The sequence below is a fragment of the Leuciscus leuciscus genome (assembly GCF_965113295.1).
Source record: "Leuciscus leuciscus genome assembly, chromosome: 17".
Classification (NCBI taxonomy): Eukaryota; Metazoa; Chordata; class Actinopteri; order Cypriniformes; family Leuciscidae; genus Leuciscus; species Leuciscus leuciscus.
Window position 1 is genome coordinate 12799786 of NC_138741.1, and position 246553 is coordinate 13046338.

Here is a 246553-nt window from a genome sequence, read left to right on the forward strand (position 1 = left end):
TGTTGGCGTCAGCATCTGCAAACTCAGACATGTATAAGTACTGATCTTACAAGTATTAGAACATGATTGGATAGATGAGAAGGTAATAAGAGATGTAACAATTGAGTCTTCCCAGCAGAACTTACGCTAAAGCTTTCATTTCAGTATTTTTTCCTAATTTAATCTGCACCTCAGCTATTTAAGAGGGGAGTGGAGGTCATGTATCTGTTCCGGCTGACTAGGCTGCTTCTTCACTGAGACTTTGAACCTCATAAAAAGCACAATGATCAATACAGTGATGTACTGACCAGTAGCCAAGAGCATTTCTCATACCTTACTATTGATGCACTGTCAGTCTAAAATTATGTCAAGCTGTATAGCCTATGGGAAGCTTCACTTCTGGGAATCAGACCAGTTGTGATAAATGAGAACCTCTGCATTTAATGTTTATATTTTACAGTTATAGAGTATGTGCAATTCACACATAGCCTGCTCACAGTTAGCATCCTGCTTAAGGTTGCAGTGGGATACAAAAGTCTGAGACCACTACGAATTTTTTCTATTTAATATGGCAATTTTAATTTTAAATTATATTACCAGCATAAGAGTTTATGTGGCAAATTTTGATTCATTTACATGAACATGTACATGAATTTCTTATATGTCCCTTTTTACAACAAAGACAACAAATGTTGAGTTAGAAAGTTTGTGTAAAATCTGATGAATCATGTTTTCAGCATGATTTCAGAATGATCCAAAAAGCATCTTGTTTTTCAATGGGAGAGTTACAGATTTTGCGATTTTGTTTGTCCAAGAAATAAATCATCTTAAATATTTTTATATTGAACATATAAAAATGTTTTATATTGAACATATAATATATTTTATATTGGGGGGGAGAATCCCTATGTTCCCATAGCCCTATGTTCCCACATTTCTACGATTTTTTTTTTACTGAAAATTTAGAAAATGTAGACCATGTTCCTACAGCCCTATGTTCCCACAACCATGTGTTCCCACAGCCCTATGTTCCCACAGTCTTATGTTCTCTCAAGATTTTTCTAATTTCAAAGATTTTTCTGAAAATGAAACTCTATGTCAAGTAATTTTTATACCGCATTTAACTAATTAAGCCTAAGTCCCCTAGGAAGGGTAGGTTTTAGTGCTTATGCTGGTACAGGGATAGCCCAATTACATCCCAGACAAGTCTCCCTCCTGTGAGGGGTAGGTTTAGGTATGTGAACTAATTAAGCCCAAGTCCCCTATGAAGGGTAGGTTTTGGTGCTTATGCTGGTACAGGGATAGCCCAATTACATCCCAGACAAGTCTCCCTCCTGTGAGGGGTAGGTTTAGGTATGTTAACTAACTAAGCCCAAAGTCCCCTATGAAGGGTAGGGTTAGGATTAGAGTTAGGGTTAGAAATGGGGACATGATGGAACATAGGGCTGTGGGAACATAGGGTTGTGGGAACATAGGGCTGTGGGGACATAGGGCTGTGGGGACATAGGGCTGTAGGGACATAGGGCTGTGGGGACATAGGGCTGTAGGGACATAGGGCTGTGGGGACATATGGCTGTGGGGACATAGGCATGCTCCCGTTTAGGGCATGTTTACACAGTAACAATGTACTAAACACGGAAAAAAAATTCCTGAGCATTTTTCGCATATAGACGACAACGTAGTCAAAATGATTCCCTTACTAAAAACGCAGTATCATGCAGCCAGGCCAGTAGTGGGCAATGTCACTTTGTAAAGAAACACTATGCGTCTATAGACTGAACACGTAATACACATGCGCATCACATCACCGTTTCCACAAATTAGCTTTTTGTAGTTTACAAGTTAAAACTTGCGCTTTGAAACCCATTTTCAAAAGTGTGTTTGTTTTCTCTTGTGCACTCCTAGCGATCTCCTGCGCTCTTAAGTTTATTATTAACTCATTCCCCCCAATTGGCGGATTTATGCGTCATTTATGAGACACCGCTTCCCCGCCATAGTCGGAATTTTCCGGCTTTCTGTGTTTTCACTGTTATACTGTGACAGTTATACTGGTAGGGGCTGCTAATAGTTTTTGAGAAAAAACAAGCTTAAATGTTGTTTTTATGAAACTCACCCACATTCAAGTGTGAATGATTGAAGCTAGAATAAAATAATATTTTTTTTAAACCATTGTTCTTTCTTTTGATATATTGCATGTTTAGATATTCATTCAATAAAATATTCTGGGGGCCATGAAAGTTTTGTGAAAATTATAAAAAATGCTGGAAGTGCCTGGCAACTGGCAAAAAAAATGCTGGCGGGTAAAGAGTTAAAGACTGTTTAAAGAGTATTCCTTCTTCATGCATGTTGCTTACCACACTACTGTGACAACTGTGAACTACATAAAGCATTGCATTGACAGGATCTGCTATTCTATTTTGAATAGATAGTTAGCTGTATTATTCGGTATCTTGGGGGCATGGAGTTTATTACAGGAGTTGCATTGCATCTTTGTCTCTCAAGTAAACATTTCATTGTCCTGTTTGGGAATGAATACACATCTAGCATAGCAAAAGTAATTACCAAATTGTATGACTTCATAAACAAAAAGCCCAACCCAACCTTAAGATTAGTGAATCAATACATTCAGACTGTTACAGATAGTCCTCCTTACAATAGACATTAATTAGTGGCATTATCTTCAGAGGCCTGAATGCTGTGTATGAAAACAGAATCTCCCTTCCAGAGCTCTACTTATGCTGAAATAAAATCCACTGAATAGGCATGGCTACGTGAAGACCTGACTCTCCGTGGAGATGGTTGCCAGAGCAATACTGAAGTGTTTTCAACCTCTTATAGATATACCATAATAGCACTGGAGGATTATCGAATCGAATAGCTCATATAAAAGGGATCCTGCGAGACCTATCCAAATCTCTTTTTCCATTCTGATTTATACACAAACATGTGGTGTTATCCACACAAACAGTTAGACTTCCCTTAACCCAAAACATGAAACAATCTAAGCCATATAACTCTACTTAAGAAGATTAACCTTTTTTTCATTTTATTTATCGTTGACCCTCTTATATATGTGTTTTTTCCAAATTACACTTCACTGTAAAACAGTTTTCTGTAACATATGCACTGTTATTTTTTATCATGTTCAGCACTGTATTATATAGGATCATATTTCTGTATCATGCTGAACTGTGTTACTATATAATGCTATTCATCAATGCTGCACATAACAAGTAACCTCAGTTTATGGTCATTGACTTTAGAAAGAAGCTCAGCATAATTAATATGATCGTGTGATTCTCCTGACAAGTCATTTCAAAGAAAGTCTCCAGATTTGATGCTAATCAACATTCTTTGCTTGTGCCGAGACTCTTTTGATGGTATAATGGCTCAAATAATTCATATTAACATTGCAGATTGACTAATAAAAGCTGGAAGGCCTGTTGGTGAGCAGCTCTTGATTTTACCCTTTTTGCATTTGTCTGGCTCCATTAAAGCAGAAATGCTCCTGTTGATTGATGATGCGCTTTGTGTGTAATCAGTGCCCTCATTAAGAGGTGCCACTTAATATTCATCGTCTTCTCCTTCATCGCAAAAGATATAAACTGAGCCATTCTCATCGAGCACGAGAGGTGCATGGGCAAAAATTCCTACACATTGTGTACTCTGATATCATGGGCCACACATGCATTTAAAGCTACAATATGTCATTTATTTTACTGCTAGGGGTCGCTAACCTCTTACAATAGCGAAGGCGTAGGTTGATGACGCAGTGAATAAGCGGAATCATGGAACTTGCTGTCATGCTGATGGATCTAATAATGTTTATGGATAAGTGAAATCATTCATGTTTTTTAACATGACTGTGGAATGAAGCAAGGCGCGATTGCTAATGAGAGACAGATATCAGCACCACACGCGAGTCCCGCGGATATAAAGGAATGAGGACATTTCATTCTACCGAACTACCCGCAAGTGCTGACTACTCATACAGGTCAGTTTATTTGTCGAATTAAACTTGTGAGTTAACGCAGTGCTGTTTCACTTGGTCTAATGTTACACTATCATACTAAACAGCATTTGAGTGTGTTGAAAGTTATAATGTTATTCTATGTGTTAGTTTGTTGGCTATTTGAGACTAACTGTCACAGTGTCTGGTTTGTGTTCCCTGGTTACCACTAGATGTCCTCCTTCCCCCACGGTGTCTGTCACATTAAGAACTGCATTTCCCACAATCCTTGTCTGCTCTCATCACTGTTCATTGCACCCAGCTGTTCCCCATCATGATCGTTAGTTTCTGTGTTTAAATACCCTGCCTGTTTAGTGTCTGTCACGGAGTCCTTGTATTGTGTCACCCGCATCTCAGAGTCGGTCTTGGTTTGTTTATTTTGTTTCTTGTTTTGGACTGATTTACTTGGATTATGACCCTTTACCTGTTTGTGGATATGATTACGGATTACCCTAAATAAAGCTGCTATTGGAATTCACCTTTTCGTGTGCGCGTCGTGACACTAACAGTAAGCTAAATCAACATTAGAATAACATACTAATCAGATTCTAACATTTCATCATGTTGAATTAACTTTATATAACATTGTTTTGTTTTATGTACATTTGCTCACCTGTCTAATAAAGTACATGCAAGAGCGGCGTCTCTGTCAAGTCTTGAGGCTCTGTCAAGTCGAAGTTTGCCTTGAAGCTCTCGGCTTTTCGAAAACGCCACGCCGATATTGATCCTCGTTTTAGTTCTCCTTTTGTCCCAAAGTCAGCTATCCATAATGTTTGAACGAAACAACAACAGTGTGCCGCTAAACATTACGCAGTCACACGTCTGTCACCATGGTTACTATTGTAACTACCAAGGGCCAAAATAGGACCAAATTAACAGCCACAGTTCCAAGAAAAAAGAATGAATGAAAAGAAATCCCTTAGATGATCAAATAAATTGTTTTGATTTTATGAAATGCAATAATACTGAAATTATATTAAATGGAATATAAGGCATACTACAGAAAAAAGACTTTCCCAATGGAAATGATAAAATCGCACTGTAGAGGTAGATACACCAATTAGGTTGATTCAGTGATGGTAACTCCGCCCACAAGTTAGACGGCGAAGACGGAGACGATTTGGTTTAACTTGGGAAAAGATTTGTTCTGCAGAGAAACCCTGAAAAGAGAAGAATATTAGAGAAGTTATTCATTAAAACCTAGATCTGAATTGTTTAGGAATATATATCGAATGAGATTTGCTGATTTGAGTGAGTTTTGTAATGAGTTATAGACTGAGATAGCCTGGGAAAACCCAGACAACTTCCTGCAAATTTAGATTTGCTCGAGAAGTAGTCTGGCAAAGGGCCCATTCAAGCCCTTTTCCATGGCCTAGAAATCGCGGCACCAATCAGAAACGTTGAGGCGGGCTTTACACGATGACGATCGCTCTGATTGGTTTTAGGTCTATCCAATTGCGCCCAGAGGCATTTGAGCGACGTCCGCTGGTGAAGCGCATCAACTTTTAAATGCATTATTATATTCAAATTGCAAACATATGAGGACAGTCTCCATGAAAGACCCACTGGCAGATGAACGTGCTACTACATTTCTCTCCGAAACGGTAGGAAATTAAATTAGATTTAATAGAGGATTTTAACTGTGACAAGATGATTGACAGGGCAGTTTACGTGACAGGATGCACGCGACAGATCCGTCTGATAAATATGACGTATTATGTCCCAAAGCTTGCCTACTTTTTTGCTACACATTCAAAAGTAAATACCTTTTCCTTCACAAAAAGAGTACATACTTTTATGGCGTAGTGTAACTTAGGACGCAGCATTTGGCTTTACACGATGACGATCGCTCTGATTGGTTTTGCGCCCAGAGGCATTTGAGCGACGTCCGTTGGTGATGCCCCTTTGGAAATGAGTTATTAATGCAGCTTTGCCAGACCATAACTCAGTTACTACTGAGAATGGTCTGGTTTTAACCAGGCTAAGACTGAGATCGAATCAATCAACTTTATATCACACGGAGGAAACAACATTAACTGAGTTATTTTAGGGAATTGGTGAGTTCAGTATTCAAATTGAATAATGTTATGTTTGTTTGAAGATAGACTAATAAATGTATTTTGTTTTATTTTGTTTTATTTTTGTGCATGATTTATGTTCGTAATATCACTTGTATGATGTTGAGTTGTTAAGTTAACGATATTGAATCGAAAGTCATTTCAAGGTTGTCCTGATTTAATGTGAGTGAATTAAGTGTGCTGTCCGATTATGTGCAGGCCAGGTTTTTTTGTGCTTTTCGGACTGTGTTCGACTTATTGAATGGCTGACGCTGAACTGTGCATTCGAGGAGAACAGATGGCGGGCCACCCAAAGAGCGGAATGGACTGACATTTCTTGGATTCGCGTCGGGAAAACTGGTTGGATACATCTTGAGTTTTCTTTCACACGTTGTATTTCACAACTGAATGAACTGAGCGCTTTAAAAAAAAAAGAGAGACGTTATCTACTGATCCTTCCGTTTCCATAGAGACTTCCCTAGCTCATTCACAGTGTATGGACATTTATAATTGTATTCACTGTTCATGTTATGTGTTCTGACATTGATATGTGAAATTTAAATTAGTTGATTCTTTCATTTGAGTGAGGTATTTAACTGAACATTTCAGTGCCACAGTGAGAGATTGAATGGTCTAGTATTCAGTAACTTTGATATCATTTGTGGAATAGTTAGAAAAATAGTTCCTTGTTATAAATTAAAAGGGAAGAAAAGAAAAACTAAAAATTAAGAGTATTTTCAACAGGGATTTAAGGAGTGGTTAGAACAGCACAAATATAATACTGAGCAAATAAGAGTAGAAACCAGTGTTCTAAAAGGGACATTTCCAGAATTTGAATGTGTTGTGCTTTGTTTTTTTGTGTTAGTACATTATTATTTCATGTTTTTCCTCAACGCACACATATAAACTACATTTCTCAAAAATTCTGGTCCGTGTGTTTCCTGCCTCCTGTGATACCTAAATCTTCTGAGGGCCAGTGATTAGGTGGAGTCTCCAGGGAACATTTCTACCTGTAACTTACCATAAACTGATTACAGTATCACACTATGCACGTTGCACTATGGCAGTACAAGCGGAAACCAGGGATAAGACGGATATTACGTCATTATCGGACTGAAGCCAGGGATAAGACGGATATTACGTCATTGACAGGCGACAAGGGACGGGCACTATTTAAAATTGTGAATTTCTCTGAATTCACAAATTCTTGGAAACATTTAGGATAATGTAAGAACACAATTGAAAGAAATATATAACACTGTGCAAGTGGTTTTTGGATATTTTGATACAAAATTCTTACATATTGTAAAAGGAGTCAGATGCATGCAAATATAGTTTAAAATTAAGGAAAAGAAGAAGAACATGAATGATGTTAATAAATCATAAATTAAAATGTTTAAGATTAGACATTGAGATTATAGAGATTAGGAGATTAGACTATGGTTGCAGATTAAAATTGTAAATCAACCTTTCTCATTTTCTGACCCATGATAATCCAATTAATTTACACGCTGAGAACCATTAAGTCATGTACACCAAGAAACAAATTCCCTAATATTGAAATTATTACTTTATGCATCCTACCGACACATAAAATGAAGTATTATCATATTAACTACGACAGATATAGATAGATAGATAGATCTTAATAACTTATTTCCTCAAAAATATTAAGCAAGTCAAGTCAAAATGTTTTTCTTTAGCACAATTTAAAAGCAACAGAGTTGCACCAAAGTTCTGTACAATAAAACATTGAGCATATAAAAAGAAAAAGAAAGCATACAAAACACTTTAAAGCAGCACAACATTGATAATAAAAAACGTTTCTTGAGCAGCAAATCAACTTATTAGAATGATTTCTGATGGATCATGTGACACTGAAGAATGGAGTAATTTGCCAAACACAGACATTTAAAAATATATTAAAACAGAAAATGTTTAATTGTATTAATAATTAGCAGCATTTAACAATATTACTGTTTGTACTGCAATGTACTGTACTTTTTGATTAAATAATTGCAGTCTTGATGAGCATAAGAGACTTATAAGAGTCATAAAATGTGTAAATAAATAATACATACACAAAATAAAGTTGTATAGAAATGTACAAGATTAAAAGGTGCACCTTTATATTGATGATGGGCGACATTCAGCACAATAACATTTTTAAATGTTATCAAGAAATTTAAATTCTAAAAGAATGAGGAATCAGAATCTAATGACTAGAAAATTATATTGTGTTTAACAATTAGAGGGAAAAAAATTGAAAATACAATATTTGATACTGATTGCCACTCATTTTTTATCCACCAGAGTGACAGAAGAAAAGAGACAAGCCTAATAATGCTTTTTGCGCCTCTGACTGATGTCCACCAAATGAGCTAATAGTGAAGAATCACATCTCTCAATCTAAGCTAAACATCACTTCATCACTCCTCTTGCTTCTTCTGTCTTTTCTCAGTGTCATCAGTTAGGGGTGATTTATTCAGACAAATTATGCCTATTATTCACTTGTGCACCAGTAGTAGGGCACCCAGCTTCTGTAATTATGGGCTCTTCTGCAGAAACGGGTGGGACCCCACCTTCTTGAGACCTTTCACAGCAGGCCAAACGAAAGGTTGTTTCAGGACTATCTCCAAACAGCAGGGGGCATAGAGAGAAGGGTGTGTGTGTGTGTGTGTGTGTGTTTCTGTGTTTGTGTGTATGTGTTTGCCAACCAGTGAGGCTCTAAATCAGTGAACTGGACCTGTTTTCACTTTGCAGAGGGAGATGAAGCATATTGATCCCAGAGACGCTTCCAAGCCTGATAGCCAGGGCACCCAACAAACACACACAATGTCTTCAGGGTGGATGTGCATAGGTGGGTGAAGCACACAAAAGCTTGTGTTCACACCCCAAATAATCTCCTGTGGGGCGAATATCTAGTCAAAAAGATTATTTCAGACATCCCTAACCATTACTCTCTTAAGCAACTAGTCTTTTCAATGTCCTTCTACATGAATAAAAAAAAAAAAAAAACAGACCTCAAGAGGTGGTTGGCAGTCATTTAGAAATGAATGGCTTTCATTATTATATTATTATGGCCATCAAAGACTCCCATATGAGAATGCAGAGGTCAAAAGTAACACCCACACACAGTAAACCGCCATAATGATGCATCATATTCATAAGGTTTACAGCAGGACTGTGGTTGAGAATAACCTTGTTCAAGTTCTGCAGATAACAAACAGCCTGCTCTAATACACCCTTAAGAACAACTAGATTTTTCTGGAGACAATGTGAATAGTGCTATTATAAAAACAATAATGAAAATGATTTTATTTTTTTTATGTATTATTTTTATTATGTTATTAGTGGTAGTAATAATAGTGGTAGTAGTACTTTTATTTATATTTTGTTTTAATAATATAAATAAAAGTACTACTACTATTATTTTGTAATGGTTGTTATTATTATTTCTGATTTTAGTAGTAAAACAATAATAGTAATTCCTAAAAGCCAATACAGAATTATTAGTAATAATTAGAGATGCACCGATAATCTTCACCGATAGCCGATTATTCAGAATGTTATCGGCCGATAGTTTGATTTTATAGTGTACCAAATGAGAGGGTTCCCTGTATAGTTTGCAACATTATTTGGATCTCCCAAATAATGTTGCAAACTATATAGGGAACCCTCTTATTTGGTACACTATAATATTAGTGATTAAAATGAACAACAGAGCTATTATATTCAACTGCTACTTATTTTCAGGTAACAAATTTTACTACAGCAATCTGTTACGTCACATTTAAGAGCGTCAAAACGTAATTTATTGTTAGAATTTTGTGATGAAAAGTACAGAATTTGAAAGCTGAGACTGTGTTTGTTATCAGAAGTAATAGAGCACAAACCTCTTTGCAATTATTGGATGGGAGGTGCTAGAAAAAAAGTTTGGTGTAGGGAAAAAAAGCAGATCTGGCAACCCTGGCTTAAACTACGGGTGATTTTTAACATCGCTACTTTATAACTGTTAAAGCGTTTTTGTCACGTTGACTTGCCCTAAATTCAACACAAGAGAGATTTTCTGCACACACACACGAGTTGCAGTCTGACACGTTTTTCCGTCCCCTTTTGATTGACAGGATATAATCGGCACTGATCATCGGCTGTTTTTAAACAATCGGCTGATAGTGAAAATAATAGCTTTAATCGTCCGATACTGATTATTGCATCGGTGCATTGCTAATCCTTACAATGTAACAAAAGTATATTTACACTGTAACAAACGTATAATTACACTGTAAAAAATGTATTATTACACTGTAACAAACGTATAACGACACTGTAACAAACATATAACGACACTGTAACAAACTTATTATTACACTGTAACAAAAGTTATAATTACACGGTAACAAACGTATAATTACAATGTAACAAATGTATTACACTGTAATAAAAGTAATTACACTGTAAAAAACATAATTACACTGTTAAAATGTATAATTACTATGTAACAAATGTATTATTACACTAACAAAAATACAATTACACTTTAAAAATGTATAATTATAATGTAACAAATGTATTATTACACTGTAACAAACGTATAATTACACTTAATACACTGTAACAAATGTATAATTAATAATACAATAAAATCATTATTGTTATTATAGGTTTTTATAATTAGACGTAATGGTAGTAATCACACAACTATTATCAATAATAATAAATAATAGAGAATTATTAGTATTAGTATTATTTAAATTATATACAGTATATGTTTTAATTTTTATTAAATTTATTAAACTTATTATAAGTTGTTGTTATTAATATTCTTAATACATACGTTGTATTATGATTATTCAAATAAAATATACTGTTTTATGATTAATTATTATTATTAATAATATATGAAATATCCCTCTACTCTAACTCGTCTATCATGCATGCAGAGATAAGGGTATGTCTCTGATCTATATTTAACAGATGACAGCAGTCTCTCATCCCCTAAAGAGCTCTTACATTTTGAGCTGATGAGGGCCTCCACTGTACCTGGTCGCCAGCAGAGGTTTATGGACAGTGTTGATTAATAATTACATAAACACAGCTCACCCTCCCACTCAATGCGACACATAATCATACATAATTACAGACATGGCTGCTCTTCCATCTGCCCTCACCATTGGAGCAAAAGCTGCAGGCTTCTCTTTAGTGTGACACATAAAACACATGTTTGCAATAGTAATGATTATTTTGCAGCCAAATCACACCTTAAACTATTGCCATTACTGAATATTAAAGTAAATGTTTGTATATATAAAAAAATATATACAAAACATATACAGACATCCTTCCAAGTGGACTCCTACAATTCACATTAGATTACAAGAATGGCAAAACTGACAAAGTACTACTCAGTAAGGTTTTGTTTCTTACTTCTAACGAAGATAACACAGAGCTTTTGTTCTGATGCCCAAAAAGCTCAATACTAAATTATAATGCTACCACATCAAAGCACTGACTGGAGGAAATACAGTAGAAAAGCGTCCCTATTTACAGTCCATCCCTATCATTACATTCAAACCGTTAGAGTAGGTTTCCTCCCTGGTGAACAATTACCAGCGTGCCCCGTTCCTCCCTCTCTTGTGTGGGCTGTGAGACGGCACAGGAACACTTCGGTTCTGACCTTGACAAGCCACTCCACTCACGCAAAAAATGAAGCACTCTTATCTCCATGGCGATGAGAGCCCTCTCCCACCCCCGCCTGAGCAATGACTATCATAGATGCCATCAACTTGATTCATAACTGCAAAACTGTCAAAAGATTTGTAATGTATGGCATGTAAGCATTTACACAAAGGCCATTTTTCAAGCTTAGTCAAGGTCAATTGTTGCACTGTAATGTTAAAGATGAAGATGTCGTTGTTGCAACCACATCTTAATGCACACAATTGGTTGTTATGTGGTGCAAAGGCAGTTTATCCATTTAGTTGTCAGTTTAAACTCACTGTGATTTAATAAGCATGCTACTGCTCAGCATACTGTAGGTACATCAGACCTAAGGTTCATTATATAAACTGTTAAAATAGTGAAAAATTAATTGCCTTATTGGATTTTTACATCAAGAGCAAATATAGGGAGGTTATCTTTAGTGATACATTTTATAAAAACAATGTATAAACAAAAATAGTGAATATGTCAAATTTAATAAGCACTTTGTTTGTTCTCTTACAGTATATACCACCTGAAGCTACAATGATGAAGCATATTACATACAAATCTTTCTCAACAATCATTTTAAGTGAGGGATAAAAAACAAAAAAAAATAAAAAAAAACATTTGAAGGCTGTATTTTCACTCATGTCAATAGTTTTGTTCAGAATTATTATTTTGTATGAATTAAGTCTGTCTGATGTATATTCTGTGCATACTGAGAGAGAACTGAAGCATTTGCATGACGGCCAGATAGCAAACTCAAGGTGAGCTTTTGGTTTAAAGTGAAAAGCTGATCTTAGTCTTTTTCCAAATAGCACTACGGCTTTACCAACAATAGAAAAATTTGTTTATAAACTGAAAAATAAATAAATAAATAAATAAATAAATAAGTAAAATTGACTTAACTTTTATTTTGCAAGTTTTTGCATGCATATTTTTAAAGTAAATTTCACATATGGAATCAAGTCAAATCTACTTAACTAAGTTAAGTAAAATTAACTAAGAAAATAAGTACCTTTAACTTGGCCAGTTAAAGTTTGTTGAGTGTTGAGTCTGGTTCAAGTACATTTTACGCAAACAATACAACACTGAAATAAGCCACGCACTTAAAGTGTATGTATGCTTAGAACATCCAAGTAATGAATACAGTAGATATTGTGTAACATATCAACAAAATAGAAGGTATGTGGTACAGAGACTAATACTTGGTACACAATAACGATAACATTTGTTGGATAATTAAATGTGTCATTTTCAGTATAAAATGAACTCCAGATGTCACAAAACAGCAAGTTACTAAATCTAAAAAAAGAGGAAAAAAACATGATAAAACAGTGTTAATACAGCTATATAAAAAAAAAAAAATTAATAAAAAATTTAAAAAAAACTTAAACCTGCAACCTTATTAATTATTCATGCCCCAGTGCCTGATGGGAGCACCATTATCAGACAGTTGTGTAGGTTTTACTTATAACATTGACAGTTGTTTCCTGCTGGTACTGAGAATTAAACCATGCAGAAACCTTTGGGTTACCAGTCTGACTCTCTAACCACGACTGCCACCAGGAGATAACTGTGTCATATGGTATTTTCTGTCCTTTTACCACATTGTCATATTAACAGTCAATCATAGGATACTTAATTTGGTCATTAATTAAATTGACCTTTGGCTTGACATTATTGATTGTCACTGATGTGTTCAGTCAGTGAATTAATGAATGCACTTGTAATGAGGTTTATTAGCTGTCTTTTAAGTTAGTCAAACCACTAGTCAAACAAATATTATTACTGTTTTCTATTTTAATATATTCCAAAGTGTAATCTTCAGTGTCCTCAGTCCAGACCTCAGTGTCACATGATCTTCCAGAAATCAAGTTCTCTAAACAAATAGCTTAATCGTTTAAACAATCTGTGCTTTTTAAATGTTATAAAGCTTGTTTTTGTATTCTATGACTTACATTTTTAAAAAATTAAGCATAAATCAGTTTACTCAAGGTTTATATAATTTAATTTCCATTGGTAAACTTGACAGAAAAAGACTGAGAGGCTGAGAATGTGTTGGATTTGCATGCTGGCCACAGCTGCTTAAATGAGGACAAATGTCCCGCATATATGACTCATGAAAGTCCTACTGAAACCCATCACCTGAACAACACAGAACAGCAGTGTTCTACAGCATAAGATATCAGTACAGACAAGCCAGCAGAGACGGTCACTAACTACAACACAACATATGTAGGAGAATCTGCAAATCAGTGAGAAATGAAGAATCACACGACACTCACAAATCAATTCAGAATTCAATTCCAGCTCCAGAAATTAACTGACAATAGAGTTGGGTAAAATCTGTGAGTGGGTAAGATGTGTCACCCCCATAATCTAGCAAACTGTGCGGAATTTAAGTCACAATACAGAGATACATGAGAAATGTTATTTTGTTTTTTGCATGTCAAAAGCCATTTTTCTACATAGCAGCAAACTTACATGGCCAAATATTTAAGATCATTTGTATTGAAAGAAATTAATACTTCTATTCAAGTAAGGACACATTACATTGATCAAAAGTGACAGTGATACACTGTTAAGTTACTAGGTTAAATAAATGCTGTTCTTTTGATCTTTCTATTTATCAAAGAATCCTGAAAATAAAATAAAAAAATCACAGTTTCCACAAAACTGTTGAGCAGCACAACTGTTTTCAACTCTGACAATAAGAAATGTTACTTTAACACCAAATCAGCATATTAAAATGATTTCTGAAGGATCATGTGGCACCAAAAACAGGAATAATGATGCTGAAAATTCAGATTTACTATCACAGGAATAAACAGCCCGTTCTCATACCCAAATCGTCACTTTTTCGTCACTTTCAACCATGCTTCAATATCCGACGCACAAAGCACCCTTTAGCGTCCATATGAGACGCATAACCCTACCACATACCTAAACCTACCCATAACCGAAGCGTCACATATGGACGCTAAAGGGTGCTTTGTGCGTCGGATATTGACGAACTTTCGAAAGCGTCAGTTACATGACGCCTAAAGGCCAATTTATACTTCTGCGTCGGGTGCGCGTAGAAGGTACGGCGTAGCATACGCATTGACGTGTACCATACGTCGTACCCTTCGCCGTACCCTGACGCGCACCTCCTCAAAAATGTAACTACGCGGCGCGGCGACGCGGACCGCAAGATCTGTGATTGGTCGGCTGGATAGCATCGCGTGTCCTCCTACGCATTTCCGGAATGATCTTCTGCACTCTGCACCGTCCGCCCGCCATTTTTAAATTCCGAAGATCAGTGAAGAGCCATGGAAATAGACCAAGTGACCGAGAGATTGCTTGAAGAAGTGCGGAAATACAGCCATCTGTATGACTCCTTCAGTCGCCATTGCTCGTAGAAACCTAAACTCAAAACAGCCGCGAGGAATGTAAACACAGTGGAACTGGAACATTAAAACCCACCCGCGCCAACTAGCGTTTCGGCGGTGTAACTGCAGAGCAACACAGACATTCGCAGAAGTATAAATGCTCACGACGGCGTCGCCTACGTGCGTAGCCTACGACGTACACTACGGCGTACACTCGACGCAGAAGTATAAATTGGCCTTCAACCTACCCATAACCGAAGCGTCACATATGGACGCTAAAGGGTGCTTTGTGCGTCGGATATTGACGAACTTTTGAAAGCGTCAGTTACATGACGCCTAAACCTACCCATAACCGAAGCGTCACATACTGTATGGACGCTAAAGGGTGCTTTGTGCGTCGGATATTGAAGCATGGTTGAAAGTGACGAAAAAGTGACGATTTGGGGGTGAGAATGTGTTGCAATAAATTACATAAAAATATATATGTATATATTAAAACAGTTATTTTAAATTGTAATAATATTATTTCAGATTAATGTTGTCCCTCTTACCCTGCTCTGTCAGTAATCACTGGGTAGCCACTGCAAAACTACTTTATATCCCTCATCAAGTATTTCAATAAGAGCCAATGGCTTAAATGAGAAACTTACATACAAAGCACTGAGGCTCTCTCACTTCAGTTGCTTGGAGAATTCAATTTGCTGGTTGCCTGCATTTTGGAAGGAGTCATGCCTTGAATTGTGGGAAAAGGATTTTGGATATCTGTCCTAATGCTGCCTGTTAGAGCCAAACAGCTCTCACTTGATCGCTATTGAAACAAACAACATAAACAAAGGATGAGCATCTGAATATTCATCATAAACATATGCAACTGAACTAGATTTTTTAAAATCAGATCTGGGTTTAACTGAGTCGTAAATGGGGCTTTTATTTTAGAGGGTCTTACAGGGGAATTTTCTATCAAATGATATGCAATCTAAGGAAATGATCACATTGGTGACAGCAAAACTACACTTTATCATGATCGAATGTACCCTGGTGGTTTCATGATTTACATTTTTGATCTCACAGCATGGAGCAAATGCAATATCACATAGATTTTAAATATTGATCTTTTTGAGTCACAACTGAAACATCTTGCAGCGTTACGACTGAAATAACTTTTTTTCTCAGGGATACAAAGGCAGACATGTTCATTATCACTTCTGTGATGAATACTATAGACACTACATGAGCTATGAACCCCATTGAGGCTTTTACTATTCAGATGAAAGTGTATTGAGGAGCTCACAAATGTGTAAATAAATAAGAGGAACTCTGCTTACTAATGCAATAGTAGAACGCAGCCCTTGAGGCTGATGAATCACAGAGAACATAACATCAGGCTGATCAATGGGCTTGTTTTAGGACTTGAGTCTGGTGATCGAAGAACAGCAGACCTCCTTCATATAATAAGCTAGAGAGAAGTCTCGGTCGGCCTTTGTGATGGATTCCTCATCAGATCAGAAGGGGCATTCAGATAGTTTACTTCATCAACAAAGACAGACATCCAATAAATCTGAGGCTCAGGAGACACTTATCCAATTACCATCGCATTCGCAAGGGTTAAAACGTATTTGAGCCATTATATGACTGATCACTTTGTGGAAATTATGAGCAATTATGTATGATGATTATTTTACAATTGTCTTTATTTAATGATGCTTATCTTAATGGTGCGCTCATTGATTTGCATGTCATGGACTTAAGTCTAAAAATCCTTTCATATCCACGATACTTTAGAGCTGTTATTCCAGTTAATGTTTAATATTTACATATATTTCTATGCTATTTTCTGATTTTAGATTATTTTAGTATTATTTACTCTTATAGTGTTTTGAATTAGCTTTTATTTTTATATTTTCAGTATAATTTTATGGTTTGTTTTAGTAATTTTGTTATGTGCTTATATTCTGGGTTTTTTTTACATTTCTATTTAGCTTTAATTTATGTTATTTTATTTCAGCTTTAGTTTTAGTAATTTTAGTAGGCTACTTACATTTAAACTTAAAGTTAGTTGCCAAGGCAACATTTCTCATTTTTGTTTAAGTTTTAAGTTTTTCATCTAATATATATTTTTTATTATATTTCAACTGTATTTAAATTACCGCAAACAATTCTCTCTTTTTTAGTTAACAATAACAAGACTTAACCATAGGGGTTCACCCTAATAATAATCATAGTTCACCAAATAATTAAAATTTTGTCATCATTTATATTTACTCACCATCATGTCATTCCTGCATTTTCTTATGTGGAGCACAAAAAATATATTTAGAAACATTACTTTAAAAAATTAGGGGAAAAAATGTGTTTTCTTGTCAGTCGAGTCGACGAGTGTTGTTTGGACCCCAACGTTTAACGTTCTTAAAATATGATCCTGCAAAGTAGCCATATCATATTTTAATATAAGATCTCTGCAACATTTCAAATAATACTATTTTACACACTCCTAGGTCCAAAATAAATAAATAAATAAATGGGACAAAGCCCAAAATGGTTAAACTAAGCTTTTACTTGTCTTAACCACAAATTATTGGTCAGGAAATTAGCAAAGCAAATTCACTACTTAAAAATCCATTGCTGCCTCAGAAAAACATCAAAGACAGAATGAAGTTTTTGGCAGAATATGGGAAGTTTGATTCCGAGTGGTTCAGCAGAGTTATGTGGAGTGAATCACAATGAAACATGAGTTGCATGGTGATGCTCCAGAGCGGTGTCTTCGAAAATCTGGTAAGAAACATAAATGCATCTCTACTACAGTAAAGCATGGAGGAAGAACTGTCATTGTGTGGGGAGATGTTTTAGCTAAGTTACTTTATCTGTAGTATTTTATTAAAATGGATAAGATCATTAAAAGACACTAAATATTTTGCCATTTTTGGCTTGGCCCTTTTTTTTTGCCCAAGAGTGTAGTCTCTGACCTGCCATCTGCAGAATTCCAGTTGAGTTATTCCATGGAGGTAGAGTCCCTTGTAAGCTGCAAAAGTGCGTTGTAATGCGCCTTGGCGAGTGTAATGCAGTTCTTAATGAGATTAATCCGCAGGCTGAGAGAGACAGAAAAGAGGAACACCAGCATGATTTACAAGTCTTACAGGATCAATTAGCAGAGCTGCTTAAGCGGCCAATTGCTCAGCTGGGACAAAAACTGTGTCACAGATTTTAATGCGAAGCAATAAATCAGCAGGAGGCCGAATGATGGAAGGGCAGTGCAGTTTTAAGAAGGGAATGGTGAACTATAATGCTGCTTTAATGTGGCAGACAGGGGGTCAACCCAGAATGTAAAGAGGTGAGAAGGGAGACCTCTGCATATATTAACAATCAAAAGTTATTCATTCGTTATTATTATTTAACAAAATTGAATAGAATAGAACAAAATTGAATATATTTACTTCATTTTAATTTGTTTTAGCCTCTTTAGAGTAGCCATCCATTGACTGGCGTACAGTTCTGCACAGTCTAGGCTTCCTCTCAATGCTTTTTAATAGTTTTGAATGAGTTCCCATTAGCTGCACACTTCTTGGCTGGCTTTTTCATCACTATTCCATCTGTTCCATCCAATCCATTACAAAAAAAATAAAAAACACATAATTTAATTTGTATTCTGTCAAGCAGACACAATTTATCTATAGTAAACTGCAAAAACGTTGCACTTTCATTTTTCATCATAAGCCTTTACATGAAAAATACACACTTTAAACTATGAACATAAGTGTTCGCAAACAAATGATAATCTAACTTCAATTTCCTTAGTTATTTTCACTATTGTTCATCCAACTAATTCCAAGGTGATTTTATTAGATACAGTATATGAGTTCACGCCAGGTCTACTATTATAGGCTAGTTCTTCTTTTTTTCTTTCTAAAGAAATGTTGCTTTGGAAACTAGCTGAAATACAATTATATATGTTTTATTTTATTTCAGTCAAAATGTATTTTATTTCAGGTAACAAACATTTTTTTTGTATGGTTTTAGTTTTATTAAACTATAATAACCCTATAAGATCACACAAACAAAATCACCCTCATGTTTCTTTCTCATGTGAAACACAAAAGAAGATGTTTTATAAAATGAAACAATACATTGAAAGTCTGCACAGTCCAATGTAGTTGGGCTGCAACATGATATTTTGAAGTCAAACAGGTTTGCAGCAACATGAGAGTGAGTAAATGATGACAAAATTTTATTTTGGGGGGGTGAATATCCCTTTAAAGGTGACTGCCATACTTTGTCAGTCCTTGACACAACCAAAAGGGCAAACAGTGAAAAACTTGAACCAGTGTCGACAACTAGCGGGATGTCACCTGATGACATGTCTGAAGCATCTGTCCTGTCCAGAACGATAATGGCACATTCGTCTGCACGGTCCCAGATGCAGACCACAGTGAGCTGCAGATGTTCCTTTAGCCTCTAGTTATCATATGGAAATTGGCTCAGTGAACTCTTTGCAGATAACTCACACTTGTGATCTGGCCGAGGACAAGCAAAATAATTTAATTCATCAAGCCTAATTTGGCACCTATACTTCCAAGGTCTTGGCTCACAAAGTAGATCCCACACTAGTTCCTTTTTCAAATGTTCTAATTAACCATATACACAATATTGGCCAAGCTACTGAAAGCAAAAAATAAAATAAAAAAATGTTTTTGCTTACAATGCTACTGACAGTTCGACAAAGAAGATAAGCTAAGCTTAAGGCTATGTACCCTTAAAAATAACTATTAAATATTATTACGGTAAATTTGAATAGTGGTCAGCTGTAATTTGATCTAATACATATTTTAATTTTAAATATATGTCTCCAAAAGAAGTAGACTTCAACAGAACTACATTGCCCATTGTGTGTGTGTGTGTGTGTGTGTGTGTGTGTGTGTGTGTGTGTGTGTGTGTGTGTGTGTGTGTGTGTGTGTGTGTGTGTGTGTGTGTGTGTGTGTGTGTGTGTGTGTGTGTGTGTGTGTGTGTGTGTGTGTGTGTGTGTTAAAGGGATCTTCATTGCTGCTGGACGATTGCGATAGGATGCATTTTGAACTTTGTTTAAAAGTATTTTAGGTAAATTTATCCATTACAATCAAGTTCTCTAATATCCCTTTAATAAGCAGAGGTGGGCAGTAACAAAGTACAGTAAGTACACTTTTTGAGTATCTGTTGAGTATTATTTTTTCTGGAAACTTTTTACTTTAACTTCACTCTATTTGAAAGACAATTATTGTACCTTTTACTCCAAAACAATTCTGTCAAGGTCCTTGAGTAGAAAGTAGTAATGTAGCTTAAAGGCCAATTTATACTTAAATCTGCGCGTAGAAGGTACGGCGTAGCATACGCATTGACGTGTACCATACGTCGTACCCTTCGCCGTACCCTGACGCGCACCTCCTCAAAAATGTAACTACGCGTCGCGGCGACGCGGACCGCAAGATCTGTGATTGGTCGGCTGGATAGCATCGCGTTTCCTCCTACACTCTGCACCGCCCGCCCGCCATTTTTAAATTCCGAAGATCAGTGAAGAGCCATGGAAAAAGACCAAGTGAATGAGAGATTGCTTGAAGAAGTGCGGAAATACAGCCATCTGTATGACTCCTTCAGTCGCCATTGCTCGTAGAAACCTAAACTCAAAATAGCCGCGAGGAATGTAAACACAGTGGAACTGGAACATTAAAACCCACCCGCGCCAACTAGCGTTTCGGCGGTGTAACTGCACATCAACACAGACATTCGCAGAAGTATAAATGCTCACGACGGCGTCGCCTACGTGCGTAGCCTACGACGTACACTACGGCGTACCCTCGACGCAGAAGTATAAATTGGCCTTAAGTCAGGGCATAATTTTGGTTGCAGGGGTTGCATTTTGGTTGGAAATGAAAGTCGGGTTGACGTCAGAACCCAACATCAGTTTGACACCAGAATCCGACGTCGGATTGACGTTGGATTTTGGTTGGAAATGAAAGTCGGGTTGACGTCAGAACCCGAATGATGTTGGTTTCTAACGTCAACCCGATTTTCATTTTCAACCACAATACAACGTCTGTCCAACGTTGGAGATTAATGTCAATCTTTGGTTTGGTCTTCTAAATGCAAATTTTTTCATTGTTTTGGAGCACACCTGTTATAGATAAAAGTAAGGCTAACATATTCATACTAAAAGCCAAACAACTTTAAATAGGGCATTATTTGAGGGAACAGCCATTTGGGTGTCCGAAACCATTGTGGACGTTATTGAGAGCACTTATTCAATCTCACATTCAATCCCACTACTGGAACTGTGTTCTAGAAATAAATGTTATATTGATATGAGGGTAGGTAGGCAGGCATAGATTCAGAGGCATAAAATACTGTATTACATGTAACAATGCAACAATAATAAAACAATGCATTGACATTTACTTATAACTTTTGATACTTAAGTACTTTTAAAAACAAGTACGTCTGTACTTTTACTTAAGTAAAAATCGGTCTTTACTTGTAATGGAGTAATATTTGACCAGTAGTATCTGTACTTTCACTCAAGTAAGGAAGTTGTGTACTTTGTCCACCTCTGTTTATAAGTGAGAAACCGCTCTAAACAGCTCAGTGAGTAAGTGGTTTGAATGATTCAGAATCATTGACCGATTTAGCTTTGCTAACCTTTTTTTTACAGTCAAATGTGTGTGACCCGCGTGTTGATTGAAAAGAACCGACTCAAAAGAATGATTCATTGGCGATTCATTGAAAAGAACTGACTCACAAATAATAATATAAAATCAATCAAATAATGGCTAAACATTAACAGTGTAAGCGGCTTTTTTTATTATTATTAAACGCTGTAATGTTGTTTTAAAAATTATTGTATGCATTACATGTTAGTTTTTAATAGTGTAGGTAAATATTTCACCTTGTCCTGCGTTTTAGTTTGTTTTTCGCACTTTTGACCTTATTCAGAGCAGCGCTACGACAGCTATGAAAGCGAGGTTGTGAGGGATAGACACTTACCATGTGTTCACTGGCATCCACTGTAAAAAGCTGTATAAAGCTTCACTTACAATTTTCCAGAGCTCATGTTGTCAACTGAAATTTCTCGGAAATATATTTTTGCAGTGTTTCATAAGCAGAACAATCCAAAAACACAGTAGGCCTACCCACTGAAGAGATGTCTTTCGCTCGCAGCTTCGCTTTCATTCCCGTTAAAAATCAAAGATGGAGCTGCTGTGTATAAAGTCTATTGCGTTATTGTTTCACCACTCCAGATGATTCGGTTTGCCCGTAACTGTCCAAATCAAGAACTACTTACACCGTTTTGCTTACTAGTTTAATCGATTCATTGAATGAACAGCCGACAGAAAGCACATGAGATAATTGCTGAAATATTAACAGAAATTGAGTGTTGAGTCCAAAAACATTGATGGAGACAACAGGCATTATTTAGTAGGAGTTACGCCACTTTGAGGTTGAGTTAGAGTCTAGCCTATATGATCCTAGCCTAACCCTATAACCCCAGCAAGGGCAATATTTTAGTCTGGGAATTTTGTGCGCTCACTCTTCACTACAGGGCAAAAGCATTTGCTTACATCCCAAAGGGATTTTGCTATATAGGCCCCTAATGGTGGAATGACCAGGCAACTATTTTAAGAACCATCAGCATTTCAGTCACCTTTCAGAAATCCATCATTTAACCCAAAATAAAATATCATTTTATTATGATGGATGACGAAATAGAAAGCCTCAGAGAGTGTTAGATAGGCTACTTAAAAAAAAAAAAAAAATGTCATTCTTATTTATTTCCCTTTTCACAGTTTTAGTGTCCCACTTTCACAGTCCATCTATATGAACAATGACGTGGCCCTGTTAGCATCCACACAGGCCCTAATCTCAAAGAATTCCATCACTTAGAGCAGGTGCCACATCTCACTGCATGCACTGTCTTCTACTGCTCCATCTTTTCCCAGAACTCTCCACCTTCTCTTCGAACAAAGGTGATGTATTTTAGTCCGGCCATTACTCTGCACTCTTCCTGCTGGGGCCCATTCCTGCGTGACGAGAGAAGGATTGAGTTTAAGCTGTTACAGAAGAGTCTCCAAGCCCAGTTCTTCCTCCTTTTATTCCATCACTGTGCATTTACATCCGCTGCAGACCAAAACCCAGACCTGGCGTGTTAAACAAGTAGCAGTGTAAAATAAAATGTTCAGTATAGAATATATCCAGCCTGTATTTAGCAGAATATACGGAGAATGCATTGCAAACTTGTGTAGAAGATTAATTCAATTAAACACAATGGATTCATTTTTCTTCATTAGAACAACCCATGGCTGGATGTTGAATTAAAGGCTTAACAATCTAATTATGCAGATAAATGTGAAACAAATGAAGCCCTATTCTTGAATTCAAGTAGAGGATAATGGTCAACAGTCATGAACAATCAAGAGTCTTTTATTAAATAATTCTGCATGGGCTTTTCACTCCAGCGTGAATTAACCTGTTGAATGTTCATCACCTGGCAATGGAAACTGATTTTGTTTTTCGTGGTTTTGACTGGAAGGAATTTCCTGATATCAAAGAACACATCAGATCATCAGATCACATGAGTAAGAGAGCTCTGAATATCAGCATGTTTGTGATTGCCATGGGTTATTACTAAACCACAGGACCTCTGTAATTGGGATGAATGTAAAAGAAAAAAACATTGAAACAAACAAAACAAAAAGCAAGACGTTAAACTGAGTAACTTGAATCTTTGACACAAATTGGCAGTTGAATTTTAACAGTATATTAACCTCTAAATGATGCACCATATATTTCTATATAAAAGAATACAAATATTAGACTTTTTTATTTTTTATTTTTTTATGAATTCAGGGTTTAGGCTTTATATAGTTTATGGTTTTATATATATAGCACTTTTTTTTTTTTTTTTTTTTTTAAAGTTTATTTATATAGCACATTTCATACACAATGGCAATTCAAAGTGCTTTACATAGAAGAAATTAAAATAATAAAAAGAAATAAGAATAATTAAAACAGTTTAGAAAAATAAAATGAAATACAGTACAGTACAGTCGGACGAACAGTGGCACAGTGCTCATTCAGTAAATGCACAGCTAAACAGAAGTGTTTTGAGTCTGGATTTGAATGTGACCACTGTAGGAGCACATCTGATCTCTTCTGGAAGCTGGTTCCAGCTGCGGCTGGCATAATAGCTAAAAGCAGACTCACCATGTTTAGAATGAACCCTTGGTATTTCTAGCTGATATGATCCTAATGATCTGAGTGATCTGTTGGGTTTATATTCAGTGAGCATATCTGCAATGTATTGAGGTCCTAGGCCATTGAATGATTTATATACCAGTAATAATACTTTGAAATCAATCCTAAATCTAACTGGGAGCCAGTGTAAAGACCTGAGGACTGGTGTGATATGTTCATATTTTCTGGTTCTGCTCAGAATCCTAGCGGCAGCGTTCTGTATGAGCTGCAACTGTCTTATGGTCTTTTTGGGAAGGCCAGTGAGGAGTCCATTACAATAATCCACCCTGCTGGTGATGAAAGCATGCACAAGTTTCTCTAAGTCTTGTCTGGAAACAAAGCATCTAATTCTTGCAATATTTTTCAGATGATAGTATGCTGATTTAGTTATTGCTTTGACATGACTACTGAAACTAAGGTCTGACTCTAGTGTCACACCAAGATTCCTGACTTGATGTTTAGTTGTTTTACCCCTAGAGTGAAGGTATGCGTTCACCTTGAGAACTTCATCTTTGTTTCCAAACGCAATAACTTCAGTTTTGTCTTTGTTTAATTGAAGAAAGTTTTGACACATCCAACTGTTGACTTCATCAATGCATTGGCACAGGGAGTCAATGGGGCTGTAATCGTTAGGCGATAGGGCTAAGTACAGCTGTGTGTCGTCTGCATAGCTGTGGTAAGCAATTTGGTTATTTCTCATTATTTGGCTCATTGGGAGCATATACAGGTTGAACAGGAGTGGCGCAAGAATTGAGCCTTGAGGGACTCCGCATGTCATGGATGTCCACTCAGACTTATGGTCTCCTATACTCACATAATAACCTCTCCCATCTAAGTATGACCTGAACCATTTTAGGACTATCCCAGAAAGCCCCACCCAGTTTAAGATAAAAATAACATTTAAAATCAAGTGCATGTAAGACAGATTGTGTCATGACCAGTTAGCCTTTTCTAATCATGCCCATGTTTTTGTCTGTTAATGAAGCAAGTGCTATATTCGTAGAAGTAAAAAATATACAAAATTATTCAAAATAATTTTTTTTAAAAGAGCCTAAGAGGGTTAACTGCGATGGCTATTTTTGTTTTGGGTTTTTTTCCTCTCACATGCATCTATTATCTAATAATTATCCATAGAAATAAATGACTCATTACTAATTACAAATTTAGGTATTAAAGTTTATTAGCAGTTAATGGCATAAAAATGATTATCTGTCAACAGTATGGTTTCTCCGACCCTTTAATGTCCTTGTAGTGCTCCAAAAAAAGAATCAGGCTGCCCTCAGCAAGCCTGCAAGCTACTAACCAGCTCAAGGTCACTGCATGTTTCAGTGGACATGGTGCAGTTCATCCAATGCTGTGGATTTCACAGCTGATTTCCACATTTATGTAGGCTACACTGGCTAGCCATCGATCTCGCACACTATTAATTCACTCTTCAGCATCTCTGCTTCAATAAAAGGTGCCTGGATACTCTGTCTGCTCAGTTTCTTACTGACATGAAATGCTGATGCATGAAAAAAGTGAAGTTTTCGCACCCTTTTATTTGATATACAATTCTGTTTTCGTTTCTAGAAGGTGCCAAGAGAGATTCAAATTCAGGTCTTTGTTTTTCATTTCATTCTCCGGCTTGGAGATGGGGGTAATAACCAGAGAGGTATGTGGGATTTCTCTCACTTTAAAGTACCACAGCATCATGGCCCAAAGCCAGCCTTTTATTGCTCTTTCACTGTTGCCGTGGTAGCGGTCGTGTACTGGATGCTCAATCATTTTCTTATCAGGTGCAGCTGTCAGACTTTTTCTTAAAAATGACCCATCAGAGAAAGAGAAATACCCCCAAGAAACAGTGGCCGTAACAGAGACCGTATTGATGCTATTCCTGAGGTGTCAATACAGTGTGACCCAGTATTAAGCGAGAGACATTTGTGAATGTTCAGCCGTTTCAATGGAAAACAAAGACACTTTCAGCGTAAGAACTTTGCAAGAGTGCTTGAAAGCTTCGGGGTGAAGCTCTGGTGCGTGAAAACTGCTCAATTACTGGATGTTTAGTAAATGGATAAACAAATTATGTATCACAAATAAAGGGGCTTTTTGACAATATTGGTTATTTAGTTCAATTGATTTTATAATTCGGTATTAAATTGGCTTTTTCAGTGCTGCCTGAAAACTTGGCATTAAAAACAAACAATTAAATGGTAATGTAAACATTGTTTAACAAATTCCACTGCACTTCATTACAACTGGCAGTCAGCCATTCTCATTACATTCAACTCATTTGTATGGCCTCAGAAGTTTCAGAATACATTAAGAAATATGAAGAAAAAAATTATTGCTCAAATCTTCAGACAAACCCCACATACAAAAAATAACTTTATCTGACAGTGTACACAGCAATTAACTACTTCCATAGTAGACATCAACTTTATGAGAACTGTGTAAAAATGGACATGACGTTAACAATACATTTAGCTCAATACTGCCCTCATGTGTTCCTCTCTGTACACTACACGCTGGTGCTCTGACCGAAAGTCAGACAATTAATTAGAAATCAGCCTATTAATTAATTGTATACATCACGCAATCGGAGCAATATAAGCACCAGCGCGCTCCAGAAGTGTGAAAAGATTTACGCGAGCCGTTGATAAAATGTACAACCCATTTTAATTCTATTGAGAATGTAGTAAGACGCTGTGGAGAAAATCAAACCTAATCAAATCTAAAAAGACTGATGAAACGAGGGGAAATCATCCTCCTGCAAGCTTTTTAAACTTCTCATGACCACCTTTATTATAATTTATCAAGTTCTATTGTATGTATTGTGGTGGGCTGCATTTTAACTAACTTGTAGAATTTATAATAAATAATCTGTTGGGAATAGACCTTTAAGAAAAGAAAGAAAAAGTTCAAATGTGAGCCATGTCTACCTGTAAATTATCAAGCTCAGGAAGGACACTGATAGCTCGTCCTCTCCTTGAGATTTCCCCTGACCGCTTCAAGTTACTTCACAAGAGAGAAAACATCATCCGGATGCTTTGATCCTAACCCTCTCCCAGGGGAATCACAGACTACGGGGCTGAAACCTGTTCCAGATGTCACCTGTGATGTTTACGATGAGAAAACGCAAACTAAAACCACGTCAAAGGAGGAGCTGACTTCTCGCTACTGATTGTCAGTCATTCGATGACTTGCTGCTAATCCACTATTTAAATGAACAATTAAGTTGTTGTTTTTTTGTTTTTGTTTTTTTGTTGTGTATTTTCAGAGTAGCCTACACTAATGACAATCCAAAAAAGCCTCCATTTACTTTATTTATAAATATATATTTATGTCATGACAACGATCTGAGTGTCTGGCATGGTAATGGATATGATAATGTTGATATGTTTGGTCTTGGCAGAATAGATCTGTTATTGCTGCTGTTGTTATTTCTGCTGCAGAGCAAGTATGGGACTTGCTACTGCTAAAACATACACAGACACACTGCTGTGAGCAAGACATGCTGCTGCTGTGCAGTAGCCTATAGCATACATGAATTACCCGTAGCTATCTATACAGGTGGAGCAGGGGAAGGTGGAAGATGAAACTGCTAGCAAATGCTGACCAAGCTCATTGCCTACTGATACAGCAGGTACCAATCAGCTGTTCCCTATAGGGAATGATGCGATTGCAAGCAGATCGAGTTAAAGACATCACAGTCTGCGCCATCTAGAGCTCCATGACAGATCTTTATATTTCAAATTATTATACAATTATAATAAAACTAATCTATCAAAATCAAATACCTTTCTCCACCTTTCTAAAATAAAAAAAGTTAAATATTTTAGTAATATGAATCAGTTATTTATTCCTAATATATTTAAAATGATTATAAAATTATAATAAAGATAAAACACAATTATATAATTACAATATATATATATATATATATATATATATATATATATATATATATATATATATATATATATATATATATATATATATATATATATATCAAAATCAAATACCTTTCTCTACCTTTCACAAAATTATTATTTTTTTGTAGGTGCCAAGGCTGCATGAAAAATAATATTAACCAATTATATCACAAGCCACTTTTGATGAACCAATCAAATCGGAAGCATAAAATAAAATTCCACCCTGCATTATTTGATCACATTAGAGTATCACATTAAAAAAGTTAAAGTTGATGTGTGTAATTTTGTTTTGCTTAAAATTCTTTGAATGTAAAAAACATTGCTTTGTTCTTAACCAATAGCGTGTGTTTGGGGCGGGGCTATCGATTTGGCCAACCAATGAAGGGAGTTCAGAAATTACACATTTAATTTGCCTTTAAATCTTTTTTGTGCAAAACATTCTTACAATTATTTAACACATTTTCTTCGGGTGTCCTATTTCAAAGCCAAATAAATTCTGAACAGGTAACACAGCTATGTACCCTAGCCTAGAGCAAAAGGCATAGAACTCAGAGCCAGCCTCTAATGTTGCAGTATTGATGTCCTCCATCTCAGAGGTGTCTGAGAAACACTATAATGAGGGTATAAAGGGGTGTTATGGGCTCACAGAGCAAACAGCAGGGCGTTTTGAGGTTTGTTACTGTAGACCCCAGGAGTTCTTCTCCACACTGGTGTCCACCATATGTGATTTATTGTTAATTAAACATCATTACAGATTAGGCTGGACCTGTTTTATGTAACCATGTGCTCAAAAGTTAATTAATCATCCTCCTCTATCAAAAGGTTAAATGTTATATGTAAATTCTTTTTAAATAAAAAAATAAAAAATTTTACATTTATAAGAATCATTGGTTTGATTGGAGACGATGGTGTCCGTGCCTGAGTCGTTGGTGTCCGTGCCGGAGTTGTTGGTGTACGTGCCGGAGACGGTGGTGTCCGTTCAGGAGATGGTGGTGTCTGTGGCGGAGACGGTGGTGTCCATGCCGGTGTCCGTGTCGGAGACGTTGGTGTCCGTGCCGGAGATGATGGTGTCCGTGCTGGAGACATTGGTGTTTGTGCCGGAGACGTTGGTGTCTGATCTGGAGACGTTGGTGTCCGTGCCGTTGGTGACGTTGGTGTCTGTGCCAGTGTCCATGCCGGAGACGGTGGTGTCCATGCTGGTGTCCGTGCCAGAGACAGTGCGTGGTGTCCTTTCCAGAGATGTTGGTGTCCGTGCCGGAGATGTTGGTGTCCGTGCCGGAGAAGGTGGTGTCCGTGCCGGAGACGTTGGTTTCCGTGCGGTAGACGTTGGTTTCCGTGCGGTAAATTAAATTTGGATACTGTTATAAGCATGAGCCCCGTCTGATTGGTCGTGGCGGAGGTGTTGCAACCATTTATAAAGATATTCTAAATGTTACCCAGAAAACGGGTTATAAGTTTATTTCATTTGAAGTACTTGTACTAAATGTTACGCTCTTAGATGTTAGAAAAACATCCCTATTATCTCTAGCCTTGGCTACCGTATATAGACCGCCAGGGCCTTACGCTGATTTCCTAAAAGAGTTTGCAGATTTTCTCTCAGACCTATTAGTCAATGTCGATAAAGCACTAATTGTTGGAGATTTTAACATACACGTAGATAATCCAAATGATGCGTTAGGAGCTGCGTTTATAGATTTATTAAATTCATTTGGGGTCAAGCAAAACGTCACCGGACCAACTCATCGTCTTAATCATACACTCGATTTAATTATATCACATGGAACCGATCCAACCGATATAGATATCATTCCACAAAGTGATGAAGTCACTGATCACTACATGGTAACTTGCATATTACGTACTGCTGTAATATGTCATGCGGCGTCGCGTTATCAACCAGGCAGAACAATCCTCCCATCCACCATAGATAATTTCTCAAATTGCTTATCTAATCTGTCTCAGCTGCTGCCTGAACCCAAACAAACAGATGAACTAGAAGAACTAACTAGCACTATGAGCACCATTCTCTCTAGAACATTGGATGTGGTTGCACCTATTAAATTAAAAAAGGTCAGAGAGAAAAATAAAGCACCATGGTACAACAATACTACGCATGTTCTAAAGAGAGAAACCTGTATTTTAGAGCGTAAATGGAAACAAACTAATTTAGAGGTCTTTAGAATCGCGTGGAAAGACAGTATGTCACGTTATAAAAAGGCCCTAAAAGCGGCCAGGGCTGAGCACCTCCGCAAACTAATAGAAAACAACCAAAACAATCCAAGGTTTTTATTTAACACCGTGGCTAGACTAACAAATAAACAGACGTCACCCGAACAAAATATCCCGTTACAGTTCAGTAGTAATGATTTCATGAACTTCTTCACTGAGAAAATAGAAAGCATCAGAACCACAATTGTAAACGTTCAATCTTCAATCGCGCCTTATAATTCAGCTTCAATTATCACCCCGCAAGAACATTTACAGTGCTTTGCAACTATAGAACAAAAAGAGTTAAATAAACTTATCACTTCATCTAAAACAACAACATGTTTATTAGATCCTATACCAACTAAACTACTGAAAGAAGTGTTACCTGTAGTGGAAGATCCTCTCCTCAATATTATTAACTCGTCTTTATCTTTAGGTCATGTTCCAAGAACATTTAAACTGGCAGTTATAAAACCTCTCATTAAGAAACCACAATTAGATCATAATAATCTAGCAAATTATAGACCCATTTCAAATCTTCCATTTATGTCTAAAATATTAGAAAAAGTGGTGTCCGCTCAACTGGGCTCTTTCTTGCAACAAAATGAGATCTATGAAAAGTTTCAGTCTGGATTCAGACCGCATCATAGCACTGAAACTGCGCTCGTTAAAATCACAAATGATTTACTTTTAGCTTCTGACCAAGGCTGTATCTCAATACTAGTTTTACTTGATCTTAGTGCTGCGTTCGATACTATAGATCATACATTACTCTTAGATCGACTACAAAATTATACTGGTGTTCAAGGACAAGCACTAAGCTGGTTCAAATCATACCTATCTGACCGCTACCATTTTGTCTATTTAAATGGAGAAAAATCGATCATAACTCCAGTAAACTATGGAGTGCCGCAGGGATCTGTATTAGGCCCTCTGTTATTTTCAATATATATGATGCCACTTGGAAATATTATAAGGAAACATGGAATTAGTTTCCATTATTATGCTGATGACACTCAAATATATATTTCATCACGGCCGGATGAAAACGCAAAATTTTCCAAATTGACAGAGTGTGTTAAAGATATAAAAGATTGGATGACCCGTAATTTTCTTTTATTAAATCCAGACAAGACAGAGGTAATACTTATCGGTTCAAAAAAACGCCCACAAAACCTCGCACAATACAACTTTAACATCATAGGATGTCCTGTTACTTTATCCTCTACAGTAAAAGACTTGGGTGTCATACTCGATTGCAACCTGTCTTTTGAAAATCATATTTCATATGTTACAAAAACAGCATTTTTCCACCTTAGAAACATTGCTAAGCTACGTAATATGCTATCAGTTTCTGATGCAGAAAAGTTAGTTCATGCATTCATGACCTCGAGACTGGATTACTGTAATGCTTTACTAGCTGGTTGTCCTGCATCCTCAATAAACAAGCTACAGTTAGTCCAAAATGCCGCCGCTAGAGTTCTTACTAGATCAAGAAAATATGATCATATAACACCGATTTTATCATCACTGCATTGGTTACCTATAAAGTTCCGTATTAATTACAAGGTATTGCTACTGACCTATAAAGCCCTAAACGGCTTAGCTCCAGTCTATTTAACGGATCTTCTATCGCCCTATAATCCATCGCGCTCTTTAAGATCACTAAATTCAAGGCTTTTGGTCATACCTAGGATATCCAGAACCACCAAAGGAGGGAGAGCATTCTCACATTTGGCTCCAAAACTCTGGAATAGTCTTCCTGATACTGTTCGTTGCTCAGACTCGCTCTCCCAGTTTAAAACTAGATTAAAGTCGCATCTCTTCAGCCAGGCATTCATATAATCCCACAGTTCAAACTACAATCCGGCCTCTAGCTCATAAATGCCAGAGGAGAACTGGCCCCCGACTGAGCCTGGGTTCTCCCAAGTTTTTTTTTTTTTTTTTCTCCATTAGGTCACCTGATGGAGTTTTAGGACACCATTAGGTCACTTGATGAAGTTTTTCGGTTCCTTGCCACTGTTGCCTTTGGCTTGCTCAGTTGGGGATATTTTGGGGATATTTAATTTAATTTTATCAATCAATAAATTCCTCTTGAAACAAACTTTGTTGTATTATTTTAATTTAATACTGTGAAGCTGCTTTGATACAATCTGTATTGTGAAAAGCGCTATACAAATAAACTTGACTTGACTTGACTTGACTACTGCGGTGTCCGTGCCGGAGACATTGGTGTCCGTGCCAGAGACGTTAGTGGACGTTAGTGTCCGTGCTGGAGTCCGTACAGGAGACGATGGTGTCCGTGCTGGAGACGTTGGTGTCCGTGCCGGAATCGTTGGTGTCCGTTCCGGAGACGTTGGTGTCCGTGCCGGAGACGGTTGTGTCCGTGGCGGAGACGTTGGTGTCCTTGGCGGAGGCGTTGGTGTCCGTTCCGGAGACGCTGGTGTCCGTGCCGGAGACGTTGATGTCAGTGCCGTTGGTGACATTGGTGTCCGTGCCAGAGACGTTGATGACCGTGCCGTTGGTGACATTGGTGTCCGTTCCGGAGACGGTGGTGTCCGTGCCAGAGTTGTTGGTGTCCGTTCCAGAGACAGTGGTGTCCGTGCCGGGGACCTTGGTGTCCTTTCCGGAGACGGTGGTGTCCGCGCCGGTGTCCATGCCAGAGATGGTGGTGTCCCTGCCAGTGACGGTGGTGTCTCTCAGTCTTTATTCACCTTTTTCTCATAGAATTTTAAAAAGTATGGAATAGAATAGCATAGTTCTAATAGGGGCACATTGTAATAGTGTAACAACATGCCCCACCTGCACAACTGGGATGTAAACCCTGCTAGTGTCTTCTTGCTAGTTAGCGAAGCATTAAAGAACTATAGCAACTGTTAAATAAAATATTGGAGATTAAAATAATATCAGATTTGTCTAATTTATAATAAACACTAAAAATAGAGATGAAAAATTAAACATAAGTAAGACATTTACTTTTGCTATGGTTAGATAAATGTTCAGTGATATCAGTGATAAGATTTCAGAATTTTGGCGCAATTTGCAAATACACTGTTTCGTCAGGCTAGCATGTGTGGAAGTATTTAAAACAAGGGTGTTACAACTAGCCCTGCGTTAGTTGTGCCACGCTCTCCCCTATCCCTGGGGGTACGTGAACACAATGCTGAGTTTAGCGTTCATTTAATTCTACCCCACCTTAAAATAACATTAAAACTGAGCATGTATTTCTAGCAGGTAAAATGCTGTAAATACATGACATCCGATCAAATTAGTCAAAATTCCGATCTAAAAAGTCAAAACTGACTGCATTCACTCAATAATGCTGCCTTGGAAAATCGCGCTATAGCCTACTGCCGTTCTTGACCATGTAGCCTACCTTGTAAAATTGGGGATTTAGCACTACTAGCATGAAGAACAAATACAGACACAGACTGTGCATAGAGAACATCCCAATCGAGTGAAGGGATTTGTGGAAACTGTGGTTCCTAATTATTGTGATCCAACATTTGCCTTACATTTCAGACTGAAAACACATCTATTTAGCCTCACATTCTACTGACTAATTATGTGCACCCCATTTAATTATCTTTTTTATCTCCTGCTTATCAATTCCATTCAATTATTTCATTTCTGGTTCTTACTTTTTTAATAACTTGTATTGTCTTTCTCATTTGTATGTAAAGCACTTAATTACCATTGTGTATGAAATTTTGGTATATAAATAAACTTGCCTTGCAATGAAGGTAGCAGGTAAATAAAAATGTTATTGATTTGTATTATCTTCATAGTAAGTAAAACAAACGTTTTCCAAAAAGAGTTTATTATACAATTACATTAATGATATTACAATGCAAAACATTTAAAAACTTGAAAATCAGTCAGTCTGTTTAAATACCAAAGCTGTCACAGTGTTACCCGTCACACCACCAAACTGGAAACGAGGGGTGGGCAGCTCACGTACCAACTCAAAACCTGCAAGAAACCACTATCTTATAATCATTACAGTATTTGAAACAATGTTAGTTTAAAGAAATGTGCTTTAGCTCAGGTACCAGGGTTGAAGATCTGCAGAAGCTGCTCTTTGGTCCAGTTGCAGGAGGTGATGATGAAGAAGCCGCCTGGTTGCATAACAGTTCTTAAAGAGGTCACATAGTGCTTTTTTGCCTCCTCTCTGTCCTCTGGGCTCAAACTAATGGCATCAAATGTGCCTTTATCAATACATACATCAAAGCCCTTCAATTCTGTGCTGGGATTCAAGAAATCCTCCACCTGAAGTCACATGTAAAACACACAAACAGAAATCCTTCTTCATTATGTGTTCTGTTGAGCAATGAATTTATTCATTTACTTAATTTATGTATGCTAAAAACAAATCATTTCCACTACCTGAATTTTAACATTTCTGAAGCCTTCCTCTTCCAGAATATTTATGGAAAGCTCTACAGCAGCCTTGGAATAGTCAATTCCAGTAAGGTTTGAAAAGCCATGGTTGGCCTTAAGGGATAATTCATGTGATTATTATCATTTATAGTTATTGACATTTTTGTGATTTCAAAATGTATTTCAATTAATAGAGTGATTAAAAATACAGTACATTACTAAATGCAGATATCTATTGAACTTTTGACTTGCCAGTTCAAGAAGGAACATCCCGTTTCCAGTCCCGATGTCAAGTATGGCAGCATTTTCAGATACATGTTGTGCTTCTATCCATCTGATCACTCTGTCCACGCTTTCCTCACCAAACCTAAAGGTTCAGCATGGGGCATAGAAATTAGTTTTTATATTGCCCTAAATTACAGAACATAACTAATACACCAGAAGATGGTGCTGGTTTATATTCATATCATATCCTGCAAGAACAGACTTAACTTGAAGGAAAAATCAATATGGAAGGGCATTCATAAACAAGCATGTAACACAAAACATCATAATTACCATATTTCTCCCACATCTCCAATATCTTTGTAAGTCTGCAGCTCTCTTTTATAAGCCTCATCCCAGCTTCAAGAAAAACAGGAGAAAAGCCAGATGATAAAAAATAATAATAAATCACTTAATCACCAATAAAAGTCCGATTTCATTCAAAGGAATCACTCAAAGCAATCCTGTTTTGTTTTTATTTAACATATACAGGTGAGGTGTAACATTTCACTTGCAGCAGTTGTTGGAAAAATACAATATTCATGTGTGGTGTCATAGAGGTAAACACATAAATGTAACCTATGTGCTGGTCTTCTCCTCACAATATGAGATCGAATAGTACCAGGACGAAGTAATCAAGCAAAATCTCTTACTACTCCTTTGTTCCGAGTTTTGAAGGAGCAAAGTCTTCTGATTCTGTACACTGCACCAGACTGTCTTCTGCCCCATGTGTGCTGCTCACTGACGATTCCATCCTGACGTCCCGTGTCTCAGCAGCATCCGGTGACGTAATACAGAACGAGACAATCAACGTGACATTACAAAATAAAGGTTGAAAGTTTAACAATAAAAATTGAATGCAAAGCGATACAAATTTGACATGGATATAAGTTTAAAATATAAACATAAAATAATAATCAAGGGTCTCAAAAGAAAATATATAAATTAAATATTAAAATAAAAACATCACACAGTTGACAAATTGTGCACTTTGCAATAGTATATATATGAAGTTTAGCATTTTGAACAAGAATATGTTATAATAGAGACAGATGGAAGATAAATAAAGTATTATTGTTTTGGTGGTTCCATTAATAATTATGCTTTTTACATCAAACAAGCAGATACATTTTATTTTTAACGTTTTATTTATAACGTTTTAAGAAGTGTAAGTAAATACTATGCTTTACATACCAAGTAAGTATATGAATGTATGTTTAATAACGTTTTATTAATAAAAGTTTAAGAATTTTAAGGTAAATATTGTGTTGCAATCAGATAAATGTATTTTATGTATAACATTTTATTTATATATTTTATTTATAACGTTTTCAAAATTCATTCAGTCAAATATAAAAAGTCTGTTACATTTTTAGGGTCAGTATTAAGATATTTAACCCATTTTTATTGCAATTTTTACAAACTGAGGATACAATACAAACAATCTTTCAAACAAAAAACATATAATGGCTCAGTAGTTAACCAGATAAATTATATAAAGAAGCCATATTAACCTATTAAGAAATGTTTCCTTAGAAATGTAAGAGAAAGAAAATAAACAAATATATGATAATTTACCCCAACAGAAGGTTTGTTTATTCATGGTCAGGCTGATGTACAGTGCGTGCGCAAAGGATTGTGGGCTCGGCGCGTATGTTTCCATCATGGCGGCGTCAATTTCGGGATACACTTTTAGTTCTGTGTGTTATCACAGTGCCAACAGCAATTCTGACCATGTAAGTACTATGCCACCTGACTTTGAGGCTAAATGTTTAAGTGCATGATCGCATAGCGAAACAACGAACAGTTTATTCCATCAAATCAGAATTAATTCATTTCCCGGTGTCATCTTCCTGGTGTGGCTACAGAATGGCCGTGTATCAAAACCTGGTGAGCTGTCTATCTAGACAGCGTTCGTTAGCATCACGGGTGCATTTGAACATTCACAATTTCGAGTCTTCGGCATTTTTGTAGTATTTCATATCTGCGGCATTTTAGATATCATGAGTCTAATACAGCTGACTCAGACCGCGCCTTTAATGGTCAACAAAATGCGGTCTAGGTAGGTAGCTTACTATGTTTTGAGACGCAGTCAGGGTGACAGCTAGCAAACCCACAAGCCGACGGATTTTACAAGCTTGTCAGAAAGTGGCATTGCCGTTTATTTAGTTTATCATCGCTCACTTTCATAAATGTACACTGCCTGATAGCGTTCAGTGAATTCAATCTCGTCTAGTTAGTGTTATAGACATCAGTACGTCTAAAATAGTCACATTAGCTGACCGGCTAACTTGTTTGTCAGCAACAACTGTCAAATGCAAACTTGAATGTCTAACAGACATATTGAATGAAGTATTTACACATGATAATGACCATTTGTATAGCCTTTTTGCTCTGTGTCATTCTCTCTTAGCATTAGGAAGTAGGTGATCTGTCATTGACCCTGCAGGCTTCGCATAGTTGTTTTGAGCTGGTTAGTCAGGTGTTCTGCTTAACCTGTTTTCAACCTGTCAAAGATATTACGTTTTTTGTCGTTTTTACTTACTGAATATCTAAATGCCAACCAATTCAGTTGAACGTGTTTATGGGATGGACTGTCAACATCTAGCCTATAATATTTAAATATGGGCTTTTGAGACTAAAACACCTTCATGACCTAATTTTATTTTAATTGGAAAACATAATCAGCAATTTCAGTGTGATCTAGTTTCTTAAACTGAACACGTAAACAGCCGGTGAAGTGCCTGGAGAACAGTGTTTCTGTTGTTCTCTCGTTGCAGCAGTGACATTTCTCTTTATACAAACCATTTAAAAAAATATATTTACTGCATGAATTCAGGTCACATTCGACTAACATGTACACTTTGGTATATCATGAGCAATAGAGGCGCAAATTTCATGTTTGTTTTTTTAAACATGTCAAATGTCTGTATCCTCCTTTAAATGGCATTTGGCCTGTTACTGTATAAGGGAAAAAAAATCTAACATTTTTTATTATTATTAACAATATTATTATTATTATTGTTATTAGTTTTTCAATAACTGCCTAACAAAATCGTTGTCTTCTTAACTGAATACGTGATGTTTACTAACCTCTAACCACTCTTCTAACTGTATATTCGTGCCATTACTTTGACACACTCTTCTCTGACTGATCACAGAATATTTCATAATTGTTACATTGAAACAAGCATTTTATGTAAAGCTGCTTTGAAACAATATGTATTGTGAAATGCGCTATACAAATAAACTTGAATTGAACTGAACCCAGGTAGCCCAGACTGAGTGACAGCATAATTTGTATGCTTATTGCTAGGAAATCGCTAAATCAAACAAGGGATTTTGACTATATGTAGTAATAGGGCTGTCATAAAAAATAATGATAGTAATGAATACTTAATTTTTAAACAAAATATGTTTGTGGAAGGTGCCTATTCAGTTATGTCAATATTAACATTTTATCTTAAAGTTGTAATGAAACGAAGGTTGCAATAGACTTGACTTCTCTTTTGTGATGTTTATATTTGAGTTAAATGTCTTCTTGAACAAGAAAAAAATCCAAGAATTGATTGGATTGTTAGATGGTTGTGGTTTGCTATTGCTGTGATGTCATGTGAGTGAACGGTTGGCACGCCCTCACGCCAGTAAACGCATCATCAGAGAAGAGAAAAGATGTCTCTGCGAGAGGAAGGGAAAGTGATTTTTTAAATAAAGATCAAGAGGGCACCTGTATTTAAAAAAAAATAATAATGATGTGCACAGGTAAATCATTTATAATAAATACTACAATATTGTATATAAAAAAAAGAGTTGTCAATTTTGATTTCATGGTGACTTTAACTACACTATTTTTGCCATTAAATTGCCATTTTAATGGTACAGCAAAATTGTTTATTGACTCTTTTAGGAAGGCTTCCTGTTGGGAGAAGTGAGACAAGAGGAAACTTTAAGCATCAGCGACTCACACATCGGTAGTTCAGAATTCCTCAGTGTAATAGGTAAAACCATGTTTGATTCTTTTTTTTCATGACCATTTTAGTAACTCATCATTCAAAACATGATGCATCTCATCTCTGAAATCCCCAGTTGACCCCAGTCTCAGATCCCAGACATAACATGTTTCGAAGTGAGGACGTGATTACCTCCCTGTGCGAGCAGCTATGAGCTATCAGTTCAAGATATGCCTGATGTAATCTGTTCATTCTAAACCATCCAAAGTACTGTAGCAAACTGCCCTGGTTGTCAATAACCTGATAAGCCACTCAACTTTTGACTGGATTTGTGTTTTTTAAAGTTTGTGTCAGCCTGTATTTCTGAGTAAAGTCTTAAGTCCTGAGAGATGAAGCTTGAAACATCATAGACCTTTTATTTTTTTGCTCCAAAATACTGGAAATAGCTCCTCTCCAACATTAAGAGATCTTGTTTCTGAGTTTGGCGCTGCTCCCAGACCCCTTCAGCTCTGATCACTTTACAAAGAATTTCACAAAGGGTCCACAACATTAAAAGTGGGCCCGGATAGTATCTTATATTTGCAGTAAGAAGTCATTATGAAGGTCATGTTGTCCTCTAGACTCTATTCATGATTGCATACTGCCTGCATATTTTTCTTTGTCCATTCCAAGGTTAATGTTGTCTGTATGCATATGAATATTTAAATTTAGACCTTTTGAACATTCACAGCATGATTATTTTACTCAGATGTTGATATAATTAATCACTTGCGTTTACTTGCCTTTCAGAGGTCCATAATCATGAACCTTGTGCACAACTGTTTAGGTAAGAACGTCCTGCATCAGTACTTGGATTTAGTAGATGCGTTCTTAAATATTTAGTATGTCATAAAAATATACACTACCATTTAAAAGTTTGGGGCCGGTACAATTTTTTAAAATGTTTTTGAAATAAGTATAATATGTTCACCAAGGCCACATTTATTTGAACAAAAATAATATAGCAGTAATATTGTGAAATATTATTACAATTTAACTATTTTCTATATTAATATATTTTAAAATGTAATTTATTCCTGTGATCAAAGCTGATTTGTCAGTATCATTACTCCAGTCTTCAGTGTCACATGACCCTTCAGAAATCATTCTAATATGCGGATTTGATGCTCAAGAAACGTTTCTTATTATTATGTAATATAATGTTGAAAACAGTTTGTGCTGCGTAATATTTTGATGGAAACCATGCTAAAAATAAAATCTGGATTCTTTGATGAATAGAAAGTTCAAAAGAACAACTTTTATTTTAAATAAAAAATGTTGTGTAACATTTTAAATGTATTTACTGTCACTTTTTGCTAAAAGTATTAATTTCTTCTAAAAAATCTTCTAAAATTGTACTGCCCCAAACTTTTGAATGTTATAAGAGACATACATTTTCTTTCTTTCTTTCTTTCTTTCTTTCTTTCTTTCTTTCTTTCTTTCTTTCTTTCTTTCTTTCTTTCTTTCTTTCTTTCTCTCAAATCAAACTTACAGTTGTTTTGCATATTGCAGCTTTTATGACTATGCAGGTAACGTCAATGAAGAAAATCTCAACAGAATCCTCAAGGATAGAAGAAAAGTAAGCAGTTGCCATGAAATATGCATAAAAATGTGCGAGAGAAAAATACGTTATCAACTGGTACCTTGACAGGTTCTATGTCCTGCATTGTGCCTCTTTTAATTCAGCCGACCCACTTCACAATGTTTCTTTTCCTGTGCAGAATGTTATCGGCTGGTACCGGTTTCGAAGGAACACCCAACAGCAGATGTCATTCAGGGAGCAGGTGATCCATAAGCAGTTGACCAATATACTTGGCATCCCAGATCTGGTCTTCCTCCTCTTCAGCTTCATCTCCACAGCCAATAGTTCCACTCATGCTTTGGAGTATGTGCTCTTCAGGCCCAACAGAAAGTATGTACAAGCTGTTTAATACAAAGCTATGGAGTGGGGTAAAAAAAAAAAAAAAGACAAAATCATGATTAATTTGAACTGTTTTAGACGTTTCTCTTTTATTGTTATTGCATAATACCTTGCATAATGTTTACAATGGCGCTGTGTAGCTGATATGTGTGTTTCTGTTGTAATTTTGCTATTTCTCCCAGCAGATATAATCAGAAGATATCTCTAAGCATCCCAAACCTGGGCAACACCAGTCAACAGGAATATAAAGTCTCATCTGTGCCGAACACCTCCAAGAACTACGCCAGTGTCATTAAAGAACATGGGTGAGGCACCCTGACTGCAATGTTCAATATTATTTTAGCCATGTCACGGAATGTAGCTATAGAAAATTATTGCGTTATTTTGTTTTATTCACTACTGTTCAAAAGTAAAAAAAAAAAAATACGGTGAAGACAGTAATATCATGAAATATTATTACAATTTAAAATGAACTGTGTTCTATTTTAATATAATTTCAAATGTAATTTATTTCTGTGATGGTAAAGCTGAATTTTGAGCATCATTACTCCATCCTTCAGTGTCACATGACCCTTCAGAAATCATTCTAATATGCTGATTTGATGCTCAAGGAAAAATGTATTATTATTGTCAATGATGAAAAGAGTTGTGCTGCATAATATTTTTGTGGAAATTGTGGTAAATTTTTTTCAGGATTCTTCATATTTGATTAATAGAAAGTTCAAAATAACTGCATTTATTTGAAATATAAATCTTTTGTAACTTTTGATCAGCTTTTGATCAACCAAAAATATTTGAACTGTATTTTTAAAGCTGCAGTCCGTAACGTTTTTGGGTTAAAAATTATCCAAAATAATTTTTTTAGCAAGTACATAACCAGCCAGTGTTCAAAACTTTCTTCTTGCCTTAGCTCGATTCAAAACAGTAAGCTTGTAATAATGTTTTTAATTCCAGTGGTACTGGTGAATTTCCACGGGAAATTCGAGCATGTCATTACGTCACATCTGTACACATAAAGAAGGTGTCTCGGCTAGTAGGCTATGTTGCGTGTGAGGATGTTGGAGGTGGAGATTTATAGCCTTTTCACACAGCACTTGATATAATTAAACTTATCAATTTGATGGCGGATCCAGAAAGGTTCAAACGACAATCACCAGTGACAACTGAAGATTCACCCGATATAGAATGCAAAAGACTTCAGAGTAGCTGCAGAAAAAAAGAGACTGCAACCGGGCTCATGCTAAAACAAGGATAAATATTGGAAGGGCATTAAATGTAGTCACGCAATGCTGATAACATTAACAATTTGAGAACAAACCGTGCTGATTTGCGATTGTTAGATTTAATCAGCGCGATTTACTGCAATGCTTTTTTTCCCTTAGTTGGTCAGAACAAAAGTGGATGTTACTTACTTGTTCAGATGACATTTTCTGGTGAAAATTCTTATGTTGGTCATACTTCCAAAAAGTAGAATCTGTGATTCCGAATGACAGGATCCACACCGGCGCGGTGACTGACAAACGCACACTCTCCTCAAACCATTGGATTCATCCGCGCTGTGCCGTCGCCGTGTGTAAAGTTGATAATTCCGTGAATAACTGCAATTGCAGATTTCGAACAGAGATGGCGACAAAGAGGAAAAACTACGGACTGCAGCTTTAACTGAAAAAGTAGTGAAAGACCAACACTAGTGCATAGAGATCTGGCTAGCAAATAAGACATTCTCAAATTTGCTGACATTAAATGATTTTGACATTTTGCTGATTTGTTTATATACCTGTCTTTGAGGTCATATATTTGCATAGATTTTTAATGCAAACTACTCAACCTAAAACTTGCCACTTTTGCTGCAGTAAATACTTGAATGTGATCGCTAATTTTTTTTAAAATTATTATTATTTATAGGACTGACTTCTTTGATAAGGATGGAGTGATGAAAGACATTCGAGCTATTTTTCAGGTGTACAGTGCCCTTCAAGACAGAGTGCAGGTGAGTTACATCATTATACTGCTTCTTAACTTTAAGCTCAATCCAGGAGATGCTGGTTAACATACAGGCTAGTGGTATTACAAAGTTACTAGTCATTTTTACTGGCCACAATTTTGTCGTTGGGAAATAACGTTAGGGCTGGGATGATACTCTTAGCTCACAAGACGATAAACGATACTGGGTTGATTGTTGTACTTTACAGCATGACCCTTGTTTAATATTGGTCAAACAACATTCAATTCAAATGTCCACTTAATCTTTAATATTTGGCCACTTTTTTACAATAGAAATGCTACAACCACTGTAACTTCTTGAACAAGAACATGTGGACATCAAATCTCATGCAAACTCAGATCAAGGGTTTAAACTTTTATCTTGAAATCGTGATGAACAACTGTTCACATGTTTCGAAACATATTGATGTATTATCCTGTTAGATAGATAGATTGATTCATAAATGATAGGCATAGATTCAAAAATGATGAATGCGTTAATGCGTTCCTAAATGCATGTTATTAGAAGCCCAAACATGCATGCAGAGACTGAGACAAAAAACATGTAATCTGAATTAAATTAATGCATCTAATTTTAATTAAATTAATAATTAAAGTGTTGTGCTTCACTCTGAAACCCACAGTGCATATATTTATTTAATTGTATATAAAATTCAACCCACCACTGTTGTAATCCACCCGTATTTGTCAAGTTGGCAGGTGTTAAAGGGCACCTATTATGCCCCTTTTCACAAGATGTAAAATAAGTCTCTGATGTCCCCAGAGTGTGTATGTGAAGTTTTAGTTCAAAATACCCAACAGATCATTTTTTACAGCATGTTTAAATTGTCACTTTTTGGGGCTCAGAAAAACGCACCGTTTTATAGTGTATCCCTTTAAATGCAAATCAGCTGCTGCTACCGGCCCAGGGGGCGGAGCCTCACAAGCTCACGCTCAGTGGCAGGACAATCCCATCTCACGGAATGATAATATCAAAACAGAAACTCTCATTTCATTTTGCGTTCATTTCGACCCGGAGTCAGACAATAATGCCTACAGAGGAAATAGAACAGGTATAGTTTAGTTTAATTACGGTTATAACTTATTTTTCATCTTGCTTTTATCCACTATTACTATAAGCTTGTTGTAGCGGACCGCGTCCGAATGATGGCCAAAAATATACTGATGAGTTCAATGAAGTTTATTGTACATCACACAAAATATGAAGTGTTAGTTTTACTTCAGAAAATCACTGTAAGAGCTGAATAAACACAGTATAAGAAGTCTTATCCATAAACTCTCTCTCTCTCCCTTTCATTATCATCAACATACACAGCGAATTACACAAAACACTCCTTACAACTAACAGTAAACAAATATATACACACCTTTTCAGGGGGTGATTAATAAACTGGTAAACCTTATATCCGTAAAACGACTCGATGAGCTGTCATAAAGTGCGCGCTCTCACTTTCATTTCTGCCGTGATCAGTAACGTTAGGACTATCCCTGCGGAGACCGTAAGCTGGATCACACGGAGTAAATGAAGACTGCTATGTTCATTCTTACATCCAATAACAAAACACCTCAATCGCTTAGGAGACATTCTTGTCTACAGCTGCTCTGGCATCGAAACAATGGCGGACTCTGTACAGCTCACTCACTCAGGGCGGATCTATGCTACAACTGCAGTCCGTCAACAGTCGTGGGCGGGGCTTGTGCAAATATACGTCACATTGCCCCGAATCTGAGAACGGCTTGTTCTGAGACAGTGCTTATGATTTATGGGGATATAAAAAAAAGCACTGGGTGGATTTTTATCATTATAGGGTTGGTGTGGATTTTGCATAATAGGTGCCGTTTAAATGTCAAACCTTGATAATAATATTTAAATGTTTTAAATAAATAAAGTAAAAAATACTTGTATAATATTTAGCATAATGCTGAGGATGTGCTATCTATCAATTTCCTGTCATCCCGCAGGCGGTGTGCTGTGAAGTGGATCAAAGTGAACGAGTGAGGGAGAAAATCCAAGAAGAAGTGAACAAACTCAAAGAGGAAATCGCTCTCAGGAAACGCAACAGCGCTGAGGAAGAGAGAAGTATGTGCTGATGACTGCGAATTTGCAAAAAAAAGGAAACAATTTCTGTTAATATCTTTTTAATATCTCTATTTTCTTAACAGGACTCCAAGAGGCAGCCGCTGTCACGCTTCCCGATAACTCTGCGCTTCCCGATAACTCTGCCCTCCCCGATAACTCTGCCCTTCCCGACTCCTCACACTCTTCGCTGACTCGAGTCGTGCTCTCAGGTCCCTCGGTGGAGCCCAGTTTAGAGAGAGCCGTGAACTCGTCATCTCCTCCGATCTACAGCACCACACTGCCTCCAGATTCACCAAGCGCTATACTGCTACCACGGCCCCAAGCCGTGGGCTCACCCGGCCACCCGTCTCCCAGTGTGGGCCTGGGCAACGGAGACGGCTCAAGCTCAGATTCCCTGAATCGCCAGGCCACCGGCCAGGAGGATGAGGATGACGACGATGAGGACAGTAGCGAGTACGAAAATTTAGTTAGCGAGCAATTGCAGCCACCTTCCTTATCGGAAGCTGTTACATTAGGACGACCGGCTACCCTGTGGCCCGACGGAGACGCCCACAGCCCTCCGGGCTCATAGTGATTGAGCAAACCACTGGGGACATTGACAAACGAACAGAACTATTCGTGATTGTGAGGCTGGTGGTGTTCAGAACACAAACAAGCACTTGCCTTTTGTGAGTTATGACAATGCTGTCCTGTTGTACACATTTAACAGCTCTGTGCAGGGGACGTCATTGGGTTGTGACGGACTCCGAAGTGGCGATGGAATGATGTCCCCATCTATGTGGACCGACGGACCCCCTTTTTCTCCGTTTCACGCTCTTTTTTTGGGTGGAGAGGTGCATCCTGCTTATCTCGGCGTCTGCTACTCACTGGAGTCATTCGGTTCTTGCACCATTTACCTCTTGCACTGTTTTGCCTTCATTTGATCTGCGTTTGAATAGATTAGCAAAGGGAAAGATGTCTTTTTTTTGCGGCCTTTAAACACATCTCTGTATAAGCTTAAACCATGACTTGTTCATTGTCTCGCTTCATAAATCTGAATGGACAAAAAAAAAGAAAAGGAGAAAAAAAAAACGCAGTTATAATACGTGCTCAGGACTGCAGCTGCCTGACGCTTGAACAGTTATTGTTCTAGAAAAGTTATTTTATTTTTGTTTTTATTAGTTATATTTGATTTGATTGAGTAATATAATGGCCTATTCATGAAAAAAAAAAAAAACTATAATTTTTGGTCAATGATTATATAAGTTACTTTGATAAGGGGTGCTTCTTGTATATTTTATGGCGTACTGTAGATCATTACTAATTTCATTGGCTTAAATCAAACACGTTTTTGTCCTGATGAATGAACCGATGATTATATCATTTTTTTGCTCCAACTGCTTTAACTGAATTTACCGGTCGTGCGGTTTGATGGAGCCAATCAGAAACTGGAAGGGTCAAGGTTCAAAATGCAGCATCATCGATCTCAGGATTCTTTTACAGTACCTGGACCGTTGCTTTCTCTCATCATCTTGTCCACATGCCTTTGTTCATTAGTTGAGAAGATCTGATCGATTTACTTAAAGCAGTGCAGCGGTGGATCAGTTTAGTACTCTATGATGATGTGAAATAAAGATTTCAGCCATATGCAGCAGAGCTTAAAGGGTAGAAGCACAGTCTTGTCATCTGTTAGAGGATGTTTACTGTCTGATCAAACCAAAATGGCTTTTCCCCTCTAAAGTTTGTATGTGTGTGAGTCTCAGAAAAACATGTCTGGGTCACTTTACCATTAATCATTAAATAATAATAATTTACCATTAAATAATATTATTTAAATCGTATATTAAGTAAAATATTGCTATTAACATTTATATATATATACTTTTTTACTTTTACGTTTCTCTCTTGGATGTTTTTGTTCTTAAAGGTGATTATCATTTTTCATTCTCATAATACAGAAATGTTTTAAACTAGCGTTTATCGTGATGTATAAATACATGACCATTTAGTTTTAATAACAATTTCTTTTTCTTTTCTTTTTTTAATAAAGTAATGAGATATGAGATTTGGGGAGAAAACGTGAAAATCTAATTGGTACAAAAACATACTCTCTATTGTTTTATATTCATATATTTGTGAAATGTGACTAGGACATGTTCTTGTGAGATTCACCCATGTAGTGCATATTGCAAACAATTTGGGCAAATTAATCCGAGTGATGAGCTGTTGGACTTTTTCACCCAAAGAATCCAAAACTCTTTATTTCTTTGTTTTATCTCAGGATCTGACGCTCTGACATTTATTTTGGCAGAGGCTGAAAACATCTCACTTTTCATTCAGTACATTTCTCCAGTTCTGTGTAGGACAAAAAAACTAACAAATGTTTGTTCCCTGGCATGAGTGTGAATGAGAGTATACTGACAGAGATGTTTTAGTCAGCTGTATCATGTTGCATTGACTGTCTGCTTTAAATGTTTTTGCCTTTGGCATTGATCTTTATGTGTAAGGCCAAAAAAGACACCACCATAGTTTTCGGCACAAATCTGAAAGTGTTAAAGTGAACAATTGCACTGATGTGGAGAAATGCCACATTTAAATTTGATATGGGCTTGTTTGGCCAGCTGGCAGCCGGTCCCTCAGAGCTTTAAAAATGTGATTTTATCATACTAACATGTTCCTTAGAAAGTTTCGAATGAACATAAATGCCACTTAAGGACAAAATATAAAAATATATATATACACATATACACAGTCTGATTTTTTTTTTCAACAAATATTTACTATTTATGATTAATCAGAGTCAATTCACAGTGATCTCTTCTGAACATCTCAAGACAAGTAATTAAGTGTCAATCGTGCTGCCACTATTGCCTTTGTTTTGCCCTCTTCTTACAGAAGCTTTCAAATCTGATAACGAAATAAATCAAAATGTGGCAGTGTGCCATTTTAATGGGGAAATAGCAATGATGTGATTGTCATTTTTATTGTCATTTTAGCCAGCTGGACGTCAGACATGACTCTTTCCTTATGATCGAGCGTGACTAACATTGTTCCCATCAGAATTCAAATGAAGTCTCTCGTTGCTGTCAACTGTCTGGTTAACAACATTCTTTAAAGTATATATTTTTTTGTTCAACAGAAGAAAGAAACTCATACAGGTTTGGAACAACATGAGGGCGAGTAAATGACGACAAAATCTCCCTTTCCCTGTATGTGGCCATTTCAAATTCTCACCTTTGATGGCACAAGCTTTCAGCCACACTAGGACTCCAGAGAAAAGCCAGGTGGAACATTGACTTCCATTCAAAGAAATGTCTAAAATTGATCATATAGGCTCAATTTTGTGCTTGTGGCTAGTTGTGTTAGCATATTCGTTACAAAACATGAACACATATGTTCTGTTCATATGTAACTTCTGCCTAATAATGTAAACAAATCAAATAAAGTGCAGTGGCTAGCCTAGCGCAGACTGTTGGGTTGAGTAGTGTAGTTCATAACCTCACCTGAAGGTGGCGTTCCTCATTCACAGGTCTGCAGCGGCGCTCACTGACAAATGTGTCTAAACCAAAGCAACACTGCAGGCAGGGTTGCCAATTACGAGTTTCTACTTTTTAACTTTTCACCCCACGTATTGCATTTGCATACATTAAATTTGACTGAAATGCTTGTGTTTAGATATTGTTCCCAATTTATATTCTTCCAATGGTATAACTGTACTAGATGACTGATGACGAGCTTGTGTGCACAAAAGTATGACAGACCAAGAAGGAGAAGAGTAAAATCAGAACAAAATATCAAATACTAAAAAGTTTACTGTTAAAAAATTACCATTCCCCACTGAAGGAGTTGTTCACCAGCTGTCAATCTAAAGGTACGATCATTTTATTGGTAACACTTTACAAAAAAAATTGTCATTACTTATTCGCCGTCATAATGTTCCAAACCTGTATGAGTTTCTTCTGTTGAACACAACATATTTTTGAGAATATTGATACCAAAAGAATATTGGTAACCAGACAGTTGACTGTAGCCATTGACTTCCATAATAGGGGTGAAAAATAATAATAATAGTATTGAAAGTCAATGGGTGCCATCAACAGTCTGGTTACCAACATCCAACAAAATATATTATTTTGTGTTCAACAGAAGAAAGACCCTCATGTTGTTCCAAACCTGTATGAGTTTGAGGAAACAATTACAAGTTTTTCATTTTGGGGTGAACAATCCCTTTTAGCAACGTTAACGGAAACAACTGTAATAATGTATTATTTAATGTTACAATTAACATTAATCTGTATTTTAGAAATGGGAGTGGTATATTTGGGATAATTTTGCCTGGCCAGAATAGGCTGGTTTTGTTTCACAGATCTGGCAACCCTGATTGCAGGGGACATTTTAAAGGCATGCTACCATTGGCTGTTTCTTCATATAATGTGCGACTGAAAAAGAACATTAGGCAAACATCATTTGTCAAAATCATTTATTTACTATAATACATAGCAGATGATGTTAAAATATTTAGTTTGTACATCATATGAGGCAATCATATGAACAATGTTGCTCTTTTTTTTAACTACACTAAATGGGATCCTAGCAGCTGCACACTTACCCTATTGAGCCCTTTCCTCCGTTTTAGTGAGTCAATTGAGATAAATCTTGTCATTTTTGTTCCCATCCATTGACATACAAGCTCCCGCAACACAGCTAAACATCTCGGAGTTGTGCTGTATTCCACACAAAGAATGCAAGCTTTCTAACAGCATCTGTTACAGTGGAAAAAAATTCAGTACCATCTAATTAAAAAAAATAAAAAATAATAATAATTTCATATAGGGAATTAAGTACAGTCAATGGATCTAACCCCAAATTTTAATACATCATACCACAGAGATCTGATTATATGTTTTACAAGATTATACAGAGCTCCAGTACCCCGTGATTTTTGTTTCATCAGCCATCAAATGATGCTGATATTTATATATATTTATATATATATATTGTATATATAGAGATATTTATATTTTCCTATTTTAGGGAAATAATTAAAGCCAAAATAATGATATTAAAAGTTGAACTATGGCATGACACAAACAAACAAATATAACAATTTTACCCCATTTTATGTTTATGTTCCCTTCAACAAGTTAGGTAAAAAAAAAAAAAAAAGTCTTGCATAAAAACAGTTAAGCATTTACGGTTTTCCTCCGCGTTAACTCTTTCAATTATTACAAGTGGCAAAGAACATGCAAATTCAGTTCACGAAATGAATCAAAAGAACCATAGAACGGTGGTCTGCGGAACCGAAACGAACGAACATGAAACGAGACGGAGATAACCAGGCGTCTTCTGAAGCCTGGATCTCTGAGATGTGCCAAATGGTTGCAGTGGGCTGTTTCCCTTTCTGTGGTTTCCAGAGTACGAGGGGCTCCCGGTTCAATGTCTGTAGGACAAAGTGCATCCTAGGCAGGCGCCCCTGATTTTATAAACTCATGTTAGTTCAATCCCAAACGCCTTGAGATACCACCACCCCAACAACGACTGCTGTCTTTAAGATAAAAATTTCCTAAAAATATATCTTTAGTCCATTGTAAAATAAAAAGGGGACAAACACAAGCAGGAAAATGGCACATTTTGCCATTATGGCAAGCCGTGCATGTGGTGTTGGTTTTTAGTGAGTGACTGACAGCTCCATTGTCTTTCAAAAAAAAAAAAAAAAGTGTTTCATAAATATATCTTCCTTGTGTTCACGATGTTTGAAATTAGTCAATGTGCACATTTACTGTCAAATTTACATTGACATTTTCTTTACAATTTTTCTTTACAGCTTTTATTCACTCTCATTCAGTCTGGCTGAGGAACAAAAAAAGAAAAAAAAAAGAGTAAATTTTCACTTCTTATTTTAGGAGGCTTCCACGCAGCCGAATGTGAGCTGGGGGTCTATATGAGGGGTTCGGGGGGCAGCGGGTGCTGGATCTGCTGTGGTTGGAGGGGAGGAGGGAGTTGCAGGGCCATCAGAGACTCCAAACCGTGACCGTGTGGAGGAGGAGTCCCCTCAGCGCTGGAGGGCTCTGTGATGTCACCACCATAGAAGAAATACTGGCACTGCTGGATGAAGGACTCGATGACGGACTGGTTGAGTTTGGTGGTGGACAGCGTATCCTTGTTCTCAAAATCAGGCCTCATAAGCGTAGGCCAGAAACAGATGGAGAGATTGTCGGCCGTCATCAACGTGGTCTTGCTTTGCTGACTTACCCTGGTGGAGAAAGGACATTACAAATGACTAAATATATTTTCATAATGGTAGAATAAAAATCTGGAAATCAACCTCTTTAAAAATAAAGATCAAGGGGATAAATTATTAACAGGACATTAACAAACATTAATAAAGAGGGGGCAGCCGAAGCTTTACCTGTTGAGGTGAGTGATGACGTATTTGAAAACTTCATAGTTCACAGGAGGAAATTTTCTCACGATTTCCTTGAGCACCTGCAGTCTTTCGTAATGATCTACGATTTCTAGAAAAATACACATTGAGAGAACTCGTTAGAGAAGGGAGGAAATATTGTGGAATAAAACGTCACAGATTTTGAAATAGTTATGGCATAAACTCCTTCCTGTTAGGGTTTATTTTGTCATAATAACTAGCTATTTATACATTAACCCGCTTATTACTTCCTAAATAAATGAATATATAAATAAAGACCTGATTTAAGTTATGTGAGAAAGAATGATGAGACACATAATACTAGCAATATTTGTAAATTACATATTATATCAATTAAGGACGAATTATATATCGGTACTATATTGATTCTTAGATATTAAATTGTACATAATTTCTCGTTTTTATGTTCATTTAAATTTACCTTGTCATCTAATGCCCACTTAAAGTTGATCTTTGTAAACACTAATAATTTAACAACACTGATAAATGAAATCTATAGTGAACTTTAAAACAAATATACATTTTTCATACTGTACATTATAATGGTGTGATGCATAACTTTAAAATGACTGATTTTAGTTTTTAGTGTTTTATTTTTAAAACACAGACGTGCTTTAAGTCACCTATAAGTATTGGATTATCGTTATCGGTCAAAATTTCACTATCTGTGCATCCTTATATATTATTCCCAATTGTTAACGCCAAATTGACCTATCAGAATCAAGCATTCAGAGAGATGTGCAGTCAGTGGACAAAATTATATTTAACAAAGACTGAACATGGAAAACCAAGAAGCACATACATACGAAACCACTGTATTAAGCATATTTTGTATTGCGTATCTTTTGTTTTATGTACACTGTATATTAATTGTATTTTGATTATTTTACGTACATGTCATGTCTTGAAAAGTGCATGGTTTGTGTCTGGAGTATGTACCAAAGACTTTCACCCACTACTACACTTCTGTGTGTTGGTGGCGTGAAAAAAGGTGATTTGATTTGAACCATAATTTTTGAAACATCGTCAAAAAGAGATTTTGCGATAAAATGTAATGAGCTGGCCGAGAATATGTGAAGGGAGGGAAAAGATAAAGATGAAATATCACTAAGTTCATAGAGAGCACTTAACGTCATCTATCTACAGCAGTGTGGATCAGAAATAATAAGGAGTACGTCACAGGGGGCCCTGGATTAGATTCAGCACTCGGAAGCATCAAACGGAAATGCAGATGCATTTAAATGACTTCTCAGCTAACCTTGGGCTGGGATTAGACGGTGTGGTGATGGGATTAATATTGAACGTAGTTGAAAGCAGAAACCGGGCAGACAAAGGATCGAAAAAAAACTCGACCGTTGAAATGGTGAAATAGCACGAGCAGGTCTCTACTTGTACTCATTGTTGTAGCAGACACACTTCCTGTCTTTCTTGTAGTCGCAACCTGTGCTGAAGTGACAGGTGAATGCTGTGTTACTGACACGCTGCCGCACACCTGCAGCTTGTGAAGACTAATGTATGAATGAGAGGCTGAGGTCAGACACATGATCACAGGTGGAGTCAACTGCAGGTTGACGCTTACACTGGCAATAAAATAAAGTGCTAACCCAGATCTTCAGCTACAACCTTCTCAATCCTTACGTGAAAACTGGTCCAGTTACTTTTACCTGGACCTGCAAAAACACTTAATGAATAATGAAAATAATCAAATTAAAAAAATTTATTAGTCAACAAGTCTGTTTCAAACTGTGGGTAAACAGTTGTATTTTGTTTTATAAAAATGTAATCTTTCATATTTTCAAATCTTTTTTTGTGCAAATGATATAGCATTTCCAAAATTGGAACATTTTTATTAGTTTTATTTAAATATACACTACCATTCACAACTTTGGGGTCAGTAAGTGCTTCTTTGTAAAGAACTTAATACTATTCAGCAAGGACACATTAAATTGATCAAGTGAAAGTTAAGTTATCTTTACTATTTAAAATAAATGCTGTTCTTTTGAATCTTCATCTTCTCAACAGCCTGTAAAGTTTCACAGTTTCCACAAAAATATTAACAGTTTTCAACATTGATATATGCTTCTTGTGCACCAAATCAGCATATTAGAATGATTTCTGAAGACTTTTGCGTTATGGCTGCTGAAAATTCAGCTTTGCCATCACAGGAATAATGAAAAATTATATTATAACAGACACTGTGTAAACAGTTGGTGTGAAGATTAGCCTGCAGCAAATATTTTATTAATGTTGGTAAATCACATTAGATTTTGTATGAACAGGCCTTTAAACTTATTTTTAAAAACTATAAGCTCAAAGATGAAGTGTGACAGTGCCGAACACTACCAATGTACCATGGTTTTATGACCAAATCAGGCAGAGGCAATGTTACTGAAAGGAAAAAAAACACCACACACACACACTATATTACTTAAGGCTTAATAAAGCATTACACTGAATGCTACACAACAGTCAGTTTTAATGAACGTTTTGAAACAATATGTAACTAGCAAAATTAAACCATTCTAAAGCAGTCCGTTACCACAAACCTCAGACAAAAAAGGAAGCGATGGAGAAATGTGTCGATACTTACTGGCTGCTTCCACCAGCTCTGGATGGAGAGAGTACGGTATGAGGGGGTCAGGGAGGTCGGCAAAGAAGGCCTTTAGGGCCCCAGCCACAGCGTTCACGGCTACATCCATCACTATCAGGTCAACGCTGTGGTCTGAGAGAAGAATGAAAATAGTGTGAGCTTGTGGAAGAATCCAACTGCCTTTGTTTTAGTGGCTTTACCAATACTGTAGATTTAATGGGATAGACCAGAAAAGAAGGAAATCTATGGGAAAAAGGGGAAAATAAATAGGAAAGAGAAAGGATGGGGAGGAGAAAAAGAAGCTGTAAGAGCGGGGTTTAAGGTGAAATGACAGCTGTCAGATTAGATTCTCTTCGCAAAGGCACTGAATGAACACAAGAAGGGGTAAAAAGCACCCAATTCACTGTATCGTGAGGATGCAGAAGAGAAAAAGAGAGGAAGACTAATGGCTCCGGGCCAGTGGGCAGACTGATGCCTATAGTGGCTCTTTTGGGCAAACGATGGCTCACTGAATATATAATGTGGTCACTCGGCTGAAGATTTTCAACCCAGTTCACCAGCCATGACTAGTGTTTGATTTGAAAGATATATGAAAACAACAGTGGATTTAATTTGGCCACAAAATAACAAACCTATTTCCTGTAATAGTGACCAGTATGGTGGTATTTACACATGATAGCGATAGAGCAACAGCAGTGCAAATATAGTAAATGTGGAAATACATCACAAAGAAGTCAAAATGAGGAAGAACTTAAAGGTCTTGCTAAGCACAGCAAAACATTTTTTTTGGGCTTTTACTGTTTTGTGGCCCTTGTCTTAACTCAAGAGTTACATAACATACTAAAAGCTGCTTTTGCACGAATGCCAGACTTCATTTGTTATGAATAATCTTATCATTTGGTTCCTGTCCATCAAGTTCCAAAGAAAAAGAAAAAAATTAAATGAGATGGAAGTAAAAGATTGTATTCACTGCATTATCTACAATAGTCACGGTTATTTAATATATAAGCCTTTTTTTCCCCATTGAATTTGCAGAATAACTACATTATGATGTAAACCGTTTCTGTGAAATAACATTACTCAGTGCACTGAATAAATTTTGGTCATACCACCCACCGCTAGCCTGTAACTGCCTCAATATATCATCAGCGTAGTGACAATTTAATTCTGAGGTTTAAAAAAGAGAATATAACAGATCACTTTAATGTGTCACAAGGAGATTTAAGCTAAAAATGTCCTGCATAAGCGAATAACTACTGCGAATCACAGCTTGATGGAGGTCTGCAGGCACCAAGCCATTCGGAAGCCACAAATGTCAAGTTTGTTTTTACAGGAATGGTCAATTTACATTGTGTTAGATCATAATTGTGTAATTCAGGACCTGTCTCATCATGCATGCTGATGAATGTTGGTGAGTGGTGGTGAGTGTTCACTAGTCTTGAAAGTTAGAAGTTAGAAATTAGCCTATAAGTAAATATTTCGATACAATAAGTCTTGGGTGTAATGCATCACTAAGTAATTAATTACTGTAATTTAATTACTTTTTCCTTGAAAAAGTAAGGGACAACTTTTATTTTTTCTATAATTTAATTAGTTACTTCTGATGTAATTGTATTACATACTGTATAGACTATACAATAATTATAAACCAATAACATCAAAATTTAACGTCTAATGTTATATGTATGTCTTTAATGTAACCTTCTCCTTTAAATACTTTGGTCAGTTCAAGAAATGTTTTATCTTATTATGTATTCTTTATTTGAAAGCAGTTTCATGTCTATCGTTGTATTGTTCAACTGGTCGAGTTGATTTGCTATTTATAAAGTAATTATTAATAAGTAATGCAATACTTTTTAGAGAGAGTAATTAGTACAGTAATTTTTTTAGAGTAACTTACCCAAAATATAATAATAATGTATTTATATATTAAACTGTATTATATAATCTTTCTTAATTACTTAGTTAATAATAATAATTTAAAAAAAATAATTAAATATAATTAAGTGTGTGTGTGTGTGTGTGTGTGTGTGTGTGTGTGTGTGTGTGTGTGTGTGTGTGTGTGTGTGTATGTATATATATATATGTATGTATGTATGTATGTATGTATGTATGTATGTATGTATATGTATATACACACACGCAACTTTTCAATAAACAAATATAATTTTATATCAAATTATAATGAATATATTGCAAATTAAAATGAAGTAAACAACTAACTGAAACAACTGAATCTAAATGGTGACGAGATTTCCACTCAAGCGGGCAAGATCAAATATATAAATGAACCCTTCAAACTGGAGTTTATCAGGGACATTTATCCAATTTGTGAAATGTCTTCCAACATGTGTCCTAGTCGCATGCTATCAAACACCTGCAAATGAAGCCTAGTTTCCCGCAGAGCCCAGTTAAAATCAGTACGTACCCTGGTCGAATTGTTTCTGAATGTTGTCTTGATCCGTCTTGTTTCCACTCACTCGATAAAGGCCCTCTGTGGTGAGACCTGCAAATTAAGAGCAACACTTCATTAAAATCAATCAAGCAAAGGTTATGCGACAAAACCTCAGTAGAACAAAGCAGTTAGCGTTCTAAAAAAACAACTAAGACTTGAAGCAACCATATAAAAGGATGCAAAAATTAATGACATGGGTGTCAGTTCCACAGTTTCTTATTAAATATGGAGTGAATACAAATGAAGAAACACTGGAACAAACAGTAAAGGATGACACTTCACAAGTTAAGGTACAATAAGTCCATATTTTCAACAGAAAATGGTGCTTTTGATCATTTTGATTTTGAAACAAAATGCATCTTTATGATGATCCTTTAATTTTTGGATGCAAACAATTAATTCAGGCATTTTATTTATTTATTTCAGAGAATGACAATTCAACAAAAGTTTAGGTTAGTTGATTGTTTGTGGATATTCTACTCCAGATACTCTGGTTTCAAAATAAATTATTATTTAGATCATCTGCTTTTTCATAGCTTGAACTGTAGGAAACTTCACTAATGAACATATAATAAATCATTAAAAACAATTAAAAACTATTAAATAATTATTTTACACATAATAAATCATTAAAAACAAATGAAAAATATTTTACACATAATAAAAAAGAAAAGAAAAATGAAAATAAAGACCCTTCTACAAGGCCCTGAATTATCACATCAATCATTGTATCATCAATATATGAGCCCGATACAATATATGCCTAGTAGTTTTACTTCAAGATTGAGATAACCCTGCTAGCCCAAGCAGCTTCCAGCTAAAGATTTGAATATGACTGGTTGTATTTCTGCTTTTGTTATTCTTAGCACAAATACTTTGGCTTCTGTATTCATCGGAGTGCTTGATACTTTCTATAGTTACAATACACTATATGGATATTGTTGTCAGTTACCGGTTAGAAAGCGTCTGCCAAAACTCTACATGCTTGTCTCACATCCGTGGAAATGCTGTCATTACAGAGGAGTAAATCTTCCACAGAAAACCAAATATTACTGAGAGCAGGAAAGCTACTAGACCTACAGCCTTCCCATTTCACAGAACAGCTCTTTTCCAACAACCTTTGCTCAAATATTTAAAATCATGCACTCAACCCAGTAAACTGGGCCACTCCAGATGGATAAGTGGACACACGAGCTGATCTCACCGAGAGAAAAGTAGGCCAGAAATGCAGATAATGCAGCAGAATTCAACCCACACTTCCCCGTTCCCTGACCGATAACGCTGCGAGTATCTCTTTATTTTCATTATGTCTAATCTACCGAAGCCCGTTTATTAATCTAAAGATAGCTCTGTGAAGCCATGACCTTGTGCAGCTCTGCAGTGCTTCGGAGCACTGATGCAAAACACAGGGCCCCCACAGTCACTCTCAAAGCCTTGTGGGCTGCTAACTGCTACAAGTCAAAACCACAGTGCATTCTTGAGATGCTCCCACATGTCAGAGCCGGTTCTTCCTCCAGATCTGTGGGAGGCTACACAGAGGAGCCTGCCTCTTAACTCGCCACAGTGTTGTTAAGGAAAAGGGCAGGTGTGTAGTGACGAATGCGGGTTGTTTTACTGCCTGGGTGAATCACCCGTTTTCCCTCAAACAGTTCCTTCAACTTTAGAAAAATCTTGAGACCAGCCTCTTTTTTTTTTTTAAATCTCTACTGGTTGATGGAGTTTAGGGCTGAGCAATCTAGTTGAATAGAATATAAAAAAATATTTTTTATATATTTGAACAGCAACTTCTTTTTCTGTGCTTTTGTACAGTTGTGGTTACAAAATACACTCAGTATTTTGAGTGATTCATTGGCCCAAAAAAGAGAAACCTCCTTTTTTTTCCCACTTAAACACATTTCAATGCGCATACTGTAAAATAGGACACGAGGACTTGCGTGAAAGTTAAGTGATGAAGCAAATAAATCTTTGAACTTAATGCTTTGCACATTCATTTGAACGAACAGTTCTGAACTCACTGAAATGAATCAAACAAATCTATCAGAAAAAACGCTATCAAAACATCAATCAACAACATTACAAAACATTTATTTTGTAATTGTGACCTGCCGATACCGATTTATGCTGATTCCGATTTTCTTTCAAATAACTATAACTGACAGCATATACAAACAAAAATCTACTTTTCTTTAAAGCAAAGTTTTATTTTGCTTTTAAGTAAAACGTCAGTAATAAAATGAGAACAAATAAACCACTTGCAAACAACTATGAGAGCTATGAAATAAACATGGCTTCAAGTTTTTCAAATAAACCCCCAAAAAATTCTAAAAACATCTAGATAATTTAGCTTAATTTATGGTTTAAACGAAATTTGACCCACCCATAGTTGCTAGTTGTTTTACGATGTCATTGACAAGCTGTTAATGACTCATGGAGATTAAGTGATAGTTTGTTGAGGTTACCATGCAACGCCGTGGGTTTGGATCCAACCCTTTTTGTCAGTCCTGTAGTGTTGTCAAAAGACCCGGTACTTCGGTACCAAGTCGGTACTATTTTTTTTTTAAACGTCACGGTACCAGGTTTTCTCTAACCCGGTACTTGATGCGCGTGCATGCCCGAAGCGCGTGCAGTTGCGTCCTCTTCAAAAAGCGCTGATGGCGATCGGCGGTGCTGCTGCTGATGTGGTGCTGATGTTTTTGCGCGTGCAGATACGTTATTTCAAATGGCGCGCGGCAAGCGCGCTCATAATAGAAGCGGCGCGCTCGCTTTTCCATGTGCGTTCATGGATGCATAGCAACGACAGACGCCACGGGAGTACAGACGCCACGGGAGTACAGACGCTTGTGCGAACTGCGCTCTCCATGACGACGAGGAAGTGTGACATAGGCCTATTAATTGATTTCTAGCCCTTGCATTAGCTTTACTACTAGATATATTTATGGAGATGAGAAATAAAAAGCCGTCATTAATATCAGTCCGTCAGAAAAGCAGTTCTAGTCTTATTCTTGGCTGGATAACTCTTAGCAGGTTTTGGATTAAATAAAAGTATAGTCAAGTCAAATAAAACATATTTTATCTCCTGTATAGTTTGGTAATGCTACAATAAGATACCATTCATTAACATCACTTAATGCGTTATCTAACATAACACATTGAGTGAACAATATATTTTTACAACATTAATTAATGTTTGTGAATGTTATTTAATACAAAACACTTGATTGGTCATGTTTGTTCACTTCATTCATTGTGCATTAAATAATGTTAACACAAATAATGTTAACTTTTGATTTTAAAAATGTATTTTTAAATTAACCCCTAAAGGAGAATAATTGCGACAGTATATAACTATTGTTTTTTTTGTTAGGTCATTTTATCTAATGTTATCTAACAAATGGAATCTTATTGTAAAGTGTTTTTAATAGTACAGTTTCCATCTTTGTGATATACACTTTAATATAATTATGTAAATTTAATCTAAATTAAGCTTTGGTACCGAAATTGGTACCGAGAACCGTGGATTTTCACTGGTATCGGTACCGAATACTGAAATTTTGGTACCGTGACAACACTACAGTCCTGTCACATGTGAGAGCGTGAGCTCTGGCCTGGTGGTGTTATGCCCAGCCTGACACTGTGAACAGAGTGTCAGCTCACTCATGTGCAGGAGTACATCGAGACTAATCGCACTGTATAATATCCAAGTCAAAAACTTGAAGGAGTTCACACATACCGAACTGTCAGCCTGCACGGGAACGAGTCAGTTTCCTATTTCAGATAGCGGATAAAGCCCAGTACACACAAACAGACAGTAAATAGAGATTTAGCCACTCAGGTTTCTAAGAATAACTTGATGTATAGTATAAACATGCTTAAAAAGGTCTAAATCACGTAAAATGTTACTCCTCTTACAGTGCGGAAACTCTCAATCACACCAGCTCGGACTACCTGATTTACTCAGGCAACTGTAAACGATATTAAATGGCAAGTGGAAATATTGGTTTAATTGAGCCATATATGTTTGAACTAGAAACGGATTCAGAAGAAAAAAAGGGACGAGCGAATTATACAGGGTCGTCTACAAGTCAATGTATCAGAATGGTACTAATGCCTTTTATGTATCGCTCTCTACAATGTCAGACACATAATGGTAATTGATATGATTAGCCTTTGGCTTGACTACATTATCAAACAGCTAATAATATGTCACTAATGTTATACTAGCTTTTCTCAACGGGGGGGCCCCTTGGAGCATGCGGCGAACATTGGGGGTGCGCTGGAAGCAATATCTTTGAATGGGGGGGGGGGGGGGGGATGGGGGGGGGGGTGTTGAGGTGTCCTTAGGGTGAGTTTGTCATATATGCCAAAGATTTATGAGATGAAACTAGTAGTAACTACTTGCAAAAGAAAATGATCTGCAAGACTCTAACACTGTCTGCACCGGCGTGTCCTTGGACACATCAAAGCAAACGCTTCAAATGCATTTGTCCTGTTATCAAAAGCACAAGCATGCGGATCGAGTGGCGAGCGTCCAGTGTAGACAGAATCACTGATAATAATGGGTTCTATGTGGGTTCTTTTAAAAAAAAGTGTACTGAACCCAAACATTTGAATGGTAGTGTAAGTAAAATAATAGGCCTAAGTATAATACACAGAAAGAATCAGATATTAATTTCAATACAACTTGACTACATTTTATTTGGCGTTAAGGGACCTAGATAATGGGTATGGGTAGGGTCCTGTTCGCCATCTCAGAGTCAGACAATCAGCATCCTAATGATAGGAAAAGCCCTGCCCAAAACGTTGAAGGGATTGTTTACATGATTAATGTGACAGTAGGGAATGGGAGGTTTCAAACCACGTTTTTGAGACTGTCTTTGATGCACTGCAGTTTAGTTAGTTAGATAGAAAGTAAGAAAATACTCAGCAGTGGTGTTGGATTGATACACCACTGCTGTATCATGCTGTATCTGTATCATCTGCACATGGTTTGTCTTAAAGCTTATTAAAAACAACACAAAGACATAAACAACATTTTTAAAAATTCACTTTCACTACAGGGGGTCTTCTTTTATGTAGAAAAAGTGCATCGCTATCTTGCTCTATAAAAGCTTCCCAGAAGGACTTGAACACACCAATAATCACAACGACCAACAGCTGCTAGGCATAAAAAGTAAAATCAGTCAGCATACAGACCCCATGTAGCGTGTCCGTAATTTCAGACGTGATGATCTTATTTAGTCAAATGCTGTAAGGAAGGTCAATGTCAAAAGTGTGGTGAAAACAGTAACAGGAAGTCGTACTAAGGGAAGTGATCTTAATTTGGATGCACATCTATTGTCCCCCTCTAAGCCCTTCCCATCCACCGCTGGACTTTATCAGCACCTCCACATCATCAGATTACCATCACGCTCAACCTCAGAGGCAACAAAAGGCCACCGTGATACAGGAAATCACATGCCTTACTGCTACATAGGAAATGTCAAAATAGAGCTCATATGCAAAAACAGATCATAAATCAAATCGGGCACTCATATAAAACCCAGATATCACAATATAACAGCTTTATCAGTCTGGCTTTAGTAGTCCTCCTTCAGTAGATATGATTTCAAATCTGGCTTGAAATAATGTGAGACAACATATTCAAAAAAGGTCAGCGTCGTAATGAAAACCTTCCATTATGAGCACTGCTGTTTTATCTCCTGATGAAGGGTTTACACAGCAGAAGGAAGACAATATCACACAAAAAGCGCACCGCACACAGACTCTGCATGTCGGATGCTTCATTAGAGGAACTAAAATGTCAGGTCGTTCATGAGTATTTGTTTTCACAATGAGCATTAAGCCCTCATAATAACAGCAGAACTAAGCCATTAGTTTTCAATGAGAGTTGGTGTTTTCAAGTGACACAATGTAAGCATGTGACTCAACAAGGATGAGATAAGTTGTAACTTTATGCAAATGAGCATCGTTGCAAAGCAATGGCTACCACTAGATCACAACAATGACCGCTGCACAGTAAAATATATACACTACAGATCAAAAGATTGTGGAATTGTTTTGTTTATGAAAGTTTTTGAAGTCTCTTATGATCACAAAGGCTCCATTTATTTGATCAGAAAATACAGATTTAAAATACAGTAAAAACTGTAATATTGCAAAATATTATTACAATACTATTCTCTGCTTTAATATATTATAAAATGTAATTTATACAAGTGATAGCAAAGCCAAAAGAACAGCATTCATTCTTTACTGTCACTTTTTCATCTTTGCTGAATAAAAGTGTTCATTTCCTCTTTTAAACTTTAAGTACAAGTAGTTCAAGACTGCTGGGAGACTTCAATTACATCATTCCCAATACTTCATGCTGAGCCTCTTTTTTGCCATGATTTTCGTTTCTATGGCAACAGCAACTTCTCTCATTGGTGGATCCAAGGTGCTGTGTGCTTAAGGAATGTGTGTAGCATTGTTTTTTAATACTATACTATGTAGTAGTTAAGTTAAGTTAAAAATGACAAAACAACTAAATAAACCTATGTTAGTTAAACACATCTATTTCTCCATGGAGAAAGTGAATGAAATATTTACTTTCCAGAACCCGAATGTTGCGCTCTATAGAAGTGAAGAAAGTGGAGCCCACATCATCCATCTGTTGTGAGACACTGTAGATGAGTGTGGGAAAGAAGTTAATGTTTCTGTGAGTGAATAACATTAATATTCAGAAGCAAGAAAACAGATTTATTGTCAAAATATAATGGTATCTTATTTTAACTGTTAGTACATCTTATTTATGATTGCAGCGACCTCCAGAGATAAAATTGCTGTCAACGGTAATGCTTTAGGCTGGACTCTAGAGTATAGTGGCAAATGTCATGCTTTGTATTCCCATGTTGCCACAACGACTTGAAGGGGTCGTACAAAAATAAAGGGCAAAGCTCAGGGTTACAGCTTCTGTAAATGCTATAGCGCATGTCTGTGCGAAATCAATGTTCTAGCTTCAGAGCTGGGACGAACGTCACACCGGGACTGCAACATTTTCACTATAATGCTGTCATCAAATCCTTTCTGAAAAGGGCGTGCCTGTACAGGAACACACCAGGGATGGGCCGCTATCAAAAGATTCATTCCTCCACAGAGGCCTGTGTAAACCCAACAAAGGGTATTCCCAGTGTGCTGCTCTGATCCATTTTATACGCTACACCTTTTCTTGAAAATTGTATCTTATATCTTATCTTATTATTCTGAAATGTTTGAGGAGCTTAAAAGGAATCTGTTGTAACATCAAATGTTTGATGTCTCTTCCTTTCAGGTACCCAGACTGCACCTGTTCTGCAGCACCCAGACTAGCACAGCTTGTGTGAACAATTATTTTATATAAATATATATTTTTACATCTGTGTTGAAACACTTAAGCTCTGTTGTAAAAATCTGGTGTTAAGACTGTTTAAAAGGTTGGCTGCTTAATTATTCCTTTAAGACACATTCTCCTAGCTAAAATTTGAGGCAGCACTGCTGCACGAATCCTTCTTGGATTCCTAACCCAGAATGCACTGTGACAAGAACATAAGTAGAAAAGATTACTAAAAAGTAATAATAATAAAAAAATTAAAATCACCATAGCATATCAGAGAAATGTCGATTACAAAGATATTAAATTCAATTCTACAAAGTATTAATAAAATTGTACATTAATAGAACAAATACAACAACTGTAATATATATATAGGTTCCATACAAATTTGGATGCGAATTTAGAAGGATGCTGCCTATGTACGCAGTAAGGAACAAGGTGGCTCACTACGTTTTGGAACAGAGCTAGTGTGTTGGCAGGAATTGAGAGTGATTTCCGATGCATCTTTCCAGTATGAGCGAGTACCCATAACCCAAAACCATTCAAATGAAGGGAAATGATTACATGGAAGATCTTGTGCATCTGGTGCTGATGCTAAACCATTATACACAATCACTTGACACCATCTGCTTAATTATTCTGTCATAACGCCCACCCCTATGGTGGAGTTTAAGACCAAATATCAGGGTCCACAAATAGACATGGAGGGAAAGTGCTTTTCTAAACCAACCTCCATCCGTCACCGCAGAAGCCTGGTGAAGAAATGCTCCATGAGATACAGTATGATTGTGTTAGCGGGGGGCAAACGTGAGTTTCAAAGCTATTGCCTCAGCATTCCACTAACACACGATAATAAATCAGCAGAGGGGAAGCTTCGACTCACATGCTCATTCCACAGGAAATCGGTTTAAAAATACACCAACCCTTATTAACCTTATTCCTCACAGGGTTTCAATATACTTAACAAGGTTTAGGAAATAAACTCAGGTCAGGGTTGATCCTGCAACGTGAGACGTGAAGCCTCAAATGCCAACATTAGTGTCACTTAGACACTCCGCAAACAAAAGCCTCTCTGGAAATCAAACCTTGCAGAATGTAGAGGGGGGGCAGAATCTGAGTCAGGTCATCAATTTCCACACTACTGTGATAATAATTGGCTCTGCAGCTCTTGGTGCCTATAAATCAAAGCGGCAGATGTGAAGGAAAATATCAAAGCGGATCAGCTCTCCTTTTATTGATTTCCAAATCCATGCAAGAAAAAACAAAAAACATGTTGACAATGTCCCTTTATTAAATGGATAGTTCACCCAAACATTAATATTCTGTCATCACTTACTCATCTTAATGCGGTTTCAAACGTTTATGACTCTATTCATCCAAGTTCTAAAGAACAAGCTGGCTGCTATTTTCCATTCAACAGTAAAGAATGAAGAGTGGAGCACTCAAGCTTAAAAAATAACACAAAAGCAGAATATATATTATATTATATTATATTATATTATATTATATTATATATACACTTTTATGCTGCTTTTCTATATATGTATATCTTATGAAGCATTGTTTGAGAAACAGACCGAAGTTAATCGTTATTCTGTGAAAATGTTGAAATTCACCCCAACTCTCCTGGGTTCATTAGAGAAGTATTGGAGTCCGATTCATCTGTTCATCACACAAAGCTTATATATAGCTTTAGAAGACATCTTTGATCCTGATTCTTCTATAATAGATGTTTTATTCTGCTTTGTGACAAATTTGAAGCTTGAAGATCAGAAAAAATAAAGATCAGCACATTCTTCAAAATTTCTACTTCTGTGTTATACAGAAGAAAGTAAGTCATAATGTGAAGCTAGTTTGGAATGACATGAGGGTGAGTAAATTATGACGATTTTAACTTTCGGGTGAACTATCCCTTTAAGGTAACTACACACACAATCTGCAGAAAATGCAAAACGGTGAAGGGAAATGTCAAAAGAAATCCCTATAAGCTCAGCTACTTTTAGGTCAAGAAGTGGCATGTAAGGTCCTAAGCCTACGCTTTTTACATAAACGCTTAGATGTCTAGATTCCGGAGTCAAACAACTGTCTGAAAGTGGTTAAAAATTAAGCCCTGACATATTTAGTCATGCTGAGTTGACAGCTGCGTGAGTGGCAGTGCTTTTAAAATAAAAACGAGTCCAATCTAAGTTGTGAGCGCAGCAAGTTGGCTGTTATCAAAGAGGGGTGGGTTTGCGTGTGTTTAGCCCCATGAGAAATGCATGGCAGTCGAGAGGATTTAGCAGAGCCGAGCGGCCTTATCTACTGCCTGCAGCTAAACAGCATCCCCTCGCACAGTCCTAAGAACTATGTGGCATTGATTTAATGTAGAATACCTGCTCGCAGTGAACAAGCAAGAAGCACAGGTGCGCAGCGGGCTGATGGACATAAATTCTGATATGATGAAAATAAGCAAGCCGCTTGTGGAACATATGCAAAAAGCCAAACACAAAATAGAACTAAAAGCAAAACAAGCACGTTCAATTATTCAGTGTGAATTATAATCAAGGGCTCATTGTGAGGCCACTGCAGCGACATGGTTTTTGGGTCTGTACTTAAAGCAGTAATGCATGAGTAATGTGTCGGCGGATGAGCTGTGGTCAGCTCGACCATGGACTGACCGGCATACCCAGGACATCTGCCCTTCAGCAAACAGTGACGGCATCATTCGCTCCAGCTCATCTCTAATTCATCATGAACAGATGGGATATGCTTAAAAATAGTCCTTTTTATAAGCCGCAAACTACTGCGATTGCGTCATCTGCCGAAGATACCATGTTCGTTTGGGAGTAGGTGTATTTACTGAAAGCCAAAGTGATGGTTACATTATGGCTACTTTCTTACTCCACAGCAAAATCTAAACCAGAAACAAAGTTTTTCTATGCATGTCTGTTTAGTTAAAGGGGTCCTTGATTATGATTGAACTTTTTTAACTTTAGTTAGTGTGTAATGTTGCTGTTTGAGCTTCAACAACATCTGCAGTTACGACGCTCAAAGTTCAATGCAAAGGGAGATCTTTTATTTTACAGAAATCGTTTTTTAAGGACTACAACAAACGGCTGGTAGGGACTACAACGAGCTTCTACCTGGGTTGGTGACATCATGAACCCTATAACCCCGGTTTCACACCGCAAGCGTGAGCGGCGCGTGAGCGGCGCGTATTTTTTTCGGCGTCCATGTTAATCATTGACTGCATTCACACCGGGAGCAGGAGCAGCGCGTGAGCGTCAAGCAGGAGCGTCGCTTGAACAGCAGTGCAGCGGGGGTTTCGGCGCCCAGTCTATTTTTTGCTGTGCTGCTCACGCTCAATTAAAGTGAAAGCACACTTTTGATGGACAAAATAAATGTGATTTAACACAAAACGTGCTCAAAATGCACAGAATAAGCATGTCAAGAGTTTTAACAACAATGCCAATGTCTAGTGTTTTAACAATTATGCCAGAAAATATTGATTAAGTATAACAAATATGTGTTTACCCATTTACATTTTTTAATTATTCGTTTTGGGTGAAAGTATGGTAGTATTATAAAAATAAAATAGTCAAACTAGCCACAAAATAAGATATAAACTTTATTTGAGTTTATTATATAATACACAGACACTATGCTATATAGGCTCTAGTAAACATGTGCGTGCGGCAGATGATGTAAACACAACCTGTATCAATGGATGACACGAGGAGGTCGAGAAGCACAAAGTGCTTTATGACCCAAAAAACAACACGTTCTAAAAGGAATTAAAACAAAATGTTTCAATACGTACGGCGGTAAAGTAGACCATGAACAACGATTTTAGATAAAACAAACTCTTCCAGGTATTACAAATATTCTGCAAGACAAGTTATAATGTATAAAAACAAAAATGTTGAAAGAACTTGTCATTGTTTGAAATGGTTTTATTGTCTGCCGAACACGCAGCCGCTGCTGTGACGCTGTACTTAGCTACGCTTCCAGTGTGAATACTCGCGAGAGTCTGCTGCTGCAGTGACGATGTAGTTGCGCGGACGCGCCGCTCGTGCGCCGCTCACGCTTGCGGTGTGAAAGAGGGGTAAGCCCTGCCCACAGGAACAAGCAAAAAAGCGTGTGAGGCCGTGTTGGGCTGCTTTAGAGAAGAGGAAGAGTTGTTGTCGCTGTTTTTTACACAGTTTTTTGTATACATTTAAAAAAATATATAAATCAGGGCTGATACTATTTCCAGATCATTTGTCACACTGGAAGCAAAAGGTGCAATGAAATGTGGGAGACTATTTTCTGCTCAGTGTGCTCTCAATGTATAATGTACATTTTGTCTAATTTAGTATACAGGAAGGCAAATTGCACAAAAAGTAACAATTTTGCTTCCAATTCCAAGTCCACAAAGATTCTGGTTCCTTAATTCCATTAACAATTCTAGTACTTTTGAGAGAGCTGATTCATAACTAACTGATTCATAAAATGATTCATTAGAATCAGCTCAAGTGGTCTGAAACCAGTTCTTGATTGCTGTAGGTCACCTGGGGAATTCTATGCATATAGAACATTTGCAAAACTGTGCATAGAGTATCAACTGCAAAATTAAAATGCTATTCAATCTGAACATAATTCTTCTTTTGGCAGTTGCCAATTAGATGTTAGAAATCAGCAGCATTTCTTATTTCTCATGGACAGTAGCCCCAAACCATCACCATGGGAGCTTAAAAAGTTAGTACATTTCTGTTTGTCAATTCTTCAAGTACATAAGCTTCATTCTTGCTTTCTTACAAACTCTCAGAGCTTATGGCATCATCGCCCTCCACTTCATTACACTTTCTAAGCCTCATCCTGAGTCTAGATGCACTGGCTGATGTGTGGCGACAGCCTGTCAAAGGCAAGTGCTTCTGACATCCTCTCCCCTCGAGCACGACAAGCAGGAGGAGGCCAAGGGGAATAACAGGACTTTGCGTTGTCGGACACTTATTGCTAAGCATTCGCCAGAGACCTTAATGTGTCAAAGGAAGAAAAAGCCAGAGTCATCAAAACTTTCTGCAAGCCTCCAGCAAGGTGCATGTCTACAGTGGGCAAAGCAACAGTCATCAGGAGGGGAACTCCACTTGCAGAGCAGCCTAGCAGATTAAATGTGTCCTACACAGATTAATTGTTTACACTGATCTAGTCTCTACCTGTAAAAGGTTAAAACACACTCCGTATCTGCATTTACATGCAGCCAAATAAACAAATAGTAATGTGACTGATAGCTCAATCGGCATGAAAAACCAACATAATTAGAATTTTTTTTGGATCAGACTGGCTGAGTAGTTCTGCAGCACTTCCAGATCAGTTTCTTAAAACGAAATCAATCTCAGGACTCGTATAAAAGAAATTAGGTTTAGGATACATATAACCATTACATTCAAAATCAGCAGTCTGATTAAATTCATTTGGACTGATCTGTAGGGCTGGGTATCGAGTTCGATCATTTTTAGGCACCGACCGAATTACCTCGATACCATCGAGTATCAAAAAATCTCTTGTCGTTCAGTACCAAATTTCAAATTCAGTTAATCTCGTCAACGTCAGTGAGCCAATAAGCATGCAGCATGATTGGCTGTGGCGAGGCATCAAGGAAAAACACTAGTTTTTGCAAGTTACACCCAGAGACGTGGCTCACACGTGAGGCTATAGTGTGTAAGCATTCCAACCCCCATCGATGGAAAAGATGTGGAAAAGATCAAAAGTGTGGCTACATTTCACCAGGCTCGATGCCAACAGCGCGCAATGCAATATTTACGACAACATAATTGCTACCAAGTGGCGACATGACAAATTTGATGAAGCACTTGACAGTGCACGGAATAAACTTAAGGCGAGACACGGCAGGCAAAAACATCGGTTTTTTTTCACCGGTCAATTTTGAGATTTTGGGTTATTTGTCTTCAATAACATGTATTCTTTCAGACTTGTGCTGAAAAAAAGTCCAAAATACACATTTAGGTCTTTATTTTACTACACTTTGTCTGTTTGAGTGTGCAGATTTCCCCTAAATTCATCAAAAGTTGGCGTTCTAAATCATCCCGCTGCTCCGCGATCGCTGTGTCTGATCTCTGTCATCACACACCGTTAGAAAGCTCTCTCTCTCTTCTTTTCATCTGTCGGATCCAAATATGGTAATTTCCTGTCTATCAGTAAAACGGGTGATTTAACTCGAAATGCGCAATCTCATTGGCTGATGCCAATTTCTGACAACATGATTCGTTCAGAATCGTCACGTGACGCGCTCTGACATTTCCGCGGAAGTTCAAAATGTTGAAAGATATGCGTGCAGAATTCTCTCAGAGAAGCCGAAAACAGTTGTCATTAGCTAGAAGACACAAGGGATTACCAATGAAGACAAAAGATGATGAAATGAGTCTTCACTATTTTATTCATGAGAGCCGCACTGATCGGACAAAGTCAGTAGGAGAGCCATACGTCGTCCTTTCAGTTTCGGTTCTCAATCGACCAAGTGTTTACATGTTCTCTCGATAAACCACCTCTTTCAATCCGATCGAAATTATTTGTAATAGAGCTGACACTTTGAGTTTGTAATGGGTTATGTTATGAAATATCTGTAGTGACTGGCTGCATGATATCGCCGTATTTTCACAGCCATGCGAGGCACAAATTAAAGCTTGGCGGGCCGCATGAGGCTCGCGAGCCGCGCAATAAGTAGTGCTGTAACATTTTGAACACATCTAAATGTTAGTCAAAAAGACACATCACATTTCAAAGCACTTAAAACCCACGAGCCAAATCCTGAAAACAGTCCCCTCAGTCAGCCGATGGTGAAGCTAAACAGAACTAAACAGAACAAAACTAATTATGAATCATTCAAAATATCATATCATATTATATATATTTAGAACATTGGAGAAAGCAAACAAAGTAGACTAAATTGTTATTTGACAGAATATCTGCACACTGTCAGAGAAGAAGAGACGGATCCTGACTAAATATAAAGGCTCAGTGACCACCAACTGGGTCAGACAGAGATGCACTTCCTCCTCCACTGGGAAAAAAATATCTTCACTAAGTGATTTACACCTTGGACAAATAGCCAAAAGAATAAAACTTCCCAAAGTTGAATCTGCCAGAGGGACTGTGATGTACCGGTATTTAGTTTTTCCATTCCACCTGTGTGATGGACTGTTGATGTGTTGTTTTGGATGTTATGATCAGTGATGGATGAAGCAATAATGAGTTTTAGATGTTAAACAGTGTGATACATGGATTTTACTTGGACCTAAAGCATATTTTGTCTGTAATTCATGGCTTTCAATAGGAATTAGTGGAATTTTGCCATAAAAATATTTAAAGGCCGTTTTCTCAAAATGAGTTTTTTCTCACACTCCTAGTGACGATTTTCCACTTCTGTAGCACCTACATACACCAAACTTTACAGTCGTATTCCTAACTATATTGTGAAGGTTTGTCCAGAGGGATTTGTTGATATATCATTCTTGGCCTGATTTATATGACATTTTATGCCTAAAAATAGGGCGGAAATCAATTTTTTAAGGCTATTGGCAGTATTTTCTGATTTACAGGGTAACAAAAGGAGATATTCATTATCCCCTCTGGTAAAGTCTTTTCATTGAATATATCAACAAAATGCAAAAATAATTTTGAACCTTGTTTTTTTCAATGGTCAGATTTGTCACTTCAAAATATATGCAAATTAACGCATATTTAATTAGATATAGCCTCATTAGCATATTTAAAAATAAAATTACAGAAAACTTGCAATGCATTTTTTTCTCCAATTCATGTGAGTAATCAACTGGTAAAGTTTGATGGTGATATCTGTAAGTTAAAAATGTTACCCTATTTACCTGTAGTGTCTCGCCTTAAGAGCAGAAAGTTGCTGTCTTCGACAGCAAGAAGACCTGGAGCGTGTCACCAATGAACCGAAACTCAGCGTATAGGCTACTTACCTCACAGACATGAGAAATATAGAAAGCATATAGGCATATAGAAAGCTTGAAATGTCTAAATGTCTTGAATCAAAAACAAATTCTCTCTGATTATTTAATCCAAATGAAAGGTGTTTTTCTCCTAATAGGCGCACGCATTCACTTTACTGCAGAGATGACGAGTTAGCACCGTCAACTTCATCCTTGCAGCCAACACTGACCCAGAAAACACTAGTTAGCAAGGAGACATTCATATTGACATTCATAATTTTGAATTCGCTACTTTCATTCGCTACTTTTGCCATTGCTTTGCAGCAAGCTTTATGTGTGCGCTTGAGTGTGAGTCATATAATTCTGTCCTACATGAGTGGCCTACATGAGTCTTTGAGTCTGTTTAAAAAAAAAAAAAAAAAAAAAAAAAAAAACTTTTTAGGTAATATGTATTGTAATCTTGTTAAAATGGATTTCATAAAATTGGTATCAAAAATAAATATTGTTCAGGAACGGGAATCGAAGTCAAGGTATCGGTATCGACATGATCTGTGCATGTAAATGCAAAGCAAGTTGGTAAGCTTATTACAAGCCACACCTTTACATTTGCATTCTTATCTGTAGATCATACACAATGCAATAGATCAAGCACTCTGACTCTACACGACAATACTCTGATATGGGGAAAACTGCAAATCACTTTAAAATCCCACATTTCCTCCAACTGCACTCAACAATGTTGTCGGTTTATATTTAGATTTAGAATCAGAATGAGCTTCATTGCCAAGTATGCTTACACATTCAAGGAATTTGTCTTGTGACAGAAGCTTCCAGTGAACAGACAGAATGACAGCGACAAGAAAGATAATGAAAGTAAAATAAGTGAATAAAAATAAATACATAAAGTACACAATTTACAAAAGACAATATATGCATGTACAGATGTTATATACAATGCAAGGGAATGTGAATAAGAGGTATGATAAATAAATATGAGTATAAATCAATAGTGGTGTGTATTGCACTTGTTTATTGCCCAGTGGGGGAATTGAACTGTTCATGAGGTAGATCTGGTGCTCAATGCGCTGTAGCACCGACCAGACGGCAACAGTTTAAAGAGGAAGTGGCCAGGATGTGAGGGGTTCAGAGTGATATGACACTTAACCCTATAAAGCCTACTGTATCATATTACGCATATTTCAGCGGCCTCTAAATGATCAACATGATCAAAACTTTGCTGAAAAACCTGTTATACACACTACTACATACCTTATATCATCTGATCGATAGGTTAAACATTTTTAGCAAGTAAAAGGTATTTTAATATAATCCCCCTTCAGGTCGTGGTACATGTGTCTTTTTGCTGTAAAATCTTGATTAATCTACTGATTTTTATTAAGTAAACGTAAAAAGAACTTCTATATTAGTAATATTTCAAGAAGAACACTTACTGAACTAAAGCAACTTAGGTTTACTTGATTGTCCATGCATAATTTTTTAGGAAAGTCATATTAATGAGAGTATCAAATATGATACAACAGGCTTTTGAGGATCTCCCAATCATAATTTTACTGCATTGCATTATATGTTTTGTCCCACACAATAAAAACTACTGAACTTTAATCATTAAACTAAGTAATTACATAGCATCGTACAAAGACATTATTGTCTATTTATACTTATATTTTATTTAAGGATTCTGCTATACGGTTATAAAGTTCATAACGATTTACATTACAAGATTTACAAACTTTTCTCTGATGATTTGTTATACAGTAATAACAGTGCAGTTTACAGTTTCATAAATACAGATTATTTCATGTATATCAGGTTTTACATGGTATAGGTCTAAAAGCATGACATAAGCCAAATGATTATAATATAACAGAAATATTCCATAGTAACCAGTTTCCAGCAAAATGCCACAATTAGCAATAAGGAACTACTCCAAAATGACAAATAGATTTCTAAAATTTCTCACAGTTTCAAAATTATCATTTAAAATACAAATTAAATTGATTAATTTTTTTGTTTTGTTTTTCAGTTGCAACAATAAATGGAATAATTATAGTTACCTCGGTAGCTAAATCTATTAAGATTGATGTCGCATCATGTTGAGTTGTGATACTCTGCAGCACTAGGTCTGAAAGTGCAGAAACGGGCAATGACAATTATTCCCTACAGAGTTAAGTAATCCCTATGGCTGCGAGGAAGCTCCGTACAATATTGAAAAGCAAGGCTAAAGGGCTAAAGTCTTGTGAAAAGGCTGACTCCTGCATTTTCACTGCAAAAGAGCCACTTTAAAAAGTGCATCATTGCAACAGCATCCTTGGAAATGCGCAGCATCTTGCTTTTGTGACCTGGTCACCAGTACAGATGCCCTGAAACAGTAAGATGTACAAATATTGCAACCAAAGAGCTAGATGTCTAGTTAGCTAGCTCACTAGGTTTTAAAACACACCCTAGACACATACAGCTTGTAATCTAATACTCTGACTCCAGAATAACAACTCTGAATCTGACTCCAGAATAACAAGGTGATAAACGTGTGAAAGGGGTTTTTAGGCTGCTATTTTAACTGTAGTCTTAAAAATGTTCTCTCTAATGATTTGCTATACAGTAATAACATTGCGGTTTATAGTATCATATTGTGTAAATAAACTTTAAACATAGACCTTGAGAGAAAACATCAACAAACTGTAAACAATCCTGTCCATTTCCCAGTCACAATTCATCTAATGTTCTAGAAAAACAGTCCAATGTTGCAAAATGATGGTTTAGAGATTGTCTGTAAACACACTTATGACCCTTTCAGCCCAGTGCTGTCTTGTTCATGAAATATTAGTCAGCTGATTAATTGTTGTACAAATACTCTCGCCTTTTTCTTCATTCAAAGCAGTTCCGCATGTCCGGCCAAGAACCGCTGTGTATCCGTGCTTATGCAGGACATTTTCTGCTAATCTCATACCCAGTCTGCCAAAGCATACTGAAATCATTCAGCTATGAGCTTCTCTGGCACATATCTTATTTCACACTTGGTAGCATCCAGTCATTGGCGAGGTAATGTATTGTTAAGCTTGCGTATGGGGCAACATCTGCGCTTGATCACATCGAGTGGATTGGCCAAGTCAGGTTTTTAAACCTTGACATCTTTCATTTGGCTATATAGGCTGGAAACTGTAATTTCTGAAGTTTTTCCTGGCAATTCATACAGCTTGTCAAAGCTTTCACAGCATTCATATCGCATTCAGATTTGGACCAGAAGCCTCTGCAATAGTCTACTGTTGGGAAGCAACTGCAACTGACATTTTATGGTATTGGTGCCTTTAGCTGCCACCGTTTTGCTGCAGAAAAAGCCAATCCGAGTTATTGGGCTTTTCTTTTCCATTTGAGTTAAAACCAAAACGTGCCCACAGGGAAGTCTTTGTGTTTGGCTTTGCAACCGGCCCTGAGTCCATGTTGTGGATTTAAACAACAACAGCTGATCAAATGATGCTGGCAAAGCAATGTCAATTGAACTTTGTGTTTTACACAGAATATATAAAATAGCTTCTGCTAAAAAATATTTTGCAGGCCTATGAGTCGCAAAAAAAAGAAAATTAAGGCAACACTTAGTTTGTATGTATACACAATTAATTAATATTTCAATATTTGAGGTAAATGCTCTGTTATTTAAATAATTAGTTAATATTCCAACCCCAGTTAGTTGGATAATAAAATTCCTTTTCTAATTAGTTAATACTAAAATATTTCTAGCAAATGCTTTGTTGAACAAATAATTAGTTCATATTCAAACTTGGAATATTAACTAATTGGAATTGGAATAATATTATTATGCAACTAAATGCATTTGAAATATTACCCTATTATTTACATGGCACAGCATTTACTGGAAATATTGGAAGTGGAACATACACTAATTGTAATATTAATATCCAATATTTCCAGGAAAAGATTACAAAAATATGCTAAAGTTCCAACTGTATTGCACAACAATACAAACTTTTTGTAAATGGTACCTCCTTTCCACAGAGCTGTTTAACGCACCACTGCACCCATAGGGAACACATCAGGTCAACTAAAATGCACCTAATTTGCATCCTATGTGTTGCAACAATTTATTTATTTTTTTATAGAAGCATGTCACTGTGAGATCCAAAGACTTTATGAATTTATGTAGTCCTGTTCAAGGCTTGAATATATTTGCTGGGAACTGATGCAACAATGTTTTTCTGATTATACAGTGTCTATCAAGTTCATGGTTTATTTTATGGTTAGTGTCTCATGTAAATATCTAAACATCCATAACATTTTACACAGAGGAGGTTATTACTGTGAAGCCCTGCAAGGAGGAAATGACAATGGGGGTTTTCTTCTGATGAATAAATGAAGCATCCAGGCCTAAATGAGCCATGAAAGTCAATTAGGAAACATCCATAAAGTCCATTTTCTCCATACAGTTTTTAACGCCACAGGCTCTTGGTTTTCAGAAATGATGGGCCGCGAGAAATAAAGGACTGTGTGTGTGTGCATACACCATGTTTGGAGGAGTGGATTGTTGGACTACTTTTTTGACCACAGAAAAAAAAAATTGAGTCAAGTATTAGGCTATAATTTCCTCTGGGTTTCACAATGCAGTACTGAGGGAGATAGAGGGGCATAAATGGGAGGGAGTGAGCGTTTGGCTTGGGGGGCAGGGTGTTTGATGAACCTTTTCATCTGCACAGCTCTGTGAAGCAAGATGCTTTCAAAAAGCTCTTAAACAGAGCCCTGCGATGCTCAGATGCAGCCACGGGCACAATGTGCCATCTCATCTCATTCCACTGGAAACCAAAAAAAGGCCCAGATTCAACCACAGACAATATGGCTTGATTTTAAGTGATAGCACAAATAAAATAAATATTTAATATTAATACTGACTATTAATAATGAATATTTACTATATTCTAATATTTTTAAATCAGTATTGGTCAATATTGTTCATATATTGGTTGTTATTTGATATCATTTTTCATGCTCATTTATAGGGCAGGACAGACACAAATTTCACGATTCGATTCACAAGCTTGTGATTTGATCCAATTCTGATTTCAATTAAAATCTTTTCAATATTGATTCATTTGGATATATATCAGGCACAGTACATGTCTATTTTTCTCCCAAAAATTTTTTTTTATAATTATTAACAATTGATTTGTATGCAAACATTTAAATTGCACAGAAGGCAGTTTTTATAATAATGTTATTATAATAACTTTTTAATGATGTAATAATGTTTATACCCCCCTTTTTTTAATATAAACATTTAGAATCAGAATCAGAATCAGAATCAGAAAGAGCTTTATTGCCAAGTATGCTTGCGCATACGAGGAATTTGTCTTGGTGACAGTAGCTTCCAGTACACATACAATACAAAGTGACAAGACAAGTGACAAGTAACAGGTATAAATAAAAAAAAAATTAAAAAAAAATAGAAAAAAAAATAGAAAAAGATTATAAATTATAAATATATATAAAGTTATAAGGTGCTATAATGAAATGTCTGAGGGAAGTATTGCACATGTTTGTTCCACAGTAGGGGAACATTTAAGTGTTCATGAGGTAGATGGCCTGGGGAAAGAAACTTTTCCTGTGTCTGGTTGTTTTTGTGCTCGGTGCTCTGTAGCGTCGACCAGACGGTAACAGTTCAAACAGAAAGTGTGCTGGGTGTGACGGGTCCAGAGTGATTTTGCGAGCCCTTTTACTCACTCTGGATGAGTGCAGTACTTTGAGTGTGGGAAGGGTAGTGCCAGTGATTCGCTCAGCAGTCCGAACTATCCGCTGTAGTCTACGGAGGTCGGTTTTGGTAGCAGAGCCGAACCAGACGGTGATGGAAGTGCAGAGGATGGACTGGATGACAGCTGAGTAGAACTGTACGAGCAGCTCCTGTGGCAGGTTGAATTTCCTCAGCTGACGCAGGAAGTACAGTCTCTGTTGGGCTTTCTTCACAATAGAGTCTATGTGAGTGTCCCACTTCAGATCCTGAGAGATGGTGGTGCCCAGGAACCTGAATGACTCTACTGCAGTCACAGTGCTGTCCATGATGGTGAGTGAAGGGAGTGCAGGGGGGTTTCTCCTGAAGTCCACGATCATCTCCACTGTTTTGAGCGTGTTCAGCTCCAGGTTGTTATAACTGCACCAAAGAGCCAGCTGCTCCACCTCCTGTCTGTACGCAGACTCGTCACCGTTCCGGATGAGTCCGATAACAGTAGTGTCGTCTGCAAACTTCAGGAGCTTGACAGAGGTGTCTTTAGAGGTGCAGTCATTTGTGTACAGGGAGAAGAGCAGTGGTGAGAGAACACATCCCTGTGGAGCACCGGTGCTGATGGTGCGGCTGTCGGACGTGATTTTGCCCATTCTGACTAGCTGTTGTCTGTCTGTCAGAAAGCTGGTGATCCATTGACAGACGGAGCTAGGGACAGAGAGCTGGGTCAGTTTGGTCTGGAGCAGTGATGGGACGATGGTGTTGAAGGCAGAACTAAAGTCCACGAACAGAATCCTTGCATAGGTCCCTGGTTTGTCCAGATGTTGTAGGGTGTAATGCAGTCCCATATTGACCACATCATCCACAGACCGGTTTGCTCTGTAGGCAAACTGCAGGGGGTCCAGCAAGGGTCCAGTGATGTCCTTCAGATATGCTAACACCAGTCTTTCGAATGACTTCATGGCCACAGATGTTAAGGCAACAGGTCTGTAGTCATTGAGTCCTTTGATCTTTGGTTTCTTCGGGATTGGGATGATGGTGGAGCGTTTAAAGCAGAAAGGGACTTTGCACTGCTCCAGTGATCTGTTGAAGATCAGTGAGAAGATAGAGGCCAGCTGGTCAGCGCAGGTTTTCAGACAGGCTGGTGAAACACCGTCTGGGCCTGGTGCTTTCCTTCTCTTCTGTTTCCTGAAGATCTGACGCACATTATCCTCACTGATCTGAAGTGCAGGGAGGGAGGGGAGGGGGATGGCTGGAGGTGTTGATGGCTGTGTAGAGAGATGGTCAGGGCGGGTATGGGGTGTCTGATCGGGGGTCTCAAATCTACAGTAAAAGACATTCAGCTCGTTCGCAAGATGCTTGTTGCTGTCGATGCTGGGGGATGGTGTCTTGTAGTTGGTAATGTCTTTCAGGCCTTTCCACACTGATGCAGGGTCGTTGGAGGAAAACTGGTTTTCCAGCTTTTTGGCATAGCTCTTCTTAGCCACTTCAATCTCCTTTGTCAATGTGTTCCTGGCCTGATTATACAAGATCCTATCCCCACTCCTGTAGGCATCTTCTTTGACCTGACGAAGCTGTCTGAGTTTTGGTGTGAACCATGGTTTATCATTGTTGAATGATAAGTAAGTCCTGGTAGGGATGCATAAATCCTCACAGAAACTGATGTATGATGTTACAGTCTCTGTGAGCTCGTCCAGATCGCTGGCAGCAGCTTCAAAAACACTCCAGTCAGTGCATTCAAAACAGGCTTGTAAGACCTGCTCTGTGTCGTTGGTCCATCTCTTTACAGTCCTTATTACTGGCTTAGCAGTTTTAAGTTTTTGCCTGTAAGTTGGTAGAAGATGAACCAGGCAGTGATCGGAAAGTCCTAGAGCTGCTCTGGCGACGGAGCGATATGCATCCTTTGTTGTGGTGTAGCAATGGTCCAAAATATTATTGTCTCTGGTGGGGCATGTAATGTGCTGTTTGAATTTAGGCAGCTCACGTGTGAGTTTTGCCTGATTAAAGTCTCCGAGAATGATAAGAACAGAGTCCGGGTGTTGTTGTTCTGTTTCTGTGATCAGATCAGCCAGCTGTTGCAGCGCCGTACTCACGTGTGCTTGCGGTGGAATGTAAACACTGATGAGAACGAGCGAGGAAAACTCCCGCGGCGAGTAGAACGGCTTACAGTTAAGGAAAAGCACTTCCACATCAGGACAGCACATCTTCCTTAACACAGTTACATCAGTACACCACCTTCTGTTGATGTAAAAGCATGTCCCACCACCGCGCGTTTTACCCGTTGACTCCATATCGCGATCTGCTCTGAACAGCTGAAAGTCCGGTAGATGTAACGCGCTGTCCGGAATGGCTTCGTTCAGCCAGGTTTCCGTGAAACAAAGAGCAGCAGAGTTGGTAAAGTCCTTGTTTTTGCGTGAGAGCAGAAGTAGTTCGTCCATTTTGTTAGGGAGAGAGCGGACATTCGCCAGATGGATGCTAGGCAGCGCCGTTCTGAATCCGCGCTGCCTGAGCTTAACGAGTGTGCCGGCTCGCTTCCCACGCCTGCGCGTCTTATACTGTTTCCACAGTGCAGCGGCGCAACCGACGACAATGTTCCGCAAAACGCCAGAAGAATCAAAAACTGGTTGGTGATCAGTTGGTGTGCACTGCCGAATGTTCAGCAGTTCGTCCCTGGTATAACTGATAGCGTATGACAAACATAAACAGGACAAACTAACAAAAACAGTGTAACAACTGGAGAGCTCAACACCGAGGCAGCCATCCGCGGCGCCATCTTGGATCTTTACCTTGGATCTTTAGCCATCCGCGGCGCCATCTTGGATTTACAGTTTAAACATTTGATAATAACTTGATTTCCTGACGGATTTACACAAATATTAAATATTAAAGAACAGCTTAAGTAAACATAATGAATATGTAATAAAAAGCATATATTTAGTAAAAATGTTCCTCTCAAGTTAATTTTCATTTATCTTTTTCTACATTTAGATTACCTTTGCCAACAATCACTTAAAGCTAATCTTTAAAAAAAACACTAATGATTCACCATTAGATTTAATCTATTTATTTTTCATACTGTGCATTATAATGTAGTGATGCCTAAATTCACTTGTAGCATTTATTAAATGCCTGATTTTAGTTTTTAGACAAAAATGTATAGACTTTTAATATCATCCATTTATCTGTTGTCGACCATAACATGAAAATAATGAATTGGTTTATTTGTGAAATTTTTATATCGCCCACCACTAAATGTAAACTTTAGGAAATATACATTTTTAATAGTGTACATGTTATGTTGTCATCTGAATCATTTAAAATGCCTCATTTACATTTTTTGTATTTTAGTTTTTTTACACAAAATTGTGCAGAATTTTCATAGCATCCATTTATCGGCCATCAGCAATGACATTAAATAACCAAGCCTAATTGACTTCGAATTTTAGAAACTTTAATATTGTGCCTTTATAATTTTATAAATTACACCAATTTGTAAAGCTAAATGCTTCCCTACAGTCCACAAACCTGCATGTCACAAAAAAAAAAAAAAAAAAAATCAAGCCACTCACCACAACAAATCAATAGTCCTGCACATTAACAGTGCACACAGCACTATGTGAGATCTAAACATGAGATCAGCAAAATTAAAAAAAACAGTGTTTCGGATCATCACATATAGGGCTTTACGGGTGTACGGCCACACATACACAAATCAAAACCAGTTCAACCAGCAAATTGGTCTAGTATTACACTCACCACAGACACTTTGCCCACTTCCAGTACTCACCATAAAAACCACAACCACAAATAGCAGCTTAATAATTTCCTTAAGAAACCACATTAATGCATGTCATCCATGCATGAGTTTCACTGATCTATAGCCACAACCTGAACGACAGTATGTGGGTGTCACCTACTCGCTAATGAAACCTCAAGCTATATTACGGGTCGGCTGGGCTTATTGACAGCCGTGGTAGTCAAAGTTTCCATTGACCACAGTTACAGAACAAGCTACTGAAGGGCATGTTGTAACCAAACAAACAGCCACAGTAAAAGGGCCTCTATCACTGCTTTAAGCATATGAAGCAGACTTTGTTAAGAGTCCAAAAATGCTAAGCATGTCCAGAAATTATGTTAAACCCACCCCGTGGCTATGATATATGCTGGGCCTCAGTGTTTACACATCATTTGCAGAGCCCATGAAAATGCAAACCACAATCTAACTGAACAAAGTGCTCTGGGAAAAATTAGATCATCATAACACGTGCCATAAAAATTCATTCAATCATTTACCAGACTGACTTCCCTCCTACCCTACCCATCAACTTCCTGTTGTGTCAGAATGTATTATCTCAGAGTAATGGATTTCATTCATTTACTCATTGATGGTATTTGAACTGAATACAGAATTTCCTGTGCTTTAAAATATAGACTGTATCAGGCTCATAAAGTATGCAATGTGAAACGCACAAATGTACAATTTTCAGAAAAGCGCCTCAGGACCAGGAAGGTACAGTTTTAGTACATGTTACTAAAACTGCAATCTACTAAATGAAAAATGGCAAGAACAAAAATGACTAAAATATATCACTTCATTCTTGCAAACTCAAGAAAGATACAATTCTCAATCGGCCTTCAAACGGAGAACCGACAAGAGTTTTACACATTTTCAGATGCTATTTGGTTTTTCAGATTTAGAAAAACAGGAAACTTACCAGTTCGCTCAATGTAGTCAACACACTTCTCAATAAACAAAGGTATGGGCCTATCAGGAGTGACCAAGTTCTGAAGAGGCACCCCAAAATAGTTGCTCTCCCAATTTCTACGAGTCGGTGGGTACAATGGCTTTGTGGTCTTTATTGTCTTTGCCTGTTGAGAAAAGATAACACATAGATCATAGTGATTCTATGATCACTACAATGCATACTGACGACAATCACATTTCAATGTGCCTGCTGTTAGCATTTAAATGGGATAATGTTGGAAATTATTTTATATAATCATCTTCTTAATAAGAATCTTAGAAATAATATAACATCTTTTGGAAATATTTTAAAGGATGCACAGATATGACAATTCTGGCAAATAATATTACAATTCTATGCTATTTTGTCAAAATAAATAAACTAAAAACATCCTAAACTTACTCATTTGAATTTGAATTCAAGAATCACAACATTATAATGTACAGTATTAAAAATGTATATTCATTTTGGAGATTTACTAAAGATTTAAAAGTTTTATTAAATTATAATTGTTTTTAAAGATTAGCTTTGATCTTTAAATGCCAGCAAAGGTCATCTAAATTTTAAAATAAGAGAAACGAGCATGTGCAATTAAATACACAATATCGACACAAACAATTAAATAAAAAATATTAGTCGATGTAGTACCTAATCCTATATGATTCAAAATCCTTTGAGTTTTAAATAATAATTGAGTACATAAGTAAAAAATAAATAAATACCAGCTCACCTTTTTGGGTTCCTTGATCTTTGGTGCTTTCTTTTTCTTCGTTTTCTTATCATCCTGCTCTGGGTCAGATGTGATGGCTGGATTGTCTATCCCTCCTTTCCAAGGATCCACAGGTGAGAGAAGTGGATCTTCTTCACTTCCTCGGTTACCCCTTCCTTTCTTCTTCTTCTGCGTTGCAGGCCCCGACTCATCGTCACTGACATCTGAGTGCACTCGTCTTTGATAAGCTTTTGTCTTGCTGAAGAGGATCTTAGAACGATGTTTATACTTAGAAGGCCTTCTGCCACCCTGAGACTTAGACATGGAGTCAAAGCCGTTCTCCTCATCCCCGTGCAGAGCGAGTCCACCAAACGAGTTGCGGATCTTGCCAGATCTACTGTGCGCATCTTCCGGTACTGCATATATGTCATCACTAAAGCCTTTGAATTTGAGAAGAGTGTCGGCCGGCTCTGCATAGTTGTCGGATGCTTCAAGGTCATCACCGTGACCCATCATTGGACTTCGCGTCCTCCTGGAGTTCCTCATTCCAGCCTCAATGGTCCTCAGAAGGTTGGGGTCCAGCTTCTTAACATTGGGTTTGGGCAACACATTAGGCTTGGGTTTTACTGGGGGAGGCACTTTGTGGTTACGCTCGTGATCACCAAGAGGTGTGCTGTGAACCGGGTACTCGTTTCCTTCTAGGTCGATTCTGTACTTCCGTTCACTAGGATTAGGCAGCAGCTGCACATCATCGCCTATTGGGCTGTAAGGTGGCGGTCCCTCCCCATCATCCTCGGAGTCAGGGTAGTATTGGTAGGCAGGCGAATGGCTATGAGGTGACTGCGGGAAGACATCTTCACCGGTGCCTGTTCCGTCCCTGCTGTTGTCGAACATGAAGGAGCTTTCGATGTTGCTCTTCTTCTCGAGGACCTCATTGAAAAATGGCGTGAAAACTTCTGTCTGCCTGTGATACTGGGACAACGAGTAGAGAGCGGTGAACTTAGCAGTAATTTCCGTGGCAATGTGCTCTCCTTCAGTCATCAGCTCTTTTATCGCATCATTCTCAAAGAAGTCTGCCTGGCTGTCCGTAATGGCCACCATTTGAACTGGAATGACATCCTGGACTTCAGCCAGAAACGCCCTCAGCATAGCCATGGAAGACTTTCGTTTTGCTGAGTAAACAAGAATGTACCCATGCACCAATTCGTCTTTTCTGATTCCAATGGAGGAGTGGTAGGAGAGCACAGTGACCTGTATGCGTCTGCGACTGTCGCCGATGATTTTGTCAAGGATCAACGTGTTGCACTGCCCGGGCTGTCCGGCGCTGCAGGAATGTGAGTCCAGGAACGGTGAGAGAATTAGATCCACGCTAAATGGATCTCCACACATGGCACACATGACTATCCGTAAATCTGTCTCAGACAGATCTTTAATTGAGGGCATGGGGTTCATCATGTCGAAATTGTGCTTCAATCCCTCCAACACAGCTCTGAGGGCCTGTTTTATCTGAGACTCATTAAACTTCCTGGGAAAAGTGCCGGTGGGTATATCTACAAAAGTGCACTGTAACTTATTTGCAAGCTGTTGGCCCTGATGCCTTAAAATAGGCATGTTTTTGCAAATACTGTCGCGCTGATTTGCTAAAATGAGAATGAATGGCACTGGCTGGCTATACCTATCCCTTCTGCTCTGGGCAATCTCAGCTCGTATCCGGCTTATGCGGTCACCAATGTAATTAAGCGACTCTATAGAGCTGAAGACACAAAAGAACCCATGGGGCTTGAAAGTCGATATCCAGGAATGGTTCAAAAGCATGCCAGAATTGACATCCACAGGCAAAAGGTCTAATTCATAGATTTTCCCATCAAGGGTGTATTCATCATCAGTGGACTGAGCTCGGATTTCATTTGCGAGCTCCTGTGCCAATCCTTCTCTGCCTAAGAGACACAGGTTAACCTTATCAATGTTGGCACTGTTGTAGTAGATATTCGAGCGGCCGTGATCCAGCTGAACTAGCCTGTTGGCGAGGATTTGCTCGACTTTGAGATCGATGCAAGCCGTGCCGCTGAGGCATGTTTCTTTTGTGGGGTGATAGACAAACCCAATGTGTTTCAGTAAAAGTGACTCCCTGTCTGTGGCGAGTTTCTGGAGAGCTCTGTATCTAGGTTCCTCATTAAGTACGGCATGAATCTCACTCATTTTGTCACAGCTTGGGGTCGCGTTCAAATCGAGGTCATAGAACAGCTCTGCGTGCTCAAAAAGCATTTCCTGAAACTCCTCTTTGGCCCTTTCAACTATTTCCTGCTGATGCCGACTGTAAACATCCCTGCGATCTGATTCAGTGATGTACTTGTACCCCTCATCCTCCATGACAAAGCACATGACCTCTTCCCACGGTTGGCCGGGGCTGATGAAATGCACTCGCTCCAGAGTCTTCTTGAATTTCTCCTTCATCTCCAACCGCCTCTTCTCAGATATCAAATGCTGGACGTGGTTTTGATAAATCCTCTCTCCTTCCATGGTTTTGAGGATATCGAAGGGCACTCTTCTGTCGTCAGTTTTATCGAGGTGGTCGGTCTCATACCATGGCGTTTGTTCTAACTCAATGAAACAGTACTGAAATTCAGGCCTGCTCTTCATAAGGCTCTGAGCCTCAGTCCAACTCAGCGTCTCAATTTCCTCCAGGTTGTTAAGCAACTTATTAAGAATTTTTGGCAGACTGGTAAGATAATCCTCACGCCGCCTCTTGATATGCTCTTGTCTCAGCTGTCCTATGTGCTTTGAAAAGATGTTTCTGGCCTTTTTGGTGCCTTCTAAGTTGATGTACTCTTCATAGTCTGGATGGCTTTTCAACTTATTGCTGACAATTTTCCAGCTTGTGTGATAATCTCGGACAGTTTGAACAATGAGCTTTTCAAACTTGTCTGAGACAGAAGCTACTAATTGTCTCTGGGATTTGTATGCTTCCAAATAAGAGATGATTTTGGGTTTACCTCGGGTTTTGTCCATCTGCTGTGTCAGAGCATTGAAACAAAGTTCCACGTTCACAGATGATCGAGCTGATGTTTCCACCAACATGAGATTCTTTTTACCTGTAACAAACGTCTGAACCTCCCTCAGATATTGCTCGACACATTCGTCACATTTCGTTGCTGCAATGATTATGGGTTTTTTCGCCTTGGAAATTTGAGAATAAAGACTGTGGACAAATTTCATCTGGTCATCAAATTTTCTATTGCACCCTTTGCTTATATCAATACACAATACAAAGCCATCGATGTTGAGCTTGCCATCAGGCATCTGCTTCTGATCAAAATCCTGCTCCAACCCAAGCTGGTCTGTGCAAATGTACATCAGCTTCTCGGCAGACTGAAGCTTGGTATTTGCAGCCCGTTTCGAGTAAGGCTGCAGGTTTGTGCTCCGATGAGGCAAGAAGGTCTGGTCATCGATGAACTCAGTCTGCTCGATGACCTGGATTCTACACTCAAGGCCATCATCCCCTCGATGTAATACTTCACCCCAGTATAAGAAGTGATCGTTATTCACCACACGCCCTCCAAAGTCAATTGTGCTCAACACAGAAGTGTGCTCTGAGTAGTAGCAGTCCGCACTGGGGTGTACATATCTGTTGCATAGGCAGGATTTACCTACACCACAGTTGCCCTTCTCTTTCTCAGTGCCTGAGAGCCCAACGACACTGACAGCGTATGTCGGACGGGGCTCCTTATTCTTGGCCATTATATTGCCCCTCTCATTGCTTGTTACACTAAGCAAAGTATGCCGGCAATGCAAGCATGTACTTCCATTTGCTAGTGCAGGCACATTTCCATCTCTCACTTTGACTGAGTCGATGTAGCTTTAATCTGGATCATCTGTCCCGCACGACTGCTCTTTCCCCTCCTATCACCTACCTGCAAAACAAAAATATTAATTAGTCAACAATAAGATAAAGCTTAAAGTTTCCAATAGCAGAACACTGATCATTTAATATTCTGCATTTGATAACTTTGTTGACAACCTAGACACAATCGCAACACAAACAACCAAAATTGTTGCCTTGCATAATAAGCAACATAATTATTGACAGCTGAAATTTAAGCATGGCAGAGCTGTTTATAATGGTAATATTATTGCATTTACTTATATAATGCATTTGCATTTTAATACCTTTTTTTTTTTTTACAGTTAAAGTCTGCAAACACAACCACAACCTCTCTAGGTACAAAACTATCCCAAAATTTCACAATGATCCACTTCACAAATCTGATTTATTAAGCTCATGTACTATGAATGTTCAACTAGCTCAAGCATTGGTTGATCTTAATATAAGTAGGAGTAGTTATACTGTGGCACAAGCTCATTCAGTGGAATACACTTTTACTGAATGTACCCCAGTGTTTCTTTTCTTTCTTTTTTTTGTGCAAAGCTATGCTTGTCATCAGCAGCTTTGTGCTGATAAATAAATGCCTCTGTCAGTAGAAATAAGGCAACAAATTAACTAATCTACACTCAAGAGCATTCTGTTCATGATAAATAAAAATAACTGCTAGAAATTATTTTATAAATGCCATTAAATTCAGTGTTGGTACTGATAGCATAACTAGAACCACTTCTGAATATGCATATACTCAATATTTGGCAATGTAAAGCCTGAAGTGAATCTTTTAAAAGAGTATGAGATGCCTTGATGAAAATTGTGTCATCATTTACTCCTGCCGTTCCAAGCCTGTATAACTTTCTTATTTTTAAGTGGAACACAAACGGAGATGTTAGGCAGAATGACAGCCTGAGTCACTTTCATTGCATCGGTTTTCCACATAATGAAAGTGAGTGATAACTGAGGCTCTCATTCTGTGCTCCTCAGTTGAAATATATAGTCATACAGACTTTTAACTAATGAATTCCCATACCATTTCAGTCATTTATCATTACTGGATAAAGGTTCGGTTTCACAGACAGGGCTTAAATTAAGCCAGGATTAGGCCTTAGTTCAATTATGGCATTTAACTAGCTTTTATAAACATGCCGTAGAAAAAAAAAACATTACTGGTGTGCATCTTGAGACAAAAATGTCACTGACATATTTTAAGATATGTCAGTGCAAGCTGCTTTCAGTTAAAACAGCTCAAACATGCATTTTAGTCTGGGACTAGGCACAAATTCTCTAACGAATCTTTTAGACTACCTTGTAAACTGGTTTGACCAATTGAATTGAACCGACTCAAACGGCTCACAAATCGATTCACTCCACAAAGGATCAATAATTGATGAAATATGTCCATGACTTAATTTTTCCGGGTCTGGAAAACACTTTTTGAAATTATATTAATTGCATTTTCTTTGTTATGGAGAGTATATGATGACAAAACAATCATTTTAACCGAATTAACCCTTTGTGTTGTAAATGTGATAAATGACGGCCGCATTTATGGGACATCAAAGACTGGACCTCACGAGCGTTAAATCACGGAAACATTGGACATCAGTGTCTAGAAGGGTATGTAAATGACTGCGGGCTGTATTTCACGCGCGAGGATGTAAAGCAGACACAAGCATCTGCTGAAGGTGAGAAGGAATTCCGACCAGCACGCGAGCAGCAGCGCTTTTGTTACGGCGAGTCGCGAGCCACACTGCGATCAGATGTGGACGCGACGATTCCCAGAACTAGTCGAGTGAATTATTCATAATGATTGCTATGACAACGAACTGAATGGGCAAGAATTTGTGTATCATTTACTTCGAAAAACCTCAACCCAGTATTCACAGCATTTAAATCCCAGGATTTGATTTTCACGTCAGAGTAGTTTATCGCAGCAAATTAATCACACACACGCGCTTGTTATATTAAATTAAATAACAAGGCGATTTAGGTCAGTTTAATGTGTGTTAATATGCTTATTTGTTTTCGCATCGACACGGCCTTGCTCCTAACAAGGCATTAGATGCCTCCTTTGCTTGCTAGCTTCCCAGTTAGCCAGAGCTAGTTAAGTGTGACACCGACACAACACACTGTAGACGAGACAGACAAATCTGTGCATTTACATAAAGGTACACAACTATCACCTACACATAGAAAAAACAATCACACATTTAACCAAATTCAGTAAAGCAAACGACAAAAAGCGTGCTAGAAAGTCACATACTCCGTGTGCATTCCCCTACCTAACATGGTCGCTCCCAGCTCCCGACACCACAGATAGGAGGAGGCATTCCAACTATTTGCTTTAATTTCAACGGATGCGATTCCGAAACAAATTCCAGTTTTGTTGTGTTTCCCGTGGTTGGTTGGAATAATCGGCAAATTTTCCAGAAAGTGGTTGTTTTCAGTCTTTTAGCAGTAAGAGTGGTATGCGTGCAATCGGAGAGCCATCCCCTCCCCTCTCATTCCAGTCAGTAATGGCGACGGATAGATCCGGCTCTCACTCACTCTCTCCACAGTCCACACTAACTTTTCCATTTCGCTCACCGCGGGGGCACGACGCGCGCTCACGATAGCCTCTCAGTATCATGTTGGTTAATACTTTCAGATTTTTGATATCTTAATGTGATCTATGCTATAGCAAAAAAAATTGTAAGTAAAAGCAAGGAATAAACCATTACAAATGCATCGATTCCATCTATCTATCTGTCTATCTATCTATCTGATTGACGTTGACTGGAAATAGCAGTAAATAGCATTGGAAATACCACTAACGTTTTGCTTCAAGGTTTCTGGTTAAGTTTTAAGTTGTTTCATTTATCTGGGCCTTTTCTATGATTTTTGTTTTTTTTTGTTTTGTTTTTTGTTTTTTTGTTCTCAAATAGTACCATTTTAAAGTTTTTATTTTATTTTTTTTAGTGCCTGTCTTTACTTCAAATTATGTATTTTAATAAATATTTATTTGCATATTTTAAGATGTGAAATATTTGTATTGCACACCTCTTCTATTTTTCATTATTTAAACCAGTTGAGCTGGAAGTTGAAGCTCTGTTGTTCTGGTCTGGTCAGTTTGTATGAAAGTTCATCTGCTATTTAGGAAGGCCGGTCTTATCCTGTTTGCACAATTTTTATCTATTCTTATGGAAAGATTTGGCACAAAGTCTAAAGTTAAATTTAAAACCATTTCTGAACCCAGACAGAGCTTTTATCATAAATTAGTTTGTCATACCTTTACTCCATCAATATGTCAATATGAGTGTTCATTTACCAAGTGGACACTGTAATAAACTTAGCAAACATCTGTAGTCCATATTGGGTTTTTTGGACCCAGAGGTTATGTTTTACCATTTGAGTTAACTGCACTGACATTAACCAACCCATACCTTTTGGGTTTTCACAGCCCTGTGCTTATGAGCCTTTATTTGAAATTAGTTCAAATAAAAACTAATATACTAAAACTTTATCTTTGAGTTTCAGTTGAGCTTCAGACTCAGACACTATCTGAAATCATTGAATAACCACACACTCCTTCAGTGTTCACACCTAAAAGGGTTTTGAAATAAAAGATGTGTGCCAGGCAGAAGGATCCTCTGCTACTATATAGTAACCTGCAGATCTAGACATGGGTGGGTCTGATTAAGGAATGATAGTGGGTCAGTCCACGCTGCTGCTTCTCTTGTGTTTGATGTGCTTGTGTTTTATAAAATAATTCCCTATTCAATAAATCTATTGTCTAGAGCACATCTGTTCCTAAGACAACGCCTACTGTGGTCAGCAGCCGGCCCCTCCCTGTCCCGAGACACAACACAAAATGTCAAGTTTCTTCTTTTGGAAATGCAAATGGTCAATCCGAACACTTTAGGTCTGAAATCATTGTTTTGTCATGTGGTTAACAACATTTTTTTTCCATCCATTTAAAGAAAGTGCAATGAAACGTACCACCGCAGGTTGTAAATTTGGTCACCACTATTAATAAAAAACTTGTTTTCATTTTTAGAGGGTAGAATTATTTTACAGTCAAAGTTTGCTTCAAGTCATTGCCATTCTAATATTACATATTTTTGTACTGCATATATATTGAAAAGTTCAAAAATATTTTTTACTGTTTTTGAAAGAAGTCTCTTACGCTCACCAATGCTGCATTTATTTAGCTAATCAAAAATACAGTAAAAACAGTGATATTGTGAAATAATATTACAATTTGAAATATCAGTTTTAATATATTTATTCCTGTAATGACAAAGCTGAATTATTCCAGTCTTCAGTGTCACGTGATCCTTCAAAAATCACTGTAATATGCTCATTTGGTGCTCAAGAAACATGATACATTTTTGGGTCTGCCCTTAGTAAATCACGACCATAAATCAGATAGTTTGACTACATATGTCTCTTTTATCCAAAGCTTCTCTTTGTTGTTGAACAATGATTTGAAAGACCGCCGAATGAATTTCATCACAATGTCATAATTGTGTCTGGATTTGACATTCAAATTTTACTGCCATCGGCCACATGCAGCCATCACTTCCTCTAAAAACATTAAGTTGAAAATATTCCATTGAAACTATTTTTGTGTTATTCTATTGTGGTATTTTAGTGTTATTTAAATACTATTGCAGCATTTATTGATATTTTAAATTAGCTTTTATTTTTATTTTTTCATTTTAGTTTAACTTTTAGAATTTTTTATTTTATTTCTATTGGCTTTTATTTCAACTACTGAAAATGTTTTAGTCAACAATAACAGCGATGATTCTAAAGTACTATTTGAGATGTTTTTATTATTGTTATATATTTTTTAAGTTGTCATGCTATAACAGAATTCAGTAATGACTGAACTTCCCTAACACAGGCTGTATGCAGAGCAGCAGTAATTAATGTCCATTGGCAACTACTGCTCACAAAACACAAACATGTGGACATCAAACGCTCAGCATCAAACCTCACTAATATGTCTGGCAGTGCCTTCCTTTAAATCTCCTTCCTTCTCTTTTTTTTTTACATCATGAATTATTTACCTTCTCCCCCCAACCCAAATCTCCTTCCAACACCCCTCAGATCTGCAGATTCACCGTCAGCTGTGCCTGCAGTCTTGCTGAGAAGCTCTGGTGTCCACACCCTTTGTGTGAAGCCTGATTGTGCAAGATTGGGCTAGTCATCGCCGTGTGGATTTAGTACAATCTAAAATAGCCAAGCACTTAGGTAAATGTTCAGGAAGGGTATCCCCCAAAGTTTTATATATATATATATATATAGGCTATATATATACCTGATCAACTACACAAACTACTTCTTATAATATAGTTTTATACGGCTGATATTGCTTAAAGAGGTGCCTCCAAAGTTTATTGTAAAGAAGATGATGCTAGAGAGCTAAAAGCAACTCATAGGCGCTTCTTTAAGCATACATTGCCCCCCTCCCTTCCTGTTCCCTTGTGCTGCAGTGCAATTGGAACCAGCTGCTGCTGCTATTTAGCCTGAGCAGCAGCACAGCTACATTGCCATGGTTATGGATCCACGCTTAGGATTGTGGGAAGGGCTGGGTTTCCGGGTCACTGAGGAGAAGAGATATCATGCAAATAAGCCCAGCCACATGTGGAATATTGTCAAAATGTCTCTCTGATCTTAAAATCTAAAGCTTAAGAATGCTGTTTTTAGCTAGGATGAAAAATTAAATAAGTTCTGAAGAATTAGAGCGCACGCTTCCTATGAGTATTTTCAATGGGAAGAACTTCAATGGGATATTTTGATATTTTAGTTAAGCTGACAGGTGGAGAAAAGATGATCCCACTTTACAGAACAAATAAAATAGGAAAGCTCAACATGGCGAATATACAAAATATTGAATTATCTTTATGGGGCACACTTCAAAAACTTTCAAAAACTAAAATATTTATAACAAATCAAGGTTGGGCTACATTTTATTTTAATGTGTCCCTGTTACAGTGTAATTATACATTTAAGTACTGAGTAATAGTAATTAACATGTACTTACTATAGTTTTAGGGTAGGATACGTGTTTGTTTCAGGGTTAGTTGCATGGAAATATGCAGAATTTATAGTTATTACTATAATAAATACATGTAACGTGTGTGTGTGTATATATATATATATACACGTATACTTGGACCTTTTAGGGGTAAATAAGATGCAAAGTTGTCCCTTTAAGGATGCTGCGCCAGTTACAGTTATATCCATACAATTTTTGCAAAAAAAAAATTTCTGAAAGTGTTCTGATGTTTTAGAATCAGGTCCCAAGATATAGCATTAAAGAAGATTTATTATATATGGCAACATTATATATGTTTTACAGGACATGTTTTAGAAATCCATTTCCAGCAAAACTGGGAATTACCTGAAACATGCTCAATCATGTTGCTTGTTAAGCAATCTGAATATGCCATAGGGTCTCCAAAATCAGATAGTGGAAGTTAACTGAACTAGGGATCAGCTGGTTGGTTAATTTTTTTCAGTTTTATATAGGTGCTTTGAAAAACCTTGAGGTTGCTTATTGCAGAGCCATGGGTGGAGCATGAAGTCCAGCTCTGGATGTAATGTGGGTGTAATGGGTGGAGCTAGAAGGTCCAACCACACCCTAACCCAACCCATAACTCTGTCCCTCCACCCATTAGATCCACAGAGGTGGAGCTGGACTAGGTCAAGCTCAACCCATGGCATCCAGAGAGGGGGAGCTGCAGTGAGCACCACTTGAAAACCTTGGCCCCAAAAGGCATGTACCTTACATAATTTTAATCAATAATACATAAGTCTTTTATTATGCATGTGCAGATCTCAATTTCAGCCAATATACAGGCATGAAGCCAATACTTTAGCCATGAAGACTTCATGTATGAGGATGCAGAGAGAGCTTACTATAGTTAACATTTTGTGTCAGTTGCTGTGATAGTTGATGGTCATTTGATTTTGGGTCTGACTGAAAAATGTGTTCAGTTTTACTCTAAATAATGTAAATAGAACAATTTACAGCCACGGGACAAACAACATGCATTCATGTGATCTTTCTTGAGCAAAATTCATTAAAAAAAGAAATGATTTCTCCTTAAATCTCATGTTTGCACCTCAGCTTATCTTATTAAGAGTATCTGCTCATGAATCAAAGATGACACAGAAATAAGACTGTCCTCTTGGGCTGCACAGCTACCCCATTTAATTATTGATTTTTTTTTCCCATAGCCTTGGGAGCTATAAGCCGTATTTACCACATGGGGCAAAGTCTGCTTTTATAATGTCACTGATAACACCACAAGGACACTGGGACATGTTTTAGAAATCCATTTCCATCATAACTGGGAATTACCTGAAACATGCTCAATCATGTTGCTTGTTAAGTAATCTGAATATGCCATAGAGTTTCTGACAAACAGATAGTGGAAGTTGTCTGAACTAGGATCAGCTGGTAGGATCTTTCTTTCAGTTTTCTCCAATTCATTGTGAAATTCCCTTTCCGGGACAATAATCCCAAGCATAATTTTGGTGAATTCCACATCTCTATATGAATGCCCTTTTACACACCTCAATGACACACTCATGGCAGTGTGAGTCACACCACTGCGCTCAGTGACATCAGACAAAGCACGTTATCGGGATAAACCTTTATTTATCATGAGAACAAAGAGAAAATAAATAACACCAAATGTGTAACTGTCCAAATTCAGCTGAGGTCATTGTACAGCTGAAATCCCAGGGTCAGTCTTCTGGGAACAGTTAAGCAATTGAGACTAAAAGAAAGCAGAATAGCTTCAATGCGATGATGAATCACAGACTGGTCTGTCTGGCCTGTTACACAGGGGTGGACTGAATACGGCTGTTTCAGCTGAGTCAAGGGAGCTCTGAAAATATTCAGGAAGTGACCCTGTTTTTCTCATCCCGTGAAAACTTCATCCCACTTTCCTACTGGACTGGAACCATTTTTCTTTATTAAATGGAGTTAAGTAAGAGTCCAATCATGTTAACTATCATAATAGGAAAAGTCATAGTTAAACCGAAATACCTAATTTAGCTTGTTTCGCAATAAATCAAACACAAAGCACAATGAGATGTATGAATACATTTGCAGTGCCATCAAGTGGCTAAGACCTGTAATGACCATCTTTATGTATTGACTGAAGCAGCACTAAATTTGCGCTTTATCCCAGTTCCTTCCGGCATGTTCCGGGTAAACACAACTATTCTAGTGGGGAAATATAAACATCTTAGATTTGCACACTAAAATGGACACTATATTAGTGAATTTAAAGTAACTTAAAATCTGTGATTTCCCAAACTTTTCAAACTCAAAATTATGTTATTAATATGAGTTATTTTAATGCCTGTAAATAACATAAACAGTATGTCTGTGTATAAATAACATAAATTATAACATTCTAATAGGCATGTAATACCAACTTAAATGGGTAAATAAGTTGATTAGGAGGCAATGACACAATACTGACATTTTCCTCAGGTCACCAAGACTAGATTAAATCTGGAAGTCATTTAACTTGGATGCTTCGCCAGTCGCCGTACTACTGCTGCTGCAACTCTTCTGTAAGCTTCGGCCTGCAAAACAGATAAATATGCATAACTATATAAGAATTAGTTATAAAATTATTAGATATATTCTAAAATTAGTTTATAAATGTTTTTTCAAATCAGTTCTACAAGCATTTGTTACTTGTAATAATCTGAAACTCTGATAGAAATCTGCCAATTGGTTTAGTTAGTTTAACATTTTACAACCAAAGTACTTAAAGGCATATTATAGTAGTTCAGTGATACATTTTTTGCTTGACCGTTCAGGAATAACCAAATTTTGGCGCAAACTAGAAAGTTTCAAAGAGCATTTCAATTTAAGTACATAATTTATCATGTATATATAATATACAATATTTATATTGCCATTTGTGCCATTTATCTCAACACAAGTGGGTTTGAGAAATAGAATTTAGTATTCAGGTATAATATTATATTATACATTATGTACCTATATTTAGGTACCTATATTTTTTATGTACCTATATTATATTATACATTATGTACCTATACCTATATTATGGGCTATATGTAAGAATTTTCATGTATAAATTGCTTGTAAACAGCTTGTACGAACTTTAAAACGTCTAAAAAGCCTGTGGACTGATTTTTATGTGAAGGACTGGGGACGTTTTTGCCGGGAAAATCAAAAGGATGTGATTCCCGAGAGCCTCTCTTCCCTTCTATGTCACATGAAATGAATGCTTATAAAATGTTCCAGATAATACCGAAAGAGCCATTTTGTACTGTAATGTCAATGTGTTGTGCAAAAAAAGGAGATTTTTTCAACTTTTAGTCTAACACAGCCAGATCTATATAGTCTATAGTCTCAAATATACTAAACTATCATTATAATTGTGTAATTTTACCTCATATGTAGTCTGTCGACATAATGCCAGTGAATTGCAGAGCTTGTGCAAGCATCTCCACATCGCTATGATCAGAAGTTCTTAACTGCTGTTTTCTTACTGCTGTCATTTTTGTTGTGTGTTTATTTTGTTATTGAGAGGAAAGGGCACAGCACGTATTTACATATATATATTTACATATATCAGGGCACTGAATCATGTAACGTTCAGTTTCTTGTACGTTACGTGCACGAGTGAGAGCATGAACAATTAGTTGCTGGCTGCAGTTCACTTAACGGTTACAACAAGGGTTTCTGAATTGTACAAATTCGTAAATTGTAGTTTTTATAATAAACACATGCTACTGAAAAGGTTTAAAACTTTTAATTAAAAATAAATACAAATTGTAATTTATCAATATATGCTACCAAAGTGGTGTTGTAGCAAATTTTGCCACCCAAAGATCCTGAAAGGCTTACAGTAACTACCATAATAGAAAACAATGAAAAGCAAGACAGGAGTCCATTATGATCCACTTACTTCTGGGCTATTTGGGGACGACACAACCACAGGCTGTCCTTTGTCTGATGTCTCTCTAATGTTAAGATGAAGAGGAATGTCTCCTGCAGTGAGAAAAGAGAAACCGTGTGTCCTCAGAGAGTGGCTAATCCACTTGAATCAAATCTAGTTACAAACAGTTTTACTTCATATTTTGTATTATATTTCATAAATGTCACAGTTTTGAAAAATGTGCTTAAATGCTAAACAATCAATCATAAAGTAATATATTTTGATGAATGATCTTACCAAGCATCTCAACACCGAGGGTATGAGCCAGCTCTTTAGCCCCATCTGAGCCGAAAATGTGTGTTTGATGATTGCATTTGGGACACTGAAAAACACTCATGTTTTGAACCAAACCCAGTACCTGAAAAAGCAAATCACATACTTTAATTTATATTTATAAAGCAATAAATAAATATTGATACCAATAAATTAAATGTGACTCTCACTTTGCTTCAATGTAATTAAATGACAAGGTAGAACCTTCAAATACAAAAGCAAATGCTTTACCGGTACGTTAACCTTTCGGAACATCTCAGCACCTCTTCGTGCATCTAGCAAGGCAATGTCTTGAGGAGTGGACACTATCACAGCGCCTAAGAGGTAAAACCGACAAAAGTCCACAGAAAGTATACAGAAAGACTTGTCATTTAATTAATAAACCTGTCAATTACTACTTAGATTGTGATATAGAGTGGTAAAAACTGATTTTATAATGAATGTTCTGAATACTAGAGAATGTTAATGTATCCAATTGTCTCCCACCTGATAGAAGAAATGACAATTATGAGAATCTGAATCTGAAAATCCATGGTGCTTTGTTGTGACTGACATTAGGTAAAAATCTTCTTTCATTTGTTTATTTACCTGCTATAGGAATGTTCTGAGTAATAGACAGTTGGACGTCTCCGGTTCCAGGTGGCATATCAATCACAAGGTAATCCAGATTCCCCCAGTCTACCTGGAAGGGAAAAGTAATTATAGTGGTGAAAGAAACAGCAATTTTGAGTAAATTGGACACAATTTTGCATGGAAACAACAATTCATGCACATTAATTTAAGATATGCTAATGAATGGAAATTGAAATCACTTGAAGAAATCGCATCTATTTGTGCTGGACGAGGACCATAGAGAAAAATTATATATTTGATAAATCCCATATTTCAACAGCAATTTCTAAATCTAAATTACACACCTGTCTAACGAGTTTCTCAATAGCTGACATCACCATCAGACCCCTCCACACAATAGGTGCAACCTCTTCAACCAGAAAGCCCATTGACATGCTGTAGGGAAAGCAAACTTTAAGATTTAAAAAAAATGAAAATAAAATTGGAGAGAAACAAAAACAAAAACAATAACTTAAAACTTTGAAAAGTTTGGGGTCAGTAAGATTTTTTGTTTGTTTGTTTTCAAAATAATTTTATGATTTTATTCAGCACGGATTATCAAAAGTGACAGTTATTCAGTAAGTGACTTTTATTCTGCAAAGACGCATTAAATTGATCAAAAGTGACAGTAAAGATATATTGTTAGAAAGAGATTATAATGTCACAATAGATTTCTATTTCAAATAAATACTGATCTTTTGAACTCTCTATTCATCAAAGAATCCTGAAAAAAGTATCACGGTTTCCACAGAAATTTTAAGCAGTTTCCAACGGTGATGATAATAATAAATGTTTTTTTAACATAAATCAGCATATTAGCATTATTTCTGAAGGATCATGTGACACTGAAAACTGGAGTAATGTTGCTGAAAATTCAGCCTTGCAATTACAGGAATAATAATTGTATTTAAAATATATAAAAAAATTTTTTTTTAAACAATTACTTTAAATTTGTGATTATAATATTAATAATTTACAATATTACTGTTCTACTCTATTTTGATCAAATAAATGCAGCCATGCTAAGGAGCATATATATATATTTTAAATCATACCGACCCCAGAAGATTTAAATGGTTGTCTATATAACATAATATTGTTGGACTACAGCTATTATTCAGAAATGTACTTACCAAGAAATTCCAAAATTTACAAGTGGTCTCATCAAGTTATCTGAAAATAAAGAGGAAAAATGGATCAGACATGACTGACCATTTTCATTTGTATTATTTTAAATATTTTTGTTTATAAAGCAAATGTGGCCACAACACTCACTGTCTGTTAATTCAGGGTTTCCTTTTAAGTTCATTAACTTGGGAATTGAAGGGCCATAGACATCAGCATCTAGAAGACCCACTGATTTACTCTACATGTAAAAGCGGTATAAAAGAAGATTTTATTGAAGGCAAATCAACTGCAATAATTGTGTCGATTTAACACAGTGGCTAAGATTGGGTTATCTGGATTCTGTATGTTACCTGATCATTAGCCATAATTCCAAGAGCAAGATTCACTGTGAAGACATTCAACTAAATTAGTGTTTCAGAGAAATATTGGCAGTTGACCAAAGGCATATTTTTGTGGAATGAAACAAACAAAGGTCAATGAATGCAAAAGACAATAAACCTGCTGTTGTGGACTTTCCCACCCCTCCTTTCCCTGATGCAACAACAATGACCTCCTTCACTCCAGCTATGGGCTTCTGTTTTGGCAAACCTCGTGCCATGTGCTGCCTCTGTCTCTCCTGTAGAGTTCGTTCACCAGCACCTGAAGTCTAACACAATAAAGTTTGAGCATATTCACCACTATTACAGTCTATAATTTAATGTAGTTGGGTCTATGCATCTTTATGAAAAATACATGCTATACAACATTAATACTTTAATATATTTTATTTATATATCGCCTTTCAAGAACCCAAGGACACTTCACATAATGTTGACAGATCCAAATATACAATCTAGATACAATAACACGAACAGGCAGACAGACACTGATCATATAACATACGAGACAAAACCAAAGCAAGCATAATAATAATGGCATTATACTAATGGCAATGTAATCACTATCTATTTCTGACATTTTCTTACCTTGAAACGAATTTCATGTCTATTATTTTGATGTGATGGAACAAATCTGCTAGGCAATAGCGGTGTGCCTATAATATTTGAGGAAAATGTATATATTTGCAATAGCTTTTTGTAGCTGTCGTGTAATTTAACCATCTTATCAGGTTTATAAAGAGACAGACTATGTCACGAGCAAAACAAAGACTACCACCGCTGTGGTGTCAGTTTAAAGCACTCGGTTACACTGGATCACCAATTTCTTTATTTAAAAAACATTAAAGATTGCAAATACAGTGCAGTTTTTCTAAATATATGGCATGAGCTGTCGTGAGGTTGAGCCGCACTGTCTCCTGTTGATGACGTATAATGTTTGGATTCACACGCGGAAACGGAACCCCCTGAAGTTCCAGAGTTCATTTCCATTACAAATGAAACTGTGAAGTTCACGCAACAAAACATATATTATTTATATAATCTCGGAAGTAAATCGATCACATTCATCGCAATCGAAGATTTCGTAGAATGTCCGAGAGAACAGATAACGACATGAAAGCGCGAGTGATTCTCCAGCAGTGTCTGCATGCACGACTGCAAGTCAAACCTCCAGATGCTGAGAGTGAAGCTGAATGGCCTGAGGTAGCAGACAAATAATTACACAATTCATCTTAATTAATTCTAGTTTTTGTCCAAATGATGACCCGTCTAATGTATTTCTGATTATTCAGATTAACAGGGGAATGGTTATCTACATCTGCTTTTTCAAAGGTGCAACTGAAGATATAATCCCCAAAATGGGTATGCAATTGCTCTTCATATTTGCAATAAAACATACTGTATGCATGAATTCTGAAATATAATACAATATATAGGCTAGGACAATTCAATAATCTGCTTAATTTACAGCTGTTCTTCCCTCTCAGTGAACACTCTGCTGAACATGAAGCTTTGTGAGACCGAATCTGGAAAGTATACCTCAGTCCTTTCACTACCTGGCAGTGTTCTCATAGTACCACAAGCCACACTTGGAGGAAAACCAAAAGGGAAAGGGATGCAGTACCATGGCAACATTGGGAAAGATGAAGGCTTGAGGCTCTACGACAGCTTTGTGTCTCACTGTCAAAGTGAACTCTCAGCCTGCAAGAGCAGTGACACTGTTACAGAGGTCAAACATGGAACGTATGGAAACCGACAAGTACTGAAGCTGGATACGAACGGACCATACACTCATCTAATGGAGTTTTAAGAATGACTTTTTCTCTTGTTTGTAGAATCTTCTTCACAGCAGTGGTCGGAAGTATATGGGTGGTTGAAGGACATGGTCCTATATGGACTTCAGAAGTACAAAAGATGTGAATGCACATTTATAGTTCCACTCCTGATTAAAGTGCAAGGCATAAGCATGGTGTATGTGTCTGCGTTCATGTTTTCTTAATTTTGCTGTGATTTTGTGAGTATGTTAATCACCTATTTGCCTATAATTCTGGGCCGTAACTATTAAAAAAAATTAACTATAGTATCCTATCTTGTCTGTGCCAGTTATTATTATCTTTAAAATAGTAGTAGTATACATCAAATTACAGTTTAAAATAATTTATTTAAAATATTTAAATCTGTTTGCAGAGGATAACACCCTAATTTTACTCATATATACACATCAATTAATAACATATAATCAGAAGACTGATTTTAAAAAAAGCCACCTGCTAATTATTCCATAGCATTGTTTATTAAGTTCCATATTAAATTTAAAATAGACACCGTTTTTTTTAATGTTTTTTTTAGACCCTCTCAATCTTTATTGTGCTCATACACTAAAAAATCTGACTAAAATAAATCAACCTTGACATTTGTTTATTTTCCTGCTATTGGAATATTCTGAGTAATAGGCCGCTGTCTATCTGCATGGGAAAAGTCATTATAATTCCTATTATGTACAATAAAGGAACAACAATGTTGTTTAAATTGAATCATTTTCTTAGACTGCAGAAAACGCCGGTTTTCCTAACAATTTTCCACCACATTTTAGATTCATACTGGCCGCATGTGAGCCTCTCCTGTCCAGCAGGTGACAGTGAAGTGCAGACATTCCCGATACTTCCCCAACTAGAACAGCCCACGAAACATGAGCTGGAAGGCAATAGGTCCGTTGCAATAATGAGCAAAAGAATGTCTCATTCAGCAACATGTCAACACGACCAGGCTACAAGATCTTAAATCCTGTTAGGACTCATTGTTCATAAACTCTGCGCCTGAAGGCACTGTCTTTATAGTGTTTTTGCCACTCTAATAATGACTCATTGTCTTCATCAAAAAACCTGCTAATGGACGGCATACCGAAGGAGCTTTACTCACAAAGACAAGACATATCAGCTGTTAGACATCGACAAACATGTAGGGTAAACGAGGGTGCTGAATGCCTTTCCCAACCTTCAAACGGGACAAATAAAAGGATCCCCAAGCGAAGAGGACACTTCAGTTCACCCTGCAGAGATGATGATCATGTTCCACTTTATACTTTGGTCTTGGTGCTTGTGCTCTCTGTGTGTACACGCTTTTACAAGATCACTGAGCCTCCACATGTATGGTAAGCATTAGATCTGTAGAATTGTGATAATAACCTTATATCATTACCCGATCAATACATATTATGATCCATTATTGCAGTTGGGATGAGACTCATTTCGGGAAAATGGGAAGTTATTACATTAATCGCACCTTCTTCTTTGATGTCCATCCACCCCTTGGAAAGGTATAGATTTCATTCCATCTAGACCCCTGTTTCTCCACTTTAATCTCAATTTACGGTATTTAGTCAGTTTTTGTGTAGTTTGTAGTTTGTGAATTAATCTACACTCCTGACTCAGATGCTGATTGGCCTTGCTGGATACCTGACAGGCTATGATGGCACCTTTCCCTTCGTAAAACCAGGGGACAAATATGAGCACCACAACTACTGGGGGATGAGAGCGGTAAACCTTTAATTGTCTCCCAATTAGTTTCATGCAGATTTATAGGACAGAGGTAAACTTAAGTTATTTATATAAAAAAACATAGAGAAATATAGGATATATATATATATATATTAGTTAGTAACTTAGTATTGCTATATAAATAAAGTACTTCAAGTACCTTGTATGAACCCTGTACATATATATATATATATATATATATATACAGGGTTCGTACAAGGTACTTGAAGTACTTGAATTTCACTTTTTGCAATTTAAGTCCTGGAAAACCCTTGAAAACAGCCATATAAAGAGGTACTTAAAAAGTGCTTGACTTATTTAAATACATTATATGAAATAAATTTTTTTCTAAAAAAACACAAATGCAATCTTTTCACGCAAAATTAACACTGCAGCCTGTCTGATAAACCCCCATCAGACTTTTTCTCGATACGAAGTACGCCAACATTATAATATAAAATATTATTTATTGAACAATAATAGCCATCATAAACTTTGTATTTAATATATATTATTAAATGCATTGTAAGTTGTAGATTTTGTTTGATAAGTGCGATCTCTGATTGTAGTCCTTGAAAACCCAAAAAGTAGTGCTTGAAAGATATATATATCTTTCAAGCACTACATTTTTGTGTATGTATATATAGAGAGAGAGAATTTAAGTTAATTATTTATATAAGAAAGTAAAAATATAAAGTCAGTATTGTAGTATAGCTTATTTAAATGTATTAATTTAAACAATGTTTAACAATTTTGCAAACTATCACTAAATCCAGATCTAATTTATCTTTTTAATTTAGCCATGCAAAATCCAATCATTATTTGAGTGTAAGCTCTAATCCTTTTTTTAAATTCCTTTGTGTGTAGTTCTGTGCAGCTCTTGGTTCCTGCCTTCCTCCTTTTGCCTTTCTTATTGTCCTGGAGCTGTCGCATTCTCCACCAGCAGCGCTAATCGCAGCCTCTCTTCTTATATTTGGTGAGTGTGGTAGTGATCATCAACACAGAGGTGAGCTGTATTCAACGACGATAATCAGAATCTAAATCAACTGGTCTATTTCACAACAGACACTGGCTGCATCACCCTGTCTCAGTACATTCTCCTGGATCCCATTCTAATGTTTTTCATCATGGGCTCTGTTCTGTGCATGGTCAGATTCAACACACAGAGACTCAGGTAGAGGAGGAATCTCTCTATGTAGCTTTATTGTTTGAGTTTGTATACCTAATGTATCAGGAATGCAAATGGTCTTTTTTGTCTTCAGGTCTTTCAGCTTCTCCTGGTGGCTCTGGCTGCTTCTGACGGGGGTCTGCCTCTCTGGTTCTCTGGGAGTGAAGTTTGTGGGGCTATTTGTCATCCTCTTGGTGGGAATCAACACAGCATTTGATCTGTGGAGGCTACTTGGGGACCTCAGCTTGTCTCTGGTAGAAATGAGAACCTGTTTCAAAGATATTCACAACTGTTGAAAAGTTTGGTGTCGGAAAGATAAAAAAAAAAAAAGATTTTGAAAGAAGTCTCTTATTCTTACCAAGTCTCCATTTATTTAATCATAATGATTGTAATATTGTGAAATATTATCGCAATTTGAAATTTTAATGCATTTTAAAATGTAATTTATTCCTGTGATGGCAAAGCTGTATTTGCAGCATCGTTACTCCAGTCTTCATTGTCACATGACCCTTCAGAAATCATTCTAATATGCTGATTTTCTGCTCCAGAATAATTTATTATTATTATCAATGTTGAAAACAGTTGTGCTGCTTAATATATCCTTGTAAACCGTGATACGTTTCCAGGATGGAAAGTTCAAAAGAACAGCTTTTATTTAGTCTTTACTATCACTTTCAATGTAATGCGTTTTATAAAAGTATTAACTTCTTTTTTTATATATACTGTATATAAATCTCACTTTTTTATGGTAGTGTATGCTGAAAATAGTTTCTTGTTTTTCTCAAGGTGGATTTTGGGAAGCACTTACTTGCTCGAGTTTTCGGGTTGATAATGCTCCCGTTGTTCCTGTACACTACAATATTTGCCGTCCACTTCATTGTCTTAAACAGAAGGTATGTTTGAGCCAATATTGATATTCAGTTCTATTCTAAAAGCAGTTGCTAATTAATACATGAATAAAATATAATTTTAACAACTTTCTTTTTCATACACAGTGGTCCCGGGGACGGTTTCTTCAGCTCTGCTTTCCAGTCTCGCTTGATTGGAAACAATCTACACAACGCCTCCATGCCGGAGTGTAAGCACAACTTAATACTCAATATTTGACATTTTTACTGCTTGTGTTTCTCTCATGTTACTTTGGCTTTTACTCCTCCCTCCGCACAGATCTGGCATATGGCTCAGTCATAACAGTGAAAAATTTGCGAATTGCGGGAGGATATCTGCACTCTCACTGGCACCTTTACCCAGAGGGGGTTGGAGCTCATCAACAGCAGGTCAGCTTCTCTTACCAAACCCAAACAGGAAGACAACAGTAAACATTATCTGGAAGATTTTAAGATGAACATCTGACCTGTTTCTTATTTTGGTTTATAATTTCTAATTACAGATCAGTCAGATTGAAAAAAACTAAAAAAAACTATTATATTGTATGCAACATTAGTGGTGATCAAAAGTGGCATAGACATTTATAATGTAACAAGATTTCTATTTCAAATAAATGCTGTTCTTTTGAACCTTTGGTCACACTTTAGATTAGGGTCTAATTCTCACTATTTACTTAATATAAACTGTTTATTGACTTTTGCCTCAATAAACTCCTAATTACTGCTTATTAATAGTTACAAAGGTAGTTGTTAAGTTTTGGTATTGGGTAGGATTAAGGAATGTAGAATATGGTCATGCAAAATAAGGCCTTAATATGTGATTTATAAGCACTAATAAACAGCCAGTATCCTACTAATATGCATGCTCATAAACAAGTAGTTGATACTAGTGCGAATTGGACCCTAAACTAAAGTGTTACCGAACTTTCAATTAAATAATCCTGAAAATTGTATCATGGTTTTCACAAATATATTAAGCAGCACAACTGTTTTCATCTGTGATGATAATATAAGAAATGTTTCTTGAGCACCAAATTATTATATTATTCTGATTTCTGAAGGATCATGTGGCACTAAAGACTGGAATAATGACGGCTTGAAACTTCAGCTTTGCCATCACAAGAAAAAATTACATTTTGAAATAGATTATAAGAGAAAACATTTATTATATTAAAATAATTGTATTATATTCACAATATTTTAATGCAGCCTTTGTGAGCATAAAAGACTTCTTTAAAACATTTAAAAAAAATATTACTGGCCCAAACATTTTTAACAGTAGTGTGTACAGTATCTAAATGTATATTTTTGCTACAGTATCTGCCTTGTATTTAGAAATGTATGTGGTGTGTAACAATAAATAATTTTCCTCCTGAATCTATTTTTCATCTTCACCCATGTAGGTTACAGCCTATTTGCACAAAGATTATAACAACCTGTGGTTGGTCAAGAGACCTGACAACTCTGACGGTGAGTTCGTTTACATGTTTGCACTACTTTACTATCCTATATCGACACTGCACAAGAGTCAATAACTCCTGTTCTCTGCTAAGATCTCACAGGGTCATCAGAGCTGGTCCGAAATGGTGACATCATTAGACTGGAACACAAAGAGTAAGCATCAAGTGTTTTTTTTTTTTTTTTAAGCAAAAGTGATGATAATAATAGTAACAGTGCACACCTGATTCTCCTCATCAGAACTACAAGGAATCTTCACAGTCATTTCCATGAAGCTCCACTGACCAAAAAACACCTGCAGGTCACAGGATACGGCATTGTGAGTAGTACTATACTTTTTTCAGTAGAAGTTACAGGTTTTGGCATTTGCTATAGAGTGCTGCAGTGATGATGTATTTTTGTAGGCCATCACTAAGCTTCCGACAACTTTCAGTCTTTATTTAAAAAACATTTTCCTTTAAAGTTTGAGATAGAAGTGATTAAAAACGCAATAAGGCTGTGAAAGCGGACTAGGATTAAATGAGTTTACCTATTCAGCGTGATGACGTTTGATGTCCCTCCTGTAGTCCCATTTAGCCACTTGTTAGCAACCACCTTTTTGAAGACAAGTAAAAGCTTTTTTTTTTTTATCAAAAAGGGGTATTACTGATGTACTTAAAGTACGTAAAAAAAAACGTGAAAATATCTTGAGCTGGTCTTAACCACAGACCTTATTTCAGGCATTTAACCAAAAAACTATTAATAAAACCCAAAACCGGAAGTGCTAAAATGCAAACTCGCTTCCATGTTTTGGCCTACAAATTTACATCATACCTACACCACTCTATTTACTTCAGGACAATGAAAAGTGAAGTGAAAAAAGGCTAAATCGTTTACAGGTTTTGGAGGACAAAAATACATCATCCCTGGTGCACCGTATAGAAACTAAACCTTTTAGAAACCTGTCAGTTGATCTGGTACTTTTTTGTTTTATCAGTGTAATAGATTCAGTTTGTTTTAGTTAAAGTTGTAGATTTAAATATTTGTATTTATCATGTGCAGTCATCTGGATGCCAGCAAAATTATGATCTCATACTAACAGCGAACTTCAGTGCAACTTTGAACCTCTTATGAACATTGATCATTTTTACAAGTTGACAGTAGCATCATCAAACGGAATCGCTTTTCGTTTCAGAATGGAAGCGGAGACATGAATGACTTGTGGCAGGTGGAGGTGTGTGGAGGGAGGAAGGGAGATCCGGTGAAGGTGTTGCGTAGTAAAGTGCGCTTTCTCCATCGCTCCACGGGTTGTGTGCTTTGCTCCTCTGGAAAGACCCTACCCAAGTGGTGAGAGCGTTTGTTCAGAGAAAACTCAGATCAGGGGTGCGTTTCCATAAAGCATTATTAGCCAACTATGGTTGCAATTTCCGTTGTTACCAACATAGTTCAGCAATTTGGAATTTTCCTAAACTATAGTTCCAACAAACATTCACAAAAACCATTGCAAACTTGTGTGGTTGGAACTACAGCTCTTGAGCAGTAGTTAGAAGCATAGTTTCTTGTTAAATGACATGTGGACTTGTCATGCTCTTGGGTGCAATAAGCAAGCTAATATTCAGTACGTTCTATATGTTTCATTCTATTTAAATATTTATCAATTTTAATCTATATATTTTTGCATGTCAACAATCAGCGCCATTTTTGAGGAGTGTGTAAAATGCAAAAGGGAACTCCAGAGAGTGATGTAGAGGGAACCCTCGATGAATCAAACATGGACATTGAACAAACACAGTGAAGTAGTCTTTAGGTGCCTTGTTTGTTACAGCAGCATCTCTGAGATCTCGAATAGATTAATTAGCATTAGATTAGATTAATTAGCAGCGAATAGATTAATCAGCAGAATTTATTACTCCTCCACATGTCTTAAAGACGGTCCTATATTGTTGAACCAATGTTACTACTAACCAATGAGGTGTGACCATGTTACTATGGTTTAGGGAAACAGTCATGACTAGTTGATTAGTTTTTCCAATGATGCATCATGCTATGGTAGTTAATCCGTGAGTTACATCATTGTATAGTAAACGCACTTCTGGTCAGTTGCGCATAACTTATCACAGAAAGACATTTTTTAAACTGCATTTTTCTTTTCAACAGGGGATGGGAGCAAGTGGAGGTCACATGTAGCCCATATGTCAAAGAGACCCCCAACTCGCAGTGGAACATTGAGGATCACATCAACCCTAAATGTATGTACATAGAGCTACATTTAAAAAATATGATAATAGGTAGAAATGTGCCACTGGATGGGTTTTTCTCAGCTGTTTGTGCAACTTCTTTGTGTATCTGCAGTGCCCAACATCAGTCTTTTAGTGCTCAAACCCTCTTTCCTGGAGATCCTCTGGGAGTCTCATATTGTGATGATCAGGGTAAGATTTTCACATGGGAATAATTTATGAATTCATTTATATGGTTTAAGTTTAATAAAACTTGTTTTGTTTTTTGTTTAGGGAAACAGTGGTTTGAAAGCCAAAGACAATGAGGTGAACTCTAAGCCCTGGCACTGGCCCATCAACTATCAGGTAAGTTGTATAAAATCTGATAGACAGATTAAAGAATAAGCAGTGTTTTTTAATAGCAGTGTTATTTTAGTGTTATTTATATACTATTATAGTATTTATTAATATTTTTAATTAGCTTTTATTTTTTTATATTTTCTAATTTTAGTTTGTTTTAATACATTTTTATTTGTTATTTCTATTTAGCTTTAATTTATTAATTTTTTTAAGTGCCCCAATTGTGCTTTTTCGGATATTACCTTTCATGTAGTGTGTTATATAGCTGTTTAAGGTCTGCACATTTTTTAAAGATCAAAATGCACAATAAAATTAAATGGAGTTAATGTCTCCCAAAAGAAAGAACTGATTCTGAACTGCCGAAACGAGTCGTCAGTAATTCCAGTCTTACTTCCTGCATGAACCTATGTAGGTATGTAACAAATTTGCATAATGCCAGCCTATAGTTTTCATTGGTCTGCCCACAAACATCTACTTTGACCCTCCCTCAAACACTGTAGTTGTAGCTGAAGCCTGGAAGAGGTTGGTTCGTGCGTGGTGTTGACATTGAGAATACACTGTTTTCTGTGCTGCCAAAGCAACTTTGCATGCACTTTCAAACTGACAGCATCATTACTGTTCATAATCACTGTGTATACAAGTGCTGGGGAAGCTTCTGGAGCTGGAATTCAAATGGAAGTTTCATTTCCAACATGATCCGTAAGCGGTAGACCAATCACAACAGACTGAAAAGGACGGGAAGGATGGGTTAAGAGAGACTGAATCTTCGAGCAAACCATGTTCAGACTCTTTGAGAAATGTGGTGATGTCTGATGTGCAATGTATATTTTGAGAAATTTTTTTGTTTTTGTTTTTACATTGGATGCATGTAAAGGAGACCCCCAAAACAAAAATTAGGAGCCTTTAATAGGGGCACTTAAAGTTTTAGTTTAGTTAGTTAGTGGTCAACTTATTTTAGTTTAGTTAGTTAACAGCACAAAAAGGGTTTTTTCAGCTTTATTTCTATGAACAAAAATTATTTTTAATAGTTTTCGTTTTAGTTACCATAACAGAACTGTTTTGAAAACCCACATCTGTGTACTATCTCATCATTATTCATTATTCATTATTCATAATAGGGTTTGAGGTTTTCTGGAGTAAATGAGACGGAGTACCGTGTTTATCTACTCGGGAACCCTGTGAGTGTCTCTGTCCTTTTTTATGCCCTCTATTTGCTAAGATCTCTTGTCCTGTCATTGCCAAAACATCATATTTCATCCTCAGGTCATCTGGTGGCTGAATCTACTGAGTCTGGCTCTATTTGTTGTCATGCTGACCGTGGCTTCTTTAGCCATACAGAGAGGAGTGAAGATGGAGGGAATGAGGAAAGGTAAGCAGCACTGCAGATTGTGCAGTACAAGAGCCAATCTGAAGTCTAAAACAGCTGATGTTTTCTTTCAGTGCACTGTCATGCTCTCATGGAGGGTGGTGGGATGCTGCTTTTGGGCTGGCTGTTACACTACCTCCCGTTCTACATCATGGGTCGCATACTCTACTACCACCATTATTTTCCTGCCATGCTGTTCAGCAGTATGCTCACAGGTACAAAGGCAAACCAGATAGCCATAGGGCAGAAATCGGCTGATATGCTTATCAAAATATTTTCATATGGACTAAAGGTTAATAATTAGCCTTATGTAAATTGTGTAAAACCTACTTTGGACTTTAAAATATTTTGGTCATCATTAATTAGCATATTTGTTGGCACAACATTATTACAGTTAACATATTTAATGACCTTCTTTATTCAAGGTATTACTCTGGACATCTTCCTTCAGAATTTTCAACTTCTCTTTAGTTCATCCGTATCCCATTATCTTCTGAGGGGAGGTCAATCTATACTCTTGTTAGGGTTCATCTATAGGTAAGGCTCCACAATGTTTAACTTTAGTTGTTTTGGGCTCATAACCCCTTTATGCTTGCTTTATTTTTTTAAACTCTTTACAAAATTTCTCGTTAGAAATGAATGAAGTGGGCTATATTCTTTTATTTAATGAATTTTTTTTTTGCATTTTACGAATATTCTATATATTATGTTTGTTTGGGTCACAAATTCAGGCCAATATTGTCTATTTCAATCTAATATTGATCTCACTCTGAAATTTCTTCTGTCCATCTCCTTTCAGCTTTTACCTCTTTCACCCTCTCTCCTATGGCATGAGGGGGCCGCTGGCACATGACCCTGCCTCCTCCATGGCCGGCCTCAGGTGGATGGAATCCTGGGAATTTTAGATAACATTTCTATAAAATTTTAGACCATTTATCCCGGGCCTTAAAATGTTTTAAACATTTTAGTTGTTACATGTTGACTGGATCATTTCATTGTTGAAGGACAGCTTTTACTCTGTTGTTATGTTGTGATGAAACTTTTTAAAATAGTATTTTAAAGTTACGGTATTTTACAGTCATAATTTTTTGATAGTGTTTACCTACTGTTGCTGATCTGAAATAAACTGATAGAAGTAATAAAGTGCCTTTCAGTTTTCACATTTATAGACTCTGTATAATGTATTCACCCTCTTGATTGTGTTTTTACATTTCATTTGTTACATAATGTTTTTCACTATTTAAGAAGAAAATTATGAATTAGTGTATTCAAGAACAGACAACCTCAAATGTATCTCAATAATATATTTATAAGCGGCCCAAGTTGTGTTTTTGTTCAGTTAAATGGACTTACTACAACATTTCAATTGGATATATGTTGGGAGCCTGGCTATGTGGTTCTAGAATAATAATAATGTTATTTTCAAGATTTTTTGGTGTTTGCTTTCATAATTGTCTTGCTGGAATTTTTGCCTTAAATGCATATCAATGACTGACCGAAATGAATACATTTCAAAAGGGTCCGTGTATTAGGGTTTTATTTGTGTTGCATTTGATAGCAAAAACGTGTCTAGGTCCTTTTACTGAAAGAAATTTTCATAAACCACAATGCTTAGAGGAAGAATGGCATGTGTATCTCAAAAGTTGTATGTATGTTCTTAAATGTGTCCTGTTTAACACAGATTGAATCTTGAACTCAATTTTATTAAAAACTACTGTTACTTCTCAGGTAAGCTGAAACTGGTGTTTACCTATGATTCATATTTCTGTCAATGGTTGCGACAGAGCACAACACGAGAGGGCGGGGCTACAGATATCCATTCCCTTCAATCATTGGTTGCCTCAAATCACATGTGTTGTTGTCAAGATGGCGTCTCCGAATGGAGGTAAATTTTAATTCTTCTTTTCCCTGGTAGCATTAGTTGTTAATGTAGCGGTGCAACGGACCAGTTAAACCTTATAAACCGTTATGCTGTTCAGCATATCCTCTTAAAGAATAAACAAATTGAGTTTCAAGATAAGCTTTTACCTCGGAATAGCGTGATAAAATTGTTTAGACTCAGTCATTAGCAAGCTACGTGTAAACGACATCAGTTACTGTATTAAATAATTACGAATATAATGGTGCAGCGATTACGCGAAGAAAACTTTTTTCTGTATTTTGCATCTATTTTTTAAATATGTGTTTTTGTATATTTTTGTCAAGCATTGCTATTCAATGCAGCTAGTTCAGCTTGATCATAATAATGCACTGCTGAGTAATCATAACTTAAACTCCCCCTCCAATGTGACCAGTCATAACATTACTTGTATACTAAATATTATATCCTGAATAACACGTGATGATTTCTGTTCCCAAAGTCGCAGCATTTAAACTCACTTGTATTATTAATGTAATAACATCTGTTCTATTATTGATTCTGTTCTATCTCTCTGGTTATTGGTTTTTTTTGTTTTTTTGAACAAGTGTTGTAATAAAGAGTATGATTGTTTTTATAGGTGAGGACTTTGAGTCCTCTCTGCTGAGTTTTGAAAAACTTGACCGGGCTTCACCTGACCTGTGGCCAGAGCAGTGTAAGTTTGATTGTCTAATGTTATTGAATAGTACTTTATATGCCACATTCACAGATGTTTTCACATATGAAGTTACATTGGTTGAAATACACTAAGTGCATTAGATTATTACAGTAGCTTTTTTTTTATGTATCTGAATGTTGTTTGAAAGTCCCATGTACTCCTTTGATATTTTAACAGTACCGGGTGTCTCAGAATTTGCTGCATCCTTCAAAAATGTGAGTAAAAAAAATCTAATTATAATAAAGTATTTTCAAACATGAGAGATGAATTTAAGACTTTTGTTTGTTATTCCAGCCTATCACAAATTCTCCGCCCAAATGGATGGCTGAACTGGAGTCAGAAGATATTGAAATGTTGAAAGGTCTGCTGCCTTTTCCATTAATTAAAACAAATGAACATTGAGCCTCTTGATGCTTCAGTTAGCATTTTATTGTTATGGTCCCATGTGACCGATGCTTGCTTCAGTTAAAGAGCTTAATAATAGTTAGATAAATAGCAATGTGAATTTAAAAAACTTTATTAATTTTTATTAACTTATTTGTTCTGGCATTGGCATAGGTCAGTACAGACTAGATGTGATTGGTCTTCTTGTTTTGTTTTAGAATTAGGAAGTTTGACCACAGCAAATCTGATGGAGAAGGTGAAGGGACTGCAGAATCTGGCTTATCAGTTGGGCTTGGAGGAGTGTAAGTAATCTTACCTCTGGTTTCACAGACAAGGCTTAAGCCTAGTTCCAGACTAAAATGTGTGTTTGAGCTGTTTTAACGGAAAGAAACTTGTACTGATATATCTTAAAATTTTTCACTGCCGTTGTTTTGTCTCAAGATGCACACCAGTAAAAAAAAAAAAATGTAAAGGCACGTTTATAAAAGCTACTTAAATGCCCTTGTTGAACTAAAGTCTAATCCTGGCCGTAGTTTCAAACAATCAGTGCACAATTTGTGACTTTGTGAAGCCTCCACTAGATGGCGTTATTACCAAAGAGGGGAAAAATCATTCACAAATGCAAAAGCATCTGTCACATATTAAGACATTTTACACATCTACACTTTAAACACAAATTATTGGTCAGGAAATGATCAAAATACAATCAAATTCACTACTTAAAAATCCATTGCTGCCTCAGAAAAACATCAAAGACAGAATTAAGTTTTTGGCAGAACATGGGAAGTTTGATTCCGAGTGGTTCAGCAGAGTTGTGTGGAGTGATGAATCACAATGAAACATGAGTTGTGTGGTGATGCTCCAGAGCGGTGTCTTTGAAAATCTGGTAAGAAATATAAATGCATCTCTACCACAGTAGAGCATGGAGGAAGAACTGTCATTGTGTGGGGAGACGTTTTAGCTGTTGGAATTGCTGAGATACTTCACTGTGAAAAGTCATTTAATGCTTTGGAGTACAGGAGAATGTTGCAAAATGCCTTTCTTCCCACAATTGAAAAGTTATCTAAAGAGGAATGATCAGATGTTATTTTTCAAGAAGACAATGCTCCTGCCCAAATTGCAAAGACAACCAAGAAGTGGCTTGAGAACAAGTCCATCAGGCTAATGTTTTAGCCCGGACAGATTCCAGATTTGAACCCTAAAGTGAATATTTGGTCTCATATTAAACTCAAACTAACTGGGAGACATTTTTCAACTACTCATGAACTGTTTGAAGCCATCAACATTGAGTGGAACAACACACTCTTTTTCCTGCAAAAAGCTGTCTTGCAATTTTACCCACACGGCTTAAAGGGGTTATGCCCTTTTAACAAAGTCTTGATTTTGTTTTTGGGGTGTACTAGAATATGTTTTCATGCTTGATTGTTCAAAACACATATTATTTTTCACATATTTTACATTATTACATCTCCTGTCTCCCCAGTCTAGAACGCGTTGTTTTCGATGGAGCCCCTCCTTCTGTAATATGAAATGTGCTGTGATTGGTTAGCTGTCCCAGTGTGTTGTGATTGGCAGCAGTTAGCGCGTGTTCGGGAAATGTAACGCCCCTTCATAACCGCGAGCTCTACTCGGATGTAAATATTAACGATGGCATCGATTTCAAATTATTTCGAGCCCGATTCAGAGCCTAACAATTTTAACAAACAAGAGGATTGTGCTGAACGGATTTCAAGCACGGAGTTTGCAAGCACGGATTTCACAGAGTGGAATGTTTTTTTTTCTTTTTTTTTTTCTTATAGATACGATGTTATCCACCATTTAATCATATTTGTCGGAAAACTGTGCTAAAACAAACAGTAATCAATCACAAAATCATGGATAATTTTCCTAAGGGGCGATTTAACAAAAGCAAGAGCTTACAAAAGCTAAAGTAAACACTAGATCAATACTGTAATGTTAGTTAACTAGCTACTGGAGGCAAAGCTTTACATAATAGCTATCAAAGCAACTACATAAAACTTAAAATTGGAACTGTTTATAGAAAACACAACTACAAATAATAAGACACACTTACAAGTTGTGATCCATAAACAACAGATTGTCCTGACAAAATGGGAATGGCTACGTCTTTCAGTTAACCTCTCTAAGTTCGTCAGCCTTAGGACAAACTTTTTCCGGGGTTTAAGAAACAGCAACAACAACTCTTCCTCTTCTCTAAAACAGTCCAACGCGGCCTCACACGCTTTGTTGCTTGTTCCCGGGGGCAGGGTTTATGTACATTTTAGGGTTCATGATGTCACCAACCCAGGAAGAAGCTCGTTGTAGTCCCTACCAGCCATTTGTTGTAGTCCTTAACAGCGATTTCTGTAAAATAAAATAGATCCCTTTGCATTGAACTTTGAGCGTCGTATCTTTGCAGATGTTGTTTATAGTGAAACAGCAACATTATACACTAACTAAAGTTAAAAAAGTGAAATCACAAATCAAGGACCCCTTTAAACTTTTAAAGAAAATAAAGGGAAAGCTATTCTGTGCTAAGCTACTTAATCTACAGTTTTTGTGTAATACTTATTTCCTGACCACTGATTTGTGATTAAAATGGTTAAGACCATTAAATAATTTGCCATTTTTGGCTTGGCCCATTTTTCTTTTGCCCAGGAGTGTAGTCAATAGAAAAACAGTTTCCCCCTGCTGTTAGATTTATGATACAGGTTCTTTAAAACACATAAACTATTATAAATAATCTAGAATGTAAATCTATTTGAAATCTACCTGAAAAATGACTTCCATCATTACTCAAACCATCATTTGTTTATTTTATTTGATAAGTCTCAAATGATTCCTCTCTCTATATTTAAACAGAACTGGCTTGTTTCCCAGTGGCTCTGAAATGTTATATCACAGAATTGCTAGATGTAGTCTTAATCCATACTGGCAGGATTACAGGAAAGATAAGTGTTTTCATGATTTACCAAATGAAAATGGGCATCAGATGTACCAGATCTTGCACAATTTGAAAGTGACTACTACAAACCATTTGTAAACACTTGTTTCAAATATATTACATTCCATCTGACAATTATGACCTTTTGTGCGGCATGTTCAACAAGATTTCCTTTCAGTGAGAAACGTAGGGTGAATTCAGGTAAAATCTCAAAGTCAAAAGTTTAAACTTTACCCTTTTATGGACCCTTTTCACAGACTATGATGAATCTTTTTCACATATCTAGTAAAGTTTTTCATATTTTCATTTTTACATTTTTATAACGCTATACATTGTGTTATATTACCTTGTCAGTAAATGACAAAAAAAAACAAATTATCGCTGCTGCGAGGGTGTTTCTAATACAACAACTGAGGGAGAGATGGCAAATTTGACAACTGCTAACTGCTATAATCAATCTCTAACTTAACTGACAACTTCCGCTTCTGAGAGCCCCAGAAACATGAAAAGGGTCCATTTTGAACAAATTTATTTAATCTGAGTCTACATAAATTCAATTTTAAAAAAGTACTAATTTATTAATTATTCTATTACATTTGAGTTAAGGGGATCTCCATATTACTTATCTTATAATGTCTTCGGTTGTAAATTGTGCATAAAATAATAACATAATGTTATATATTAATACTTTCCTCTGTTTTGTTTTTTTTGCTTGTTTTTTCACTGAATATTTATTAGACCAAGCATAAGTTATATTATATTGTGGATATTTTTAATGCATAATTTCATGTTTTATCATTTAATATTTAGAATATCCCATAGCATTTTTTTATTTTTTTTGTGAAAGTGCATTAATGCTGTCTAAATGCAGATTTCTGGGGTTAATATCCCACTTTTGGATTTAGCTTCCATCCCACCTTTGCTATGTAACGATGGCAAGTAGAAAGGCATAACCGGAGTCTTTTCTGCCTCCATTTAATATGTTTGACTTTGCACTTTGCAGTGTAATAAGTCAACCTAGATGTCTCCACCCTCCAGTCATTTTGTCCTCTGATTTTTTCATGGTGACTTCTGTAGGAATGCAACACACTTCAAGACATTTATTCTTTTTAACAGGAGTAAGAAAATTAATTTCCAATTCTGGAAGCAGGGGTCCTCTCCATCTAATATATAACCTGTGCATGACAAAACTGTGATTTAGTGTGAGTTTGTTTACACATTTGTTTCTTATATATCTTTGGCTATACCCACACTGGTTGCTTAAGTCTCTGGTCAAACTTGGTGCTGTAATGTGGAAAATATACTGGTGAAGTGATGAGAGGTCTCCTTGTGAGTTCACTGTTGATTTTTAAAATCTCCATCAAGACGCATGATTAAAGTAGGCTCGTTCAACCAAGATTATGCCAAACATAATTTGTCACAGCTCTATGCTATTGAGCGAAATAATAGTCAGTTGCATGAACTCCACAAGTTTTTGGAACATTAAATTATGTTTCAAAGGGCATCTTGTTATTCAGTGGAAGAAAGAAAATCTGACCGTCGGTACAAAGGCATTCAATCTGAAATATTTCATATTCATTTTACCCATTCAAAAGTTGAAGAAGTTCAAGAAATGAATACTTTCAGTCAGCAAGGATGCATTGCATTGATCTAAAGTGACAGTAAAGACTTTTACAATTTCCGTTTCAAATAGAACTGTTTATTCATCAAAGAATCCTGAAATGTATTACAGTTTCCACAAAAATATTAAGCAGCACAACTGTTTTCAACATTGCTGAAATGTTTGTTGAGCTGCAAATCAGCATATTAGAATGATTTCTTGAAGGATCATGTGACATTAAAGACTGGAGTAATGACTGTTGAAAATAGTCTCACACTATTACTGTTTTACTGTATTTATCATCAAACAAATGCAGCTTTAGTGATCATAAGAGCCTTCTTTCAAAAAAATCCCTAAACGTTTGAACAGTAGTGTACATTATAATGTTTCCTTGTATTACAATTTTCAAAATCTTCAAAAAATTCAGATTCACAATATGTGCTTAGGCGTTTGGACCCTTCTATATGTGTAACAACATGAATGTAAGGGAACGAAGCTGTAATCCGCTCTGTGCTTATATCAATTCATTATATTGTTCCGCATCATTTCAATATTCTGTATTTCAAAACCATAAAGATATTGTAAATAAGCGTACTCGTATGTAATGCCTCCTACTCTGAGCAGACAGATATGAAATTATGATTATCATTCGGCTCAGAGCAGCATTTAACGCAGCGCCCTTTAATGCGGTGTGGTTTAATTTTCTTCCTTCTCCTAGCTGTCAGGGGAAGCCTTGTAAATCTGAGCTACTTTTTCATCATGTTTCTTTCTCTCTTCAGCGCCTTTAAACGAGCTGACGAGAGGTAGTGTTAGGAGACGGGAGGGTGTGGAGGAGGAGGAAGATTTACAGCACCTTTGGCTTGACGGCCATTAAAGTCGTGATCTAGTTAATGGGGATAATGCAATCAGGCAGTGAAAACTCACCCCAAAGGCAAGGTTATCAGCCACACATTTGTTTTATATATTTATTTATTTTTTCAGCTCAGGCACATGCAGATGCCGAGATGCATTAGCCGGCCGTATATGTTTTGGGTGGAAAAATATGAATAACGGCAGCATATATTAAGCTTTGATTAATCATGGACTTATGTTAAGCTTAAAACGTATAAATAAGTGTATACTAAGTATTTTAATAGCTTGGTGTTGAGTGGATCAGCACATTTTCTCATCTGTAACTGCTACATGAGTAAACCTTATGGGGGTGCGACCAAAGGCTGATAAGGATATCATATGCATGTGTATTTATTTGTGTGTGTGAGCGTGACATGTGCCACACCAGTCTCCTTGGGGACGTTTACCCCCCCTCTCCTAGCTGAGTGACGCCGATCAGGGTCATTGTGGGAGGGCCTGACGCGTGCCTACCCCTCCAGCCCCCCACCAGTACCCATCTGCTCCAGGCCGTGATGAATGCTGCTGTCGGGGGGCTGCTGAGCATGGTCATCAGGCCCATCCGCTCCCACAGGACCAGTCACTACACTGATAAGTACTGTTATTGAAGGTAATTGAATGGAGAGTGCTCCTCTGGGACAGCTAGGCCTCAGGCGATGCTGATGATATCTCTGATTCCACTGCGGCGGCTTGCACAGATGATGTAACACGCTTGTTTACTTGAGTAATTGGGGGGGGGGGGGGGGGGGGTAAATGATTTGGAAATATTTTGTAGGTATAACAAGATTACAACTGCGTTTTTGTGTGTTTTGAACCAAAATAAGCAGCAGGAATGTAGGAATGCATAAAATGCATTAATAATGCCCACTAAGGGGTTTTCAGAACTTCCTAACCCTGAGGATTAAACATGAATAATACCTCAGATCGTGCAGCTTGTTGAGGAGAGGTGGGCTATTACTTTTATAAGTGATCCGATTAAGGACTACTAAAAACCTTTTAAAAACTCTGGCAACCATTCTAGTATCATGGCGCCATGTTTTGTACAGTCAAGTGACACTCACATGTTCTTCAGAAAATTTTGTAATTAGTTTGTTTAATGTTTCCCCAGACACACATCATGATTTATTACAGATGCTACGGTAGGAGCATAATGGCTCAATGACAAAGAAGAGTGTCTACAATAAAGAAAAATAACATTCTTTTTCAAAAATCAAGTTTAAACACGCGTGCCAAGTTTAAAAAAATGTTTACTGTTTGTATTCATGTTGGTTTCATAGGATTTATTTAGTGCACCAAGAAATTTCTCAAAATGAATAGAAATTTCATGTGGTGTAACAAGTAAAAAGCTATATATATATTACCACCTTGAATACATGTTAGTGTGTTTAAACAGTGTTTTAAATATCCATCCATCCATTACACACATACAATAGTGGTCAAATGTGATGTCCAGAGGGGATATTTATTTTTAATGATCCTACAAATTTGATAAAAAATAATATATATATATATATATATATATATATAATATTTTATATATTTTATATATATATATATATATATATATATATATATATATATATATATTTTATGAGGGAAGAACAAAACACTAATCTTGGTTAAGATATTGACCAAATTATTTAGCAAGAAAAAGCAAACTACAGTTACACAGGAAAGCTCACAGGAAAAAGCATACCGGTACATTGACTAAAACATAAGTTATTACTATTTTGATGGTCCTCATGTTTTTGCATGTTCATAAATTTAGTATGACAGCCTTTCCAAGAATTATGTACAATTTGGCATGTTTCATTGCGTTCTCAAATTAAACATTTGCTTAATTTAAGAATATTTTAATAAATGGTAGAGATGTCAATTTTCCTGTAGGCCGGTTATATCTTTTGCCACTAGAATGTGTGTGTGTGTGTGTGTGTGTGTGTGTGTGTGTGTGTGTGTGTGTGTGTGTGTGTGTGTGTGTGTGTGTGTGTGTGTGTGTGTGTGTGTGTGTGTGTGTGTGTGTGTGTGTGTGTGTGTGTGTGTGTGTGTGTGTGTGTGTGTGTGTGTGTGTGTGTGTGTGTGTGTGTGTGTGTGTGTGTGTGTGTGTGTGTGTGTGTGTGTGTGTGTGTGTGTGTGTGTGTGTGTGTGTGTGTGTCTGTGTGCGTGTAAACAAAATATCATGAAATATTAATTAATTATTAATTATATATGTTTTTTGAGGAGTCGCACCGCATGCCATTTCACAACCTGCCTTATAATAAACAGGTCAAATTATCTGATATTTTAGAGACTTATTGACCTTGACATGCACTCATGTGTCTACAGGTGTCCTCTCTATGATATCATTTCCTTTTTGTTTTTTCTGCATGTTGGTTGCAACACATTGATTTTGATTTGGTGGACCAAATTTTTTTAAATATTAATTTGCAGTAAAGACATTTTGTAAACATGTTTTTCCACAATAAATAATAACAAGAAAATGAAAAAAAAAAAAATGAAAAAAAAATGTTTTTTTTTAAATGAGGCTTTTTCCTTCATTAATATCAAGAGTTTGACATTTTTGACCTCCTTACCTCCAAAAATGTTTCATTTTAATACAGAAATAAAAAATATGCTCAGATGAGGTTTATTCAAGTGAATTGTGTGCATGAATTGCATTTTTTATGTATTTTTGAACAAATGAATAGATCCTCGCTCAAAATCTGGTTGTCATGTTGTTGACCCATATGTGGAGCTCCATATTGCTCCAGATGCATGTGATAAATATTAAAGATTCAGGAAGGAACAAAACTCTGGCTTGCAACATTCAAGAACCTCCTGCTGTTCAATCTGTTCTTTCACCCAGTATGAAGGTCAGACCCGTCCAGCGCTAATGGCCCCAATGTTCACTGCCTCCTCCCCTAGATCAATCTCTTCTCTATTAAGCGGAGTGTGTCGCTGAATATGATTGCAGTGATGCTACCCTACCCTAGTAATGTGCTTCCATCAATCCATCAGAGACACCCGACCGCAGGGGCAAGCAGTTATGAAGTGCTGCTAGATGACAGGCTGAGCTGGGGGAAAGCTCTCCTCGACTTTACTCTCCTCTGTCTTCCTGTCCTCTCATCTTCCCCTCCCCTCACACAGTCCTGCTCGCTTCCTGCATCTTTATGGCTGATATAGTTGCAGAATGAAGCAGGGAATGTTTGCGGTATCATTCAAAATATAATCCTTAACTTCACACTGCAAATGTTTAAGTAAAAAAGGGGTTTTGTTTTCTGAAAAATACCTAAACATTCTTAAATCAAGATACATTTGCTTGAGAAGCAAAATGAAAAGAGAGTCTTGTTTTCAAAAAAAAAAAAATGATTTTATGCTTATAAAAAGAACATATGGGGGAAGAAAAATAACTTTTCACTTTGAATTCCGTTTATTTTTCTTACCCCATTGGCAGATTTTTTTCTTCTTTTAAGTATAAACTCACTTAATTTCGATCATTTATTTCAGAAAACACTTAATACCTTCAGTAAAGGGTAAGTTGTGAAAATTCTGTTACCATTTACCCTCATGTCGTTCCAAACCCGTAAGACTTTCGTACATCTTGGAAACACAAATTAAGATATTTCAATAAAGCCTGAGAGATTTCTGTCCCTCCATTGACAGTCCACGCAACTACTACTTTGATGCGTTAAAAAATTCTGACGAGATTGTAAAACTAATCCATTTGAATTGAGCAGATTTTTTGACATTATTGCTTTATATGATGAACAGATTGAATTCTGGCGTTTATTCACATATAAACACTCATCAGTTCACACACCAGTTATGATAAACGGAAGCTCAAGCATGTTCGCTTGACGTGCAAGAACCAATGAGGTTCATTCTCACGTGTTACAAAGCACGTTTAAGCTTCTGCAAGATAGAAGTTTTTTTTCTTGCACGTCAAGCAGGTTCGGTTGAGCTTCTGTTTATGTTCTCTGATCAAGTTTTATATGTGAATAACCTAAATTTAATCTGTTCATCATATAAAGCAACCAAGTCTCTACAAAAATTTGGACTAAACCATTTAATTCATATGGATTAGTTTTATGATCTCTCTCTATGACATTTTTTAAGCGACAAAGTAATAGTTGCATGGACTGTCAATGGAGAGATAGAAATCTTTGTGTTTAGAACATGAACGACAGTCTTGGGATTTAAAATAACGTGAGAGTGAGTAATTGATGACCATTTACATTTTTGGGGTGAACTAATGCTTTAAGTAATTTTGCTTCTCAAGTAAATTTCTCTGAATTTAAGAACGTTTAAATATTCGCACTGCAATACAAGTCAAAAATACTGAGTAAGAAAATCATTTTTTGCAGTGCATTAATTATTTCACTTTGACCCTGACATGCTATGACATCATTCAGACTCTTCGACTGCACAGATACACCCGAACGCGGCTTCGAATTTAGACCAGTAAAGAGGGAAAGTGGAGGGAATTCATCTAAATCGCCCTCCCTTCTCTGTCCTAGCCACCACCTCTGTCAACAGATCGGAAATGACACCTTATTTCCATAAATACATTAGGAATTCATTGGATTTTCTTTCCCAGCTAATCATAGCGCCTGTGTGAAACCTTTTAGGGTTTTTAATGAATGAATTTTGACTGATTGCCTATTAATAAGGACACCTCTTGAACAGGGATAGGCTGTGGCAGGGCTGGCAGTGTGCGTGAGTGCGTGTGTGTGTGTGTGTGTGTGTGTGTAATGATTCGTGGTGTCAAGCGACTGGAGGGAGGGGTGAGAAGAGGAGAGCTCTCGGCTGGGACATTAAGAGGAAGCAGTGGCTCCCTTGGGAAATCACTCACCATGTCTGCATCTTAAATATCTCTGTGAAGTATCAATAAGTAGGTAATTGAATTTTGAACACAAACATGAGCATCAGGTGTATGTGTTCCAACGCGGGACGAGAGGGTGGGTCTGTGTGCGAGCGTGTGTCTGTCCTCCCCCGTCCCGTGAGGCTTAGGCAGCGAGAATGGATGTTAAATCTATTAAATAAAGATTACTCCCCGTAATAGCCAAGTGGCAGTTTCAGATGCGCAACAGGGGCACGATTAGTGTGTTTGACTTCTAATGAAAGTGAATTGGGGCAGTCAGGTTTTGGAGAAAATTCAGTTTAAGGTCCAGGAATTCATTTTCTCCTCAGGGTTAAAAACAAGCAGTCTTGTCTCCAGATGTGCTTTATTGGCCTCTAAAAGATTCCCAAGATAAAAGAGCATCCATGCCTGTTAAACTGTATTAATTTTGAAAGAAAAGTTTAATGGTAACATATAATTGATCATATTTCATTTAATGTGTCGTATGCAGACCAATGCATATATTATTTTATATATATATAAATGCAATAATCTATTGTAAATATATAACGTGTGTGTGTGTGTGTGTGTGTGTGTGTGTGTGTGTGTGTGTGTGTGTGTGTGTGTGTGTGTGTGTGTGTGTGTGTGTGTGTGTGTGTGTGTGTGTGTGTGTGTGTGTGTGTGTGTGTGTTTGTGCGTGCATGCATGAATGTATTATGAATATGATATTAGCATAATATCATGATGAATAAATTACAGGCGTGTATGTGTGTGTATATATATATATTTATATATTTAATAGTCTTAATATAATAAGATGTATAATTTAATATTTGCAGATGTGTATATATTTATCATAATATATTTTAATTATATACAAACAAAACATTATTTTAAAATAACCAAACATTACATAACCGTTTGTATCACTTTGATTTTGCTCATATATCGGCTTATTTGTGTTACCATTATTTTGCCTATTAACTCATCATGAAGCATATTTGCTTCATTCAGATAAGTGTACATATACCATCAAGAAGATAATATGGCCTCTGGAATCCATAATATGCCATTTAGTATGGATGTCACCGGCAACAAGCTGCTGATTAACTAAGTACAGAATTAGTAATTGACCTTTCTAATCAACTAAACAAATCTCTAACTCCTGCTAATCAGTATTGATCTGCCACGTTCAGTGACAGCACCAGCTTTGTGTGCGTGTGTGTAAATGCACATACTTGTCTCTGTGTGTGTGTTTGAGCAAGGCTTGCTGGCAGAACCCTCTACACTCCCCTTTTTAATCTAACTCACTCAATGCAAATCATTTCTCTTCTGCTCTGACGGGAATTGAGGATAAATGGAAATCTAATTAATGAGTGGATCAGAGGGGTGCACTCTGGTGAAGGGGTCTCATGGGAGAATGCTTGGCCAGACAGACTCCTGTATTGTTTTGGACAGAACATGTGAGGGAGATTGGGAGAGGGGTAGTAAGAGTTAGAGTAGGGTTGTTAGTTCAGCTATGACGAAGCTCTTTCCCCCTGTTTGTGGACCCCTTCAGAAACCAGTGGCCCATTTAACAAAACGTTGCCCTATCATTGACATTAAACCTGGGATTAAGACACACATATACTTATGGAAAGTACTTGAGGCACTAATCTGTCACATTGACACTGCATTTGGATGGTTAATGACTAATATCTTATAATGCTCATCATTACGTTTTTCACTTATAATGTTGAAATCTGTTGTATTAATATACTGAAGATTAAGATGACTTAAAGGCTTTACTCGTAGCTTTCTCAGGAATCTAATGGGAGTCAAATGTCTACTGTTTGAACCTATGCCAAGGAAAATAGAAATAATCAAACTGCTCTTTATTCCTGTGAATTTTAACTTTTGATGTACAATGCACTTTTAATGTGAGATGTTTTATTGTAGTATGCTTGTTCTGTTTGTCTAGTTAGTTAAAGGGTTACTTCACCGTTTTTTCATATTAAACTATGTTATTCCCTTAACTAAGACGAGTTGATACATACCTCTCTCGTCTCAGTGCGTGCACTAAATCGCTGTCTTGCGGCGAAACTTTGTTAGCACTTAGCTTAGTCCAGTTCATTCAATATGGGCCAAGCAGAGAAGCTACCAAACACCTCCACGTTTTCCCTATTTAAATACAGTTACTCGCGTAGTGTAACTCGACCTAGGACGGTGACACAAAACAAAACATTGTGCTTTTCTAAGCGTGTAAAATGGATAACTATATTGTATGGCGGAATACCATAGCAAGTGCTTGGAAGCACTTCGACTTCGGCGCAGTAATATCTTCACTAGAGGGAGCGGGGGCCGGTGAGAGGATTTTTCACGAGTGAAGATATTACTGCGCCGAAGTCGAAGTGCTTCCAAGCACTTGCTATGGTATTCCGCCATACAATATAGTTATCCATTTTACACGCTTAGAAAAGCACAATGTTTTGTTTTGTGTCACCGTCCTAGGTCGAGTTACACTACGCGAGTAACTGTATTTAAATAGGGAAAACGTGGAGATGTTTGATAGCTTCTCTGCTTGGCCCATATTGAATGAACTGGACTAAGCTAAGTGCTAACAAAGTTTCGCCGCAAGACAGAGCGATTTAGTGCACGCACTGAGACGAGAGAGGTATGTATCAACTCGTTTTAGTTAAGGGAATAACATAGTTTAATATGAAAAAACGGTGAAGTATCCCTTTAAGCTTCATTCAACTCTTGTAAACTGTTTATGATACACACCATGTTACATTCAGTGTGTGTGTGTGATGAATATAAAGTTAATTAAAAAGAATATTAAAATAAATTAGTAATATTCTAAAATACCCTTTAAGTACATTAGTATATGTAAGTAAATTTTGGGCCAGTAGGGGGGGGGGGGGGGGGGGGTTGAAGAAGAAATTAATCATTTTATTCAGCAAGAATGCATTAAAGGAGAACTCGGTAACTTTTTTAACTTAATAAAACTGTCTAGAAATCATTTGGATGGTTAAACAACCTGTTCTGGTGATATTGGTGACTTTCCCCGGACCCCCCAGCGTTCCCCGGAAAACCAACCTTGCAACTTGCAACACTACCGTCCCGGCAAGTTAGAAATTGGAAGTCTCGTGATAAGCGAGAACTAGAACGAGAACGAGCGCGAAACACAAATTGCTTTACGGCAATTCGACATAAACACACACGCATGTATGATGTATTACCAGATTACCCACCTCGGTAGACATAGCTCCACACGATACAGTTGGCTTGCTCCGATCAAAACAAACGCACATGAGCAGCGGTAGAGAGGGGGAGGAGGCCGCCGCAAGTGAGTTTTTTACGACTGTGTTGTGAAATATACGCCCCCCCCACACAGCTGTAGGGGGAGCTCGTGGGGAAAACATGCGACAACAAAAGGGAAAATCAGCGAAGAAGTGACAAGAGTTCGCTAGAGTTACCGAGTTCTCCTTTAAAAGTGACAGTAAATACATTTATGGTGTCACAAAAGATTTCTATTTTAAATTAATGAAATAATGTAATGCTGTCCTTTGAACTTCCATTCATCAAAGAATCCTGAAAAAAAAATGTATCATGGTTTCCACAAAAAATGTGTTTTCAACATTAATAATAATAAGAAATATTTCTTGAGCACCAAATAAGCATTTTAGAATGATTTTTGAAGGATAATGTTACACTGAAGACTGGAGTAATGATGCTGAAAATACAGCTTTGCATCACAGGAATATAAATGACATTTTAAAATGTATTAACAACAATAAAACCTTTTTTTTGTTGGTCAAATAAATGCAGCTTTGGTGAGCATAAGAGACTTCTTTCAAAAACACTAACAAATCTTACCGAGGCCAAACTTGTTTTGTGTAAAACGATTGTTAGGTTTTATCACCTTATTCATCTCCATGTTTTTTATATTTATATATATATACTGTATATACAGTGTATATATATATATATATATATATATATATATATATATATATATATATATATATATATATATATATATATATATATATATATATATATATATATTTTTTTTTTTATATATATTTATATATATATATATATATATATATATATATATATTTATTTGAAAATAAAATAAGTTCTAAATCTAAATCCAAGATGGAAAGCTGAAGGTGAATCCACTGATACTTGCTCCTGTCATTAACACGCCACACAGGGCAGCTCATCTAAATTACAATTCCACCACATTATTTCATTAGCTGCCGCCCAACACCGTCGCTTACCCTGTCCTTCACTCCAATCATTTTCCTGCCTGAAAAACACACCCAACAGCTCATCAGTACCTGTGTCAGCCTGACCACAGGAGGGGTCATGGCTGTTACACCTCCATTTCTAAACGATAAGGAGAGTGTGCTGTAGATTATGTTGATGGAGCTTTGAGAATGAAGATGAAATAATGGGTCCATTAGAAACACTTTAATGTAGTACATTATATTTATTTCAATAATTACTCAGGATCTAGCTTTCTCTGATTAAAATATGGCATGTAAACGTACTTAATGTGCATCTGGTAAGATTTGGAGACTTTGTCTTTCATATTACAGTGCAATAACCTGTTGACTTTATTGCCCTTTTCCAGCCCGAGAAATGACAAGAGGGAAATTCCTGAACATCTTGGAGAGACCCAAAAAGTGAAGACCCAGATGGCGACTGCTGACCTGTCGGGACAGCTACCACCTGATTGTGATCTTGTGAGGCAGAAAACAGTAGCATGATACATTAGCTTTTAAATGCTTTCAATAATATTTGACTGATTTGGGGTCAAAACATCACAACAGCAATGCATCAATATATTTTGTATATATGTTCTCAAAACGTTCTTTAAATGACAGGTGCTGAGTAGAAAGGGTAGGATGGTGGTGTGCTATTCAGTAAATGTTCATAAATGTATTTATTTTTCACTCTGCTGTGTTTAATACAGTGTAATACAACTTCAATTGTTTTATTAAAAATTCACTTTTGTTTAAATGAAGTACAGTTGGTTGTGTTCGCCTACATGCCCTGTGGGGAAAAATGCTGATCTTACCGTTTTATTTTATTGTTTATTTTTTTGTACATTTTAAACACTTTTGCTTTTTGCATCTGCTTGTAAGGCTTTGCTTCCCTGAAAGTAGCTTCCATGAAACAATGAGGGAGTTCATGAAGTAGTGTTCAAACTTTTAATTAGGGCAATAACTTCATGCCTGTGCCACTCCAGCGACTGCTCCATTAACGTCCCTCTTTTGCTCCGGACATGTAAAAGGCTTTGACGTGAGTGTGCTTCCACACCAGTGCAAGGCCATTTTTTCTATTTAATGGGAATTGGAAGTTTTGAAGGCCCCCAGTACAAAACATTGCGTAAAAATAATATTGCTCATTGTCATCCCTGTTAACAAGAGTTGACATAATTACTAGGGCCATTTCTTCTCTAATTAGCACACTTCCAGGGACATTGGCGCGAACAGTCTGGGAGAAAAGGGAATCAGACAGGCATGCTGAACGGCAAACAAAGAACGCTCTGGCGAGCGTAATTAGGTGAGACAGTGGCCAGGACTGTTCTCGGCTGGAGATGTCGTAGAGGCTGCGGTTGGCGAGTGTTCGCTCCTGCTCCCACCAATTCTTAGGGGTGCGCCTCTCCCCCAGTGTCTAATAAGCCCCTAATTGTCTTTCTGATTCACATAGAACAAGGGAGCTGCTGGTTTAAACAATTCAAAACTACTGGTGTCTGATCCCGCTCTGGAGGCCCCAGATTTGCCCCTCATTTTTTAACGTCTAAACAAGCTTATAAACAAGTTTAAAGAGAAGTGAGCTTGCAAATTCTCTGGAAAACAACCTTAACCTCTGTTAAATAGTCTCACATACGTATATTTTTCTCTGTACTGTTGTTGATCTTTTATTAAAGGCCCCTATATACTTCGAACGAAACCAAAGAACAATCTGCTGTGACGTCATTTCAAACAAAATAAGGCCGTTCAAGTTCGTTTGAAGTTTGTTTCGAGAGTTCAAAACTGCTTGCAAACTTTCCGGAAAAGTTCGCTCTGGCTGGTAAACACCTTCAAGCTATCATTTGAACTACTGTGCTGATTATGTAATCGGTACAGTAGTTGTGCTTCTTTGACGTTGAAATCTTCTCTGGTTAATTTCTTATGTTCAGTCCGTCGATGTAGAAACATTGAACACACTGGAGAGCTGCTTTATAGTAGAAATTGCATTTGTAATTCTAATTGAAAGCAACACTAGCTATGTATAACTTTGGCGCAAAATTGGAAAATCGCACAAAACATTTGCGAATAAAGCAACGTTTCCATTCCATGTGTTCAAGAGAACAAAATCGTTGGTTTTTCCTCCATCGTACTGTAAATGACTTTAAAACGTCTCAGAGCGCGCAGATGCAACGCTGTCATGTTATCTTCGTATGACCTCACTCGTACGAATTCGTATGATTTATTTTGTCTAAACCCTAGTGATGGGTTGGTTTAGGGGCGGGGTCTGGGGTAGGTCATTCGTGCGATTTTGGCAAAAATCTTACAAATTCGTACGAGTGAGGTCGTATGAATTCGTACGAATTAGCCACCTCGTAAAATACCTACGAATTCCACGGGTTGGAAGGTTCTGGGAGGGAATTAAACCAAATCATTCTGATGACAGGCTTGGGCTCAGACATTTCTGAATGACCAAACCAACATTTGAGATGCTGTGCAATAAAATAGGTCCGCTGGTTAGTCCAGTTATCCAATCACATCCACTGTTGAGGCAAAGTCACAAAAGTGTTTTGTTGCACATTGAGTGAATGCTGAGTGACCTTTTTTTTTTTTTTTTTTTATGTGTGTTTCCATCGTAGTTTGTACACATGCCTTCTTATGGAGAAGCTCAATTGAGAGCACAATTGTATGTACGTTTTTATGTACGTTTTTTGAATTTATGTGCATCTTGCCTTTTCCATCCAGCGTTTTTTTTTATTCGATATCCCAAAATGCTCATAAAAATAAATGAATGGAAACATAGCTACTTGCTTTAAAGCAATCTATTATATAATGTGTTAAATAAATGGAAAATTACTTGGCTGAAGTGCGGAATTCCCAAGCTCATGCAAACGTATCCACATCGCCATATGATCAGATGCTTTCTTAACTGCTTTTTTTCTCACCACTGTCATTTTTGCTGTTTTTATTTTGTTATTGAGAGGAAAGTGCGCTGCACATATTTACATGTTCATCTAAATGCCACTCCAAGTAGTACGAGTGGCATTGGGATGTTGGCTAACAGTATTCTGCTTTTCAGGTATTTCAAACTTTTTTGTACCCCTAAGTGAAGAAGGAAAAAGCCATTATCTTTGCCATGATTATATCAGGGCCTTAAAGGGGTCCTCGGATGCAAAATTCACTTTTATATGGTGTTTGTTTGCATATAAATGTGTCTTTGCAGTGTATGGACACAACCACCATACAATGAAAAAAATCCATTCACTCCTCAAAAAGCCTAAACACTCTCAATAATCAAGACATTTTGATTTTCTGAGCAATATGATGTCATATTGCTCATGCTCTGCTCTGCCCACGGCCACTGACGGACTGTCCCGTATTAGCGTATTTCCGCCCTCAGCCATTTGACATGCACCGAAACGGGTCGCTGTGAACAGAGCTGTTTTTGAGGAGGTAAAAAGGGTGTTGTTTTACATAACCATTGAGGAATTTTAACCAAAGTATGTTACAAACTTTACATGAAGACCCTAAAGAATCACACCAACTTTTGGAAATGGGCATCCGATGACCCCTTTAAAGTCAGCATGAAACGGAAGTCTTATATCTAAGTGAAACTGCTTCTCAAACAAGAAAAAATTTAGGTCTAGGCTTGATTTTGTCCAAAAGGAATTGGTTGGATCATTGTGGTTTGCTATTGGTTGTCCCACCCTCACACCGAAAAACGCATCATGATAGAAGATAAGAGATGTCATTGCAAGGGGAGGGGAAGTTATTTTGATTAAAGATTATGAGAGCACATACATTTTTTTAAAGAATGATGGGCGCAATAAATCATTTATAAAAAATACTGCAATATTTCATAAAAAAAACAACACTTGTCCATTTTCATTTCAAGTTGACTTTAAGTATATAGTCATAGACTTTATGAAGTTTGACAGAACTTTGCACTCGTTGGTTCTGTACAATTGCGTCCGTTACACTTTGTTGCTCTCATACATTGTGACAGTAGTGATGTACAATGACTGTTGTGAATAGACTGGTTAGTAAACTGACATCACGGAAGCTGCGGTTCACATAATGGCACCCGCCAGTAGTCTCTGCCTGTCAAATAGGTCCTGTCCAGACATCCTCCTTAAGATGAGGGTCATTCCCCACAGAGGGGCTGTCTCCAGGACGGGGGGGAGAAAGGAGAAACACCAGAGCAGCCATAAACAACCCGTTGCCCTGACCTCGACGGGCCTTGCTGCCCTAACAAACGTCAATCCGATGTGCCCTCAGGCCTTTAATTAGCTGTCAATTAGTGCAAATTAATCAACTCCTCGCCTAATTAAGCAATGCCGGCAGGCAGCTTCCAAACACGCTATTGTGGGAGCTGTATGAGAAAACTGGAGCTAGCAAACTCACTCTGCATCAGGGGGTCATCGCACCATTGGCGGTTTCGTGAGGGGAAAGAACTCTAGTTTCCATTTTTTTTTTCACCTACTCAGCACAAGGTGTTTACCATTATCAGACTGCTGTCCTCAGTATCCACTCTGAAAATCCCTAGTCTCAGGAAAGGGAGTTTCCCAGTAGCCAGTAACTTTAAAACGCCTCGCAGGCATTTCGGTTTGATTCAAGACAGGATTTTCAACTTCTTTTTTCTTCTTTTTTTTATTTTTATTATATTTTTCTTTTGTTAAAGGAACAGTCTGGGTTCAATACAGGTAAACTCAGTCAACAGCATTTGTGGCATAACATAAAAAATTATTTTAGACAAAAATCAAGGTTACGGCAAGGCACTTACAATGGAAGTAATTGAGGCCAATTTTTGGAAGATATAAAAATGGAAATGTGAAGCTTATAAATTTATGAAATCACCTACATTCATTCTTCAGGAGCTGTAAAGTTGTCTTTAGGGTTTATGGCATTGTCTTATGTCAACAAAGTTGTAAAATTGGGTGTAACTTTACCCAGAAAAGGTTAAGTGACCCCCCCACACACACACACACTGAAAGTGAGTGAGTATTTTATTGTTTACAGATTGGCCCCATTCATTCCCATTGTAAGTGTAAAGTTGTGCTGTATTTAAAGCCAAAATATTCAATAGTTTGGGGTTTGTAATTAAGATTTGTTTTATGTTTTTGAAAGAAGACCACCAAGGCTGAATTAATTTGAGAAATACAATAATGTACATTTAAATACAATTTTAAATAACTGTTGTATATTTTGATTTATTTTAAAATATAATGTATAGCTGTCAAATGATCCTTTAGAAATCATTCTAATATGCTGATTTCCTGCTCAAGAATAATTTCTTATTATTATCAATGTTGAAAACAGTTGTCCTGCTTAATATTTTTGTGTAAACCGTGATACGTTTTCCAGGATTCTTTAGCGAATAGAAAGTTCAAAAGCACAGAATTTGTTTGAAATAGAAATCTTTTGTAATGACTTTACTATCACTTTTGATCAATCTTTGCTGAATAAAAGTATTCATTTTTCTTATAAAAAACAAACTTTTGAACAGTAGTGTATAAAACAGAAATGATGACTTAACTGTATTGCATGTATTAATATATTTTCACTATGATTGCCCCAGGAAAACTTAAGACTAACAAGCTCAGTCATTAAAGGGAGGAGAAGCAACATGATAAGTCTATTCAGGCACCGTATTGATTGTTTTCAGTTGATTGAACTGTTGTAATAATGGACACTTGAATCAGTTTAATGCAGAATAATATCAAGTACAATATCAGCAAGGTTTTGGATGAAGGGGTTCTTGAGTGGGTCTTTGGGGGGCGGTTGAGAGACACTCCTCTATGCCGCAGACTGTGTGTGCTCAGTGTACAAAAACAAAATGCAACATTAAAAACACTTCATCACTTCCAATACATTGCAAATACAGAATTATGACCAGAAGAGCAGAAGTGATTCTTCATTTAGATTGCCTGGCATGGGAAGATCAAGCACCAGCAATCTGTGATAGGGGCCGGACTAATGCAATACAATGTCCCTAATACAGCCCCATCCCAAAGCTCATTACCTTGCGGTGACCTTCCAGCAGATTCCAGGTTCTTCGTAAAGACAAATAGCCGTCAAGCATTTCAATATAAGAGAGGTCTTCATTTATATGCATCACATTATGCTGTAATTGTTACAAGTTTGGACAAACTCTCATTTTAGCATGCTTTGAAAAAGCACACAAGGGTTGTGTCCAATTTTGCACAGAGGTCAAGACAGCGGTGTAATTTACCATTCATCTGTCTGACTAGCGCAATCGTGTTTTCAGCATCTCTCAACCACTAGCTTTGTGTTTGTATGATGGAGATGACGGATTTCACTTAAAATAAGTAGGCAATAGGCACAAGCCCACAAGAGACTAAATATTCAGAGAGAGAGAGAGAGAGAGGGGGGGGAACAAATTTTGCAACAGCTGTTTGCCTTTTAATCTGCCACCATCAGATCTTCCAGTCTTTGATAGGCCCCCCAATCTACACGAATGACTGAACTAAATCTTTCCTTAATCTACAGCCTTATTAGTTTGTCCTCTTATGCATGTAAATCAGGATGCAGTCATTTTCATATGTAGATGGATTATTAAAAGCCATGGAGGGAGAGTGGGTTTTTTTTATTCTTTTTTTTCAGCTCACAATAAACAACAAAGCCCTGCACAGATTACAGCAGAAGCGGCGGCTACGAGAGGGCAGGAAGCAGTTTGTAATTGACAGGTTGCTTTGACAGAGCTCGAGTCTTGTGAATAGATGGGTTTATCTAGAGCGGGTGATGTGTCATTAGCATATCTTGATAACATTGATTTCTTCATTACCCTTAATGAAATTTCCACTTAATGGCTTCTAATTAGTTTCAACTGGTGCTCATGTAATTGCAGCTGTAATAGTTTGCTCAGCGGTGAGGAGTTTAATGCTTTGATGAGACGCGGAAACTCTTGCGTGAAGTTTCATTCTCTTGGACTTACTTGCGCGTTTGTTTTCTCAATGTGTCTAAATGTGCAGATCGCTCGTTTGCGGTGTTGCTATATGTGATTAAACTTTACTTTTGTGTGACTGCCAGTTTGATGATCATCTCATGTAATTGCCATGGAGCCAGGCCAACAAAGAATTAGCATGGATGCGTAATTGAATAATGTCCCATAAGGCCACAAAATCGCATGGCTTTTCTGTATTTAAGCTGATAAACAGGATTACAGTTCACCTTTATTAGTAAAATTCAGGACATTGTTATTGCCAGGCCACTTCGGCATGATAAAACATCTCCAAGTGTTCGGTGTAGCTATTAATTAGCCAGAAAAGCACCAGATCAGTCGCTGTCTCTCGGGAGCGCGCGCTCGGAATCTTTCCCTCGTGTGTGTCTGACGCCACGCGTCTGACGTTCTGCTGCTGTCGTATGAATCATGACGTTTATTTATGCATCAGTACATGGCACTTTGATAAGATTGGTGTTATCTCTGTCTCCATCAACGGCTCGCTGCTCATTTCCATAAATTATCTCCAAGTAATTATCTGTCCAGATGTCCAAATTGTGCCACAAATTATCTGCAAAACGAATCAAAATCCCACTGTAATTTAGTAATAGCTGATTAGACCTCGGTGTATTAAAGAAACATGGATGTAATTAGAATAAGCTATATTTTGCAGTCTGTTCAGATGGGTAACTATGTTTTATATGCAACAGCTCTGAAAATGTTGGCTATAGAATAATGAAGGATAATGGAAGATGTCCAAATTTACCTGGATTTCCCCCCACTAAATAGCCTACCCTTTAAAATTAAACACATATAAAGAAAACTCTTTGCATCTATCTTTATAAGCATATTATTGTGGAGATAATATTGGACTGTGACACCCACTTTCCTGCCGTCCTTCTGCTTACAATTGACCAAGATTCATTAAATATCTATTTAATATTCTATAATTCAGCCAGGTCATGCCGTACATTATTTTCAGCTGATTTCTCAGAATTTCTTATATAATTAGAATTTTACAGTTAGTGATGTGATTATGACCTCTTGTAATATTTTGGTAAGTGGTGCTCTTTGGTAGGCTCAAAGATAAGATGACGAAATGCTAAATTGCACCTTGAACATGTTTTCGATCCCTGAATACAAGTCAGTTTGCTATAATTTTTGTGGGGTTTCAAATAAATACAAATAATAAACGCCTCATTAAAAAGCAGAATTTCTTCAATACTTAGTAGCGTAGTTTAGACAACCTAAATCTTTTTATTTATTTTTATATTTATTTTATTTTTATTTTACTATTTCTTTAAAAAAATAAAAAAACTGGCAAATTCGTCTCAAAATAGTCGACTGATGTTTAAAAAAAAAATTTTGTTTGAATCCCATTTTGTTGTCATGTGATAAGAATATATTCCAAGAACTTGAAGTGTTCAAATATGTGTTGCTAATTTGCATGACCCATTTATCTTCTCCAGTAAATTAGATCCTTGAACTTGTGATCGAATCCTTTTATTTGAAACCTAAAAGAGATTTTAGCTCTTGCAAAAAAAAAGGAATCTTTACAGGAATTATAAATTCCTCGCACGCTCTGTATAGCCTGAAATCTTTGTTGAACCCTTCAATATACGCAACAGGAGTTCTTTAAACAAACGAATCAATCTTTCTCAACTGGACACATTCGATCTTATATTAAATCATATTATAGTTCTATACGATGTAGTATTCAATAAAATTACTATTTTGTCAAATTTGCTTGTTTTTGTAATAGTAGATAATTTCATTCATAGGCTATTTGATTTGGTGCCAGGCGATGCTGCCAATTATTGTAATGCTTCTGACGACGTCATTGCTGACGACATTATGTGTGCCATAGGCTGCGCGTTTCCGTTGTCCAGGTGTCCTTTTTATTTCCGACAATTGTATTTCCTTTATTTAATCATCTAGATACACCTAAAACAGATTCCTAAAGCCGTTAACAATAGACATAACACGTCTAAAATGTTGAAGAAGAAAACAGAAAATTTGAGTATCGAAGATTACCCTAGGTTAATATTATTATATTATTAGGCCTACTTAAATTACGAGTAAAAAATATAATTTCGAAGTGATGTCATCTTATTTGCAAATTTTGGTTAAATGTCTGCTTAATACATAATTGCAAGCAACATGTGATGTGAACGAAATGATATCATGCATGACAAACGGGGAGAGCAGCATCCTGTATCCTCTGGAATTCTAAATCACTTACTCGCCGCTGATTGGCTGTTGAGTTTTGACCCTTGTTGGGATGGACCTGTTGGATAAAAGGAGAATTTCTAGAGGGATCATGCGTATTGCGCCGTGGATGCCTTTGCACAAGGGACCGACTCGTATGTGAAGAAGGGAATAGTCTCAGAGGCACCATGACAGGAAAGGATGGGGCTGTTTTGTCGGAAAGTTTGAACAAATCAAAATCAGTGTGTGCCGCTGAGAACAGGGGAAATAACAATCCACATCTGTCAAAGAGCAGCACCACACATCCACCCAAATGCACGGGCTTCGGCATCCAGGAGATCCTGGGACTAAATAAAGAGCCGTCCTCGGCGGCTCCGCGGAGCACACTGGACTCGTTCCCTGCCGGGGCGCACCTTCTAGCCAGCAGGTCGATGCTCGGTCCAGCTGGGGTTGGTGTTGGTGTTGGGGTCGGGATGGGCTTAATTGGCCATGGAGGTATTCCGTCGTTCTACAGCCAGCCCGCGTTTCTTGAGGTGCTGTCAGACGCGCAGAACGTCCATCTACAGCCGCTCAACAGGACAGTGGGCCCGCTGGAAAATAACCAGTCTGCCAGCTCAGGTATAGGCCTAAGAAATTCACCTTTAACGCCCGCTCGGGTCCAATTTTTTTATTGTTGTATAGTGCCCTGTCAAGGGGAAAGGGCCTTAATAATAATAACATCAATAGGCTAATATTATTGGTTGTTGCTATTAGGCCTATTACAAATTTTGGTAACACTTTATTTTACAGTGTCCTTGTTACATATGTTACATGTACTTACCATAGTAATAACAGTAAATTATGCATAATTACGTGCAACTAACCCTCAACCTAATCCTAACCCCAAGTGCATGTTGCTTAATATTACTCAGTAGCCTACTTAAATATATAATTACACTGTAACAATGACACCTTAAAATAAAGTGTAACCCAATTTTTTTTCAAGATGGAAATGTGAAATAAAAAACCTGTTGTTAACTGTTTTATTTTAATAAGCTAATACATTATATTTTCCTCCAAATCCCAAGTGATTATCATTATCGTTGTTAAAAATAGCGTCAAATAGCGGTTTTTAAAATTAAAGGGCAACAAAATATTTTACATTTTGAAAATGTCACTGCCATTTTGAATAGCCTAATATTTCCTCCGATGTTACAGATTCAGAGGATGTCTCTTCAAGTGAAAGGAAAATATCAAAGTCTTCACTGAGCCAGAGCAAGAAGAGAAAAAAGAGACGACACAGGTAGGCTTGAACGCTAAAAAATGAATGTAAATTAATCTTCTTGATTAATTAGACAGTAATCTTAAGCATAATTTCTGTGGTCTCCGAAATTAAATATCGAAACAGGAATGTGTAAAATTCTGTAAAACGTTTCTCTCGATTGTTTGGCAATTATGGCTCTGGCGAAAATGCGTTTATGATGTCCAGATTTCTGTCCCTTATTTAGGAGCTATAGGCTAATTATGTTTTTGTTTAGTTTTTTTCGTAACGAGTTAATTAACTGTAGGTTTTAAAAGGCAGTAAAAATAGCCTATCTATTTTTCTTTATAATAGTCTAATAATAATACATTGTCGTGATTTGCATTTGTATATTGTCATTTTAGCTTTTTATAGGAAAGATCTGCTTCAATTACAGTTAGAACCAATACATTAATATCTATAATTATGATTTTCAGTAGCCTAGCCAATTTTAAATGTTCAAACAAAATACATTAATTAATAAACATGACATAGGCTAATTTCCTTGTTCTTTAAACTAGTTTAAAACCTAAAAGAAAAAAACTCGACATTGGTCCACTCGATTTGAGTCTATTGAAATAGCACAATTTATTCGTAATGTTTCTAATATTGATTTTCTATGACAAATGAATGTTGTTCTTTTGTAGAACAATATTTACATCTTACCAGCTGGAAGAATTGGAGAAGGCTTTTAACGAGGCTCATTATCCGGATGTGTACGCCAGAGAAATGCTGGCCATGAAAACCGAGCTGCCCGAGGACAGAATACAGGTAAGGAACGAACACTGTTACTCGCCGTTTGAATTAAATGAGAATACAAGGAAACAACAATCATGGAACGTTCTTTTATTTAGTGGATAAAAGCCTGCAGTTTCTAATCATTTTTGCTGAATGCGGGCGCATGTGATCATTTTTCTGATATAAGCTATTTGACCTATATAATAGGCTATTTGTTATGTCTGTTGTTCAAAATAAAGATTTTTTTTTTTTATTAAGATTTGTTGTCCCTCAAAATTAATTACGCCAGCTTTTTTTTTTTTCTTTCTTTCTTTCTTTCTTTCTTTCTTTCTTTCTTTCTTTCTTTTGCAAAATGCTTTGATCCGTTTCCTATTTTCACATCAAAATGACTAATTAGGTATCAACATATTGTATTAAATTATTTCCAATGAAACACTACTTTACACTTTAAAAAAAATAAGAAACTGAGAACAAAAAAAAAAGGACTGATGCCTATATAGTCTTCTTTTTTTTTTTTTTTACACGCTATAAAAATAAGATAGCCTACTAGAGGTTTCTCAGGTGTCTTCGGAGATGCCCTTTTTGAAGATGTTTCAGATATGCTGCTTTGATGCTTCAGATATATAGGCCTACTCAAGGATCTTTGAAGTGCCTCAAAACCTTTCCTGGCATGACCCATTTTTAAGCAGTGTTTGAGTTCGTCCAGGAACTTGTTGGTTCCTCAGAGAACTGACTTTTTAAAGACCGTCTAGCCTTTAGGTTCGCTTGGAGGTTTTGCCAGTGTGGTGATCTGAGGAAATTCCGTTTGCAGTGATGTTGTTGCGTGTAGTTAATCGGCTAATGGTTTGTGTAAGGGTTATAGTTGGCAAACATTTTTCTTGGGGTCAGCAACATCAGAAGGTGATCTCAGTGGTGCGAATTATGGAGGTTCAGCACTAGCCCATACACTCTTAAAAGTAAAAGTAAAAAAAATAAAAAATCTACTGTAGCTAAAGAACCTTTTGTGGAATGAAGGTTCCATGGATGTTGAAGGTTCTTTATGGAACCAAGGATGCCAATAAAGAACCTTTATTTTTAAGAGGGGATTTAAAAAAATGTTTTATGTATTAAGCATATGTTTCAAAATGGTTTTCAAACGTTTCTGTAATTATTAAAGTTAGATTAGGCTTACAAGTTTGTCATAGCAAGTAGCCTATAGGCTATTTTCGTCTGAGGCTAATAGCAAAACAAAAAAAAGCTTGCGCTTTACTTTGTGATTAGTTTGAGGTAGGCTAAGTAATTAAATAATGGTAAATACTATCCTTCACTTTATTTTAAATGTACATATCCCAAATAACAGTCTTTTTTTAAAAAAAACAGACGTATTGGAAAATATAAAATATTCGCCTCGCGAGGTGCACCTTGAAATAGCGCCTCGAAAATGAGGGTGAATTCTTGGGACACTTTTCCCCACCTACTAATTTGGAAGACGTTTTATACTGTAAAAAAACATCGAAATCCCTTTAAAATAATCGACCTCCGAAAGTCATTGTACAATTCGCACACTGACTAGGCCTATATCGATCAAATCCAGCATCCCACTCGGACAGATAATATCTCATCAGCCTCAGTTGGATGTGAAACAATTTGCTCTCAGAGAGAGAGAGAGAGAGAGAGAGAGAGAGAAAGAGAGAGCGAAGAGGAGGGTGTGTGTTTGCGTGTGTGTGTGTGAGAGAGAGAGAGAGAGAGAGGCGCTAACGACCTAATCAAGCAATCAAGGCGGAAGATTACTGTGTGACCTGAACCATCCATCTGGTGGCACGCCTTTTAATTTCCTTCTCATTACGGTGCCTCTCAGTGAATAAATAATAAGGAAATAAATAAATAATTCTATTTCAATCCAAAGTAAAATTAACATCTAATTTTCTCATCGAGTGTAATTAGTTAAATGAGAAAAGCCCGCCGTGTTCCAAGGGAAGGGATGTGGCGAGATGTGGGGAGTTCAAATGAAATAACTACATTGAATTTATTAGCACGGGTCAATGGCGCTGCTCTCTTGGGTCCTGCTCGTTTAATTTCCCGTGATATTTGCCCGCCTGTCCACCATCGATTGGGCTCGAAATTAACTTATTTTTCAATCAGCTTGTGCGTGCCCTTGGGGTCGTCTCTCATCGCTGTCTCCACCCGCTTTCTTTTGAGTGCCCGATAACCAATTTCTCCTCAAAAAGTATCGTGCATGAAATGAGGGCTATCATCATCGGCATTACCAGAAAAGATTGGAAAATGGTTTTGATAATTCCTTATCCAATGTCTGGCCTCTCTAGACCCGACAGCCCCTCCTCCTCCTCCTCCTCCTCCCTCCGTCAGCTCTGCTATAGCTTGAATTAGTGAAGGGCAATTGCTGGTTAACTGCTGTGATCAACATGCGTTCGCGTCGCGTCATGACAGAACTGAACTGCAGGCACTTTACGCGTCGTGTCGTTTAGCCTAAAGTGCCTAAACTGTTTGCTCAATCATCTAACAGGCAGTAATTGATAAAGATAGCCATACCATTTGGTTAAACATAAAAATTATGTTTTCCACTGCACACTTTGGAAAGATGAGATTTAAATGAAGTATAGGCTATTTGTTGTTCTAGGTCTGTGTTGAAAATGTTCAACTGATGTTGTTTGTTTAAATAGCCTAGACTAATTAAAAGGGTTAGGCTAGGCTACTTCACCCAAATTTAGCTATACTCACCTTCATGTTGTTCCAAACCTGTATGCTTCTCTTTCTTCTCTGAAACACGCAGAAAAAGACAGATTGACATCCTCACTCACCTTTTACTTTTCTTATTTTCCAAATTAATGTCTGTCATTATGCCTAGGCTATAGACTAGACTGTTTGGACATCTTTCTTATTAAACTATATGCAAATCGCATTTAATTGTGAACAGGTGTGGTTCCAAAACCGGAGGGCCAAGTGGAGAAAGCGGGAGAAGTGTTGGGGCCGTAGCAGTGTGATGGCGGAGTACGGGCTCTACGGTGCAATGGTGCGTCATTCCATCCCGCTGCCTGAGTCCATACTGAAGTCTGCTAAAGATGGCATCATGGACTCCTGTGCCCCCTGGCTTCTAGGTATATGCCACAGCAAATTAAGACTTTTTATTTATTTGTTTTTGATTATTTTACCTTTATTTATTTTTTATTTGACCTTTATAATTCACCATCATCATAACTAGTAATGACATCATTTAAAAAAATGAAAATGTTTTTATATGTCTTTTATAAATATTTAGTCCTCTCTAATTTAGAGCCTTGCTTGTACTCTATTCATTTGTCACCCAGCACTGCTGAATTTGAACGTTGTACATGAAGGCTATGAATAAAAATGGCAAGAATATGCAAAAATATGCACAATTGCCTAACAGTACATTCATTTTGAATTTTAGCTTGCTATGCATTAAGCAGTTTGATTAAATTTACAATAATGCTCAGTCCATAATAATTAAATGTTACATTTTTAGAAAATAAATTACCCAAGCAAATAGCGCAACAAATGTTTTAAATTGTATTTAACCATTTTAAAACAATAATTTACTGTAGTGCAATAATATATATAATAATAATAAAAAAAGTTTAGCCATATAATTAACTTCTTCATCATCATCATCATCAAACTTTATTACCGACTCAGGGTCCAAATATAAAACAGCAAATACACACACACACACAAACGATACAAATCAATGTATTACAAAAATATGATACAAGTGTCTCCACAACTTGGACTGATAACGTGTAGTGCTGCCTCTTATCTTTAATAAGCCCACAATAATTGCATTTTTGGAAGCATTAAGACAGCAAATAAATGTATACATTAGATTTCGTAACACGGCTTATTTACTCCTGCAATTGCAACCACAAACGTTTCACTTGCACTATGCCATCTAGGCCTCTTTAATAGAATTCTCATTGCACCATAATCTAAGCAACTTAAAGTTGCTGTAAACTTGCTATTCTATAATTTAAAACAAAATACTAAGGATTTACCTAAATGATTAAATTATAATAACAACCTACAAAAGGAATGTTATTTTAGTTTTTATTTAGCCATCTTTTTCTTATCATCCATTTATTTTTGATGCGATTCGTGACTCTCATGGCTCAGATTAGTCTAATGCTGTTACTAAATCTAAAATCTGTCTCTTGCTATTTCCAGTTCAAGATGGTTTTCCTACCACCAGCTGCTTTTCTAAACACGAATGCCCACCATTCTTTGCAGGGATGCACAAGAAGTCCATGGAGACTGTTGCAGTCCAACCAAACGAGAAGTCAGATGTCACTCAGATGAAACCCACCAATCCCAAACCGGATGAGGCCGATGCCGAGGAGAGGAGGACAGAGTCACCTATGTCCAAAGAGGAACTGAGGGAGAACAGTATTGCAGTTCTCAGGGCAAAAGCACAGGAGCACAGTGCCAAAGTGCTGGGAACAGTTTCCTCGGAGAGACTAGAGCACAAAATGGAGACGTCGGTGACGGAGGAGAAGTCCAGCGAACAGCTTGACACGAAAGAAGAGGAAAAGAGTTCTTAGATTATGCACTGTAATTCATCTCTTTGTAATGCCATAAAATAGGATTGGTGTGAAAATATCTGGCCTATTTTCTCTTCCTCATTTTTCTGCAGTTTCCACAATAACACTGGACTTTTGATTCTCAATGTTCCTCTGCATTTTATTTCATTTAGCAAGGTCAAAACCAAATTTTCCAGTTAGTAATGGCATCAGTCCATCATGCCAGTGATTGATAATATATATATATAGGCCTACCTAAAAATCTTATGAATACTGTGGGCCCTTTTATCATCAAAAGATTGCTATGTTTGCAGCGTCCTCAGTGCTGTTTGCAGAATAGCTCAATTGAATAGGACTAAATGTTTGGATATTTATAATCTCATTTCAGAATAAATTAATATTGTCATTATCAGAAAATAATTGATCAAGACCTGAGCTTTGAAATAACAGTATTCAGTGCTTTTCTTTTTCATTTTGTACAGAACCGTGTCAAACTCTCAGTGGTTAAAAGTTGTAATAGAGTGTATTGCTGTATATATTGTAAATTAAGATAGCCTGCTACAGTATTGTTTGAGCTATACATCAATGTACTGTAGTCTTATTATGTGCTTTTTTCATAACATGTAAAATGTAATACAAATTATTAAAAAAGGATGAACAATGCTAACCTGTGTTTTAAATCGTAATTAAAGGAGAATGAATTTCAACAATTTTAACAAACTGAATTTATTTACATGCAGCGCAGTTTAAGTTAAAGGTTACACATAATGCCAATAATGCAGTCCTGAAAATACAAATCTGCACTGAAATCATTTTCTTTGTTGCATTTTGCAATGTTTCACTCTATCAAGCCTGGAATAACAATCATTTATATGTAGCCTAAACAGTTCTGTGTCACTGAGTGTAATCCGTCACAGTTGAGAAGCCTCAATCTGGGCAGATTAAACAGCAGGACTGATGCATAACAGACATATGGGGGAGAGCATGAAAGCAGCCTTAGATAGGGCTCTCTCTCTCTCTCTCTCTCTCTATCTATCTGTCTGTCTATCTATCTGCTTGTTAGTGTCCTATCTATCTATCTATCTATCTGTCTGTCTGTCTATCTGTTTGTCTGTCTGTCTGTCTATCTACGTATCTATCTATCTATCTATCTATCTATCTGTCTGTCTGTCTGTATATCTACGTATCTATCTATCTATCTATCTATCTATCTATCTATCTATCTATCTGTCTGTCTGTCTGTCTATCTATCTGCTTAGTGTCCTATCTATCTATCTATCTATCTGTCTGTCTGTCTGTATATCTACGTATCTATCTATCTATCTGTCTGTCTGTCTATCTACGTATCTATCTATCTATCTGTCTGTCTGTCTATCTACGTATCTATCTATGTCTGTCTGTCTATCTACGTATCTATCTATCTATCTATCTATCTGTCTGTCTGTATATCTACGTATCTATCTATCTGTCTGTCTATCTACGTATCTATCTATCTATCTATCTGTCTGTATATCTACGTATCTATCTATCTATCTATCTATCTATCTGTCTGTCTATCTATGTATCTATCTATCTATCTATCTATCTATCTATCTATCTGTCTATGTATCTATCTATCTGTCTGTCTGTCTATCTACGTATCTATCTATCTATCTGTCTGTCTGTCTATCTACGTATCTATCTATCTATCTATCTATCTGTCTGTCTGTCTATCTATCTATCTATCTATCTATCTATCTATCTATCTATCTATCTATCTATCTATCTGTCTGTCTATCTACGTATCTATCTATCATTCTGTCTGTCTGTATTACTACGTATCTATCTATCTATCTATCTGTCTATCTACGTATCTATCTATCATTCTGTCTGTCTGTATTACTACGTATCTATCTATCTATCTATCTATCTATCTATCTATCTATCTATCTATCTGTCTGTCTGTCTGTATATCTATGTATCTATCTATCTATCTATCTATCTATCTATCTATCTATCTATCTATCTGTCTGTCTATCTATCTGCTTGTTAGTGTCCTATCTATCTATCTATCTATCTATCTATCTATCTATCTATCTATCTATCTATCTATCTATCTATCTATCTATCTATCTATCTATCTATATGTCTGTCTGTCTTTCTGTCTATCATCTATCTATCTGCCTGTTTATCTATCTATCTATCTACATTATCTATCTATCTATCTATCTATCTATCTATCTATCTATCTATCTATCTATCTATCTATCTATCTATCTATCTATCTATCTATCTATCTATCTATCTATCTATCTATCTATCTATCTATCTATCTATCCATCTGTCCATCCGTCCGTCCATCCATTCATCCAAGAGGCTAGTTCTCCTGAATTACTGCAGTGAAATTTTGAATAAATAAGGCCAAGGATTACAGTCATTCTATCTGATATTAGCCATCTCGGATGCCTTACAATTAAAAAATCCTCACATAACAGGATACAGAAAAGCATGTTAATTATCTTACAACTGTACATAATTAAATATTAGCCATAAAAATTACCATGTTTAAACCTAATAAATAAAGATATATGGGTCTTCCTCCGGCTAATCCGTAAATTGTGAAATCAATCAGGATTTGTGCTGATTAGAAGAACCGTCCAAAATGATGTTGCAAACGCTCTCTATTTCATCTGGGTTGTTGATCCCTTCCATGCCCTTATTATCAAGGCCTGTCAACAGATTATTGATATGCACTGTAATTTAATTTACTTAGTGTCTGCGTAATTAATTAGTTGACATCTGGGGTGATAAGGCTAGGCTGTATGTATCTCTATCCGCTTTTCTGACATCTCTGTCACCCAGCTGATCCTGTCAGGCATATTAGCCTTTTGCATTTCTCTGTAGACGGTTTCATAAATGAAATGTTGTTCAAAACTATAATAAACTCGCTGTTTTATGCAGTGCTACGTATTTTAATCACTATTTATTTCGATATTTTGGTCTTGATCTAGAGAGACTTAGATAAGCTGTTTGTGACGGTACCAGTTTCTTTGTTTAGGACTTATTGCAGCTCTCTCAGGCTTCAGGCACTCTCACTAAGAGAATCACATAAAGTACTCATGCAGGCTAATCCCACAATGTCACTAATGGTGGCCATTAGAGGCTGACTGAGGGACGAGCTGGACTTATCTGTGATATAAAGATTATCTTAGTGGCAAATCCATGCTGTCTTTAGAGTGATTTCTTAATCAGATTGTGATGATCACCAAGCTGCTGCGTTGTAGGTAATTAGGATGTTTGAACATTTTCTGGAGTAAAATAAGAAAGGAAGATATCCATGTACATTAGTCAAACATAAATTCTGATATCAATCAAACTGATTTGAATTATTAATTGATTTCTGCTTACTTTAATCTTATCATGGTAGCTGGCCCAATGACTTCATGCAGTCTTTACTAATAATAATCTTAATATAAATTCTAAATGTTAATATGTAATATAAATTGTGGTGGAATTAATGAATGAATGCAATTTTGCAGGTATAACAGGCATGATCATTAAGATTGGCTATAGGCCTAACATTTGAATATAATTATTTGAAAACTCTTTGAGAATTATTTTAATGAACTAATTATGTTTCGTTTACATTGATCAAAACATTGCTGACATGCTAAACTTCACGCATGACAATCTGTATCTCAGTATTGTACAGCAGGGACATTCAATATGTGATAGAGAGTAAAAAAAAGGTTGAGAGAAAAGTCTCTCCCACCAGACAAAGGTGGGTTGTGTGTGTGTGTGTGTGTGTGTGTGTGTGTGTGTGTGTGTGTGTGTGTGTGTGTGTGTGTGTGTGTGTGTGTGTGTGTGTGTGTGTGTGTGTGTGTGTGTGTGTGTGTGTGTGTGTGTGTGTGTGTGTGTGTGTGTGTGTGTGTGTGTTGTGTGTGTGTTACTTTGTTTAATTCTGTGAAAAATATGTTTGGACTGCAAAAGTCTTTGTGACTGAATAGCATTCGTATGCATGCTATGCTAAATGTTGAAGGCATAACATGTTTGTTCAGTGGACTTGATGGTTTTTATATTATTATAGGTGCTCTGTTTGAGGGTATTTGAGCCATTAACATAATGGCAATAATGTGATTAAAAAAAGATTCCTATTAGTGGTACAGCAGAATGACAAACGAGACCATGAAATGTGGATTGAGAGATGTAAAAGTGGTCCCTTCCTGCCCCCTGCTGGAGATTTACTGTAAAATGTAGGTAATTTGCTCCACATTATTTTATTCACAAATACAAACCCACCAACATTACTATGCTGTTTTCTTAGTAATAAATCTAATTTCCTTGGGTAGGCCTATATGCTATTTAAGGTCCAAATGGCTTTTTCTCAAGTCTTTCTTCAACTAAATTTGAAGAAATAAAATTTTCACACTCTCATAGTTTATTAATATTATTTTTTTCCACTAACAATGTCCAACAGTGTTTATACATGCATCACATGAGAATTCTGTTATTTTTTTCTTCTGAAAATCAAGAACATTTCCACCATCCAACAATGAAGATACAAATTGTGAAATGTGTAAGATACTGTACATACGATTCATAGTAGCCTAGTAGCTATAAAAGCCTACAGCAGTTTTTGTACACGGGATAATATGAAATGTCAAAAGTGATAGGAATTAATCAGGAAAAGGGACAACTTTTGACTACGGTGTATCCCAAAGTTGTGGGATCCCAAACTATTATAATAAGGATTAAATAAAAACACATTTGTTACTTGAGAATGGTCTTAACATCTAAACAAGATTTTTAAATATTTTAAATATTGTCCAGTGTAAAGGCAGTAGGACAATATGAGCGGTAGCCAGGTAAAATATATCTTATTAAAAAGAGAAAAGAGAGAGAACGGCGCGCTAAAAGCGGAAGTGACGTGATTTGTTATTACCCATCCTCCGTGCTATCGTCATCGGTGGCATGGACGGGAAAACCAATTGCCTGGCTACCGTTACCTTAGTAAGCGTCTCTGGATTATAACCGTATTCCAAATTTGAAATGTTTTTGACCAGGTTTTGAATCAACCTCGCAAATATTACTCACATTTTGAGTATTAATCGCCTGCAAGCAAACAGCTTATTTTCGCGCTCTTGTGAGGATCCTTACGTCAGTTAGCAAGTTTTGCTCCTGTAAACAAAATGGCGGACAATGAAGACGAAAATAATTCTGCGTCCAAATCTGCTGCAGCGAAAATGGAAAACCTCGACGCGAGTGAACCTCTGCAGCAGCCCGAGACGACACAAGCCGAAGGGGAAAACAACCAAGAAGACGCAAGCAAAACGCCGTCCACCGCAGAAGGGGGCGTTGATCAAGGCCTCGTCGAGTTAATGCACAGCGAGTCGGCGATGGATGTCAGAGTTGTGGATGGTAACGTTACTGAGGAGGTGATCGGGCAGATCGTGAGCGGTGAGGTGATAACCGATTCAAATATCATTACGTCTTATGTTCAGGCCACCGCAGAGGCCGGTTTAACGGCAGAATGCACCACTGTAAGCGGCGACGTTTTAAACGCTCTTGCACCGACGACCACCATAATTTACGTGCAGCCCGACGGCAGCTTCGTGGAAAGCTCGGGCTTATCGGCCGAGGAGCAGCAGCAATTAATCGAGCAATTATCGAAACAACAATTAGTCCATGTTGCAGGGACTGAGACAGTTGTGAAACCCTCCACTGCCCCCATCGTGGACGTGCAGCAGGTTATAGTGAGTAAAGCACTGGCAGAGACAGTTACGACCCATACAACTACCCATACAACTACCCCGAAGATACTGCAGAGATCTGTCACAGCGCAGCCGACGTCCTACATTACACTGGAAACCAGTAACTTGCATTTGGACACAGCGATCCAGCCACAGCCCGTCAGTATCGTGCAGAACGCGTCGCAGCAGCTGCAGAGCGTCGCCAAACACGTCGCGCTGCAGCAGTCGCAGAATGGAGCCAACACGACCACACAGAAGGTACGATTAGAGTCTTTCATAAGTCAGAGAGATTGTATGACAAGACAATTCAATTATTTACTGTGCAGAATGGGACTGAGTGGTTTCTCAGAAAACCTATGAAGTAAGTAATTCCTTTTCCTTCCTTTTCCCTTCCTTTCCTACCTTCTTCCTGTCGTATATATTAATTTCTTCCACAAGTATTTCTTCCTTTTTCCCCTTGTTTCTGCGTTTCCTTCTTTCTCTACTTCCTTCCATACATACTTTATTCTTCCGCACATACGATAACTTTCCTTTTCCCATAAGTATTTCGTTCTGTACTTTCCTTTTCTGCATTTTCTACTTTTTCTTCAGCACATACTTCCTTCTATATTTGATTTCTCCCAAAAGTGTTCCTTCCTCGCTTTCTGCAGATTTCCTTCCATACGTCGTTCTGTAGGCTACACTTTTTCACTAGCATTTACTTCTGTACTTTCTTTCAAACATTCTTTCTTTTGCACAAATTTCCTTCCTTATTTCCTTCTTTTTCTTACTCCTTGTACTTCCTCACTTCCTTTTGTGCTTCCTTTCTTCCACAAGTGTTTCTTTTTGTACTTCCTTACTTAAGCACGTTTTTCTGTGCATGCATCTTCCTTTTCTTTCCATACTTATTTTTCTCTAATACATCTTTCCATCCGTACATGTATCGCACATAGAAATTATACAAATTATCAAGAACTTTGAAATCCTATTAGACTGTTGGCATGAGATCCTATATTCATTTCTTTGTTTTCACTGTTTTATAAAAATTGTAGTAACTATGGTATTTGGCCAGAAATAGTGGTTACCAAGGTCTGAAGTTTTTGTAAGTCAAAGCAAATCTTTCTTCTTACAATAGTATGATGTCAAATGCATCCTTCTACCTATTCTGCATAAAACCAGTCAGATATTCTGAACTGAATTAGTCCACAGACTGTGTAAGCAAATTATTTAGCTGTTTATTTCCAATGTTAATGTTGTTGTTTTTTATTCAGGCAGCCGAGCCCATCCAAATTCAAGTGCAGGCACCTCTGAAGCAAGACAATAAACAACGGCAGACAACCCCAATAACAATTTTACAGTCACAGAATCTGTCAGCCGGTCAGCCGCTGGTGAAGGTTTCAACCGTAGGAACATTAAGCAGCCCACAGATCATCCACATCACCCCTGTGCCTGGACAGCAGCAATATTTCTTACAAAACCCAAATGATCCTCCTATTCAGCTTCTCCTTCAGAAACCGGCTCCTATGGTTAGCACAATTTCTGTCCCAATTAGCAAGGTACACGTCCCTGCACCTGCCACAGTCAAGAGTTCACCAGCCAAGCCACTTGTTCCTACCCCAAAGATCCTTGTGCCGTCTCCGAAAGTTTTATCTCCTCCAGCCAAGATAACAATGCCTACCAAAGTTATTACTGTGGAAACAAAAACTTCAACCCCAGCTGTTGGAAAGGATACCCAGAAAGTTAAGAATCGCCAGAAGAAGCCTCAAAAAATCCAGACCCGCTCTGGTCGGGTGTCTAGACCACCTAAGCACAAGGTGAAGGACTACAAGTTTATTAAGAATGAGGACTTGGCAGAAAGCCACCAATCAGATTCAGATGACTACTCTGAGATAAGTGTGGAGGATGAGGATGGAGAAGAACGCGGGAAGAAGAGCTCAGATGTAACCCTCAATCTCCGTGACAAATCCTTTAAATGTGATACCTGTGATAAAGCGTACATCGGCGTCGCCGGTTTGAACCGGCACTATAAGCTAAATCCCACACATGACAAGAACCCGACGCCTCCTCAAGCAGAAGACCTCTCCACAACTAGAGACGAACAACCTTCAGGAACTGAAGTCACTGATAATAGTCATGTGAAAACACTCAGTACTCAAAAAGTAAGATGATTTGTTTTGCTTGCTGGATGCTAGGTGTATTTATCCGATTAATCAAATAATCACAAGTAAACAATATTTCAGGTTCTAGAAATTGGCAAGGTAGAACCCAGGAGACCTGGGCGGCCCAGGGGACCAGTACGGCCTGGCCGTCCGAGGAGGCCTGGGCGACCCCCTAAGAGAGGACGACCAGGACGGCCACCCAAGTACCCCAGAGGAATGAGCTTAGAGCAGCAAGCACAAAGACAAAGAAATCGGCTAAAAGAAGTACGATCTAGATTGCTATACATCTGTGTGCTTACACTATTTAGACATTCAAATCATATATGCATGCATTCTAGGTGAAGTGTTTTTTAATAAATGCTTTGTTATAGTGCCTTTTCACCATCTCTGTGGTTTGTACTTCAACCTATGAAGTAGTTACATCATGTAACTACTGGGTAAAATGCTAATGGTGAGGGCTGGCTAGGTGATACAAGGATAATGTTATAACAGTATGTTGCTTGATACAGTGGGGTTCAATAGTCCACTTGTGAAAAAGCTTCTTTCTTATTTAAAAAAAAAAAATTGTGTTCTTTGCATTACAAATTAAGAGATAGTGAAGAGAAAAGTTGACTAAATTATATTAGCATCCACACTAATGTACGATAATGTTTTTTATTAATAGTGCACTGCAGTTATGTCATCTGATGCTTTCAATTCTTGAGCTCTTTAAAGCAGAATGGATTCTGATTGGCTGTTAATGATTTTAGTGTTCAGCTGGGAAAAAAATCGCTCTGGAAGTGATTCCAACAAGTGATTCTATCTTTATAGTTGTGTTGTGGACTTCCCTATTCTCATAGAATTAGAATGATTATTACAACTTTTTATAGTTATTGTCCTTTAGATTCTTTTAGTAGTATTTTTGTTTTTAAATTTTACACAAATTCACATGGTCAAAATTGTTTATTTGATAAATGATTTTGAAATGGTGCTGAATCTGAAAAGCTTCTTTATGATTTCTTTTACATTTTTTATAATCCTATAACTTTTTTATATTTCCATGTTTATAATAGATTTTAACTCCTAGATTTTCAGTGTGAACGGATGCTTTTAAACCCTATTGAATGTCTAGATAGAACTGACGCTTTTGGCTGTTTGTTGACTGTAATTTTGAATTCACCCCTGACTGAGTATCTTTCATCTTTCTTCAGTTTATTAAACAGTACGATGATGAAGATCTCATGGAGATTGTTCTTCCACGTCTGGCCAGAGTCATGACTGTATGGGAGTTTGTGCTGATGAAGGTATTTTCAGATGTTCTGAAACATGGGATAGATTTTTTAATTTGTCCATTTCTCACTGTTGAATCAATGTGTAAAATACCATGTTATTACATGTGTTGGAAGCATTTCATACATGCTTACAGTGTTCTGGTCCCTATAGGTGGAAAAGGGCTACCCATCAAAGCAACAGTTCCCCAGCGTGTACCATGAATTTGAACAACTACACAGCCAAGTGAAGAAGATGGCCCTGGAATATTTGCACACTTCACCAGCCTCTCGGCCAGCTATAGAGGTCAACAACATGGGAGTAAGTAATTGCTAGATATTTAATCATCTTAGCTTTGTGATCAAACTTGAGTACATAACAAATAAATTCATTGTCATTTCAGGTTTTACAATCTCTGGGTATAACCGATCCCAATGCACTGAAACTCCTGACTTCCTCTGAGGGACAACAAAGTCAAAACACAAATCAGTCAGAGCCAAGAGCAAATCAGGCCACAAAGAGTCTACGGAGTATTGAGGTACGTTCTGTGCACATATAATTCCAGCACAGACTCCTTTAAATAGGGTTACATAGTATACATTTCTCAGCTGAGTGTATTTTCATAATTAATGATGCTATTTATTAACTAGTCAGGGGTTAGTGGGTTAAGTGCAGGGTTTTTCAAACTTTTTGATGCCCTGATGCTTTTGTGAGGAACCCCCTTTGTAAAATATAAAGGCAGTTATACATTTTCATAGTAACACTTAGGGTAACAATACAGTTTTATTTGATAACATTAGTTGACTACATTACTTAAAATGAACAACACTTCTACATTTATTAATCTTAGTTCATTTTAATCTCAGAATATATTAATACATTTTTAAAGTTAAAAGCTATATCTGTTAACATTTAGTTAATGCACTGTGAACTAACCTGAATATAAACATTTTTAACTAACATCATTAACAAAGGTTAATAAATGATGTGAAAATATATTGTTCATGTTAATGCATTCGATAAGCTAACAAATGAAACCTTATTTTAAAGTTACCATTTTCATGTTTAAAGATAAACTTTAATTGTGATCTTGTAAAGACATGTTTTTTTAATTAAACAATTGAATAAATAATAAAATATATATTTATTTAAATTGTAATAAAGAAAATTATAATTTTTTTTTATACAATATTTACTTTAAGTTGGCTTAAAAGGTAAGATCACTCAAAAATGAAAATGATCCCATAATTTACTCCCCCTCCCAAGCCATCCTAGGTGACTTTCTTCTTTCAGCCAAACACAATCGGAGTTATATTAAAAAATATCTTGGCTCTTCCAAGCTTTATAATGGGAGTGAATGGTACCCTAGATTTTGATGCCCTAAAAAGCACATCCATCCATCATAAAAGTAATCCATACGGATCCAGGGGGTTAATAAATGCCTTCTGAAGCGATGCGTTCTTGTAAAAAAAAATTTGTTTTTATAAACTATAATCAGTGGCTTCCGGTAATGGCCGTATGCAAATCTAGTTCTGGTGGAAGAGTGACCTCTGATCCGGCACATGACGTATTGACTAACGCAATTTAAAAAAAAATTAAAGAGAGATGTCAGAGGCCTGTTTGTCTCAGGAGCTACTCACTCCCTTTATAAAGCTCAGAAAGAGCCAGGATATTTTCTAATATAACTCTGATTGTGTTTGGCTGAAAGAAGAAAGTCATATACACCTAGGAGTAAATTATTTTTAATAATTACATTTTTTATTTTTGGGTGGACTAACCCTTTATATCTTTGTATAGCCAGTATTAGGGTTATGTAAGATAAACATTTAAATACAAAACAGATGTTGTTTTTATTTCTTACTGGTAAAATCTAGAACATAAAATAAAATAATCTTGATCGTTTTTTTTTAAACGTTTTTAAAAGAAGCCTCTTATGCTCAAGACTGCATAATTTAAAATAAATGAATTAATTAATAACTGTTTTTTAAAATATATTTTCAAATGTAATGCATTCCTGTAAATACAAAGCTTAATTTACTCCAGTCTTCAGTGTCACATGATCCTTCAAAAAACATTCTGATATGCTGATTTGCTGCTCAAGATTTTCTTCTCTTTTTTTAATCAATTGAAAACAGTTGTGCTTAACATTTTTGTGGAAGCCATGATACTTTTTTTTCAGGATTCTTTGACTAGAAATTTCAAAAGAGCAGCATTTATTTGAAATTGAAAATCTTGTGTAACCTAAATGTCTTTACTGGCACTTTTGATTAACTTAATGTGTCTTGCTGAATAAAAGTATTCATTTCTTTATTAAGAAAACCCTCTTATTGACTGCAACCTTTTGAATGGTGCTGTATCCAGTCCTACACATATTTTGTGATAAAATCTAAAATGTTCTCTGGACCGCAGTTGGAAGGCCCCCAGTTTAGTAGATGCTGTTATTTATCTTTATTATGATTTGCTCCTTGTGGGTTTTGAACCTGGAACCTTTCATTTACTAGATCCTTAACATCACGACCGCTCTTTGAGCTGTTGTGTGTTACTCGTCATACTTTTATAGGAACAAAACATTGTTTACAGTGTATGGTAATCATATTTACTCTTCATGTTATCCTCAGAATGCCAAAATGCTGCCTCCTGCAAAAAGGTTTAAAATAGAAAACTGCAATGAAGAAACCAACGGCTATCAAGTTAATCAGAATGGCATCCAGAAGGACGAGACCGTTGACGGCTCTGTGATGCGAAAACCTCAGGTGGTGTTGACCAGACTGGAGAGCTTGACTTCTGTAGATCTAACCGCTGACGACGCTACACAGAGCGCTGAAAACGCCAGCCCACCGAGGACAGAGGAAGAGCCTATGGAGATGGAAGTGCCGTCTTCGGATTCTGATGCTACAAAAGCCGTAGAAGATCCAGAGATCTCCAAGGTCCTGAACAGCAGCGAAGCCGTGGATATCGCGGATCAGGTGAAACAGCTGGAGCAGGCTCTGAGCACTGACTCCGAGTTTAAGAACTCACAAGAACCCGCTCAGCAAGAGGTTCAAGAGGACCAGGCCGACGCTCTCGAAGATCCCGAGGCCATTCAGGTGGTGCAGGAAGAATCTTCTGTTGTCATCCAGACAGCAGAGGGGCTTGTCATGCAGAGCGCGGAAGAGTTAGCCGCCAAAGGGATCGTCATTGTCAACGGGCCCGACGGCACAATGATGCACATTGAGGCACCTGAAGGGGTTCCTTTAGAGACTGTTCATGCCTTGCTGGGCATTGAAACTGAAAGAAAGACTTAATGGAGTCACATCTTCACTTCCTGTTTTTGTCCATTATTCACACCATACATGCGTTCTGTGTAATGGTGTTTTTTCAATGAACTTTTATTGCATTCTTTGTAAATTTGTATAAAAACAGTATTATTATATAATAGTGTTTTTTTTCTGTTTATACAACAAAAGTCATTGTTCATTTCGAATTTTAGACAGTTCACTTATGTTGGCATATCTTAACTATTGGTTTCTGAGGAAATGATTATGTAGCTGCGTGTTATGTGTCTCAAGGGGAAAGAGATGACATGGTGGCAAATGCTTTGCATATGTGACACACTAAATTTTGGAAGGAATCTAGTGCTTTTCATTTTGGAAACATGCATTCTTTCGCAACATGCACAAATGGGAGGAAAGAAAATACTATTTGCCAAAACTAAGTTATGGACTCGAGCAAGGTTCAGAAAAGCTGTGGTAAGATTTTTGTGATGATGTGTCCACTTAGTTGGCCATTCAGTGAAATCTGTACATAACCATTTCTTTATGTTAGAAACCCAGGCTGTAGTTCTAATACAGTTTAAATTGGTACCCCATGACATATTTTATTTATTCAAACCTTTCTGGACATTCGTTCGAAAATGAACCTTTAAGGCTGAAAGTGGTCGTTCCCCAGAGGTTTGGCCCAAAAACATGGAATTTTGAGATGTCATACAAAGGGGATGTTTTTCATAACAGGCCGCTCTAAGCAGTGAGAAAACGTCTAGATTTGTAAAAAAAAAAAAAACTGACTTGAGGTTCTTATAATCTTAGACTGCAGCCTCATATGTTCCATTGTTTCTGTTATTTAGTAGTTTGTCCAGTGCAAAAGTCATTTGGAAAGTTGTTGCACTATTTTATTACTTTTTATATAATCTCTGGTTTACTGTTTTGAAACATCTCAGCATTTTTAATACAAAGGGACATGTTCAAATATGACATTAAAACTTTTGTGAGTGAGTTTATGGAGTTAAGACTTTGTATGGTAAAAACTGCTTACCAGGGAATTATGACAAGAAAGTATTACAGTACAAAAACAGCATTTTATTTTTTGAGAGAAATTTGTAGGTTGTACAGATTAAAGCTATATACATGTGGGGATATGCTTTTAATTTGTCCTCAAGCATAGATTCCAGACTGAATTACAAAGGTCTGTGACCTGTTTCTAATAGCAAACTCTCTAGCAGCAGTTTTCCACTGTCGTCAATGTAGGGTTGATACAGCCAAGATGACAGGTAGACCATTGAAAGATCAGTATTAGAAGTGTGGGCCAGTTCCTGAAGTATGGTCTTCTTCAGTGCCAACTCCTGCTTGTATGACTCGTAAAGCTTAGAAGATACTTCAGCTGCCATGAAGAGGACAAAGAAACAAAAGGTCAATAACATGGGACTTAAGGGATAATTCCATTTTAAAAATTACATAGGATTTACGTGTATTTCAGCTACCAAACTCTGCAAATAATATTTGATTATATTATGGTTGTCTTAAGGGGGTCACATTTGCAAGGTAATATTTATTCATATTAATCTTAGAACCAAACAAATTCTACTAAAGTAAACTCTGGACATACCGATCAAATTAACATTTGTAGAAAATGGGATTAACTTGGTTTATGATTATGAGCCTTTATTTCTCTTACCAAACTGATGAGTGGGCCACGTGTGAAACAGTGGTTCTGCTCTTCCTTTCTCTCCATACTGGAATGCTTCTAGCTCACAGATCCCACGCTCATCACTGACCATTTTCTCCATCTTTGACAGTATGTTTGCCTTTGGTGAAACAATTTGGACTACATAAAAATGTTACAAAAACACAATACTAGTAATGCTCCTCCTCCAAAACTGTACCATTTTATCCACAACATCTTGTAACTTCACACATTCTTCCTCAAGCTCTTGGTTGCTCTGTTTAAGATTCTTTGAAGGGTCTCCAGCTGCCAAACTGCCTCCTTCCATAACCATATCAGACTCCATATTTGATCTGGGAACAGAGATGATAGAGAAAACAGGCTACATGTGTAAAAGAGCAGGCAGATTGCTAACAAACGCATTTATTTAAATATCTGATTATATTTTAATTTATATTATATATTTTTTAATATTTAGACATATCAATTGACATATTAAACTTACTTTTTGTTCAGTCCCAAATTAACTATTTTAGTCGCAATCGTGGATCCCTCGTCATTTAATCGCTCCCATTTCAGGATGAGATTATGCCAATCTGCAGCGTTGTCCTTTAATTTCCTGGCACTTCCGGTCAAATTGCCTTTTTTTCCTGGGGTCGTGGACTCCGACATTATGCATTTATTATTATTAATATGTCCAAAGCATAAACAGCCGCTGAATTAGGTTGTGCTTTTCATCATAACGCAATTTATTAACCTAGAGCAAATTAACTATTTGCCAATGTATCTCCTCTGTATAGCTGTCGTTTAATTAAAGTATTTTAATTCGTAACAATTAAAAACATCGCAGAAACTCACGTGTGTCTTCTTTTCTCTACTTCTACCGTTTAATGCTATGACAATTGCAGAGTGCGTTAGTGCCACCTACTGGAACAGAGACCTCCACGTCGGAGAGTTTTCTAGTGCAGCCTTAAAGGGATACTCCACTTTAAAATGAAAATTCTGTCATCATATACTCACCCTCATGTTGTTTCAAACCTGTATGAATTTATTTCTTCTGCTGAACAGAAAGGAAGATATTTAGAAGAATGTCAGTAACCAGACAGTTTCTGGTACCATTGACTTCCATAGTATATATTTTTTTCCTACTATGGAAGTCAATGGTCTGGTTACTGACATTCTTCTAAATATCCTTCCTTTTTTAAAGTGGAGTATCCCTTTAAAAAATTATAATTTAGTGAACTCTTGGTTTGTAATTGTACCCCAGACCTCAGATCCATAGAGAGATTTCTAGAACCAATTTAATTACTTTTAGCCACATTTTGATTGGAACATCAATGTAAAAAGCTCTTTGTGCTTTGTCTCTCAGGTTTCCTGTGTTGAATTATACCAAGGTATGTTTAGTTTTGAGTGTGTTCAAGAGATATGTTTTCTATTAAAATAGTATAAAAAAAATATAAAAAAAACTCAAGTATACAAAACACGTTTTCAGCATATTGTGCACCATATTTATTTTTCAAATGTTGTAGTAATCTGTGTGGTTCAAAATGTATAATATTAATATTGCCCTTGTGACAACTAGTATGAACACAACTCATTTGGGTTTTGCCAAATAATTCAAATGTAATGTTTCTAAAAAATCTTTAGAAGTATGTGATTATATATTACAGATTTGAATTTCCCTATTCCTGAAAATGTGCCATTACATGATTATTTCATTCACCTGAAGTGGCTTGAAGGAAGTAGTTGTATTTCCTCTCACAGCCCCACAAAGGGCAGCAGACATCGCTTTCATTCTGAAAATTAATGTGCATTCCCCTACCAGCCTACATATAGGATCCTAAAATATAGGATTCTCATGTTAAATTAATACTAAATAAACAGATAATTAACATGGGAGCCATGTGTGTAAAAGGCTGTTTATATGTGTGTGTTCAAATCAAAATACTGCTCAAAATATAAATTGTAATATATTTTTTTAATTTGTGTTAAATTAGAAAAATGATAAAAATGGAGACATGTTCACTAGTGAACTTCCGAACCCCACTGCAAATAGTTTTTAGAACCATTTTAAATGTGACAGAAAGAAAGAATAAAACACAAGATTAATACCAATGAAATTATACCATTTTCTTCTTTTTATTGTAAACATTTTGAACTGAAGATTCACAATTTTATAAACACAGATGATGGTATATAATCAAGTGCATTTGACACTATAAGCCAAGTAATGTTTCTCTTATGTGTGGCTGCATGTTGCATATGGCCCTGTAGTGGGTCAGTCAGTTTTTGTGGTGCACTGACCACTGGTGTGTGTTTACAGCTGATTTTTCTTGTAGCTTGTTGTCCCCCTGTCCTCTTCGAACTGTGGAAGGCAGTAAAGATCATACAAACGGTGTGCTAAATCATCGGCCTCCGCCACCCCTTCGCAGCTCATCTGCCAGCTCTGGGGAATGGAGTCGATGCCATAATGTGCCCCTGCAATTGCCCCTGCCATGCAAGCAATGGTGTCAGTGTCGCCACCCAGAGCCAAGCTGTAGGCTATTGTCCTCTCCAGTCCTCCGAACTGATCTGGCAGCCCATCCCGGGGCTCCAAACAATGCAGCACGCAGAAGATAGCGGTGGGCACTGACTGTAAGGCAGCGATGCCATTTCCTAACGCAAAGAAAGAGTGTCAACTACAAGAAAAACAAAGCAGAATGCCATTATAAAAATGATCAAATCAATACTAACCCAATTCAGATATGACCTCCTCAATGCTCACACCATTTCTGTCCATAAGTTCTTTCACCCTGTGCAAACGTGAGCAATATGGGAAGTCTGATAAATTGAGTCTGTGGAATAAAACATAGTGGGTCAGAACCATAGAGAACTCTTCTTAAAGTCAGCATGAAACAGAAGTTGCGAATGCGTTTTTATCAATGTTTTTTAACTTACATTTTTTATTTATTTACGTTTTAGTTTCAAGTTAAACTTATTTCAGTTTATTGCCAAGACAACATTTCAAATTTTCATTCAAGTCAAGTTTTTCATCTAATACATTTTATTTCAGGCTTTATTCAAATCACGAAAACTTTTCACGATTTTAATAGATGACAATGACAACATTGCATGAACAAAAACAGTTTAAACTTCAAAATATATTTGTATATATTTAGAACGACATGAGGGTGAGTAAATAATAGAATCTGCATTTTTTGGTGAACTGTCTTTTGTTCATTCTTTTGATGGGCTTACTTACGCTTTAGCATCAAGCTGGGCTGTTTCATCTTTTTCCATCTCTTCCATTTCTGAGATCAGTTTGTTGATGAATTCTTTGGGCAGAGCCAAAGCACCTTGGAGAGACAGATGGACAGCAAGGGCTTGCAACATCGCCCCGTTGTAGCCCAAAGAGCATGAGTGTGTTAACATAGCGCCAAGCCGTGAGTACTGCCAAAAGCAAATGCAAGGACAGAATGTTAACCTGGGAGGGACAGTCCAAATTAGTGAAGTATTTAAACAAGTGGTTCTTAACCTTTCTGACTCGAGGCCGCCAACTGTTCAGCACAATATTTGAATATTCATAGAAAAAATTCTTGATTAGATGTGTTTTTAGCATTCTAATATATAGAGTCTAAAGCTATTGTTGGTTGCAATTCAATCTTTTTATGGCTACTTAGCCCAAAATGCTAAAAGCTTAAGTCTACCAGTTTAGATTCAACAGTAGGATGACTTTTCACCTTGCGGACATCATTGCGACTTCTGAAGGCAAGGGCGAAAGGTGCTGCTCTCATGGCACCTCCATTCCCGAAAGAACCGCGACCGCCAAACTGAGCCTGTGCCGGCTGGAAGACATCCTTCAGATGGGGCGATGCAAGCTTCCGCAGAACCTGTATGACACCTGAGCCGTAACCTCGATCCGGAGCAAGGTTATACTCCTTTGCAAATCTAGAATCAAGTAAGATGATCAGGGAAAAGCAAATACTTGCTTAAAAGGACTCTTTTAGCCATTTCCAGCAGTAATGTACCTTCGAGCCATGTCTCGTTCATCAAACGCCATCCTGGTGAGGAGTGAATCTGCAACGCACCGCATCATGGCCGTATCATCACTGTACAGAAGAATTCCTGGATAAAATGTAGATGAGATGTTGTCTAAAATTGTAACATAGTCAAAAATGTTTTATGATAGTAAAATTGTGAAGTCACTTGTCTTTGGACCGAAAAGATTTGGTACGAATGGTACTAAACTTGGTGACTTTTTTGGCAATTGCTATATGAACACACACACACACACAAAATTGTGGATAGATTAGAAATGGCTAAATGGTCTTGTATCACACTTTTAATCTACAGGAATTAATAGGAAGTATGATACAGAGCAATTTTTTGGGTATGTAAATATGTGCTCTCAATAATAAAATAAACAAGCAACAATATTGAGAAAACAGCAAGCATTTTAATAAAGCATAAGAAAAGCATCTGATCATAGCAACGTGGATATGTTTGCACGAGCTCTGCAATTTGGCACTGTAGTAAAGTCACGTCATTTATTTATATATCACTTTATCAAATAGATTGCTTAAAATCAAGCAGCTTTACAGTATTAAACATGAAAAACTGTGCCAGTGTCTCATTTAATCAGAAGTACAACTTAATTTTCTACTATAAAGCATCTCTCCAGTGTGTTCATGTTTTCACTCTAAGCTCTAAATATATATCCAAATGTGAAACATTAAAAGTAATTATGTCTGAAAAATACTCTAAGCAACTTGGGAATACATCGCCTTATATTCAGGAGTTGAACAACGAAACTGAAACACATGGTTTTAGACCACAATAATTGATTAGTATGGTGTAGAACCTCCTTTTGCAGCCAATACAGCATCAGTTTGCCTTGGGAATGACAGATACAAGTCCAAAAGTGTTTAATTGTTCAACCACTGGATGTGTGTGTTTAGGCTATATGGTGGATACTGGATATGTATATGACTATACATCTATTAATTCATCTTTCAATCATTTGATTTTAAATACATTCACCTCTATTTTTAACTTAAACCATGTATTCATTTATAAAAAAAAAAATTTTCCCCCTAATATTTGTATTATTTTGTATTGAATGTACCATGAAATCCCCAGTACCAAGAAATCCCCTACAAATAAAATGTAATGCTTTCGGTCTTTTTTTGACCGCGACAGATCACGAGTGACCACTAATTAGGAATACTAGAGGGTTAACAAAGACTTCAGGACATGCCAAGGGTTATAAATCACATATTAGCTTAGTACGTGATATGGCCTTCTGATATGAATACTGTCGTAATCTGATTACTTATCAAGCCTCAAGTAAATATACTTTTAATATAAAATATACAATGTAAATATGGAATGCTCACCGTCGCCCCGTGTTTCATCCTCCAAAGCGCTGAGATGCTGAAGGACTCGATCCAAAGGCACATCCACAGCGCCTTCAAACTCACCGCCTATACAGTCCCCCAACACCGAACCGACCAGAGCTCCGCGGAACCGGGACAACATCACCGGCGCTGCTATACGCGCCGCAGCAGACATTTCTCCTACTGTATCTTAGTATAAACGCAAACTTCACGTGATAAACAGATTCAGACGACGCTAGTATGAATCTAGAACAGTGACATCTGGGGTTTGTTATGCTGGACTGTTGTTGTCATTGTGTGACCCGCTTCTTACCGCAGCATGTCAAATATAACCGCATCACGATTCATCAAACTATTCGAATATTTTCGATTGACTTACTAAAATGGATATACCTAACTTAGCAGAAAGGGTTGTGTCTATTTTATTTAATGCCTTTATTTCATTATTTAATTACAGAACCAATACGATACGGACCTACGCAAACAGCAATGGATGGTGCGCAGCTGCTGAAGGAAGTGATCTACGTTTCGATGTCTGCTGATTCGACAAATTCTAAATTCTGAAATTATTTAAATCATGAATATAAGGCCGTTATAAGGCAAGTCATATATATGTATACGTTTGTAGTTTATTTATAAATTATTTAAACTTCTAATAAAAGTGCACAATTGTTCTTCTTTTTGTGTATTTGTGAATCTGCTGACCTGAGAAAGTATCACGGCTTCTTTTACTGTCTATGATCACGACGAAGGAAGTTGCATTGCGCTCTATTTTCTGTGATCTGTATGTCATATGCTTATTATTGCAGGTTAGCGATGAATCCTGTGCCAAATGTATGCATATGTTGACGATATCTGCTCTTCTTTGACGCTTGCGTGCTGTGCACTAGTGTTCAAGTGAGAAGTTACAAAGAGGCGGTATTTTGAAACAACACAGACGTTTTATTTGCCAAAATCAGGCAGATCGAGGACATCACATTGATTCAAGAACGACAGGTAAAATACGGAACGACATGAAAATCATAAGTCACGCAGCAATAGTGTCAGCAAGCATCTATATTAATAAAACAGTTGAAACATAGCAACTAAGAGCAACAAGCTATCTATCTAGTTTTACTTTAGAAAGTAAATTACTGGGCGTTCATTGTTTTAAGAGTCTTAGAACATGTTTTACGAAGGTTCATTTAATGTCTCCAATGTCTATCAGTGGACCACGGAACACCTGAAGGTATAGTTACCTTTTGAAAATTAAAGTCACCATGAAATCAAAGTGGACAATTCTTATTTGTAATGGAATATTGCATTATTTATTATAAATGGTTTATCCGTGCACATCATTATTTAAAATAAAATAATGTGTGCTCGTAGGCCCTAATCTTTAAAAAATAATCTCCCTCTTGTGACAGTCTCTCTTTGATGACGTATTTAATGGCGCGAGGGCGGGACAACCTGTCACTCACATGAGATCACAGCAGTAGCATACAATCAATTCCAGATGGACAAAATCAAGTCCCGTCCTACAAAATATCTGCATACTTGGATACGCATCACACTAAGGGGAAAAAAAGACTTCCGTTTCATGCTGACTTTAAATGGTTTCTCGGGGGAAAGCAATACGCTTGCGAGATCATGTAAAATGTTTGCAAGCAAACGCAAAGGTTTTGCGGGTTAAAGCGAAAACTTTGAAATATAATTTTTCCTTCCATCTGATATTTTTTCCCCATAACAAGAATGTCCGTAGGGCCTATGACAAAAAGATGCAATCTGTTAGTTTTAATAAAAGAGAATCCCTGGGACATGAAAATGTCCATATCTGAAGAACCACCTTCATTTATCAGGCGGTTTTGTTTGTTTTATTGCCACCAGGTCTGGAATCACGTATGTAATGAATCCCTGGGACCCCATTACTTACACAGTGACACCTGCTGCTAAGATTTTAGCCAGATGTGTAACATCAGGTACCATGACACAGGTAAACCAAGAGAATATATTTTTTTTACATTGATTATAAACAGTTCTGGTGGTTAATGTAATACATTTGTGTTGTGAATCTTATAGGAGGAGCTTGATGCTCTCCCACGGGATTCAGAAGTCTTTTCCTCGTATTTACTTGAAGCTGAGCAGCTCAGCAGAATTAGACATGATCTTGATCAGGTTGGAAACAAACTAGAGCAATGACAATTTTTTGCCACTTCTCTGATTTACAAACCTTAAACAACTGAAATGATTTTCTATTTGTTGTTTTAGACTAATTTAGATCTAGAACTGCTGAAGCTGGAAAGAGACGGTGCAGACGTCACTCACGGCCATTACCTCAGTAAGTGTTGGAAACGGAATTGTGCGCATAAATTCACATTTCAACCCGGAATTACACATACTCTAACTCTATATTAAAATTTTCTTCGTAAGGTCAAAGGTTTGCTTCCTTGCAACAGTTCACTTCCCACCTTCAGGAAGTGTTGCGAGAACAGACAGTCCTGCGAGAGAGACTCACAAAGCCACTGTGTCAGCAGAACCTGCCCATTCAGGCTGATCTTCACAGGTCAGAGGCTTTTAATGTGCCTCTCAAACTAAATGGTTTTCGTTTGGAGTTTCAAATTGTACTTTTGTATCGAAATATTTACTTACAGTATTGATTATTGTTCAATGTAACATAAATCTGTGTGCAGATATGTGGTAGAGCTCATGGGGATGGTGGTGGAGTTTATTCAGAACCTGGAAATGAAAATTGAGATGGTTCGAGCAATTCCAAACACTGATAGTTATCTGAGTAATCTGGTAAGTCTATATACACACACACTCTATACAGTATATATATGTTTTTTTTGATGAATCAACATGAATGTGGTCATTTGAACTAAAAATATACAGATCTATGGTGGTTAAAGGTTCATATAAAAATGTGTTATGCTTTGAAGCCACTGTCTATGTGATGTTCTTCCCCTTTATTCTCGCAAACATGTCATGTTTATAATGTAAATCCATATTATAACTGTTCTCCCCATCAGAACAATGGCAGAACTCAACTGCTGGCTCAGGTCACTGAGGTTGAGAACCTGTACAAGCAAGTTCTGAAGCGACGAGGACATTCACAGACCAACGTAAAAGACACATCTAGTTGATAAAGACTTTCAGAATAAAAATCACCTACTGTTTGTTCAGGATACTAGTGGACAGTGAAAATTATAAAAATAACTTGTTACAAAATCCTTGACTAGATTTAGTATACATTTTTACATTTGCATTTTCTGTTGACTTTATACTTCTAAATATAAGCTCTAATATTTTGTTTAATGTCTCTATCTGTGTACCTAGTGGTTGCTGACAAGTAACTTTGATACATTAGAGAAAACTGATTTATGGATTATATTCTTTAGCAGTATATATACATTTTCAGGCATGTGTTTAATTTTTTGTGAGTTTTTCTATTGTAATAATTATAGTGAATAAATGTTTCACATTTTTAATCAAAACCGAAGGGTCTGAGTGCTGGGAACCAGCATCATGTATTATATTGTTTGTGTACTACATATAGTCTACTTTAACAGATATCTCAATATACTATCAGTGTAAAATTAGTGACCTGCGGGATGCCTGATACATCAAAGCATTTCTGGACATTTAGCCTGTTTGCTTGAACGTCAGTGACTGCAGTGAATGATTTTTAGGTGGAACAACTCAAAAGGTTTGATTTAGTGTTCAGGCATTTGAATATTTTATATGGTAGGACAAATGAAACCATAAATTCAGCACAATCATTTCTGCTGTTGCTGCTTTGCCATCTCTTCTATTAAGAGTTCTTGCTGTGTAATGATGAGTTTTGTGCACAACAGCTCCATCTATAGAAAAACAGAAAAAGAGCAACTGGCAATTAGTGTGATGCTGAGATATATATTTCTGGAGCAGTGATTCTCAACCAGCAAACTAACAAGGGGGGCGAATGTGATATGACTTGCATTTAAAAACTGTTTACACCTGTTGCATTCCCAGGTCCAATTGGACCCTTTAAAATGCAGTCATACCTTAATATTTTTCAACTAAAACCATATTTTATCTGATCAGTAACTTGCCATTGAGTGAATGTTTTGTTTTGTTTTGAATTTTTTAAAGTTTTGAATGTTAGCATGTTTTTACCATGCTATTACTTCATTTACCCCCTTTTTATTAATTACATTTTTTTTTTAAATGTTACAAGAACTACAGCAAAAACCATTATGATGCAAGAAAAAAAAAGTTCTATCAATATTATGTGAAATTTTATTTAGAATATATCATTTGAAATTTAAACAACATATAATATGAAAATTACCCGTATAAATGGATTTAATTAAGTTCTTTTGAATCTTTTTGAGTCTTAATTTATGAAAACTAAATTCTTTTTCTAACAAAACAACATCAGTATTACTCTGAAATTCTTTTCAAACAAAATATATTCATTTTACTTGCATAAACCTTTACTTTCAGATGATAAACAGCCTGAATCTCATTTTAATGCTGCAATGGTTCATCAATAGGTGGCAGCAGAGTGAAATGTCAATTTTAGACAATTTTTTCAAATTTAGACTATTTGGTCTGAACCTTTGGGCCTGGTTTCACAGACAGATCTTATATTAAGCCAGGATTAAGCCTTAGTTCAATTAGGGCATTTAAGTAGCTTTTATAAATGTGTCTTACAATTTTTTTTTTTACTGGTTTGCATCTTGAGACAAAACAATGACTGACATATTTTAAGATATGTCAGGGCAGTATACTTTCAGTTAAAACAACTCAAACATGCATTTTAGTCTGGGACTAGGCTTAAGCCTTGTCTGTGAAACCGGGGATTGATCTACAAACATACATAAATTAAATTTGTATTTCAATTTCAGAATAATTTTGTGTGTGTGTGCACAAGCATGTTTATAAACAAAACGCTGTCCCAGTGGGAAGGAAAAAATGTGTGCGAGTGTAGGAAAGTATGAATGTATTTTACCTGTATTTTACAGATATAATTTGAGGCAAACTTAATTTCAGCACAATTTCATGTGTAAAGCCACAGTTCATTTTAGGTCAAAACTGACCCGAACGCAAAAGGTGTAACAATTTAGTTTACTCTAAATCTCTTACATTTTTTATTAAAAAAATAAAATAATAATAATAATAATTATATTTATATATATATTTAACATAAAGTCAACTTTTTAAAAACTTTATTTTTATTTATGTAACTCATCTAGGTCAAAACGGACCCGAATGCATATGGATATATTAAAATAATCTAGTATGAATTAAAATGCAAAAAAACAAAATCAAGATGTATATTTCTTTATATTAAAAACTATATATTAATATGTTAAATGGAAATATTTCTTATTTTCCCATCAAAACGTGTTTTTTATTTTAACTCCTGGAATAACAAAATGTAAAATATTTAATTTAAAATAAAAAAAAATCCCCTCTTCTGTTGAAAAAAGTTTGAAAACTAATTTTGTGTGGGACAATGGGGGGCCTTAGAGTCAAAAAAAAGTTGAGAACGATTTGCTGTTCTAGATCGAAATGCATTGAATAAACCCGTAGCTCTGTGTCTGAAGCCATGGTGACATAAAATAGTGAAGTGTACTAACCTGGAGCTTTATCTCCTGAATCTGGCTTTCATCTCTCTGCAGGCTGTACCCATGCTTTTCCAGAAGACCTTTAATGTGCCTTAGTGAGAAAAACGATTCAAGTAACATTCAGAAAACAATTTTTACAATCTTCCACACAATAATGTCAGTGGCCTATAAGCACACACCTCTGCACCTCAGCGTTGGGTTCCAGTGCATAACGCTCTTGTAGGAAATGCTGTAACTCGGGGCCCTTTGCATCTAAAGCGTTCAGGGCCTCACAAGCAGCAATGCGCACACTGGGCTCTTCCTCATGGTGTACAGCCCACATCAGCAACTCCTGGAAAGCTGGGTTCATCCAACCTATTTTCTTTAAAGCTTCATTTATATAATAATATTTATTTAGTGTACTCATAAAAATAGTAACACAGAATGGCTGCATTCATTTTAAAGCTCACCATTAATTGCTTCCACTTTCACCTCCCATATTGGCTCATTCTGCATCAGGTTAATTAGCTGATCAACGACCTGTGAACATGTTTTATGCGGTCATTCGAGTGAACCCTCAATCTCTTTTTCACATAATGTATTGTCTATTGCGTTTGCACAGCTGCTTCATTTCCTCACCGACTGGTCTTCCATCATTAGAGAGGCTGCAGTCAAGCAAGCTTGTTTGCGCACAGTCACATAGTCATCATTAAAGCACCGCAGGAAAGTGGGCAGTAGCTTGGGTGTCATTATTTTGAGCTGACCAATTAAGATCAGCGCTTCCAGGCGCCAAGCGGTTGGACCGTCCTCCAGCTTCGCGCTGTGGAGAAATTGTTTGTCTATTAAGAGTGAACTGAATATAAATGCTCTGATGTGTCTGCTGGGTAGAGATAGTAACCTCAGCTCACTGTGCATCTCTCTGGCCATGTTCAGTTTACTTAGAGCCAGTGCTGCAGCACGACGAACAGCACAGCTCCAGTCGTTCCACATCATGTGTATCAGTTTGTTGCAAAGATCCTGCATGAAAAGCATTTCTAGTATGTTCAGCAATCATAGAGATATTAGATATGTAGATATAGGTGTCTGAAATGTCCAAAAGAATTACATTATGATACCTTGTTGATTTGACTTCTGAGCTGTGCAATGCTAGTACAGGCCTGAACTCGTGTTCTCCAGTTAGCGCTGTTTAACTCTTCTGCTAGAAGAGAGCGCACTAGTGTCTGGATGGGAAATGCCATGCAAAATATAGGGGCTCAGAAATATTAGTTTGAAAGAAAGAAATATTTATTGAGCAAGGTTGCATCAAATTGATCAAAAGTGACAGTAAAGACATTTATGATGTTACAAAAGATTTCTGTTTCAATCAAATGCTGTTCTTTTGAACTTTCTATTTATCAAAGAATCCTGGAAAAAAAATGTATCATGGTTTCCACGAAAATATTAAGCAGCTGTATTCAGCATTGATAATAAGAAATGTTTCTTGAGCACCAAATCAGCATATTGCAATTATTTCTTTAAGTATTGTTTGACACTGAAGAATGGAGTAATGGTGGCTGAAAACTAAGTTTTACCATTACAGGAATATATATATATACACACTCACCTAAAGGATAATTAGGAACACCATACTAATACTGTGTTTGACCCCCTTTCGCCTTCAGAACTGCCTTAATTCTACATGGCATTGATTCAACAAGGTGCTGAAAGCATTCTTTAGAAATGTTGGCCCATATTGATAGGATAGCATCTTGCAGTTGATGGAGATTTGTGGGATGCACATCCAGGGCACGAAGCTCCCGTTCCACCACATCCCAAAGATGCTCTATTGGGTTGAGATCTGGTGACTGTGGGGGCCATTTTAGTACAGTGAACTCATTGTCATGTTCAAGAAACCAATTTGAAATGATTCGAGCTTTGTGACATGGTGCATTATCCTGCTGGAAGTAGCCATCAGAGGATGGGTACATGGTGGTCATAAAGGGATGGACATGGTCAGAAACAATGTTCAGGTAGGCCGTGGCATTTAAACGATGCCCAATTGGCACTAATGGGCCTAAAGTGTGCCAAGAAAACATCCCCCACACCATTACACCACCACCACCAGCCTGCACAGTGGTAACAAGGCATGATGGATCCATGTTCTCATTCTGTTTACGCCAAATTCTGATTCTACCATCTGAATGTCTCAACAGAAATCGAGACTCATCAGACCAGGCAACATTTTTCCAGTCTTCAACTGTCCAATTTTGGTGACATTCTGACATTCAGTTTGGAGTTCAGGAGATTGTCTTGACCAGGACCACACCCCTAAATGCATTGAAGCAACTGCCATGTGATTGATAATTGCATTAATGAGAAATTGAACAGGTGTCCCTAATAATCCGTTAGGTGAGTGTATATAGTACTGTGCAAAAGTCTTAGGCATGTTAATATCTCCCCCCCCCCAATGGTTTTAAGTCAGTTATTTATATATTTTGCTGTAGTGTGTCAGTAGGAAATATCAGTTTACATTTCCAAACATTCTTTTTGCCATTAATTGTAATAATCCAGTGAGATTTCTGTATGCACAAGGAGTCTGACAACAGCCAGGATGATCTGATCTCACCATCATCGAGTCCGTCTGTGATTACATGAAGAAACAAAAAACTGAGACAAACTAAACACAGAAGAACTGCGGGAACGTCTCCAAGATGCTTGAAGAAACCTTCCTGCAAACAGGCCCGGGGTGGGTAATCGGGAGAATCGGGAGAACTCCCGGTGGGCCGCTTCACTTTTGGGCCGGTCTAGGAATTTTTCTTTTTTTTACATTTTGTCACGTTAGTTACATTAGGCTACACACGTTCCGCATTCTGACACCGCAGCGCGCAGCCTCTGCATGGGTTGTACCATGAGAGGGAGTTCTCCTATTTTGAATATTTTTGAATACAAATAAATCTGTAAACATTAGTTCAATATGCCTCTTTGTGGAAGAGTGGGATACATTTCAAATGCTTTCTTTCTTTCTTTCTTTCTTTCTTTCTTTCTGCTTTTGTTAATTTATCAACCTATCCTTGTGGAATAGTGGAAAATTTTTTGTTAACTTTCTCAGCTTAAGTAAATTATTATTTAACCTTTATATTATTTGTTGGACCATGTTATTAATAAAAACTACACAATAGTAAGAGCTGAACTGTTGCTTCATTTATCCAATTTGGAAAAAGTGGGGGAGACTGGGGACAGTTGCAACACTTTTTGCATTTCTCTCAGTTACTCAGAGACTATTTGGACTAGACCAACCAAATTTGTATATATTACACTTGCATCTGTCTGCTAATTACCCATACCATTTAAAGATGATTATATATGACATATCGTTCACAGTATTTATTTGAATGGAAGAAGCCAGATGTTGCAACTGACCCCAACCCAGGGGACAGTTGCAACACAACCCAGGGACGGTTGCAACACGTTAAAAATATCTTAAATTTCATTAATTAACTTAAGCTTTTTGTCTCAATGAGCAAAGAATTCTGAAAATATTAACTGTTTTAGGCCTACTATAATATTATAGTATTATTTATTTCAATAATATTATTGTAGCCTATAATTTATTTATTTAGTCATATTTATCAAATAACAGTTATTGAGTTTTGTTTGTTTATGTGTAGAACATAGGCCTACATAGATTCAGTGTGCAGGTGTTACAGATGCTATTCAATCCCTCCACATTTCAGTGTCAGACAGGAAGAATTGAACAATTTGCAATGCAACAAACCTTTATTAAACATGCAATTTATAACATGTTGCAACCGTCCCCGACCCTATCAGCCATGACTGAACATCATACACCTGCTAGACACACTGACTTTGACACATGCTAACCATGTCACTTAGAAGTCAACAAAACAATAATTCAAACTAAGTAAGTTTTGATTAATTCATACAAAATGTCAGGACAGTATGACAAAAAATATATCTCATGAAAAAATTTACTTTCATACCTCCAAAACAAGTTTTGTTCAATAAATGCAGCAGCAGAGGTTGAATATGTCTACTGTCTTCTTGGTGGGTGGAGGGTCTAACTGTGCATGTGCAGTATGAGTGTCATCACTCTAGCTTGTTTCTGATTGGAGAAAAATGACATGTTGCAACTGTCCCTGGTCTCCCCTGCTAATTTGGAATTCCACCATGGAAAAAGAGGGCCGGCCTTGGGCCTGAAACTCCCGGGCTGAAAAGTGGCCCCACTCCGGCCCTGCCTGCAAAGCTACAGTACTGTGAAAAGTACTGGCACTTGTGTTAAAATGCTGTAAAGTGAGAATGCTTTCAAATATAAAATCACAAATTGAATTTATTTATGATTTAACTTCTATTAACTAATTCAAATCAATATATGGTGTAACGACCCTTTGCGTTTAAAACGGCTTTTGTCCAGGTACACTTGCACATAGTTTTTCAGGTAGCTTTGCAGGAAGGTTTCTTCAAGCATCTTGGAGACGTTCCCGCAGTTCTTCTGGATTTAGTTTGTCTCAGTTTTTTCTGTTTCTTCATGTAATCACAGACGGACTCGATGATGGTGAGATCAGATCATACCGGCTGGTGTCAGACTCCTTGTCCATACAGAAATATCACTGGATTATTACAATGAATGGCAAAAAGAATGTTTGGAAATGTAAACTGATATTTCCTACTGACACACTACAGCAAAAGATATAAACTAGATGCGAAAGTTCGTCGAGACAAACTTTAAGTTGGCTTGAGAAAGTTTGGAGCAGAACGTTTTTTGCTAGGCGGTTGCTAGGATGTTGCTATGGTGTTGCTAGGGTATTTTGGGAGGTTGCTAGGGTGTTCTGGGTGGTTGCTAGGGTCTTTTGGGTGGTTGCTAGGTGGTTGCTAGGGTCTTTTGGGTGGTTGCTAGGCGGTTGCTAGGGTGTTTTGGGTGGTTGCTAGGGTATTCTGGGTGGTTGCTATGCGGTTGCTAGGATATTTAGGGTGGTTGCTAGGGTCTTTTGGGTGGTTGCTAGGCGGTTGCTAGGGTATTTTGGGTGGTTGCTAGGGTATTCTGGGTGGTTGCTAGGGTATTTTGGGTGGTTGCTAGGCTATTTTGGGTGGTTGCTAGGGTGTTTTGGGTGGTTGCTAGGGTATTCTGGGTGGTTGCTAGGCGGTTGCTAGGATATTTTGGGTGGTTGCTATGGTGTTTTGGGTGGTTGCTAGGGTGTTCTGGGTGGTTGCTAGGCGGTTGCTAGGGTGTTATGGGTGGTTACTAGGATATTTTGTGTGGTTGCTATGGTGTTGCTAGGGTATTTTGGGTGGTTGCTAGGCGGTTGCTAGGGTGTTTTGGGTGGTTGCTAGGTGGTTGCTAGGGTGTTCTGGGTGGTTGCTAGGATATTTTGGGTGGTTGCTATGGTGTTTTGGGTGGTTGCTAGGGTGTTCTGGGTGGTTGCTAGGCGGTTGCTAGGGTGTTATGGGTGGTTACTAGGATATTTTGTGTGGTTGCTATGGTGTTGCTAGGGTATTTTGGGTGGTTGCTAGGGTGTTTTGGGTGGTTGCTAGGCGGTTGCTAGGGTGTTTTGGGTGGTTGCTAGGTGGTTGCTAGGGTGTTCTGGGTGGTTGCTAGGATATTTTGGGTGGTTGCTAGGGTCTTTTGGGTGGTTGCTAGGGTGTTCTGGGTGGTTGCTATGGTATTCAGAGCGGTTGATATGGTGTTACTAGGTTGGTTGGTAATTGTCACAGATGGTTACTATGGAGTTTTTATAGAGTTCTTACTTAACTAATCGCTATTAGCATGTAGCTATTAACTGCTAGCATGTGTAGCATGTTGAAAGTGCTGTTTGCTAGCATGAGTCAAAAGAGCCAAACCTCATCTCTATACGATGTTCTGATACAGAGATATAGGTCTTGCAAAACGGTTGCTAGGGTACTCAAGTTTGGTTGCTATGGCGTTGCTTTGGAGCTGGTATATTTAAATTAAGAAGTTTAAAGTGGTTTGAAGTTTAAAGTGGTTTGAAGTTTAAAGTAGTTTAAAGTAGTTTGAAGTTTATGATAGATAGATAGATAGATAGATAGATAAAGTTAGATTGATAGACAGACAGACACACACACACTAACTCGCTCACACACTCACTCAGACACACACTCTCACACTCAGAGTTTATGAGTTTAGAGTTTATAAGTATAAATTGATGAGTTTATAAGTGTACGAGTTTTTGAGTTTATAAGTTTAAATGAGTTTACAGTTTATAAGTTTGAGTTTAAGAGTTCAGAGTTTATACATTTATGAGTTTAAGAGTTCATTAATCTATGAATTCATGAGTTTATAAGTTAATTAGTTTATAAGTGTATGAGTTTAGAGTTTATAAGTTTAAATGAAGTAAATTTAGTAGTTTGAAGTTTAATTTAGTTTGAAGTTTAATTTAGTTTAAAGTTTAATTTAGTTTGAAGTAGATAGATGAGTTTATTAGTTTAAATGAAGTAAATTTAGTAGTTTGAAGTTTAAATTAGTTTAAAGTTTAAATTAGTTTGAAGTTTAAAGTTTAAATTAGTTTGAAGTTTAATTTAGTTTGAAGTTTAATTTAGTTTGAAGTAGATAGATAGATGAGTTTATTAGTTTAAATGAAGTAAATTTAGTAGTTTGAAGTTTAAATTAGTTTAAAGTTTAAATTAGTTTGAAGTTTAAAGTTTAAATTAGTTTGAAGTTTAATTTAGTTTGAAGTTTAATTTAGTTTGAAGTTTAATTTAGTTTGAAGTAGATAGATAGATGAGTTTATTAGTTTAAATGAAGTAAATTTAGTAGTTTGAAGTTTAAATTAGTTTAAAGTTTAAATTAGTTTGAAGTTTAAAGTTTAAATTAGTTTGAAGTTTAATTTAGTTTGAAGTTTAATTTAGTTTGAAGTTTAATTTAGTTTGAAGTAGATAGATAGATGAGTTTATTAGTTTAAATGAGTCTCAATGGCTCATATAGTATATAGAACGGCAGTTTGGTTTAGTCTTCAAGGGATTTAGATTTGAATTTTTGTCGGTTGGTCAGTTTGAAAAAGTCAATGGGAGTTTTTCTGAGTTTTGATCGTCATTTTTAGGAAAACCGTAAGTCCGATCAGTTAGAAAAGATATAGCATACCGAGTCAGAATAGTCTGAAGGTCTGAGCCGAGTTTGGAGTATGTAGAGTTAAAGCTCTAGGCTGTATTAAAGTTATATTTTTTTAGTCTCAGAAGAAGAATAATAACTAGATGCGAAAGTTCGTCGAGACAAACTTTAAGTTGGCTTGAGAAAGTTTGGACCAGAATGTTTTTTGCTAGGCAGTTGCAAGGATGTTATGGGTGGTCGTTATGGTGTTGCTAGGCGGTTGCTAGGGTATTCTGGGTGGTTGCTGTGGTGTTGCTAAGCAGTTGCTAGGGTATTCTGGGTGGTTGCTAGGCGGTTGCTAGGGTGTTCTGGGTGGTTGCTATGGTGTTGCTAAGCAGTTGCTAGGGTATTCTGGGTGGTTGCTAGGCGGTTGCTAGGGTGTTCTGGGTGGTTGCTATGTTGTTGCTAGGCGGTTGCTAAGGTATTTTGGTTGGTTGCTAGGGTGTTGCTAGGCGGTTGCTAGGGTGTTCTGGGTGGTTGCTATGGTGTTGCTAGGCGGTTGCTAAGGTATTCTGGGTGGTTGCTAGGCGGTTGCTAGGGTGTTCTGGGTGGTTGCTAGGGTCTTTTGGGTGGTTGCTAGGGTGTTTTGGGTGGTTGCTAGGGTCTTTTGGGTGGTTGCTAGGGTCTTTTGGGTGGTTGCTAGGTGGTTGCTAGGGTGTTTTGGGTGGTTGCTAGGGTCTTTTGGGTGGTTGCTAGGCGGTTGCTAGGGTCTTTTTGGTGGTTGCTAGGGTGTTTTGGGTGGTTGCTAGGGTATTCTGGGTGGTTGCTAGGCGGTTGCTAGGGTCTTTTTGGTGGTTGCTAGGGTGTTTTGGGTGGTTGCTAGGCGGTTGCTAGGGTGTTCTGGGTGGTTGCTAGGGTGTTTTGGGTGGTTGCTAGGGTATTCTGGGTGGTTGCTAGGCGGTTGCTATGGTCTTTTGGGTGGTTGCTAGGGTCTTTTGGGTGGTTGCTAGGCGGTTGCTAGGGTGTTCTGGGTGGTTGCTAGGGTATTCTGGGTGGTTGCTAGGCGGTTGCTAGGGTCTTTTGGGTGGTTGCTAGGGTCTTTTGGGTTGTTGCTAGGCGGTTGCTAGGGTGTTCTGGGTGGTTGCTAGGGTATTCTGGGTGGTTGCTAGGCGGTTGCTAGGGTATTTTGGGTGGTTGCTAGGGTATTCTGGGTGGTTGCCAGGCGGTTGCTAGGGTCTTTTGGGTGGTTGCTAGGGTCTTTTGGGTGGTTGCTAGGGTGTTCTGGGTGGTTGCTAGACGGTTGCTAGGGTGTTATGGGTGGTTACTAGGATGTTTTGTGTGGTTGCTATGGTGTTGCTAGGGTATTTTGGGTGGTTGCTAGGGTGTTTTGGGTGGTTGCTAGGCGGTTGCTAGGGTGTTTTGGGTGGTTGCTATGGTCTTTTGGGTGGTTGCTAGGCGGTTGCTAGGGTGTTTTGGGTGGTTGCTAGGGTCTTTTGGGTGGTTGCTAGGGTGTTCTGGGTGGTTGCTAGGTGGTTGCTAGGGTGTTCTGGGTTGTTGCTATGGTATTCAGAGCGGTAGATAGATAGATACACACACACACACACACACACACACACACACACTCAGAGTTTAGAGTTTATAAGTGTATAAATTGATAAGTTTATAAGTGTACAAGTTTTTGAGTTTAGAGTTTATAAGTTTAAATGAGTTTAGAGTTCAGAGTTTATTAATTTATGAGTTTAAGAGTTCATAAGTCTATGAATTCATGAGTTTATTAGTTAATTAGTTATTAAATTTAAGTTAATTAGTTTATAAGTGTATGAGATTAGAGTTTATAAGTTTAAATTAGTTTAGAGTTCAGAGTTTATTCATTTGTGAGTTTAAGAGTTCATAAATCTATGAATTCATGAGTTTATTAGTTAATTAGTTATTCAATTTAAGTTAATTAGTTATTCAATTTAAGTTAATTAGTTTATAAGTGTATGAGATTAGAGTTTTTTAGTTTAAATGAGTTTCATTGGCTAATATATATAGAATGGCAGTTTGGTTTAGTTTTCAAGGGATTTAGATTTGAATTTTTGTCGGTTGGTGAGTTTGAATTTTTTTAGAATGCCCAATGTTAAGTCAATGGGAGTTTTTCCGAGTTTTGATCGTCATTTGTAGGAAAACCGTAAGTCCGATCAGTCTGAAAAGATAAAGCAACTAACTTCAGATCAGTTTGAGTGTCTGAGCCGAGTTTGGAGTATGTAGAGTTAAAGCTCTAGGGCGAGTTTGAGTCAACAGTTTTTCACAGAAGAATAATAATATTAACTAGATGCGAAAGTTCGTCGAGACAAACTTTAAGTTGGCTTGAGAAAGTTTGGACCAGAAAGTTTTTTTCTAGGCGGTTGCTAGGATGTTATGGGTGGTTGCTATGGTGTTGCTAGGGTATTTTGGGAGGTTGCTAGGGTGTTCTGGGTGGTTGCTAGGTGGTTGCTAGGGTGTCCTGGGTGGTTGCTAGGGTCTTTTGGGTGGTTGCTAGGTGGTTGCTAGGGTCTTTTGGGTGGTTGCTAGGAGGTTGCTAAGGTGTTCTGGGTGGTTGCTAGGGTCTTTTGGGTGGTTGCTAGGGTGTTTTGGGTGGTTGCTAGGGTCTTTTGGGTGGTTGCTAGGGTGTTTTGGGTGGTTGCTAGGATATTCTGGGTGGTTGCTAGGCGGTTGCTAGGGTCTTTTGGGTGGTTGCTAGGGTCTTTTGGGTGGTTGCTAGGGTATTCTGGGTGGTTGCTAGGCGGTTGCTAGGGTGTTCTGGGTTGTTGCTAGGGTGTTTTGGGTGGTTGCTAGGGTATTCTGGGTGGTTGCTATGCGGTTGCTAGGGTCTTTTGGGTGGTTGCTAGGGTCTTTTGGGTGGTTGCTAGGCGGTTGCTAGGGTGTTCTGGGTGGTTGCTAGGGTGTTTTGGGTGGTTGCTAAGGTATTCTGGGTGGTTGCTAGGCGGTTGCTAGGATATTTTGGGTGGTTGCTAGGGTGTTCTGGGTGGTTGCTAGGCGGTTGCTAGGGTGTTATGGGTGGTTACTAGGATGTTTTGTGTGGTTGCTATGGTGTTGCTAGGGTATTTTTGGTGGTTGCTAGGGTGTTTTGGGTGGTTGCTAGGGTGTTCTGGGTGGTTGCTAGGCGGTTGCTAGGGTGTTATGGGTGGTTACTAGGATGTTTTGTGTGTTTGCTATGGTGTTGCTAGGGTATTTTGGGCGGTTGCTAGGGTCTTTTGGGTGGTTGCTAGGCGGTTGCTAGGGTGTTTTGGGTGGTTGCTAGGGTGTTTTGGGTGGTTGCTAGGGTCTTTTGGGTGGTTGCTAGGCGGTTGCTAGGGTGTTTTGGGTGGTTGCTAGGGTCTTTTGGGTGGTTGCTAGGGTGTTCTGGGTGGTTGCTAGGTGGTTGCTAGGGTGTTCTGGGTGGTTGCTATGGTATTCAGAGCGGTAGATAGATAGATACACACACACACACACACACACACACACTCAGAGTTTAGAGTTTATAAGTGTATAAATTGATAAGTTTATAAGTGTACAAGTTTTTGAGTTTAGAGTTTATAAGTTTAAATGAGTTTAGAGTTCAGAGTTTATTAATTTATGAGTTTAAGAGTTCATAAGTCTATGAATTCATGAGTTTATTAGTTAATTAGTTATTCAATTTAAGTTAATTAGTTTATAAGTGTATGAGATTAGAGTTTATAAGTTTAAATTAGTTTAGAGTTCAGAGTTTATTCATTTGTGAGTTTAAGAGTTCATAAATCTATGAATTCATGAGTTTATTAGTTAATTAGTTATTCAATTTAAGTTAATTAGTTATTCAATTTAAGTTAATTAGTTTATAAGTGTATGAGATTAGAGTTTTTTAGTTTAAATGAGTTTCATTGGCTAATATATATAGAATGGCAGTTTGGTTTAGTTTTCAAGGGATTTAGATTTGAATTTTTGTCGGTTGGTGAGTTTGAATTTTTTTAGAATGCCCAATGTTAAGTCAATGGGAGTTTTTCCGAGTTTTGATCGTCATTTGTAGGAAAACCGTAAGTCCGATCAGTCTGAAAAGATAAAGCAACTAACTTCAGATCAGTTTGAGTGTCTGAGCCGAGTTTGGAGTATGTAGAGTTAAAGCTCTAGGGCGAGTTTGAGTCAACAGTTTTTCACAGAAGAATAATAATATTAATAATAATAATAATAATAATAAGTTTAAATAGGATTTCAATATGTTGGCTCTCTCAAGCCAACTTAATAATAATAATAATAATAATAAGTTTAAATAGGATTTCAATATGTTGGCTCTCTCAAGCCAACTTAACTAGATGCGAAAGTTCGTCGAGACAAACTTTAAGTTGGCTTGAGAAAGTTTGGAGCAGAACGTTTTTTGCTAGGCGGTTGCTAGGATGTTGCTATGGTGTTGCTAGGGTATTTTGGGCGGTTGCTAGGGTGTTCTGGGTGGTTGCTAGGTAGTTGCTAGGGTGTCCTGGGTGGTTGCTAGGGTATTTTGGGTGGTTGCTAGGTGGTTGCTAGGGTATTCTGGGTGGTTGCTAGGCTGTTTTGGGTGGTTGCTAGGGTCTTTTGGGTGGTTGCTAGGCGGTTGCTAGGGTGTTTTGGGTGGTTGCTAGGGTCTTTTGGGTGGTTGCTAGGCGGTTGCTAGGGTGTTCTGGGTGGTTGCTAGGGTGTTTTGGGTGGTTGCTAGGGCATTCTGGGTGGTTGCTATGCGGTTGCTAGGATATTTAGGGTGGTTGCTAGGGTCTTTTGGGTGGTTGCTAGGCGGTTGCTAGGGTATTTTGGGTGGTTGCTAGGCGGTTGCTAGGGTGTTCTGGGTGGTTGCTAGGGGATTTTTGGCTGGTTGCTAGGGTCTTTTGGGTGGTTGCTAGGCGGTTGCTAGGGTGTTCTGGGTGGTTGCTAGGGTGTTTTGGGTGGTTGCTAGGGTATTCTGGGTGGTTGCTAGGATATTTTGGGTGGTTGCTAGGGTCTTTTGGGTGGTTGCTAGGGTCTTTTGGGTGGTTGCTAGGCGGTTGCTAGGGTGTTCTGGGTGGTTGCTAGGGTCTTTTGGGTGGTTGCTAGGCGGTTGCTAGGGTGTTTTGGGTGGTTGCTAGGGTCTTTTGGGTGGTTGCTAGGCGGTTGCTAGGGTCTTTTGGGTGGTTGCTAGGGTGTTTTGGGTGGTTGCTAGGGTATTCTGGGTGGTTGCTAGGCGGTTGCTAGGGTCTTTTGGGTGGTTGCTAGGCGGTTGCTATGGTGTTCTGGGTGGTTGCTAGGGTGTTTTGGGTGGTTGCTAGGGTATTCTGGGTGGTTGCTAGGCGGTTGCTAGGGTGTTTTGGGTGGTTGCTAGGGTGTTTTGGGTGGTTGCTAGGGTATTCTGGGTGGTTGCTAGGCGGTTGCTAGGGTCTTTTGGGTGGTTGCTAGGGTCTTTTGGGTGGTTGCTAGGGTGTTCTGGGTGGTTGCTAGGCGGTTGCTAGGGTGTTATGGGTGGTTACTAGGATGTTTTGTGTGGTTGCTATGGTGTTGCTAGGGTATTTTGGGTGGTTGCTAGGGTGTTTTGGGTGGTTGCTAGGGTGTTCTGGGTGGTTGCTAGGCGGTTGCTAGGGTGTTTTGGGTGGTTGCTAGGGTCTTTTGGGTGGTTGCTAGGGTCTTTTGGGTGGTTGCTAGGGTGTTCTGGGTGGTTGCTAGGTGGTTGCTAGGGTGTTCTGGGTGGTTGCTATGGTATTCAGAGCGGTAGATAGATAGATACACACACACACACACACACTCAGAGTTTAGAGTTTATAAGTGTATAAATTGATAAGTTTATAAGTGTACAAGTTTTTGAGTTTAGAGTTTATAAGTTTAAATGAGTTTAGAGTTCAGAGTTTATTAATTTATGAGTTTAAGAGTTCATAAGTCTATGAATTCATGAGTTTATTAGTTAATTAGCTATTAAATTTAAGTTAATTAGTTTATAAGTGTATGAGATTAGAGTTTATTAGTTTAAATGAGTTTCATTGGCTAATATATATAGAATGGCAGTTTGATTTAGTTTTCAAGGGATTTAGATTTGAATTTTTGTCGGTTGGTGAGTTTGAATTTTTTTAGAATGCCCAATGTTAAGTCAATGGGAGTTTTTCCGAGTTTTGATCGTCATTTGTAGGAAAACCGTAAGTCCGATCAGTCTGAAAAGATATAGCATAAAACTTCAGATCAGTTTGAGTGTCTGAGCCGAGTTTGGAGTATGTAGAGTTAAAGCTCTAGGGCGAGTTTGAGTCAACAGTTATTTACAGAAGAATAATAATAAGTTTAAATAGGATTTCAATATGTTGGCTTTCTCAAGCCAACTTAATAATAAGTTTAAGTACAATATCAGTAAGTTGGCTTTCTCAGCCAACTTAATAACTGACTTAAAACCAGTCATTAACATGGGGGGTATTAACATGCCTAAGACTTTTGCACAGTACTATATATATATACAGTATATACAGTTATTTTAAATTGTAATAATATTTCACAATATTAAATGCAGCATAAGAGACTTCTTTCAAAAACAAAAAAACCAACCCAAACTTTTAAACTTACGTTTATGACAAAATGTGAACAAGATAAGTTTACATAGTCTAGTACATGCATAAATATCATTATGCAAAAACTAATGAGAGTGACTCACAGTCTTGCTGCTGATGTTGGAGAGTAACGTCATCGACTGCTCCTGATCTGAAAGAGCGTCTCTGAGGAAGTGCTGTGACAGGAGTCTCTGTATGACAGCTTGACTTGCATCACCGTCGATCGCCAAGCACTGCGCCGCCACCCAGCTGTCTGTGCCTGTGCCAGAGGGGTCTGAGTCATAACATATGATGGTCATTTTGAGTCAACATCTGAGTAGGATAGATTGCTTTACTTGTGACATTAATGTTTGTTTTAGAGTTTATTTCAATTGACATTTTTAGGTTTCAAGCACTGGTCTCCTTTCGTCTGTGCACCTTGTTTTATCGTGCTTCGTAGAATGTCTCTGGCGTGTGTGTTAGGTGTCCTCATGGCATACTGGCACACTGCAGCAGCCATCTGAACTCTCTTCACTGGATCCTCAAGGGCTGAGACCATGAGAGCCTGCAACTCCTGCGGTACTGCCTTCAACTTCCATTCCTTACTATGTTGAGCTGAGCAAAAAGAAATTAGAAGTCACTTTTTGGAGAAATTTTTATTTTATTTTATTTTTTTACTTCATTTAATTATTGCCTTAAAAGGGTTTATATTATATTATAATATTAAAACACCATTCAAAAGTTTGAGGTCAGTAAGATTTTTAAATGTTTTTGAAATAATTTTCTTATGCTCTTAGGCTGCATTTAATGATGTTTTATTAACAAAGTTCAGGAGGAGCACGTTCAGATAATTAACACAAGTGGAGAGCACTCAGCAATCAATGGTAAGAGGTATATACATTCAGCATCCCTCCACCAACCCTTCTCCACACTCCGAGCCCTCCCCCCGGACAGCACGCCAAATACGCATTAAACTTTACCCCCTCTAATTGTATGTAAGTGTGAACTTGTGAATTTGTTCAATAATCCAGTAAGATATTTTACTATTTAAAACAACTGTTTTCTACTTTAATATATTTTAAAATGCAATTTATTCCTGTGATCATGGCAAAGCTAAATTATCAGTAGCCATTACTCCATTATTCAGTGTCACATGATCCTTCAGAAATCATTCTGATATGCTCTTACTTTTATGAATGTTGAAAACAGTTTAATATTTTTGTGGAAACCTTTGGTGAATAGAAAGTTCAAAAGAACAGCATTTAAAGTATTTATGTATCAGACATTAAAAGTATAAATTTCTTTAAGCCCAATTTGTTTTGTTTTTTTATATGAATTGAAAGCTGTATTTTGAGCTGACAGATTAACCTGCTTTTCCAGGGTGAAGCTCTTCTTGTGGTCTTGTGGCTCTTGATGCACAGGTTATGATGGCCTCCAGCCGCACTGTGTAATTAGGGTCACTAAGAGCCCTTTTTAGGCCCTCGATGTTCACACTCCGCAAGGGCAACTCTAGATGAAACAATAATAATTTTCCAAAAGGTTTTTCCATGACAGCAATTGATGCAAAAACAATCAAATGTACGCAGGTATTCAAGGTGCTTTCCTTCATACAACACACACTGTATTTCTATTTATATAGCTGTGTACTTCACAGCTAACAAAGCTAAGTGTATTACTTAATGAATTTAATAAGAGAAACATACTGACGTTGCAGGCAATCCTCCACTTGTCAACTGCATAGTGAAGAGTGGATAGTTTGGGCATCTCAGGATCCTGCCCACTGAAGTCAGGAGGCTTGAGGGCATAGTCAATTCTGGTGGAATGATCCACCCATCGCTGTTCTGCATTTACAGCTCTGCCTGCCAAATGTTATACATTAACCTAATATTTAGTGCCACATACAGTGAGGAAAATAAGTATTTGAACACCCTGCTATTTTGCAAGTTCTCCCACTTGGAAATCATGGAGGGGTCTGAAATTGTCATCGTAGGTGCATGTCCACTGTGAGAGACATAATCTAAAAAAAAAAATCCAGAAATCACAATGTATGATTTTTTTAACTATTTATTTGTATGATACAGCTGCAAATAAGTATTTGAACACCTGAGAAAATCAATGTTAATATTTGGTACAGTAGCCTTTGTTTGCAATTACAGAGGTCAAATGTTTCCTGTAGTTTTTCACCAGGTTTGCACACACTGCAGGAGGGATTTTGGCCCACTCCTCCACACAGATCTTCTCTAGATCAGTCAGGTTTCTGGGCTGTCGCTGAGAAACACGGGAGTTTGAGCTCCCTCCAAAGATTCTCTATTGGGTTTAGGTCTGGAGACTGGCTAGGCCATGCCAGAACCTTGATATGCTTCTTACAGAGCCACTCCTTGGTTATCCTGGCTGTGTGCTTCGGGTCATTGTCATGTTGGAAGACCCAGCCTCGACCCATCTTCAATGCTCTAACTGAGGGAAGGAGATTGTTCCCCAAAATCTCGCAATACATGGCCCCGGTCATCCTCTCCTTAATACAGTGCAGTCGCCCTGTTCCATGTGCAGAAAAACACCCCCAAAGCATGATGCTACCACCCCCATGCTTCACAGTAGGGATGGTGTTCTTGGGATGGTACTCATCATTCTTCTTCCTCCAAACACGGTTAGTGGAATTATGACCAAAAAGTTCTATTTTGGTCTCATCTGACCACATGACTTTCTCCCATGACTCCTCTGGATCATCCAAATAGTCATTGGCAAACTTAAGACGGGCCTTGACATGTGCTGGTTTAAGCAGGGGAACCTTCCATGCCATGCATGATTTCAAACTATGACATCTTAGTGTATTACCAACAGTAACCTTGGAAACGGTGGTCCCAGCTCTTTTCAGGTCATTGACCAGCTCCTCCCGTGTAGTTCTGGGCTGATATCTCACCTTTCTTAGGATCATTGAGACCCCACGAGGTGAGATCTTGCATGGAGCCCCAGTCCGAGGGAGATTGACAGTCATGTTTAGCTTCTTCCATTTTCTAATGATTGCTCCAACTAGGGATGTTAACCGATGACCGTTTGACCGATGGTTGACCGTATCAACGTTAACCGATCAAAGTTGAAGTTAGTCGGTAAAAAAAAAAAAAAAGTGATCTCTAAATTAGGCTATTATAGACAGTAGACTAAACGCTACTACAGTTAGCCATCTCATTCCAACATCTTTTTATGTGAAGTGAACAAATCCCTCCAGTGTTTCCCACACAGACTCATTCGTGGCGGTGCGCCACAGAATCAACACCGGCCGCCACATATTGCGTTTTGTTATAAAAAAATGTTTTACGCAATTTAAAACACGCAGCGTGTTCATTCAGCTGCATTTCCTTTCCCTGCTCTCCCTCCTTCTCTCTGTCACGAGCAATTTTGTGTCTCGCCAAAGCCTTATTTGATCGGTGAGTGATGTAACTTACATGACTTATATTACTGAGTGATGTATATTACTGACAAAACGAGCAGAGAGAGATGCCCGGTCGCGCGCGCGCGCACTCTCATCGTCTTCAAACTGTCTTGCTCTCACTCTCGCTCCCTCGCGCATATTAATTAAAATCAATTGAGAATTGACACGATGGTAAAAGATCGGAAGACCGAAGTTTCACGTGGAGCATTCGGGTATTTTTTTCCCTGAATTGGGCTACTGCTGGGTGTTGTGCTAAAAAAAAAAACACGTTTTTTCGTTGCCTTATCTTCTCTGAAAAGCGTTCCGCACATTCAGCTGACATAAAAAACACTTTCAATAAACAAAACAAAACCTATCCAATGATGAAATGTTTTCTGTGTTGACAAATCTTGTGCGATGTCCTAACTGCCGGGATAATCACACGCGTTGTAGCCTACAAGTCCGCTAATGACACGTCCGATTCGCGAACTAATGACTCCTTTGAACCGATTCAACCAAAACAATCTTTTAGTTTAGACTGTTTGCGGTAAATGCAGTTGTGTTGTCGAGGTCAAAACTCTAAATAAACTGTGAATCAAATAAACTTAGCCTACTATAAATAATGTTATGTCATTTTTTTACTCTTACACTGAATGTTTGGATTTTGTGTGAATCATTTTTGATTAATATTTAATATAATAAAGTTCTGTGTAACAGATTATTAACGCAGATTATTAACGGAGATTATTATTTGTCCGCCGATTACATACAAGCTCCTCGGCGCCGCGTTTTTCGGGACTCATGTTTCGCGCTGTAGGGGATTTTAAAAAAGTGACGTGAGTGGCAGTGTGTGTGTGAGCGGGAGGCAGAAAGATGCGACAGAGTTGCGAAATTGCAGGCGCGGCTTGAAATGGCTGTTATTTCAAATAGCGCATCATATTTTAAACTAATCGGTTAACCGGTTTCAACCGGCTAATGAGGCTCGGTGGTCGGTCAAGAATTTTTTTAGTTTTCGCCATCCCTAGCTCCAACAGTGGACCTTTTTTCACCAAGCTGCTTGGCAATTTCCCCGTAGCCCTTTCCAGCCTTGTGGAGGTGTACAATTTTGTCTCTAGTGTCTTTGGACAGCTCTTTGGTCTTGGCCATGTTAGTAGTTGGATTCTTACTGATTATATGGGGTGGACAGGTGTCTTTATGCAGCTAACGACCTCAAACAGGTGCATCTAATTTAGGATAATAAATGGAGTGGAGGTGGACATTTTAAAGGCAGACTAACAGGTCTTTGAGGGTCAGAATTCTAGCTGATAGACAGGTGTTCAAATACTTATTTGCAGCTGTATCATACAAATAAATAGTTTAAAAAATCATATATTGTGATTTCTGGATTTTTTTTTTTAGATTATGTCTCTCACAGTGGACATGCACCTACGATGACAATTTCAGACCCCTCCATGATTTCCAAGTGGGAGAACTTGCAAAATAGCAGGGTGTTAAAATACTTATTTTCCTCACTGTATATAAACCTTTTAGCTGTCACAATGACATTTTTAACACTAATAGTGCACTTTAACTGCACGTAAACAATCACACTCAATATTCATAAGTAAGTCTACCTAAGAAGATCTCCTGTGTAAAGACATTCTCTGTGACGTTGCTGTCGGCATGTGGATTCAGGATATCCTGCAGACGAGGGGCCTGTGGGATCTCAATGTGCTTGATGGTCACAGTGGTTGCTGTCTTATTTAAGTGGTTCTGCACATTGATGCTTACTGGAGAGAGCCCATAACCTGGTATCCTGTTAAATAAGGACAGACACCACAAAACAACAACAACAACAACAATGTGAAATACAAGTGTGTTGGTTAGATAGTCTAAGTGTATGAATTAAAGGGATAGTCCACCCTCAAATGAAAATTCTGTCAATATTTACTCACCCTCGTGTCATTCCAAACCTGTATTCATTTCTTTCTTCTGTGGAACACACACACACACAAAAGAAAAATATATTTTGAAGAAAATTGGTAACCAAGCAGTTTTGGTTCCCATTGTCTTACATTGTATGGACAAAAAACACTATGTAACAGAAGCTGTTGAGTTACCAACATTCTTCAAAATATCTTCTTTTTCGTTCCACAAAACAGCATGTCATGCAAGTTTGGAACACAAGAGGGTGAGTAAATGATGACAGAATTTTTTGGGTGGACATCCAATTAGAAAACCATTTTGATGAAAGCAGAAGATTCTGTGACAGTATTACCTGAGTTGTTTCCTCGGCTGCAACAGATTACTAGTCTTTTTTTGTGCAGGAGCCTGTAATGAAATTCTGCCTTCTTCTTGGGTTAAAGTATTAATGTTACAGTTTCTTTTTTTGTTTCCACGCTTCGTTTTTTTCTTTAATGTGGTACATGGTGCTAAGGGGCCTGTGGCATTGAAAAGCCAGTTAAAATCAAATTTTCTGAATGAAATGGCTCCCATCTCATAAATAACTTCTTCAGAGAAAGAAAGGCCCTGGCTTGCGTTATTCAGATACTGTTTGTAAAGACACTCCTCTCTGCGCTTGCTATGGTGCTCTGGTCTCCAGTTTGCATTCTGTAAATTCATGGTTGTCTGTGAGGCCTTATGGGACATTGTCTAAAAAAAGGAAACAATGATCAAATAGAAATTGATTATTTGATTCTTAAAGCCTGCTGGGTTGATAAAAACAGCCCTTTTAGCTATTAAAAGAAATCTGGAGCCCGCTGTAAAACACTACATATAGTCAACCCAATGAATAAAGACATAAAATAATAAACATAAAAACAGCCACTATGGTTACTATGTAAAGACACCTACCGCCACACTTCACAAATCACGTCTCCACAGGAATCACAGCACAGAGATCACACTGGAAATTTCATAAAATTTATTTTTCAGAGCAGTTTATATCAGATGTTTTGACTAACAAGGAGAACAAAATACTTTTTTTATAAAACAAGCAAAGCAGGTCGCTGACAAAGGTAAAGTTACCAGAGCTCTCGCAGCGCTCAAAAGTTGGCATAGCAACGAGACGCGCTTGTTATGCTGCAGAGCGGCTGCCATGGCTCCTTGGCATTAACTAAACTACCTAGGGATCACGCATTAACTAAACTACCTAGGGATCACACACAAATAGATGCCTCATTAGCAGTTGTTTCTATGGGCCGTTATATGTAAGACGTCCACCATATTGGAACAGTCACAACCGGTCCGTGAAAATTCGAGAGTCGCATGTATGAATATCTAACGTATACCTAGACTTCAGCAGATGATTTGGCTAACACGATACAACCAGACAAAGGCGTAAACTAACAGGACATTAAAAGTTACTATAGCAAAAGTCAAAACAATAAATAAATAAATAAAATAAAATAAAAAGTACCATAGTAATAATGAGTTAATTCATATAAAAGTACAAACCAACACATTCTTACCTGTAAAATGTTATCCCAATTCTTTGGGAATTTAAATCTTGGCGGTTGACGACACGTTGACCGTTCCAAGATGGCCAATCAAAAGGCGGGTCTGTTCACAGAAGACGAGTGCGAATTTCAATGTTTTAACAGAGGAAGAGAGCATGGTAAGATATAGGTTGCTAAACATGTAATATCTAATAACCGGTTTGACAGTAAGACTTACAGTCATAGGCTATCTATTGAAAATGTGAATCGAAAATATGATATTTACATGATTCATATCTGAATGTGATGAGACAAGAAACATTTTACGGTTTCGACATTACATACAAATAATAATAATAATACCCCCAACAAATTACCCCCCCTGAATTTAGGTTAATTCATCTCTTTTTCAAGATTTGCTGTGAGTGATTCTAGCACAGTTCAGTTAGGCTATAGCTTTCTGGGAATACAAGAAAAGTGAGTGAGTTTGGCCAGTTACTGGTGTACAGCTGTTTTGACTTTGGCAAGTGAGTTATGGGCCAAGACCAGACCATATAATTCCATGCAGCATCTGGGCTGAATATAGGATGAATCCTGACAGGCGGAGGATTCCATCACAATAGCTTCACACAACATGGAGACAATGCTGACTACGCAACAGAGGAAACAAAAGCAATCGTGACCACATCTACATATGAAAAGAATGAACAAATCGATGAATAAAAGACATTCCAGGAGACATTTTGTGGCATGTTTTAGCACTGGCGCAATTTTATTCTGCACTATTTTTTTTAACAGTCACTGCCATTTCAACAGCATTTCTTGTCTTTCTCACAACCACACTTCAAACATACAGGTCAGGCCATAACATTCACTTTAAAGGGAAATTGCTAGATTAGATTCATTAAGCTCATTTTATGAGCCGATGTATTTTGAATGTGATGTCTTCTGTCACAGAGACATACACTTTGATATACCAAGGTGTGAAGGACCATATTGCTGTTTCTGGGAACCTTTTTAGAGGGACAGTTTCCAACAAGCTGCATACATAATAGATCACCTGCTTCTTTGAAACAATGTGAGCAAATTGCCATGCAACCTTAGCTTATATAAACCGGACATCGTAGACAATTCTTTGATGCCAACATATTCATTCAATGGATCAGCATTAACAAAATCAACTAATAATGATAAAAGAAATAGAAAATATCCAAAAAGATATCAGTAAGGGTTACAACTAGTCTAATTTCTTTCCTTTTGAAGCATGTATTAAAATCTATTTTTATTTAAAGATTTAGGGATATTCCAATTTCTTTTATTTAACAAATAAATATTTGTAGTCTTTAATAATCCTATAGCAATGCTTATCTTTTTCTCAAGCTTTGATAAATTAGAAATGATACATGGATTAATACTAAAACATAAAAACATATTTTTATTATTAATAAAAAAAGTAAATATATATAAATGTAACATGTTTAGATAGATTTTATTTTAAATTGATTTTAAGCTGACATTTGTCAGCCAACTGTTAATAAATAGTATAAATTAATGGTTGATAATTCCAATCCAGCCCTTTAATTAAAATCAAAATGTAAACAGAACAGTCTTCAATGCTGCACTGAATATGCCACATTTATAATTTAGCATGTGTTAGCTTTTAGAGCAAGATACATTTCATGAGAATACATTTTATCAGTTCGACGTCAAGCAATTCCTCTGAATGAAATAGCCATCAAGCCCACTTTCTGCGTAGTGCAAATAATGATGTTTAACGAACCTTTTCTATCACTGAAATAGTCAGCTTGACAAGTTCAAGACACTTTAAACCGAAGTCTCCACACAACAGGAGTCTCTACGAACATAATAACTCCTCACCTCTGAGGAGTCCCCACAGCCCTCAGGCCGATGTACTATGAGGACTGGGAAGAAGCGAGCGTCTTGGTAATTCGGCGGGCTGTCATTAAGGGCAAGCTGACTGGTGTAAGACCTGCAGCACTGCTCATCAGGGCAGCAGCGCTCTGTAAGTGTACTACTACGGCTTCTCCACAGTCCCATAGTGCGCCTGGAGCCATACATGCGGCACAACGAGAAGTGCGAGGTGTCCAGGGACAAACGGGAGTGGAAGGTGTGGCGCGAAAAGATGGAGGAACAGCTAGAGCTGATCGTTGGCCGTCTTTGGTCGCCGCCTTCTTGGCAACAGTGCTCACAGTTCTGCACCAACGTCCCGTAGCTCTGTGTTGAGCAGCTGTCCAACAGCAAGCGGTTGGAGGAAATGCTGTCTCTGTGGTTTGACCCAGAAACGCCCAGGTTCATCAGCATGGCTTCCGAGTAGCTGGGTATAAGCTGGCGGTTTGAACGAATGTGCCATTCCAGCTCCGTACTATCCACCGTTTCTACTCTTGGAAGGCCATAGCGAGTGTTCATCACGGTGGCATCAGCCTCTGGAGACGGACTGTTGTTGCTATACTCTAGTCCGAAGTGTTTCTCGACTTGGTAGTGTACAAACGCCGTCCGGTACTCAATCAGCACTCGCAGTGGCCAGGAGAGCATGAGGAGAGCCGCTATCCAGAAGGTGACCCGCGAGGTGTACCAAGGCAGTTGGTCGGGATCCACATAAGCGATGAGGTGCTCTTTAAAGTCCACGTTCTTCAGAAGCATGCCTTCGCGGGCTTCCATGTAGTCGTCCAAACCCTCGATTTCTGAGAAGAACCTGGCTCGCTGGTTGAGGTATGAATTTTCAGGACCCGCTCCTGCGAAGCTGAAGCACTTGGAGAAATGCAATCTCGTCGCTGCGTGACCCTCCAGTCCGCGCAAATTTCGTGAGACATCTCTCATTCCGCAGCGGCTGTAGTCGAATTCGCCCTCCGCCACGTGTGTGTTAACACGCTCATGAAAAACCTGCGTGGTCGTGTAGGCATCTCCATTCCTGTAACGCGTTACTTGTCGACTCCTACGTACAAAATGGTAACTGATGGCTTTCCACCAGACGCACGGTCGGGCTTGACGCATGCGCAGAACCCTTTCGTACACGCTCTCAACGTTGGCCTTGCACTGCAACTCGCTGCGGGCCCGACAGTGCCAGCACTCCATAAGGTAAACAGAGTAGAGCATGAGCAGGAAGGCCAGGGGGATGTACACATAACCGTCAGAGCAAGGGCTATCGTGGTATATCATGGAGCGACCTCCTCTAAGAGAGTTCATTGAGGCTGTGAGGGAAGTACTAGAGGAATCGAAGCTCAGCTTGGTGACCTGGGTGAGCTGACACCAGGCCACGGCACCCAGGCAGCTATACATGAGCAAGGAAAGGAGAAGGCAACGCCAGTGCGTCTCACGGCACATAGAGGCACTCAGGGACTGCTTTATTGGCCATTGCTACAAGGAATAATAAGAAAGATAAAGAGTAATTAGCATATTGTAAGGCACACGGACTTGCTGTGAATGAGAAAACAAGAGGTAATGAATAAACCATCAGAGATTTAGTGTCACTTATTAAAGACAATGATAATGTACGAGAGGATCATATTTCCTCACATCAGTGTTATAGTTAAAACTAAAACTACTAAAGTGATTTCTGAGAAACGCTGCTGATACTTGAAATCACCAAAAGGATCACACTCCTATCTTGATAGCTCCACCCCCAAATTCACTAAGGCTACATTCGATATTGCATACTTCCCCACTACCAACATAGTAGTTGAAAAACAATATGTGACAAAAGCAGTATGTCCGAATTCATAGTAGTCATAAAAGAGTAGGCAAAAAGTGACATCTTCCAGCGAGATTCTGAAGTGTGCATTCGATGGACACTTTACAATCCCATGAGGCCATGGGAGAGGATTTATGAATGGCAGTGAAGCAATGTAACTGACGCTGGTAGGTCACATGATAAAGACAACATGGCGAATGTGGTACATCCAGATTATATTCATATTACACACATTCATATAGAACATACTTTTTTAGCGGTCGTGAAGTAATTAGACTACTTATTCACAATAAGTACTTACTCAAGAGAGTATGCGATTTCGAACGCAGCCTAACCCGCTATGCAACACAGGCACCTCCCCCCTAATGAGTGTATACGCCTCTTACTGCTGATTGGCTTCAAGAGTGTGTTTTGGTGCTCGGTCCAATCCACTTTCAACAGCGTTTCTCAGAAATCACTTACTGTACCTTTTAAAAATCATTTTCGGTAACTGAAATAAAATAAAATATAAATTATCATATGAAACCCTACAACTTAAAAATTTGAAATGTTGCCATGTCAACTAAGTGACATAAGTTTAAGCTGAAGTACTAAAATTACTTAAAATAAAACTGAAAAAAATCCAAATAAATCTGAGCCAAATATAAATAATAAAAAAAGTAATAACATGTCAAAAGCACAAAATTAGTAAAACATAATCTAAAATAAAATGAAAACTGAAAATATAAAAAAACGTATTCGAAATAATAATAATAATATATAAATAATAAAATAACAGTGCCTTAGCTCTTTTCAGTGCATCTTGTGCTCATCTTAAATGTCCTATACCTTTAACCTCTTCATGTACACTTCTAATAAAAATAAAATAAGTTTAAAATAAAATGGTTTCATTTGAGTCTAATTCAAACAAAGTGCAGACAACGCACTAAGAGTAAACCCTGAACATGACTAGAGGGATATAGATCTATGTGAGAAAGTGGGGCCTGACAAGACTGAGGATTTGTAGCAATCCCTCAGTTCAGACTTAATTACTTACAGTACATCCTGGCACAAAGTCTCAAGATAATGTCTGTTAAGCCTAAAACAAGCACTCACTTGCTTTACTACGGTTAACCATTTGACCATTTTGCAGGTAATTCAATTTTGTGATAACATTTTTCTTTTCCTCATCATGAAAATCATAGGGCCCTGTGTATCCAAGCAATGGTCAGTTAAAACAAAACATGGATGTCATTGCCACTTTGTCTTGAGTCTTCAATCAATGCCAGACAAAATCCATCAATTTTTATTATTTTATTCAAAACCTGCAGGAGAGTGGCTCAGCAATACTTTTGTGTGCTAAATCTGAACTTGATACAATTCTAATGCACAGAAGTGGAAAAGGACCTTGCTCCTAATTGTGAGTTTGAATCTCACTCAAAAGGTACAAGTGAACTATACTGATTACAAATTATGATGAAAAATTACAGCTTTTAAAAATACCATAATAGTCTACTTTTAGTTAAGTGAACTGATCAAAAATCTGAGAAGTTTGTGTTTTGAGTAAAAAAAAACTGTTTAATGCTCAATATTTGTATGAGTTGAGAATGTATGTTGTCCAGTAAGTCTATGTACATTTCAGCAGCTAATACCACTACTGATATTTATAAGGGTTGAAAGGCTTTTAAAGAGGGAAGAGTGAGGTGCAACATCAATAATGGAAATCCAGCATGAAAGAGAATACTCTCACAGAGCTAACAGTCAGCCATTCAAAAGCATACTCTAGAAAAACTGCTCTTATCCTCACTGCTCTGGGATAAGTGAAACTTTGGACATAATATGGTTATGATTTAAGATGCAAAAGCAGATTACAGCTAAAACTTGATAATAACTTCAGGAATACCGAATGTGGGAGCACTGATTTTGTTTGTCAGTTGGTCTAAAGAAATTAAGTTTAATTTGAAGCAACTGCTCATCTGGTGATCCCCCCCCCAAAAAATAAAAATTTAAAAACTTCAAAAGCTTGAAATCTAGATTTCATCAAGATTTACATAAAAAACAACAAACATTCCTTCACCAACCTACTTAAAATCTCATTTTGGTTTTATTAAAAAACATATTATTAAATGTAATTATTAAGTAGGCTATATTAATGATCCTGCACATAGAATTATTTATATATATATATATATTTACATACTGTATGCACTGCATAACTATGCAAATATATGCAGCATAATCAACACATTTAATAATTCAATAATATTTATTTTATGTTTACTGCTTTAGATAAAGATTACCATCCTGAAAATACCAGTCAAATCAACATACAAGTTCAAATGTAATTTTTCAGGGGGAAAAAAGCAAATCATAGTTCTGAGTTCCAGCAAGCAGGATTTGTTTGAAAGCCAATGGACATTCACAGAACTTGCAGGCCATGCCAGAATGCTTCACAAGACCATATGCACCCAGAGATGCAGGTTGGACTCAGCATCAGTCCCAGACTTTTTAGTGTGTTAGCCTATATTAAAGGTTTTAAAAAAACATTAAATCTGCTCAAAAACTGCTCTAACTCCCTCGGTGATGGTGATTCTCAAGCTACAGTAACATGCATATTTTCCTTAACTGCAGTTCCATAATTACAGCAGTGTATTTCAGAGGTGTTAATCAATACACAAATCATATAAAGTGTGGCTGAGTGCAATGAATATAACACATTTAGACATTTATAACGCATTTAGATCTATACTCCTGATATAAAATACAAATACACTTCCTAAATTAAGTCTACGTTTGTCCTTGTGAATGTGAAGTCTTGTCAAAATTATTGTCATTTTGGAAACAAGCAGCAGCACTGATTTTAATATAGGCTACCACAAAAAATTAAACGAGGTGTCTCAAACATTCTCCTACCAGTATAAACCATTCAGCCTAAATCAGATAAGTATAGCATCCTATGGGTTTATTACTGATCTGCAGTCGATGATCTCTTTCAAACAACTTTTATTATAGGATGATTATCAATAACTTGTGCACCATAACGTCTATGCATCCATTGGAAGCAGATACATTTTATATGTCACTTTTAACACAGTTTCTTTTATAAGTGAATTTAATATACGATGACATTTTTTCAATCTCAGACATACTGTGGACCAGCCTTTTACTGGAAGAAGTCAAACCACAATAAGACAATTACAGTCTATATGGGGATATAATGCAGAAATCCCTCTCATCCATGACTATGATACAAACAGTACTGATGGCAGTCATAAGACTCATCTCATAATACCTCTTCCAGCACATCGAGACTGGCCGGTGTCTCCGCGCCACCATCGGGGGAGCTTGGCGCTGTGTCCTCCGCAGTAGTGTCAGTTTCCAGATCTAGAGACAACATCCTGCGGCAGGTGTAACATTGCAGTCAAATATGTTATCTGCAATACTCCGCCTTTCTCAATGAAACACGCTTTAGGACGTTGTTTTGCCCGGCTGTGCAGTGTTTGGGAAGGATGCCAGGAACGCCGGGGATCCCGCTCTGGGTGTTCCCAATCAGGCAGACTGGGGGGGGGGGGGGGGGGGGGGGGGGGGGGGCGGAGACCGCGGGGAGACTGCGGAGGACACAGAGAGAGAGAAAAACCGAGAACTGCTCTTCTAAGACTCATAGATGGAGACCGAAACTGGTTCTTTGGTTTATGTGTAAACTCACTGAAATGCACGATATTGCTATGTTTGTAACAAATAGGGTCTGTGAAGATATATTCAACATAAACATTAATGTAACTAATTTCAAACTTACTTTATATTAAGCATTTTATACGGAAGAAATTATTTTATTGAAAGTTAATTTCTTGCTAATATTATGAACTTCACTGATGATGAACATATCTAGCCTACATAAATAAATTGCCAAAGTGAACAGAATGGAAAGGTAGTTATAGACATGGACTTTAAGACAGTAGCTGTAATGTCTAGGTTCTCTTAAGATATTATTGCTCAAATATAATTTTTTATATCCTTTATTATGCCAATTCCAATCACTCAAAACCAGCCTCTTATATCTTTGTGCCTGATATATTTATTAAATGATGTATTTTTAATAATATAAATTATAGTAGTGAAAGGGAAACACATACTTAAATTTCAGTAATGTAAATAAAAAGAATAATAAGAAAGTACAATAGAATAAAATTCATTATTTTATGTTAAATTATGTTTTTATATTTTTTAATAACGATGCAATATTTTATTTAAAGACAAAAAAAAAAAGACTTTTAAACCGAAAGGGCTTTTATTTTGTAATGGTTACGCTTAACCCGGAAGCTGAGACACGTTTGTAAACTCCTCATGTGTTTAGAGTACAAGTACATACATATTCATCCAAATAGCTGACAGAGGATCGTGGCATGAACGACCTTCCTGGCTACAGGTCATTAAGCAATATACATTAAGACTGTAAGTCAGTGAAGTACAAGATGCAAATTTAAGGGGTAAATGTTGAGTCGGTATTAGTCCTGACACTCTTCTCTGAAACATTAGACGCCCCTGTGTTAATTCAGGAGTTTGGGATGTTGCGGCGTCCCAAGTCCACAGACAGCGAGGCGGATCTGCTCCGGGAGCAGCAAGAGCTTCTGGCGGCGGGCGGTCAGTCCACTGTCACTGTAGTGAAGCGCCCTGATAAACGCAGAGGAGATGCTGAGGAGCAGGAAAATCACAGAGATGTTGTGACTATTGAAGGTAAGGTAGAAAGATCTGAGCTTTCTGGCAGTTATTGAATCTCATCTCATAACATTTTCATACACAGATTTAATGTTGAGTTTCATTAGACCTGCATATAGATTTTGTTTTGTGTAAAATAAGCTATTATTCTAAAGTGTTACCACTAGCTTTGGGCTGAAATTAGTGTATCTGCACCTTCAGATCTTCCAGATGAGATTCCCACCTTGACCCCTGCAAAGAAGTCACGTTTTAAACAGGAGCGGGTGCGTTTTGAAGATGAGGGCCCAGAAGAGCTACTGGACAGACATGATACCCATATCAGTGCTGTTCTCTCCAGGATCATTGTGAGTTATATTAAAGTCTGTTGTTTGATTGAATGATAACATAATGCCATGCTTATTGGTTATGTCTTCCTCCTAACAGGAGAGGGACACGAGTGCAGTACCTGTGTTGCTCCCTTGTATCACAGGCACTGCTTTCCCTAAAGTCTTACGTAGATCTGTGGTGGAAAGTGAGGTGAGAAAACATTTTACATGCACAGAATCCTTAATTTATTTCTCTTGTCTGACATTTCTGCCTTTTTTTTTTACTGCACAGGAAAGAGCTCCTAGAGGTAGAAAAAGTATTTTTGCACGTCAAATTGCAGCACAGAGGTCTAAGAATGAAGATGTTCAGTCTTTAAATGGTTCAGAGATTAGAGATCAGTCTTCTGCATCTAGACATGTGGAGAGCATGGAGACTGAGCGACCTGAATCAGATGTTATGGGTGAGTGAGCGCTATCACATACCAGAACGTTTTTCACGGCTAACTAAAGCATTCATAATTTATGTTTGTGGTTCTGTTATAGACCGTGTTGGTGGCCCCTTGCTACTTTCAGGTCAAGGACTTGCGATTGCAAATAGTGCCATGGAGACATTGAAAATCCATGAGGAGAATCAGACAAGGTTGCAGGCGATGTCCCAGAGTGAGATACTGGAGGAACAGAGGAAGCTGCTAGCTCAGCTCGGTGAGCTCAATACCTTCTTAGTTTTTACACAAAGTGAAGTGTACAATTTAGTGTTGTATTTGGCTGGATCAACCATTCAAATCTGTTACATAGTATTGTATATGGTAATTTTTAGACACAATGCATGGATCCAATACACTAATACTGAACACATGCGTTGTCTTTCTCGACTGTTTAAGTTCACCTAAGTAATCTACTATAGTGCTATGCATAAGTTTAGACACCCATAAAGTTGACTAAAAAGAGGAATAAAAAATCATCTTTTGGAAATTGAACTTAATGCCTTAATTAAAAAAAAATAGGAAAAATCCAACCTTTAAGGACACCAATTTTCTTTGTGAATGAATAATTTATCGTAAATAAATAAATGTTCTTCCTTAAAATACAGGGTGCATAAGTCTGGACACCCCTATGTTAAATTCCCATAGAGGCAGAAGATTTTTTTTTTTTTAAAGGCCATTTACTTCATGAATCCAGGATACTATGCATCCTGATAAAGTTCCCTTGGCCTTTGGAATTAAAATAGCCCCACATCATCACATAGCCTTCACCATACCTAGAGATTGGCATGGAGTACTTTCCATAAGATCATCTCTCAATGCAAATCAAACCAGCTATTAGGCTAACTGAAATAAAACCATGCCAATCTCTAGGTATGGTGAAGGCTATGTGATGATGTGGGGCTATTTTAATTCCAAAGGCCAAGGGAACTTTATCAGGATGCATAGTATCCTGGATCCATGAAGTAACTGGCCTTTAAAAATAAAAATCTGCCTGCCTCTATGGGAATTTAACATAGGGGTGTCCAGACTTATGCACCCTGTATTTTAAGGAAGAACATTTATTTATTTACGATACATTATTCATTCACAAAGAAAATTGGTGTCCTTAAAGGTTGGATTTTTCCTATTTTTTTTTAATTAAGGCATTAAGTTCAATTTCCAAAAGATGATTTTTTATTCCTCTTTTTAGTCAACTTTATGGGTGTCTAAACTTATGCATAGCACTGTATGTTTGCTAGGATACTCGCCAAGACGGGCATGTTGACAGAATTTTTTTCCGTTGAAAGAGGACTCAATATTTACACACTATCTGAGATGCGCCTTTCCGCAAGTGCACTTCAGATGAGTGCACACATATCTTCTCATAGCACGTGTACGAGTTCGCTTTCGTGTCTTCTTGTGCTTGAATGTTTAAATTGGCAAGGCTTAAATGAGTTTAGTTTAAACACAGATAGCAACATGTGCTGTTCAGGTTTCACCTGCGCTTGTGCGCTATGAACACTCGGGTGATGATGGCGTGAATGACTGGACATATTAGAGGATACAGCACTTGTACTGAACAAATTTTACAAAGAGTGACTGTTTTGTCCACGTTTTTTTGATCATCGCTGTTGTAACGGTTTGGGAAGCCAGAATGCATACACTTGCCAAACTCTGTCTGTCTGTTTTAAGCGTTGATATTTTCAACAAACCATATTATAGATGCGTCGTCAGATTTAAGATGAACCACGTTGCAATAATGTGCCGAACCGTGCGTGGAGAACAGTTCGTTTTTGTTTTTTTACAGAGATCCGTTACACACCTAAAATATATATTATTTGGTTCCTTAACAAGCTAGTCTTCTCAATTATTGTCATTTGAAGTTTTTTTTTTTATAGAAAGTTATACTTTTATCATGCATCCAGTTTATCAAAAGTGACAGTAAAGACATTTACTATGTTATAAAAAATTATATCTAAAATAAATGCTTTTTTTTTTTTTTTTTACTTTCTATTATATTCAAATCCTGAAACGAAATGTATATAGAGAAGAATGATTAATGATTCTTGAGCAGCAAATCAGCATATTACAATGATTAGAATGAAGGATCATGTGACACTGAAGACTAGAGTAATGATGTTGAAAATTCACAATGCCATCATATAAATGTATTACATTTTTTATCAAATAAAAGCAGCTTTGGTGAACAAAGGAGACTTCTTTCAAAAACTTTAAAAAAAATCATTCTGGCCCCGTACTTTTCAACAGTAGTATTAATGTTTGTTGCCAGAAAATGTCCCATATTTTAGTAACAGGGTTGCAAATGTCATATATTAAATAAATATTTAATAAAATACACCCATATTCTGACCTACTGAGGTTGATCAGTGTTTTTTTTTTTTGTAATATAAGCACCATTTCACTGACCATTTTCTTAATTTTGTTTGATTGATTTTATTCTTTTAATTTATTTAAGAGTTTTAGACACTCTTAAATAAACTCACATTGTTGCATTATGTCAGACCCTAGATTAGTGGACTTTGTGAGATCTCGGAAGGCACAGAGAACACCAGGATCTGAGTCATCATCCAAGCCTGTGCAAAAAGAAGACTTTCCGCTTAATAGCACTTCTACAGAGTTAGACCACACAGTAAAAGCTCCGGAATCTCAAAGGGATACCATGGAGGATTATGAGGAAGATGAGAATCAGTGTGTAGTTCAGCCTCAAATTACAGGTAAGTGATTTCAGAGCTCATTTAGCAGCAACAGATCACATAATATACCATTTGCGTTGTGTCGAAATGTTGTAAAGACAAGGTAAACCTACATATTTGTGGTTTATTTGACAAATGCTACTCATGAAGATGGCTGAATGGGGTATTTGGACTAGTCTGCATGCATACAGCATTAGAAACTAAAGCTAATGTACCGGACTGGGTCTTCTCAATCTTGTCAGCACAAGTGCAGCTGGATGGTTTCCAGTTCTTTATTCACCCTGGGCTTGGAACTGGCCACACATATTCTGGACTGTACACTTTGCAGATCTGTCCAGCTAAGCTGTGAGCCCAGCATGCTAAGGCAGATGCATCAATTTCAATTAGTCTGATTAGAGCAGAGTTAGCTAGAGCAAGCACCAATTTGTTTTAAGGTAATAGAGATAAGAGGAACTCAATGACATTTATGGATGAAGCACATCAGAGGTTACCATCCAGACAGTTCTTCCCTAGTTACACTGCCATCAGCATGTGGTATGCGTTTATCAATATACATGTGAATAGGCTTTTTAAATAACTGAAAGTCTAGTTTTTTTTGCTTATTATTATTTATCATTCATAATATTGGTCTTTTATTTTTATTTTTTGCAGAGGAGGAGCTGCCCATCAAGCCACAGAAGGTATGGCTTCACATGGACAAGGTGGAGCTAGATAAACTGGAATGGACTAGAGACCTTCCTGCACCCAGTAGGCTCAGCACCAAAAAGGTACAAACCATGAATCCTACAAAGGTGGTTTAATTAGTTGTGCTTGTTAATTAGTTGTACTTTTTCCAAAACCCCAAACCCTAAGTATTAAGCTTTGGCACATACTTTAACTAATCCTGGAATATCTGTGCTATGCACATAAAGGATCTCTATTGTGATTACATCCCAGTGAAAAGAATTATCAAAAAAAAATTAGGTTCTGTCCATCGGTTGTTGATTGAATGACAGTAGATCTGAATATGAGCTTGCAGTAATTTGTAAGAAAGGGATGGGTTTTACATCACCAGAGAGAAGTCTGTCATTTCACTGTCAGCTATGATGAAGGTCAGAAAAAAAAAGTTAAAACTGAAACATGCATGGATGAAATGTTTACAACAGAATCTACATGCTTTTAGAAAATAGTTCAATTTCATTTTATACCAACTTTAATGAGATAAATGAAATGTTCTTTGGTATTCTGTGTTCTTGTTTATAAATGCTTTATTACATTTTCAGGCTATGCAAGCACGTTTTGATTTCGCTGGCACTCTCATCCCAGCCACCAAAGACTTGCCCACCCATTTGGGCCTGCATCACCATGGAGAGGAGCCAGAGGTGAGTTGCTTCATCTAAATTCATCTATTGCATTGTTTTTAGACTGGCAGTGAAATAGAACTGATGCCAGTTCTTCTTTTAAAAGATGTTTGTATTAGTCAAATGCAGACGTGTGCATCTGTCATATATGTGTAATAATATCTATAATTTTCTCTCTCTCCTCTGTTCCAGCTGGCTGGATATTCACTGCAAGAGCTTTTCCTCCTCTCTCGCAGTCAGCTCAATCAACAGCGCAATCTGGCCGTCAGCACTCTCGCTAATGTCCTGACCAAAGTAAACCAACATAAAAAAATTAAAACACAAAAAGTTAATTGAGATGATGTGAAAAGCTATTAGATCGCAGTAGATTTGATTTCACAAACACTGTTATTAAAGAGGGTAAATGCTGGATTCTCTCTTTTTCCCATCATTAAAAAATTGACCCAAAAAATAAATAGTACTTTTGAAAAATGTTTTAAATGATCTAAACTCAAATGAGATGAAGACTCTGGTCATAGTGGCAGCCTGGTTAAAACTAATATTATTTTATATGTAGCAAATTTCCTCATGGATACAGACATATTGAGATCACATGATCAACAGAATACTACTCACTTTATCTTGGTAACCCTTTTATTGGACACTTTCTCTTGTTCAATAAAGTAACAATGGCTTACTAAAATATTTCGCGTTGTTAAAGGTACACTATGTAACTTTTGTCCCTCTAGCAGTTAAAAAAATAAAACTGCAAGCTTTTTGCGGAAGAATATGTATGCAATTTCCCACAAAAACCATCCTGCCCGGTCTAAAATATAAATGCCTGTAATAGGCTTACCATATGTACTATTGTCTATTGTTAAATAGTTAATTTTGAACAAAAATCCATCCATTCATCCATTGTAATATTTTCTTTCTGTAGATTTGTCTCTTATTAACACTGTACGCTTGTGTTCTCCATCAGGCCCGTGCTGGTGAGTACACTTCCTCTCTGAAGGGCAGCGTCTTGTCTTCTTTACTGGATGCTGGACTCCTCTTCCTTCTGCGTTTCTCCCTGGATGACGGTGTGGAGGGTGTGATGTCAGCAGCGGTGCATGCCTTGCGAGCTCTGCTGGTTTCATCCGATGATGAAGTAAGAGACGATCATCTCACGTGTCATTTATGCACTTTTAGGGATAAGGAACCACAACAGTTCTGATTTCTCTCATCCTAGGAGTGCTTGGATAATGCCTTCTCATGGCTGCTCGGGATGGCAACATTTCCTTTGCTGCCAACTGCTCAGGAGGATGAGGATGAGGAAGATGAAGGCTTGGATGAGGCCTTAAAAGAAACAGCAAAGGAAAAAGAAGAAAAGAAAACGGATCATGACGTTGCTAGGCAGGATGTTGTCAAGGTAACTGGGCTCTAAGATTGCTCTCTTTCCGCAAAGTTAGTAGCGGCTCTCAATTATGCAGTATTACTGAAATTTGTGTGTTGTCATCAGGGCTTTCTGAGGATGCAGGGACTTCCTCGACTGCGCTACATCCTGGAGGTGCTGCGGCCCTCTCCCCGTGTTGTTCTTGATATTCTGGAGGTTCTGATCAGAATCGCTCGCCACTCGACCGCTGCCGCCACACAGGTAACTGAATTCTGAACCACCACTGTTATGTTATTGTTATTTAAGTTTATTTGTTATTTAAGTTTTTTTTATTCTTCCTGGTCTAGAATCATATTTATTAATAATTTGAATTAGAATATTTTCAGTTTTCATTCATGTAAGTTTTTATTTTTCTAAAATGTTTCTATTTAGCTTTATTTAGTTCTAATTTTGTTTAGTTTTAGAAATTTTAGTACTTCAGCTTATTGTATTTCAATTAGTTGCCAAGGCAAGAGTTCTAATCCCTGTTTAAGTTTCAAAAGATCTGATCTTTTGACCGTATCCACATTTTTGTCCCGCCTGTTCAAGTTCAGTTTACTTGTGTCCGATATCTGTATACATGAATCCCTGCCTAAAACGATTTTGTTGGTGATCGCTTTACAATGCGACACGGTTGACCCTCAGGTGGTCGTGCAAATAAAATTCACGTCGGGTGGTACCATGATTACCTGCCAGCATGGATCTGTTAAAAGCTGTCATGGATGTTTGCATGCAAAATCTGACTGAAGGGGTGTAGGCCGGAAAATAACAGTAATTTTTGTTTATTTATCTATGGTTCGTTAGATCTAGAATTCTGAAGTGAAATAAAGTTGAATGAATTCTAATTAATTAACGAGAGAAAGAGAGATTGTGTAGGGCTGTGAAAGGATTAATCGCATGCAAAATAAAAGTTTGTGTTTACATAATATATGTGTGTGTACTGTCTGTGTATAATGAATTTGTATATATAAAAACACACACATTCATGTATATAAGAAAAATGTGTTATTTATATACAGAATATTTAGATTTATATATAATATAATTTATATATATATATATATATATATTATATATATATATATATATATAAAAATGTATAAATGTATATATATATATATATATATTTTGTATATACATATACACATATACATATATATAGTGTGTGTGTGTGTATATATATATATATATATACAGTATATACATGCAAACATTTCTGAAATATATACATGCATGCGTGTGTATTTATATATACAAAATAATTATACACAGTACACACACAAATATATTATGTAAACACAAACTTTTATTTTGGATGAGATTAATCGTTTCACAGCCCTAAGCCGTGAGTTTAATTGCGAAGATATCACCTCGTTGCTGAGAAATTTGCCTAATGTAGCTTTCAGTAGAGGTTGAAAAACCGTTTCTGTGCTCATAAATGTTTCTGTGTGCATGCAATTTCTGTGTGCGAGCGCATACAGGCTGTCGCCTTGTGGTGGCTTGGAATTCCAAGGGGAATTAGATATACATGTTTAGACAAATATATATCAAATCTATACCTGATTTAAAACCACATTTGGAAGTGGATGCGAAAAAGTCCGATCTTTTTTGTGTTTGTTTACACGTGCAAGAATTTCTGATCTGTGTCAGATTTTTTATTGAAATGCAAACCTTTTTTTTTTTGTCAGATCTTGAACTGCCCACGACTGATGAAGACTGTGATTTCTGAGTTTCTTCCCTGCTCCTGGACTCCTGCCGTCTCCCAGGCTCCATCTTCTTTGTATGGGCTTCCTGTTGCTTTGGCGATGAAGCTGCTTCGTGTTTTAGCAAGTGCAGGGAGGCATGCTTGTGCTAGAATAGTGAGTATTCCCTGAATAGCATAGGTTAACAGTGTCAAGTGCCCACCAATTGTAAATAATGATGATACTTATTGCAAGATTGATAGGACTCCCACCCTCTTTTGTAAATGAGTATGATGCTGATTAAAAGATGTGACAGGTCTCCAACTCAGATGTCAAACCATAGTGTTGTGCTGAAATGTGTATATATGGTCTTGCCATGGGCTGCAATGCTATTTGGATGTCAAATTTGGATGGTTTTCCTAAAATAAGCAAAGTTCTAATACACTGAAATTGTACATTTTAGTATTAAATGTATCTTAAAGTCACAGCACGGCCCTAATTATCCTGTGTCTCTTAGCTGAACTCTCTTGGAGGAAAGGAGCTTTTGTCACGTTTTGTGGTTGTGGATCCATCAGAGATGTTGCTGGAAGCAGGTGAAGCTCTTCGCTGCACTACAGAGGCTCTGAGGTTGTTCGCAGTTGCTGCCGGCTACGGACAGGCTTGCAGTCTTTACACGTAAGTGTGATCATTCACTTCCCTTTCAAATGATGACAATAAGCTGTGGTTGTGACAAATAGGCAGATGTTTAGGGATGTATTGAAAGCATCTGATTGTGGTGATGTGGTTCCAGGGATCTGTATCCTGTGCTGGTGAAGAGGTTGCAGGCTGGGAACCGGCCGTGTGCTTCGTCTGAAGCTGTGCTGTTTCTGGAGCTGGACCGAATCAGAGCTCTGCTGGTGCTGCTTACTCAGGTCACTCAAACGGCAGGGTGCCATGAAGAACTGCAGAGAGGACTTGTCAGGTGAGACTCCACTTTTAGGATATGTTATTCGTGGCAAATCATGTCAAAATGTCTGAACAATTGCACATTACATAAATTGAAAATAACAATATTTATATAATAATATAATAATAATAATATTGTAAAAACCTAATGCATGAATTTCTTTCTTCTGCTGAACAGAAAAGATATTTAGAAGAATGTCGGAAACCAAACAGTTGATGTACCCCATTGACTTCCATAGAATAATTTTTTTACTACTATGGAAGTCATTTGGGTACATCAACTGTCTGGTTACCGACATTCTTCAAAATATCTTCTTTTGTTTTCAACAGAAGAAAGAAACTCATACAGGTTTGAAACAACTTGAGGGTGAGTAAATGATGACAGAATTTTCATTTGGAAGTGAACTATTCCTTTAAGCAATTCCATGAGGTTTATGATTATTTTCTATTTGATTAACTTTTACAGTTCGTCAGGAACTCTTGGTAGGATTAACCACTGTTTTAATGTTTATTAAGAGAAATATGTGCCACTGTTTTTTTTTGTCTTGCTTATTATAATATTGCAATTTATTTTTTGCCATACATTTTGGAAATGATCTGTAGCTGTTTGGATGTGTGTATCGACAGTGCTCAGGGTACAGAGTGTCCTCCACCTCCTCCTGTTCTGTGGAGTCATGTGACGGGTCTCCAGCCCACTGTCATTAGCTCTCTCAAGGGCTGTGTGAGAGCACTCGATGGCTCGGCTCAAATGTCAAGTGCTCTGATTCTGCTTCCATCCTACTTGCTCTACGTGGAGGCGTATTATTCACAGCTCTGTGTGCAAGTAGGTATTTATAAGAATCAAATAAGAATCAAAGCCAGTGTCACACCAGTCTCACTGACAAGGTCATTTTAAAAAACAGCCTTTTCTGTTTTACTCTTATGTATTTATAAAACAGGCATATTCCTAAAGTTTTTTTATTTTAGTCACAATTACACAAATTACATTTATTTATTTTTTACATTTATTTAAAGGGGTCATGACATGAGATTTTTTTTTATTATTATTGTGGCATCTGTGATGTCATACAGGCAAATACATTTGCATATGACTGCCTCCAGAGCAAGGCATCGATGAACACATCATCACACCATAGGCTCCGCCCATTGGCATTCAGTCGCTTAACAGCTGACATTTGCCTACACTGATTGTGAGCGTCACGTCACATCAAAAGCAAACAGAACCCATTATAATCACTGCCGCTGTCTACACTGTATACGGTATACAGATGCACATTCAGTTTTTTACATACAGTACATCAGTTCCACGAACTTGAGTCCGTTGACAACAGAATCGAGAGTGAAAAGTGGAAGCGTGAAAGAACTTTGGCTTTGTTTCCATTTTAAACAGCTGGTTTGCATCTCTGTACAGACTTTAGAAAGACCCCAGGGTCTGAAACAAGTGGATGATTTATTTTATTGGCGTCCCGGATCGCGTCAGAGGATTGTATGGTTGTTCAGAGCTTTCATTTTGCAAACGAGGCAAAGAGTAATGGAGAGTTTGCAAAGAAACTTTTGTTGAAAGATGAAGCAGTTTTTAGGAGCCGCCCCCTAAAAAATTGATCATTTCAGACAGAGGGTTAAAGTGAAGGTTTCCTTGAGTGAACCTCAAGGAAAATATTAAAATTATTTAAAAAATCCATGTCATGACCCCTTTAAATGCTTTGAAAAGTTTAGCAATAGATTCATGAATGATTCATAAAACATGAACTCCTCTCTAGATGCAAAGTGGATACTGCCAAACTGCCCTGAATCAATGCTTCTGGTGTGATAAACACCAAAATATGAGAGATTTATTTGAGCGTATTCAGTCAGTTCCCTCAAGGCAAGATAATGCTGCCTGCACGAACGAGTTGCTGATAATGATTCTTCTCCAAAAAAAGTATTTTTATGTTACACTGTAGATTGAGTGCCATTGATTCACTTTTTTTTTTCTCATATATTTATTTTATCTCTTCAGAATATATAAAAAAAAAAAGTGAGGTAACTGAAGCTTTTTATGCAAATGGACCTATTATATACAGATACTTTAAATAATTACCATCATTTGCATATGTAATGTGACTAATCTGATCTGATTCATTTGTCAGAGCTCTTTCCAGCCGGTACAGTGTCTACAGGAACTAGAGTCACTAACTTCAGACGTGCTTCTGCCCCTGATATCCCATCAGGCCATGCAAAATATGGCCAGCAGCTTCAGGTAGGGTGATCTTTTATTTTACTTCAGTGTTCTGAGAGTAACCACTATCATATGAATTCATGTTTGTTTTTTTGTTTTTTGTTTTTTTTAACAAACCAGGTGTTAGCTTTTTTTTAAATAACTGATCAATTATAGTTGCATTAACATAATTACAACAGCATAATGTTAAATATAACAATAAAATGTAATATTAATAAAATAAAAAATGTGAAATGGTTTAGTAATATTAGTTAAATATTAATAATACAAAAATTATAATGACTTTTTTTGTGGTGTTATTGTACAATAAAATGACTAATATATGACTTTGCAACAGATGTTTTCAGATGTATTGATCTTTTCTTTAAAAGTGTGTTCACTTGAAGAATCAAGTGAATTATATTCCCTGAATTAAATTATAATTATTGTACAGAAATTATACAATGATGGAAGAAGTTTAATTATTATCATTATAATTATTATTTTTTTTGTGCCATTTTAATATAGCATTTGATGTAAGTAAATGAATAAAGGAGATGCCTGGGCTTATATTGTAGGTTACAGTGATCATTTTGAGCCATACAAAAAGAATAGATCTTGCATAAATGGAACATAATATGATCTCCTTCTGCAGGTCCAGCTCTGTGATCTGTAACCCCGGGCTAAGTGCCCCTGGTGGGGAGGTCGTCCCCAGTCTGCCAGGCCTGTTCTGCTCAAGGCTGTTGTCCTCCAGCACGATAGCAGGACCCAACTCCCCTCTGTCCCTCCCTACTGCCCTCCTATACCTGCTGAACACCGTCACCTCCATCCACAAGGGCTTAATTCAGAAGGTAAATTAACTATGGCTAAACTTTTATAGATCTGAAAAAATGCTGCGTTTTTTTTAATTCGTGGCAAATTTCTTTCTCTGTCTCTCATCAGTTCAGTCATCTCATCCTCTCTGACGCTGTACTGGCTTATCTGCGGTCTTGTATCGGAGCCATGCCCTCTGTTTCTCACATGAGTGCCTGGATTTTACGGCATGAGCACCACCTGCTGTATCTACTGCTCAGACTGGCTCACAAGCTGGTAACTGCAACCTCTGCATTTAACTAAACAGCATTTGCATACATATTATGCATACTGATATCATTTATAAATTATTTTAAATCATAAAATAAATTTGAAATATATTATTATATTGTATAAAATATTTTGAATATTTTTATATAGAAAATTAAATGTTTTAATTTCTTTGCTTAATGAATGAAATATATTGTATAATTAATCTGACCTGAAAAATAGGTTTAAAACTTAAATGTGCTGGATTAATTATTGAAATAAATTGAAATGTAATGCATAATGCATTTATCAGGGTTCCTATGAAGTTTGGAAAAGTATGGAATTTGATTTTAGTCATTTCCAGATCTGGATAAGTATGGAAAAAAGAAAAAAGAATTATTGTGTTTTCAGATTATTTCCCCATTCAGTTTTCTAAAATATAAAATTAAGAATTTATTTAAAACAATTATCATACAAGCAGAGTGTTTTCATTGCAAAAGTTTAGTGATCATATACTGATTTGTCAAACATGACTGAATGAATTCAATGTGCACATGTTCATTACGCAAAACTCTATTTTCAACTTCACTAAAATAATGTTTACTCAAATGCCACTGAAACCAGCAACAGATAAAGGACCAAATCAGACTATGCTTTGTTATTTTAGGGTTATTCACGTCATATAAACGCATATACACTCACCTAAAGGATTATTAGGAACTCCTGTTCAATTTCTCATTAATGCAATTACCTAATCAACCAATCAATCACATGGCAGTTGCTTCAATGCATTTAGGGGTGTGGTCCTGGTCAAGACAATCTCCTGAACTCCAAACTGAATGTCAGAATGGGAAAGAAAGGTGATTTAAGCAATTTTGAGCGTGGCATGGTTGTTGGTGGCAGACGGGCCGGTCTGAGTATTTCACAATCTGCTCAGTTACTGGGATTTTCACGCACAACCATTTCTAGGGTTTAAAAAGAATGGTGTGAAAAGGGAAAAACATCCAGTATGCGGCAGTCCTGTGGGCGAAAATGCCTTGTTGATGCTAGAGGTCAGAGGAGAATGGGCCGACTGATTCAAGCTGATAGAAGAGCAACTTTGACTGAAATAACCACTCGTTACAACCGAGGTATGCAGCAAAGCATTTGTGAAGCCACAACACGCACAACCTTGAGGCGGATGGGCTACAACAGCAGAACACCCCACCGGATACCACTCATCTCCACTACAAATAGGAAAAAGAGGCTACAATTTGCACGAGCTCACCAAAATTGGACAGTTGAAGACTGGAAAAATGTTGCCTGGTCTGATGAGTCTCGATTTCTGTTGAGACATTCAGATGGTAGAGTCAGAATTTGGCGTAAACAGAATGAGAACATGGATCCATCATGCCTTGTTACCACTGCAGGCTGGTGGTGGTGGTGTAATGGTGTGGGGGATGTTTTCTTGGCACACTTTAGGCCCCTTAGTGCCAATTGGGCATCGTTTAAATGCCACGGCCTACCTGAGCATTGTTTCTGACCATGTCCATCCCTTTATGACCACCATGTACCCATCCTCTGATGGCTACTTCCAGCAGGATAATGCACCATGTCACAAAGCACATGTCGAACATGACAATGAGTTCACTGTACTAAAATGGCCCCCACAGTCACCAGATCTCAACCCAATAGAGCATCTTTGGGATGTGGTGGAACGGGAGCTTCGTGCCCTGGATGTGCATCCCACAAATCTCCATCAACTGCAAGATGCTATCCTATCAATATGGGCCAACATTTCTAAAGAATGCTTTCAGCACCTTGTTGAATCAATGCCACGTAGAATTAAGGCAGTTCTGAAGGCGAAAGGGGGTCAAACAGGTGTTCCTAATAATCCTTTAGGTGAGTGTAATTACCTTTGAGAAAACCCCAAGAAAATAAAAATATTTACAAAATACAGATTACTGTCCTATATACCAAATATAATGCTGAAAATAATGCTGTATGATCCATTTATGTTAAACGGTCTGAAAAACCAACAGAGAGATTTGGAGAACTGAAATATGAAGTTTGAAATAGGAACCCTGTTTTATTCTGTGATTTAATGATCTTTAGGTTCCAGTTGACCCAGAGGTGGCCAAACACGCTTTCTTGTTCCACCATGTATCGTTGGCTTTATTGTCTTGGCTGCTGCCTGGCAGTGAATACTTGGCACATGAACTCATGTCTGCCTTGACTTTCAGCCACAGCCTCCTTCCGTAAGTATCTGATGAAGCTTTGCCGCAAGCTCTCATCTCCCTCGCAGTCTCAGTGATTGTAATTTGTCTCTTACATTGTATTCACAAAATAATATTCACATTTTCTTATATAGTGCCCACAAATATTCAGATGCTTGGCACTAGACTTCATACATCCTCTAAAAGTCACCTCGACACCAGTTGAATGAATGAAATGGAAAAAAGATTTATAAACGTTAGGTCTAGCATAATTTGTTTGCAGATGGTACTGTGTTTGTTATTGTTTTTCTAATGCAGTGAACATCTTTCCAGCTTTTTTGAACCACTTTCATATTTTTTGCATGTTTATTGTCATTACAAATGTCACTATACTTTGAATTCAGTCTAAGCAAAGAAAAAAAAAGCCAATTTAGTCCTCATTTTGTTTAATCTAAACTGACTGTAAGAATTTGTGAAAGTGCCTACAGATCAGAGGGTCTCTAGGATGCAATTTATTTTATTTTATCTCTGTAATCTATGATTATATCTTTTATGTTGCTTTGATGTGAAATTATGGTATTATTATTCTTGAACCTCTTCAGACATGTGCCACGAGGACAGGTTCATTAACTATACCAAGATAAGAGCTGAAACTCATTGGGAAACTGATCAGGTCTTGGCTGGGTATTTAGATTTGGCTGCATGTTATTGTTCATCGTTCTGATTGTGTACTGTTTGTGTTCAGATGTTTCTGCATTTCAGTAGAGTTTCAGACATGATATAAATACATTTATAGTTCATTTGTGTTCTTGCAATGTTAAATGTTTATCAAGCTGTAGTATGGCATTATATGCACAAGAGAGCAGCAAACTGCACATTTTTGACTGGATGGAGCGGATCTTTCCATGGACAGTTGACAGTTGTTGTTTTTAGTTATATTTTTTTGTATATATTGGTGAATGTTTCATTTTGTGTTTATCTACAGTATTTTATATTTTATATTTTACACTACTCTTTAAACGTTTGGGCTCAGTAAGAGAAGGGGAGGCGGATAAATTCAGCAATAGAAAAAGGTTATAATTTTATTTTATATATAATTTTAATGTAATAATATTTAACAATATTCAGTTTTATTGTATTTTTTATCAATATCCCAAAAAAAATGTGATGATTATTTTTATCAAATAAATAGTGTGCTTAAGAGACAACTTTCTAAAACATTAACAAATATTACCGACCCCAAACCTTTTAACTGTTGTGCATGTATGTTTATTAATATTTATTAGGGGCCAAGCCCCGAAGGGGCTGTGGCACCTATTGTATCTGTTAGTTTTCTTCTTATTATTATTATTCCTCCTCTGGAAGTCTATGGCAGCCCTATGAACCGTACATAGGAAAATGATGAAATTTGGCACATTTGTAGAGATGGCCATGAATAGTAATTGGACCAAATATGGTGTCTCTAGGACCAACTCTATAGCGCCACCACCAGTTCAAAAATTCAACATTGAAATGGTTATAACTTTTGAACCCTTTGATCTAGAGAAATGAAACTTAGTACACCTGATTCCTCTCATCATGCTGATCAGAACCAATATTGTACACTAAGACTCCGCCCATTACAGTAGTAGCCATTTTGAAAAGTACAGTATTCAGTTTTTTCGCTACTCCTCCTTCAAAATTTGTCCAATTTTGTCCAAAATTTGCTCAAATGATCTTTGGACTGAGCTGCACAGAAATGACTGAACAGATTTTTTTTATTGATCTTTGTTCAAAAGTTATGATGTCGCAAACTTAACAAGGTCGACCCAAAATTGCTTAAGAGGCTGTATCTTGGCCAAAGTTTGATCAATCGAAACGAAAATTGGTACACTTCATTGGAAGTATGCTCCGAGGGTCCTTGCCAAAGTTGGGAACAGCACCACCTACGGGTCATGAGATATGGGAAATGGCTATTTTGGCCAATAACTTTTGAACAGTTTGTCAGAAAATCATAAATGTGGTATCTATGGATTCCTTGGGTCATGCCGAATCCGTAGATACTGATTTTGCCAGGATTGGATGAACGACTTGTCCGCCATTTTGATTTTTGTCATAAATTGCAATATATTTTAAACTATTTGACATATCGGCACAAAAATTGGTAGGGATGATCGACACCATGTCCTGAAGGTACCTGAGAAGTTTGAACTCAGCGCCACCGCCACCTAGTGTTCCAGAGGTATAAGGTATTTTGCAAAAACGCTTATAACTTTTGAAAACATAGGTTAAAATTTGATTTCTTTATGTCATTACGTTCCTTGGATTATGCAGATTCCGACGATATCTCATTTGTCATTTTCCAACAATGTGACTGTCCACCATATTGAAGCAAATGGTAAACGATACAGTGGATCACGGAATCTTGCTGCACAGATTGAAGGTGGTTGGTTTATCAAGTCACGTTATTCCTTGGTTTAAAAATTATCTGAGTGGAAGAACCCAGTGTGTTCAAGCCGAAGGTAAACAATCTGATTTATTAGAGATTTCCAAAGGTGTTCCCCAAGGATCGGTGCTGGGGCCCCTTTTATTTACCATTTATATAAATAGCCTTGATTATGACATTCAGGATGCCAACTTTCATTTCTATGCCGATGATTCTGTTGTGTATAGCAGCGCTTCCTCTGGACAGCAAGCCTTGTCTAAGCTTCAGTCAGCCTTTGATATTATTCAGTTAAGGCTACACAGTTTAAAACTTGTTCTGAATACTGATAAAACCAAGTATATGTTATTTACCAAATCAAAAAAAACTTGAAAATAATTTAGTATCTCTTCAGACCTTTCAAGGTACAGTGATTGAATCAGTAAAAGAGTACAAATATCTAGGCATCATAGTTGATGATGCCCTATCTTTTAGTTCTCATATCACTCAACTGAAGAAAAAGTTGAAAATCAAGCTTGGGTTTTATTTCAGGAACAAGTTTTGCTTCTCTTTTAATGTAAAAAAGAAATTAGTCTCTGCTACTTTTCTCCCTGTTCTCGATTATGGTGATGTTGTATATCAATTTGCACCTTATTATCTTCTTTCTTCCTTAGATGCCGTTTATCATGGCGCTCTAAGGTTTATATCAAATTGTAAATCCTCAACTCATCACTGCACCTTGTACCATAGAGTAGGTTGGCCTTCTTTGTCTACCAGAAGAAAAACGCACTGGTACTTAATTATTTACAAAGCCATCTTGGGGTTGTTGCCTTCTTATCTCTGTTGTTTTGTGCAGCAGAAAATTATCAAGAACTATTCTCTTCGTTCGCAAAACTTTTATACTCTTTTTGTTCCTTTTGCTCGAACTGAGTTTGGTAAGAAGTCTTTTATGTATGCAGCGCCGTTTGATTGGAATCTCCTCCAATCTAAATTAAAATTAGAAAATCTACTGACTCTGGACCGTTTCAAATCAGTTATCCGGCAAATGGAAGTTGATCTAACATTATGCAATTGCTTTTAAGTTTTTTTTTTTTTTTTTTTTTTTTTTTTTTTTTTTTCTCTAATCTGTTTGTGTGATGTTTATCTGTGATGTAACTGAATGTATTGCTGCACATTTTGGCCAGGACACTCCTGTGAAAGAGATTTTTAATCTCAGAGAGCTCTTTTCTGGTTAAATAAAGGTCTAATAATAATAAAAAAACAGTTTTTTCGCTACTCCTCCTTCAAATCTTGCTCAATTTTGCCTAAAGTTTGCTCAGATGATCTTTGGACCAAGCCGCACAGAAATGACTGAATAGATTTTTGATATTAGCTACCGTTCCCGAGATATTCGTCTCCAAAGTTGACCTAGCCTGTGTTTGTTGCCTTATGCTAGTTAGCTTAGCATAATAATTGGTTAGCATGCTAACCAGATGCCATTCTTTCTAATGTGGCTCTTCAGCTATCAGGATAACCATAAGCTACATTAGCATTAAGCTAGCTTAGCATGCTAATCTCGTTAACATGATTTTGTGTGCTCATTCATACACTGAAGCCTTTCCTCAGCAGCTGTGTAATTCACGTCCTCTGAGTGGCGCAAGTTGCTAAACCACGTATCATGAATCCTGAATCATTCCAGTGTGGGTTCGAATCCTGTGTGGGACAAGTTTAAAATTGGGTATAAAGTTGTCATTTCAATTCCTTTATTACATGGGTAAGAGCTGTACTAATGTTTCTTACACTTGGATCAGAAATAAGTGTGTTTTTTTAACTTCATTCTGTGTTCGTTCTCATCAGACCTTCTGTTCATTTTGATTTCACCCTATCTGTAATTCTGAATCTATCTGTTCTGGAAAAGTGCTGGAAAAGTTGCTGGAAAAACCCTTACAAGCCAAAGAGCAATAAGGGCTTGGCCCCTGTAATGCTGCTTGCAGCTTTAATTTGGTATTATTTTTGTCTTTTATATTTTTCACAATTTAACCACTGGAAGGATTTACTTTGAGAATGAGAATATACTGTATATATATATATTTTTTTTTTTTTCTGTCATGCGAAATAAATATTTTTAGTTTTAAGTATGTAATATGAATTTATTTATTAATAATTCCATTATTTTCCTTGTTAGGGAGGGTGGTTGTGGTGAACCAGAGGTGGCCGCGTTGGCTGAGTTGCAGCTCAAGGAGAGGACTTCACCTGCCGTTGGTGCCCTGCTACGTGACGCTCTTCATCATTTGCCCTCCATCCGCGGTTGCTACCTCACCCACCTTGCATACATGGAACCCTCTGTCCTTTCATCCCGTGACCGGTACCTCGGCAGAAACCCTTTCGTCAGCTCTCATCTTCTACCTGAGCTTACTGGCCCCTCGCTGCCTTCCGACTGGCCCTTCTTACCGCTCATCAGTCTCTATGAGCGAACGGGACAATCAGCTGGCGGTGGGCAGCAGGTCGAGTCTCTTCCAGCAGGGTCTGTACAGTCAGCCACTCACTGCCTTCAATGGCTCCTTGTGCTGGAGAGCTGGAGGGAGCAAGCGCTCACGGCTGTGCCACCTGTGGCTAAGTTAGCCCGGCTAGCCTGTGTCTTTCTGTGCTCCAGTGACCTCTTCCTGGAACGACCTGTGCAAGAGCTTACTTGGGCGCTGTTTCGCAGACTAACACGTCCAGCCCAGCTTGAGGCGCTGGATCTGGGCTCAGCTCCACCAGGCCTGGCTTCCTTTCACGACTTGTACTCGGCTCTGCTGGCGCAGTATGAGGCTGTGTCATTCGGTGACCTGCTCTTTGGCTGCTTCATGCTTTTGCCTCTACAGCGGCGCTACAGTGTCACCATGAGGCTGGCTGTGTTTGGTGAACATGTGGGAATGCTGCGATCGCTGGGGGTCTCGCTACAGCAGGTAAGGATAAACAAAATGGAAACATGAGTTGTTTTCTCATTGCAATCATGGGCATCTGAAGCAGTGATCCAATTCAGACTAAGATTTGATCATTGAAGTGCAGTTCACAAGGTCATCCGATGATTTGAGTTGGAGAAGTCTACTTGAGTTCACCAATTTGTTTGCTTAGGATCTACCAAATGCATGATATGAATGGACATGATGAGTGGTGAATAGTTCGTTCACTTATTTTGCTGCCAATATAAAATTAGGCAACATTTTGAGAATTGCTAGTATTTTAATGCATGTTTTATTTTCCCATTTAAATTAGCTAAAATAGTTGTAGACTGCCTATTGTGGTGGGAGGAGCAAAGGACAGACACAGTGGTTGTGTGGCGTCAGGCCTCGGAGAGGTATTTATTTAACAGAAATAAAACATAAAATGTCAAAAAAAGGGAAAATGAAGTGTCCAAATAATCAAGGGATCTGGTGTCCTCATCGTGGCGGGGAGTCGTGAAGGACTGGCAGTGATCAGTTAGGATGGGTCCAGGTAAGGGGTGGGGTCTGGCAGCTCATCCTCTCTAGGCCTAAGCAACTGAGGGGAATAGCGGACCGGCATCCTAGCCTGTCAGCGGCGTCACGCACGTTTCTTTATTGTTTTTTGCTATTGCTGCGACCTCATGTGAGTGAAAGGTTGCTGGAGGGGAGAATTTATTGTCCCACCCACCCTTGCGCTAGTGCACATGCCATTAGAGAAAATGAGAGATGTTTTTGTGAGGGGAGAAGTTATTTTGATTAAATCATCAATTACTCACCCTCATGTTGTTCCAAACCCGTAAGATATTCGTTCATCTTCGAAACACAAAAGAAGATATTTTAATGTAATATGAGAGATTTCTCTTCCTCCATTGATAGTCCACGCAACTACACTTTGATGCTTTAAAATTTCATAAAGTGATTGCTTTAAATGATGAACAGATTGAATTTAGTCTTTTATTCACATATAAACATTGATCAGCAAACAGAAACGGAAACTTATCCAAACTTGCTTGACGCACGAGAACAATATTCATTGGTTCTTGCTGAAGCTCAAACGTGCTGCGTAACACACTCGAACCAACCTCTTTCTCGCATGTCAAGCAAACATGCTTGAGCTTCCTTTACCACAACTGATGTGTGCGTTGATGAATATTTATGTGAATAAAAGCATCAAATAAATCTGTTCATTATATAAAGAGATTGTCTCTTCAGAAAATTTGGACTAAACCGCTCAATTCACATGGATTAGTTTTACGATCTCTTTATGAACTTTTTGAAACGTTTCAGTTGCGTAGCTGTCAATGGAAGGACAGAAAACACTCAGAGAACGAAAGTCTTACAGGAATTTTATTTACTAATTTAAAAATTACGAATGATTAAAAAAATTATTGTGCACGGATAAATGATTTATAATAAATACTGCAATATTTCATTAAAAAATCTTGATTTCATGGTGACCTATATTATACGAATATAATAATGTTTATTACCATGTATTGTTATTCTACTGCATATAAAAGAAAGTGATTTTATTGTATTTACTTATTCAACTTTTTGTATTAAAAAATTCAAAGAAATGTAATAAGAGTCACAGAAGTTTTGCGACAAAATAAAACTACATAATTTATTTTTGCCTACTCTAAATGTATAAAAAAATTTCCCCTTGACTAAATAGCATTAAACATTAAAAAAAATACTTGACAGGGGCAGTTTGGTTGAAATTATGGCTGTTCTGAAATTAAAGCCCTTTTAAGCCATTTCAGAGCTTATCCATAGATATATATGTGCTAGATATATGACTAAACTGTAAATCCCTATTGTGAAGCAGTTAAGACCGTCTCCAGCTGAAATATGATTTGTTTGTCCTTTACAGCTGCCTGTTCCACTGGAGAAGTTCACGTCCCCCATGGAGGACTCCCTGCCTCTGTTGCGGCTGTATTTTCGAGCACTAGTAACAGGAGCTCTGAAGAGGAACTGGTGTCCTGTACTTTATGCAGTGGCTGTTGCCCATCTCAATGCTTTTATCTTCTCCCAGGATGCAGTGGCAGAGGTAAACTACATGGGCATCAAGACCAGTGTTATTTTAGTATTATTTCATTTAAGGGTGGGTTTGATTATAATTGATTCTAACGAATTCTGGTGCGGTTTGACTGAAATATGAACGCAACACGGACCAAAGACATGTAATCAAACCAATACAGGACATGTCACAAGCTGCAACCCTAAAAAGGACAGAATGCTCAAGCAAACCTGTTTTGGTCATGGGCGCGATGTTACCCATAACAGGCATCAGAACCGCGTCTCCTTGCAGCAGATTTTCGTTTGTGATGGAGGGATTCCTGTCACTGTTTTGACACATTTATTCTTTACACATTTTATAAGTTCTTCCTGAGTTGTCAGCTCCATCATATACCATCATATGTACGCACATGTAGCGGGCATTAATCCAGCACACAGCATTGTTTTGGATGTTCGACAAGTTCTGTTTCAAAATATACGTCATAAAAGCTTCTTTTTTTTTTTTTCTTGATTTATATCTTTAAGATCGGTGGTAAAAATGATAAGTGTAAATGCTAGCAAATCAGGACTAAATGTATAAATTTTTAAAGGGTGAACACACCCTTTATTTTTTCCTCTAAAATGTATATCATATTTTATTTCAGCTTCATTTTAGTTACCTAAAAGGATTTTTTAGTTTTAGCTAAAAATTACAACACTGAGCAAGACCAATGTCACAAAAAAGCAAGAATTTCCTTAATGATGAGCGATCCTGAAGGGCTAGTTCCAAAAATGAAAATTCAATCTTCATTTTCATTGTTTTTTACAACATTACAAACCCATATGACTGACTTTCTCAAATGGAGCTTAAAAAGACCTTTAGCAGAATATTTTAAGCTGCTCTTTCCATACACTGAATGTGAATAGTGACCAAAGACTCTCAAGTTTAAAAATTTTTTTTTGTCAGAATGACTTGTGCATTATATTCCTAGTTTTCAGGAGACATATAATGGCTTAATATGAGGAAAATACACAAATGTAAGTCATCAAGTCAAGCAAATGTACTTTATGCAAATGTTTCCTCTGGGGAAACCTATAAATTATATATGCAAGTTGTCTGTCACATAATCCTAAATGGAGTGGTTGGGTTTGAAATATGTCGGAGGAGTGAAGCAAGTGTGATAGATGGTCTCTTAGCTGTCTTATTTTGTCATTTTGCTGTGAGTGATGACCATCCTGACTTTCATTCTCTGCAGGAGGTGGAAGCGGCACGTCGGAGCCTGCTTAGAAAGACCTACTACATGACAGATGAGGTACCATCAGCCACTCACCTCTACTTTAAAGAGAGCTTCCATTTCCAGGATCTACTTTCATCTCCATTATATTTCTCTCTTGATTGCTCACCTTTCCTGGTGTTGTTGTTTTTTTGCTCCAGGTGTTGAAGAACCACCTTCTTCTATTTTGGCAGCCCCAGCAAAATTCAGAGCTGGGCTTCAGCACTTATGAACAGCTGCCCTGCATTCGTGCCCGCAGGTTGGAAAGCATTGTAGGAACTGTACAGAAAGCGGGAGAAAGGTGAAAAAGGAAAACTCCTGGTTCCATTGTGTCCTAGGTGATTTGTGAGCTACAATCCTAATATATCTGTGATTTTTAGCTTGTTAGGGACAAATGACAACAATAGACTTTAAAATAAATTTTTGCTTTCTTGTGTATATGGTGTGGTTACTTGTGTCCATATCCCTTTTTCCTCTGTTTTTTGGCCAAGACAATATCGTTGAATATTTGGCCAAGTATATATGCCAGCAGTCCAAAGTGGCACATCTTCAACTGTTCTGAAGTAAGATATGGATTTGTAGCCATATTCAGAGGCTAGTTATTTGATATAAGTAAATAACATTTGGCGGACGTAAGATAATTCCAGAATTTACATGGGTTAGTCAGTTATTTTATTGCCGCCTGAATCTGAAGTGTCAGGGGTTTTTCGTCCCTCCAAATGATACTGTTTTTGGACAAACACCAGGGTCGTGCGGTAATTTAAATCCTGAGTTTAAATTTCAGGAATTAATCCAAAAGTTGTTTTGGAAATCTTTTTTGACCACTGCTAAGTGCTGTATGGTTGCTTTGCATGGTAATGTGTATATTTTTGATACAATGGAGGCTTTTATGCCAGAAATGTTTAAAATTATTCACATTTAATAGTTGTGCCGCCTCTCTACCACAGTTAGTTGGAACTCTTACAATGATAAAAATAAGCCAAATGTGCAAACTGTTGAAATGGTCCATTAAAATTTCATTTTTTTATATAGTATATGGTATTTTGCTTATAGGACTGTAAGATAATCATACTCGCCGTCGTGTTTAACATGTCGTGTGACTGAAAACATAAATGGCAAAATTCCAGGGTTGTAGGATGTCAGAGCTCGCTCATCCCCCATGAATTGCATACATTCTTGTTCCAATACGTTTAATCATTAATCAGTTTCGTTTTACAGACGCCACTCTTGCTGTCCATATAGAGCTTATGTCAACAACTGATGAAAAATGAGCAAATTCCTCAACGTATATATTGTCTTTGAGCTTTATTAATTGCACTGACACTTGTGGGGAATCACAGATGACCTTTTAAAAGATTTTCATTTTTCTTTCGTCTCATTCTGAGATGAGTCAGAGTGCCATGATCAGCGTGCTCCATTTATGTCAGCATAATTCAAAATATTAAACAAACACTGTACACTCTTCAATATACTAAAATTAAAATACCACAAAAAGGACTTGTACAAAATCAACTTTGGAAAATGACCTTGGGCAAATAAAGACAAGGAGATATTTATTCTTTCATCAACCCTGACTTGACCTTCATATCTATGAAAAGGCTCTAGCTGGTCTCTGTTTGGTCTTAAAGCCACATTCTCCCTTTAGAGCTTATAGATCTTCCTCTCTGTATTCATACTTTTTATGTGTCTGACTTCCACAGACTGAGTGAATAAATTACTTGAAAAGACTTCCATGTAAAATAGGTTTCCACCTGTTATGTAATCATCATGAACATGTGTTTAACAGCCAGTGTGAAGTTTTCCAGAAACATACTCAAGAACACAGTTGTTTTGGCCAGATTTGGTTTGAAATTACGTCACACCTGTTTGTTCTTCAATTTTGTTTTTGAATATTAAACTTCAGTGCTTAACTTATCATGCCTTGTTTGTGCCGATTTCTCAAATCATGCGACTTATGGAAATGTTGTTTCTTTTCAAATCGACTGAACAGTTTTTACTCGGCAGATTATAACATGGGTGGAAAAAGATGTATTGGAAGAACTCGAGACTAAGGTAGGAAACCAAGAACCGGTTCCTCTTCAGCATGGCCAGTGAAGTCCGATTCTCGAGCAAATGACTTAGTGACTTGGAAACACAAGCAGTGAAATCGGATTTCCAAGCTACTGGCCGCATCCGAAATCTCATACTAAGTATGTTGGAATTCAAAGTACGTGAATGACCTTCTAATTTTTTTTTTTTTTTTGCATAAAACACACTTGCATAAGTGTGCATAAAATACGATTTATGAATGGAAGTGAAGCATGCAACTGACATTGCTTGGCCACATGAGATAACAACATGACGGATGTAGTAGCCTACATCAAGATTATATTCATGCTACACATTCGTACTACATACAGAATTGCATTTCTTTTTGCAGAATTGCATTGCATTTTACAGTTATTTATTAAAAAGAATTGTTAGGGAACACGAATTGTTTAATTCCTTCCCCAAGTCTGGTATCTTATACAGTATGTACAGAGCACTTTTGTTTTTGCTGTTCTTGCAGCTTCCTCGTCGTCGTCTTGTTTAAATGTCATTAAGGAATTCAATAAAACCAAAGTAAAATGAGAAAGAACGGGAAAAGGCGGCGGTTGCCGGTTAGTCTCTTGTTTGCTCCTTCAGGAATGCTGACTTTTTGCTCGCCAGTGAAAGACAATGAAGCCTCCTGTGAGTGCTGCTAATGCTAGTCACACGGCTCAGCTGACATCTGGTCTGCATTATATCACAGGCAGGGGGCACTGAGTTTCACTACGGCTCCTGTAGACAACACAACATCTCAACTGTATCGCCCACTGTGAGATCCTATTTATCCAAATTTGTTTTTGTCCAGACTCTATTGTGTGGTTTCAAACTTGATGCTGCTACAAATTGCTGATGGATATCTGACTCCATTTGATTTCTGTTTGTGTAAAGAGAAAAATGTCAGAGGCTTTTTTGTGTGTTTTGTTAGGTTTTTTCTTAAATTGCTTTTATTAAAAATGGAAATGGATTTTAGACACTAATGCGTAGTGCATTTAAACACAGGTGCACACATTGCTCAATTATGGAGCCTTCTCACGAATGTGAAATGCACAGAATCTGTCATCTCTACTATTTCTCACCGTTTTACATTAAATGTATAATGTGTGTCTTCAGTGATAGTGATGGTGGTGATCTATTAGTCTTGTTTACTGCAATATATTTTACGGGTATGACTTTTGATTTCAAAGCATTGAAGTGTGAAACTGTTTTTCCAGTGGTCGATATGTAAATGGTTGGATTTGCTGAATGAATATTTGAATGAATAAATATAAAAAATTTTGGTCAATCTTAGGTATTTTCCATTGTAAAAGCTTTAATGATATTGCAAGAGAAAGCAGCACATTTTTCCAGTTCTGTCAACTAGCAAAAGTAACAGCAGAAAATTAAAAACATGTTTTCCTAGCATTTTGCCAAGAATTGTGAAAACTTGTTAACAATAAATAAACAGAACAAGATGACAAGGCAATGGCAGTAATTATATCCAGTTAAAAATTCTCATTCTATTACTTTCACCACTTGAAAATTAGTTAAATGTCATTTTAATGTAAAAACTAAATTCGATTATATGGATGGCCATGTCTCATGACTAAACAAAATTCATGGAATGTATGCCCGTGGATATTCGTGATACATTAATTTTCAACCAGATATGAAACAAAAATAACCTTTCAGGACATTTTTGTATTTTTCTGCCTCTTGGTAGTTAATCTAATTACTCATCATTACTTTTCATATGCGTGAAAGCAGAAATAGAGGATCCTTTTGTGTGCCTCTGACACTTTATGGGTTTTGCGTGTGCGTGCGTGTGTGCAGCTGAAATATAAGATGTAAAGAAAAGAAAAAAAATCAGTCTAATGGTAACAGAGTCCAGATGTGTTGTATTAATGGCAGTGTGTGATATTCAGGTTGTGCCCGTAGGCATCTATAAACAGCCTTTCCTAAGTTTCTTCTTATAGTTGCTCCAATCATTCTTTTTATGACAGCTTTTCTCCTGTTCTTGGTTGTCACTTGGATGAACTCCTGTGAAACAAATTTTTACCTCATTACTCAGACGGACTACATTTGTTGGCTCAAAAGTCTGTCTAAAACGTCCAAAGTCCAAATCCAACCCATTTTTTCAGGGGCCTTGGAGACTAATCACTCAGTGTTCCGCAGAGTGCCCTTTTTTCAGGGGCTATACGGACACCTTACAAATCTCTACAGACAGCAGCTGAGGCAAACAGACCGTGTAATATAAAGGAGTGGAGGGCCTCAGCCTATAGGGACTAAATTGGTGTCACCAGGTCATAATGTTATTAGCTAGGATAGTAATTCAGTGAGACTGATTATATTAGACACAGGACATGGTGCCCTGGCAACATCTCAAGCCCCTGACAATACCCACATTGAGTGAGGAGCATGTTAACCCCAGGCAGAAAACAAGCAAAAGGGACGTGCTTGCAGGTTGTAAATAAAAATCAGTATTGTTCTTTTCTAGTTTTATATATAAAACTAGAGTGTGTGTGTGTGTGTATACAGTATATATATATATATATATATATAGCATTTGGAACTTTTGATATATTATTCTCTTATTTTCAGCACACCACAATATATTTTATTTGAGTCATACTTATGGGGAAAGAAACATAAACATGTATGATGTATTATTATTATACTTTATATAAAGTTTAATATTATATAAACATTACCGTTCAAAATGTTGGGGTCAGTAAGATTATTATATTTTTTTTATTCAGCATGGGCACATAAAAAAATATGTTGTAGCACAACTGTTTTCAACATTGATTATAAGAAATGTTTCTTGAGCATCAAATGAGCATATAAGAATGATTTCTGAAGGATCATTTGACAATGAAGAGTGGTGTAATGTTAAATTTAATATTTAACTAAAATTAAGCTGTTAAAATATTAATATAGAAAAACAGTTAATTGTGATAATATTTCACAGTATGACTGTTTTTGCTGTATTTTTGATCCCAAAAAAATGCAGCCGTGGTGAGACTAAAAAACTTTCAAAAACATTAAAAATGGCTATATATATATATAGAAAAATATATATATAACAAGAAAAAAAAATCATATGTAAAATGTTTTTGGTCACACTTTAGTTTATGGTCCAATTCTCACTTTTAACTAATTATTAACTACAACTATTGCCTCAATAAACTCTTAATTACTGCTTATTAATAGTTAGTAAGGTAGTGGTTAAGTTTAGGTATTGGGTAGGATTAATGGACATAGAATATGGTCATGCAGAAAAAGGCATTAATATGTGCTTTATAAGTACTTATAAACAGCCAATATACTAGTAGTATGCACTCTAATAAGAAACTAGTTAATAGTGAGAATTGGACCCTAAACTAAAGTGTTAGCTATTCCATGTTTTTTCTATGTAAATTCAGAACCCATGAATTTTAGCGAAGTCCCTGTTCAAGCTAGCTGTCTTGACATCTTTAGGCAGAGAATAGAAAAGTTCTCCATAGAAAAATGAGTCGTTGTTGAGACGCATTCTGCATGTGTTCACTCCTACCAACAAATGAAGCTGAAAAACACAGACAGAGATTCAATAAGGTGCCAGAACCTTGCATCGCGCCAGGCTAACAAATTAAGGACAAAATCTTGACTTCCCCAACTACCACAAGAATGCGCAAAATCCCACACTCTTAGAGATAGGGACAAATTCAAGTACATTTAATGCTTTTAAAAGTCCACTTTTTGAAAGGTCGTCAATGAAAAAAGATGCTTCGGATTGTGCAGTTCTCTCTCTGCAATTCACAGGTTCTTGGTTTCATAGCATAAGTGATGTAAAAAAAAGTCTAGACTCCAGAAGGATGTTCAGTATATTCTACAGACGCTTAAACTGTTATTTTATAGCAATAATAGTTCTCACTATCACAGCTTTACTAAGTGCTGCCACAGAATAACACCTTTTAGCCCAGTTTCATAGACAAGGCTTAAGCCTAGTCCCAGACTAAAATGCATGTTTGAGCTGTCTTAACACATACGTATCTAAAAATGTCAGTGGCATTGTTTGGTCTCAAGATGCACACCAGTAATGTTTATAAAAGCTACTTAAATGGCCAAATTTAACAAAGGCCTACTCTCTATAAGCTCTGTCTGTGAAACCAGGCCTTTACCTTAAAAAATAATGTAACTTACTGTACACAATCATTTGAATAGCTTCTGTTGGAATGGCTGTTGATTTGTGACACGTCTGCTCAGTTGTGAAGAGAGATTACACCGAATTGTTTGTCTTTATGTCTCTTTGTTGACTGGGCTTTAGATAACCGTTACTGGGAGTTTCTGTTTTGTGCTTCACTTATTGATTTATGCACTCTGTCAAAAGTGAATTATGTCTGTGAAAACCACAGTCTTCCTATCGTCCTCTCTCAATTTTACTCTTGCCTCCATAAATCTCACAGCACTATACATTTAGATATTTTGGCAATTGTTCATTGGCGCTGCATTTCAAATGGATAACAGCAGCCTCATAGATGTATTGCCACAGCTCACAAATGCTGATGCAAGATTGCATCCTGCCCATGATTAAAAGTGCCCTCCTAAAGGCCATATGTTATGTAAGAGCAGATAAGTGACATTTCAGAGGGGAGACTTAAAGCAAAGGCCTGCTGGGAACAGTTCATGGACTGACTGCTCTTAAACATCATCAAGGAGAGAAAACCAATGGATGCAAAGGTCTCTGTCTGTGTTACTCTAATTTATACTGACACTGTTTTGAAACAATTGCCAGTCCATTTTTACTGTACGTTTTTTTTTTACATCTAAATCTTGGGTCTCTTTCAAAAAGGTGAGGCGCTGTTCACACTGAAGTTTTTGCATTTCACTGCACCCATTTTTCATTGTTTTTATATGTCAACATACGCTTGACCGACATGTTTGACCATTGCTTTCAGGTTTAGCAGCATCTTGCTCATGACAGGCAGCGCTTGGTTCAACTTTTATCTTGCACCCAGCGCTATTGACTTTGTACACCGACGCATGTATAATTCCTATTTTGCAACCGCGCACAGCAGACTTTTCCCTCCACAGATGCACGTCGGTAAACTAGGGAATGAACTTGCGCTCCCGGGGGCGGTTCAGGAGGAGGCTTGTTCTGGCGCAAACGTTCCCTGGTGCTATTTTGCAGGTTTAGAAAACAATTCTGCCACTGACCAGGAAAAACTTAGTCTAAAGTCAGTGGCGCGTTGCGCATGTTATTCATATGCTATTTTAAGGGCGCATGCTTGGCCATAATCAATGTAGCATGTGCACAACGCACATACACTTTGATTCTCTCATCTACACAGAAACAGCAGTTTTCATTTTTGAATGTAAAATATTAACACACGAGTTTCTCCCATCCCCAATGTAACTTCTCTGTCTTTTACGGCCCTGATGAGAACGTCGGTCTCCTCGGCTGTGAACCGCTCCTGCCGAGCGCCTGGCAAATCTGCCGTTATAATAGCAATCTGACATGGAACAAGCGCGGCCTGCTCTTAAAGGGATACTCCACTTTAAAATGAAAATTCTGTCATCATATACTCACCCTCATGTTGTTTCAATCCTTTATGAATTTCTTTCTTCTGCTGAACAGAAAGGAAGATATTTAGAGTAATATCCGTAACCAGACAGTTTCTGGTCTCATTGACTTCCATAGTATATATTTTTTCCTACTATGGAAGTCAATGAGACCAGAAACTATCTGGTTACTAACATTCTTCTAAATATCTTCCTTTCTGTTCAGCAGAAGAAAGAAATTCATACAGGTTTGAAACAACATGAGGGTGAGTATATGATGACAGAATTTTCATTTTAAAGTGGAGTATCCCTTTAAAGGGAATGTGAGATGACGCTCTGATTGGTTTATTTCACATTACGCCCAAACCACACCTATGAGTAATGAAGCTACTTCAAACCAACCCATTTTAGATTTGCGTCGGGCGCAAGAGTCATTTATCCCGCCGGTATAATAGCAACAGCGCCCAAGACCCACCCACAAAGTTACTTGCGTTTCGCGTTTGATACTTGCGTTTCAGATCGTTAAAATAGGGCCCCTTGTATTTTTGGTCATTACACTGTCATGTGTTGTGTTAAATAAAAACACTGTGACGAGGTTTAAGGGTTGGAAGGAAGAAGACAGGGTCGGCGTGACTGGGACTCGTACGTTTTATTGGCATAACTTCAAAATAACAACAAACAAAAGTCGCGCAAACAGCGCATTCACCGTAGCCTCGCTACAGCACATACAACAGTTCATAGACAGGCTCTGTCACTCTTTCCTCCAGTAATAACGCACGAGTCCTCAGTCTTTCTCTCTCTCCCCACTCTCTTTCCACAGCGGCTTGTATCCGGTCTCTCCACGCCAATTACTGCAACAAGACACAGGTGTTCGTCATTTGCACTTTACCTACTTACTTTTATGCTTGTCTACTTTCTCTCTCTCACACTACAGACCTCGCTTAACCACGCCCCCCTCGCCACAAACACATTCTTTATGAATGACCCCATAATGGTGTTGAACTAAGGGGCTGTTTACACACAACACATTTTTGTATTTTTCTGCACTGCTTTCTAATTGTTTTAATAACCCCCCGGAGCCGTGTGGAGTTCTTTTATAATGGATGGATGCATGTTTTTGAGCTTCAAACTGATGGTTGCAATTCACTGTCATTATAAAGCTCGGAAGTGTCAGGGTGTTTATTAATATAACTCCAACTGTACTCTTCTGAAAGAAGAAAGTCATATACACCTAGGATGGCTTGAGGGTGAGTAAATAATGGGGTAATTTTCATTTTAAATTGAACTACTCCTTTAAGTCCGTCGAGGTCAGATGTCCACGAGTGAAAACATTAACATGGAAGAGCTGCTTAATAGTAGAAATTGAAGTGCAATCCTAATTGAATGCAACACAGACACTGCTTTTTCATGTTTAATACTGTAAAGCTGTTTGGTTTAAAGCAATCTATTGTATAAAGTGCTATATAAATAAAAGTGACTTTACTTGAATGGAGTGCCGAATTGCAGATCTCATGCAAACATACATGCTTTCTTCACTGCTGTTTTTTTTTATTGTGAGGAAAGCGCTCAGCACAAATGTACATGTTCATCTAAACGGCGCCCTCTGCAGCGTGGGCGGCATCAAGATGTTCACTCACAGTATACCACTGCAAAGTTATTTCGAACATCTTTTTTACCCCTACACAAAGAACAAAAAAGAAATTCAGTATGAGTTTATCGTGGCCTTATAAGGGGTCGTGTTTTTGTATTTTACTGTGCCGCTTTTCCCTGGTTTTTATATGTAAACGTGCTCAGTCAAACGCTAAGTTAAAAGAAGGTCAACTTTCAAAAAACACAACCCAGACATTGTTTTTTTTTTCATTCCAATGTCTTTCTTTGTGTGTTTTTAAACATAAAAACATTCTATGTGAAGGGCACCTAATGGGACAGTTCACCCAAAAATGAACATTCTGTCTTCATTTGCTCACATTCATGTAATTTCAAACTTCTATGACTTTATTTGTTCTGTGGAACACAAAAGAAAATATTGTAAATAATTAAATTGTTTTTGTCTGAAAACACACCACTGAAGGCAAAAAACTAAAAAAAAAACTAAACAAAACCCTCATATAAAGCTATCATGTGGCCCACTTTTATGGTATTTTATAGTGCTTTCTCAATTCGTTCCCTTTTATTATATGGAGCTGTCAGTATATTTTTCAATATTCACCTTTCGTGTTCCACAGAAGAAACGATTTGGAACAACATGAGGGCGAGTAAACAAAAAGACAATATTTGACTGTTCCTTTAACAGCAGACTTTCTGATCACATGGTTACTCAAACTCTTTCTGACTTATTAAGGTTGTCCTCCCACGTGAGTCATTCCATTGGTAAAGCATTTGGCAGTCAAGCGGCCCATAAATGATTAACTGTGTGCGTCATTACCTTTTGAAAACATCACCAATAAGGTGAACTTTCCAGCTTACATCAGCGGCAGCCCAGCATGGAGCCAGCCTCATCAATAGATCTTGCATTAATTGTTAAATGACGACCAGCTTGTACTTTTGATGCTAGATGACACACACACACACCCATATCATTAGAACATCACTAATGCATTGAATCATCAATCACGCTCTAGAGACCTTGCCAGGGCATGGAGCTAGCTTGAATCCAAATGTGCCGCCACTTCTCTCTCCCTCTGTAGTATGTGGTGTTTTCATTATTTATCAAGTAGCTAACGAGTATGATGCTTTTTAAGTCTTTTCTACAAAGACAGCTCAGGGCCTTTGGTTCAGCTCAAAAGAAACCTAGAGATGAGCGTACTGAGCAATGCATCACCCTTTATTCTTTCACATATCATTTTAGAAGATGGAGTTCACATTGATCTCATAAAGAGAACACACTCTCAGAAAAAAAAGGTACAAAAGCTGTCACTGAGGGCAGTACTCTTTCAAAAGGTACACCTTTGTACCTAAACAGAGCATATTAGTACCTCAAAGGTACATATTGGTGCCAAAAGTGTATTAGTAACTAAATGGTACATATTAGAACCCTTTTAAAGGGTCCCAGGGACAGCTGTTGTACCTTTCTCTCTGAGAGTGCATTGGCAAGTCTAAAAATGGAAGGTTTTAATTGACACAACCATCTACTGACTGCAAACTGGCTGGATCCTTTGCTGAGGTTGAGCTTGTTAATTTTTTATGTCAACCTGTCATTGTTAACTTCAATCAGGAAATCCTGTACTGTGCTCCTGAACAACATTAATTCTTCATAAAATATTCTTTGGACTTACTTTCACAGCATTGGCAAAGGGAGATTTTGTTAAGAGCTCTATGGCATAATTTTCTTCTTAAAGCTTTAGGACAGGTGTAGCTGATTCTACAATTTATTATGCAAAATCAGCACCGTTCACATTTCTCTCAAGGCTTTTATTGCAATTTTAAACGTTTTTATGTGTAATTACTTTGTACATCTTTACCTCTGCATACACGGATATTGTCTAAAATGCTCAATTTCTTGTGGGATTGCTCATCCAATCATTAAGATGAAGGATGGAAGGCTTTTGAAATGTCAGAGGAATGATAGGGTGGAGTGGAGTATTCATAACCCTAATCCCATGTCAAACTGAACAGTGTTTAGATTCATTGGAGTTCATTGGTAGAATAAAACCAAGCCTGATAGCAACTCAGTCGAGAGCACTTAATTTATTTCTGCTGGTCTGAGAAAATTACTTTTTTGTTGACCTTTTATGATTTTTTTTATTTTTTTTGGGTCTGTTTTATCCATGTACCTTGGAAACCCATAAACCCTTTTAGCTTTTTAAGTGGCAGCAATGGGTGCAAAAAATAACTTAATAGCATCTGTTTGGCACGGTTAGGGATAACAACTGTTGGTTTTCTGTTTCAGAGATTCAATGTTTGGTATCAAGTGACCATCCAAATGCCAAATTAACCCCAAAATGTTTCCTTTTACTGCTTACGTGAACGTTTCCTTAGTATAGAGCCTGCTCCAATAATGCAATGACCCATTAAGTTCATCAGTTCACAGCCAATCATTTAGGGCAAAAGCCTTTTAATTAGATAATTGTTTTTTCGCCATTTTCCTTTTGTTATCCTCCTCTTGCGTGTCAGATCAAGCCTCCAGGCAGGAGGCTAATGCAGGCTAATGAAAAGGAAAAGTGGCATCAGGGTAGATACAACACTCAAGGCCCTCGGCCAGCCAATGAATCTCTAAGCAACCGGTATTGATTCTGCACGTAAGCTCATGTTTATCAGGGTTGCTTAGGGGGAGATCATGCCTTTGGAATTAGTGCACAGAGGTTTCCAATTAGTGGTTCCGCCTGGCTGGTCTGGGACTCGGCTCCCGAAGTTTCTGGGCTAATCGGAGCTCACTAATGCTAAAGAGACCTGCATGTCTGTAAAATAAGGTTGACAGATACTGTAGAAGCTAGTAGTGGTGAATGTCCACTCAAATCTTCTTGACAGTGATGTTTATGATCTGTGTAAAAAAAAAAGTCTTGCTATTAGGTAACATGAGAAAATGTCTGATATGTAGTGTCATCATATATATTATGAAACAATAAAATATAAGCCAAATAGTCATATGACCTACATACATTTTGTTGGCCTAACTATTAGGGGTGTAACAATAAATCGTGTCACAACATATCACAATACAACAATATGTATCGTGGATAGTGACAATATGTATTGTGCATAGTTCACCCAAAATTTTTATGAATGTATGAGAATTACAGTAGTGTCAGTACTATATTAAACAGGTGATATTCGATATATATATAATAATGTTGAATATAATGTATAATAATGCAGTGGGGGAATATTTGTGGGTCCGGAGAGTGCCAAATGTCTTATGTTACCAGTAAAAAGTGGCCAACATTATTTTAAATATATCTAGTCAGTGACACAGTGCAAGCATATTCGTCTAAAATAATTCTGTATTTTAAGCTTCAGAATCATGAATATTTCTATTCTGGTGTCACCATTGTCCTGTGCATTGGGTTACCAACATCAAGTCCAAGCCTATTCATTTACACCCCCTAATGTAAAATCAAATTTTGCATTTTAATCAACAATACATTTTTTGTTAACCTTTTACCATGTCTTGGAGTATCGCAATAATATCGTTTCGTGAGTTCAGTTTCGTGATATATATCGAAATCGTGACTTTAGGGTATCATTACACCCCTACTACAACAACTATTGTTAAACACAAGTCAAATAAAATGATTCAATTATTCTATTAAACATTTATATAATAAATATTAGATTTGTCTATTTATTATTATTATGTTGAAATATTGAAAGATGAGCATTTTGTTTTTGTAATCAGTTTAAAATCTTTTAGAACTAATGCATTATCCTCTTCCTAATTGTTGCATTTTGTTACAATAATTGTCAGATTATTGCACTTCCTTGTTGTTCAGCTAAGATAAACTCCTGCATTAAATCCATAAAAGTGGAGAAAGAAAACGTAAAGTTTAATGTTTGCTCAGGTGCTACTTGGAGCTCGCCCAGTCCAAGAGAAATCCGAGGAACTGTCTTCTCTCATCAGGGCCGTAGAGGGTGAAAAGGGTCACGAGTTGAACGTTCTGACAGCACATCGTGTGTTTTGACAGGGCCAAGTAATGAAGCATGGTGTGACGGAAGACCTTTTTTCCCCTGTCTCTCTCAATCGTCCTCTCTCTCTTTCCCAGATGCTGGCTGGGGTCTCTCTAGTTCCTGTTATTTATGTCATCTGCAAGGACATTCCAGCTGTGCTGAATCCTACAGTGCCTCAAAATCTCTCGTTCCAGAATGCCTGATTGAGTTCTTTGCGTAAACTTGAAACTAAGAAAAGCCACTGTTGTGTGATAACTTTAAAGCACCAAGGGGGGAAAATGATGAATGACTTGTACAAATGGAGATGTAGGATTTATGGCTGTGAAACATTTTGCAGTGTTGCTTTTTTTTATTTTGACTTTTTATTAAGACCTCAAAGTTTTCAGTCTTTTTCTGATGCTAACCCCTTTTATAACCTTTTTGATACACAAAGATATTATTTGGCTTTGTAAAACATATAATATAGCGCACAAATTGTATTAACTTTTATGTTGCTTTAGTATTTTTTGCTTGTCGTATAGGGAAGATGCAATTAAAAAGGCTTTAAAATAATTTATGTGTGTGTCCTTCAGAAGGAAATAACAGCAAACTAATTTAAAATGACATTAGGGTTACATTGGCAGAATCTTCTTTTTAGGTTGAATTATTACTTTAAAGATGAATTATGAAATTTCTGCATTACCAAACAGAATTAAAAAAAATATTTAAAAAATCGAATATGCATCCTGGCATTTGTCACATTGGTCAGATATACTGATAGATAGCTTCTCCCCAAATTCAATCCATGCTTATTTACATTGCTTCTTGCATGTTTCACCGTTCTTTCAAAGTGACATGTCCAGTGACCAAGATGAACGTGAATCTGGCAACTTTGTATTATTTTTGTGTTGTAGACCTATGTACGGAAATTGAAAGGGTTGGTAAGTAGCGCTTAAAGGTTAATGCTCTGTCGTGTTAATGTACCCTCAACACTAAACCGAACCTACAGTGTCAACAAAAGCAAATGTGAGATAAAAAAAAAAAAACATTCACTGAAGCAACCATGTAGAAGTCTTGGAGCTGTTCACGGGACACATACCCAAGTGCTTTGTGAGCTATCAAACAAGTTTATTATGTCAGATAAGCCATATAGGCCTATGGAGCTAGTTATGTAAACATCAAAATGTATATTACAAATCATGCATAAAGTGTTTTGAGGTCATTGCATAGTGTTGTGCAATGAACTACACAAAAATAAGTATTTATTAATGGATAATCTGCTCCTGCAACCATAATTTGTGTGAAAAGGAATGAAAGTTGTTGGTGTTTTATTGCCACGAGTGTTCATTTCAGCTAGAAATTGCATGTATAGGTACGTTTTGGGAGTTTTGCAAAAATGTATGTAGAAGCATGTTTTTCCAGTGGGTCTGTGTTGCCCAAAATTTACATATTGGGTTACACTTTATTGTAAGGTGTCCTTGTTACAGTGTAATACAATTAAGGAGATTAGTTGCATGTAACTATACATAATTGATTGTTATTACTATAGTAACTACAGTAAATGTAAAATGTGTAACAGGGACACTGTAAAATAAAATGTTACCACCAATTGTTTAAGCTTTTGTTGATGTGTAAGGCTGGTCAGAATGCTTGAACAAACAAAGCAATGTTTTGATAGCACCACAGAGCCAAGTTTTTTTTCTGTTTACAGTTTTTGGGAAAATCTACAAATCTACAAATTCTCATATTAGGATAGGACAACATATTTGAAACAAAAAAATTATACAATTTACCTTTTACCACGAAAAAAACGTATGGATAACATCTGATAATTGAATATTTGTGCCTGTTTGATTTTAGTGTTTCAGTCTGAACCAATAAAGATATACAGGGAGAGACTGATTTATATCATGCACTAAATATGATCATTGTTCCACGGTTATTCCAAAAAAACAGGGGTTGACAGGCTAAAGCTAAACAAGTTAAAAGCACTGCTCGCAGGAGAGTTATGACATCTCGTCCAAGTTGTGCTCGAGATGACTTGCAGCATGAATGCCAGGATCTTGTGCAAGGAGCATGTCGAAAGAGAAAGTCACACTACACTCAAAGTCACCTGCACATACCAGACAAAGCCTGTTTAATGTATACGATTCACCAGAGACCCACAAATAACTCACTTGCTAGCATTAACACCCATTGAGTATTCTTTCCAGGCCGTTGAAATAGTGTACTTGCCTAATTACATATCAAGACACACCTGTTTCCCTTCCATGAGCAGTCCCACAAAGCCTGTAAAAATCCTCTAAACTAGCAGCAGCACAATATTGGCAAGCTTAGAGTGCGTCAGAGTTATTAGCTTTAGGTCCACAACGTTGATAAGCATGATTCACTCTATCTTCTCTCTGCGACTGCCCCAGTTTTTACTTTGCCAATGAAAATACATAATGTGCAGTGAAAATATATCTTTGTCAGGGGAGATTTTAAAATACTAAGATTACTTAGTAAAATACTAAGATTACTTGTGATAATATCCCTCACAGTGAGTGTTATTAGACTTTTTAATATTATTCCTCATTATTTCATTTATTTTATGTCAGCTTTGTGGAGCACAACAAGGATTGCAATAGAAATGCTTTAAAATTTCAGGCAGAGGAAAATTGTTCCTTCACGATTAATGGTTTCAAAAGAAAACATTTACAAAAAAATTATAATAATAAAATATATATTTAGCTAATTATAAGTTAACTGAAACTTCAGGTCCTAAGAATTGTTAGTGCTTAAAGGAGAACTCCGGTCAATTTTAACATTGAGCAAATTTTTTTGGAAAAATTTGGAGTGCTGTCAGTACAGAGAACAATGACAAAAATTTGCACCCTGTTGACTTCAATGGGGCACGTTTTAAATCTGCTTTTAGCCTCTTAACATTCCTTGATGTGTCATTACACGTGCCCAGCCATTGTGAGTGATTCCTTCAGAGTGAACGCGGTGAATCTGACTGCAGTAGATGTGAAAGATATGAATAAAAATGAAGTTAATTCAGCCAGCGCACATACCTGTATTTTCTTCCTGTTTTCGGTCAAAGTCCACACTACAGTAGTCGATTGTCGAGTTCACGCGCGTGATCATAGATACTAAACCTATGCGCGTGAACTTGACAATCGACTACTTTTTGTCGTTGTTCTCTGTACTGACAGCACTCCAAATTTACAATAAAATTTGCTCAATGTTAAAATTGACCGGAGTTCTCCTTTAAGCCAATTAACGAATGTTAATATAAGCGTTTTCTTGGCACTGGTAATAAAAACTGAAACGTAGAAGGATATTTTTGTTGCTCCCATTTTATGTAATTTCACTGCATGAGCATTTCCAAATTTCCAAAGATAATGATACAGAACATTTTTTTTTTACTTCTCATTTAGCAGGTGCGTCTCATCCGTAACAGGTTCTATTGCAGATGCAGTCTGGGTTTCAGTCTGGATCACAGTGGCTGAGTCCAAAAACTGAAAAATGCTGGCTTCGGAGGACGCAGTCCAAGGTAGGAAGGCATCAAGGCATGTCTGAATCCAAAGTTAGCTTCACTTCCCATCTCCTGAGATACCTTCATCTGATTGATTTTTGAAGGCAGCAGATGTATCCTTCACTGCCTTTGATATCCCACAATCCTGTGCTTTCTATTCTGTGACAGTTACGCCCCCCAAAAAATAAAGATGGCATCTGAAAGTTGTGGTTTGTTGGTGAGTTTGAGTGTATGTTTTTGACCAACGTTTTCCACTTTTGATGTCATTTCTAGCGTGAAATTACTATTGTAGTATTAAATATTTGCTTATTTATCACCAAATCTCGCTCTTTGCTGTAGATCATTAAACCGTTATGCTGCCTCAGAAGTCCGTCTAAAATCAGTTTCGTGAAGTGTCTTTATGTGTGTGCAATCTTGCCTGATAGGGCAATGAGGCAACAAGTCAGGTGCCTACGTTTTCGGACACAGCCAGTAACTCTCTAGAGCAGAGGTTCTCAAATCTGGCTCTCAAGGTCCTCTTTCCTGCTGAGTTTAGCTCCAACCTGGATCAGACTCACCTGCTTATTAATCCTGAAGACAGTGATTAGCTTGTTCAGGTGTGTTTGATTAGGGTTAGAGCTAAACTCTGCAGGAAAATGGATCTTGAGGGCCAAATTTGAGAACCCCTGCTCTTGAGTCTAATTTATGTGGCACCTGGCCAGGAGTCACAGCTGGAAACACTTTTTTTTTAACCATCTCGGATACAACTACGCTTTCGCCACCTTTCAGATCAACTTTACCTGAACCCTCTGTTATAGTAGTTCTGGAATACTGTAGCCTCAAGCCTAAAGCCATGAAATAAGGCATAAACAAATGATTTTAAATTAACTTCAGACATCTGAGACTTTCAGTACGAGTAAAAAAAAAAAAAAAAAAACGAATTACTATATTAAAAATAATTATTTCCATAAGTTTTTGCTGAGATGATTCCAGGGTTTGTTTGATAGATTTCAGGTTTAATACTATTCACGCTGAATCAATTAACCGTGTTAATGATACTTGATAATGTGAAAATGTCAAAGAGGAAGCCAGTGTTCTGCTGATTGGTATTATTGAAACAGCTCACATATGAATTTAATTTGCACAGACCCAATGAAAAAAAGAGCTGTTCAGTCATGATGTAAGTTTTAGGCCAACTCGGAAGGCTAATTTGCCAGGGTTTTCAATTTATGAGAAAATTAGGAATATGAAGCTATATATGGATCATATATATACTGTCATCTTGTGTTCTTTAGGAAACTTTAACACAGGGTTCGGCAACCTTTTTGCCTTTTTATTATGAAGTGTTATTAAATTGCATAAATATATATATTCAATATGACCCGACTGAAACTCACTGTAGTGTAATCTTACTAAATACATTTTTGATAAACACAAGGTACACATATTGACTGAAGTGAGTGACAAAGCCTTTGCTTGTGCAAATAATTTATTGAATTAAACAGGAATATTGGGAGAAGCTAACTTACTCAAATTATTTCAAAAACTTCCTGATGAGTCGTAGAACTTAGGTTTACAGATGTTTTAAATTAATTGGTTCTATAAATGCACATCACATTAATGAATCATCATGCTGGACATCACTCAATTGATGTGTTTTTCCCATTTAACTAATTTGTAACAGGTCACTGCACTGCACAGCATGCCTTTAACCGCTAATTACCAATTATTGATGTACATGTCCAGCTTAGTTAAAATGATGTAGAGATGGAAAAACTGAACAAGTAGCCTATATGCCAACCAAATACCAAACATAGCCTTGTTCCACAATACTTTATAACATTATCAATCAGTCCTAGTTTGTTTCTGAACTCTTTATTGGAATTGTTGTAAGAGAACAAATTACAAGTTACATATCACCAAAACTTTTCCAATAAGAAAGTGTTAGAACTATACATTTAATGTCTTTATATAGTCTAGATAATTTTGTCTTGATGAATTTGATGGGAAATTAATTTCTATTGATTGTAGACTTAATTTGGGATCATGGCAAATCTGAAAATGCGATATTGTGTAGACTGCTATTACTGTGGACTGGGGGCTTAAACAAATGTTTCTGTTTTCATTTGTTTTTATTGCTGGGAGATAGCATTCTCATTTCTTATTTGGAAAGATATCTGATATCTGCATGGACTATTTAAATGGTGAGTGCATAATTCAGCAGTGATAATGGTATTAATGCACAGTTTTTATATATCAACAACAAAACGGCACAGCTGTCTTTATGCAAATGAAAAGCTAAACGAGTGACTCTCGTACAGTCTATGCAAACACAAAGTGCTTTCTAACATCAAGTTTTCTGAGAAGGATGCTTGAATATTTCAGCAAACGAAGAAACACCTTTTTAAATAAATTGCTCTAAATGGAGGACTTGCAGTTCTATTTTTGCTCAGTGTTGCTTGAAAAAAGATCTCATAATGTAATTCATCATTACTGCATTGTATTTTTATATATACTGTTTTAAATCTGTGCCTGTGTATGTAGTTTGTGCATGTGTCTCCAGAAATATGCACACTTTATTGACTTTTTAAATTTTGCTTGCACTTTCTTTTATGATCAGATGAAACTAATATATGAATGGATAATATGACACTATAAAAAATATTATTTGCTCCATGGCTCGGTGCCCAGTGTAATATGTGGCCTCCTGCTGCATGCTTGTTGTTTTCCATCTGATTGTTTGTGCCAGCCCCTCGGCCTATTCCAAATTGAAAGTGAGTTGCTGGATGATTTCACTGAAGAGAATTCAAAGTTTAGGAACAAGTTCAAACTCTTTTCTTTTAATCATATTTTGGACTGTTAAATGACTATGTCTTCCATTCTTCTCTTGTTAACCTACTAAACTCTGCAATCATTTTTCTAACTAATAGTGTATGAGCAGACCGTGATGAATCGTTTGGATGTTGTATATCACTCTAATTTCTCATTTTCAACACAGTTGTTATCATAGCCATTGTTATGTAACTGCCCTGAGACACAATGTTTTTCTTTATTTAATAAAGTATAATCCAAAGACGTAATCTATTAAACAGGCAAGAGGTCATTAACACATGCAAACAATCCAAAACAAACACCAGGCAGGAAACTCAGGCAAACAGGGTAATCTCAAAAGAGTCAAACAAGGCAATCCAAAAAACAGGCAAAGGGTCAAAACCATGGAACAGGAAACCAGAAGAGCGTTAAGAAATGCAGTGTAATACATACAAGACTTCGCAATGAGTGACTGAGTTAACCAGGTTAATATAGACAGAGTTTTACAAGGGTAAATGAGAAACAGCTGACAGACAGAGTGGCGCAGACTGGGCATGTTGCCAGGGCAGAGCAGGCTGGGCAGGTGACCAGGGCGGAACTGACAGAGCGGAAGACCATCTCAGCGGAGCTGGAGACCACCAGATGGCCACTACAGCTGGGCAGACAGGGCTGAAGATCCCAACGGCGGAGCAGAAGACCACTACAGCATTGCAGGGAGGACTGTAGATCCCCACGGTGGAGCAGATGACCACCACAGCAGCGTAGACAGGACTGAAGATCCCCTCAGTGGAGCAGAAGACCACCACAGCATTGCAGGCAGGACTGAAGATCCCCTCAGTGGAGCAGAAGACCACCACAGCAGCACAGATGGGACTGAAGATACCCTCCGTGGAGCAGAAGACCACCACAGCATTGGTGGCAGGGCTGAAGATCCTCTCAGTGGAGCAGAAGACCACCACAGCATTGCAGGCAGGACTGAAGATCCCCTCAGTGGAGCAGAAGACCACCACAGCATTGCAGGCAGGACTGAAGATCCCCCCAGTGGAGCAGAAGACCACCACAGCATTGCAGGCAGGGCTGAAGATCCCCTCAGTGGAGCAGAAGACCACCACAGCATTGCAGGCAGGACTGAAGATCCCCTCAGTGGAGCAGAAGACCACCACAGCATTGGAGGCAGGGCTGAAGATCCCCTCAGTGGAGCAGAAGACCACCACAGCATTGCAGGCAGGACTGAAGATCCCCTCAGTGGAGCAGAAGACCACCACAGCATTGCAGGCAGGGCTGAAGATCCCCTCAGTGGAGCAGAAGACCACCACAGCATTGTAGGCAGGACTGAAGATCCCCTCAGTGGAGCAGAAGACCACCACAGCATTGGAGGCAGGGCTGAAGATCCCCTCAGTGGAGCAGAAGACCACCACAGCATTGCAGGCAGGACTGAAGATCCCCTCAGTGGAGCAGAAGACCACCACAGCATTGCAGGCAGGGCTGAAGATCCCCTCAGTGGAGCAGAAGACCACCACAGCATTGCAGGCAGGACTGAAGATCCCCTCAGTGGAGCAGAAGACCACCACAGCATTGCAGGCAGGACTGAAGATCCCCTCAGTGGAGCAGAAGACCACCACAGCATTGGAGGCAGGGCTGAAGATCCCCTCAGTGGAGCAGAAGACCACCACAGCAGCACAGATGGGACTGAAGATACCCTCCGTGGAGCAGAAGACCACCACAGCATTGGTGGCAGGGCTGAAGATCCTCTCAGTGGAGCAGAAGACCACCACAGCATTGCAGGCAGGACTGAAGATCCCCTCAGTGGAGCAGAAGACCACCACAGCATTGCAGGCAGGACTGAAGATCCCCTCAGTGGAGCAGAAGACCACCACAGCATTGCAGGCAGGACTGAAGATCCCCCCATTGGAGCAGAAGACCACCACAGCATTGCAGGCAGGGCTGAAGATCCCCTCAGTGGAGCAGAAGACCACCACAGCATTGCAGGCAGGACTGAAGATCCCCTCAGTGGAGCAGAAGACCACCACAGCATTGGAGGCAGGGCTGAAGATCCCCTCAGTGGAGCAGAAGACCACCACAGCATTGCAGGCAGGACTGAAGATCCCCTCAGTGGAGCAGAAGACCACCACAGCATTGCAGGCAGGGCTGAAGATCCCCTCAGTGGAGCAGAAGACCACCACAGCATTGTAGGCAGGACTGAAGATCCCCTCAGTGGAGCAGAAGACCACCACAGCATTGGAGGCAGGGCTGAAGATCCCCTCAGTGGAGCAGAAGACCACCACAGCATTGCAGGCAGGACTGAAGATCCCCTCAGTGGAGCAGAAGACCACCACAGCATTGCAGGCAGGGCTGAAGATCCCCTCAGTGGAGCAGAAGACCACCACAGCATTGCAGGCAGGACTGAAGATCCCCTCAGTGGAGCAGAAGACCACCACAGCATTGCAGGCAGGACTGAAGATCCCCTCAGTGGAGCAGAAGACCACCACAGCATTGGAGGCAGGGCTGAAGATCCCCTCAGTGGAGCAGAAGACCACCACAGCATTGCAGGCAGGACTGAAGATCCCCTCAGTGGAGCAGAAGACCACCACAGCATTGCAGGCAGGGCTGAAGATCCCCTCAGTGGAGCAGAAGACCACCACAGCATTGCAGGCAGGACTGAAGATCCCCTCAGTGGAGCAGAAGACCACCACAGCATTGCAGGCAGGGCTGAAGATCCCCTCAGTGGAGCAGAAGACCACCACAGCATTGGAGGCAGGGCTGAAGATCCCCTCAGTGGAGCAGAAGACCACCACAGCATTGCAGGCAGGACTGAAGATCCCCTCAGTGGAGCAGAAGACCACCACAGCATTGCAGGCAGGGCTGAAGATCCCCTCAGTGGAGCAGAAGACCACCACAGCATTGCAGGCAGGACTGAAGATCCCCTCAGTGGAGCAGAAGACCACCACAGCATTGCAGGCAGGGCTGAAGATCCCCTCAGTGGAGCAGAAGACCACCACAGCATTGCAGGCAGAACTGTAGATCCCCACAGTGGAGCAGAATACCACTACAGCAGCGTAGACGGTACTGAAGATCCCCTCAGTGGAGCAGAAGACCAGAAGACGGGCTGATGACCACCAAGGTGTTGCTGAGGACCACCACGGAGGAGCGGGCGGGACTGGCGCATATTCTGTGCATATACCTTGCATATACTGCAAGGAACCTCTGTGCATTTGTATACAGTACAATATGGAAACTGAACTTAAATTTTTAATTAAAAGAGTATGTGCATGAGTCTGAAAGGTGCTGACAAAATGATGTGGTTAGTTTGTATGGTGCTGAGTAAAGCCCGACTTTATGAAGTGCTGAATAAGCATGTGCATGAGTTTGTAAGGTCAGTGAAGGAGATGCGGATGCACCTACCGACAGCTACCCGTGAGATCAACTTTAAATTATACATAAAGAGCCAAACTGACAAAGACAATCTCTAAAACCTGTGACAAGAGCATCTGACTGATTAACCACAGCATCTTTCATCCTGCAGATGAATCTAGTGATCTGCAATAAAAGTTTGGTTTGTAGTTTCTCTTTCATAACATAAATTAACACAGTTGCACCTCAAGTATAACTTTGAAACTGTTGTGGGATTCAATGCTGCTAGATAAGGAGCAACTTGCTATACCATCAACTGTCTTGACGTGTGTTGATTTGTCAAGGAACAACTGATGTGCTTAAATAAATATAGTTGTAATCAAAATGATTCAACCCCCATTGCAAATCAGGTTTATTGGCAAAATTGACAGACTTTCATGTGTATGCAATTCACAAACCAAACAAAAGTAATTGAAATAGCTCAACACAATAAATGTTTCAAGTGGTTTCCGCAAATTCAACTGAAAATGCAACTTTCAACTTTTCAAATGCAAGGCAGGTTCACAAGTTCACAAGTTAAGGAAGATTCTACAGTGGCTAACTGGCCATCACAATTCTTAATACGAAAACAACCTACTTAATCTGACTTCTTCACCACGGACCATTTAGACAACTTCCAGTTGTTTAAATAATAACTACAGTATCTCGAGGTAATTCCCTGAATTCCCTGAATACTTACAATACAATACAATACTTTCCTGAAGTAAGGTGACGGCATCCCGTCAAGAAGTTACTATCACTACCTCAATCACACATGAGCACACAAGTGTTTAGCATCTATACACTCTCACTGTCCTTCTTAGGTGTACGCTGGTCCGACACAGGATAATTAATACTAACTCAGAATATTACAGCCTCACCCCGAGGGCGTCTCTATAGTGTTCCAACACTATCACTGTCTCTGCGGTGGTCTTTTGACCATAGAATCTTTAGTACTTCTATTCCTCAGCTACGCAGAAAATATCTGACACGACTCCCATGTTGCTCTTTGTAGAAATTACGTTTTATTCACGGCTGGGAGATCACTGGCCACAACAACCAAGTGAGTCTCCAGAACAAAATATATATTTAAATCTTATAATTGAGTAAAAATCAATATCACTGTGATTTGTTCCGGTGATTAGTTTAAAATGATCTAAACTAATCATATGACTTAGTTCTGTTGTGATAAAATATTTATCACAACAGTCCCCTGACTTGAATCCTATAGAAAATCTCTGATGGGATTTGAAGAAGGCGAGCGGCACGTAAACCCAAGGATATTACTATACTGGAGGCCATTGCTCATGAGGAATGGGCTAAGATTCCTCAGAAACGCTGCCAGAAGCTGGTGTCTGGTTATACATCTCGTTTGCAGCAGATCATAACAGCAAAAAGGGTGTTCTACTAAGTTCTAAAGATGCTTGTGTAAGGATGGATTTCCTACAGGGTTTCAGGCTGCAAGACTGCCGAATGACTAAAGAAACGCTATTAGCAAGATGGTAGAAAACTGTACATTTCTTGTCTATTACCACCCACTGCTACTTATACCAACGCCGGAAATAAGCGCAGTTGCAATAGCTTAATATGTGGGAGAGCATTGCTATATAGAGTGACAATATATATATATATATATATATATATATATATATATAGAGAGAGAGAGAGAGAGAGAGAGAGAGAGAGAGAGAGAGAGAGAGAGACAAGGAAAAGAGGAGGTAAAGAGAGAGAGCCAGAGAATAAAAGAGAGCCCAAGCATAAAAGAGACAGAGCAACAGTTACAATCTTCTTTTATCCTTTCCCTGACCATGTGACTAAAACCCAAATGTGAGACATTCAAGCTGACCAATCAGATAATTACAACTTCCCCTTTTGTACTAAAGGTGTGACAATTCATCAACCCCGAAGTACACACATCCTGGCCTACAGGCTTTGATGGCTATCAGCACCTCTGTGCCTTTAGGAACTCCAAATGGTCATCGGGGAAAGAGGGGGTGGAAAACAGTAAAGCAAATGTCTTTGTTCATTTCAAATATCTTGGAATATTTTCAATTCTACACTTGCCATAAAGGGGTTGAATAATTTTGAGACTGCAGAAGTCATTAAAAGTTGCTTTTTCAGTTGAATTTGGGGAAACCACTTGAAACATTTGTTGTGTTGAGCTATTTCAATGACTTTTGTTTTATTTTCTTCATTGCAAACACATTTTGTCAATAAACCTGATTTGATTTGCAATGTTTGTTGAATAATTTCGATTACAACTGTATTAGGTAAATAACTGGGTAATTTATGTTGTAGAACAACAGGACAAATTCTGATATTCTGCTTCAGGATATAGTTTCTCTTAACTCATTTTCTTTTTTTTTAGACTTGAAATCGTCAAATAGGGTCAGCACGTCCAGCATTAAAATCACAACAAAGTGTTCTTTATGAGAGCATATCTGTTGCAGAAGTTAAACTTAGAAGTATAAGCAGACACATGCTGTCATTTGAAATGTCAGTGCATGCACTTTGTCTCCATATAAAATACATTCTAGTCATTATGTTATTTTCTCAAGTGTGACATTTTTTTTCTCTCCAGATCAAATATGGAAAGGACATGAAAGCATTTCAGGCTTCTCTGTTGACTGATGTTCGTGGAGAGTTTTTCTTGTGAGATGGCAGCCCAAGGCTGGCTTTACAATCATTGGGAGGGGATCAAATTTAATAACTGACCTGAGAGGGATGATTCAGCCTTATTACAAACAAAGAAACTGTATTGCATACAATTCTTATTGGCAAACCCTTTAGGGCAAAGAGTTAAAATACGGATATAACCATCTATGGGACTAATTGTGAATTCATAGCTTGAAAAAATAAATGACGTCATAATTTTTTAAGCATCCCTGCTTATCTGTTGGCAATAGACATTGGCCTTTTATTTTTTTATTATTATTTTTTTACATCTGGTTGTAGTTTGGATCACATCTTCCATACTGGCATTTGATAATGTACCCAAATGCCTGACTTCCACAACAACCAATGAATGACTTATATTCTTCATCTCTGCCCTCACCCTCACCCAACTACAATCTAATGTCCTGACGCTCTGCTCTCACTATCACCAATACCTTCTGAAAAAGGTATAACTGTGTCTCTCAGTCTTCCATAAAACTTACTAACATCAACCTAAAACACAGGCATAAAGGCTTTTATACTGCCTGCCAGTGCTAAACAATAGTTTAGCTACACAGAAAATGTATCTCATCAGGACTTTGTCATTTATGCATGACGCACACATTTGTTGGTCTTTGAATTATTGTTTTCATAAAATGTGAATGAAAAAATGTAAATAAAAAACTTTTGAAAATACATTTGGATGTACAATAAAAAAAAACTTTAAATGGAATTTATGTATTTTCTAGTCTAAAATGAGCTCACTCTAGATGTCATTTCACATTCCTAAAATTACATTTTATTGGTTTGTTACATTGTTATTGTTTTTTTAAATGCAGTGTTCGTATGAGTCATTTCTAAATGACAATAACATGAATGCATGTGTGCTGCTTTGATTGTCTTCAGAATCT

The 246553-nt window shown here is 37.4% G+C and overlaps 15 protein-coding genes and 2 long non-coding RNA genes across 22 annotated transcripts in view; 8 read left to right on the forward strand and 9 right to left on the reverse strand.

The window, feature by feature from the left end:
* The window catches only part of LOC309478915, a 62077-nt gene extending 29382 nt beyond the window's left edge, over nucleotides 1–32695 (reverse strand). The window contains exon 1 of the long non-coding RNA XR_014199128.1: nucleotides 31662–32695. This is a non-coding gene — a long non-coding RNA (uncharacterized lncRNA). The remainder of the gene's footprint in view (nucleotides 1–31661) is intronic.
* A 1604-nt stretch (nucleotides 32696–34299) lies between these two features.
* eef1akmt2 (EEF1A lysine methyltransferase 2) lies at nucleotides 34300–35963 on the reverse strand. Its single transcript, XM_082142884.1, has 6 exons — nucleotides 35794–35963; nucleotides 35435–35500; nucleotides 35129–35243; nucleotides 34883–34990; nucleotides 34549–34765; nucleotides 34300–34468 (listed from the first exon to the last, which is right to left on the reverse strand). Exons 1-6 carry the CDS (start codon nucleotides 35892–35894, stop codon nucleotides 34371–34373), a joined length of 705 nt encoding a protein of 234 aa, XP_081999010.1. The 5' UTR covers nucleotides 35895–35963; the 3' UTR covers nucleotides 34300–34370.
* Nucleotides 35964–36729: 766 nt separating this feature from the next.
* Nucleotides 36730–48077, forward strand: abraxas2 (abraxas 2, BRISC complex subunit). 2 transcript variants are annotated; one of them, XM_082142882.1, is made up of 9 exons: nucleotides 36730–36876; nucleotides 39048–39138; nucleotides 39880–39916; nucleotides 40642–40708; nucleotides 40851–41041; nucleotides 41233–41355; nucleotides 42956–43040; nucleotides 45017–45134; nucleotides 45218–48077. In XM_082142882.1, exons 1-9 carry the CDS (start codon nucleotides 36742–36744, stop codon nucleotides 45703–45705), a joined length of 1335 nt encoding a protein of 444 aa, XP_081999008.1. In that variant the 5' UTR covers nucleotides 36730–36741; the 3' UTR covers nucleotides 45706–48077. The 2 variants fall into 2 exon arrangements, with proteins under 2 accessions (XP_081999008.1, XP_081999009.1); XM_082142883.1 differs by having other exon boundaries at nucleotides 41236–41355.
* Nucleotides 48078–49576: 1499 nt separating this feature from the next.
* Nucleotides 49577–89515, reverse strand: arhgap5 (Rho GTPase activating protein 5). Its single transcript, XM_082142881.1, has 7 exons — nucleotides 89248–89515; nucleotides 83107–86996; nucleotides 82347–82500; nucleotides 56577–56654; nucleotides 54149–54280; nucleotides 51523–51628; nucleotides 49577–51366 (listed from the first exon to the last, which is right to left on the reverse strand). The coding sequence occupies exons 2-7, from the start codon at nucleotides 86821–86823 to the stop codon at nucleotides 51051–51053; spliced, it is 4503 nt and encodes a 1500-aa protein (XP_081999007.1). The 5' UTR covers nucleotides 86824–86996; nucleotides 89248–89515; the 3' UTR covers nucleotides 49577–51050.
* On the reverse strand, nucleotides 72324–77174 carry LOC309479041. Its single transcript, XR_014199143.1, has 2 exons — nucleotides 73340–77174; nucleotides 72324–73260 (listed from the first exon to the last, which is right to left on the reverse strand). It is a non-coding gene; the product is annotated as an uncharacterized lncRNA (long non-coding RNA).
* Nucleotides 89516–93220: 3705 nt separating the features above from the next.
* nubpl (nucleotide binding protein-like) lies at nucleotides 93221–100261 on the reverse strand. The gene is made up of 11 exons (XM_082143061.1): nucleotides 99930–100261; nucleotides 99463–99610; nucleotides 99315–99349; nucleotides 99112–99202; nucleotides 98970–99009; nucleotides 98142–98232; nucleotides 97813–97906; nucleotides 97456–97541; nucleotides 97189–97309; nucleotides 96922–97004; nucleotides 93221–95560 (listed from the first exon to the last, which is right to left on the reverse strand). Exons 1-11 carry the CDS (start codon nucleotides 100062–100064, stop codon nucleotides 95498–95500), a joined length of 987 nt encoding a protein of 328 aa, XP_081999187.1. The 5' UTR covers nucleotides 100065–100261; the 3' UTR covers nucleotides 93221–95497.
* Nucleotides 100262–100287: 26 nt separating this feature from the next.
* On the forward strand, nucleotides 100288–101424 carry dtd2 (D-aminoacyl-tRNA deacylase 2). The gene is made up of 3 exons (XM_082143062.1): nucleotides 100288–100544; nucleotides 100634–100703; nucleotides 100829–101424. Exons 1-3 carry the CDS (start codon nucleotides 100431–100433, stop codon nucleotides 101149–101151), a joined length of 507 nt encoding a protein of 168 aa, XP_081999188.1. The 5' UTR covers nucleotides 100288–100430; the 3' UTR covers nucleotides 101152–101424.
* A 583-nt stretch (nucleotides 101425–102007) lies between these two features.
* pomt2 (protein-O-mannosyltransferase 2) lies at nucleotides 102008–112053 on the forward strand. Its single transcript, XM_082142643.1, has 21 exons — nucleotides 102008–102492; nucleotides 102573–102657; nucleotides 102773–102877; nucleotides 103745–103853; nucleotides 103943–104051; nucleotides 104140–104299; nucleotides 104832–104938; nucleotides 105041–105123; nucleotides 105213–105322; nucleotides 106336–106402; nucleotides 106486–106546; nucleotides 106631–106709; nucleotides 107565–107716; nucleotides 108527–108618; nucleotides 108722–108798; nucleotides 108880–108951; nucleotides 110064–110123; nucleotides 110209–110314; nucleotides 110386–110526; nucleotides 110737–110848; nucleotides 111111–112053. The coding sequence occupies exons 1-21, from the start codon at nucleotides 102230–102232 to the stop codon at nucleotides 111214–111216; spliced, it is 2256 nt and encodes a 751-aa protein (XP_081998769.1). The 5' UTR covers nucleotides 102008–102229; the 3' UTR covers nucleotides 111217–112053.
* A 61-nt stretch (nucleotides 112054–112114) lies between these two features.
* On the forward strand, nucleotides 112115–128536 carry lin52 (lin-52 DREAM MuvB core complex component). The gene is made up of 6 exons (XM_082142646.1): nucleotides 112115–112196; nucleotides 112810–112884; nucleotides 113065–113102; nucleotides 113182–113248; nucleotides 113490–113573; nucleotides 128144–128536. The coding sequence occupies exons 1-6, from the start codon at nucleotides 112178–112180 to the stop codon at nucleotides 128197–128199; spliced, it is 339 nt and encodes a 112-aa protein (XP_081998772.1). The 5' UTR covers nucleotides 112115–112177; the 3' UTR covers nucleotides 128200–128536.
* A 129-nt stretch (nucleotides 128537–128665) lies between these two features.
* vsx2 (visual system homeobox 2) lies at nucleotides 128666–144128 on the forward strand. 2 transcript variants are annotated; one of them, XM_082142644.1, is made up of 5 exons: nucleotides 128666–137532; nucleotides 138112–138196; nucleotides 138841–138964; nucleotides 141846–142026; nucleotides 143111–144128. In XM_082142644.1, exons 1-5 carry the CDS (start codon nucleotides 137103–137105, stop codon nucleotides 143482–143484), a joined length of 1194 nt encoding a protein of 397 aa, XP_081998770.1. In that variant the 5' UTR covers nucleotides 128666–137102; the 3' UTR covers nucleotides 143485–144128. The 2 variants fall into 2 exon arrangements, with proteins under 2 accessions (XP_081998770.1, XP_081998771.1); XM_082142645.1 differs by having other exon boundaries at nucleotides 143174–144128.
* A 4251-nt stretch (nucleotides 144129–148379) lies between these two features.
* Nucleotides 148380–156829, forward strand: znf839 (zinc finger protein 839). Its single transcript, XM_082142907.1, has 7 exons — nucleotides 148380–149450; nucleotides 150443–151330; nucleotides 151412–151594; nucleotides 152521–152613; nucleotides 152753–152899; nucleotides 152982–153116; nucleotides 155197–156829. The coding sequence occupies exons 1-7, from the start codon at nucleotides 148632–148634 to the stop codon at nucleotides 155860–155862; spliced, it is 2931 nt and encodes a 976-aa protein (XP_081999033.1). The 5' UTR covers nucleotides 148380–148631; the 3' UTR covers nucleotides 155863–156829.
* A 62-nt stretch (nucleotides 156830–156891) lies between these two features.
* cinp (cyclin dependent kinase 2 interacting protein) lies at nucleotides 156892–158393 on the reverse strand. Its single transcript, XM_082142908.1, has 4 exons — nucleotides 158001–158393; nucleotides 157716–157848; nucleotides 157508–157637; nucleotides 156892–157213 (listed from the first exon to the last, which is right to left on the reverse strand). The coding sequence occupies exons 1-4, from the start codon at nucleotides 158165–158167 to the stop codon at nucleotides 157011–157013; spliced, it is 633 nt and encodes a 210-aa protein (XP_081999034.1). The 5' UTR covers nucleotides 158168–158393; the 3' UTR covers nucleotides 156892–157010.
* Nucleotides 158394–159610: 1217 nt separating this feature from the next.
* Nucleotides 159611–163361, reverse strand: adprs (ADP-ribosylserine hydrolase). Its single transcript, XM_082144238.1, has 6 exons — nucleotides 162871–163361; nucleotides 161503–161599; nucleotides 161215–161422; nucleotides 160737–160924; nucleotides 160229–160329; nucleotides 159611–160150 (listed from the first exon to the last, which is right to left on the reverse strand). The coding sequence occupies exons 1-6, from the start codon at nucleotides 163043–163045 to the stop codon at nucleotides 159813–159815; spliced, it is 1107 nt and encodes a 368-aa protein (XP_082000364.1). The 5' UTR covers nucleotides 163046–163361; the 3' UTR covers nucleotides 159611–159812.
* Nucleotides 163362–163521: 160 nt separating this feature from the next.
* On the forward strand, nucleotides 163522–166343 carry haus2 (HAUS augmin like complex subunit 2). The gene is made up of 7 exons (XM_082144241.1): nucleotides 163522–163866; nucleotides 164737–164842; nucleotides 164929–165024; nucleotides 165118–165187; nucleotides 165280–165412; nucleotides 165540–165648; nucleotides 165879–166343. The coding sequence occupies exons 2-7, from the start codon at nucleotides 164756–164758 to the stop codon at nucleotides 165990–165992; spliced, it is 609 nt and encodes a 202-aa protein (XP_082000367.1). The 5' UTR covers nucleotides 163522–163866; nucleotides 164737–164755; the 3' UTR covers nucleotides 165993–166343.
* A 148-nt stretch (nucleotides 166344–166491) lies between these two features.
* On the reverse strand, nucleotides 166492–188443 carry heatr4 (HEAT repeat containing 4). 2 transcript variants are annotated; one of them, XM_082144237.1, is made up of 15 exons: nucleotides 188395–188443; nucleotides 188221–188272; nucleotides 187646–188019; nucleotides 187002–187183; nucleotides 183686–183841; nucleotides 183351–183491; nucleotides 182421–182597; nucleotides 182108–182277; nucleotides 169556–169660; nucleotides 169339–169457; nucleotides 169080–169260; nucleotides 168911–168980; nucleotides 168641–168830; nucleotides 168474–168552; nucleotides 166492–166709 (listed from the first exon to the last, which is right to left on the reverse strand). In XM_082144237.1, exons 3-15 carry the CDS (start codon nucleotides 188014–188016, stop codon nucleotides 166626–166628), a joined length of 2025 nt encoding a protein of 674 aa, XP_082000363.1. In that variant the 5' UTR covers nucleotides 188017–188019; nucleotides 188221–188272; nucleotides 188395–188443; the 3' UTR covers nucleotides 166492–166625. The 2 variants fall into 2 exon arrangements, with proteins under 2 accessions (XP_082000363.1, XP_082000362.1); XM_082144236.1 differs by having other exon boundaries at nucleotides 188221–188428.
* A 1936-nt stretch (nucleotides 188444–190379) lies between these two features.
* On the reverse strand, nucleotides 190380–196084 carry LOC309478878 (transmembrane protein 151B). Its single transcript, XM_082142660.1, has 2 exons — nucleotides 195785–196084; nucleotides 190380–192179 (listed from the first exon to the last, which is right to left on the reverse strand). The coding sequence occupies exons 1-2, from the start codon at nucleotides 195887–195889 to the stop codon at nucleotides 190629–190631; spliced, it is 1656 nt and encodes a 551-aa protein (XP_081998786.1). The 5' UTR covers nucleotides 195890–196084; the 3' UTR covers nucleotides 190380–190628.
* A 706-nt stretch (nucleotides 196085–196790) lies between these two features.
* Nucleotides 196791–220559, forward strand: rpap1 (RNA polymerase II associated protein 1). 3 transcript variants are annotated; one of them, XM_082144195.1, is made up of 25 exons: nucleotides 196796–196944; nucleotides 197029–197226; nucleotides 197410–197552; nucleotides 197632–197724; nucleotides 197806–197974; nucleotides 198057–198215; nucleotides 200500–200712; nucleotides 201343–201458; nucleotides 201954–202052; nucleotides 202224–202325; nucleotides 202993–203160; nucleotides 203242–203421; nucleotides 203512–203646; nucleotides 205113–205283; nucleotides 205624–205781; nucleotides 205897–206067; nucleotides 206679–206874; nucleotides 208181–208290; nucleotides 208904–209099; nucleotides 209191–209337; nucleotides 211405–211547; nucleotides 216071–216833; nucleotides 218725–218901; nucleotides 220106–220162; nucleotides 220285–220559. In XM_082144195.1, exons 2-25 carry the CDS (start codon nucleotides 197058–197060, stop codon nucleotides 220426–220428), a joined length of 4179 nt encoding a protein of 1392 aa, XP_082000321.1. In that variant the 5' UTR covers nucleotides 196796–196944; nucleotides 197029–197057; the 3' UTR covers nucleotides 220429–220559. The 3 variants fall into 3 exon arrangements, with proteins under 3 accessions (XP_082000320.1, XP_082000321.1, XP_082000322.1); XM_082144196.1 differs by having other exon boundaries at nucleotides 196797–196944; nucleotides 197049–197226; XM_082144194.1 differs by having other exon boundaries at nucleotides 196791–197226.
* Nucleotides 220560–246553: the final 25994 nt, after the last annotated feature.

Bases quoted from the DNA above. Each gene is read 5' to 3' on its own strand.
- rpap1 (XM_082144194.1), top strand. From the start codon at position 197,058: ATGTTGCGGCGTCCCAAGTCCACAGACAGCGAGGCGGATCTGCTCCGG. The intron at 201,459-201,953 runs GTACAAACCATG...TTACATTTTCAG, and splicing joins GTAGGCTCAGCACCAAAAAG to GCTATGCAAGCACGTTTTGA. The intron at 216,834-218,724 runs GTAAGGATAAAC...TGTCCTTTACAG, and splicing joins TGGGGGTCTCGCTACAGCAG to CTGCCTGTTCCACTGGAGAA.
- nubpl (XM_082143061.1), bottom strand. From the start codon at position 100,064: ATGGTTAAATTACACGACAGCTACAAAAAGCTATTGCAAATATATACA. The intron at 99,611-99,929 runs GTAAGAAAATGT...TTATTGTGTTAG, and splicing joins GACATGAAATTCGTTTCAAG to ACTTCAGGTGCTGGTGAACG. The intron at 97,907-98,141 runs GTGTGTAATTTA...TTTCCCTTCCAG, and splicing joins TTGAGAAACTCGTTAGACAG to GTAGACTGGGGGAATCTGGA.
- vsx2 (XM_082142644.1), top strand. From the start codon at position 137,103: ATGACAGGAAAGGATGGGGCTGTTTTGTCGGAAAGTTTGAACAAATCA. The intron at 138,965-141,845 runs GTAAGGAACGAA...AATTGTGAACAG, and splicing joins TGCCCGAGGACAGAATACAG to GTGTGGTTCCAAAACCGGAG. The intron at 142,027-143,110 runs GTATATGCCACA...TGCTATTTCCAG, and splicing joins CTGTGCCCCCTGGCTTCTAG to TTCAAGATGGTTTTCCTACC.
- lin52 (XM_082142646.1), top strand. The intron at 112,885-113,064 runs GTAAGTTTGATT...ATATTTTAACAG, and splicing joins TGACCTGTGGCCAGAGCAGT to TACCGGGTGTCTCAGAATTT. The intron at 113,574-128,143 runs GTAAGTAATCTT...GCCCTTTTCCAG, and splicing joins TCAGTTGGGCTTGGAGGAGT to CCCGAGAAATGACAAGAGGG.
- adprs (XM_082144238.1), bottom strand. From the start codon at position 163,045: ATGTCTGCTGCGGCGCGTATAGCAGCGCCGGTGATGTTGTCCCGGTTC. The intron at 161,600-162,870 runs GTGAGCATTCCA...CATTTTATCCAG, and splicing joins GGATGAAACACGGGGCGACG to GAATTCTTCTGTACAGTGAT. The intron at 160,330-160,736 runs GTAAGTAAGCCC...TTTATTCCACAG, and splicing joins GCCCAGCTTGATGCTAAAGC to ACTCAATTTATCAGACTTCC.
- haus2 (XM_082144241.1), top strand. From the start codon at position 164,756: ATGAATCCCTGGGACCCCATTACTTACACAGTGACACCTGCTGCTAAG. The intron at 164,843-164,928 runs GTAAACCAAGAG...TGAATCTTATAG, and splicing joins CATCAGGTACCATGACACAG to GAGGAGCTTGATGCTCTCCC. The intron at 165,188-165,279 runs GTAAGTGTTGGA...TTTCTTCGTAAG, and splicing joins CACTCACGGCCATTACCTCA to GTCAAAGGTTTGCTTCCTTG.
- abraxas2 (XM_082142882.1), top strand. From the start codon at position 36,742: ATGGTCAGGCTGATGTACAGTGCGTGCGCAAAGGATTGTGGGCTCGGC. The intron at 40,709-40,850 runs GTAAGCAGTTGC...TTTCCTGTGCAG, and splicing joins TCCTCAAGGATAGAAGAAAA to AATGTTATCGGCTGGTACCG. The intron at 41,356-42,955 runs GTGAGGCACCCT...TATTATTTATAG, and splicing joins AGTGTCATTAAAGAACATGG to GACTGACTTCTTTGATAAGG.
- heatr4 (XM_082144237.1), bottom strand. From the start codon at position 188,016: ATGTCCCATAAGGCCTCACAGACAACCATGAATTTACAGAATGCAAAC. The intron at 183,842-187,001 runs GTAGACTTACTT...AACATTTGGCAG, and splicing joins TACACAGGAGATCTTCTTAG to GCAGAGCTGTAAATGCAGAA. The intron at 166,710-168,473 runs GTTAGTACACTT...GTTTTTCTATAG, and splicing joins TTCAGGAGATAAAGCTCCAG to ATGGAGCTGTTGTGCACAAA.
- pomt2 (XM_082142643.1), top strand. From the start codon at position 102,230: ATGGACGGCATACCGAAGGAGCTTTACTCACAAAGACAAGACATATCA. The intron at 105,124-105,212 runs GTAAGCACAACT...CCCTCCGCACAG, and splicing joins CAACGCCTCCATGCCGGAGT to ATCTGGCATATGGCTCAGTC. The intron at 110,849-111,110 runs GTAAGGCTCCAC...ATCTCCTTTCAG, and splicing joins TTGTTAGGGTTCATCTATAG to CTTTTACCTCTTTCACCCTC.
- znf839 (XM_082142907.1), top strand. From the start codon at position 148,632: ATGGCGGACAATGAAGACGAAAATAATTCTGCGTCCAAATCTGCTGCA. The intron at 152,614-152,752 runs GTATTTTCAGAT...TGGTCCCTATAG, and splicing joins GGGAGTTTGTGCTGATGAAG to GTGGAAAAGGGCTACCCATC. The intron at 152,900-152,981 runs GTAAGTAATTGC...TTGTCATTTCAG, and splicing joins TAGAGGTCAACAACATGGGA to GTTTTACAATCTCTGGGTAT.
- arhgap5 (XM_082142881.1), bottom strand. From the start codon at position 86,823: ATGGCCAAGAATAAGGAGCCCCGTCCGACATACGCTGTCAGTGTCGTT. The intron at 56,655-82,346 runs GTAAGTTTCCTG...CTTAATTTGCAG, and splicing joins TGACTACATTGAGCGAACTG to GTCTCACCACAGAGGGCCTT. The intron at 54,281-56,576 runs GTACGTACTGAT...TTCTTCTCTCAG, and splicing joins TCAGAAACAATTCGACCAGG to ACCACAGCGTTGACCTGATA.
- dtd2 (XM_082143062.1), top strand. From the start codon at position 100,431: ATGTCCGAGAGAACAGATAACGACATGAAAGCGCGAGTGATTCTCCAG. The intron at 100,545-100,633 runs GTAGCAGACAAA...CTGATTATTCAG, and splicing joins GTGAAGCTGAATGGCCTGAG to ATTAACAGGGGAATGGTTAT. The intron at 100,704-100,828 runs GTATGCAATTGC...CTTCCCTCTCAG, and splicing joins AGATATAATCCCCAAAATGG to TGAACACTCTGCTGAACATG.
- LOC309478878 (XM_082142660.1), bottom strand. From the start codon at position 195,889: ATGTTGTCTCTAGATCTGGAAACTGACACTACTGCGGAGGACACAGCG. The intron at 192,180-195,784 runs GTATTATGAGAT...TATTCCTTGTAG, and splicing joins GTCTCGATGTGCTGGAAGAG to CAATGGCCAATAAAGCAGTC.
- cinp (XM_082142908.1), bottom strand. From the start codon at position 158,167: ATGTCGGAGTCCACGACCCCAGGAAAAAAAGGCAATTTGACCGGAAGT. The intron at 157,849-158,000 runs GTAAGTTTAATA...CTCTGTTCCCAG, and splicing joins AATTTGGGACTGAACAAAAA to ATCAAATATGGAGTCTGATA. The intron at 157,638-157,715 runs GTACAGTTTTGG...GTTTCACCAAAG, and splicing joins AAGATGTTGTGGATAAAATG to GCAAACATACTGTCAAAGAT.
- eef1akmt2 (XM_082142884.1), bottom strand. From the start codon at position 35,894: ATGGAATCGTCAGTGAGCAGCACACATGGGGCAGAAGACAGTCTGGTG. The intron at 34,991-35,128 runs GCAAGTCAAAAG...TTATCCCTTAAG, and splicing joins GGATGTTCCTTCTTGAACTG to GCCAACCATGGCTTTTCAAA. The intron at 34,469-34,548 runs GTACCTGAGCTA...GGTTTCTTGCAG, and splicing joins TCTGCAGATCTTCAACCCTG to GTTTTGAGTTGGTACGTGAG.